The sequence below is a fragment of the Limanda limanda genome, chromosome 15 (genome assembly GCF_963576545.1).
Source record: "Limanda limanda chromosome 15, fLimLim1.1, whole genome shotgun sequence".
In the NCBI taxonomy this organism is placed as follows: Eukaryota; Metazoa; Chordata; class Actinopteri; order Pleuronectiformes; family Pleuronectidae; genus Limanda; species Limanda limanda.
This window is the reverse complement of record NC_083650.1, coordinates 9048582-9325296: the sequence shown is the minus strand read 5'-3', so window position 1 is coordinate 9325296 and position 276715 is coordinate 9048582. Positions and strand designations below refer to the sequence as shown.

Below are 276715 nucleotides of genomic sequence, written 5' to 3'. Positions count from 1 at the left end.
ACACACACACACACACACACACACACACACACACACACACACACACACACACACACAGACAACCAGTCGTGTCTCCAAGATTTCAGAGAACATTACATTAACTTACATTGATTCCCTGGAGACTTAACCTAACCTTAACCATTGTTAGTACTACCCCAACCCCTTTCCTTAGCCTTCACCTAACCTTAACCTTAACCTTAACCTTAACCTTAACCTTAACCTTAGCCTTAACCTTAACCTCAACCTTAACCTTAACCTTAACCTTAACCTTAACTAACCTAACTTCAAAACATGTCTTCATCTTAAATTGTAATTAATAGGGAGTTGATTTTGTATTTTGTCCCCATAAGGAAGACAAGTCCCTGAAGTTGAGTGTGTAAATTGAACTCCCCGCAACATGAACATGAGTAATTCCTCCATCACACACACACACACACGCACGCACGCACACACACACACACACACACACACACACACACACACACACACACACACACACACACACACACACACACACACACACACACACACACACACACACCTGGTTCAGCTTACGAGTGAAAAAGCCACATAAAAGCCAAACCTGACAGATTCGGAGTGCCTTCATTTACCGTGTCTAAACCTATTAAAAGCTATTGATTTGAATAATAGCCCGTAGCCACTGAGGTGATTGCTTCTCATCACCGGACGTGAGCACTGATGAGGCCCATCCACACGTCTGCCTGCTCAGTCTCCGGTCCCCCGAAGTTTCTGGTTAGTTCTTCATCTTTTTTCGGAAATTCTATTTGATCTGCAGCACAACACCTGTGGATGATTTTGTCGCGTCATACCCCTTCAGCTCCTTAAAATGGATGCTGGCATTCACCCTAGTATAGCTCCAGGCTGGGCCATTGTGCTCCCATCATTAGTGTACAAATGTTAAATTGCCTTTTATTTTTTCTAAAGCTGGATGAATGATTGCTCCAGCTGAGCATTCACTCGCTTTGGGTGTGATCTCACTTTGTTTGACACATGAAAACAGGTCAGAGTCGGACAATGCAACCAGTGAAATATGACTGTTTTATTTACTTCACACATTCCATAAAAAAAAGGAAAAACAGACCGTGCTTATCATTTACTTTTCATGCGCAGACAAGAACAACTCTGTCGTTTTTAAATGAAAGACAATCTGGAGTCTTCATCAAAATGCTTTACAACATCTCTGCTCTTGTGACTTATCAAGTTTTAATTAAAAGCGGGTGTATGTGGCTGCGTGAGAGCGCTGGCATGGAAATAATGTGTTTTGATGGGAAGGGCTGGCTTGCTCCCACTCGGGGGGGCACAGAGGATAGCAGGGAGCGAGAGGATGCCAAACAATAGACTGAGGCAGGATATAAATCAAATCTCTCCGGAGACGATGGGGCTCTGAGCGCACACACACACACGCACACAGTGTGATTTCTGGGGTGTGGGAGCCTCAGTACCCCAGCCACCAGGTTAATGACTTCAGAACTTGATGGGAACAGAGGCATGCAAAAGTGATTACAACAGTAGAATAGTGAAGGGAATGGAGGGCATTAGAGATTTGATTTTATAGAAACCTGATGGTTTGATAATGTGCTATCAGCTTATAGGGCCAGATAACAGCATGAGTCATCTATGTCGATGCTGAAAACCAGAACTGAAACACAAAAGACTGCCGTGTTAAGCCTCGTTGAAATTCAGTGATTGGTCGTGACTCTCAAAAATCACAAAATAACCTGAACCTGCTTCAGCTTCCAAACCCAGGCTTCACAGCGACTAGATTTAATGGCGCATAGAAGTGGCCCCAGGACAGTTTGTAATGTCCAACATTTCAAGTTTATGACCAGCCTTGATATTTCAGCTTAAAGGGATAGTTCACCCAAAAATTTGAATTTGCGCATTATCTAGTCACCACTTTGCCGATGGGGGAATGGGTGAAGCACTTGATTCCACAAAATACTTTTTATGTGAGACCCCTGAGTTTCAGGGGTAAACAGTGTTGCAGCCAAATCCAATACATATATATTGTAAATGTAAATGGCAACCACTTCCTCAAACGTCCTCAACATTCAAATTCGACTTTAATTTGCATTGGATTTGGCTGAAAAACTGTTTATAGTCAATATGATCTAAATTCCTTGTTTTTTGATATCCATCCGTCCTCCATCTTATCTTCAGGGATCTTGAGGTTCCCAGGCTACATGGGTTGTGTTCCAGGTCTGCCCGAGGGTCATGTTAAACTTGCCTGGAGAATTTCCTTCACTAATAAAGTTAAATAGTGAAGCAGTTTCATCATCATTCAGTCCTGAAACATGGTCTGGTCCCATGATCCACTGCAGGCTCTAGTAAACGCTCTCCATCTCCTTTAGTCCGTTGTTTAAAAAAAACTAAACAATAGAAACTGATTTCATTAATCAGCACTTTCTGGATGGTTGATGCAGCAACATGTGAAAGATGGTATCCAAAATCTTTATGGGTGCTCACCAATATTGAGCTATGAGGTTGACATCTTGCCTCAAGCAACGATTCAAACGCTCCATATTGTGGTTCTGTCTAAAACAAGTATTGATTGGCTGAGACCGCTCTGACCATAACTTATAAAGACGGGTCTCGAAATCACACGAGGCTGTGGCAGAGCTTTCTTCCTTCAGAGTGCATTTTAAACTAAGCCAGAGTAAGCTCGACAAATTGGACTCGTCATCACACCGATATCTGGTATTGAAAAATAAAAACTTGGAGCCGCTCAGGTCTTGGACCTTCACCTACGATCAATAAACTGTCTACAGATGTTTACCAAAGGTCACATTCTTAAATCGGAAAGTAAACAGCTGACAACATCCCACTGAAAAGGCATGAAAACTGAGACAGAGTGACCACTTTGTGCCTGTTACAGGATGACGGCTTCCAGTGAAGAAGTAGCCTGGTCCAGCTCGCAACCTTCCATTAGACAAAGTGGATGTGTTGGTAATTGAGCTGTTGGTTGGTGAGCTCTAGCGGTGTTGGGAGCTTGGTTATCTTTACTTTTGAACAGTCTAGTTACTATAGAAGACATAGAAATCATGTATTTCTCAAAATGTCAAACTGTTCCTACAGATTAATATAACTTTCTACCATAGACTGTACATTAAGATGGACGACTCATGCCTCCTTCATCCCGTTGCAGTGAAATAAAGCCAAATTTTGGGAAGTATGTCCCATGATATGTATTTTTGTTCAAATGCAGGTTGATTCATACCTTATTGTACCATTAAATAAACGTTTGTAACCTTCAATGACATTTTAAATGTATTCTTGAGACCTCTCCATTTATATATAACATGTGTTGGCTTCATATACATTCAACCCAACAGTCAAAAACGTTTCCCTTGTGCCTGTCTAATTTGCATTTCATTCATTATTAAAACTTGCTTGATTATGGATTACATGTATTCAACATATCATGTGTCATTCACTGCATAATTTAGAACTGGTGGGATCAGAGATGATCTCACCTTTCATTAGAAGACACTGGACTGGTTCCTCGTACAATGACCTCCTTCAACTCCTTCAAGGATCCTTGAACCTGAAAGTGTAAGTGTACAATTATAATTTATGTCTTATAGTGCTGAGCAGATATGAACATCTTTCTCAGCCTGGCGTTGAATACTCATTCATCTGAAGCCCTTCTGTGTTCTGAGGAAATTATAATGTCAGTGACGATTTCAGCGAGAGTCCTCAGTGCGCTTGCTGAGTAAAATACGCCAGATTTGAATTGACTTTTTATTGACTGTTTCCAGGATAGCTGGGCTAATCTGATTATATGAGAGGTTTGACTGAGTTCATAAACCCCAGTGTGCCTCATCTGGGGCCACCTGTCATATACACTTTGATTAAGAGGCCTCCAGTGTCAGCATACAGGTCAATTCTACTTTTGATCTGATTCCCTGTCAGTTACATATACATCATAATTTGCTTTTGATTAACTTACTTGGTTTTCCTATGATAGCAATGTAGTTATTGCCAGTTACTAGACTTTAATAATGACAATGATGGATGAAATTAATGGCCGTCTTTGTGATTTCCACCATGCTCCCCCAGTCCCCCTCCTGGGTCCTGACAGTTGCCTTGTAAACAGTGTTGAATGGAGGATTCAAATCAGTTGGCACATTCATGACTGACTACCGCCTGCCATCGACACACAGTGATAGGCAACCACCTGTCACTAGCCTGTTCCCTGTTTGATTTGATACTCATTCCTAAACCCTGCGTGGCGTGCTTGTGGTGCCTCATGCATACCAAGCGGCGAGAGGCCCGGGAGGTTAAGCAGTTCACTCTCTGATCACAGAAGAGCATTTGTGAAATCACCAGCAACAACGATAGAAGAAAGCATAATAATATATATTTTTAGTGGCTAAAAATCAGACAAGGCAGAACACATAGAATATTTTATTTTTTACAGGGAGTGCTCACTTAGGGCACATTACCTAAATGTGGCACATTTTGTTCTGAGCTGTGAAATCTGTGTCATGTTCACAGTGTCCAAGATGTTGGTAGATGTTGTTAAAACCTGGTGGAAGGAGGTGGTATGGCTCAGGGCAGAAACCATTACATTTCTTCACTTTCTTTAACATTTCAAGATGTTTTGACATTTACACTGGTTTCTCAGAGAATAATTCATGGATTTTGAGTCAAAAAAATTCCGGCACATTGAGAATGTAAATTAGCGCAGCTAGAACATATTTAAGTGTTTTGCCATCTACTGGGTGCAACTCGTCTTTTGTTTTGTATCAGTTGATCTGTTTTTATAAAAATTCACATTTCTGTTTCATTTTGGCATTTTGTATTATTTATTATTCAGTCTGAGTTAATGATCGCCACATCTGCCAATGCGATTACGTTTTCACCATGCATGTCTGTTTGTTAGGACGATTACACAAAAACTTCTCAACACATTTCAACCAAACTTTATGGAGGGATGGGGCCTTGGCCTCGGGAGAACCCATAACATGTCAGTGAAGATGTGGATAAAGTTTTTTAATTACTTCTGTTATGTTTATATATGTTTTATGATCATTTTTCTTGGATTGTAAGGTCATTTCATTTTCTCTTTTACATTTCTGCAATAGAATAGAACTAGATAATTATCTGTAGGAATGTTCAGCCTTGGGGAAGGTTTGTGCTCGATTGTGTCTCATTCTTTTTTATCTTCTGACATCAACATGTTGACGGCTACACACATTAACAATGATGTGCTGTCACAAAGATTAATTAGCTACTTAATTATGGTGCCATTTCATTTCACTTGGAGCCAGTGGTTTCTGACTGCAGGTAATCTTATGTCAGAACTGGTTTCAAAGAAATGAATCAGTCGACGTCTAAGATAAGGATGGATGCAACACGAGTGAAAAGAATGTGAATACATTTCAAATGTATAGATAAATGAGAATGAAATTAATATCCTTTATGTAAATCAGAGCAGTGTTGGCGTGGTGGAGTGCTATGAATCATTCAACATGTCACAAAATAACACTGCATGTGGAGAAGAGACCGATTTGACATCTTTATCTGCGTAACAAGGAAGGACAGTGACATTTCTCAAAAAACCTCAACATTTCTCTGATATAATCCACATGTTTTATTCAGCAAGAGCTTAGACTTGGAGATTTGCGGTTTGGCCAAGTCCTGCGTGTTGAGCCATTTAGCTCTAATTCCCCCTGAAATATCTGCTATTGTTTGTGCTTTGTACCAAAAATATAACATCCTTTAAATGTTCCACTTAATGGATCTGTCAGACAGCCACAAATGGATTCTAATTAGATTAAACATCTCTCTGCATTCGTTGGCTGAGCCCCTGATTGGACCAGACGGTTTGAGTTATTATGATTAAAGTCAGTGTTTATGGATGAAAGATTCCAGCCTACCTGAAAATCAATAAAGGACACCTCAAGGTCCATTTCCATGAGAGGTAGTCTGTGTTGCATAATCAGGTTTGTCCAGCTTCTTCCTGGCTGATTAATTACGTCCAATACCGCTGCTGAGCTTAGACATTTAGTTTGTGTTGGGACGTATAACCTGTTTTTAATGCCTGTCTCAGATACTAAAGTGGGTTTTAAAATTCCCAGTAACAATCGCAGCTGAAATCCTTTCCCTCAGTGTTTATTTGGACATTTTCAGTCATACTGTCACAGTCTGTCGTGCCCTCTGCTGACAGATTCCTCTCCTGCTAAATTAAGCGAGAATATTCCTGGCGCCCGGGGCGTCACAGATCGGACACACCTCTCACAGTACATTTGTTCTGATACAACTTAATGACACCACTTTCTGTATTGCTTTACCACAGATGGTTTCGTTTTTGGCAGGTTTGTTGCATGTTGATTAAACCACAAACTATCTGCATTAAATATTTGCTCTGGATAAGGAAGCAGAAATAGGAAGAAAAATGTTCACTGTCTTTGACATTGTGAGTTAAGGCATTTTTCAACATTTTGTTGATGTCATGGATCTTGATGAAAAATCAGACGTGTTTAGGGGACTGATATTTATAAGTCTGTCCTATTTGGAGTATATTTAATTAAATTGAAGGGAATTTAAATGTGGTTTCATGAGGGGACTGTTGGGCCTTTCTGAGTTCAACACAATAATTTTATTGTCTGTTTTTCAATAATAATAAGGGATAGTTTGAAAATCTCCATTTTCTGCCATTCTTTCGTATGGATGTTCCAATATCAACCTTGTGTCCATGATATCATAATGCACCCTTATGATTTATTCAATGTTCTTTGATAACCTTCTGAAATGTATGTTATTTGCTTTCTGTTAATCCAGCAAGTGTTGTATGCTGAGACTTAAATCCTTTACATGTTGAAATTAAAGAACATAAACCTGTACCATGTTGATAAATAATCGTATTTTACAAGAATATGTTTTTAACGCTATAGATCACTATAATCACCGTAGATATAGTTTGGAATCAGGAATAATCTCGATGATGTTAAATAACGCTGATGTATTTGCACACAGCGGGTTGGAAGTTTGGAATTCACAGATCGGAGCTTACATTGGATCAGTGTGGGATCAGACTTTACATGAAGGTGCTTAAACGATATGATCGCATTTGCAGATTCAGCAGTTTTAGTATGTTCCAACATGTGCAGGTGTTTTTTCTCTGCTTAGTGAGATTTACAGCAGCGACGGGAACAAATCACAACTGATAGCCCAAGTCCTGTCCTGATGGAGATATATTATGCTGCTTGTCAACATGCAGATTAGCATCATACTTACTCAAACTTATTTATTGAATCTATTTACACTAGAGTAAGTAAAAGACAAAGGAACACAGCTTTTCAACAGTTGATGAGTCCGAACAGGGTTAAAAGAAAAAACGGAGAAGACGTGGACATATTTGCAATAGAATTTCAAAATAAAACAACTTGGAAATAAGGGGAAGCAGACCAGTGGAGGGTCGAGAGGAGCAGGGGAGCAGGGGAGCAGGGGAGCAGGAGAGCAGGGGAGCAGGGGAGGAGGGGAGGAGGGGAGGAAGGGAGGAGGGTTGCCAGATTTCCCCATGAATCCTGCTACTTTTTGAAGTATTACCTCAGTTTGGGAACACCTAAAGATACAAATCCAAATTTCAAATGAAGTCATCCCATATACCTTACATTCTACCAAACTGACACCAGATCATTAGGTGACGACTAAAGCAGGAAATATATGTGACGACCAACGTGCAGGGCCTGAAAGGACACGAGGAACAGTCAAAGTTCTCAGGATGTTTATAATCAGGATGCACATTCTGAATCTCATGTTCTCTTTTGACCCAAAAATCCCTAACATGATCCAGCTGTGCATTAAGGCCGCTCCCTGGCCGCTCCAGAATAGATTTTTGGATTAGTTCCATTTCACTGATATTTAATTCATGTGATGCTCTGAGCAGAATAACAATGGAGACATTCAATCAGATGCCAGGTGATGCAACGCAACAACAAATCTGTGGAAGTGTGTCTCCTGCTCTCCTGGGTCGTGGCGCATGGCCTACATGTGGTTCCAGAGGGCTGGACTCGGAGGCACCTGGGGATCCCTCTCTGCCGGTGGGTGGGTAAAAAGCTCCGGCACAACTTTGGGTGGCGCCAGAGCGCAAGAAGAGAAACCAGCCCACCACAGCTCACGGGTTAATCTGCCCGGAGAATCACTTTCTGCTGCTCCTTCCCCACATCCACGTTATATGATGTGCGGATTCCTCCAGCGGGGGGTGCGTGGACTTGCCACCTGTCAGGGATGCTGAGCAGGCTGCATCGCTGAGGACTGCGCCCCGGAGACCTCTCTCTCCTCTTCTATCTTATTATGAGAGCGAGTTCGCCTGCGTTGGATAAAGAACCGCGGACAACTTTGCGCATGGGGGAAAGTGAGCCGCACGCACAGAACAGGCAGTGGTGAGATTACAGCCTGGAGAGAGAGTGTGTGTGTGTGAGTGTGTGTGTGTGTGTGTGTGTGTGTGTGTGTGTGTGTGTGTGTGTGTGTGTGTGTGTCTCTGCGAGGCTCCGACCCCTCCTCGCTTTGAAGATTAAGCGGGTTGACGACGTCTGAAGGACACTAAGAACAGGATTAGGTGTGTGCGCCGGCTCTAACCCACTTCTCATCACTCCTGCATCGCGTCCTCTGAACATTTGCGCAGTGACCTTTGGGACACTTGGAATACAGCGGGTGCGCCTCCGAGGTAAGGAATCCTTTCTGTTTGAGTTTTTGATATTACGACTGTCAGGGTCGATTCTATATGTGATGGAAGCCGTGTCACAGAGTTGAATCCCCCCTGTAAACACACAGCAGGAGATATTTGTCGAGATGACATGGAGCCTGTTACGCGCAGGTGCCATCGCAATCCTTTCCCGCAATATCGATGTATGTGACAGTTGTGATGTTGATGGAGAGAAAGAGAGAGTGGGCTCCTGCTGGGCGTTGTGTGGCTTAATCCAGGGACCGTGCACGCGTAACGTGTCGGTGTGTTCTCAGGCTGTAGGATCCACTGCTCCAAACGCGTGAAGGCTGTGTAAATATGCAGAACGTGCATCCATCCATACTTCAAGATTCCTAGTTTCAGAGTGTGTGTTACTGCATGTTTGGCATCAGAGTCTAAGCTGATATGAAATTATCTGATCAGGGCTTCACAAATCATCTGTGTGAGCTTTTTTCTCTCCTCTGAGTTCCACTGTTAAAGCAACACATGTGATTTGGATAGTGCCATCACTCTAGCTCTCCCCCAGCACAAGCCAAAACGAGACATCTTTCCTGTCATGATATATATACCCCACAGAGGACTGTTCTTCTGTTTGATGGAATAAATCAAACATTAAACGCCATGGTATTTATCCTGTGGAGAAGACGAGTACGTCATTACACTCACTTAGAGGGTTAGTCTGACTCTGCATCAGCTTCAAAGAATGTACAATTTGATGTTCATCAGAAAAAGCATTAAATCCCTTACAAAAAGCCCTAAGCTGGTGGTTTAAGAGTGCAGTGTATTCACTCCTGTCCCAGCAACTGAGTGTCGAGGAAGCTCAGTTTATTGCACAGCATAGTAATGCAATAGACTCACCATCTGTAAAGCTGCATGCAAGCTAATGAAGATCGAATGTGTACGAGCCTGTGTGATGTGGTTCTCGGCTGGTATCGTGTGGCAAGAAAACCTCTGTGAAGATGTAGCTCTGCATTCTGACTGACACTGTTCACATTAGTGCAGTTTGACTTCCAGACCACTGTCACATTGATTATATATGTTGCTGTTGACTTACTATAGTATTACTGCCTAAGGCTCCACCTCTGGTGCCCATGGGTCAGCAGTAGGGTCATCAGCTGTGTACCAACAATTTTACGTTTTGGGCTCCTTAACCTCGGAGCATTTCCCCGGTGGTGGAGAAGTACCAGGGACGTCTTTATACCACCCTCTGCAACTACACCTCAGGTTAGGTGCTACTTATTCAGCCATGTTTTGCAACGCCACCAGATAGTCCGATCTTCTTTAAAAGACATGGTACTGGTTAGGTTTGAGGTTTGCCAGCAGCGTCCTTGCACTCAGCAACGATAATCAGGGTATTTCAGCCTCTTCCTCTCTATGAGGAGCACGTTCTTAGCCCTGCTGGACCACATCACTATGTCCTCGGTGGAACTCTTCCCACGGCTCTTGTGTTGCTCCTACCTTTTCTGATGAATTGAGTGCGATGGATTACATCTGTTTATGTCCTGTCTTCGCCCCTCAAGCACCTCAGCCAATCTGCTAAGGACCAGGTCTCATCGCCACCTGTGGCGTCCTCAGGAGAGCAACTTACTCATTGTAGGCTGCTGCAGACTGACTGTTATTTCATAGGATTCAATCAATGAGATAACAAATTTAGATACTATATCAAGGAGTATAGTGTTACTTATAGTTAACACAGAGAAGAAGCCCACAATTCTGTTGTTTTGCTCTGTAACGATGTGCTAACAACTCTGTTCTCATCTTCGATGTCATAATATTTTATGTGTACTTCACTTTCCGACAGCTACAGGTTTGTGTCCTAGAAGTGTGGAGAGAATATGTAAAAAGCAGCTCTTCAGAGTGTTTTTATGAGTCGACGGCTGGGCCAGCTCTTTCCAGAGGCTCACATTCGGGAAATGAGAGATGAAGAGTGCCGTGGCTCAGGCCAGCAGACTCCATCTCCATTGATATTCTGCCTGTGTCCTGCTCCATGGGCAGCCCATTGTCATGGCTTGCTCAGTGGGATCGTATCTGATGATTGAGGGGGTATGGAACAGGGTTGAAAGCCAGTGTGGAAATAAACTAAAGGTAAATTTATTGAAGGTTAAAGATATGTCCTAACAGGAAAGGCTGATAGCGGATGTCTGTGCGCATAATGTGGGAGCAGCATGGAAGAAAATACTATACCATGTAGAGTGATGCTTAAATAGTAGTTAAGATTGATGATTAATATGGTTTGATCGACTTTGTGTTCTATTTGTTTACCTTGCTTCCTCAAATTAGAATCTCAATCAAATGCATATTCAACGAAATTAAACTTGACTTGTTGGATACCACCATTCCTTTTTATATCATTCTAATCTAGATGGTGAGAAAAAATTAAAAGGCAATTCCAAGCTAAGCAGGTGCATCCCGAGTTTGAAAGGATGCAGCTTCTCTAACGTCAGGTGCAACAGTGCCACACTGTGTGGCCACTCAGTCCCTGTAAGATTCATGTCCAGCCGAGCAGAAAGATTTATCTGTCGTGAGTGCATGAAATCGCAATGCTCGGCAATGTTCCGACCAGGGCTGGAGAGAGAGAGGGAGAGATCCTTCTTTGCTTTGAGAAATAAAGAAGAGTCGCACACAAAAAAGTAGCAAGCACTAATGGCTGCCTGTGCTTTGTGTCAGGTAGAAGTGATTAAGGCTTTTGTATTTCACTCTTTTGGACTGAGAAAGTAGTAGAATGAAAGCAGAAGAGAGCAACAATGGTGGGTAACAAAGAATTACAGCTGAGGACTTCAACAAATAAGGGAAACGTATGAATAGTGACCTGGAAGCTGACACACTTGCTTCAGTAGAAGGATTATACTCTCAGCTCTTCTATTTGTTCCTTTGCTGCCTTTTGCTTGGAAAGTCTCTACATTTACACGTTGGAGGACACATAAAGGAAACATAAATGGTTTAAATGTTTTCAAAAGATTCCAATGGAATGAAAAATCACCCACACATAAATTGTTTGATGCCGTGAAGTGCCAGTCAGAGTTTAAATGTATTGCCTTTAATGTGATACACTGACAGACATGATGGCTTTACTTTGTGGGGAAAAAATGAGTTTTTTGTTGGCACAATAATAATATAGACTAAACTGATTAGCGTCACATTATAAACAAAAATTTGTAGATAATGAAATGTATATTTGAATGAGAATAGACCTGGCATTTTGGAAAGACCTTGGGGATTGATGTGATCTACAAATCAAGAATATCATCAATTTCATCAACTCAGTTTTGAGCTGTGCTAAATTTATAGCTAGAAGCTTGTAGTTGCATTACGTCATCGTAAAGCTTGACTAACTGTCGTGGCCACGGCTGGAGCAGACATTGTGTCCTGGTCTCCACTGAAGCATTAGGGGAAAAGGATGATTAATATATGAAGCTATCACAGTGTCCGTCCGTCCATCTATCCATTTTCTTCCACTTATCCATGATCGGGTCGTAGAGGCAGGGGTTCCACACATCTCTCTCCCTAGCCACGCTTTCCAGCTCCTCGGAGGGATCCCTAGGCCAGATTGGACTTGTTAACCCTCCAGCAAGTTCTGGATATACCCCTGGGTCTCCTCCCAGTTGGGCATGCCTGGTGAACCTCCAATGGAAGGTCCCCAGGAGGTATCCTGACCAGATGTCAGAACCACCGCAAAAGGCATCTTTGAACTCTTCAACCTATCACTAAGCCTAGCTACACTACAGAGAAAACAAAGTTTAGCCGGTTGTTTTTACAATCTCATTCTTTCAGGCACTACCCAGACTATACCTGAAGGTCGGAGCGTAGATTTATTGGTCAATCGAAAGCTTTGCCTTCTGGCTTAGCTCTCTCTTCCACACAATTGTCCGATAAAACATCTGCATTAGTGCTGACGCCACACCAACTCGCCTGTCCATCGACGCAGAGACCTGGGCAGCATCTGCACCTCAACCTGGAGAGAGCATCCATCATTTTCCAACCAATGCAGACATCAGTGAATCGCAACTACTTTATCATAATGTGGGCGACCAATACTCTCAAAACAAATAGAAAAGGAACTTCATATGGAAATGAAAAAACATCCTTATGGACACATTGCAGGTCTTTTCTGTTTGTCCATTTTCGAGTTCTTTCCCTTTGCTATATCTCTCTTTTTCTTGCCACTTTCAAAAACAGCAACTAGTTCCAACCTTCCACATGCTGCTTTCTACCTCAGAGAATGCCGAAGGGCGATTTGCTCCTCATCTCCTTTGCTTTAACCCTCTTGTGAAGTCTCTGAATGTCGACTGCAGTAACTACTGCTGACTGGGCAGCGCTGCCTGGTTGAGAGTCGGTACTTTAAGTGTTGGACAAGCAGTTTGTTAATGTTTCTAAGAAAATATGAATTTTATAATGAAGTTCTTTTTGTACTTATATCAAGACCTTATTGTCATCTAGAAAGGATGTGGTCAGAGGTGGAACAGGAAGTTGGCATCCCAGTGTGTTTGAGTGTGTGAGTAACCTCTTCTCGTTTGAAATTCTTATGATATAAACCTCTAAGTAATAAAGAGGCTACATAATAGAATTTCCTCTTGGCTGAATTGTCCTTTTTGAAACTTCAACTCAAAATTGCCAATTACACCATTTGGGAAAGCTTTAATTTTAATAGTTGGGTCTTTGCCCTTCATCAAAACTCAATAATCAGATACGGACAAAGCACTTTGTTGTTTACTTGATCTTCCATCTAATAAGCAGAAATCCAACCATTGCATCATTTAAATTTAGCGACATCGCTGTGTGGCTAACAGTAATTTATCATTTATCAATTTTTGCTCCAGGGGGAAACAGTTTGAGCAACGACGATACGTAGATTACTTTCATCTATAATTTGTGAGGAACATTGCAAGTGTCCTTATGTTTGCTGACTGAAATTCTATTAGCCTGAATTAGTATTTGCCCCAGCTCCCAATAAATACCGCTGTACAGAAAAAGCAAATAAAGGGGAAGGATGTGAATTACCATACTGTGATAATAGCTTGACTATACGTTGACAGGATGAGTTGTAGGTCTGGACAGATAACACTGCGGCCATGTTTTAATTTCACACTTCAGTAAGAGTATTTATCTGTGGCTGGTGTGACAGGTAATGTCTCTAACTTTACCATGTAAAATGATTTTGCAGGCTCTCTGTGACCTTCCCTCTATACGTACCTCATTATTATTGGAATACCATTAATTTTATGCATAATAATTTAACTATCAATTACTTCAAATACGGACATTGTTAGTCACACGATTTATAATGTCAGTCTCTTATTTTTTTAATAACATAAAATAATGAAATCTAAAGAATGTCAGAAGTAGAAACGATTTAAACTATATTCGTATAAATTATACTATAAAACAAACAAGCCTCATACAGCTGAGGCCACCTTTCTTCGCTACTGGTTTGTAGTCCTAGTTGTTACCATACGGTGGTTGAAAGATAACCATGAAATCAGATTTCAATCCACTAGATCCAGATCTTTATTTGAATCTGCGTCGAAATGAGCACACTAAGCAAACAACTCGCTAAATATGTCTCATCGACAATGATACCCTATGCCTTAAAGTTATGGCAGTGGAAAAAAACTTCACCTGATGCAGATGTGCACCAAAGTGAAATGGATTCTTCCCTAACCCAAACTGCATCCTTCCACCAAGTATCCTGGTAATCCGGCCAATAGATTTTGCATTATCCTGCTAGAAACAAACACACACTGGTGAAAACATAACCTCATAATTACCAATCTGGTGCATATGTGTCTCATGCAATTTCTGTAAAATCTCTCAAATATGTTTATTTATTTTTTATTTTTACCCTGCCTGTGAACTGTATTAATTTACAACACAAACAACGAACTGTGAAAAGTTTGGATTTGGAGCCAGCTCAGAGTTTTTATCTAACATCTCTCAGTATTGGTCAACAGAAACAGAAAAGTTAAAATCCTGCTGGAATAGTTAAGAATTTCTGCAAAACACATTTGTTTTTCATGTTGTCAGTGTAATTTGTAAGGCACATCATATTAGTGACATATTAAAAATAATGAGCAATTTTTAAAATTAGCTTTTAGTGTTTTTTTTTGTGAGCCACTTTTTGCATACTGTATTAGCACTTCTTAATAACAGACACGCACAAGCAATTTGTTACTTATTTTCACATCCTGCAGGGAAGGAGCAACATAAGCATTAATCTCAAGTTGTTTTTGTGCCTCCCATCAAATATGAGTCCAATTTGTACTCTCCTCATAACTCTTCTGGTCTCTCATTGCTAAATGCTTCACTTCTTTTACCAACAAGTTGCCAGCGTTTTACTTTTCAGTGTTGGTCCTAAACAAGTTTAAGTGCGTAGGAAATTTCTCGCTAAAAACGGTTGCCTCTCACTGCGGGAAATGATGTAAAAGATTGTGAAACAAAACCACAGTGCAGCATTCTGTGGCTTTCATAGAACCAAAATAATGAGTAATCCTAACAGATGCCACAATTCTCTATAGAGCTGCAGGGTTGGGGTCGGCATCAAACTGCAGAATCAGGTGAGAACCATCTGTGAGTTTGTCAGGACAACAAACTCCCTTTATACTGTTTGATTTATTGTTGTCCAAGTAGCTTTGAGCTATAGTGACAAAATAAATTTTACAAAACAATTTACATTAAATATAAGTACAAAAATGAATATAAACTGTAGCAACCGCAGTGCATCATGCTGCATCTGGTTCTGACTGGTTTAGTTCTCTTTGGTGAAGCCGTTTCGTCCTGGTTATTCAATTTGAAACTTTAGATACTTGTAAACTCAAGCATGCTCTCAATAGATGCACAAGCTGAAGGGCTCGGCACTGAAACAGCCTCGGCAGCACAAACACCATCAGTATAATGATGCTCAAAGTGAAATCCATAAATTTTTACATTCAGAATATCCAACAAGTCCAAATATCTAGGATACACTGTTGGCAATGTCACAGGAATAAAAAAAACACTCAGGCCTATGAAAGATTTTATTCTGGGAGAGAGGAATTTTGAAGTATGCAAGATCCTCCACCCCCCCACCCACCTTATAAACACAATAAAACGTTCCAAATTCTCAAGCTCCCTCACTCTCTCTTGAACACACTCACACAGGCGCATGCATATATACGCAGCCTCTCTTTGAATATTAATTTCAAGGCTAAAAATAGTACGATGCACATAATGCTATGGTGCTCTGGGGCAATCACATGTCGTAGGAGCATGATATGTGATTACAGGGCGAATTTACACTGATTGAGCTTTAAGTCATAGATGATCCTAAGTTGCTGGGTATTTTAATTTTTTTTTTTACCACATAACATTGCTAAGAATATATAAACACACGGATTAACGTGTGCCCCATGTTCAGGTCTGAACAGCTTCTGGAGCTTCAGTTTATTTCTGTACTGAATCCGCAGCCTGTGAAATGTGAGTTTGTGAGTAAGTCAAATCCAAATGTACAATAAATTATACCACACCTCTGCAAAAGCTGATGGCCTATATCTCGTCATGTCAAAGTTTTTACCATCCATGCAGACTGAATCGCCCAAAAATTAAATGGGTTCTTTCCCCACCCCAAATGCATCCTTACAAGTCATGGTACAGATTACTGAATATTTTAAGAAATGATGTGCAATGAATAAAGTAGTTGATTATATAAGGTGTAGTATAAGAGTACATTTTCATAATGTATATCATAGCTTGTGATTGTAGTAGCCTTTGTGTACTTGCCAGTAGATGTGAGTGCTGTTTAGCTGTTTGAACAAATGCCCGATGCTGTCATTCCTTCTCCTGAGAGAATCATCTCCAAACCAGAGGGCTCAATCTATTTCTCTGCCTGAAAACAATATCCAACTGTCAGCTGCTTGCAGAGAAGGACTTATTAGCAAAAATTTTAGGTTTTATTATCCTTTTTAAACTTTCATTGCGCTGCCACTCAAAAAGACAAACACTTCATGACATTTCTTGTCTCATCCTTTTAGCCACATGAGTTATAACTCCACTCCCAAGGATCTGAACATTGCAGCTTTGTCCACCAGAGCAAGATGTGGCAGTTTGGCTGCAGGTCAACCAGTGACAGATTTATCACGACAGCAAAATGTACAAGATTGGTATTTGATTCATGAAATAAATAGATCATAAGATTGAAGTCCGCTGCAAATGACTTAGATTTACTTTTTGGTGGAAAAACTCCAAGTCCCCTCGTCCCAGGTAGCATTTGGAGCCCCATTCACTGTTGCCCCGCAGCGGCCTTGAGATATAGACTATTGATTCAAGCAATTTTGCCTTGTGGGCTCTATTTAGCCTTTTCCAAGATTCTTTTTTCAGTCACGTTGCTCTATAGAGTTTTGCAGCTTGAAAGAATGTGTCCTCTCCAAAACTGGTAGTCAAAGCTTACTTGTGATGAATGTGGCCTAAAAAATTGAAGCCATTCATCATTTGAAGGGGACGTCATTGTTTTGACGTCTGCTGATAATCAGGTCAGATGAAGTAGAGCTTGACTTGATCAAAACCAATGTAGAGCCTCATTTGTAACTCCATTAGTCGCCCGACAATGAGGAGACATTACAGTGTCACCATACTGCTGTCATTTAAAAAAATAAGAGTTTGGTCCTCTAAATCAGTGCTTCCCAAACTTTTCCATCCCTGATCCACAAAATACAGGTGCAAGAGTTGGTGGTTGAAGCATAAAAAGGTGATTTGAGCTGTGAGCATGTCGCAATGTTTCCTGTGGTGCTGTAAATTGACCTGCTGCAAATTATGCTGTTGCTAATATGTAATTATCTCCTTAGGAGTCATAAGAATGTCATAAACAATACATTAATGGCTGATTAATCTTTTAATTAAATAATGGCTTAAATATGTAATTTCATTTTGTCCTATTTTTATTGCTGCTGTTCAAAATGAATGCTGCCCCCCGACATTTATAGAATTATTTCCTCATTTGCTATTTGTCTTTAAAGTAAAAGTACAAGGTTGGTTTTGTTGCTCCAATGCTTCCTATCGAGCTGAATTACTGACCTTTTATTTTGTATAGTGGGTCTGCAGATTATGTTGATTGCTTAACAGACCTCTGAAATCATCTGCTATTTATCGATCTTTCTTTTATTCCCTTATATCTATCATCTTTCAAGCATATTGTTGAGAATAAACTCGAAGAATTAGTGTGTTTAGTGCACATGTAGTTGTGTGTCTTTCTTACATCAGTAATGGCTGACAGACAGAAATAGACAGCAAGGGTTCGGTTATGTTGTGGCCTATCAACTTCACCTGAGGCCTGAACATTTGTAAGGAAACGTTCTTCACCTTGTTCTGTAGTAACAAGTATGAGTCACTGCCATTCACTGACTCAAACAGTACAACTCTGCTGTTATTTATCACCAGATGGTTTTCTCTGAAAAGAATATATATATATATAATTGTTTTTATTCACAATGTAAATACCTGAATTGAGAGAATATCACCTTGTTTTTCCTTCACCTCACTTTAATTCTGTAGCTCCTGTCACTGTGTCTGAGGCCAGCAGCTGTTCCAAAGTGTTGACTGAGGAGTGAGAGTCATGAGTGGTCCTGCAAGTCAATTAGGGGCACCTCCTACTAATTAACCTCTGTCTAACAGTTGAAGCTTGCAGAGGAGCTTGTAGACTCAAACACCTCATGTCAACCAGAGTCCATTACCGGCCTTTCAGCTTGGAAACGCTCTGGTACATAGAGGTGGTTGCCTAAAGGGGAACGTGAGATACTTATTCCGGAGAGAGGAAGACTGGTGTCAGGAGGAGAAACGTGGAGTTGGGATATTCTTATTGACATATTGACAAATGACGCATCGAAGGAAAGCCAGAACAATTTCCATTCTGTGCATGAGAACCTTGGTCAATAGATTGCATTAACGAAGGGCAGTGTAGTGGTTTTGTGCAGGCACAGACTTTTAGGGGGGTTAACGCTCTGTTGTTTGTTACTTTGGTTGAGTGACTCGCAGCTTCTCTGCAATATCATGGACCTCTATTAATTTCTTATTTTTGCATTTACAATCTGTAGACCTAAATCCATCTGCCATTGAATTGCAATTAATCAGACTTTATGTGTTTCAGAATAACGTGTAGAATGAATTCACTTTTCCCCTAATTTTGTATTTCTATCTTGAACATTAGATGCAAAGTATGTCAGTGCTATCTGTGCGAGTGAGCCCGCCAATTCAAAGCTTGCCAGAATTACCACTTTGAGCCGCGGCCAAACGGATTTCGGGCATTTAGTCTTTCAAATTATTCATATGAGGTGTGTTCAGACCCGTGTTCTTGTCACCAATAGTCATGGCCATGCATTTTAACGTGCTAATGCTTTCGAGAGCAGTTAACTGTTGGGCTATGTAGTTATAGTTCAAACCCTTCCTACTGTCTCACAATTCAAGCTTCTTTTAATGACTACAAACCAATTAGAGGAAAAAGTCTGCAATCTTTTGCACAACCTAACGTTTGAGATTTCTTTGTTCTACATTTAGAATCTTTTAAAATGATGGCAGTTGTAGCAAATTATCTGAGGTCAAGATTTCATTCCTGTTTCTATACCAATTGTCGTCTTAGTTCAATCTATTTCAACCTTTTACCACCACAGTACAGCGTAGGTTTGAGCAAAGAAAAAATGACTGTGCCTCATTATATTTTTCTCTCTCCGAGCGATAATCACTGTGGACCCTGGTCCAAGCTGCTTTTCCCTTATTTTGACATTTTATATCAAATATTTCATTAATGCAGCTGAAAAAGGAGCTGCAAACACTGTTTGAACATGACAGGCTCAAGGGGATGAGAAGGGATGGGCTTTTAATGAAGAGGACAAGGTTTTAACTTGGGAAAATGAACACCAGCAAAGAGTAGGAATTATTCTGTCACTTTGAAGTTAATGTGAGAGACTCAATTAAATCTCTCATTTTTTTCTGCACTTTGCTCTGCTTAGCAGAAATCCTTAACCTTCTGCCTGAAGAGTCTTCCTATGTGCCTTCGACGTCAGCACCCCCACCGCGGGACTCTGAGGTTCTTTTTGCTACATGTGGGTTATGACATTTGAGAGCAGTGCGTAAATGCACATGGTCAAGGCCCATTGCCTCACCAGTGAATGGAAGAACATTCACTAGAGAAAATGGCTTTTTGGTTCAGTGAAATAAGTGATTCCCTCCCCCCCTAATGTGAGGATAAACATGTTCCTTGCCAAAGGGATTGAAATTGCAAGTTGCCACAGCAGTCTGTTTCTGTCACTTCACAAAAGACAAACACACAAAACCAACACTATGTTATTTGCAAGAGACAGACACCAGGTAGTTATAAAATTTGCACTTTGTCGTGAAAGATTACAGTAACTAATCTGTATTTTGTATGTCTTTGTAGACTTATGGCTACACTAGGGAGGAAGTGGTGGAATTATACACGCCATAGATCTATATACTTTATATCTATATCTCACTTTCAATTGTTCTGCTTTCCGCAGCTATGAATGAGTCGTTGAGTCTTTGAGGAGGAAGTATTGTATGGCATTAGTTGATGATGTTAGTGACTGGATTTGTTTGCACAATTGACTCTATTGCGACCACGTACCACCAAACTAAACTATATAAAGTAGATACATCTTCAGAACTCCTAATGCCTGGCTCCACCTGTCTTGCTCTCTGGTTTCTGTTTGTGTCTCTTCCTCGTCTTCTCCTACTCCTGATCTGAGAGCCAGTTGGCGAGCACAATCACCCCCTCCTCCCATGACACCTACAACAGGGGCCTCTTTCAAACATTTCCTCTAGTCTGACGGTACATTTGTTCAGCCGGGCAGGCCGGGGGAGCAAACGGCTAACAACCTTGCATCCCATCATGAAGGTTATCACTTTCTGAGCAGTGTTAGAATGTCATGCAGCGGCAATGACAATTTCATGACCGATTGCTTTACCTGGAGGATTTCACCCAGTTCTGAATTTTGCTCCCCCAATCTGTCTTACTTTAGATTAAAAAAAAAAGAGCTGTACATACCCTCTTATTCATTTTATCACTAAGCGCGTAGGAAATAGATTGTTAAAGTATAAGACAGCTCTGTTTGTGATGATTTCCACGGTGGCACGGAGTTTTCTAAATGACATTCCTAGACAGCGGGATGAGGAATTCATGATGAGAAGAGGTGTTCTGAAGCCAGTGGAGTCCTTGTGTTCACGGACGTCAACCTGCCATCACTCGGCTGAAACCTCAAGTGATTGCACACAGACGTTATTAACACAGTCATGCGAGGGCCACACAAGCCTCTCTGCAGCATACATGCAGCATCCTGCAGATGGAATCGTCAATAATCGAACGCTGGACGAAAACCATAACTTGCAGTAGGCGGTGTGATTTATGCATGTAATTAAACCCACTATTTGTTTAGTTAAACAAGAAATCTCAAACATTTATTCTTGTGGGCTTAAAGGAAAATGATTTTTCCTTGACCACAACGCCAATCACATTGCCTCATAGTCTTAGTTTCCCTGGATCAAGGAGTTCCCGGAGGAGATGAAACCGTTGTGTGTTTTCACTCCTCCGAGGGATGACATTTACCCCCAAAAGCATAGATGGTACAGTGAGCGTAGCCTTAATCAAAGCAGCATATGGTGCTGACATTTCAGAAAGTGCTACGTTGCCCTTGTTTGAACATGTTAGTCCTGTGATTAAGAGGCTTCCTCACAGCGAGCGGCTTCATTAACGGATTTATGAATTGTGTGCGGATGTCAGGTTGTGCTGATCTCAGGTTTTAATTAGACTGCTCTATTTCTCGCGTTCAACTTGGGCTACATAAAGGGTACGCTTTTCTTTTTACCCTTTTACATAACCAAATAGAGCCTGTAGATTCCTGAAATCAAAAAATGAATAGATCATATGAAGCATTGACGAGACATTCATTGTCTTTATATTCCCCGTCCTCTCCGTTTGACAGTTGGACGAGAAAATCTTGGTGGGAAAAAATACGATATAGATTATTTGTATCCGACACACAGTTCATTCTCTGTGCTCCTTTGCCCTCAAATATGTTCCCGTTTAACAGCTTTTGTTTCTTAACCCATTGTTCAGTATGATTAGTTACCCAGCAAAATTGGACATGTCAATCCAGCTTATAGATGTTTTCTTTTGTCACCTTAACTTCCAACAATGGAACTCCATCTAGCGCCAGAGAAATAGCTGCAGTCTATTTATGTTTATGGTTTTCCTGTAATCGATTTTCATTTGCAGAACCCTGACAAAAAAAAAATCTGTTCCACCTCCTGGAAAGGTCACCAATGCTTCAACAAGCAATCAATTTTTTTTTTTACTGTACGTGTGGAAAACTCTAGCCCAGACATTTCTTATGTTGAATTTTACAGAATTCACAGCTCCGGCACACAGAGCACATTCTGGATGTTACCACAGTAGGGCAGAGGACCACGTGAACACCTACCGGCTGCGTCTATTTTATTTAGTAGCAGGTCAGACTGAGGTCCTGTTTTGGCACGGACCTAAAGGCAGTAGTCAGGAAATGGGGCCACAGGCATACAGGCTCCTCTCAGCGCCGTTGGCTTTTTTGGCACAGCCCCATTCTGCTTTTCCTGCAAAGTAAGGTCAGCCATAATTACTGCTAACATAATCACTGTCCAGTAAGTGATTGTCTTGTCCCTCCAGTTATTGTATAATATTTCAAATGTGCCCACATGCAATTCAAATTACCATTCATCTGTTCATGAATGGCACATTCATTCCAATTAAATAATTAAATTATACCCAATATAATGTCATGCTTATACAGATTAGAATGATTTTCAAGAGGAGTGGGTTACGTTTATTTTACAATATCAAAAAGGGGCCTCATTTTGATTGAGAGGTAATCAGAAAGCACATTTAAATATATTTTTATGTATTTGGTTTTGAGACTGGTTAAAAGAAAGTCTACAGTCATGCTAGCAACTCTTTGAGGCACAGCCAATTTTCGCTAAATGCTAATGTCAATAGCTAAAATGTTGAGTATGACAATTGTAACATGCGCATGTCTAGCATATATTATATTCACAATGTTTTATATTTTCACATGCTAACATTAACAGCACACATGAACAGCAGTTTAGGTTGATAAGAAAGATGTGGATTTTGCCGGTATTTGGGGAAAATGCTAATAATTGTCTGTATTTTGGAAACGTTGACCTGATAATCAAAAATCACTATGATAACTGGAAAGGGAATTCATCAAATAGTTGTCTCACCATTGTGAACCTCTTAAAGATTCATCCCCTGGAGACCATGAAAGTCTGTGCAAAGCTTTCCTATGGTGTATGTTAAGATGGGCCTGTTTATCTGATGAAGTGGAAGGTTTCAACTGGTGGTTATGCTTGATGAAGAGTTAATGGATCATCAAAGTTATTAGAATGACGTATAGATGGATATTGACACCAAATTTCCGTGAGATGGCTCTTAAATTATTTAGAAATGGACCAATGTAATGGACTGACATGGCCATTACACAACCAATCTCCAAACCATTTTGGGGTGGACCTCGTATAGCCTACACATCTTTTTACGATACAAAGTTAATTCTCTAAACCAATTTATTCAGCCAGTTTTAATATACTTATGATAGCAATTCATAAGATAAAGAATGCAACAAAGACAAACTCATTTATTTTAATGGTGTCTGCTGTAATTTTCAGGACAAAATGACACGGACCAAATCTCCTGTCTCTTTCCATCCCTCTGTCTTGTTGTCTCTCATTTCCCGAGTCCATCCACACTCCTTCTCTGAAGTGGCACTTTGAGCTTGGTTGTTTTCCCACTGGAGACTATCTGAATGGCTTTTACTATCCATTAAAGCACATCAGCCATGACACGTGTGTATAATAAGGAATGTTTTAGCTTATTGCCTACGACCACCGGTCTAGAGCTGTCACAGTGTTGCATGCAGAATTAATTAATAAAGAGGAGCTGCTCTGAGCTGCCTGTGCCGATGGTGCTGATGAATGATCCCCTTAAATCAGGTGACTCTAGGTTCAGGGTGAGTGCATTTGTACACATCTCTGAGAGGCCTGATACTGTCTATCATACAGTGGGCAGCTGCTCATTGTTTGTATTTACATATTGCCAAATTTCTACAGGTATTTTCATTGAATTGCTAACCCATGTAGTTTAATGGTTACTCACCCTCCCCTATATAACACCAAAGATTCAGCTAACTGTTGTAACGTCTTTGTTAATGATCCCTCACCTGCTTCCCACTCTGGAACACCACATCAGAGTCACTGCAGAGATTTCTTTTATGATTTTGTTCTGGAGCTTGCTTTGACTTTAACATGCCTGCAAAGTCCAGATGTTACTCTGGTTCTTGAACTCTACCCAGGGTTTTGTCGAGAAGAACAGGTGCAGACAACTATTGTATTACCATAACTCGCTTTATAAATCCATAATTAAATTGCATCACTATATGTCCTCACAAAGTCTAATATAAAAAAAGGGCACTGCAATTGTCAAAGTTCTGGTTCTACCCCTGAAGAGTCCTTCACCTGCAGGTTGTTTTCCGTCAGGCTTCACCCCAACAATATCCACCAATGAAATGTGATTAAGGTTTGTTTTTATAGATTTTTAACTATTTTGTTTGGGGCATAATTGGAGTTTCTCGGCCTTCTACTCCCAGCATAACAATCTATTCTTTTGTTGATGGCTGAGTTTCGATTTTTGTTGGCACTGGCTTTGACAAGTGCTCGGCATGGATTGAGCGATTTGCTGACATTAAAAGGTTCAGTATAACTGCAGTTCTGCGCAGACCATACAAAATGAGTATTTCATGCCTTGACTTATCTATGTTATACAATCATAACCCTATTTTGTTGGTTCTTGTATATGCAGCGCACCACCCTCCAGCTTGTTGAGGCTTTTGATTTATGATTGTGGCTTTGAACATACAGTGTTTACCCCATGTGGGGCTACACTACAGTACGTGGTGTAATTATAACCGTATAAAAAGGGTTGTCCCTGAAGAACGCCTGACCTTTCGAGATTTACTTCCAGATCGCCAATAAAATTTTTTCCCCCCAGCTGCATTTCTTCTTTCTCGAGATGGCAACGCTCGCATGCACTGCTCCTGTATCTCTCCCACTCTGGTCTGCAAATAGGCAATCTCTTTAACTGAGGACAGATGTGGAAAGAGCAATGACAAAAAAAATGATATGCATACTTGAAGCAATTTTTTTCATTTGTATAGGGCTTTACCATAAAGAGATGGCGCTTCTGTATGAAACGTGGCCAAAGCTGCACGAGGCACACAACAAGCTCAGCGAAGATGACTCACATAATCAATCCTCGTATGTTCTTTTTTATACATGCTACTTTAAAGTCAGCAGCTCTCTCTCTTTTTTTTTTTCTTCAAGCACCTTGAAAAAATATCTGGACTCCGTCATGTCCATTTGACTATCAGCTGAAATTAACTGTATGGTCATAATTAGTTGTCTTAATGTAATCAAGCTATATAAAACCGTAAATGCATCATAAGACGTAATGCCCACTAGAGAACCACCAGCTTCAGGTTTAATGCGACTTCTTATTGGATTGTAATTATATTCAGATGTGTTCTGCTTTCTTACAGCTACATGGATTAACTAATTCCCTGTCATTGTCATAACTGCCAGCGTCGTATGAGACAGGTAATTAAGAGTGTGGTGAACCGACGGGAGAGGAAGTTCGTGCACCTCATAATTCTTCATTATCTTCACAACGCAGATATTCTCCCTAAAGTCATATCCTTTCTTCATTTAAGCATCTCTGGTTTATTCAAGTTCAGCTCACACTCTGGAGTAAAATTACCTGAGTTAATGTAGCATTCGTTTTAAGACTGTGTTAAGACCTTAACTTTTTGTCACATTTTGTTGTGTTACAGCGTATAGAAAATATTTTTCAGTGTACAATCAATTTTCTTTAATTTACAAAATTGAAAATGGAACTTAGAATAGAATAGAAATATTTGCAAATTTATTAATCAGGAAAAACTGAAAAATCACATTGACATATGCAGGATATTTAGGACGTGAATAAGACTAAATTTACACAAGTATCTTTTTTTTTTTTTTAAAGGACCTAAGCATCACAACACTGATTAAAGAATTGATATTTAATTTACTATTTAGGCTTCACTATTGTAGCTTCATAACAACTCGTAGGTAACGGTTGATGTAGGTGCTGGATGATCATCTCATCAGCATTAGCAAGTGATGCTACTTTGTTCAACAGCGATTTAAAAATGATATGAATATACCTGTATATCCCAAAATGTGAAACGGTTCCTTTAAAGACAATTAAACCAAGTAGTTATAATGCATACACTTTATACAGACTTCATTGTGTTGAATAAAACTCATGTGTTGTGTTTGAAATGCATGGACCACACAATCTGGCACTTTGTAATACAGACAGCATTGACCCTTACACAATCTTGCTAAATGTCAAACGGGGGTTTGTGGTGGTGGTGGATATGCCAAAGCCACAGGGAGACGCCAGAGAAAAAGGCAGAGCAAGGCAGCGGGTGGCCTTGAAAGAATGGCCGTTCTTTTCAGACATTGCCAGTTTATGTAGAAGAATGCCAAAAGCAAATCTCCGAATGGGATTTCTATGTACTTGTTATTTGGCAAAATGTTAAATACAACAGGGGGTAAGGAACCGGAGCAGTCGCTTTAAAACGTCATTTAGCTTTTACTTCCTAAATAAACTATACCAGTGCAAAAAGCTTCAGTGTTACTTCCTAACCCTGTTCTGTACCTTGCTTGAATGCGTTTCGGACAGACATACTGGTGCAGCACTTCGCGAGCTTTAGCAACTTCCATTCAAACTCTGTCCATCCCTTCTCCTCCTATTTCTGTCATATTTCCCCTCCCACTCCCCTTCTCTGTTCCTTTGCTGCTGTTCCCCTCCTGCCTTCTCCTTTTTCATGTTTCCTTTCTGGCCTCGTGTCTATCACTTTCTCCTCCCTTCCTCTCTCCCTCTCTCCCTCTCTCCCTCTACTCTCTCTCTCCGTTTTCCCCTTTGAAGTCCTATACAATGAGAGGGCTACACTCCCTGTTAAGCTCATAGGGAGATCCGGGCTCAAACTGCATGGCACAGTGCAGCGCAGCAGAATCTTGTCCCTGCGACCACAGGGGAATGGGAAGTATAAAGAAGTATAGTCAGCACGCGGTGACGACGACAATAGCGGCACAGAGCCTTGATCCTCTCAGCCGTCATCTAACTACATGAGCACCACGCGGCTGATGACTGCTCGGACTTGTTTCCAGACAACGTGCCGATCTGCCGGTGTCACTCTGATTGTTCGAACCTTTGACAACTGTCAGGGCGTAATTATGAAGACCAAAAGATTTGCATGTCACGACCCTGTTGACAGTAATGATTGAGTTAAAGCATTTAATTAGTCCAGCGTGTCAGCGCAGAGGTGAGAGACAGTCAGTCATCCTCCCATTGTCTTTCCCATCTTGTCTTTCTTTCTAACATGCAGCCGCAGACACATCCATGCTGATGAGACGAATGGTATTCATTACTAAAGGATGGAACAGGAAATTAAGCAAAATGTGTTTGGGGAAATATACTATCCTCTGCTGAGGCATCTGAGACATGTGTTTATCCACTCCCATTTTTCCTTAAGCTATATATCACACTTGTATTATGCTGAATACACCTCATTTTAAAGCTGATACAGACAATCTCCTCTCCAATTTCCTCTTTTTCCGTTTCGGTCTTGTCACTCCTATTCACACATGCTGATGTCAACACTGCATGGTGGTCTCTTTCATGTGGCCCTTGATGGTGTCAATCTGTTGCAGAACCAGCTCTATATTCATGCTCTATCAGATCTTTAATGTAAGCAAATGCCTTTCTCCACATAGGAATTTGTAATGACAAATTGACACTAAACATTTCTTTTCACGAATCCAAAATGTTATGGATTTTGTGTTGTTATTTTAAATGCACCACATTTGATATTTCCCTCCCTACCTAAAGGTTAATATACCTGCAGTGGCCTTTTGCAGCCCTTTGAGAAGCATGTGAATAGAGTATTGCATCACTCTCAGCAGGGTTGCGCAGTTTCGTCTAATGTTGTTGTTTGATTACTCTAATGAGGTGAACAAGTGTTAAGGTTCCTCCATGCTGATATAATTGCTTAAATTCTTAAACTCTCTGTAGGTAAAATCACTCAATTAGAGCACCTGCTGAAAATTATCTGATGTTTTGAGAGTCCTGTGTCATAGCCGAGTCACATGAATGCTTTCATTGGACAATTGATTCGATAACATTTGTGTGTTTTAATGCTACATTAGTAATATTTACTATTTTAGTCTTATTTGGAGGACATCCCAGTTTTTTAGGTCTTATAAATTTGTCAATTATGATATTTCATATACATATACATTGCGTTTTCACATTTTCCCATCACATTACTTGAAATGTCTGTGTAACAAACACCTTTTTAAAGGAAGCCAATCTTCTTTGTGGTCTGATGGAGGTAAAGAAATATTAGGCAAGTGTATATTAACAAACCAGTTCAGTAATTCAATCTGCAGGTAACATAATTTCTGTACCACTTGTCTTTACAATCTGTCCAAAATTGTCATTTCACTCTGAAATAAAAATGTCAACCTAGTTGGTGGGACTAGGAACAAATGTCTTTCAAAGTATTGGACCAGGTTATTGACCAACAAGCCTAGCCCTAGAGCCACACCAGGAGCATGGCTCAAAACAAAGGTCCCATATTTTACACATTTCTGGTGTTTTATTTGAAGGTTTGAATCCCAGAAGACGATACATTTGTGATTTTAAGATGAAGCAACCACTTCCTTTCTCAAGCTTCTCTATGGAACTCTAGTAAGAAGAGGGCGTTTTGTGTCAGTCTCTCAGCCTCTCTTCTTTTTTGAGTGACACACGGCCCCTCCGGCCAACCACAGATTGTGTCCTACTGCAGCTTGGTAAAACTCACTGTCAGAAATTAACAGAGCCAAACAAACGGTCCAGTTCAGTGCAAAAAGCTCCAGTATTTCAGAAAAGAATATAACCATGTCCACTGGCCTGTAATGTTAGTATCCTCGGAGACACTGTGCAATGATATATTGACTTCCTGACACTTAACAATTGTGCAGTGTTAAATCAATATTTTTCTGTCACGAACCTCGCCAGGTCAGCGACAGAACGGCCGGCTGAAGTTTATAAAGCTAAACCTACCAGAAAGAGGTGGATTGTGGGTCTGGGTGGTTCTGAAGGCAGTGACTCAAGCTGTGACATAGCAAACAACTGGCAAGCTGCAGCAGGAAAGCCCTCGATCAACACAGGGATTTCAGATGCTGTGCAGTTTCCACAAGTTGTCGATATAGAAGTAAACACAGCTCCCAAATGTCAACTGCCCCTAAAGCCACAGTTTTATATTCTATCTGTGTTAATTATGTGGTATTGTTGTGGTTTTATTGTTTAAATGTGTATTTGTTATGTGTACAGGAAGCTAAGCTAACTGGTTCTCCCTATTCAGTTTTTGTTCTATGGGCTGAACAGCAGTGTGTTGACAGATGGGCACAAAAGAGTTGAATTTTATGCTGTTTCTACACAGGTCAACATCAAGGTTATTGCGCCCATAGATAAAGCAATTTTTGCAGGCAGTTAATTAAAGCGTCAAACTTCCCTGTTTACATCAGAAAACAAACACCTGAAAAAAGGCAATGCAAAGTCATTTCTATTCAGACGGGGTGATGATATGCGTGTCGGAGCTGTATGCACTCTAATAGACTGATAAGCACTCTCAGCGCCAGTGTGTTGCAACAGTTATGAAGGTGCACGGCTCAGTTATTCAAAACTGAAGACTCTTTACAAATTCAGGTCAGGCACAGTGCATCAACTGTTATCTGATGGTGTAGCGAGCAACTCACAACGGCTTTGGCTCACAGTGTCCAACCTACTGTACCTAGAATGTGCTTAGCTCTGGTCTGAGAAATTGCATAAAGTCTAATCTAGCAAAATGTTTGGGCCAATTTCCCCAGCCAAAGCGATAATTATCATAAAGGTCAGACATTCATCACCCGAGATCCTTGTACAGTTACAAGGCTGCTCTCCGTCTTTGAGCAAGACAAACTCGGTTGTTTGTCGAGCAGCTAGTTTTCGCTTCACTGAGCAGTATAATGGAGACACGAGGGAGGATGAGAGCAGATGATTTAAGAACGTGATTAAGCAATTACACTCATATGCACCAATAAGTGAGTACAATCAACTGACGCATGCTTGTGTTTGCATGTCGATACATTGAGGATCTAACGCTCTCCTTCTTTCACTTTAGGTCTGTGTGAATTTGACTGAAGGGCAGGATGCGGTGTGATCGCAGGAACTCAAATCAGGTATTTCTCTCTTAAATTTGTGTCCTTTTGGTTGTTTTTGCAACCTGTAAAATATTAATTTGTTGTGTTTCTGTTGCATGCACGCACATGTGCATTAGAGTCTTTTGCATGTTCTACTCTGCCAGTCAGTTCTTGCTGTGTTTTCGCTCTTCTGGACGAGAGTGGGACATCTCTGAGACATACTGAATCAGACAGGATGGACCTTTGAGGTTTTTATAGCCTTGCATTGCTATGTTTTATTGATGACCCTCAGATGATTTGCCTTGACATTTGCTGATGCTCTCCGTATGAAGAAAATCTCTTGCATTCATAAAACTGCTTGTCCAGGGTCTACCTGATAAATATTTGAGAGGTGTTGACCATTCCTTAGATAGTCACTGTCCATGACCCAAATTGGGTTGTAATATCAACGTTTTAGGGATTACCAAGGGTCACGGTAGTACAGTAAATCATGAAAAGACTCTCAAACTAATTTAAACCCACAGACACGTGAGCTGCAGTGACTCAACCATACAGCCCCGGCACCAAAATAAGCTGAGAGAAGCTAAGAGCTACATGGACCTGCAGTCTATGGAGATAATATCCAGTAATTCAAGGAGAAGGCCACATCAGGGATTTCTTTCCCCCGTTATTGTCAAAAATGATGGCAAATCCAGCCGTATGTTCGACTCTTTCAATTGACAAGCCCTTGACCCAAGAGCGATGCACACAGATTCTCATTAGACGTTCTGAGTGACAGTTCCAGACTTAGTGTGTGAACTGAGGAACAAGGAGGAAAGAGAAGATGGGATTGAAAAGGCAGTGGTGCAGGAAGTGTGGCATGTACTGCTACATAGAGGAAATACACTGTGTGTGTGTGTGTGTGTTGAGACTTAGCTGATGGGGTTCAGGTGCTTATACTCATACAGTAGATGGCATAGTCACTCAAACACACTGACAGATATTTGTCTCACATGGATCTACAGCGGGGCTTCAGCTCAGAGATTAGACATGCATGGCAACAGTATAGAAGTATAAGCAAGTCAAATCACAGATGAGGTTTTCTCTGTGGTTTAGGCTCATTGGTCTTAATCGGAGGAATCTCTTCCTGAACTACATTATAGTACAGACGGAGAAGACACTATTCATTTCCGAGCAACAGCTGGCTTCATCCTGTTCATCTCGTTCCTAATCACATTTGTCATTGTTGTCTTTCAACACAGCCCCTGCCTCTTCGTGCGATTTGTATCCGAATGGAAGAGAAAGCAAAGCGTGCCGCTGAGACACAATCCAATTCAGTGCCATTCTACTGCTTTACTATAACACTAATATAATCTCCCGTCTCATTCAAGCCCTGAATGCGTCTCCTTGAAAAAACAGTGATCATCGCAGTTGCCTCTGCCTCGCATTTCCTTAAAGGGATGTTTTAAAACCGGTGGCATGTTTATCGCTGTTGTCTCAGCCACGGAAAGGGGCTGGGATGTGAGACTATGTGGCCTTCTTATAGTGTGTTTGTTTGTGTGTGTGTGTGTGTGTGGGTGTGTGCGTCTTGGCGTTTTGCTCTATCACACCTGGACAAAGTTCCCCTGCAGTTCACCTGGACGTAGGTTTCAGGAAACATACGACTCAAGTGGCGCAGAGAGCACACGGCAGGGAGAAATTATTCATGACGCCTTTGTGTTGGTATGTGTGTTTGTTTCAGAAATGTCTCTCGGTGCTCAGGGAGTGTTCCAGCTCAGGTTTTATTCTGTTTCTTGTTCATGTCACCGTGAAGCAGCCTTGTACCTAACATTTGAATTGTTCAGAAATGTTGGTGGTGGAAAGCTTGTAACTCTTTCATTGCCACTGTCCCCCATAGGAACCACACGTTAACACAGAGAACAGGCAAAGGCCACACAGAAAGGCCCCAGCAAAACTGAGACATCTTCATCATTATCGCCTAAAGAAGATCTAGTATTGGTCAGGCTCTAAAGTACCATTTTCCAGCTGGTGCTACTTGATTGTTCAGTAACAAAGAAGAAAATGAAGAGTAGGAAGCACAGTGTTTGACAAGTAGTAAAATGCAACTCTCGTCTCATAGCTATGATTAGGGCCAGATTCTAATGCACTCCATTTGCTGTTGGTCTGACAGCTGTCTGTCTCCAGTCTTCTTCAGCCCCCAGTGGATTCTAGATGCTGCTGCTGTGGAGTTCTTTAAAACGGGCCCACTTCACCACCTTCGATTCCAATCTCCGTCACGTCACCTCTGTCTGATGCCTGCGTGAAAGGTGTTTATAAGCTTCTGAAATTGCATATCATTCATCACACACATTTAAACACCGGAAACGGGAACAAAGTGTGCACGGAAATGAAGCTGCAGCTGCCGTACGGGCTGTTTGCAGGTGGAAATAATAGAATGATTTTATAGATGAGGTGTGTGCTTCTGAGAGGCAAAGCTATTACGCTGGTGGACATAAAAAAATGGCCCAAATAATGTCGGGAGAGTGCACACTATAAGTCAAGCATGTTTGTCTGAATTCACTGAATCTTTTCCTTGGATTTGTCTCGGGCCATTTCACCAGACGTTTTTTTGGTCACGTGTTTTATATGAACACTAATAGTGAGTCAGATGACGCCGTGATGATACGGAGCACCCCGGTCAAGGGCATGTTTCAGTGGAGGTTTTATAGGTTTTGTTCTCTATCCCATCATTTTCTCGAGCAGCTGTTACTTCTTTATCTCCCCCCCATCTCAGTCTTATCTCCCCGTAGCATCTACGCCCTTTATCTCCTGCATCTTATCGGTGGTGCCAGACACAGGCAGTGGCAAGCCAAACTAGAGGGAGAGATAAAGGGGGAACAGGGCACGCAGAATTAGAGGTGGGGGCAGGGGGAAATGGAGAATAATCGGTTGTAAGAGAGTAAGAAAAGAGAGGTTTCTGTCTAAGCCATTAAGCTCTTTAATGTATGTTTAAAAAAGTGAGGTTTGTTTTGTTTTTGTGTTTCAGTCTCTGTGTTTACAGCAAAATAGCCTGAAACTGTATCTGTAATTGTACTATCTCTATTAAGGGTATTTATACTCCACATGTGAAATCTTTTTCTTCCATTTAAATAGAAAATAAAATTATTAAGGGGACACCGACCATATGACTTTTTCACATTGTGCAAAAAACTGACATATTTTGTGGACCTAATATCTTTTTTATAAATTGTTCCCCAACTTATGTTTATAGATATTTAACTGAAGTCTACTTAGATTTTTTTGCGTTGCTATTTAATCCTGTATTTCTCTTGAACACAAAGTTAAGAGTCAAATATTACATGTTACATTCCTATTCACTGTTTTATATGTTTAGTAAAAAATAACTTTCCTTTTATATAAAACGAGAAAATCACGTGTAGGGTTATTCAGCCTATGCCGCGGAATGAGCTCTTCTGAGCACCATTGTAGTAGTAAGGTTTTTGCCAGGGCCTTTATCTTGTATATCCCATCTGACAAACAACAATGCATCTCCACTGCATTGTTTTGGGAACCTATCGATTTGCACTTAGTGATAAAATATTCAATCCCAGCGCTGGACCAAACTTCCGAACTGTACACAAAACACCAATCAGTGTTCTCCCCGAGCACAGGCTTGGGTACTTAATTGATCCTAGTTTGCACAAACTGTCACATTTTGATGGATAATAAACACTTGATTCGATTCCATCCGTAGTTGAGTGTCTCTATTAGGCAGTTGAAGAAGACAACAGCTCCTCTAGGTGCTAATGGTCTCTCTGAAGGTGTGGTTGCCCCTGGTTGTAAAAGTAATAACCTGTGGTATCTATCAAAAGAGCTCTCTCCCAGAGGTTGCCATAGTGCACAGAGTGGAGGAGAAGAAAAGGCAGGACGGGGGTTAAAAAAGAAATCTAAGAGAACATTTTCATTATAGCCCTCAGTGTTGGTTTCTATAGCCTCCGGGATTTGAAGTAACAGATCTGGTGCTAGTGCTGTGGTCCCCCCGTGTTCCAATTATCAAACCCCTTTAGCCTCTATGCCCATGTGAGCAGCCCAAACACATCATATCTCACGAGTAGCTGCTGTCATACAGCTGAAGGGGGAGCGCAATGATAGCATAACAAAAAAGTATTGCAGAAATACCCATAGATTTATTCTTATTTCAGTGGCACCCACTTGACCCATTACAAGTATACATTGATTAAAGCTTCTCAAATTTTAGAAAAAAAACAAACAAACAGTTTTTCTGTTTTGGTTTTCTCTCATTGTTCCGACTTTTTAGCCACAATAGGATGATGCTGGTGTAAAATGCCCATTCTAACCCATTGTTCACTTCCTGTCCAGTTGTTCTTTTAACTGATAAACATAGTGGAGCATTTTTCAACTAAAGATATTGCCCTTAGAAACCAATTTGAACCTTCAAGGCAGGTAAATATTGGATTCACATTCACCGAAGACTTCAAATGAATGTAAGTGTTGATCCATAAGTGCTGGATATAGACTGGATATGTCACTATTCTTAACGTCATCTTCCTCTGCTGCTCCCAATTGCCCACATGCACATCTGTTAGATAAGGTAACCGCTGCCTGTAGTGAGTAGTTTAGCTCATGTAGCTTTTTGTTTGTGAAGATTGACCTGATGCACCTTTGCATCACTATTCATAAAGCTGCACCACATAATGATTTGTCACACCGAAAACCTTTTCACACCCAGGATGATTTCTCATGCAGAAAACTCAGACAGCAATAAAATATAAATTGACTCGAGGTCCGCGCTATAAATACTCGCACAGTGGCGGAAATCTGGGAGCAGTTAAGACATTTTGCGACACTGTGCATGTTCAACTCACTTGAATAGGACATTGTCAGATTAGCTCTGGGGTTTTTAAATTCACATCCTCGCATATTTCCTGTTGCGGTTAGGAAGAAGGGAAACACCACAACATGGTGTTCTGAACAAACGAGTGGCTATTATTTTTAAATCCACCCCCTGTGCAGACTTAAGCCCGTGGATATTCTGCGCTATACTGGTGAGTCAGCAGCACTGCTCTGCCCTCAGAGCCACTGTTTATTTTGGTTAGAAAAACAGCTGGTTAAGTAAATTATGAACTCAGTCTCATTTAAATTTTTCTGATAATTGACATTGTTTTTCTTCAAGTACTTGAATCAGATTCCTTTGAAACTACTTGTACACTTCTTCTCTCACACCTGAGGGCTCATTAGAATTGACAGAACAATTAGGCAGAATTACCCACACGGATGCTTTTTGTTCTTCTATTATCTCTGAGTTGTAAGAATCTGCTGCTCTTTTTATTGTACTATTTCTTTGTGTTTGACCTCATCACACACACGCACGCACATGCACGCACACGCACAAACACACACTGTCTTAGTGAGGACCCTCACAGGCATAGTGCCAGCCCCAACACTGACCCAGAACTAATTCTGACCCTAACCCTAAAACCAAGTCTTAACAACCCTTTGAAAAAGTGATATATAAGTACAAATACACACATATGCACTTTTGTGTAGTTGTCCTTGTAAGAGATTTGCACTGACTTCCATTCATTATTGTCACCCTAAGCAAAAGCTTATACCTGATCTCAACTATGATCAATTCATGCCCAACCCTAATGATGACGATGGCTGGGCTTGACAAGATCAGTGTTGATACTGGAAAAGGTCCTAAAGAGGTAACACAAATTAACACACACAGATATACACACTGTAGTTGGCTTTCTTTGACTTCCCTCCCTCCCTCTTCTGGGCCTCCCTCTCTGTTGCTCTGACCTCTCAATATCACACACAAGTTGTCATTTCCAAACTATCAATGTCCCCTGACACTTATTCGACTCAGACTCCCTTTGGCAATTCCATTTGCACAGAGCAATTTCAATTTTTATAGTAGGTCGGTGAGGGCTAGTGTAAAGCCTGCAGTCAGAGTAAGCCAGTTGAAGACAGAGTAACAAATGCCCTGAGCTGAATGTGTGTGTGTGTGTGTGTCTGTGTGTGTTTGTTCTTTGTTTGTTTCCTTAAAATTGTGGCTCACTCAACCATGGAAGTTATGTGACCTCACTTTTTGGTTATTCAACCTTCTGAACCAAGTATCCAACCCTTTCAGGTAAATTCACAAGTAGAAATATTGACTTGTCAACTAAATATCATGAATGTTTTTTACTTTATTTCTTAAATCAGCCCTATTTCATAACAACAAACTGTCATGCTGAAAAAACTTCTTGCAGGATGTGATTACCTACAATGTGAACACAAAGACACAAATAGTTGTGAATTTTGTTTCACTTGATTTGAAATATTGAACTCTTGTGCTTTATGTGACATAAGAACTAATCAGTGTTGAGAATGAAAGTCACTTGCCTGAGTTAGCAGGTTTTACGACTAGCCATTTGTCAGCCTCAGGCAGTGTTGGAAAATGCCAGTCACCCAGACGCAGCTTCTCGAGTAGAAGGGGAAATTTCCCTGAGCTGTGATCCTCTCTGCATGTTGTTGTGGACACGCACACGATGGCTCTGTCGTCTCTGGTGATTCCACAACAAGTACAACGCAGCAGCTGTAGTCACTTAAGTCAGTAGTCCTCCTCACCTCTGTTATGGAAGAGAATGTGTGTTTTTGTGTTTACATGCAGGATGTAATGTCGCAGTGCAGACACCATCAAAGAGACTTGCTAAAAAGTGCTAGTGAGGAGATGTGGCAGAGCAGGTTCAGCACCATGGACAGCACCGAATACTGAACTCTGAGCTGCCTGAAACACACTCCAACAAAACCATAGATGGCTTGTGACCTCAAACACAGACTCACCATTGAAGTATGTAGTATTTTGGTATTTTTTCGCTCTCGGTTGAGGGCCTCGTGTGGAGTGGATATCTAGAATCACAGCAAGAGTTGAAAAAAGTATGGCAAGAGTTTCTGTTTGCAAAGTCATGCTGGTGAATGCAACAGTCCTGCTCCTTTTGGTGTCTGCATGATGAAGTCCAGTTCATATGCCTCCAGTAAAAAACACTGGGAGAGGAAGAGCGAGAGTGTGTTATTGCACCTAGCTGCGCTCAACAAGCCCATCACCGTATCTTACACTCACATATGGGGTCACACATCAGCACATCTGGAACCTGTCCTCTCATCTCTCAGCCCGTGGTTCTCTCTGCCGTGTAGATGTTGCAAAGAGAGAGAAGAGAAAAGCCATTTCCCTTTTTTCTTTTGTCAATTATATTATATAGGCAACATGAACCTTTAAAATCACAGAAGAAATGATACACCGCTTACATCAAATTTCTCTTCAATTGCAGGGATAAGTTTGAGCCTCTCCACTCTGTGAAGCCTTAGATGTCTGAGCGTCTGCATGTGTGTGTATTCTAGTGCACGTGCATTTCTGTGCGCGTGTCCACAGTCCCCTGGGATTGCCTACAGTGAGCTCACAGGCAGAGGATTTCAGGAGTGAACAGCTGAGTGCATGCACACAGTCCAGGGAAATGACGCTTCAACAAGAAGAATTGTTCAATTTGTCTCCAGTGAAAAACAATATTCAAGTTGAAGCATGTGTTCCTGTAGTACCGCTGTCTCTTGATTTTTCTTTCTTGCAAGACTTTTCCTATCACTGGGGCTGCTTTGATGAGTGAGTTGACAATATGCCTTAATAGTTCACTGTAAAGAGCCAAAGCAGTATAAAGTGATTTTAGAGAGAAGACAGGGAATTGTGTTCATTTTCTGCCCATTCAAGTATGACCACACTCTCTTAGGAACAAGCCTCTGAATGATTTATTGTTCCATTGATTCAAAAGGCTCCAAAAGAAGCACACTGCTCCACCAGTTGACTCAGATGCAAAGGAAGAGGTGCCTCTCCAGATTCATGCTTAGAGTATCTTTGTGTACATCTCAGATTTGTGGAGAAAACTGATGGAGCTAAATAATGCCGCAGATGCCATGCAACCAATTAGAGTGTCTATTCAAGTCTGAAAACATCCAGTTGCTTTTTGAAAACTACTCGCAGTAAAACATTTTAATGACCTACCCAAAAACAATTTAATGCATCGGCAGAAATCCACAGGTAAACAAAGCACCATCCACCCGAGAAGGAATACATGAACAGTTTCTGCAGCACCAACATGTAAGAAAAGATGGCGTTCATTGAAAATAATTAAACCGTTGCTGTCTGTCGCTGCTGGAAGTTAACATCTGCTCAGGAAAAATCAGTTTCTCGAGCTTTTAAGAAATGACTGAAGGGTGTTGTATTAGTGCAACATCACTAATAGGAATGATTTTCCCCGAAGAAGACTTGCCTGCTTAGTGATTGAAGCCTCGGCTGAATACAAATAAGCAGGGTGCATCATGCACAGAGGGACCCCCAGGCTCCTCTGGTTGTGCAGAAAAAAAGGCACAAACACTGATACAACTCTGAGCGATCTCATGAGAATACAAGGCACCTCAAAGTCAACTTAACCGCTCCTGGTTAAAATAATTCTGTGCATGCATAATTAGTTTTAAAGAGGAGAAAGCTATGGGTGTTTTTAGTTGAATTATATATTACTCATTCAACGCAGGCCACAGAAACTGATCCTTTCTGATATAAAACAGATTGTTTCCAGACTCAGTTTAATATTTTTGTCACTATGGGTACCATAGACTGTATATTAAGATGGAGGACTTGACAGCTCCTCTAAAGTGCGGACAATTCATATCGATCGCCCCTTGACCCCGTCTTCCCCATGTTAGCAGATGGGACATTGACCAAACTAAAAAGTCAAAATGCATGTTCTATAATTTTAATCAAAGTTGGTTTCTCTCATTCAAGCTTGTTTTCATCACACAAGCAAGATTATTCTGAAACTACTGGAGGGATTACCATGCAACCCGGTGGAAGGATGTGGTGTGGGTCAGAGAAGAACCCATTAAATTGATGGCGCGGATCCAGATCAAGGGCACGGATCCAGGACTTTTTTTTAAAAACTTTCCGTAACGTTGTGAGATAAGGCGTTATCACCAATTTCTGCAGGGAATAATTCATGGATCTTGATTGATATAAGGGGACTGTTGGGACTTGGCAGAGGTATGTGCTCTACTGCCATTCTAATTATTTGATATATATATATAGATAAATGAGGTGAGACATCATGATAGACAGCTGAGACTGACTCACAATTGGCCAAGCGTGTATATCGATGAGACCTTGATATTGTGGCTCCACTCCACAACCACTAAAGGGATCAAATGACGTCATCTGTGCGTCACCATATCTGTAAACAATGGAATCCATCTTTATAGTCATAGACAGTCTATGAAAAGTACCACATACTGCGGATAGTAGTAGTTTCTCACTTACTATTTTTCCCCTTTTAACTGAGGCACATACATGTATATGCATACGTAAGTTGTGGATAATATGTATAGCTATACACTCAGGGACACCAACCTGATTATGTGCACTACCAGTTTGAAGCACTCTAACTAAGCAGACTTTATTTGGGTTGCTGAGATGAGACGTTGTCTCCCCCCCCGAGAGACAGTAGCATATCCCTTAATCACCCTTCTCTGTAGAGTGTCTTCACTCCTGACTGAACCCTGGCCCCTATGATTTCTCTGCAGCAACAGAGACAAGATGAGAAGGAGAATTAGCACTGTGGCAGGGGCTGATTATTAGAGAGCTCCTGCTCAAAGCCTGACTCATACCAAAAACAAGCTAGGCCAAGTGGAGGTAGTGATGACTTAACCTGGATTAGCTCTCTGTGCTCATCCAGGGTTAGGAGGCTATTTTTATACAAGTTTTTTTTTTTTTTATTAACAATAGACTAAATACGCAATTATCTTGTCTTACACCCTATTAATTGGTGTAATATATCATTTAAAATGTGCAGCGTCTCTTTGAAATAACAAATCAGCCAGCGGTAATGAAATGGAAAAATGTTTTAAAGGTAGTTGCTCCCACTGCCAATCTCAAACTGACACGATACACCCTCTAATGAGTCTATGGTCCTGAATTATACATGGTGAAGAGAAGCTCAGCATATTCATCCAATGGAGACTGTGAGTTCAAAGCTCCAAATGCTCGTAAGTGAACCTGCGTATTAAGATTCTTGCTGTTCCCAAAGGTCACTGAACCACATTCCACCCAGATTTATACACGTTAATAACGTTGCCCTCAGATAACCTTTCATTGACTCTACTGATCTCTTTACTACCAGTCCCGCCAACTTCCATCGTTGTTTTTGCTGTTTTCTTTTACATTTTTGCAGTAAAGTTTATCAGGATTAAGCACAAGTCGATATCGCTGCTGTTGATTAAATAAATAGTGGACCTGAACTTCAGCCTTCTGTTCATTATGGAGCTAAAGTGTCTTATTGTCTGTACTACAGCAGATCCACATTGTCACTCCTCTCATGAACATTTACTAGAAATACATTCTTGCAAAAAAACCTATAGTGCAGGATTCATTTTTTCACAAGCCTTACTCTAAAGTATACAGTGATATGCACTGTGCAGCATTCTGCTATATAGCTATATCTTTAAAACCAGGTTGACACCTTTTTATTCACAAGTACCTGACATTTAATTTTTTCTTTTTTAAAAAAAATGTTTCTCTTTCACCCTTTATATGAACCTTTTGTTGTTATTAATCCCTTCACCACAAAAATATTTTGCTTAAAGGTTATTTTTTAACTGTGCATCCTGTTTTTAAATTATTTTCTTTTTGTTTCTGTGTTGTTTTTCATTTCCCTGTGCAGCACCTTGAATCTACCTCTGTGTGTGAAACATGCCTTATAAATAAAATTGCCTATCTTTTTATGTATATAATTCATCATAATATCATAGTTCATAACTTGCATATTGATTTTGATGAGTTTGATGGATGTATGCTGTATCTAAGGCTTGCTGTATCTAAGGCTTAGATACAGCATACAACCATCAAACTTGAAATTCAAATTAGATTCTGAGCTATCCCTAGTGCTGCAATATTCTGCACTGAGACTTCATGAGTTTACATGGAATCTGCTGGAGACACTTTCCCAGTTTGGGGGTCTCAGCCCCTAGCCCTCCTGTTACCACAGGGACCACTTTACACTTCACCTTGTCCACCTGTTCCAGTTGTTCTTTCAGCCCCTGGCATTTCTCGATCTTCTCGTGCTCCTCTGTTACTGTCAGCTGGGATTGCCACATCTATCACTACCGCCCTCTTCTGTTCCTTGTCAACCACCACTGTGTCCGCTTGATTAGCCAGCAGCAGTTTGTCAGTCTGGAACTTGAAATCCCCCAGGATCTTATGGCTCTATTGTTCTCAAGCGGTGTCGTGTCCCATCGGAACTTGGGTAGTACTAATTCGTACTAACACAGATGCTCCCGCACACTCTCCCAGCCAGACACTTTCTGTTTATGCTCTCCCAGCATTTTACACCATATATAAAAGTTGTATCATAACTTGCATAATAGATTTTGATGATGCATGAATTTTAAGAGCGTCATTTTTATTTACATTGATCTTAATGGTTTTCAAGTAAAATTTGAGTTAATTGTCTCTGTTGGTTTCGGCTCTCGTTTAATGTCTTAATAGAAACAGACAAGTTGATCATTTGTCACTAGATTAAATCTGCTGTTTGAGAATTCTTTTTTTCTTGCTGTCAGAGCAATTGTCTGAAAATGTTCCCTCTGTTGACAAGTCGTTTCTGAACAAGACCTTCAGCTGTGTCTCCTGCGTAGACGGTTCTTTTATTGAATACCCCCTGCAACCTTTAAGGCCGGCGCATGCTTCTGCGTTTTCATGGGAACGGAGACGCAAGAGCCCTTCCGGGCCCCTCACGGCCCTTCCTACGTCCTTACGTGCGTCGGCCAATTTTTCTAACTAGACGGCAAAGCCCCGCAAGCGTCACCCGGCCGCGAGGGCTGTGATTGGTCTGCTGACTACATCATTTCCGGAGTCGCATTTCCGGTTCATGCCCGGAAACCACGGAAGATTTAGAAGAACGAATATGGACCAGATAGAAGAGCACTTGGCAGAAGAGATCCGACACTATGTCCACTAGTATAACCCGTCACTAACCGGCGGATTTTTCCGCCAGAAAAAGGCTCTGCGGAGCCGCCGTGGCGATGTAAATAAATCGCTCTTCTTCGTGCAACACACGAATGTTGCAAAGTGACAGGTGATTCATAGCCAGCTGCCTCCAGCGTTATTATTTCTCAGCTAAGCTAACACACCAGACAAATGGATTTGAGTCTGGAATAACTGACAACTGACAGTTAACAGTTTTCTGTTAACCATAAAGGAATAGTTCACCCTAAACCGAAGATTCACGCATTATCTTCTCGCCACTATGCCGATGACACCATGTTTTTTAGGATATTTAGGTGCAAAACATGGTGTAAATGAAACAGTTTCGAGTCAAATTTGAATGTATGGGCTTACAGAGGCTTGGATGACACCACAGGAGCAGTACGGAGGCATTTATTCTTTCTTTTTTTGTTTGAAGAAGTTGTCACCATTTACCTCAATTGCATTGGATTTGGCTGCAACGCTGTTAACCCCAGAAACTCCTACAGTGTTTTGTGGACTCAAACTCTTCACCCTGCCCTCCATCAGCATAGTGGTGAATAGATGATGAGTGAATTTTCATTGTTTTGGTGAACTATCCTTTTAGGTCGAGAAGTGCCATGGCCAGGGCTGGACTGGGAGAACAAAACGGCCCGGGCATTCTTTGGCTCAGACCGGCCCACATAATTAGCCGAGCACATCTGCCATTAAATTGACGTAACTTATGTCTTCTAAATGTCTTAAAGTAGCTCATATTAAAAGTACTTAAGTATCAAAAGTATCTGGTGTTGAAATGTACTTAAGTATCAAAAGTACAAGAACTAAAATAAAAAATGCAAAGCTCTTTTTATAGTAGGTCTATACAGACACAAAACAACCCAAAATGTTTCTCCTCAAGATTTATCTCAACTGACTGAAAAATTACAACAACAATATGCATATAATGTATAATTTTACCAATTTTGAACCCTAGATGCTGAGGTTCAAATAGTAATGGACCAGTGCATCTAGAGACAACAAAGAATTAACTATAAACAAGTGCCTCTTGTGTCTGCCCAAGAACATTAATAAACCGCAGTATAACCACTAAAACATTCTGTAAATATCACTAAACATGGACCTCTCATCAGTAGCAAGAGTGATACACAATGCCCCTTATGATAACTCAGCAAAGGGAAACCAGATCTAGGCACACAAAATAAGACACTATCTCTTATCCTATTCTAGAGGAAGTAAAAGTCGTAACAAGATTTCTGAAGGTGAACCTGCGGAGGGATAGACCAACCCCCCCCGACGCCAAACACGCCACCGGGACCTGCACATCTCAGGAGGGAGGGGGCAGCGAGTGAGAGAGCGAGAGAGAGGTGCGCCGTGGGTAGAGGCGTGCGACGCCAACCTCCGCTGCTCAAGTAACGAGCCAGTTTGGAGAATGTATTGAAAATTGAAAATGCGCGCTCACATGTCTGCCTCCACTCGCTCATCATTGTCGAGTCCTCCTCGCTCGTCTCCCGGCGCACCTGCTGCTGCTGGGCTGGTGAACCCGGCACCACATAGGTCCGTCAGTTTGGCACATTTAGCAGCCTCCACCTCCAGAGACTTCTGCTTTTTTTCCCGATGCTTCTCAGCGCCACCCGGGCGTTTTTTTACTCTTATTATCCATTAAGTTAAGTTTCTGTCTCAGCAGCAGCCCGTCCCGCGACTCCCCCCCCCGCCCCCGGTTTGTGTTGTGATTGACAGCACTGTCAGGGCTCTCTGAGCCTGTCAGCCCATGATTGATTGACAATGACAAACAATAGACCAATAATATGTGTCGATGCTGGCAACACACTGCTAGCCCTCTGTAGCCAATTGGCCGGCCCAATTGGAGGGAATTTAGAGAGGAAGAAGAGAAAAAAAACAAAAAAACAACATAGCGGACCAGACCGGCCCACATTGGGTCAACGGCCCACCGGGATTATGCCCGGTATGCCAGATGGCCAGTCCACCCCTGGCCATGGCAGTCCTCACACTGTAATAAGTTATGGATTTGTTTGACCTCCAAGACTGGAGGGTTTGGAGACTTTTGTCCTTCCTGTTTATCACAGAGGGAAGTTGTGCCATATGTGAGTATGAGGCTGACCCTTGTGCATGCGCGTGTGTGTGTGTGTTTGTGGGGGGAGGGGGTGGGGGGGGGGGAGGGCGCTTTATCCAGCTCACCTTTACTGACCGGGAGTAATGGGATTACCTTTGCACGTCATGACCAGAGAGGGAGAGAGAGTGTGTGTGTGTGTGTGTGTGTGTGTGTGTGTGTGTGTGTGTGTGTGTGTGTGTGTGTGTGTCTGAGAGAGAGAAAGAGAGAGGGCGCGTGTGTGTGGCTCTGTGTGTGTCGTAGAGAGAGAGAGAGAGAGAGTGCGTGTGGTGGAGAGAGAGGGCTGCTCCGTGCACTGAGTTCGTGTCAGACCCAGGATCAGCTCCTCCGGTGAGGTGCTGCTGTGTCTCTGGTGCAGCGCGGAGCTGATGCTTCCACTTGAGGAGGCTGCTGTCGCTGCCCCCCCCACGCAGGATCCGTGGGTCTGTCGCGTTTTGTTTTTTTTGTATTCCCTCTGGAGCCAAAACATGGTAAGACGTCTTCTGCGGTGTTCTGTCGTCTCTGGCTGTTTTACGCGCATGATTTACCAAATGGGCATTTTACGCACACGCAGATGCCTCTTGTATACTCTTGTATATTCCCCGTCATATAGTGTCGACTCCCCGCTGTGACAGGAGTGATCCACGGGCAAAGCGTTCACCTCAAATCTGCTAATCTGGGGGGGGGGGGGGGGGTGTGAAGTTTTCAAACACTGCCTGAGCGCATCAGCGTTCACTTTGGATTATTTGAGGATGATATCCCATTAATGCCTGTGGTAGAATGGCAACGCGGAGTTATTGGTTTGACAGCCTGTGCCGGGGCTCGATGCCGATCCACCGCTTTTTAACATATTTTAATGAGCCATTGGTTTATGTGAGAGTGATTCTACAGAAATAGTCTTTTTCTTCAGTGAGACACGAGTGAGTGCATCAGTTCAGCGGCTGGAGCGGCGACAGCTGCATTTCTCATGAGTTGACTTCTGTATCTCGCCTCATATCAATTACACCGTTTCATCACAAGCACGCCTGGCATGCGATAACTTCCCCTGTGTGTGTTTAAGCAGCGTGGCGCAGCAGGGGGTCTTACATGCCCCCCCCCCCCTTCAAAACGCTATTCAAACACATTCTTCTCCATTCACAGGCTCTGAGCATTAAAATGAAATGAAACGAGGTTGATTTAGCCTTCAAATCGACTCCCTTCAGGTTTAGAAACCCTTTTCCACTTTTAATTCACTTTAAAAGTTAAAGGCCACGATTCCTGGCAGTGGCTGATCTAGGATTTTACAAAATCCCGGGCCATGAAGGGGCCCCGGTTTACACAGAGGGGCCAGTTATATGTCCAACATCCATGAACAATTACTGATTCAGTAAGGTGCACATTTAAGTAATTTCTTGTTAACTGATGGCTCAATAAGCTTGAGCAAACCGCACATCACTGTATATACATAATAAAATATTTAAAAAAATGTTTCTTGTTCAAGCTTGTACTTCAGAAATACTTAGAAAATTTAAATTCGTAAGAAGTTGTCAAATTTATTGTTAACATTGTGAGTAAGTGATTACTAAAGAAAATATTACTACCAACTTGACAGGGGCCGATCCAATTAGATTGGAATAGATTCAACTTTATTGTCATTGCACAGTACAAGTACTTATACAACGAAATGCAGTTCAGCATCTATCCAGAAGTGCAAAAAAGGCAGTAAAAGTGCAGAGTATGTGCATATTTAAAGTGAATATGTAAATTAAGATCTGTACAGTCAGAAATACTGTAGGGGGGGGGGTTGAGTCGGATTTTGAGCTGGACACCATTGTTTCTTATACTCTAAACATGTTGCACTTTGTTTAATATGCACACCTAACTTTTTTATTTTGAAAAGGGGTTAAATAGATACTTTGATATCTTTTTGAGTTGCACTGCTGACTTAACTTATAAGCCCTCTTTTTTATTTATTTTTATCACGTTGGAGTTGCTAGTCTAAACCTACAGTTTTGCACTTTAATATTTGAGCCTTTGTTTACATTTTGTTTTGTGCTGCATTAACATAGCAGTCAGGCCTCTTATTTCAGAAACAATGAACCGTAACAGTTTGGTTACGAATAAAAGGTAAGCCTACTACTTCTTTGCTTTCAGCCAGCTACTCAAACAGACAAGCAACAAAATAACAAACAAACAAAATACACAGGCAAGTGTCGGCCTACTTTGAAATAAATTAAACACAGAACTTTGTAGGGCTATTTGAGTCCTCCTCATATTTGTGGAAAATGTATGAAATAAGAAGTACCCTATTTTTAAATAAATAAAACCAAATAGCTGCAGCCTAATCGTGTAACGGACTAGGTTTATGTTTATGTTTGGTTTTGACTTATGTTCAGTAAAACACTGTGTTGAAGGAGCGTTCTGATGTCTGACGGTCAGTGAAGGTGACGTATGTTCAGTAAAACACTGTGTTGAAGGAGCGTTCTGATGTCCGAGGGTAGTGAATGGGTCTGGGTGGGACATGTGACTGTTTGGACCAATAGGATGGTTGCTTGGGGATCGGGGCCATGTCTTTGATCGGGGCTCAATGAGGAAGTGAAGTGTTGTTGATGTGCGCGAGTGACGGATTTGTCGGGCTGCCAGGCCTATACAGCACTGGGGGAAACCCTGGGAATATTACAGTATTAAGAGATATTGTATGATATAAGAACGATATGAGAACGATGTTGCGGCCCCTGTCTCCTGGTAGCTGCAGCACAATGGTGTCGTTTATGTGGTTTACTCAGTAGAGAGAAACCGTCATTTATTTTACATGCAAAACTAGAAAAAGAAAATAATATAGCTACCTGAAATGTTTCATGATGGCGAGTTTCTTTTCAAGTATTCTCTGCTCTGATAATGGAAGCAAACCAACCTTTATCTCCACGCACACATCAGCCTTAAAAAAAAAAACTTGAGTCGGCCTTACTTTGGAGGAACGGAGCAGGTTTGGAACTGGGCCAATTTTCTGGATGCAACAAACAACTGGAGAAGCAGCAACATTTAAAAAGAGCTAATTTGCCTCTGACGGTTGAGGTCCAGATTCTCTCGAGACCTTGTGTTCCAGCCGACAAAAACTTCCATGTAAACAGAAAAATCGTACAACCATCGGTCCCAAACTTGTCCATGAATTAATAACATTAGTGGTAAGTAATTAATACCATTAAGCTGCACTCTTATTAATGTGTGCCAGTTCTAGTGGTTTTGTCTTACACTGACACATAAATGCAATGGACCTCATTAATGTTATTAGTTACATGGTTTCTGTGAGGACCTGGTGCTGTCCGACGCTTTATCCAACTATAATGTACAAAATTAACAAGCCCCAGAGGAAGCTGGTGAGGGATTTTAGAGGGTTTTCTACCAAAGGACATTTTTTACAACAGTTGTACAGTGTTTCATAAAATGACCCTTAAAACCATTATGGAAATAGGAGAACATCTTTAGATGGGTCACACTGACTGAATTCATGTAGACGCTCCTATCCGTGAGTAGTCTGTGTTACTACGTAGTTCCATCAGTATGTACGAGTGAGTTCTTATGGGTCGAACAACAGCCGTCTTCAAACCCGGCCTTCGGTTTTATCTCAGCGCCGCACCTGTAAAGATTTGTGTCTATATCTTCCTGGGCTGTGATGCCATCGCGGTGACAAAATCCTTCCACAGGCAGACGGTTATAAACACCTGCAATAACACTGAAGACTGCTTCTGTCGTAGTTCTCACTTCAGTAAATGTCTCCAGAACCACATTACGCCATGATGACAAACACACCCGCGCCTACACTCTTCCTCGTGAAGTGAAAACAAACCATCCGCACTGTCGCGGCTCATAAAAAACTCAAGGCTTGTTGGAAAACTATAGATAAGTTGACGCTTCAACATTTATGGAACAGTCCACAAGTATTTTCGACGCTTCACAGGCTCCTAAATTAACAGGCAGTGCGACTCCGGCAGTGTGTAATTAGACACCTGGCCCTGGTTGTTAGACAATCAACTTGAAATGGCCTCTGCACCATATGTTCACAACTGTGTGCGGGTGTGTGTTTGCTTTGCTTTTTTTTCTCTGCACCTTTAACATCCAACATGCAGACGCTTCCGTGCTTTTCCAGTAATGATGTGACAAAATCTGAAGAGGCAGCAGAGGTTTAGAAATACATTATATTTATTAGTTGACTTAGAGGTGCACTCCCATACGCCATTTACTTCTACGGTCGCACATCTATGTAAATGTTACTCTCAGTGGACTGTAGAGAATCACATTATGCACTAAAGTTAGTTAAGAGCTCTGTCTGAGAGGGAAAATGGTGAGCACTTAAACTTACCATTGTAGCATCCAGGGCCTTGGATGCTCTTTTGGATAAACTCAATCAGTGACTTACACAAGTATGTAATTCAAATGAAATTTCAATCAGTTACAGTGTATGTTGTATAATGTGAAACTGTCTGAAAGTTTATTTTACATATACAAAACACATTGTATGGCTTTAAAGGTTTTGTACCATATTTGCTCTGGTATAAAATAGTCATACTTCACTGAGAAAAGACTATTCCCTTAAGAATCCTACAGTTGAGAAAAAATGCACTGTACAACAAAATGCATATTGTGACAATATACACACAATATCACATGTGACAGCACATACTGAATATCTTTTGATCGTTTATTAATCTGTTGATTACTTGAAATAGTGAAAAATTCACTTCAGTATTCTTAGGCTGGAGCTGAAGTGCTGAAATTGCGTGTTACCTTCAGTCCGAACACCATGGAAAGGTTTTCAATATACGATCATAAGAGTTTAAACACATTCTCAGAATTGACAAGGTAATGGATGGTATTTAAGAATCCTTGAAGAATTTTTTCTCCACTCATTGCTCATTTTATTTAATAAAGAAATGTTTCAGCTCTAAAATATTAAGTGAAGACTTAATCGATATCGGCCCTGCCTGTTATAAGAATATAGATGCAGTGTCTGTAAATCTCCTAAGTTTGTGGGAGAAGGTTTTAAACTTGGACGTTGGCTTGAAGCCGTTTTCCCCGAACTTTCTTTGAGTTTCCATCGGATGAACTGCATATAATGATACTTCCGCACTGCAGCTTTGGTTGTTCCAGCTTGATTGATGCGAGGTCTCCACCACTGCTCTGAGCTTCAGGACTGGTTAAAGGTATATATCATTTTTACTGTCATGATGAAAGACACAGGGCTCAGGGCATCTTCTCTTTAAGTTATTAATAGGACAACTAAAATGGTTATAAAATACTCTGGTAACTGAAGTGAGCCAGAGGAGAACTATCGGGCAAGGATGAATCATCCTTAGAAGTGATGGACTGTCTTGTTCATACCAAAGGATGGAGAGGAAAGCCTGGAGGACGTGGAGCGTACAGGTGGACACCAACATGAGACTAATCATCCCGCCGCCTCAACTAGATGCAGCAGGTTATGTCAGACGGTGGATGTAATAGTAGTGGAGGGCTCTCTGTGTTATTCCGTCTCAGCGTTATAATTCAGCGCTGAACCACAATGATCAGCCGTCAACAGTGTGCGTGCGATAAAACAGTAATTAACAAGTCCGGCAACTTCCATGACTGACTAATGATCTAATCTGATCTGCTGTATCATCTGGCAAATTTACAAACAACAGCACAGTGATTTCGCAGCACTTCTTTTTGGTCCTGGCAACAAATCCCATGAAAAGACCAAAGATGTATGTGTGGGCAGATGTGGCTCGAGTCGGTCGTCCGGCTCCTGCAGTCCATGTGCCAAAGGGTCCTTGGGCAAGAAACGGAATCCAAAATTGCCCGTCACAGCTGTGTCATCAGTGTAAATGATGGGTGGAAGAAAAGCACTGCATACAGACGTGCTGTATGAATGTGTGTGAGTGGTCAGCAAGACCAGAAAAGTGCTATATAAATGCAGCACATTTAACAATGTTAGTGTCTTTGGTCATGTTCCAACGCCGCTGCTCTGTCTTTGACATCCCCCCTCAAACTTAATGGTTCTAAATTGGCACCCACAGAGATCGGTAAAGTGTATTTGCATTTAAAACATACAAATAGACTAGGGATGGGCATTCGATTAAATTGTCTTAATCGATCGTCGGGAGAACTAATGACGAATTTTCGATTAATCATTAATATTTTTATATTCAAAAATTAACTATTTATAGGCTATATTAAAATGCAGTGAAAATAAAAAAAACAAAGTGTGTTTCCTCATTCAGATCTTTATTACAAGATGAACAAAATATGCGCTGCCGTAATCTCAAGCAGCGGAGCCGACAGCCAGAAGCCGGTGCTACTAAACACTAATAATATAAAAAACAATCATGTTAAACAATAACTTAACCACAAATATATAATACTTAGGTCTGACAAGTTTTGCCACATGTAACTCAAAACTATCAAACAAGGCACCGAGTCGAGAAAGCTTCATAAAAATAACTAGTAACTCACATACAATTCAGCACAAGCCTACTGATTTTTGTTGAGAAAGATGACATGTTAACATGCTCTGGAGTCAGACGCAAACGCAGCCTGGTGACCGTCGGTCCAGCCGCCGAAACAACTCGCTCTGAGAGGACTGAGAGGACTGACATCGCCGTGATACACAGGTAGCTCCGTGCTAACTTGGCTAGCCTGGGGAACCTTATTCCATTCACTTTCCACCTGTTGAGTCATTGTCTCTGCTTGTTGTGCATCGCAGCTCCTCCGTGCTAACACCGAGTGGATGCTAGGTTGAGAGTGAGACCGAGAGCAGGATGCGCCGCCATTAACCAGGGTCTAATGTGCGTTCTTCAAGTGGTACATCATTTGAGTCGTGGCCGAGTTGTACTTAAACACAGCTTCGCAGTGTTTGCAGTGAACCAAGTCACTTTTTAATTCTAAATGGTCCCAAGCTAAACTTCGCCGTGACTTTCGTGTTTACTTTGGAAATCGTAACACGGTAACTCGCAGGTAACTGAGTAGGTCTGTGGCGTTTTTTTCAAACACTGCCCCCCGTGGTCAAATGTGTAATTACCGAATTTATCGATGAAAAAATTATTTCCTCGACGAAATTCTTAATGATCAATAAATCGATCGTCAATTAATTATGCCCATCCCTAAAATAGACTACAAATGAAAGGAACTCACTCAAGAGAAAAAGCATAAACTGTTCTTTTCTGCCAGATATTGTCCACATGCTGTAAAACACCAGCATTTCACCAAAAAGCAGGCATGTGCGTAAGGTGAAGGACGTAACTACTGGTATAGTTACAGGTTTGCACTCCACAGCAGCCTTGAGTTTGGTATTTGAGAACACAGTGTCCTCTCATAGTTTTTGCTCTCATCTTTCCAAGACTTAAAAAAACCCCCCACAAAAGAATAAGTTATAGAAATGGGATTTCATGATAGGATAAATATTGTTTTCCCTAAAGTGAATTACAATCATAACTTTCTTATCATTCTGCAAATATGACTTTATTCATATGCACAATGGACACCTCAGGATAACGTTCAGTTTAATTTGATAAGAGACTCGTGGGTAGTGATGCCTGAAATGATTTGGGCCCAAGTGTAAAGAGATGGGAAGAGGAAACGGGAACAATTGTGAAATGGTTTTTCTTCCCTTTCACCCTCCTCCTGCTGTTTTAATTTCAGTGGTATTCCTGCACATGTTCACAAGAGATGCTGTGGGCTGCTTCTTCTTTCCATGTGGAGAGGGTGGGTACTGCACAGCCAGACGGCCGTTATCACATCAGCAGCCTGGTGTCAGATATCAGAGGTAGTAAACTGTAGCAGAACGTAATGGGCGATTGGAAGCCATTAGTACTGAATCTGCATGAAAGGTGGAACATGGAAATGAGTGACAGATACAGATGTGGTGCCAGAGATTCATAGACAATCTGATCTCTGCTCCTGGAGTATGGTGTCAATGTAGTGGGAGGGTTTCTATTTTAATATACTCATACATATCCTGGAACTTTCTCCTCCATCAGTCTCAAGTAGTTCCCATCTCTAATCTCATCACACTCTTCATTACTGTTCATTATGGATTAGTCCATGTCCTTTACATAAAAATTGACCTATGGTTTTAATATGTTTTAACAAACAGCCAAGAAAGTCTGGATGCTCTAACTTTTTAAGTTATGTTACAGTCTGTTAACAAATTGGCAATGAAAAAGTAATAAGTACACGCAAATTGCTTCCTATTATATAAAACTTTTAAGTAACACACAAATGAGCATAAGGCATCTTGGGAGAATAATTCATGGTTAATAAATTTACAGAGATTGGGGTATTTTACAGAAGCCGAGCAGTAAATCCAGTGAAGCCTGAGATTTCATACTCTTCCTTAATTAACTGTAGTTCACATTTCACATATTGTAACTACCTAGTCAACATCTGTTTCCTCCTTCCCTAAAGTGCATCTAGTGGGAACACAAATTAGTTTCTATATTTGCTTTTTGTTGAATCTGTGCTGGAGAAAGAAAAAATCCATGTTTCTTGGCCTTTGACCAGTTATTTTAATTCAGCCAGTTTGTTGAAAACGAAAACAATTCTGATTTGCTTTTTACTCCACACTGAGCTGAAGCAATAAGAACTCTATGCAAAAGTTGACTTTAGGTAATTTGCATTATTTATTTGTTAATTATGACTGCAGTCTGACTTACTGTATTCCAGCTGCGAGCTGTTGACCTCGGGGCGGCTGGTGTTACATCTGCCCTGCTCGTTAATGCTGCAGAAAGTCCCTTGAGCCACGCTTTTAATCAGGGGTGGGGAACCTTTTTCCCATCAAAGGTCATTTAAGTTTTTATTACAGCCTTTGCTGGCCATACTCAATTATTGAACATGTACTATACTAACGTGTGGTGATGGCTGGAACAACTGCTTCTCTTTGGTAAGGCACCTGATGTCAGATGGTAGTGATGATGATGCTGGCTTTAGCCAAAATGGCTTGCTTAAACAAATTCTCACCTTTGTTAGTACTGTTACACATTTCTTGCCTTTTTTCAATATATTGTAACATCAATAGTTCACATTGCAATGATTGTTTAAGTACAAATGACACTTAAAACAGTAACTCTGTCTGCTCTCCTTCAAAAAAACCCCTTTGAGTTGGGATTCAACTTCATGGCTGTTAGCTAACTCACCACAACATTTGCCTGCATAACATTGGCTCTCTCAGAATGCAGTCTTCTAAAAGGTTCTTGCTGGTCTGTCGAAAGTCCACTGAAGAGCATTTATCAGAGCAAATTCGTCCTTGCAACCAGTTTAGCAGCATCTTCCCAGCTGTAATGTTGCCAGAGTTTGGCCTTTTTCATCATTGCGACCTCGTCCCCTGGGCAAACCGGCTTGTCTTTAACATCATCAAAAAAAACTATATTTTGTCCATTTCTCTTGGACAAGCAGAACATTAAGCTACTAGTGTGTTTTTCTTCTCCTTGACTGTTAACAGAAAGACATACATCCAATAGGGACCACCCTCGCGTACATGTTAGTCCACTAACTATTTATATTTTATTACAGAAAATATTAATTGCCATCATGGGAATCTTATTGTGTTTCTGAGTTGCTCTTTCTGTATGTGAAGATTGTCTCGGGTCGTACACAGCCAGGACACAGGAGGTTTCCCACCCCGGCTTTGAACACTGTACAGAAAAGAGTGTAGGAAAAACTTTCTCAAAGTGTTTCTCACCATTAGTTTAGTAATAATATGATATCATTTACATTTCTACACCCTTATACATTTATACTGGCTGAAAACACCATGAATTTCACTGGTATTTATACTCCTTCTGGAATTGTGTAGTGATTAGGGATGAGCGAGTACAGCATTATCTGTATCTGTATCTGTATCTGTTAACCATATGAATTATCCGTATCCGTACTCGGGGTGGGCGGGGCCTAACCCGGAAGTGGGTGTGGTTTAACCAGGAAGTGGGCTGGTTCAACATAACTTTCTTTTTTAACTTTGAATTTTTTTTATGATTTTTTTATTTTTATTTTTTTTTAATTTATTTCCACACCAGGTGTGTGTGTGTGTGTGTGTGTGTGTTTGTGTGTGTGTGTGTGTGTGTGTGTGAGTGTGTGTGTGAGTGAGATGCGAGGGACGTTCACTGTCTCCCGGAGAAATGAACACTCTGTGTTTTTAGTATAGAAATACGTGAATTATATTCGTTCACAAGTCATACAGACTGGTTTTGTTATTTTCACTTTACATTAACACTTAAAGTTTAGTGCAGTGTAATTGTTTGCCGTGATAATTAAATGCCAGTGTGATAATAAATGACAATTTCAAACCATACAAACTGTCATGTTGTACTGTATTTAATAGAGGTTTACTTTACTGTAAAGTAAGTGTAAATGTAAAGTGAAAATAACAAAAGCAGTCATTATGACTTGTGAACAAATATAATTCACGTCTTTCTATACTAAAAAACACAGAGTGTTCATTTCTCCGGGAGACAGTGAACGTCCCTCGCATCTCACTCGTCTGCCTGCCTCTTACCCGAAGACCCACTCGGGAAATGAACGAATCATTTCTGCTTCCTTGACTGAGCCTATGGAACAGTCCTGATGCGCAGTGAACCTGAGTGACTGAGAGACAGAGCTGTTCTGTGAGTGAGTGAGCAGAGCCGTGTGTGACGGGAGGAGCGCTGTGACGCTGTGTGAGGATTTTCATTCAGTCCGAGCACAGATAATGACTCCGATTACTCGTGTTATAATCGTACTCGGCAAAAGTGCTTTATCCGTACCGGATACTCGTTTCAGCCGAGTATCCGGCTCATTTCTAGTAGTGATGAATAGTTAAGCTTCCTGATTATGTCAATGTACACATTAGACATATGTATAGTGAAAGACGCATGCACACCCACACACTGTATACTCTACACATCTACTGCTGTAAATTGCTTTATATTTGGAAAATGGTGAGTGGTTTGATAGAAAGGTCAGTGATTGAAGAGAAGCTCCACAGACTCTATCTTGGAAACCGTATATTTTAGAAAAGTATACTTACATTTATGTCAAGTATGACTGGTGAAGGGTAACGACTGTTGACATGCACGAGAAAGTAATCAAGTGAGACAAGGCCACGTTGAATTTCCAAGAAGTAAACTGTCTTGTCTCAGTGCAGATATCCGTTGTCAACCGCCCTCAGATTCTTACTCCTACCTGAACTCCCACTCAAATGTACTCATTAGCAACTAAAGGTGTATCACTAGTAACATCGTATGTATAGTATACTCACCTGAATTCTACTCACAGGGCTTTTTTGGCACATAAAAAAAACAATTTCAACCCAAATGACTCACTCCCATCTTTTATACATGCCATTTTTACAACGCTTTGATGCATTTGAAGCATTCAGAGGAACTTAAAGAGGTTGACGCATCATATTGTGCAGTGCCTGACTTGCCACTTAAGCAGGCTTTTAGAAGGGTTCATTTTACATGCTTTGTTTGAGCTTTTGGCGTATGTTCACCTTCTAGACAAACTTGGACAAAAATAATTTGCAATGAATTTGCAAGGTTTCACAATATATTCTGTGCCCATCAACTTTTCTGAAACAATCCATTTATTTCAGCAGTATTAAACATTCAGATTAGCACATAAAAGTGACCACATGCTTCATAATTCTAAACATTCCCTCTTGGATTTTATAGTCCTGTGGACGGATAAGTCATTCCATTGTGTGTAAAAACTTCAAAACAACCCCCCGTGATGATCACAGCCGTTCCACGATTAGCTAGGTTAAAAGTCACCCACAAAGGTTAAAGATTTTTTCCAAAATTTTAAGACGCTCTTTTGTCCGACATCAGCTGCATGTGTTTAAGACCGTGTGGATAAGTGGTTCCTATTGTGCAGAGCAGTGCCTTGTGACAGGGATCGCGCATTGTTGATGTTAAGCAGACAGCACAGAGTGGTCCGGGCACCCACATGGAGGTAGCTCAGCGAGGGTTTAGAGATTTAAAACGTAGTCATGAGATGACTCAGGCACGGGGATTAGAACCTCGGAGATCTGTGCCTCGCTCGCTCTGAATTAGAGAAAATGAGAGGTTTAGTGGACCACTGGGCTCAGTTGACATGAGATGCAGCAGAATACATTATCTCCTTACTGCACTTCATGTAGGTTTACTCTTCAGCTTCCTTTTTACATTTTATTCAAATCTATTTGAGAATGAGATTTGGGTCTTTTGAATCTTTTAACCTTATAATTTGCATGTACCAGTGCTCAGGAAGGGCGCTCCCATCCATCAATCCCAGATCGATTTTGGACGATATTGATTCTGAATCTGTTGAGTGGTGGCCTCCATAAAGTTTGATCAAGCTTGACAAGCCAAGTCTATATGCAGCTCATATAGCTTCATCGGCTTCACTGGACTCACATTTTGAAAATTTGTAAAGGTGTATCGCAGAGACATGCATTCTGAAGGAAAACAAATTCAATTTAAAAAGGATTAAATTGAGAATGAAAGTTTAAGGTTACGTTTTCAAAGCTACCAAGTTCGTCTCCACTCTCTCAGCTGTTGGGAAAAGACACATGGCTTCAAGAGCAACCCTAAAGCAAGGACAGCAATAAACCAAAAGAGTTATCAGCCAAGATAATGGAATTCATATGTCTTGAGCAATAGCCAGGGTCTATTGTGGAGGACAAGGGGCTCAGAATACTCAGACTATGTCCTTCTTGGATTCACACTTCACTCTCCCAGGAGAAAAGTATTTCGCTGATGAATGCCTGCCACAGTTATACCTGATTTTGACAGCTTTATGAAGGAGAAAATCTGAGCCCCTTAACTCATTTCCTTGAAAAATATCAGAGACTGACGATTGGATCTAAGCCCTTCTATACCTTTGCCCGATTTCTTGATCAGAGGTGAGAAAACTGAATTCACACATTCTTCACATTCCTGTGTGTGTGTGTCTGTGTGTCTGTGTGTGTCTAAAACTATATCATTCTCAGAGCAAATTAAAGATCAATTTGTTTGAAAACTCCATTCATATTGCATGCCAATCTACCTTTGGGCTAAATAATTGATAGAAGGAGCTACTGCTTAAGTAGGTACAACAAAGATAGTGCTTAAGTGAAAGATGGCTGCCAGTTCCTTCCATTTCAGCAAAATGTGCTAATGCACAAAGTGAGCATGGAGTATGCTATGAGGCCAAGCTTATGCTACGAACAGCATGAAACAACTGACTATTTCTTATTCTGTATTTGAAATATTTCTCATGATCTCACTATGCTGTTAAATATTTCTTCTATTTTGAAATAGAGAAACTGTAACGTGACCCAATTTTCCTGCTGGGATCAATACAATTTACTTTGGGCGCATACTGCCACTGAAAATCTTTTGATCAGAACACAGTTCTAAGGGTTTTTTGTTACTTATTCAACATGGATCGACTTTACCAGAAGAAGGGCAAGCAATCCACTGCTTCATCCATGTCATGCTGACTTTCTGCTCCTCCGCTGCTCCTTCATGCCCTGGAGCCATCACTTTCTCCTGACACCACATAATACAGTGGCATAAAAGCCAACAGTCCATTACTGCTTATCACAAGTTGTCCTGCTTCATTTTATAGTATGTAATAGCCTGTATCAAAATGTGCTGTGATATATGATCATATAGCCCCTGTCTGATGGTAGCTTAACCCTTAAGCTATAATAAAACAAAGAAAAGTGCACGATCAGCAGTTCGTCCGATGATGACAGATGTACTGTACATTACCCGAATGGCTTAGCCCACCTCTGGTATAGCCCACCATAATCACATTGGGTTACCCTAAGCAGCCAACACATGCATGTCCACTGCAGCACGGCTAACCAGGGCCAACCTGGGACAGTGTGCTCCTTCAAATTAAAGCTCTGCCTTGCACTAAACTGGCTCACTACATGTGTGGTTCTCCTGGTGACCAGAGAGATAGTGCTGGGTTTAAAAGTCTGCCCGAGCTCTCAGTGTCCCTGCAGCTTGTTTCTGAGTTAGTTTTCACTCCTACGTTGCCTTTGTGTATTTTTATCAGATACTTCAAATTAAAAGCTTTTCAAGCGTGAAGAAGCAGTGGGCCACGAGGGCCAAGATATTTTTTTCACCCGGTTAGTATCATGCATTGTTATCAGTTTGATAAAAACTGGGGCACACAACAACTTGTGGACATATGTGGTGCACTGCACTGCAAGAGGGAACCCTACTGATAGACAAAACGGCTAGAGCCTGATTTCTACACAGGTGTGTTTTTCGTTCATCTCATGCATCTGACGGAACAGATATGCTCCTATCGTAATAAATCCAGCTCAGGTTTATCTTCCTGCATTTTACACATCTGCAGTAAGTTTGGGTACCGAGAACCGGTTCCAATATGGAACCGGTTCCAATACAACCGGTACCTACCCGGACCGAAATGCAACGGAGATTTCGGTGCCTCATTTCGGTGCCTGAGCCAATGGAAGACTGAGGTCTCCGCTCGTCCCGCCTCCTCACACTTCCGCTCCTTACTTCACGGGCCCGGCGGGAGCCGCCGCCGGTGGACAGACTCTTGTCCCCGCGCCCCGCGTGCGTCAGGGCTCCCGTGCAGGTTGGGGGGGGGGGTCTCCTCGTGAGACCTCTCCCCGGCGCTGGCTGCCCCCCCCACCGGGCGCATTTCCTCCTTGGCGGGGCTCCGGGACCGGGCTCCGGGACCGGGCTCCGGGACCGGGCTCCGGGACCGGGCTCCGGGACCGGCTTGGAAAGGCTCGGGGCGGGAGGAACGAAGACCACGCCGAGAAATGTTTCATAAAAGCGACCGCATTTTAGGGGGGCGAAGGCGGGGGGCCGAAGCCTGCCTGCGACAGCCCCCGCCGCGGAGACACGGGGGGGGTCTCCGAGTGATGGGAAAGCGACCCTCAGTCTTCATTTGGCTCAGGCACCGAAGTCAGAGTCAGAGTGTATGTCTTTTGTATTTATTTTTATTTATTTAAGTATAGTGTAAACTTTTGTAACAGTTCGTATGTTATTCATAGTTTTAAGTTAAAAAGGGTTTTGTATTTATTTATATGTATAATCTACTTTATACAGTTAATATATTTGGCAATAAAAAAGCCTTTCTTAGTCAAGTATCGTTTTGTGCACTTTTTTGAAAAAAGTATCGGTTCAGGCACCGTTTAGGCACCGGTATCGTTTTAAAAGTATCGGTTAGGAACCGGTATCGGATAATAACCAAACGATACCCATCCCTAATCTGCAGTGACCGTGTGTTGAGTCCTGAGTGCAACCAAAACAGGAGTGACCTACAACTCAGTGCTGAGCCTGAAAAGCTCCTGTGTAGACACACACACAAACACACACACACACACACACACACACACACACACACACACACACACACACACACAGAGTCACAGAAGTAGAGCTGCAGCTGCTGCTCTGTTAATGTGCTGCTCACACAATGTTGTCTGTGTAGACACGTTGAGATTAAACATTAGACACAATCTTCTAATATTCGTGGCTGCTGCTCATCATTACCACGCTTTCACCAATTGATTAAGTAGTTAACATCTATGTCTGTTAAATTGTTTACATTTGGTCTTGTTGTTTTTCGTTTCACGTTGTAAATTCGAAAGCCGGCTAAAAAAAAAATCCTTTGACAAACGAACGTCCTGTTGTATTGTATTCCCTAACTTTTTTTTTACTTTTCATTTTGATGGAGAAATTGAATTAACTGGTTTGATTTAAATTCATCGCCCCTGTTACATCATGGTTATTACTACCAGCAAAATAAATGACCTCATCATTCAAACATATGGTCGGAAGATAAAACCGCAAGCAATCCTGTGAGCCACTACCCCTTTATAATATGTATATTATATATCATGTACAAAACAGTGGTGTCAAACTCGGAAGTCTTTACTTCCTCTTTCATCATAGTTTCTGGAACAAGTAGAACAAGAATATTTCTGTGTGTTAAAGTACGTTGCATAAGCAGGTGCATGGGGTATATCATGTTCAAACACACAGCCCATCATAATAATCGTGAGAGCACTCAAGGCCCACATTAAATATTTCATTTGCTGGTAGAAACGCTGCAAAAGCACATAATGGTGTTTATACATTTTCCCATCAGGGTCCGCCTTTCCGACCCAAATACCCAGGTGAAACATCCCCCCCTTTATGACTGTGTGAAGCATCAGCACCGCTTGCATCTTCACAGCGAATATATGAAAACATGCTCCTCATGGTACAGGTGGGAGGGAAAAAATATACATGTGTAATTAGGGAAACGGAATGAACATTGAAAGCATAACAGCTTTTTCATGTCTGTGTCAAGTGTACGTTGAGATCACTGCTCTCACTGAGGGCTACTCTCTCCCACAGCATCACACACACACTGAGGACTCACTTAGGAATCACTCATAATAGCAGTTACATCATCCTGCAGAGGGAAGGACCTGCAGTGTTGGTGTGTGAATTCAGGTTAATCGAAAATTTGAATAATGCAAAGGAACTTAATTTGCAATTTTTACATATTTAATGCTTTTAATTTTTAAATTGCATTTTTAGCAGGAGTTTGATGCACAACTTGACACTACATTAAACCACGTCTTTCCCATAGGTGGATGACTAATTGCGGCAATGACAACCCTATATGATATGTTGTCTTGTTGATATATTGCCTCGCTCCAGTTTACTCTCTGGTTGTCTTTCTCTCTGACTTCATTAAGAGAGAAGTTGAGACTGAAATTTGTCAGCAAGCAGCACTTTGGAAACTTCTTTCCCTAATTTGTCAGACTGTGATGAAATATCAGGGCCGACCACAACCCAGGGAGTAATCAATCAAGATTTTGAAGTAGTTGGATATTTTTTTGACTTCGACGTTGACTTTTTGCCGAAAGACTTGACATATTGTAGTTTTTTACTTTTGAGGTAAAGTAAACTATTCAGGCTGTTTCACAGGAAGTCAAAGAGAGATTTAGAAAATGTATAAAAAGGTTTGTGTGTTTGGGATTTTCTGTTAAATGGACATTCATCTTCCCCTTGAAAAAGGGAAAACTAGGGCCATTTGTCATGTCACTGTGATTTTAAGAGCTAACTAAAAAGCAGCTTCTTAAATGAAAACGAGGACGGAAAGCATTCGCAGAGCCTGGATCTTTTCCATCAGTCATTGCTTTAGTTCCTTCTGCTTCAAACATCACTGACCAGCTGGACTGGCAGCCACGAGCACAGTGTGCACAGTTTACTAATATCAAGTCCAGTTGGAACAATTAGATCAGATTGCAAATTAAGGCTGCCTGGTGCAGCTGAAATCACGGGGGAGTGTAGGAGGAGTGTCAGGCCCAGCAGCACATGAATTACAGTGTCCTCTCAAAGCCTGCTTGTCTCAGTGATCAAATACCTTACAGTAATCAGTTAATGAATTGTGTTGGGGTCCTGCTGGAGGTGGGTTTTTATAGATCGAACACGGTGAGGACGCTGATAAGCTTTAGCACCATGCAGCTCCTCCCCTGCATGTTGAACCCCATCTCTTCCTGTTTGGTATTTGAATGCTATCTCTAGTTGGGTGTGAGCCATGTGCCTGTTAGCCAGGGCTAATCACCCCTGTCATTAATGCACTGAGGCTCCCTGGCCACTGCTGATTAAATCTCACTGTAGGTAATGAATAGCTCTGCACTAGTGGAACACACCTAATCAAAACTTTATTTACGATTCATTTAGTTTAGATTTTTAATTTATTTTGTGGACTTGCATGTGTGTGTCTGTGGCTTAAAGTGGTGTTGAGTTTGTTCACACACCTCTCGTTTTAAGTTACGCATCGTGTTACTGTGGCAGGTGTCTCACATGCTGGAGTTTCAGGCTGTTAAGATCAACTTCCAGTCCTGGGTGAGACATCACGTACCTGTGAAGTGACCTGTGATGTGGACTTTTCGGGCTTTTACTGTCATGACCACTTTGCGTTTGGATGCTTTATACAAGGGGCTGTGGGTAGAGTGGAATGTCCATTAACCACAGGGTTGAACGTTGATCCCCTGCTCATCGTGTCCACATCTTGGAAGCAAAAACGCTGTGGGGACAAATGGCAACTTTCTAACTGATCTAATCACAAATAATCTCGGTTAAATCTGCACCAGTTAAAAGTCTGTAATGGTAAAATAGTTATTCAATCAGTCAATGACAAGATATTCTCTGACTCTTCTAGTCTTGGCTGCGTCATTAGTGTGACTTGTCATTAGTGTGGCAAAGATGCAACATTTTCCTATGTAGTTTCATTCTAAACTGAATATCTTGATTCATAATTTGAAATCATTACATTGGATTCAGGGAAACTCAGATGCATGCATCACTGCTTTTTCTATGAATAACAGATTATTTGATGATGAATTAATCATTAATTTAGAAAATATGACCATAATGTTGTTAGAATATAGATTTCAGATTTTATTTACTATTCACAGCAATTTATACTTCACATGGATCGAACCACCCTATTGAAGGAAAGACTGCAAGACAAACCTTTTAGACAGTATCATATGTTGGAGGATGAATGCAATATGCAAATTAAGATACATTTTTATTTTTTTATTTTTTATATCCTACACACATGCACAGACATGCACAGGCACACTCATGCAATGGGAAATTCAACCTCTTCTTTTAACCCATCTGGTGGCAGACCCACAGAGCAGTGGGCAGCCGTGTACGGCGCCCGGGGAGCAGATGTTGGGGGAGTAAGGTGCCTTGCTCAGGGGCACTAGACAGGGTAGGGAGAATCCTCTTGGATTTTTGGACAGATCAATCCAGGTTCGCCTTTTTGTTGTTTCTCCGTGGAGTCGAACCAGAGACGAACCAGAGACCTTTTCTGCCCATAGTCCAAGTTTCTGCCACTAGTCCACCAATCAATTGATAAATAGTTCAATTAAGTGGCCATTAATTACCTAGAACTATATGAGACACATTAGAAAGCTACACAGATGGTTAACCACCTGCTATGATGGAACAACTTTTCCCCTGTATATGTGTTATTAGTGTTATTTACATTTACAATTACACCATACATTCATGTTTTTAAGTCTATTCTAGGAGGAGAAAATATGATGTTCTAGTTTGTTTAGCAGCTTACATTCACCATCAACTGATTTTAAAAAGCTCATCACTTTCAGAAAAATCACATTTGCTTACAGCAACACAATTTGTAAGCGTATTAAAGAGATCCTGCTCTCCAGGATGTCTGGAGTTGTGCACTGCCTCTCTGCTGTGAGTCTCTGCCAACTCAGCCCGTCTGGACCGATGAGAGTCTGATTGTGTCTGCCTTGGACACTTGAATGCATTTGGTCATGGGTGAAATATGTGAGGAGTCATGGCTGGACACTCACTAGTCTTCTGGGAATTTGCCAATGGTGTTGACAAGCTAGTTGATTGATATTCGTACACAAAGTGTTCCCTTGCAAGCTGATGCAGAACTACACACGGGAAAGCATCAGTTTTCCGGCTGACTGGATAGAGTGCTGAGCCACTGAGCCAGCCAATCAAATGCTTTTAATCTTGTTAAATAATGAACCCATTTCCTTACCTGCCTCGGCCTATTTCTCTTCGCTCCAAGCTGTTATTCCCAGGGTCTATTAAACGTCTCTTTAATTGATTCGTGTTGGCTACATTATAAACCACAGTCTATTACGGACACATTGTTATTTTAACCTTCTTTGATTATCTGACAAACAAGAAAGCGTTTTTTGGCTGCAGATCTTTTACATTTGAATATGACAGGGCAGTCTGCTGCTATTATAATTCTAATTGGGATGTAATAAGGTTGTAAATGTGGCGGTTGAACAAATAACCCTTTGTGTTGCAGTTTGTTTGAGCACTGCCATTTGCGTTGGCTGATTCCTAATTTATGGACCCAGGTGCTGCTGGAATCTCTCAGGTTTTATGACTTAGATATTTGTGTAATTTATCGGACATTGTTTTTCATTTGGTCACTTGATCAATTGGACGACACGGCTCCGTACAGTAATTGGAGACCCGGGCCACTCAGGATGTAATATGGTTCTTCTATAACACTGATTTGTCATTACCTGCACTAAAGGAGGAGGCTGACACAGTTTGCGACGGATGAGGACGTCGGATCTCCGGAGAAATTACTTTTTGTTTGCACTTTGTTAGTGAATTTTCATCCCAGAGACTCAAGGGAATTCATTGTCTCCAACCGCTTTCCACAACCTTGATAACCTAATTGCAGCACCACTATGAATCTCAATTTGATGCGGGGATTTGAAGAACACTGAGACTTCAACGACTTTAATATTTGAAGAACAAAGCAAACAAAAAATATGACGCTGCAGCCAGCCATGGCTAAATCAAAGCCTTATCTATTTCTACTGTAAGATTTATATTTTCATATGTAGGGTGAATCATGTCAAAACATTAAAGCTGGCACATTTATGTTGCTTCTGACACGTAACTGACAAGATGGTTGACAAATGTTATCCAGTAATTTGTTGGAGTGCATCTGTCTGAAAGCAACAAAGACAACAACTACAAAGTCCTGTTCAGTGCAGAGGCAACACATGTGCATTTCACATTGTGTTGATATTATCTAGGGCACCAATGAAAAACATTTTTATTAGATATGGGGTTGTGCATTATTTTTACCATCAATGTCTCTAAAAATGTCAGAAAACACTGATGAGGGCCCATCACAGTTCACCAGACTCCCAAGATATCGTCATCAATGTCTTTTTTGGTTTGATAAACGGTGTAAAACCAAAAGATATTCAGCTATTTATAATTTATTCACTTTCGGCCTTTTATGTGTACCACGCCGTGTTACTGGGGCAGACACCCAGGGACCCCAGACTCCACTGCCAGGGCTAGAGTGGGCACAGCCCGGCCAGAACACCACCAAGCCTGGGGCAGAGACCCGGGGAGCCATGCACAGCTCCACTTAGTCCACCTACAGTGTTCATTTTGGTCTTTTCATACTTTTTAAAATTTTACGCCGGCTCTGCCTGTAATTTACTGCTCCCCTCTGTGTGTATCATTCGTGCACCGCCCAACCTATTCAAACCAAAACAAGCACGCACGCCATCTCCTCCAGCTCTCCGTACATTGTCTGAGTTTACAATTTCCGTTGTTTTTACCCAGTCTAAATTTATGCATGTGTCCGACAGCTTGTGTGCGTGTATGTGTGTATGTGCGTCCACAGTCATTTCAGACGTATGGCTCAGTGGTAGTGTTCAGACTGCGGTGAAATATGTTACAGTCAAAAGAAGAGGTTGCTGGACGGTCACATCAGTCAGATTATGTCGGTGAATCTCGACTTTTCTCCTCCTTGTCCATTTTGTTCTGCTCCGCTGGTGGTCTGCACTGTTCCATATTGAACAGACACTGGTGTTAGACTGACCCACTCCAAACTCCCCTCCACTCTCCACGCATCCATACCTCCACTTAACAGCTTGGAAAGACAGGGAGGAGTCATTACCTCCCGGTTTGAGTGGTCAACTCGGATCCACATTCTCTGTCCTGCAATTTTCAGTTGTATTGTCGAGCTGAATAGACGTATTTTGACAAAAGAGGCAGGAACACTGCACTGTGTGATACAGTCTGCACACCAGACTCTGCTGCTGAATAAATGCAGATCCAGTCTGTGTAGAAACCTGTTGTAAGTCCAACAGTATTTTACATGTGTCCCTTCATGCCAAGAGGTTATGTGTTTACTCACATCTGTTTGTTTTCATATTTGTCAGCAGGATGACCTAAAAATTACTGAACTGATTTACACCAACCCTAGGGATCGGCAGCGAGCTGGAGAAGAACCAGTTAATCTCTAGGCTCCAGTATTTTTAACATTTCCAGACATGGCCGAGTTTTTTGTGAATTAATCAGACACTTTTATTGCGCTGAGATCCGTGTGTTTGTGCAATTTGTTGGAAAATATCAACCCACCTTTTGGACTTGTAACACAGTCACGTCATTGTTTGGCCTTGTTGGAGGCAAGAGCTCTAATGAGTTCCAGTTGTGTTGTTGTTCTTCGATTAACGTAATTATTTTGGTCAGTTTAATTCCAAAAGACCCAAACTCTCCACAAATTAAAATTTTTATTTAAAATGAGAACCAGCCAAAAGAAAAAATTAAATTTTCAAATCTTAAACAAAGATAATTCTCATTTTACATACATTTTGCTGAGTCAAAAATATCCTCAAATAGAAAGTATGTTGTTTAATATCTCGTACTCACTCTTCGGCTCAACTCATGAGCAAACCTGTGACGTGTGTCCAGTATTAACTGTGACTGTGTTATGAATTGAAAGACTGAGGCTTTGTCTACACTTCTTCTGCTTCTTCAATAATCTCCGTCCTCATTGACGTTGGGTCAAGAAAATATCTCTGTCCAAATGAATGCAGCACATAAACAGTCTGTTGAATACCCGAGAAGAAGCTGTGGTCTGATTCATATCGGTGTTGATGTTGGTGCAGTGATGATACATTTACCTTGACCTAGCAGTGCTAACCAAACAAAGAGAAGCTTGCGTGTAGCCAGTGGTTTTCTGGTGCATGCTCATTACACAATGCAACAGTAGGCACGTGCTAAGTGAACTGGGACATCAGCGTTCCCCCCTCACCTGCACACATGGAACACAGAAACTTGACTTTTCTGAAAATTTGCACTTTGGAAAAACGTTTTAGTGAAAAGTTTGTCTTGCAAACTTTCCATTAGTGTGGACAGAGCAGAAGTCTGAATATTTATTAAGCTACATTTATTCATTTCCACTTGCCATAGGCAGTTAAATCATAAATAATAATGTTTCCTGCTGTTGGTGGCATGTTGAGCTGAGTTAATAAAAGCTGGGATTTCTGTCATTGAGAAGTAACAGAAATGACAGTTTGTCAACACCAAAGCACGTGAACAGGAAGAGGTGGAGGAAAAGTCGATGTGGGATGAGAGGCGATCGAAGAAACAGACAGTGGAAGAACGAGAGACGAGCTGCTGCTTCTTCTCACAGCCCCGGCGCCATAAAGAACTGCATCTTCGCTCTCTGTGGAATCCATAACTATGATTGCTTCATTCACCTCTCCCTAGAACCGGCGTGAACACCCTCTGCTCTTTCCTCTCCACCCCCTTCCATCATAAGTTTAATCACTCTCCCTTGTTCAACCGCAGAGGGATTATGGCAGAGATACTGTATATAAACATATAGGCAGGCAGGCCTTTTTATTCAGCTGTTCCACATGGCCTGAGGGCGGGGGCGCGCTTGGATTGAGGTTACATGATATGCGTGAACATATGGAGCAGAGTGGAATTGAAGTGCTGCTCTAAAGTTTCATCAAAGCTCTTTGGTGTTGCTGAAAGGACAGACATCTGTCCACACTAGGTTTCATGGAGTATTGAAGCCCTTTTTTCCTTTCAAGACCACGGTCAGCCATCTCTCCAGCTTCCCCTGCTCATTAAGTTTGAAGGAACATTGTTGTTAGCCTATGTAAATGAGACCCGGCGTTCCCATGTCAACCGAGAGGAGGTTTTGGTGGAAGCTGTGAGGAGAAATGACTTCTCTCTTCAGGGTGGTTGCTTGTGCAGGTCTGAGTTTTCCTCATGTGTAAGGGATCAAAGGAATCTTGCTCAGCCCCCTTAAGAAAGATAGCTGTACGAACGTGGGAAATCAAATCGGCTTCAAAAGGGAACACTACTGGGAGCCGGAGAGATGAGACGGCAGTGAGAGAATAGGAAACCGACGTTGAAAAGACTCTTGTTGATGCACTGTGAGAGCGGAGAACACGGCTTTTCCCCTTTCCCGTCCGCAGAGTGTACATGCAAGATGTCTGTTGTCAAGGTATATATCGGTGTAAGGATCCGTCTGAGTGTACTTCTGCTCAGACTCGGAAGAAAGCAAGCGAATAAAACAAGCTGTGCGACACGTGCGGGGGGAAAACGAGTGGAAAACGACGTGGAAATCACTCTCGCAAATGAACAAACGCTGACGGTACGAGTTGGAGATGGTGATTTTGTCACAGATGCTTTGATATGATGGTATTGATGCCTTGTGAGTCGCCTCCCGTCCCTTTAGCATATGCTATGAAAGCTGATTTCACAGCTTATCGCCTGCTCTGAGAATAAGCCTTGTGAGGAAGGTGTGACATCAAATAGCTCAGACAGATAGAAGCCAGAAAACCCTCTATCCCTCACGGTGACACATCGCCCTCCTCCAGCTCTGACTGGAGAGTCCAGATTTGTGTGCACGATGCACAACAAGGACGTCTCCACACGCAATCTGGACTCACTGCTTTGCCTGGAATTTCCACCAGAGCTGAAAAGGTGTATTCACAGTAAATCCTGCATGTGTTTTAACACCATCATAACACATGGAGCTGATATAACGTCTGTTCAGCTGTTTGCTCTTACACTCTTTGTCATTTTGGTGCTGGTGGCTTGAGATTTTTATTATAAGGTTATCAGGATGTTCTGTTTACCTGTCTGTGCCATGTTACCCCATTAAATTCCACATGACGTCTATTCCCTGTTGTGTGTGTGTGTGTGTGTGTGTCAAACCTTCACCCCCTGTAGACTTAAATAGGTGCTTTTAAAAGTATCTAGTTTGCTCTGTCAACGAGAACAGTGACTGGTTAGAGCTTAGATTTCACTGCAGTTAAAATAGATGCCATTAGTCATCAGTAGTTAGAACTGGGCTAATCCCTTTTCCTCCAAGTATATGAAAACGTGTTTGTGTTTAGTCATGTTTCCAGCAGAACTAAGTGTGCAGCTTTTGTTCCTGAGCCTCGTGCACGACCCTGGCGAGCAGATGCACGTGTTCACATCAAACATTCGTGCATTTTTTGGTTAGGAGAGAGAGAGAAAAACAGGGCCGCTTGCTCTGAAGTCCGGGGAGGTTTCACCTTGAATAAATTGTAAATATAATTACAGTAGAAATAGATTTTACACATGGGTAATTATGAATTAATGATCTCCAACCCATGAGACAATATGAATTAACTAATTGATGTAATTCCATTTAAATCTGCTTGTTTAATAAATCAAAGTATTGCTGCAGTGCTCATTGATTTTGGAGTCTAATCCAAAAGTAACTACATAAATTTGGATTGTTTCATATAATCCAGTGGATTATGTTATTTACTGTTTGGAAAATTGGATTGCAAGAGTAAAAAAAAAAGAAAAAAAAAGTGACTGAGTCCTGTAAGTAGATGTGCATGTGTGTGTCCGTGCTTGTGTGTGGGTCACAGCTGTGCATGCGTGCAGGCTGTGGGGCTCTCTGAGACCTGAGTGAAAAATCCTCTCTCTCGTTTATCTTGTCCAGGTGGGCAGGCAGTAAGGCTTGACAGAAGATGCGACGGGGGTGGTGGCTCGTCAGATGGCTGGGGACAGGAATGGCAATCCTCTCTTTGCTAACCCACAGCTGGGGCCAGGACACAGAAGGTATGAGCACAGCACACGGCGCTGACACGAACACCCTCCGGTCTCGCTTTTGTCACCTCGCCGTAGCGGCAGTGCCGAGAGGAAACGTGTAATGTGGACAGGGCAATGTTTCTTCTCTCTAGCAGAGGAGCGACTCGGTATTAAAGAAACTTTTGCGCCATAGTATCACACTGTTCTGATGAATAATGTGCCAATGTTTTAGCCTGATGGTCTTTAGTTACACAGTGTGGTTATCAGGGCTGGACGATATGGAAATCGATATTAGGAATTAGCACGATAAATATCAGTTGTTATACCTCTTCACTTACACAATGCATAATCAAAATCTCTCTCTCATTTATATTTATATAAATAAATATTTTTATAATATTGCTATTGATGAAAATTAGTTATTAATAGTCTTTTATTGCCCAGCCCTTCTAGCTGTAGAGATTCATTATTTATAAGAAATATAAATGTGTATTGTCTCTGGGGCAGATACTTTTTTATTGATTTTTTTGCTGGAAATTAATAAATAAATAATTATTTTCTAAGCTCGTTTGAACACAATGTACGTAAGCAATGAACAATTTTCAAAATAAAGCCTATTCAATGATGTGTGGTTTTGCTCAAAGCTATAGAGCTTACAGTAAACAAAGAATGAGAAATGTGCAACTTTCTGCATTGATTATATAATGATTCAGACAAATTCTAGATCCACCTCTGTTTCGTCTGCAAGTTCATACACATGAAGGTTTTCTGTTTATATACTGCTGACAGCCATTTAACATTACAAGTCTGCTATTGCCAATATTAACAGTGAGAGAAATGATAAGTTTTAGTGCTAAATGTTTGAGACAGCATACAGAACTTTTCCTGACCAAAGTTCAATGTGGACCACAGCTCTCCACAGACAGAGTTCTTCAGTGCAAGTAACTTTGCTCTCCCAGTTAATTTCTCCCTTTCAAATTTACACAATATCTTTTTTTCTAAAAGACATTATATAGAGCTAGGGCATAAATCCAGCTCTCTTCCTACACAGTTCAGTGATTGCGCTAAGAGGATTCTCTTTGTTGTTTCATGTTTAAGTCTCCCCATTACAGAGGGGATCAGGCATTCATAGCCTGGACTCACTGACTTCATAGCAGATGCCACTTAAAGTGAATTTCCGTCTGTATAAGACTGGCAGGCCTTTAAACATGCTGCTGACGGGTGAGATTGCACATACACAGACCAGCCTCAATTTCCCCCCCGAGCAGCAACATAACATACAATTCAGGTCAATTTTGAGATTGCTTTCTTTTATGAGACTTGTTCTCTTTATCTGAACCCTGTTTTCTTCTTTCTTCTCGTGCATTTCCTGCTTCCCAGCATTACTTGACAAGCTCACTAATGTAAAAGTATTTAAGATATCTGCATCATACCACTTACTGTCAATTGAACTGCGATGTTTGGTTTTAGAGGATTGCTTCAAGCATTTGTATGATATATGATTTGGTAGAGAAGCGGCTCCCTGTTTGACTGACTGAGCCTCTGAAAGTGAACGAGTGCCTTGTGGTTTCCTCTTCAGATGAAGATTCTCTCCAAAGCTCCGAGCACATTAATAGACATGTTGTGTTGTGTGGTGTGTGGGAACCGTTGACTCAAAACATAACAGCTGTGGAACTCGAGAGCAGCCTGGTGGAATATGGGTATGTGAGTTACGTCCTTTACAACTTCCATCATCTTAGGTACACAGAGATATGATTCATTTTTAAGTGTCTATTTATCAAAGCTTCATGCGGTGCTGGGAGACGTACAGGTCAAATTGTCCTGATTAATTAGGTTCACCGACCTTGAGGTGAAATTAATGTAAAGTCGCTGAAGCGTCAGTGTTTTTTTCCTGCTCTTCTCTGTAGCATTAAGAGATCAGAATGACAGCACCTTTACATGTGTCTGGGGAGCATTAGCATGGAGCATGTGAAAGGATTTTAATGCAGAGACATAACTGCAGAATATATGCCTCCGCCAACGATGTTGTGTTCTCACCCCTGTCTGTTGGTTTTTATGTTTGCTTTGGCCGTAAGCGTGAATTCAGAAAAAACAACCGGACGGATTCCCATGAAAGGATTCAGAATGATCCAGGAAGAACCCGGTACATGTTGATGTGAATCAGGGCGTGGATCTGGGATTTCAAATCATTTTTCTCCACACCATTTGACATTGAACTGTTTGCCTCGGTTTCCCAATAGGAATATTCATGGTTCGTTACGGGGAAAAAAAACGATCCTTTCAGGTACTGTTGTCTTTAAAATCTCTCTTATAGACAACATTTGACAGGTGTTCTTTTATAATGTTTTATTTGATCTTGTTTTTACTTTTTACTCATCTGTAAAAAAATCTAAATGTCTGCACCTTTGCTCTGTTGTTGAGGGAACTTCAAATTGCTTTTAAATAAGTTGACATTTTATCATTTTGTTTGCCTTCAATTTCTTATTTATAACCTGTAAAATAATGTGTTTTGAAAGGTGCTATTTAAAAAAGGTTTCTTATTATTGATACAGATTGTGACATTTGGTGCAGCTTGATTTAATTCAAGGGGAGTGTTTCACTCTGATGACATTTCCAGTTATTTTAGAGTTCCTGTTTGCAGTTTTTTATTATATCATATGTTTTTCTTTTATCCTCACATCCTCCCATACATTTATAGAATCTGTTAAATGGCTAAATTATCAAGTTGCCTCCGTTCGTCTTCCTCAATGATCAAATCCAACCCTGTGTGAGAGAAATCATGTATATGTGTCGCTAATTTGTTTTGTCAGTTGTGTTTTTAGGGGAAATATAATTGCTTCCCTGGATTATGTTCCCTGGCACCGTTTCTCATGGTGTAGGAAGGAAGTGCTTCATGTTTGCATCACACAGCAGTTGTGGGAGGTCAGCATGGTTCAAAGCGCAGGATTAGAACCTCAGGAAACCAGGGAATTTGCATCCAGTCCTAGCGTGAGTGTGGTCGTGGTTTAAAGCAACAAAAGCACTTCTGATGAGATTAAACATGTTGTGTTGTGACTAAATATAGTTCTGATGTTTAAATCAGAAACACCTACCTTCACCAAGTGTTGTGGGTGCTTTAAAATAACCAACAAAATGTTAGACTAGTGTTTTAGCTTTCATGAGTGAATGTTGCAGGAAAATGGATTAAATATTGTCAGTGAAAGCTCTGTCACAAATTCAGTGTAAACCTTTTGACACATGGTAAATATTTGATGTATTTAAAGAAAAGCATTGTTTTTTTCAAAAACTCTTTAGAGTTTTGGCTCTTCAAGTCTTCAAGTTTTTTCCCTACAAGAAATGATTCTTGAGCATGTGCTTTTTGAAGTTGTTAAAGTCATTCACAGGTTTTTTAAGGCAACCCCACATTCATATACATATGGATTACATATACACATATTTTTCTTCATAATATCAAATTGTCACACCTGTCTGCACCAAGGTTCATGGCTTGACATTGACTTTATTTGTTTGGTGACAGGCGTGTGTTTGATGTTGTATGGGATTAATGCATGGAAAATGGAACCTCTACTGGTCAAACCAAAATGTGGTAGATTTTTCCTGACCGTTATCCTGGTTCGGGTTAAACTGCGCCCTAATTCTATAGATTTTTCTTTTCACAATTCTCGGAGTAGATCCTCATTTACCACATTTTAAATCAGCCAGGTCTTCATCTCTGCATTTTTGTTTATATCTGACATTTTATCGTGACTGTGATAAAAGTTTTCTCTATTGGGATCACGTGGCTGCAGCCTGTAATTTGACCCGTTGCTGACACAAATGATTATGTGCGGTGAGACCGAGTGTATCAGCGTTGTTGTGGTTTGAAGGGTGAGGGCACACGCGGGCTCTGCTGTGTCGGTGCCTCCCTCCACCGCTCGGCGGCACCCAGGGATGATCTCAGTTTGAGTGGGGATTTTCACCGCCCTCAACACCACATCCCTCATCTTCCCCCTCATAAATCTCCCTGTTCTTCTCACCTCAAGGCGCCCTTGGCTTTTGGCTCTGTCAACTTGTTTGTTGTCTGTCTATCAAATGAAAATAGCTGCTGGGATTTTTTTTGGATGGCACCGAGCTGTGAAGGCTGTGTACGTCACAGTGTCTTTGTTTAATTAGCAGGGAGACACTATGAACTGCATTCTTCTGATGAATGTGACGGTGGACACAGTGTGAGGGAACTGGGCTGACCTTGGAAGCGCTCGGCTTTCTTAAACTAATTAATTAGTGGATTTAATTTTAATTTTTAGAATGGATATTTAATTATTCAGTGGAAATGTTCTTCCGTAGATTAATGCATTCATGCAAGATCACTTCAAAATAAGTTGCATATTTAAGGAAACGGTCCGTTGCAAGTACTGACTGACTAATGGATAATTCACCTTGAACAATAATATTAAAAATACATATTGAGCTCAGAATTTCTTTGTCTGGCAAAACATTACCTTACTAAGCCAATTAGAAAATGCAAGGACTGTTCTAGGATCCTCTATTTATTTATCCTCTATTTACCATATATTTTATTCCCTAATTCTTAACACTTTAGCTGCTTTCACTTATCATGAATAATACTCAGGATGTAAATGGTAAATGGATTTGTATTTATATAGCGCTTTTCTAGTCTGATGATGACCACTTAAAGCGCTTTACAGTACAGTTTCACATTCACCCATTCATACACACATTCATACAGTGCATCTATTCACAGCACTTTTGTTATTCTATGGGGGCTAATGAGGGTTCAGCATCTTGCCCAAGGACACTTCGGCATGCAGATGGTTCAGACTGGGGATCGAACCGCCGACCTTCAGGTTGGAGGACGACCACTCTACCCCTCAGCCACAGCCGCCCATGTGCGCCATCCTTTCATTTTTCTCCTCTTCACCTTGTGTCATCTGACTGACGCAGCTGTGCTGTCGGCTCAATCGTCTCTCCCAACAGAAAAAACCTTTCTGACTACATGTGCATGTAAATCCTGCAGTGCGCCTCATGTATGACCATTGATCGTTGCGTGTGTGCAGACGAGCTTTCCCAGCAGTTTAACAAATGGTAATGAAAGGTCAAACTTCAATCGGAAGCGCGGTGGACAGATGCGGACCGCCCATACCTCCAAATCCCCGGCCGCTAAATCCACATGTCAGACAAATGCATGTATGCACAACATGCTCAGCTATAATCGTGTGTGTGTGTGTGTGTGTGTGTGTGTGTGTGTGTGTTTGTGTGTGGTGAGGACAAGTTAATATGCCCGTGGACACTTCTGCCATGTGACATCAGTCTACCTTCCTGTCTCAACCGCATCCCTGTCCCTGTCTCCCTCTTTTCCCCTCATCTCCCATCTGCACATCCATTTTGATCCTTGATTGTTTGTCTATTTTTGGGATTGTCTGATTAGGGGCCAGATGTGCAGACTGTGTCTGGCTGCAGCACAGGCCTGTGGAGTGGGGGAGTAGTGGAGAGACAGCAGGAGGGGGTTTTAAGCTGCTCACCACTAGGCTGTAATCAGGCTCTGGGAGCATAAGAAGGGAGGAGGGGGCCAGTCTTGGTAGGACTGGACCCTGCGCTGCCTGGGATCATCTGGTCCTGGAGCTCAGTGTGTGAGCACTGTGCACGCTGGCCCGTTGGCTGGAAGTGTGATTGCAACCTTTGCTCTCCTGCCTCTGTGGTTAACCTCACAGGGAGACAAAAATAGGCAGCCATGAGGGGGGGGGGGGGGGAGTCTGGAGATGAGTGGGAGGGGGAGCCTCTGCAAGGGATTACACTTCAGCAAAGTAATCCCCGTCTCTCTTCCATTATCAGCCACTAATGATTTACGAGATGCGGCAGGATTTCATTTTCCCCATTTCTTCATCACCGCTACAATTTCCACCGCTGCTTTGTTCCCCCCCTCCTCTTTTTTTCTCTCTTCACCGCCTGTCTCTCATTTCTTCTCCATTCTCCCCAAACTCATGACCCTTAAAAAAAAAGTGCGTACACAATTACAGAAGCCCCACAGAGAGACCCACAATCCGGACGATTTGTTTGGAGAGAGAGGATGATTTGGAGAGGAAGAGATGGATGGAGACAGAGGGGAAAAAAAGGCTGTAATTACATTTCTTTGCCATGAGAGACATGTTGCATGTAGAATCAGTCATCACTGTCTTTCTCCATATTGATCTAGACGTGTTTTTCCTCTCAACTACATAGAAATGGCTGAATATCCTTATGTTGACGTGGTGTGGGTTATTTACAAAAGAAAAAAAAAACATTCCCAAATACTACTTTCTGTTGAGTTGGAATTAAATTCCTGAATTGTCAGTTTGCTGTGATCTGTATGTGATTATAACTGCGTCAGATCTGCTGTCTTGGGGGAAGTGCGGTGGCATGAGATCAAAGCTGCAGCAATCACTTCATAAAGAAAACAAAATATTGTTAGATTCAAATACTTGGCTTCCATCTGGAATTTCATATCGCTGCTCAAGCATGTGCGGAGTAACATTCCTGGCGGAGACGGAGCTTAATCGCGAATAAGTGAAAATAAATCCACTGTTGTTGTCAAAACGCAGAACTTATGTCTCCATATGGACCATCAGTTTTCACAATCAATTTTTTGGTGCAAATTATTCTTATATTTAGCAACTTACTACATATTAGAGAGCAAATTAAGCCATATATTTCAAAAATGGATGGCAAATGTATTTTCTCAGGTATGCAAGGCAGCAGGCATCTATAATGTCAGCACTGACCATTGAAATACAATTGTAAATGTATTGTGTCATTTTTGTTTCCTTGACTACAGCGCCTGTGAATATTAACGCTCATAGATCAACGCAATGGTGTTTTTGGAAAGGTTTAGCAATTGAAAAATCAATTGTAGCTTTTTCAATAACAGCAATCTGTGAGTACATCTGGTGGGACTTACTAACCTGTAAATCACAAAACAACACGGTGCAGTAATAAAGCTACATGACATGTATCGTAAGTCTGACTCTGATGATGTGAAATGTACTGAATTGAACTTCAGCAGATCAATGCTAAATCCATTAGGAGACAAATTTGATGAAAAAAACCACTAAGTGCCTTTTGCTATGTTGTGGTTTTGGTTCATTATTCAGTGAACTGTAAATGGCAATTTGTAGCTTTGTGAGAATATGTAAATAAAACTATAATTTTCTGGAGTCATGAAGAACATAGCAGGAGATTCTCATAGTCAGACGCGTTCACAACAATAGGAACATTTCTGATATATTCACATGAGGGCCGACGAATGAGTAAAACCTCCTGGAGGCATGAGGTATAAAAGCAGCACATTGACAATCTCTAATGTTGTTCTTTTTGCAAGTTGACATCACGAACCGACATCTTCTATGTGTATGGTACCTCTTTTACATCCTGAGATACAATATCTCTTGAAAAATTACACTGGGAAGCAGACAGTAAATGTTCCAGAATATGTCCACAGAATCTGATTTGGATATTAAGATTCTCAAATACAGCCTTTCAAATGCGTGTCTGAAAGTAGTTATACCTATGTGTTATGACACAGTTATAACTCTCCCCCTAACGTAACAGATTGCTCCTCTGTATTTACCTGCTGTCTGTACACGAGCAGCCATTACCTGGCAGTATGTGCCGCTGGACAGCTTCCCTTTGACAGCGTCTCACTGTCCTCTGCCAGCCCCTTTTGGACCAGTCCCAGAATGCCCCTCTGCCCCACCAGGCCTAGATCCATATAAAATAAACTCTATCAGTTTGACTGGGAAATTAAAACGGTGTCCTTGTTTGTCTCCACTCATCCCTGTACTGGGCCATCCCCCCCCCCCTCTCCCCCCGGGGTTAGTCATGAAGTTATAACCTCCAATCTTAAGTTCTTGAGTAAGATCCTGGTCACACCAGAGGTCAGCGCATGTTTCCTCCCTCAGGTGGAGCACGGGCACCGTGGCTGAACAAGAAGAAATGATTTTTTTCCGGTCCTCGCCTGAGGAACCTTACATAGACGTCAGACGTTCCCTTATCAACAAATGGAGGTTTGATATTTATGTGAAAGGGTTAGACGCGTTTGCGATTGTATATGGGCACACAGTATGAGGCATTATATGATAAGAGGAACCTCGTGGGTGAGCTGGCAGTTTGCCATCCATCTAAAGGAGGAAAAACGAGTTCCTATTTTCTTCTTCGCTGCTTCTGCCCTTTCATAAGAATCGTTCTCTCTCTCTGCCTCTCTTTGTTCAGTTCCTCTCCTTTGATGGTTTTTAATGATTTTACATCGGGGGGGTGGGGGCAAGCATGTTTCGCTGCAATTCATTGCATCTCTAAGTAATTCAAGAAAGAGGCATCTGATCCTTTCAGGGTTTTTCTGAAGGTGTGATTGGGTCAGTGCAGTCTCTACCACGTTGCTTATTAGATCACTTCTTCTAAATATGTTTTGTTTGTCGCGATATCCACCCTCAGGTGGCTAGGGTTTGATGTATTGGTTGCTAAAAGGGGGCTGTGGCAGACCAAGCCACTGGAAAGAAAACGCTATTTAATCGAGTGGCAGGTAAAATGCTGTTTGAAACAAAATGTCAGTGAGCAGAACTGCCTTGTTGCTCAAGTAATGTAGGAGTGGATGAGCTGCCTCGTGAATTGCTTAGGAAGCAGTCTGCAAAGAACTAGTGTGAAAAAACATAGACTGGTGATGCATTAAAAGATTTTCACTTTCTCTACCATGAGAGTACATAGACACTTTGCATTCCCCAAAACAACTACCAGTTGACTTTGGTCCCGTTCAGACGTGGTATTAACTTCCATCCTGAGAGATCCGGTTCCAGTTTATCTGTTCACATTTTGACTTAAATATTCACACACTCACATTCAAACAGCAAAAAAACAATCGTCCCAGACATCTCTGAACAGCAGCATCTGTTAGAAAGAGAAAACATTAACGAAGCATTTCATCATTTCATTGTTGTCTGATCAATTTTGCCCAGCTCTTGATTCTTTTGTGAAAAGTAATTTTTTTTTTTAGGGGAGATTGTTGGATTGTTCAAGCGTTTTACGAATTGATTGAAGCTTTCTTGCATAATTCTTCCCCCCTCTTACGTGATCCCTCTTTGAGACAAGCAGCAATCATTTTGTAATTGAATTTCCACCGCCTCAAGTCAACATTGTTAGGCTGATTAGTGAAAGGATCGCTTAACGTGAGAGCAAATTACCCCAAGGTCAAAATTAAAAGATTTTGATTGTGTTTGGATAAATCCGCTGAAGTGTACAGTGCCCTGATTACTTATTTCTGATTGAATGTCGCTTATTTTATTTGTTATGTTTCCTCCATTTTGCCATCTCTGACTCCAGCACCACTTTCCAGCAGCCATTTAATTTAGAACAGAGATCAGGTCATTGAAAGCAACATTTTTCTGAGACTTACTGAATAAAAAGCCTCTGCGGAGAAAACAGTTTCACTAAAAAAGATAGTGAATAATATAAAAGTAAAAATTGTTATCATGAGGCTGCTTTTATTTGCCAAAGGTAAGCACATGACCCATTTCAAGCCAACGGATGCAACACACCAACAAAATCAAATGTGTCTACAAAGATCTTTGCTGCATGACATCACTCTGCTTTCTTCTCCTGTGTATTTCTCCACTGACTCTCAAACAAAGGGATAAATGCCACAAACATATTAAGCAATGATTGCATCACAGTACTGGCCAATAATAAGTCAAGCTTGGAGATCCAGTCTCGTGCCAAACCCAGTTAAGCTCCTGAGTCAGTGGTTTGTTTCCAGTCAATGTGACTTTCTGCGAACGGCAGTGTAATGTGTGAACATTTTACAATCCTGCTCCTGTTAATGAGGCAGGGTTAATCAAATCTATTTACATCAGATACCTCCTCATCTTCTCTGACAGTTTTGTCTTTGGTCAGGCTAAATACAGTTCACTGAGCGGCTTTTGACCATTGTTTATTTTTTTTAATGACTAAATGGACTTCACCTACGTCTTTAGTAGTTTAATCAACCACTCACAGTGCTTTACACTGCAGGCCATACACCGTTACACACTCACAGTCGAACACTCTCACACTGATGGTTTAAACATCATCAGTTCAGTATCTTGCCCGAGAACACTTGGACCTGTGAACTTGAGAAGCCGAGAATCGAACCACCAAACTTTTGATTAGTGGACGACGAGCACTGACTTACAGAGATGAAGGGGAATGTGACATTTCTTTCATCTCCTCTGCTTCCTCTTGACTAATATCTTTCTTAGTATTGATTTGTATCAAGAGCAAGACCTACAGCTCTTTCTAATAAAAAAAAAAGTCTTGGAAACCAGAATATTTTACCCAAAGAAATAAAGTTCATTCGAGACACAGACACAACTCTGGTTACTGCTAAAAAAACACAGCATGCAAGCCTGTTGAATAATCTGTTTGAAAACCTATAGACCTCAGTGACTGAGCGCCCCATGCTGCTGCGTACCCTTCTCCCCGAGCCGTGTGATCAATGCCTTCTTTTATGTAGCTCCCACTATTCTGCTCCGTATTGTTTTTGACTGGTTACCATTTTAAACATCTTTGTCTATTTTTTCCTCTCGACTCTACCTCTTTGCAGTGTGAAACACAGACTTCCTCCTGCACCAAATAATCTCCGGATCTGCTGCCATTCTCATTCTCTGTTAAATCAACCTTATCCATACATCTTAAAATGCAATCGTGAGGATTTGTAGGATTGGTAATAATCTGTCAGAACGGGGAGTGAATAAATGAGTAAATTTCCATTTATACTTTGACTATATTCTGTAAGGATCTCTGCATTAGCATTAGCACTGCATATCAGATAGAATAATGTCACACATCAGTCTGAAACTGAAACATCAGTTCAACTCTGATTCTACTTCTACTTCTTCTTAAGTTGCATCTTTGTGCACATACGATGTCATGCATAATCAGAACGCCCATACACCCCCACAAAGACAACTTCACAAGCAGAACTGCAACATAAAGCGGCATGAAAAGAACACAAATCCACAATGAGGGTGAAGAAGAAGTCGCGTCAACATTATTATCACGATGATTATCTCTGAACTCTGAGTCACTAGCTAAGCTTCAGCACATAGTGGGAGAAGTCTCTCATAGGCAGTGGGCTTGCTACACACACACACAATGTTCTATGGCTGCTTCAACTAGGTTGTGATAGCAAAAAAAATATATTTACAGGTATTTGTTTGTTTGACAAAGCAGTATTTAAATCAGAGGTTGCTTTACTCATGACAAAAATGTTCCACACTCTGAGGGATACATTGATTAATCTGATTTCCAAAACCCACGTATCGGTATCAGGACGGAAAGAGTTGGATCTTTGCATCACTAGTGTCTACACTGGAGATCTTTTTCTCAATGCAATATGCGACTGTTAGCACTGCAAATGGTGTAATTCTCTATTTCTTCTCACTCTGCCCTTTTGTCTTCACATGTGTCTCTTACAGCTGCAACTACCATTTAGAGCTTCACATGTGCACATGCACACTTGTGTCTGAACACACACATTCAATACTAACAGAACCGTCTGTGATTTGAAACAGCTTCTCACAATGAGTGCAAGGAACTTTTATTTCACAAGTGCCCACGTGTGCGGAGTCTTTCAAGACTGGTTGCTTATGTCTCTGATTGCGAGATGTGACCCACTTGCTCTGGTCATTTTGTAGCTATTAAAGGAAACCCCTCATCCTGCTATTTCTTCTGCAGATGGTTACAGGTTTTCTAATTCCAAAAAAAATACAAAACTCTGAAAATGAACAGCGGCTTAAGAGAAGAGTGTAAAATGTCTACATGTGGAAAATTGCTCCTCAAGGACTTTAGATAAGCCAAAGGTTGCTTATGTTGACAAGCATATTTCCTTGGTTTGTGACGGGACTTTCCCACCTGGTCGGGAATAGAGGCAAAATATAAGCTCAAGATAATATATATATATGTGTTTGTGTGTGTCAAAATGTTCAGATCGCAACACTTATTTAAATTAAAAGTCAAAATAAGTTACAAAATGCAGTTAATGATTACATTGAATACGTTATATTTCAGCCCCAGGTTTTCCTTGCCTTTTAATTGGTAATTATTGTGGGTATCTACACTTTGGAAACAGCAATTATCACAAATGCAGCAACGTAACATCCTGAGGTTTTTATCTCTGATTAAAATGCACTTTCAAACCTCCACACTGGTGAAGGCTCATCGGTATGCATATTTAATGAGGAAAAACTATCCAGTGTTTTTTGCACCAAGCAACAGGTGCACGGTCGCACAACACAAGTCAGGGAACAGACGGCGGGTGTGAAACCCAAGAGCGATGACTGCTGATGGTGTCGTTGACCATGTGTTTCTATTCTGTCCATCTCTGATAACATGTAATGTAAGACAACACCACCTGGCAACAAGCTGCCTGAGATTCAGTGTCTTATAAAATGAAGGCATCTTTTCAAAGAAACAAAAAACTATGTGGAAATGGTATCCAGTGCATTTTCAAGGTTTTTTTTCCCTTTTCCAGCACATAAGTATATATACTGAGAGAAATTCTTTACCTTGATCCATATGATAATGTTATAATTCAACCCTCTGTCTTAAATACAGTCGGCCAGCCACTACTAGCAGTGGCCATATTTCCAAAATCTACATGTTTCCATCACTTCTCTGTTGAAGCCTTCTACAGTAAATCTTCACTAATACTGTCTCTCTTTTCTGCTATTTTCTAGGATCTGTTGTTCTTGTTATAACAATCTTTCTTTCCCCTTTCTTAACATCAGAGCTGTTCTTGTACCAACTGTTTCACTCCTTTCTTTTCTTCCATGCTTCTGCTCCGCCTCCCTCTGGCTCCACTAACCCCTGACCCCTTCAGACTGGCAGTACGAGGGTAAGAGGGCAAACATCTGTTGTCTGTTTTCCTCCCTTTTTTAAAATGTTTTATTACATTCTCTTTCACCATTTCCCTCTCCCACCATCTTCCCCACTCTCCTCCCTATTGAAAAGCATTTCATCCTCAGCTCTCCTCACATGGGCTGCAGAGCGCGTCTCCTCACAGCACGTATTCCTCCGCTCAAGACATCTCCCTTCCTCCTGTCTCCTGCTCTCCACTTCTCCTGCTGCCCCATCTGCTGCTGTCTGTCAAGCTGCCATTACCTGTGTCACATGTGCTTGTACCATCTAGCTGCTGTGACCTCCATCTGTGAAGCCGCTCTCGTCAGTGCTCTGCTTATGAGGTCGCCACATGCTTTGACTGCCCTGTGTGTTCGGTGTCAGTATCGTACCGGCCATTCCTGTTGATGGAATGCTCAGAGTCACTGGTGCCACCTTCTGGGTGTCGGCGTGACACGTAATGGCAGGACAGGGAGAGACTGGAACAACATTTTGACATTTATTTTCTCAGACCAATGTCACGTCGTCGTCTTTTTTTCGATGTTCTGTTGTTTGGCAATTCTACTGTACATTCAGAATTTTTAGTAAGAATCAGGACAGAAGTATTAGACCCAAATTTAAAAATGTTAATTGACAGAGCCCAACTTATACAACATTAAGAATAAAAATAACAAACAATAATAGTAAACTTTATATTAAACAGACTACTCATGAAATCATTCAATCAATCAAAAATAATTTGTTAAATATAAACCAACACGGTATGTGTATACAGGACTAGAGAAATTAATATGTTGGTCAAATATATAAGCTCATACTGACATATTGGCATCAACATTTCCAAAATGCATCAATATGAAAAGTTAGATTTGACAGATATGTACATTTGTGTACATCTTGTGTAAAATGTTTCTATTTGATAACGACATTTAAGGATTAGGATAAGCTTTTATTATTTATTTAAAAAACTGTCAAATTATTTCTCTGAATCTACATGCAATATGTATTTGAACATATTTTAGCTTCCCCCTCAACTAAATCTAACTTATTTGTAGTTCGTTCTACTTTAATATGCAGCCCTTTTTTATAAATCGCCCACTTAGCCAAGCCAAGATGGACAACATACTGTTGGAATTGCAAAGTCAATGAATATAGCAACAGGAGCGTGTTTTATGTTAATTTTCCTTTTCTCCTTGTGTTTGCAGAATGTAAGCTCTCCCGGCCGGGACCCCCGGCAACCATAGTGACCATTGACGAGGAGAGCCCCAACGGTACGTTCCCCTCCTACGCTACTTACTCATTTCTACTTCCACTTTATTCTGTATATCTTAAATGCCTCTGCACTCGAGTGGTGTGGAATTCACTGCTGGGATCGTTTCTGTGCAAGAGTGAGTTTTGCTTTTGGTAATGCAATACATATTAATACTTCCCCTGCAGGGACTGTTTGGTGTTGTAGTGTGAGAATACAGTCGCGGTGCTGATGGCACTCTGGGGCAGGCTGGTTCCAGGAGATGTTTTGTCAGACGTATTGGATGGCCATTCTGAATGTGTTTTAAATTATAGATTCAAAGAAATCCAGTTGTTCCCGGTGTGTGAATTTGTTCTGCTCTCCCTGGGCAAAGCGAAAAGTGTGTGTGGGTCCGATTGAGTGATGGCAGATGGTGTTTGGCACACAGACGTGACATGGGGCTCCATTAATGAGTAGTGTGCTCCCTGCGCAGGTTGTCTTTACTGTGGTCTACCTGTGCTACAGGAGTCGCTGACGCGTGGAGCAGACAAGCAGCACTCCAGTGGGTCAGGAGGAACTATTCTGCTGCTTCTTTTTCTGTTCCTCCTTCATCCCGCTCTGCTTCCCCCCGTCACCTGCATCCACTTCTCAGCTCTCTGCGGTTTTCCTCCTCCTTTCCCTCCTTCACCCACATGGTTCTTTGCTTTCTAAGTTTGCCATCTGCATTCTGTTGATGAGCGCTCGTGTGTGTGTGCAGAAATGCTTGTGTGTATGCGATAGGAAGTGCTGAGTGCTGCTTGGGGAGGAGCTATGTGTCCATTGAGGGAATGAGTGATGCATCTCCCTAAATGGAGCAGGTGTGTGTTTGTCTCACTCACTTCTCCCTGCAGATATTAGTTCTGCAGGTTAACAGGGTTTAATGAGCAGCTCTCACTGCCGAGAGGATCCAGGGCTTGTTTATACTATATGAATGCAATCTCACAGATGCTCCATGTCCAATCCATATATTCTCCTGGCACTGCGTTGTGGATGGGAGTGTGTCCTAATGAGGGAGATTGTCTGTGTGGGCGTACAGTACGCGCGCACCTTATGTGCATATTCCGAAAATCCAGAGAGCATGATTGGATGGCTTTGTGTCAGATCAGGCCGGTATTTGTCAGCGCGATAGCTTCCAATTCGGGCTGTCATCCTGTCTCTCCTACTTCTTCCTCTCCGTGTGCAGCTGTGATTCGGGACTTTGATCGATTGCCGGGGGAATGTGTGAGATGGAGGGAGCCAAGCCTCGCTCGGCCCACGTGTGCCGACACACTGTTTGTCTGGGATTTGGACTAATCCTCCTCATAAAGCACTCATTTACCTGGGATATGGGGCTCTTGGGCTCCTGCGGCCTTTTATTTATATCTCCTTGATAAAACGGCCAGGAGCCCGTCCTCCCCATAATGGAATGTAAAACAGGCAACCCGCCGTTATTGACTGGAGCAATTATCCCTCTAAATGTGTTTCATCTTTCCTCCTCTGTCACACAGGAACCATACAATTGGCACATAATAAGATCCCATCTTTTCTGAGCATTTGCCTTTATATTCATTCACGACAGTGACTGGGAAGGCAAAACAACATAATCACCCGTCTGTCTGGCTTTGTTTGGACGAGGTCAGAAATGATAGACAAATATCTATGAAATCCAGTTTCCATTGTGTTTCTCCCGAGAGCATATTTCACATGAGTCCAAAAAGTCAATAAAGCACAAGGTTCCCAGTGGAGCAGGTGTGCTGCTCAGAAACATGTGCGAATGTCAAGCCACTGTGTGTTTTCAACAGTTTGTGGTATTCATTGATTGTGTGGGGCGGAATTATATTCAACTCTGTTAAGACAATAACAGCTTGGCACAGGCAATAATGTGAAATAAGGCCATTTTCTTGCTTCTGGCTTGTTTTTTTCATTTCAGCTGGCTGTGGTTTTTATTCTTTGAGGTTTTCACTTTAAAAAAAGGGGGAGTTGTCACCAGGGGATAGCAACCCAGTTGCTCAAATGAAGCGTAACATGTTTAATTTATCCAAGCTGATGCTTCTGCAGACCCACTGACAGGTGCCAGACACAACACATAAAGTCTCACTCTCTTGCAGAGTGGATATCTATCGGGACAGATAAAGCATGTTTTGTGTAGGTCTGTGAGCTAAATCCAAAAGCAGTTAATCAGATTGAGGAGATTTCGATCTCGCTGGATGTGTGCAGAGTAGAAAGAGGCAGAGCTAGAGAGAGGATGTCTTTCCTCATTGACAAAAAGCTTCCTACAACTGAGGACGCCATCACCTAGCTTTTATCCAATCTCTTGCAAATTCATGATTTATACCAACTGGAGAGTGTGTGTGAGGATCCTCGCACGACCTTGGTTTCTTCGAGCAACAGCTTATAGGAAATCAGGAATGATTGAGCTGAAGGGCTTCATTAGAGGGAAGTCAATTTAGCATTCTTTTACATGCGGTGCATGCTTAGGTGCATTTGCTCTAAATGCTGATGAATCGATGCGACTTGACGAAGGCTCACGCCCACGCGAACAAGGCAATCAGCGTTAAGACCTTCCATAGGCCAAGGATGCTTGCGCATGCTTGACCTTAGACATTAGCCCCTGGAGATGCAGAAGGATCTAAACAAGTTGTTTAATGGGTAATTGAATCCTCACCAGTGGCGATGCTTTAAGCTTTGGAAAGGTTCCTTGGGGTGTTGCACCTTTTCTATAGCACTGCAACTCACTGGAGTTGGGTTTAACCAGGGGCCACAGTTCCTTCTCAGTTGAGCCTTTATATGTATTTTAATTCATTTGGGAATTAAATAGATGTATAAAACTGTTTAATATTGTATTTGTTGTCAGCAAAATGTAAGTCTATTGTAAATGTCTCAGCAGCTTTATGGTTTCAGCCCATTGAGTCTGTGATGTGCCTCGACTCACAGAAACTGTTTTGACAAGCGTTTTGATTGGTTCGTTATGAGCCTCCCATTAAGGCTACACTCACCATCAGTCTCAAAGCCATGTACAAGAAAAGTTGATAGTAAAAACGTAATATTCATATTGCAAGCTGTTAATATAATCACCTATTAAACAATGCAGTGTAGAATGAGGTCCAGTATCTGCTTGCAAAAGCCATTCATTATTCCATAGTATTCCAGTTTCATGGCAATTTTCATGTGGTTGTTATTTTTATTGTTATATCTACAGGTTTTATTTGAATACGATAGTGAGAGTAAAATCAGAGCACCGCACTCCATAGTACTCAGACCTATAATTGAGGGGAAGGGAAGTACACTCTTCTGGGAGTCCACATCCTAATTCCACCTCCGCCTCCACACGCTTGACGCTGAACGGCACCAACGTCAAACACACAAAGTTCGTCAGATAGAAAGTATGAAGACAAACAAACTGAGAACTGTTTATCAATACAAGTTCACTTATGTATATTTTAGTGCCCCACAGTACATTGCCTTTCCAAGGTGTATCAATATATTTTAAAGTTAGGGTTGGTAATCCTGGAATAACCCTTTAAAATAAAACTAAACTGATACATCCCGTCCAAACCACATGAACGTGCCTGACAACTGCTAGAGGCCGACTTCTGGCTATCGTCTTCGCTGTGTGTGAGATGAGAGCACAGGCGGAGTGGAGGCAGGCAGGTTAGGTACTGACTGACAGGTTCGCCATCATTTCATTCGGTCCAAATGAAATGATCTCCAGCCTTCTTGTTTTCAGACAACTTTGTTTATTGATTGCTATCGGGACGCGAATAATATTTTGACAAGTAAGACAAAGTATTTCAGAAACAGATTACTGACCCTACCTTTAAAACAATTTGAAGGATGAGGTTAGCAGTTGATTTTGTGTTACATCCAGTATATTGAGTTATTTGGACAATTTGGGGGATTTAAAGGGCTTTTATTTGTTAATTGAACAACTGTGTGTTTTGTTAAGCAAGAGAGGAAAACCTGGTGATATAAGTTCATCATTCAATTATATCTTTTTAATATAAAGTGCTTGTGATTTCTCAGTGATTTATAGTGTGTATCCCCATTCGGCCAAAAAATAACGAGATATGATTTATGGTCCATATCATCCAGCCCCCGAATGTTTCCGCTGCACTTTTTTATTTTTAGACCCAAGACAAGTGGCGTCAGCGCCGCCTTGATGTGGCATTAAAAGATTTGAGGGAGCTGAAATGATGGCAAACAGGGAAAATATGGAGTGCCAGTGCTAAACAGCACACGGTCTATTTAAAGGTGTCTTCTCTCATCCTGGATAACCAGCTCTCGTGAGCCATGCCAACTTTTCTCACGAGAAACGTGACCAGCTTCTGTGTCTCACTGGTCGGTTCCCGGTGTTTGAAGAGCTTGAAGGCGGCTCTGGAAAGTGTTAAATGTGTTAGCAGGTTTAAACAATTAATGAGATGAGCCAGCCTATGTGAGTTGTTTCTTCTCAACCACCATGGCCTCATTAGCTTCTCTGCTTAGAGTTAATTCAATCCCTCACACTGTTTCTCTCTGCTGGGCTCGTCATTAGATTGAACGTACTCTGTTGTTTCAGTCCTGTAAGGTAGTCTGTTTCAAATCTTACTGTGCACCTGTAGAAAAACCCTTCACCCTTCATAGTAACACGCAGAGAGATTATCTCTGTGAATCCTGCATGCTTTTCTCAGACGGCGGATTTGAAACCTGAAATGGAATTTGTAAAACATGTTATGTAAATTGAAACTGAGCTAGATGGAAATTAAAGGTATACATTCATTTTAGGGGAACTTTTCCTAATTAAAACTGAACTTTGTCTGACCTACCTGAGAGGTCTAAAGTTTGTCTTCCTTTAGTTTCACCTTTGCCCAAGGGTAGCACAGCAATGGGCCAACAACCTCCTGAGCTTGTAGCACGACGTCTTACTATGATGAATCTTCAAACACCTAAAGTCCTGAACGCCACTGGTTTCAAACAATGCTAGTTGTCAGCAGGGGAGCTGAGTGATGTATGGGACTTTCAGTGGAGTCCTGTACAAATAGCAAGGGCGTACTGTGTAACCCTTGAGTGGGGTGAAAACGCCATGATCCCTGGCCTGGAGAGGATAACGAGGCAGGGTGCTCTGCCATTTGCCATAAGTGAACAAAGTTAACTGTTGGCCTCCTGCCTATATTCCGTGCCAGGGAACTACTCACAGTCAGTGCCACAAATGACAAATATAACGTATGTAGTTCAAATACAGTCGTTGCTCTCACGCCAGATAAATTCTGTTGCCTTTAGGGTCCATAATAAAGAAGTCAAACCCAACAAAAAAAACAAAGTTACTGATGTTACTCGCAGCAGCTCCGGGGCTTTCACTGTGGTTGCGTTCACTGTGGTAATGGGATGATTGCGGTTGTGGTGCATTACACATTTCTTGTTAAATCTATTTTCTGCAGACTCGTCCTAATGCTACACTTTTCCATTTACCGCATTTAATTGGGCATAAAGAACAAGGAGACTTAACATCACTCCTGCCTGCTCATTACAAAGGGATGTTCAGTGAGCACTGTGCAGCTCTACTGTTTGACACCGTATGGGAAACTTTGACCTTGAAGTGACAGGACATCGAACAGCCACAACATAAACACATTCAAAAACACAGTGTTAACTGCAATGATAATATCTTGTTAACAACACAACTTGTGCGTTTAGATCAGGGTGAAGTGTCTTTTATCAGTTTGTCCACAGATGGGATTGTGAGATGACTCTATAGTCAGGGTCTCATTAGGCGGCTACACTCACATGAACTACAGCAGACGTAGCAGACAGCTACTATAAGAGGCTACAATCTATAGAAACTATGTTAATGTTTCACTTAGAATAACCTTTCATTACAGATGTTCTGATACTGACACCAGCATCGGAAAGGCCTCTAATAATGGCAGAAATGCAGAGTCGGGTATTGACGAGTACTCAAACGTTTCTACCCTCAGAAATAACTTCTTCTTTGCTGCTTCAAATCAGCAGTTCACCACTGGCAAGTATTGTTTGAGGGTCGTGAAGAAGAAGTGATTTCTGGCAGTGTAGTATTAGCTAGAGCGATTAGGCAATTTCTCACTGTGGAAAGTCCCACAAGTAATTTTACTGGTTTAAACTTTAAAGTATATTTTGTTTTGATAAACTGGGAGTACACTTTAATGGCTTTTTAAAGGATGTAATTGTTGAGTATTCCTAGATTTATTTATTTGTGTTGTTTTTAGTTATGACTAAAGAAGTTCTATGGAATTGTGCCAGACTATACAACAATGAATCATCACGTCCATAAAGGGTTAACAGCATGCAGCTATTAAATATGTACCTATATAGGTGACTTTTTTTTAATGTAGGAAGCCATGGGAAATAAAACTATGTCAGGACAGCGCTGCTTCTGATTTAACCAATCTTCTTTTCTTTGCATATATTTTTTGACACATGCAAAAACTCATCAGTGTTCACTGAATGTGCAAGCAGAGTACAAACCTCACACTGCCACTTAACCCCTTAAATCTTCTCTTCACCGTTTCATCATTGAGCATATAAACAGAATTGTTAGTAAAAATCTGATTTGCTTTGATTGTTAACCAGTTTTGATTTTAATTTTCAATTTGTACATATGCAGGCTGACTCTAATTTTTGCTGATCAGGACTTACAATTTTTCTGTTCGTCTTAGAAATTGCAACTTTGCAGTAGAGGAAACATTTGAGCTCCAGCTGTGAATCCGTTGCTCAAGCATGGGAGCACTGAGTTTGAGCATTTGTGTATTTATTTTTTTATATCTCTATCTGTGTGTTTATCAGTGAGTGAGGGATACAGGGTGCCTTGTACGTGGATTTAACTTTTTCTAATCAGCTTCATGCAGATGTCTGATTTAGGGTTTGATCATGTTCTTTCTGTTCCCTAATGTGTTCCACACACACACACACGCTCACACACACAAGCAGGTCCCAGTTCAGTTCTATGATCGCGTCCAGTTATGATGATTGCTAGGTCATCAATATATAATTAGAGCTGAGCTGAAAGGCTGGGATTAGTGCGCAACACCTGCTCCTTGTGGATTAGAGAGCACAACAGAGGGCGGCACATTCACTGAGGCTCAATTAGACACTACACAGAGTACTTTGTGACTGTACCTCAGTGCTAAGTCTGTGTTTTTGTTTAGTTCATCTGCCTCACAAGCCATTATTATTATTATATAACCTGATTTATGGTAAACTGTCTTGTTTCCTGTGTGGCCTGCAGAAGCCTGTATGTCCCCGTCTACTTAGCCCTAATTAGACTACTACTATTCCGTTGTTTTCCCTTTAGAAGTGGAGAACATGTTTTAGTGTTTGATGTGCAAATAAAGACTGCAATTACAGTACATTGTGGAGATAAACGGTACGCATAATTACTTCTGTTGTTGCTGTAAATCACTTTATGCTTATCCTCATTATGCTATAGAAACAGACCTTCAATGTGTTTTACGCTGCACTCGATAGTGGTTTGCATGACCATGCTTTGAGTCGCCAGGGTTTAAAATATCAATGCGTGTTTCATTAAAGGAAATCACAACATGTTAAATGAATGGTGCGAATTGATTCACCCAAAGTTACCTTAGTTCTTCCTCTCACCAGATTTCCTGTAGAAAGAACAGGAAAGAAACTTGTTTGGTGTGTGCGCCCCCCCGTCCCTGGTACACAAACTGGGCACACAAACTTTACTGCATTATTCAAGCTGGTTCTCCCCTGAACGTGGCGGGATTGTCAACTTAGAATAATAGTGTCATAATAGAATATGTGTTTCTTTAATTCACATCTCTCTGAGGGAATCGCAGTGTTCTTACACTGCAGCATCTCCCCCTCCCCCCAACCCACATACGTGCAGAGACTATAGAGCAGAATGACAGCTGCTTGTCTTACACACTGTATGTGGCACAGAGGAGTGCACCGGGGAAATTGCTGCAAAACATTAATACTCCTTGTTGGCTTCTTCATGTGCGACACCGCAATAAAAAACGGCTCCATGAGAACACAGTGACAGTTGTTTACAAATGATGTAATGAGCGAGATATTTTACCTTTTATACTGTAACTCAATTGATATTGAAAGAGGTTTTTTTTACCCCATCTCTTTCTCTCTGTCTCTCTCTCTCTCTTTCTCTGTCAAAGCCCCAGTGCCAACACTGTATTCATCAGTAGAGAGATCCTGGATCCTCTCCACTAAAATAACGATGCCAAGTTTGTGGACACGATAAGACCGCTCGGGGCAATTTAAATGATGCCGGCCTTGTCTGGCTCCATTCTGACTCCGTCATGGAATTAAGGTTAATCAAACCCTCCCTGAAGCTGCTGTCAACAGGAAGGACCAAGTTCTTTGCTGTGTGACAGCCCCTCACTAAATAATATTGGTTGTAAATTGTATATATTGATAGTAAATTGGTTTATTTTTGCTTCAGTATATTAAAGAAACGCATATATTATCTGAGCCCAATAAACTGTGGACCACGTGTGTGTGTGTGCGCGCTTGCAGACATTTTATTCTTTAACTTGTGTCTGCGGTCTGTTTGGAATGGGCTGTTTGATTGGTCTGTTGTTATACTGGTTGCACCTTTCTCTCTGAAACGGTTACAGGGACCTGCACTAATTACACTGAACTCCTTGGCCTTCTCTAAAACAAACTGCAAAACATTTTCATCCTGCTCAGCACCTGAAAGCTGCCTGTATATCTTTGGATTTATTTATGCTCCTCTCTCCTCTGTTAATAAGATCCGGAGCATTCATCAGTTAATTTCCAGCACGTAATGGGATTGTGGATTAGTCTAATCCTCACATTAGGCTGAGCAGACATTAAAATGATTGGTCATTCATACTTCATGTTTAGATCTCATTTTCCAGCAATACAAATTTGCAAGCAGAATACAGAGCGTCAGTGGCGAGCAGCGGCAAGAACCGAGTGCATCACCCACACAAACTAACCTCAGTGGCTGCTGCACCAATGAGGAAAATGAACCAGAGGAAAACATCGTTCAGGACAGTAGAAAAAGCAAATCTCTCCTAAATTCCCGACCTGTCCTGTTTGATATGTGCCGTCGGTGTTTGTTGAGCTGCAAGCCTTTCCCCTGTGCTGCCTTCACCTTCCCGGCTGAAGAAATGTTCGGTGTATTCCTTTGAACTGACAGAAACATGTCATATGTGCAGTAGAAAAATAAAGTAAAAAAGAATCACTTGTGTTAATCTTCAAAATATTTACCATTAACTGACAACGACTCGCTCCAGGGGCGAAGCAGCATCCTGTAGTTTCTTTACCCACTGTCTCGTTGTTAACTCCGGACACTGACTGCAGACCTTGTGCAGACAACTTCTTTTTTTTGTCAAGACGCAATAATGTGTACAGAGCAAATATTTACACCAGCAAACAAAATGAGAACATTTAACACTGGCTCACAAATCACAGTGTAATTTGCCTGTTTACTTGCTGCTTTCTCACTGATCTGGTGGAAGGTGCAAGCTGAGTCTTCACCAGCACACTTGTCTATTGCTAGCTAACATCCACAAATATACCAACTCCCTCACGTATAAAAATCTGTTAAAGTCATCCTCGCTTCCAGAGACATATGTTTAATTATTCATGCAAACAGGTGAAATCAGATGTTGTGACATGTCTGACATGTAACAACAGATGTCACTTTCACTTGGGTATTGTTCTAATTGATGTCTATTTTTAACTTTTAACGGTTCAGGAGCTGTTTGCCTTGTTGCCTTGGTGACATTAATGGACTGCGCTCTACTTTGTGCTTTTCAACCTTTTGTTGGACAAAACCATTTCCCACGCTTTTGCAATTCTGGGAAATCAAGTTGGCCGATTTTTTAAAGTTGTATAGTTTGCCCAAAAGATAGGACAGTGGTTTAAATGCCATTGGTTAATTATTGGGCAGCGCAGTAGGTTTAACCTTTCAGCCACAACATTAAAGCCAGTTACCCGTTTTAATGTTGTGCCTGATCGGTGCATCCTGCTGGGACATTTACAAGGCGCCTGTTTCTTCCTGCAACACCAAGGCAGTGTGCCAAGGCTGATCCACTCTCTGTTTTTCCCTTCACTCTTTTGATGTGTCTGCTGTTTGTGAGGCAAAGAGAGTAATCACGCATGTTGGTTCCAAATGAGGCGGGATGAGATGAAATATCCATCAAAGACAACAACGGGAGTGACATTTAAGGCGAGCGGATGCAGTGGTGCCTTATGTTTGTGGGTGGGCATGGATCTTACCAGTTTTTTGGGGAGGAAACAGGTTGCGCGAGTAAATTGACGCAGTTACGTGCAGAAGGCGTCTGGTGAGTAATGAGATTTCTTCCCCGTGGTACTCTACCATCTATTTTGAATGAAGACGGGAATACTTTAAGTGTATTAGGGGTACTTTAAATGACACTTCAGATCTTGGATGCAAGCCACAGTGGTAGAACGGGCTCTGTAGAGGGAGACCTGACAACTAATGGCCAAAATAAAAAATGAATTCAAGCTGTGTGTACAGTAATTTAAGAAACCTTGTTTCCCAGCCAAAACGTTTTTATCAAATTATTTCACTGAAAACAACTCATTCGTTAGTTGTGGGTGAATATTTTTTTCAGATTTTTAATAAGCTTTAATTGTTTAGAGCCTTGATTCTGAGGAGCAGAGGCTGTAAAGGGACTTTGGGCATCAAAGGATTTAACGACATTGTAAAAAAACAAAACCCCAGTCTGAGCTTATTGCATACAACACCTCATGCTCTTGTAAAATGTGTCAGAGCAGCTATTTTTGTCGGCACGGGATAACCCGGTATGAATTTCAACAGAAACTTTAAGGTGGTGCATTTGTTTTAGACACTGATGTATTCCTCCAGACAGTATTCATCCAATTTTAGATCATAAATTGATAGAATTTCATAAGGCAACTTCATTCCATAAATATGGATATACATCATTTAACTTGATCAAGCTACACTGCCGGTTTAGCTGTCAAGATCTACAAAAAACAAATGTCATTTCTGTGCCCTCTTTATAAGTTTGGGTGTTTTTGTGAATATTCATCGCTCGCTTCCAAAGTTAGGAACAAGAGGCATGAGTCTGCTCCATCCTTTACGTTAAGCCGTTGAACGGTTGCGTAAAGAATTGCCTGTAAATGATTGCAAAGGAGTCAGCTCCAATAGCCAGGACATATGTCAAGTTAACATTATGGGAATGCACAAAGTTAGTGTCCATTTTATTATCAGTGCAGAAGCTTCAGGCCGTAAATCATGCTGGATGGCATATCAGATGAAAAGCTTTGTTCCTGGAATGAATAAGCTTTGGAGGGAGTACAGGTTGCAAGGTTCAGTCTCAACACTCCAGCATCGTGTAGCTTGGCAGATTTATATGATAAAAATCCTCCTGTGGACCTTTCATTACTTTTCATTTCCTGCTAACCTTTACTCTTGCTAATTCTGAGCAGCATCTGCGTCATTCAAAGCATTTAAGTGCCTTCTTCACATGAGTTATTAAAGGCATGCGGTGCAATATATGTGTATAAAAGTTCATCCATGTAACTGAAGAACAATGAGAACAATGACAGATGGTGAAGTTCAATGAAACACTTTAACACAGCCCATTTATTCATTTATATTGAAGAATTGATCGTACTTGAGTCATAGATCCAGGTTTTTGTAAGAAATAATTATAAATGTAAAATGTTGGAGAGATTGTATTCTTGAGTACAGTGCCACTTGATGGTCAGACAGACAGAATTAATAGGTAGATTTATAATATAATCTTATTTTGTAGCATCCTAATTGTCCAATACAACTAACCACAGATAACCATCGTGAATGGCATCTGATACCCTAATATTCATACATTTGAAGTATTGGTTAAATTTTCATGTTTAGAACAAAATTATTTTCAAGTTCATGTGTCTTGAAATATGAGGTTAAGATTAAGATACTTTCTTCTATTCTGAACAACAGCCTCCCTGAGTCCCGCCGACTTCTTGAAAGAGAAATAAGCCGTGAAAATAGCCTGTTCTTTCAATTTTTCTTCAGCAGACGAAGCAGCAGCAGCTTGCTTTATTTAATGCGTTTTAGACAGTGCTGATGGCTTAATGTACTTTTCAGCATCATCAGTTATCCCTGTGTAGTTCATCTTTTCTTTCACTGCACAGTCCCCTGCTGCAAAGCGCTGTTTCATTCTTGGATATCACTTGATATTTATATAAAGACCACAACCTTATTTTGCTGAGGCAGTGACATTTTCCATATATTATAAAAGGTATTTACATCGATGAAAAACATACTATAGAGCACACATATCATAAATGCCCTTGTAAGGTTTGGGGCATGTGTGACCATCTGTTGTCTGATGTAATGACATCATCCTTTAACTGTGACACATGTGGGTGAGGCTCCATATTAAATAATGATGTGTCACATTTTTTTTTGCATTAGTTTAATTTGATTACAGTGGGATCTCCGTGTCCTCTAGTTCTGTTTGAAATTCATGAAAGCCGATTCAAACTTCCTCATTTCTGTCAACAGGTTCAAATGATGTTTGAATGATCAGAAGTATGCAAATGTATCAAATGGTTTCATCCATCATCCTCCTTCACCTCCAGCAGATGAAATGAGTTTGTTTTAAATATCAGTTTAACCTGAGCCTTTACAGTTTATACACAAAGTAAAACGCAACCTATTACTCGGTGTTTATTTGTTGTTTTATCAACGAGAAATAGGGAACTATCATCTTCATTCAGGTGATGGCAACAACCCTTTGGAGGTTGAAAACTCTGGTTTCATTAAAGGCAACCACCCTTAACAGCAAGTACAATAAATCACCACAGAGAAGTGTAGACCCAAATCTGTGGGAGCAGGCAGCAGCAGCCGTGCAGCCAACCAGCCCAAGAGGTTCCTTCTCTTGTTTTTTTACAGCCTTTTGAGCATTTTCATCATTTGCAAATCAGCCTGGATCCTGCAGAGGTGCTGTGAGACGCTGCTTTAATTATATCTAAGATCGTGCAACGTTTTGAGAGGACGTAGGAGGACAATTAAGTTCCTGGTGTCGGATGTACTCAAAAAGATTGCAGGCTTTGGTGTGCTGTGTGCATGTTAATGTGTGTTTTGTGGATTTATTCTTTTTTTTGGGGGGAAATATCTGTCACCCCCCCCCTTGATTACTAGATTGGAATTTTCCAGCTTGTACAACAGCGAGAAAACTTTTGTATAATACGATTGTGGCCTTCTTGCCTTTGCCATGAATACCATCTGAATAGCTGATTGTGTCTCACTGCAGCGCGCTGAGTGATGTGGCATCTCCTTGAATCCACCGCTGTCAACTCTGCATCCACTTGACACAGGTCATTTTATTATCCTCAGAGTAAAAGGAGGTATTGTTGGTGGTAGAACATCTACCCACTGAGATTCCTACCTTCCAAGAATGGAATGAGCCTAATTGTTAAACTCAAGATTATGTGGTGGAATTTAGCAGAGTTCCTCCCTCAATACACTGCAGTGTTATAACATTGTACTTTATTTTTCATATGAAATGTTATTTTTGGATGGCTGTTTATATATTGACCCCTACAACTAAGAGACTGTGTAGCTTAAGACTGAGAACAGGGAGGGAGCTGCAGCAACTTGTGAGTGGGTTTGACATCTCAACGTTATTTTGCCGTTCATATTTTTACACATCAATTTGCAGTCAGGAAATTGTGTTTGTATCCGGCTATTTTTGGCAAATGAGCAGCCTGCTAAAGTGATGGGAAGAAATTGATGGTTTCACCTGTGCTGGAATTTGCCTAAATTTGCTGGATGGCACAGCGTTATTTCTATGCTCGGCATTGACAAAATAATGCCAAGGCCCCACCTCAGCTCAGAATGGGCATACTTATGACTAACACCCCATGCAGTGTGAAGAAAAGGTAAAAAACACTCCTGAGCATTTCATATCTGCGACTCTGCTTCTTGTTCGCTCAAAGAAACAGCTGCTGCTTTTATTTCCTTTGTATCTTCTACTCTGGTTTACTTTGGCAGAAATGCATTAGAAACAGACAGATGTTTTTCACATCAAATTATATCCAAAGTAATTAGAGGTTGTTAGGCATTTGAATTGCTAAGATGACACTGATATTACATCCCCCCTCAATCCGTGGCGGTTGTATTACACGTCTTTTAATCACTACAAGGTGCAGCGAGTCCCTTTGACAGCTGGTGCACGTTTGTACAGTGTCAGTTTATGGGAACATCAGTGAGATGAGTTAGGAAGCGGGCGCGATCAATAGCACATGACGTGTTCGAGAAAATGCTGTTATCAACACAACTTGTGTGAGTGTCTTTTGAGACAAATATCCATCTAGACTCACAATTTGACAGAATTTCAACTGTGCAATCACCCTTATACATGGTGACCACACACATTTTTTGTTAAACATTGTTTGTAAAATATCTCTAGGTTAGAATCATCCTCTTCCTCCTCCTCTTCATCATGTCAGGCACCACTTCACAGGCAGCAATGATTCACTGCAGAGGCTCTATTGTCATGACTACACACGATTTTAAAGATAGGTGCAAAATACTGCAATTTGTCTTGCATCTGAATAATACTTTACATATATTATTGAGGTGCTGGTCACTGTTTTCCGATTCCATGATAATCTAAAATGCTGCATTTATTTTTCATATACACAGCACAGAGTATGTTTTTTTTTCAAATATCTGAATGGCAATGAACACAAAGACTGTGTGTTGCTCACAGCAAGAAGCCACGAGCTGTTATCAGTGAAAATATATAATTTGCATTTGCATGCCGTCTGGTTTGCTGTGTTAAATCCAAGTATTTGTACTTTCTGTCGCAGCTCAGTCCGTCACACAGTCGAGTGCAAAAAGTTCTATCCATCAGCCTCTTCAGCAAATCGGACAGCGTTAAGAAGCTGTTAAGAGTCCTCACCATGCTCTCGCTTAGAAATGCTATTAGGGCAAATACCTGTTAAAATGTAAGGTCGTTAATAGAAACGGTCTGAGACCCAAAGGATTGGTCACATCTGGAAAACTGGGCCATGATTTCTTCAGTTATCTCATTCCAGAGCAGCTGCCTAAATTGCAGTGGATGTCCCCTGTTAGTCTTTGGAACATCCAAAACAGGAAAAACCCGGGCGAGCTGACACACGTGAGGCCCCTCTGTGCTTTAAAAGTCATCAGTAAGATATTAAAAAATATTTCTAAAATGATTAAAATAAGTAACCAGTGAGGTGATGCCCAGAGAGCGTTGAAGGGCTCTCATTTTAATGTGCCAGTAGAACATCAAACATCTACACGCACCTTTCCATTAAGCTTAAAACAGTTTCTTCTAATCAATGTTGTAAATATTGTAATTTTGTTGATGTGTTCAGCTACAAGTGGCGTCTATCGCACTTCTGTCCGTCCTGGGAGAGAGATCCCTCACACTGAAATCCGGAAATAAAGAATTGTCTTTCATCGGCTGAGTTTGTCCTTTTAAAACAGATGTTATCGTTTCAATTCATAGTCAAGTCAGGAGTTAACTGCTGGTGGATGGCCTTCACTGTGCTGTGGAACCCTGCTCAAATAATGAATAAGAATCATGGACTAGGCTCAGTGTAATTCCCATGTGACTCTGAGCTAACACCCAACCAACCAACCTTTTTTCATCCTCAACCTGGAGCCCTTTCAGAAACAAGCCTCCTCCCTTATCTGTTGCCATCGTCCACCGATGCCAACATCATTGATATTTGGGATAAAAGTGATTCCTCTGTGTTGTCTCTGTGGGGTTAGTCCAGTGTGAAGCACGGATCAGAGCTGCCGCTGACCAGAGGTGACCCTGACTGAGTCGCAGGCTGTTAAAGATAGAGCGATTTTTATTTATTGGGGGGAACGTGTGCACACACAGCCGTGCAAGGTGGAAGTCTGGGTAACACTTTTATATGTTTATATAAGTCTGACAGTTTCTGGCATCCTCTTGACTGAAGGGTGACAACAACTTTGCTGTGGGACTGAGAGAGGAAGGGGCTGCAGAACAGAGTGAGTGGTGGCTGTCACCACAGAAAAGCTGTGGTTCAATTAGCATGAGAAGGAAAGTAGTCTCTCCGAGCCCTCCCTGGTAATATTATCAGCGGTGTAATTTACGACAAGAGTTTCAAAAAGATGTAGCTCACCACTCAAGTTACGGAGGCAGATATATTTATGAAAAGCTGTGTTTCAGATTAATGAACCAGCAACAAGGACGAGGAGAGGGATGAGGGTCTTTTGACTTTTAAATTAAATTCTCAGTAGATCCATTTGTCAGACGGCGTTAAGCCCAAGTGAGACAGATAATTATAGGTACATGTGATCACAACAGTCACACACACACACACACACACACACACACATCAAACCAGCTAGCAGCAGACTCAGTCATTAATAGTAGCATAAAAATGCAGGAGTGGCTGTTATAATTATAATGCAAAAGCTTCCACCACACCTCCGTCTGGGCTCCTTGTTGAGAACGCAACAGTCTGAGTGACTCTGTGAAATGGACAAACCTGATTTCTGAAAGGATAAAGTACAAGATTTTATGGGCGGTAATTAAAAAGTCCATTAAAACCCCACCACCCTCTTAGGTTTTACAGCTGGTAGATTGGCGAGGCTTTTCAAGAGCTCACAAGTCGTTCATTATCTGAACCCGGTCACGTCTACTCGCTCCGAACTGAACTCACTTTGTGGGCGAGACATTTGAGGAACTTTGAAGAAGCACCAGCTCAGTTAGGCACGTTGTTAATTATACGTGAGAAGTTTTGGATGTGACATAGGGGATTTAAAGAAAATAAAAGTTGAAACACATTTTTGCTAAAATACATCGGAAAACTCAGAAAACGACACAACCACCTCTGATGATGCTGTAACTTTTCATGAATGCATCGTTGTTTGTGTTGATGTGAATTGTTCAAGCTCTTGAAGACTTTCATAAAGATGCATTGATTTCAATTTGATTAATAACGATTTATATCTAGGCACAAATTCCAAGGATTCATTACATCTCAAGATAATAAGGTCACCATTTTTAATTTGTAGATTAATGAGACAAGGTAGTAAATTTTAAAGCTAATTGAGTTTGATTCTCATGTTTTAACTGTTATAATATTAGAAAAGCAACTAAAATGTGCAGCTCTAAATAAAACAACACATGGTTTCAAGAACCAGTTGTAGGTGGTACCAAAAACATGTAGTAGTCTCCCCTGTGACCCTCAAAGAATAATCTATATAGAAAATGGATTGTTTTTCTGTTATTAATAACAGCGAAAGATGAGACATTGACAGACAAGGTGGTTTAATTTGATTGAAAGGCTAATTCTGTCTTTAATTATTTCTGCTTCAAACTGGTCACCGGGGATCCTGTGAAGTGGGTGTTTGAAACACACATGTCGACTTAATCACACACACACACACACGTTGTTTTCATGATCTTCTTGATCCATATATGTGTAAGTGTAAATTACAGAAATGATCTGAATGAAGGAGAACACCTCCCCTGACAGTGATGTGATTTGATCCTCTGGAAGAAAAAACGAGATTCACTCCGCTGGATTCGGGGGGGGGGGGGCTGCAGAAACTCTCACAGAACACTTTCACTTGTGGTGTAACAAACTATCTCTGACAGGTACTGACAAGCCAACAGCAGCTCAGTTTAATTAGTCAACGATGACATGACAAACCACCAACAGTGTTTGTTATTTTAGCCGAAGACGATGACGCTGTTCAGAACAGGCTAAAAGGAGAGAGCGGGGGCTGGATGTGCTTTTTCCACACTGATTAACTGCTGATGATAATTGTTGGACCTTAGTGAACTTGTCTATCTTTTTTGAACATAACTCACCACTGAGATAATATTTCATTTTCACTACTTTTGCTTTTCAACATTACAACAACAATGTGATGTCAGGTTGTCTGGATCGCTCTGAACTGCCAGCAGTCTAGGAGAAAACAGATGTCGTTGCTTTTTTTAGCAACGACAACTATAAAATATTTAGCAGCCTTTTTGCGAAAAAAAAGAAGAAAATAACCCCGCTAGGGCTGCAAGTGCACGTGAAATGCTGCTGATCTGCTTCTACTGTGTGAACACTGTGAAAGGCTTGTACATGATTTTGGCCACTTTTCTATGGGTTTCTAAATCAAATACAAATCAAATTTTTTGAATGTCTGAACAGCCATGTGACCCGTACTCAATGTGACTTTTACGTCTCCCATTCCTCATAGGTTTGCGCAGGTGATTGGGAGGGCAGCTCTTGTGGAGAGCCCTTGACATCTGAAAATTTGGATGAAATCTGTTACATTGAAGCCATTCACGTCACGATCCCACCGCTCATGGCTCTGACCCTGTATCCAAACACACACACACACACATGACTCTGTAGAGTAGTTGCAGCCATTGCTCCATCATTACAGCTCTGCTACTGATCATCAGCCTCCATTCGCCTGATTCCATGTTAATTAGTGACATTCTGTGCATGCGGCTCACATCAGGGCCAAGACCAGTTCACAATGGAGTCTGATACTGGCCACATTATAAAAGATAAGGATAAAAGCTACATAAATATCTGAACCGAGCAGTGGGCCTTGTAGTGTGGAGATAGTCTTATTATTAGTATTTCAAGACTGCGGCATCAGCATTTTTCCAATTTCACGCATCATTTGTGGTTGTTTATTGCTGCAGTTAAATCTCTCACTCTTGTATTGTTTAACACATCAGTTAATCTGTTAAACTTTGCAGTATGCATGCGGCTCTCTGATCATTTCCATTGAACCTTTGGAAACTGTAGTGGTGCAAGATTCCGATGCGCACCACTGATCGCAATTAAAATGCTTCACCACTGCTCCTCCTGGATTTTCCTCCTTTTTGGAGTGAACCACCAGTTATTTCATAAATCCTCTAATTTTGCCACTTAGGAGTCCAGCAATCCTCAGATTTAACCGGCTTTGGGAGCGTTGTCTCACAGGGCTGCCGCCGTGGCAAAGTTTAATCCGCCACTGATTAAAAGCTGTGGAATATGAACCATGTGTTGCTGCCCTCAACGACAATTATTATAAATTTTTTTGAATTTTACAGACATTCCATGTGGTGTTGTCTTCAGAGATCTAACGCAGTGTCTCCAAAGTCTTCACACGCTGCTGTGGAGTGGTCAGTGTTGGTGAAGAGTTAAAAGGAATTTGTTGAAATCTTTAAGCTGCAGTTTTATGTAGAAAAGAATGTATCAAAAAACAGCCGTCAAAGAGCTACAATGCTCCGCGGGGATAAACCTTTTATTTTTATTATATTCAGTTAAAGCAAATATTTTGAACGAGTTGTGCCAAAATCACCCACTGTGTTATCTTGTTGGTTTTCTTTTTGGAAATTAAAAAACATTTTCATTCTGTGGGAACAAAAGACTTTTGGAAAATCATTACAAAATATTTCCTTCTCTCCCAGCATGTTCTATTAGGCAACCATTAATACTGAACTGTAATAACAATACTCTGACGGTGAAAGTCTTTGTACAACAGTTCTGTTAATTAAATGGAGACTGCTCTGCCCTCACAGGTACAGTTCTGGTGGGAAACATGCAGATAAATGGTCGACCCCAAGACCCAGGCAGAACCATCTCGCTCGTGTTACTGGACAACTACGACTACTGGGTGATTCTAGACCCAACACGACAGAGGCTCTTTCTCAATAGCACCGGACGCGTGCTGGACAGAGATGTGAGTACACAACACTGATGGCGCTCTGCAAGTGAGAAAGTCATCGTGTCCCCGTGTTTCAAAGAATTATACTGAATCAATATGTATTTTCCATCATTTTGTTCTAATGTAGCTCTTTCTCTCACCTGCCTCATGGTCAAGTGCTCTATCTACACACAGTATCTGACTTTGTGGTAATCATATCTAAGTTAGTTATATTCATTTCAGTTCTATCAGGCTACTCTAAAAATACAGATTAGTCATCAATGTTGTAATTTCTCAGGCCATTCAAATAATGTCAATGGCATAAAACCTATTTAAATGTTTCATTTATATTGTGGTTAGAAGTACAAATGTTCTGTTATTGAATTTCAATAGAAATTTAAACTTAAAGCACTCATGCTATGAAGATTTAAAAAATGATTGTATAATTATCTGCCTCACAGGGGGCAGTGTTTTCATTGAGCTGCAGAACACTTCTTTCCAAATTGCTCAATAATAGCATATTCAGAATAATGTTGCTTACAGAATATTATTTTTTCAGTTGTGGTAATTTTTTACTCACTTTTGTGTCTTTCATTGAAGATTGTGAAAATGAATTTACATTAACACCTAAATATGCATTTAATCATTTTATCCAAAGCCCTCAGGGCTAATGAATTTGAATATGTGATGTGTTTCTCTGTTTAGCTATAAAGACAAGATACAAGCAACAGCGTTTCTGGCAATTTGTGTCAACAGAGCATGATATCTTACCCCTTATGCTAAATATAGCAACTGAATAAATACCTACAGACACATTTGTTACTGTCTGTATGTAATGTGTCAAGCTCAGTTCCCCAAGGTCTCCAGTCAACCTGCGGTGCATACAGATCAAGCTAAATGGTCCAGTATCAGGTGTGAGATGCGGGGGGGTTGGCACGGCACCAGGTGTTAAGTGTTCTGAGTGGTGTGGGAAAGAAGCTGTTTTTGAAGCATGCGGTTACATCAGACAGACTAAAGCCAGGGAGCTGGACATGAAGCTGCTAATGGGAATATCTCAGAAATATGGCCAATTAACGGGAGAAATGACAACAGCGGAGGAGCATGAGGGGGGAGGGGGGCGGGGGGTAGTCAGGCAGCAATAGACTGTAGGGCAAGTACATCCCTGCTTCTAAATTCAGACGCTGGCTGACAGGTAGTGGTGGCAACGAGACAAACTACTGAAGTCCAGTCAACATAGAACAGAACATGGCACACAGCAGCCTTAAGGAGAATACAAGTGCAGCAGAATATGCAGACATCTAAATGGTAGGAAAATTGAACAGGATGTGTTCACTTCCCTTTTTCTGATGAGGATACGATTCACCAAGAAACAAGTTAATTTAAGTAAATTGGTTCTGATGGCACCACTGGTAGATGTCTCCCCTCTTTCTTTTACCTGGAGTATCATTTGTATGTGTTGTTCATTTACTGAGGCTTAGAGTGTCGGGGGGGGGGGGATCTCAATTTATCTTATTATGACCCCAGTCACCTGTAGGACTACATGTTAGGGGGGGAAGGGAAATTCCAAATCAATATACAGCTACAACAGTATTTGATATATATTTTGTAATATTGAATGACATGTATTTCTGTTTGTCTCCCTCTCAGCCTCCCAACTCCATCACCACCATTGTGGTTCAGATCCAGTGCACCAATGAGCTGGTCGGTACCATAATTTTGCACGAGGTGCGGATAGTCGTGCGGGACAAGAACGACAACACTCCTCGCTTTCAGCAGCCGCGCTATTATGTGTCAATAAATGAGGTGAGGTGGTTGATTCTGATTCAAATCAATGTGATCGAGAAATGGTCCCATTCCAGGCAAAAATCGGTTCAGGCTGTGAATTTGGTATATTGATAAAATAATTCAAGTCAGTGTCCCAAGACGCAAGTGTCTAAATTTCCAAATGCCCCATCTGTGGCCTGCTGCATTGTGGGTTGGTTGCTATCTAGAGACAGCATGTAATTGTCCAACAAAAACCATCTGGAGTCGTTAGCGTTCTTTTCAGAGGTGAATATCAAGATGGTAGCATGCGCCTACTTGGGCGGGTGCACCATAGCGTGCACGAACTGATGGTGTGCTCGCTCGCTTTCACTTTTCAGAGAGCAAATCCTCCCTTATAATTGCAGTCCACAAAGGTGCAGGTGCATCTGGCTTTTAAATGGAATGAGAGACGGCACTCTGATGGGTTTATTGAGTGCTACACAGAAAATCACATTCATGAATAATAAAGAGACAGTTCAGTCACTTTCCGACCTTTATCTTTTGATTTGGACACGCCCCAAATGAATGCAGATGATGCACTTATATTATTCAAATGGAGCTCATTGTTTCTTTTGCATAAATTGTCTGATGAATGTCCTCTGACTGCCTGCAGCTATTCTATGTGGTCGTTAAAGTTTTGTTTGTTCATTTTTAGTGGCCGAAATACCAATTTCCTGCAAGATATACAGTCAAAATATTTGCTCTCTTTCCTCCAGGTTTGTCCATTTGACACAGACAGTATGTATTCATGTCAGCCAGTAGGTCAGAGGAGGGGTTTTCTTGCAGCCTGCTCTGCTTTCCTATATATAGGCTGCATCTGTAGAGCACCAGACGAGACAACCTCTTCCCTCCGAAACAAACCCGCATCACCAGAAACGATTCAAGACCACGCATCACAAACGCTGACTTTATAGTCGTGTGTTTTCAGATTAGAAGGTAATTCCCCCGCTGAGTTCCAGGCAACCGCGTCTTTCGTCTGCGTTGTTCACAGCTTGTGGAACCTGCGTGTTCAGAAACCCCTGTCACAGCGTGTTATCGTAGCCATATGCAGCTGCCCCAACAGTATAGTGAGTCATTCTCCATCGCTGTCAACTTCTCCTGTGAACAAGCACGACTGCCCACTGCCTGGTCCTGTGGACTTTGCCGGGGGCTCTGGGGAACAGCAGCGGTTCTCATACTTGCTTTTTGGTTATTTTGTCAGCAGTGTGCAAAACGCCTTCAGTCTGCTGCTGACTGCAACGTTTTACCAGTTTGATTTTTATGTTTTCTTTCTTTTTATGCTAATAGTGCGGGGTATGTGCATGGGCTCTCTCTGCTGTAAGTAGATGTTGTAATCACTGGGGACTGTTTGAGCCGTTGACCTTTTTTCTTCATATCTCCCTCCAGCTCACACCAGTTGGAACGACCATTTTCACTGGCTTTGCAGGAAACAACGGCGCCACCGACATTGACGACGGGCCCAACGGACACATAGAGTACAGCATCCTTCACAACCCCAATGACCCGGTATATGGACAAGTCACGCCATGATAAACACCCTCTACACCATTGTAAATTTCTTCAACAATCATGGCTTTTTGCTCACATGCACCTTCCTTTCTGTCTTATCACATGGACCCGCTCTCTCTTTCAGGCCTCTAACGGCACAGTGAGTGTCGCTAACACCCTGTCAGGACACATTACTCTGGCAGAGAGGCTAAACTATGAGGAGAGAACCCGCTACCTGGTTTTAGTCCAAGCCAACGTAAGTGAACCTTTTCCTTTTTTCTTTTTCTTTGAAGTTGTCTACCTCGGCATTGACCTTGAAGTAAAAAGACTGATATCTGGAAATTTGCTTTGTTTTAAATCATTTGCTTTCACACATATTCTTTCCACAAACTCAATCAATTAAATGTGTAGGTGATAACAGCCTCCTGAGTGGGTTTAGTTGGCCCATAGGAGCCCATATGCACGTTGATAATCCCCTTTTAATGGCCTGATAACAATCAAACTGGTGGTATGCAGCAGAGCCTGATCATTTATCATTTAGCCAATAAGAATTAGCCAAAATGAGCCTTTCACAGGCATAATGGTATCAGCGTTTATTTACCCTTTTATTTTACAGAATAAACAATGCAGAAACGATTTTCATTTATTTAATCTTTATTTTCTGAATTCAAGTTGTATACGTCTGGTTGTATTTGTAGTTATTTGTAATAAAGATTACGGTTAAACTTTGAAAATCAAGCCTTACACAGAGTAACATTATTTTCTCTGCATTTTCAGTTATTTTAGGTTGTAGGTTGTTTTTTTTCCAACAAAGTCATTAGTTGCTTTAATGAGTTTAACTTCTTACACCACATAATGTCTCCATCCAAATGTCTTTTTTCAGTCTAGGTCTGATGTACATCCTCTTTTACAAGTGTTGTCAAATTATTTGTTCATTCTCTGCTTTATCAATCGTGAGAGGTTTGCTTTTTCTTTTTGACACGTTACCAAAAACTAATTACAGATCACTCATCTCAAAAACACGTTGTTTCACTTTAATTTAACTGATACTAATTCACGGTTCAGGGTCAGCGATATTTAGACTGAGGAGATTGAATCCTCTGAGGTTTCATAACAACTTACTGTTTCAATCAAAATGAACTGAAGCTGCGTGAAAGCTTGATTAACAAAACAGTTATTATATTGTAAATATGTCCCATGATCCTCTTATCTGAACAAGCAGTGGTCAAATGTTAAACCGTATGATGTAAAACGGGAGAGTTAAAGCACTGCAGCACAGATAATCATCGAGCAGTCAACTCATCTCCCATTCTCTTCATTTTCTGCTCGAGGGAGCAGGAGACTCGGCTCTTTAGCCTGGTGAGGGGTCCTCCAGGGATTTAATTTTCTCTTGGAAGAGGACATCTGAGCGGGGAGAAAGAAGCAAGACATGATATTTACTAGGATGGCTGCGCTGCTTGTGTCAAGAGTTCAATTACACTGACAACACAAATCTTTAACTTCTCCAGCTACCAAACCGGTGAAGCAACAGTTCCACAACAGGATGATTTTAAGGATATATACTGTGTGTATAATTCTAATTACTTCTGTAAAAGAAGGAAAGATTGTGTGGACGTTGAGGACTAGACCTGTTCTATCTGGTTTTAAGTGGTTGGTTGTTGGATATGTTTGCATTATTGCATCTTTTCCATTCCAATACATGAACAAGTGCTACTCAATTAGCTGTCAGCCAAGGACATAGTCTTAGTCTTTTTTCCTGTTTTGTTTGTTGATGTTTTTATCTTCATGATATAATCAAGGTTTTACTTACTGCATATTGTAAAATAAATTTGTATTTAGCAGTGATTATGACCTCTTGTGACACCACTATTTTCAAAACTTCAGCTAACCTCGTATAAATGTACTGATTAAAAACATGTATTAACTTCAGAAAAATATGCACGTATAACATTCTACTAATTAAAGTCCTCCAGTAATCTCCTCTGCAGCCAAACAAATGACGAGAGAAAAAAATCTTATTTCCTGACTGAAAGCTTAGATATAAACACAGGTGTAATATATGCTGAAGAGCAGCTTTTATAGTTTTACATGTTATATTGATTTTAGCTTGAGTGTTGTGTAACACAGAGCGACAAATCATTCGGGTGTGGGGACGGCTCCCCATCACCTACCACGGTTCAGCGGTTGGCACGGTTGCCTCATTAAAGGCTCTGGGTTTGAACTTGCCGGCTGGCCGAGACCTCTGTCTGCAGGTTAAATGGCGTCTCTGACTTGCCTGTAGGTGTGAATATAAGTGTGAGTAGTTGTTACATGTCCACCCTGTGGCAACACATCCAACCCTCCTCTCGCTCAATGTCACCTGTGATTGGCTCCAGCCTCCCCGCAGCCCTCGAAGGAAAAGGGATATAGTGCCTGAATGATTGAAGGTTGAAATTTAAAGCGTATGTTTGTCTTCCAGGACCGCGCCCCTTACCCTCCCAACAGGCGGACAGCGACCACGACGCTGACTGTGGACGTCCTGGACGGAGACGACCTGGGCCCCATGTTCCTCCCCTGCGTTCTGGTGAACAATACCCGCGACTGCAACCCCATCACCTACCACGTTGCTATCCCAGAATTCACTGAACCGGTAGGTAGACGTGCAAGACACAAGGTCATTCTAACGGAATTCATTCTGTGATGCATAATAGTATGCAGATGTTTTTCTTGAGGGCGCATGAGCATTGTTTATGTACTTTTCAGATTTGTGATTTATTTGTGCTGCATTTCTGTTAGAAAACTAAACAATGTCACAGCATTTAAATCCCCTAATTGTCTGCCCACACCTTGTTTTTGCCTCCACATCTGGATGCAAAGTAAACTTTGCTGCTTTGTCGCAGCTTGTCTGTTGCAGTTGCCTTTTCTGGTCCATTTGACTGGAAATTAGAGCTGGAGGCTGAGTTGACCTGGGATATTGACGAAACAGAGAGAAAGAGAGAGAAATACGCAGATTACATTGATTTATTCATAGTTTGTCTTTCCTCAGAAAAGTATAGCAGGCACCCTGTGTATCTCTGTGCATTAAAGGATTGGGATTAGGATACATTGAAGTGAACTGTGCTGAATTATTGATTTTGACTTGTCTAGAGTCAAGTAAACGATCTCACCTCAATGTCCATTTAGCAGCTGTTCCAGACTGCACCCTCATGACTTCTCATTCAAGGTATTAAAAGATACAATGTTGATGTTCTTCCTTTTGGCAACAGCGATTTCGGTTGCTTGTTTTTCGGTGCTTTCTGCCCTATAGCCGCAGTCCCCGACAGCTGTCTCGGCCATACGAGACTATTGGATTAAACTGCGTTGAATTGGATTGGGCCGGAGTCGTCTGGATTGAATTTGATTGGATTTAGTGACTGGGATGGATTGGTGTCGGCAAAGTGTCCTCTGAGCGGTAACGGTTTCTGAATCTCTGCATATCCAATGCAGAGTTTACACGTTTTCATCTGAGGTGGTAAACGTATAATACTTATTGTAATGTCATGTAAACTAATCAGTTATTGTGATGAGGGAAATTGGTCTACAAATGCAGTAAAAATGAACTTTTTTTCCAGTGTAGTTATTTATTTTAGGCTGCCAAACCAACTTATAGTTTGATTACTGCCGCCAACTCAAGCATGATAAAATTATGGGGAACACACGACTGAGAATAGTGCTTCGAGAGTAGTATTGCAAAATGACTGCATCAAGTGTACTGGAGTGTTTCAAATATGGAAGCCGAACTGAATTGAGCGTTATTGCACACAAATAAGAAGCCGGCTGCAGAAACACAATGGAAGCTGTATGGATTGAATTAGAAAGTCAAATGTTACCAGAGAAAAACTAAAACTGTACATTGACTGTGCAGGAGCATGCATTCAGGCGTTTGTCTGAGGGAGAGTCGCGGCTGATTGTCCAGATTCTCTGCTCACAGTTTGCCGGTGTGATTCATAATTTATGATAAAAGGTTTGCAGACTCATAAGTATGCAGGGCCACAGCTACACAAATCAAAGCTGGTTCATCGGAGTGAGAAAATATTGGGCTTTCTCCCTCTTCTTTTTCCTTCATGTTACAGTGATATTTCCTTCAGTGTATCTATATGACTCCAGAACGTCTCTTTATTATATTACGTTGTATTTCTGAAACAGCTCCAGTGTTTAAAACTGAGTCAGCCTGTAGTTACCTTTACCTCCTATTCTTTTCCTTTTAAAGATTTTTTAAAATATTTTTTTTATAGAAGTGGTCTACATTAGCTTTGTAATTTCCAATCAGCTTTTGCTGGCCTGTAATTTGTTTCCATTCTGCTGTTCAACCATTCTTCTACCATATCTGTCCACGGGGAGATTTGCCATCTCATAATTGATGAGTGCATTGTAATTAATCACAATGGCAAGACAGGCATTATTAAGTTGATCTGTATTTATTTTTTACCCTGTGGGGATATAATGTGGGCTCTGGAGTCCCCTGGATAATGACTGCTGGAGGAGGATATTATAGCTAATCATCATTGTGCAGAGCCAGGGGGATTTGATTTAGCGCACCTCCAGACATTGTAAAAGCGAGAGGGCTGGTTGGGGAGGGCTGTAAGGATTACTCCAGAGCGGAGGGATATAAATATACCCCCTCAGGGAGGGATTCTTCCTGCCAGGGAGCTGTTAGCCATGTGTCTGTCTTAACCAAGGAAGTTTAGCACATGCCTCTTACTCACAGATACAGTATTAGCCATATGGAGGCATTTTGCATGCGGAGAGGTGTTCTTAAATGTGATGTGCTAGACATATTAGCCATATGTCAATGCAAAAGTGTAGCAGCAGAGCCGGGTAATTAGTGCTGATGATGTCGGAGTATGCAGGACCAGGAGAAGTAGCCTAGAGCAACACAAACACATAATCCCTGATGTGCAGCTCCATTAGCCGTGTTTAGAAGCATGTTGATGAGAAATCGATCCAGTGCTGGCATATTAATACCCTTATAATTGGCCAGTGAGCGGTGGATTATAACTGTGAAGGCACTGGTCTACATCACATACTATGTATTTATTGTTTTACAAGTCCCTCAAGTCCCAATTTTCAGCCTTTTTTTGAAAATATAGCACAATGACTCTGGGAAATGTCCATTCAGACTTTTACCGGAAATTGCCTTTGACATATGGACAACATAACAGGAGATTCTGCGATCAGACACTTTCACAAAGGAGATTGAACATGGGGTAATAATTCCACTGCAGGGATCACGTTTTCCAAAAAATTCCAAGTGGTTCCAATTTCTTCCGGTCTTGGTGACCACAGGCACAACAGCTTTCCCAGAATGGGACGGCACAATGTGGAGCAGAGATGGAGGCAGGGGGACGTTATTAGGAGAAATACAGTATCAGCAGGTGAAGCTGTGCCAATGACTTTGAGAACTCCCAATCACAGAAGCTCCTCTCAAGCCCCTTTAAAAGCAGAAAATAGTTTAATGGGCCAAGAGCAGAGGCCGGGGCAGCTTCTCTAGGGAATTGTCTTTTTATTTGGAGGAGCAGAGTAAAAAGCACATATAGTATTTTCCCGGGGCAGATCATATCCTTTTTTAAAAGGATAAATTAGAAATAGTTAATTTAGTTGATAATCTGGGTCAATCCCTGCTACAGTCAACAAGTAAAAAACATTTGCATCTGCTTGTTGATGGAATCCCCCCCCACCTGTTGCAGAGCAAACTCAACCCCCTGAACGTGACCCCGTCGATCCGAGCTGTGGACATGGACCGAAACATACAGCCTCCGTCAGACAGACCTGGCATTCATTACTTCATCCTGGTTGGTAGGTTCATCACGTATCTCCCCACTGATTTTACACATTCAATGCTCCTTGATTCAGTTTGTATGCAGTGATTGGACTTTTTGAGTTCTTGATTGTATCCTAAAATGCAGCGGATCCACATGTGTGACTGTTGTGATTCCTTATTGCAGGGCATCCCAACACATATCCAGACTACTTCTACCTGAACAGAAGCACTGCAGAGCTGCGCGTTCTTCAGCCAATCAGCAGGGACGTCTATCAACGCTTCACACTCATCATCAAGGTAAACAGTGAAACTCAGTTTGACTTACTAAACAGAATCAGTACCAGGAAACTCGGTGAAAGGAATGATCCCTGTAAGTTGTGGTGCGGATTCCGGAGTTTTTATCACTTTCTTAAACATTGCGAGAGATCTTAGGGAATAATTCATTAATCATGATTAAAAATCAGGCATGATTAGGGAACTGAGTGAACGTATCTTTAAGTGTTTGAAATTTTGGATTGTTCGGCCTCGGTGGAGATATGGGCTCTACTCAGTGTCATTCTAGTTATATGTCATAGATTTACTGTGTGACGTTATTGAACCAAACCAACAAATATAGATTATTGTAAAGAATTACAACAAACCAAAATGGCATTAATCTGTTAGTGTTAAACGCACAGATGAGCGGAGTCCTGCAAGGCTGGTGAAACAAAACAAATCTTAGATAGAGATCTTAGAGACAGAGACTGATTGTCAGAGTTCAACCCAATGTGGAATATTGATCGTTCTTCTGCCTCCACATTTGCAAACAGAGACGTCTAATCAAAAATCTCCCTCCTTTAAATGTTTAATACACTTGTGCAGCATTCAAGTTCAACTCATATCTGGAAAAACGTAAGCGTGCGCTCCACCCAGATAACCTCGGTCCTGGAGACCATTAACCTTATCTGTGGCTGCTCTGGAGATGGGGGGTGAAAAGATATTGTGATTTATGGACTTAGCAGCAGGATGGGCTGCTGCTCTCTCATGAATCCTAATTTAGAGTCAGGTTTTGCCTCCGCACTGCTGCTGGTGGAGAGCAACAGTGCAGACAAACTTTCCATCCACCCGTAACTAAATTGCAGACATCTCTGAGCACTGTGTAACCTGATGTTTACCAGGATGGCCGGGGAGCAGAGAGACTGGAGGGATTGATCATACTAGAGGCATTTTGCATGTCTCAGAGAGGATTGTGAAAAGCTAGAGGACAGTTCAAAGGTGGAGGGGGGGGGGGGGGGGGGGGGGCAGGAAAAGACCAAGATAGATATAGCGATGTGTATGGAGGACGGTAGGGAGCCTTATCTACCTCAGTTATACAGAGGAGGAGAACCATTTGCTCCAGGACTCAGAGGAGGAGGAAAGTGAGAATTAGACTTTGGTATTTGGAGCTCTCTGATGCAGCACAGTATGTGGTCTACATATCTAATGCTTTAGGAGATGTAAAGCTAATGGTGGAAGGAGCTGCGGCATTTCCAACATATTTGTATTTAAGAAAACACATTTGTTACCTTTCAAGAGTCATCACCGATCCTGATGGTTTCCAGCAAGATGACAAGGATGAAATGAAGACAAGTGAGCCAAGGCAGGTGGAGATGGAGAGAAATTATCTGGTTAACTGGAGAAAAAAAAGAAAGCATAGAGATGCAGTATGACACTTTAAGGATGATGGAGCCACTGCAGGAGAATCAAGACTGAGCGATAAACAGTGACTTCTGGTAGCAGTGAATTTTCCTGCAGGCTTGTGTGTCGTAGCAACGGAGCACAGGTCATTTAGCGCTGCCTCCCAGAAATAAGGGCACCGCTAAATAGCTAATTCACGGGGGAACCTTGTTATCCTACACCTGCTCTTTTTTCATGTGCACACAAACGCACGCACACACACACACAAACACACACACACACTTAGACTTACACTTTGTCTGTCAATGACAACACTTTTCCCCCCCTGGTGTTAGACTGAACAGATTGCATCTGAGGGTCAGCGCAGTGTGGTTGTTCTTTACTATCGCACAGATAACAGGAAAAAGGTGGATGATGTTTGGGACAGATAGTTCGGGTGTAACATTGTGAGGGCATTGGCAATAAAGAAAAGCCGGTGTGAACCTCAGCTGTAGGGAACCACAGCTGGATGCTGCCACAGTGTGTAGCAGGGCTCTGCAGTCGTGTTGTGCACACAAGACAATAAACAAGATGGCACGTTTCTTGTTGCCTGCATTTAAATATGTAACAGTAGAACCATTTCCTTTTATTACAATCGCCGTTCTGCAACACAAGCCCAGCAAAGTCAAGCAAATGTGCGGAATTTGTTCCAGGTCATGGTCAAAACTGATGTGGCCTCACTCCCCCTCTCCATCTGTATTTTCAAAGCCACGATGTCTCTGAAGCCTCCATGTGTGGGAGGCAGTGGTGACATATGTGCTTAGGAGGGGAAATATCGCAGTGACAGTCTGACCAGGCTGCAGCCATCTGGCTTGGTTTCGCTGTGCAGGGGTAGAAGGACTCAGCTTGGGTTCAAGTGCAGCCTCTTTAGGTTTTAGCAAATATTGAACCACTGAGACAACAACAAATATTTTGATCCGAGGTTGTGCACCGGGTTTCCCAAGCAACCCTGTCACCCACCAACTGTGCTGGAATATTTAAATTCTGGTGACTGTGCAATACAGTTGAGTTGGTGTTTAAACTTTGTGTCACACAAATAGAAGGAGATTTTTGGAGTCAATATTTCTTTCGTATTGGGAGAGCTCTGGGGATTCATGTGCAATCTGTGTTGTAACATTTACTATGTCTGTTTCCACTTCATGTCCTAGGTTGTTGTGATATTTGATAGATTAACAAAGTCTCTTGAGTTCATGTATAGTAGGAATGGCTGATTTTCTTCAGGGAATATTGCAGGTTTTCTCAAGGCTTACTCGATTCAGCCACTTTTATTTCCTATTTATCCTCCATGGTTGTATTTAGCAGACGTGCGAGTTGACACTTAAATAAGTTTTGTTCCATGGCTTGGTGCCGCATGTCTATTTTTCTGGGAAGGATATTTTCATGCTGAAGAAATGAAGAGGTGTCAAGAGGGATTCCATCATATATAACAGTGCTGTGGTTATTCTGGAGCTTTTAGGGTAAAATAGAGACACTGTACAGCCACACAGTGAAACCAGATGAGTTTGCACAATAAGCAGTGGAAAACTGAAATCTAGGACTAGTTAAGTGGTGACTTTTGGCTTTGAATTAGCTTGTTATATCTCCATTGAATCTCCTCCAATCACCAACTGTTCCACACCTTAGAAATGAAGGTATTTGCTTTAAGTTTCGAGATAATTACTGAAGCATAAACCTGAATTTATTTGAACAGCCATTGACCTGTTGATCCCCCAGTGGACCCTGATTTAATTTAGTCAATAGCTTTTTTTGTGTGTGATTGAAATAACATTCAGAGATATGACACCTTCATGTCCCTGTAATTTCATAGGAGTAGGAAGTGGTCTGTAATTTATATAGAACGTTTCTAGTCAGACCACCCCATTCATCCATTCACACATTCATATGGTGAATTTATGTGCAGAACTTTCTTTGTCTCATATCGATCACTCACTGCCAGCACAGCTTGCAAGGATAATTTGGGCTTCAGTATATTCAGCACAGAGAACGGAGAAATTGGGGATCAAATCACCGAACTTATGGTCAGGGGTTCACCTGTCTCTACCTCCTTAGTCAAAGCCTTCTTTTTCCACCATAACTCTGAGTTTACTACATCATTCTACTACTTATTACTACTGCTTAGTACATTTACTGGCCTTTAGTCCTATGCAGTAAATATAGACAGAGACTGACTCTGACTTTTTCTCCTGTGCCCTTTTTTCCAGGCTGAACAGGACAACGGTCACCCCCTCCCAGCCTACGCTGACCTCATTATCGAAATCCTGGACGAGAACAACCAGGCGCCATACTTCCAGTTTGCCACCTATGAGGGCTACGTGAGTGAGTCCTCCCCTGTGGGTACGACTATCTCCGCCAGTGCCAACCTCACCACCCCGCTGGGACTCATCGCTCTGGATAATGACATTGAGGAGGTAGAGAGAGAGAGAGAAAGAGAGAGAGAGAGAGTGAGAGAGAGAGACTTTATCACCCTGTGCTCACTGTTGCCTCCACTTTACACCTGTCTGCCCATGCATTTGTGCATACAACTACAAAAGCTTCTAGTGCATTGATTACATATTATTATTATTATTATTATTATATTATTAAGCGCGTGTTTGTTCTGTATTCACAGAGAGTAACACATTAATGAGTCTTTTACCGCTGTATTTCTTTCCCCTTGTAGCTGGCTCCTGGTGAAACGCCTGTAGGTAAAGGGGTTGTTTTCGGTTGCTGTGACACACACACATACACACACACACACACACATGCACACACACACGCACACACACACACACACACACACACGCACAAACGCACACGCATATGCACACGCACACACAGACACACACATACACACTGTACTATAGGGATGTCAAGATCTTAATCTTACATTTGAGGTTATTTTTTCCAGTTTTTTAATTATATATATCTGCTGATAACATGTTTAATCCAATATTTATATTTCCCTGCATAATACAGCTGCACTGTGCACACTTAATAGCTTCTACTAGGTCTACGTCTATATCAGTAAAATATATAATTTCAGAATTTGATGGCTTAATAGCTCTGCATTAATGCTGCATCGTTAACTGGTTTCTTAGACAATTTGTTCAGTGTTTTTGGAGAGAGAAGAGTCAGAGTGTGGAGTTACTGCAGGAGGGTTCAAACTGGATTTAGATGAATTCTGTTCAACAAAAAGCTATGGATTAAAATTAATTTCTTTTCTTTTTTTTGTCCAGTGTACTTTAAAGTTTCCCACAGTGGCACACTGTCAATATGGGTATCGCTCATTGAAACTAATGTTTCAATTAATCTTCCACTAAGACGCTGGTTGCAGTGTTTTGTACTTTTTGAAATGGTTTTGACAGCTGCCCTCCCTGGAGCTCAATAAATTACAATCAACAAACAATCAGAAGTGGATAGGTTCATATACTGATCCATTTCAAAAAGCTTCGGCTCCCTCGCTGCATCAAGACTCTGACCGTCCCTACTGTTAACGTTTGCATCGCATTGTGAAAAGTACAAACCAAACTAAGAGCACTCATCACATCTTGAGAGATCTGCAACATAGAATTATCAACTTTGAAAATATATTTTGGAGAAAGCAAAATTATTTGTAACCTTTACCATTGTTGTCACGATCGGATAAATTATATGTTTTCTCTCGTTTCAATATTTCATAAACAGTGAATTAGCAGGTCTCCGGTAATGACGGGTGTCTACATAGACTAATTTAACTGATGTACTGACTTTTATTTCCTGATGGGAGTGTGTGTATGTTTATGTGTGTGTGTGTGTGTGTGTTTATGTGTGTGTGTTTTGCCGTGCTGCGTCTCTATTTGCAGATGAATATTTTTTGCTGTGGTTTTCTTCAGTCGCATGAGACAAAAAAATATGCAATTATTCTCTTTGACCACAAATTTTACTCTGAAAAGCTTTTTTTTGTTTTATGAATAGATTATTGTGGTAGAGGGTGTATTACATATTTATTTGACACAATTAACAAACTGTCTGATTATTTCTGTGCGTGTTTGTGTGTGTTCGCCCACCAGCTGTGTATAGAAGCTCTAAACTCCAAACCTGCACAACTGCACTGAGGGAGTTGTGGCTGAAATGGGTGAAAACACACACACACACACACACACACACACACACACACACACACACACACACACACACACACACACACACACACACACAGACACCAACACACACTCTGCCAAAGCAAATGACCACTTCTTTTAGTTCATCTCTCAAAATATCCCTTTACTCAGTCTTCGGAGAAGATTAACAAATCAAAGAGGAGTGCAAACAGAGATAACAAAATCAATAAGGCACCCAGTCATGATGTTTACTGAAACCCTCCTAAGAGGACTCGTTGATGGACGTGAATCGAAGCCAGCTCGTGGCGATGGACTACAATGTACTCTGGGTTTATTTGCTAACAGAGTCTGACCGCAGCAGTGATGATACATCTTTGGCCGATGGCTCTTTTTAAAAGATGCTATCAAACTTGTTTAGCGTCTGGATACCCAGAACCCAAGCCATCAAAGGCCTGCTTGTTGGATTTAACAACATGTTAACGTGCTCACTAAACAAGAACAAATGCAAAAACTGGTCTGTGTTGTTTTGGCAGAGAACGTTTCCTTCATTTCTTCATTTCATTAGTAAGATAACCCTGTTGCACACATTGGTTTCTACGTCCGTCTCCAGCTCCCTCTCCACTGGTTTCTGAACGCAGAGGCGAGTCATTAGACTTTCTCAACTCTTTGACAGATCAAAATGCACTGTTTGATCGGTTTTCTCAGCCCCACAGCTGTGGCCTTGGAAGGGAATGATGAAACACTCCTGTCGTCATGGTAACCCGTTTCATTTTTGTCTGTGTTTCTGTTGGAAGACAAAAGACCCCATGCTGAAGATTACCCTGAACGACTACACTACGATCTTTGGCCTGACCCCAACCGGGCTAATCCGTTACCTGAAGCTCCTCAAACCTGTGGATCGGGAGACACAGATGGTCTACACTTTCACGGTAGGCCTCAGACCCACTGTAGCTATTCGCAAGACAGCCGTGGAACCCTGTGACCCACATCTCCCACTTGGTGTATATTATTAGAACTCAGGTAAAGATCCACACCAAGACGCAATTGTTGATACAAAGCTGACCTGACACTTATAGAACAATATGACCTTTACCAGTGGTCAGAGAACAGTATGTCCACTTGGATTCGCAAATGTACATCCAGAGGTGAACCAGGTTATGTTATGTTCGTGCAAGATTTATGTCTAATCAGATTGGTCTGATTGGTACCATCAGATATTATAAGAGTCTATATGTCTGACAATAACCTTATTATTAGCAGCTTTTAGTGTCCCCTGTAAAATTGCATGCTGTTATAATTTACTGTTGTATTGTACATCTCTATTTGTCTCTGTTTTTTTAATTTGCATCATGTTTCTTTATTAATACATCTGTTAAAGAGGTTATGGTTTGTTGGTTGGTTGGTTGGTTGGTTGTTTCAGCAACAACAAGTTGTTAATAATCATTAAAGCGATCCTAAAAACAATCAATGATTAAACATTTAACCTTAGAACAGCAATTTGAGGAGGACCACGGTTAATAGAAATAGAAGTTATGATGATAATTCAGATATTACTACTACAGAATCACTGCTAATAAAAATAGTCGTAGGAGTAGCTGTTGGATGCTGGGGGCAGATCTGGATTCCTGCAGCTCTGGAGTCACAGGTACCTGCAGAATGAGGACACACACAGAGAGAGAGAAATGGAGTAAAGAGTGGCACACACAGCGGGAGAGAGAAAACACAAAGTGCATGCAGTCTGTGATATAAATACATGAGAAAGAGACAGAAGTGCTCAGTGCATTGCGGGAGTACCCCCAGCCGTCTGCATGGCCAATAGCAACACAGCAGGAAACAATAGGGACGTCCCCATCACCCGAGCCAGTCCTAAAGCTGCCTTCAAGGTCCATCGGGAGTCTGGAGGGGTAACTCAAAATCTTTAAGTTGATGTTTAATTAATCTTTTCTTTGACTGGGCATGGGTTGCCTTCTGCGTTTTCTGTTTGGCTCGACAAACAGCCTGGCTCAACAAAATAACTTCTGTCCTCATAACTTGGTCAGAGCCGAAATACAGCGGCTCCTTCCATCGATCCTTGGGATTACAGAGCATCCGCAAATCAACAGTGAGCTCTGTGGGGATGGCTCCCTGGAGATTGCAGGGAGGATTCTGTTTGCCGTAGCCTGTGATATATAATTGCCGGGGTTTGGTCGGGCTGGTAGAGGAGCTTTGGACACGGGCATCAACAATCTATGGAGATTTGATGAGTTCCCTGCGTGTGTGCAGTTTTGACCCTTTTCATGCTGTGAATGCAAAGTTTAGAGTAGGTTTCTGTGTGGATTTGGTTCTGAGGAGCTCAAACGCTGCATGGACTTATGTCTTCTTTATAAGTGCTAAGAAAGCTTTCAACCTCACAATCCACTCTGAATACACCTTATAGTGAAATCTGATAGTAGGCCTGCACTTTGCAGTGGTAACTGTTCAATACGGAGCATTTTCTGATTCCCTCTGCTCTTTAAAGTGGATGCTGCATTTACTGTCAAATAGAAAAGAGAGATTGTCCCCACATCAATAATGCTTATGACCTGGTGGATGTTTTAATGGCTGTTGTGATATTTGTTTGCCAGAGACCTTTTGTACCTTAAATGCTTTAAATATACTTCATGAGTCGCATGTATTCATAAACACCAACACCTTCTCCACACACACAGTTAGTAAAGTTTGCAGAAGCCTTTTTAGACATGTTGGTATGTTTCTACTTTTGTTTGTTTGATAACGCATAAACTACCGTTCACATTACCACGTTTTTGATGGAAGGATGTGATATGTGTCTGGAAAGAACCCTTTGCATTTCATTGCATATCAAGATCAGGAGGCAGATGCAGGATTTGGCCCAAAGAGAGAGTCTGATCCAATTCAGATAAATATCAGCCTTCAAATATTATTGTGTTAATGTTGTTTTGTTTCCTGCTGTTAGTGTGTGAGAGAGGGATGCAACGTTGTGGCATTGTTTACACATGGTGTGTGTGTGTGCCTGTGTGCGTGCTGACAATCTAAAACACGGACTATGTCAGGACCAGTAAACCTCATGGGGACCAAGCCTGGTCCTAATGAGACATCATCTCTGAGGATCGGGTTTTAGTCAGGGGTGAGATCTGAATTATGTGCATGAATTTGTCATGGTTAGAGATAAGGTTTGAAGGATAGCCGCACAAATATGAGTGCACAGAAATGTTCCAGTTCTTTGTGTTGGTACTGTAGTGATGACTCAGTTAAAGCAAACTTCCTTGGCTACCAAAAATTGCCTGGTATCTCTCCTCGTGAGGACGGCTGCATAGAAACACTGTTTGATGGGAGAGCAGCCACGGTGGGTGCTGTCGTAAATGTGATCACGCGTCTCTGTGAATGTTTATCTGCTACTCGACGCACCCTCCTCCTGATGTAGTATAAACAGCCATTTCCATTTCAGCTCCAAGAGCAAATTTCGGGGTGGAAAGCCATTTTCACACCACAGTAACAATGAGTTGTGCCACAGGAGTTGTTGAGATCTCCTCTCGTGTCCACTTCATTTGTTGTTGTGCTCAGTCCATTTTCTTCCTCCCTTTGCCAAGCGCTAGAGATCAGAGCTGCCAGCGACAAATAAACATGCAGTTTGCTCAATTGTCCTTTAGGCTATCTCTCTCTATCTCTCCCTCTATCTCTCTCTATCTCTCTTTCTCTTCTCTCTTTTTCCCTCTCACTCCACCCTCTCATCTATTTAAGGGCTTTTCAAGCCTTAAGGGGATGAGAGATAAACAAAATACAAGGGGCTGAATAAGAGTCAATTTATTGTGTTGGTGGAAGAAACATGTTGACATTCGGCACATTCTCTGATCAAAGAAAACCGATTCTGAAGCTCGAACACAAACTTGATTCCTCTGTGGTTCCTCTGCAGAAAATGGACTACAATATGCATTTCTCTTTTTACAGATGGTGGCATCAGATGGCGTCCAGCAGAGTATCCAAGTAACTGTCAACATCCTGGTCCTTGATGCCAATGACAACACGCCCACGTTCCCTGAGGTCTCCTACAGCGTTGAGGTCTTTACAGACATGCAGCAGGGGGAGACGGTGCTACAGGTAAATCAATCCAATGATGGCTCTATCGCCGTCCTCCTTCTCTTCCTTATCTCCCGCGTCACGCCTTCGTCTTCGACCCCATCACAGGGAGTCTCTCGCACGGTCTTTCATGTTCAAAGCAGATAACCATAACAATCCAGATCGTTGTGTTGACAGGCAGACCCCGGGAACACTTCCCTTCGTCTCATCTCGGCTCCGGACATACAAATCACTGAGAGTGTTTTTATCTCAGTGCACAGGCTTAAGAAACCTTTTACCCAGTAGATCAGCCGCTATTATGGCTTCGGAGAACTCATTGTGCAGCAATAATGATGAACATTTATCAATCTTTCCCCTGCATAAAAAGGATTGGGTTGTTGAGTAAAAATAGTTTATATGTTTTTTTTAATGGATTGGGAACATTATTCATTCTGATTTCATAAGTGTACTGGCTTTAAAGGTCATGATTTCCCTTTTTTATTTTCTCTCATACGAACACGTGTGCACATAATGTGAGCCGGAGCGGTGCTGAAATGCAGGGCATGTGAGAGGACATGCACAGGCACATCTTAACATGCACACGCTGTCTCTAACATGTAAATCAATAACCCAATCCCAGTATATCCATTAGTGTTGGGGCGGTCCGTCATTTCATTGTCTCTCACTTGATAGTCTGAGCATGATCTTTTCACCGTTCAGTTGATCTGTCCTCTCAGCACAGCCTCTCCAAAGAATGTCATACACTAAAAAGGTCAAGTTTAATCTGACTTAAAAAAAAACACAGCCATTTCACCCTCCATGAAATGAGGCCAAGGGTCAGGGAATGTACTGAATGACCGCTTAACCGTTTTTTATAAGCCGTTTATGAGAGCCGTGGGCTCTGAGGATGCTGCAGCTGCTTATTTTTATGCTACAGCTTTTGCTTCAACGTCAGGAGCATGAAAAGGGAGGTCCGGGTAGCTCGGATTAAAGATTCAAGGCCTTGAAGATATGAAGCCAACTACACCATTAGGGCTCATAATTACAAGCAGTGGGATGTCTTGAATCACAAGCTGTAAAGAAATGGAGGATGCGTAGTTAGCTTTTTTTTTTGTTGCATTTTTAGTACAAGATCTAGTAGTTTGATTTTTAGCATTATTATTATGCTTTTTTTCTCAGTCTTACTTCCCCCAAACAACTTTTTCCGTCAGCCGTCTTTCCCCAGCTTTGACATCCATCTCGAATGAAAAGTAGCAGGCACTTGATTTGCATTCAATCCAAACTATATGGTCATCAAAACTGCAATCACCAGAGTGGAGAAATTGCAACCAACAAGTAAAGTGACTCAGGTTGCAGTGGAGTATGCACTCTGTACTTTCAGCTCTATAACAACTGTTCCCACATATGAAACATATGAAAGGTCATATGTCTACTAGATAATAATAGGGAGCAACAAGGTTGGCATAAAAATATCTGCTGCTTGCCTGGTTCAGTCATTCATGCAGACGTCTCCCTGTAAGACTGGAAATTACAGATCTATATATTTATATTTTGAGTCTAATGCATCTCTGGTTCTTTCTCTCCCTCTGTTCTCCCAGTTAACAGCGGCAGATGCTGATGAGGGACTGAACGGCCTGGTGACCTATGAGATACTGGCTGGAGCACAGGGAGATTTCATCATTAGTAATCGCACTGGACGTATCACTGTGGCGCCTGGTGTCACTTTAACCGTGGGTCGATCGTACGCACTGACGGTCAAAGCCTCTGACAATGCGCCAGAGATCCAGAGAAGGTAAAGTAGCCACCTGCGCTAACTCTTTTCTCATGTGTGATTCCCTTTGGAGATTTTTGCATTGGTGGAATGAAGGGTGTATTATATTCAAGTGAATAATGTGACGTGCTGAAGAGTCAATTTGTCTCTCAGACGTTTCAGAGATTACTCACACACAGTTTCATTTTGTGTGTCTCCTCGGGGTGTGCGCGGTGCCGGAGCACCCAGCTTGAATTGTTTTATGAGCCTTGTTTAATTCAGTATTTGCTCGTAATAATTCACAAGTTCGCTTTGAAATGACACAGAAAGCCCTCTTTGTGCTAGATAATGGAGAAATGCAATTTGTGACAAGCTGTTGAAAGTCAGAAAAACAGATGGTCTTGTTCCATCCACCCATTAAAATCCTGTCATGAGATGTGTCATTAATTTTAGCCTCTTTATCTTGTGATTAAAAGGCAAATGATTCATTGTGTATCTCAGATCTAAGGTCAGCGTATGGGACATTAGAGTTGGATGTGGAAACAGCAAATCAAACACTGGCACGGACACTTTTATGACCCGATCTTATAACAAGCTACAGCCAGCAACAAATTGGCATAATTACACAATGAACTACACAAAATGATTTTGTTTACTGCACATGTCATGATGAGAGATCTAGCTCTTTGTAGCAGTTCAACAAAAGACTGTCAAATGATTTATGAATAAATAAGTCAGTTCCGTTTCCATGTGTTCTTCTGTGAATAAGCAAGCTGATCAGATAAATGAGATGCTTGGCTGTGGCCTAACACTTCACAATGTGACCTGTTTTTTTCTGCGATAACTCCACACACAAAGCCTTGGTATGGAAGCATACATCATTAACATGCCTCTCTATGCTGTGGGCAAGGTTCCCCACTCAACAGGTTGTCAAGGACAGACTGGTGCTGTCAGTGGGCTGATGAGTTCCTTTCTTTCTGCCAGGAGCTCCATAACTACGGTGTACATCGAGGTTCTGCCACCCAACAACCAGAGCCCCCCGCGCTTCCCCCTCTTCACCTACAGCCTCGAAGTGAGCGAGGCCATGCGGATCGGAGCTATTCTGCTCAACCTGCAGGTGAGTCACCAACACACACACACACACACGGACGGACACACACACACACACACACACGGACACACACACGGACACACACACACACACAAACGGACACACACACACACACACACACACACACACACACACACACACACGGACACACACACACACACACACACACATATGTAAGCAGCAAGATGTGGAATGTTTCCTTTTATGCTACAGTTTCTAGCTTGAGGAAACTTGACATATAAGGCTCGTGTTCAGGTTCATAATTTTGATTTGAGTCTTTACTTAAACAGGTTTTCATGTTCTAACGTTGAGAAAACACATAATTTACCTCAGACTGCCCATTGCTGCAGCTCCTCTTTTCAGCCTCTGTCTGAAACACTTGGTTTTACCTCCTATCTCTTTAAGGCCCCCCTACTGATAAAGCCCAGTTCACTCTGATTGGCCAGCACTCTGTTGTGATTAGTCAACCACTTCCATCCCTGGTGGGAAATGTCGGCAATGGCTCTCACTTCACCAAGCTTAGTTCAGGTGCATTATGCAAATTCAGATTTCCCGGAAGTATCATTCCGACTGACTGACTGGGCAGAACAGGAGCTTCAGTACATTAACAACCTTTATCCCACATTTAATTATTTAGCATATACCCTGCTAACAGTCCAGTCCTCTGTGTATCTATCCCATCTTGAAGCCTTTGTGTTTAAAGGCAATATATGACCTTCAAGCTTCCTGTTTTTTTTTCCCTTTCCCCCAGGCCACAGACAGAGAAAACGACCCCATCACATACCGCATTGTGAGCGGGGATTCCCAGAAGGTCTTCAACCTCTCTGAAACGTAAGTTCAGATACCGTTCAAGGTATTTCCACTCAGGCTTGTTTAAGATGAGAGGTTAGCAAATGGAGATACAGTGGGGTCCAAAAGTCTGACACCGCTTTTCCATTCACTGGAAACTCGACTTTTCAACCTGACTGTGTATTGATGTTTTAAAATAAAGAAAACATTTTGTCAAGATTGCATTTCTGTTTGTTTGGTGTGACTGAGTTTTTGCTATTTGTTGTGTGTCCCATATTTCACCACATGCAGGCTGAATTTAATGAGTGGGTATGGATATGGATATGGATGGATGCATGTAACATAACAAGCCCAAGGCAACTTTCTATAGAGAGACTAGTCAAATGCTGACATCAGAGACTTTATTGAGTAACAACAACAACAAGCTCTTGTGTATGACAGCTGCTTTATCAGAAACTTTGCTGGAGTTTGTGATCTGAGATACACAAAGAAAAGGACAACTCTGATATCAAAAATGTTTGAAAGCCTTTTATGATCTGCGCTGTGCAAACACTCTGCATGGACTCATTACGTGTTGACACCTAGTCTTTCCTTTAAGATGATGACCACAGAAGTGTCTCTTCAGATAAGCAGCCAGGGTCTGACTGCCATCATTAGCTTCCCCTCTGATGATAGAGTCCACCTGAGCAAGTGATGATGATGGGGAGGCAGGAATGAGTGAGGATGTGCAGCGGTGATGATAGTGAGACGTGGTGGTGCTGACTCTGCCAATTATTGTGTTTGGATGATTTATTAGCCAATATACTGCGTGACGTGGTTTATGAACGCTGGTGCTGGCTGTTGGTGCCATCAAGAATCCCAATGAACCAAACCTTCATTTGAATTATAACACCCAACTGCTTCTACTACACAGACACACACTCCAAAAAGCCGCTAGATCACAGTCAAAGACAAGCTGTACCTTGTCTATTTCGGACCTTCATGCTTTTCAGTTTCGTCCAGGGACCTTGGCTCGGAGAAATATTTAGCAATAAAATAGGGGATAAAAATTGATAAAAAAGTTTATAATCAAAAAAACATAAATGTTCTGTTGTAGTTTAATGTGGCAAAGAGAAACAGTCAGAGACATGAATTTTGTCCACGCCAGGGCAATTAGGTCAGAGCTACCAGAGGCTGGCAAGCAGAGCTGACGTGAAAGTCAGACGAAGAACTCTGTGGAAAATAATCACACAGAATAAAATTTTATTCTATGGCTGCGGTTTGGTTCTCTCCTCTTTTCTCTCCAGCTCTGTTCCCGTCTCAGCCTCTTTTTTTTTTGCTTTCTGAGAGAAGCCAGGGTATAAAAATACCAATTATTTCTGGAGAGCAAGAGACACAAAAATATGTTACCTTACCTCTCATAATCAACATCAGCATTTCAAAAACCCACCTTCGCTCAGCTGCTCCTCTGGAACAAAGAAGAGGCATAAAATATTAAAGTGGTCAGTGTTTTTGTTTTTTTCGTTTCTCTTTTACTTTCCCTTAAATAAGCAAGCAAATATGGAGAGAGCAGACAAGAGGCTTGAAATGCAGGACCCTGCCAGACACGTTTCTCACTAATTGAATAAAGCTTCTTTTGTCTGCTTGTCCTCAGGCCCCCCCCCCCCCCCCGGCTGCGCAGCGACCGGCCGCGTTGCAGGACTCCATCCCTGCCTTTTGTTTACTCCTGTTCTGCTCCTCGCTGTTAAAATAGTTTGTTTAATGGAGGGATATTTACTTTATGGTTTCATAGAGCCACTGCTGTGAGCAGGAATATGGTGACACACGATTAGGATAATTTGAGGGACTGCTATTGTTGGCGTTGCCACAGTAATCTCTCTAACCAGATTGGCCAGAAATCGTGGCGGAAACAGATACACAGTCTCATTCACGTCATTGTTTCTGTGGCAGAAATATTACAATCACATTACAACCCCTCAGCAACTCGGCAATTTAATCACTTCAAGCAGGTGCTGATGAAGCACATTATGAATGAAAGAGTGATTAGCTGCTTGCTTTGATGAGTTTGCAATATACAGAGCCCCACATCACACTCTCATTTTTCAACCCAACTCCTTTGTGATCAAGCGAGGAGACTTCTTTTTTACTTTTTGCATTGCTGCATGTTCACGTTGAGGCTACATATGGGGCTTGTCCAATCCAGCTATTATGAACAATGAGCTCTCTAGTATATAACTCCATGTAAATGGGGCAGGGTCCCCTGAGGGAGGGAGACATGCCTTGGATTCTCTCAACATTATGGCAGGACGCTCCATTGAATCAGTGGCTGTGAGTCTGTCAGGCACCAGGTGCTGTACAGAGAGGACACACTGATGACTGACTCACCAGCAGGAGCAGCATCACAGTTAAAGACATCAATAACAAGTACCAAGTATTTCAGTTCAGGTGGGACTGATGATGAGTTATTATGATTATTATTAAATTCTTACTCTAAATGTTATGATAACTGTCAGTTTGGGATTAAATAAAGTTTGTTTAAGCTAAATAGATCCAGTATTTAATGAATTATTATTACTAGAAATGCTCCTTCCAATGGGCAACAAGATAAACTGGAAGTAGCTTCTCTCAGATATATTGGTATTGTCGTATCTTATATTTGATAGTTTTGAAGTAAGAAATGTCAGTTTGAAAATGTTTTTTCTTTGAAAATATACAAACTCCATAGTGTCTCCATTAAATTGTCCACAGAAGAGACATGACAACTTTCAGCATGTGTGGCTGGCATCAATTATTATATTGTCTTAAACCTAATGTTATGAATAATAGGCAGTACAACCCTTTCACATACAGATAAATATTTTCAAATACTAACACCAGTTCAGCTTCAAATCAAATCGGCTACATCATCTTTAAAGCTTGTTTTATGCAGCTACAGAAACCTAAACTAGAGGCTATGCCAACTCGTGGCTCTGTGTCACAGTATGTGGCCGATGGATCTGCTTCAAAGGTAAAAAATGAAACAAGAGAAGGAACAGTTTTTTCCTAAGAAACCAACTGATCTGTTGGCCCTAAATAAATAAATTGGTTCCAAGAAGTAATAAGCAAAATATGCCATAATTTAAATTTTGATTTACCTCAATTGAATCAATTAAGTTGATCTGAAGTGAGAGTTACTCTGTTTAAGGTATTTTGTTAAGTCTAAAATCTTCAAATCTGTGACTAAATTCCTCTTTACGTAATGTGTTGTGTCACTGAGTGCAATCTACCATTTAGAGACACAATCTGCTAATGAAAGATCATGGATGGATGATCTCCAACCTGCTCCACTGTCACTACTGTGATACAGCATCAAGTCTGTCTGGCAGGGCGATATCAGCTCTCCACGGGGAGGTGGTGTGTGGTGCTGCTGAGTGTGCCTCAGCATGCAGCGAGGAGCGAACTATCCAGGCCAGCAAAGTGGAAATAATTATTCCAATCTTCTCAATCAGCATCAAGATCATCACCATTAACACTGTAATTACAGCAATTATCACTGTACATCTTCATTATCATACTCGCATCGCAGCCTATCTACCTTTAGCTTCATCGAGCACAGAGGGGGATATCTTTCTGCATGCGCATAAATAAACATGAGCGCAGCAGGCGGTGACGGATGGCGTGCTGCATCTTCATGGTGTTTGCATTTGCCCTCTCGAACAACCAATCATCAGGTGCGTTGCATTCAAAGCAATGCGTTCACCGTAACTCGGGGCAAGTGTTAACCGAGGTTTGCTTAATTTGAGTTTAATACGGGACGCCGCTGTTTGACTGTGGAATGCTGGAGAGGCAGGAAGAAAGTGGCGGTCAGATTGTGCCCGCATTGTTTGGCCTCAGGAGCTTTAAATTAGAAATGTGAAGGAGCAGGGGGACAGCAGGGAAATGTGACGGGCATTAATCTCGCAGTGCGCTCAAATGCATTTGTCTTTCCTCCCGTTTTCGCAGTTCTGGCAGAGCCCCTCCTGAGTGCGGCAGTGGGATTGTTTTTGTGTGCACGTGTGTGTGTGTATGTGTGTGGCTGAGCTTGCACTCGCGTGTCTTGTGCATGCTGCGTGTGCAAACACAGATAATTCAGTGATCTGCTTGGGAATGCATGCACGCTTTGTGTTTGGGATACCAGAGTGCCAAATTATACTCTGTGAACGAGCCGGGGAGGCAGTGTGTCTGCTGCAGTCGTTGGAAAGAAAACATGAATCTCTCTGTAGTCCATGTGCTGTGGGAGCAAGAGGCGGGCTGCAGAGAGAGAGAGAGGGAGAGAGAGAGAGAGGGAGAGAGAGAGAGAGGGAGAGAGACGGAGACAGACAGAGTGGGAGTGTTTAAAGACTCCCCTGCTCTTTCCCCAAAACCTACCCTCCCCTCTCTCACCATGTTTTATAGTAAATAAACTCTTATCCAAATAAAGTTTTGATGCTCTTTCAGGAGCCAGAGATACTTGAATAATTCTGAACAAAGCTGTGTATTGTGTCTCCTCATCCCCACTCTCTCTTTTCCACAGGATTGGTCTTCTGCTGCTGGACCAGCCCCTGGACAGAGAGACCACTGATCGGTACCGTCTGTTCGTGACAGCCTCTGACGGCAACCCTGGCGGGGTGAGGCACAACCCTCTCAGTTCAACTATTAGTTTCTCGACACATTAACATCTTCTTTATCTCAGACATTTGGTTTACTGAGCCCGAGCGGGTCATTCGCCCAGAGATGTTTTTCATAGTTTGGTGAAATCTGTGGTGGCACTAGGAGTTTGCAGCGATAAATGCTCCTTTTGAATTCTTACAGGTAGGCCTAGAAATGTGGAAATGGCTTTGACAACCTGTTGATTTCTAAAGATGTAGCTTTTCTCTAAAAAGAACGGCCCTTGAACTAAAAGGGCTCCTGTGGACACAACTGTGCGAGCAGAGCTGCATTCACGCCTTTCAGTTCTTCAATCAAAAGGGTCTGCTTTGCAATTAGCAACGAAATGGACAAATTATTAGCCTTTTGTCAAGTTACTTAGATCCAATTCACAAAGTATGCCTGTTGCCTGCTTTTCCGTCACTAGCATCAGTGTTATTTCTCATATAACAACAATAAACAGCTGTCTTCTCAGGCTGACTTGAAAAACAGCCGACACTATAACCAACAGTGAACGCTGGCTGCTTCGTCTCCCACCGAGAGCTGATAATCATATAAATGTCTTAATTTAATTAGACTTCACTTCAGTCAGCTCCCTTTCTACAGCTGTCTCCGCTCCAGGTAGAGGTGAAATGCGTCATTTATTTTTCAAGACGCCGTGTACGACCTGTGTGATGAACAGTACAGTTGATGAGCCGTCACAGGAGGTGGATGTTAAATGCCGCCTTCTCACCTGCTCGCGTATAAACCTTCAGACCTTCAGCTCCCTCTCATCTGTCGGTCAAGTGGAGCGGTCTGAGAAACGCGTGCCGCTGAGTCCGTGTGTTTGTGCCACAGAAGTGCAGCGGGTCAACGGGAGACCCCGCTGTGACAGTTGGAGCAGGAGGGGGGAGAGGAGCTGGTCAGTGACGGGGTCAGAGAGCAAAGAGCAAATAAATAAAAGCAATAAGACGGGGCTTCACCTCACAGAATGAGGCGGCCACCAGCTGCCAGTTTGTACAAACACCACCACCACTTTACCTGTGTTTGTGTGTGTGAGCCGAATGTCTCATCCCCACAGTATAATAATGTCTGACCGGCTTGGGTTAAAAGTCACAGCTAGAAAAAAGAGAGTTGTCACAACAGGAAGGGAGGGGAATACGGGAGCGGGGGTGAAGGGTTGTATTCAGCGAGACGCGGTACTGCGAGGGAGGCTGGAGATGGTGAAGGTGGAAGGATCAGAATAATCACAGGAGGAAGCAACAGCAAGGTGAAAACGACGAAGAGAGGAAATTGGACACCGAGGGATTCAAATGTGTAATTAGCCCGGAATATTGGTAACCATGGGAACCTGCCAAAAAGGAGCTAGGCAAGCCAATGCTCCCCACAGTGCAGCTATAGTCAAATCTGAATGCACTCAAAAACTTTTTTTGTACCACTACTCACTCAAGAAACTATTTGTGCTCATGCGTGCGACCCATCGAAATTTGTATTCTCACCAGCATGAGCTGCGATCGTAGTTGCCGAGCAGAGTGTGATTCCAGTGCCTCACCCACGGATAACGCTGCTCCTCTTGCCCCTCGAAGAAGCGAGTACATGACTTTAAACGGCCTGATCATATCAGTCCCTTGCAACATGGCTTCTGGTCAGGATTGTCACTTGAAAGGCGAATTCACTATTGTCCACCTCTGGATCTCTCGGGCGCTGAGGAAAGAAGACAAGACATCACAGGGTTCCATCTATTTATGTTGAATAAATAATCGTCGCTCATTAATCACACTCGTTGCCAGAGTGGTGGGAGTTTCGGCTTTGATAAGAACACCCTCCCGAGGATGGAGATGCTAATTGGCTGTAGGTCTTCTGTGATATGAAACACACTGATGGACGTATCCTCTGGCTTTAGCAGTGGTTTCCAGCATGGGTTGCCACTTCAGTTCATACATGAAAAGATGGATTATATACGTCTCAGAAGCTCCGACAAAGAAAACAACAATAGCGAAGGGATTCCCAACGGGAGTGAGATGAAGGTGACATCAACTAGGTCATTGCCTGCGTGACATGTGCCACTGAACGTCTCATCTGCCATGGAAACTTCAAAAACACGTCTTGGGGGGATTTTTTTTTTTTTTTCCTTGCGAGGGCCGACTTCCTCCCAGACCTTCCCATCCTTCCACCCCCCCCCCCCCCCCCCAGAGGAGATCATTTTCTACAATGATTTGCATACAGCTGTGTCCCAGAGCTCTTGAGAGATAACAGATTGTGCATATGCAGCCATTTTTTTTATGTTGATTTATAGTAATGGCTGCGGCCGTGGTGTACTCTGTCATTGTTTGAAGGTTAGCGACAGTGGCCATGCAAATGAATGGAAACCTCAGATGACACTGGAGATTTGATTTTATCCAGTGAGATAAAACGAGAACCGCAGAAAACACCGGACATGATTCAAGTGACCGTGAAAATGAAAAAAAAAGCATTCTGCGGCTACGACATTCTCTACACCCTGAAAATTAATGCAGGTGGTATAAGTAACAACATTTTAAATTATTGGCGTGTTGAACTTTTGCTCTTACAGTAAAAGTGGGAAATCAGAGCTAGTAAGATGTGATCGATCTGATTTCATGCTTTCATGCCCCAGATACTGTGCCACCCAATCTTGTGCAGTTTGCATTTAATAACAAACTTCATTGAATTTGCCCCAGCAAGAAAACAGCTCAATACCCTCTGAATTCTTAATAGATACTACTAGCAAATACACTATGTATTTCGGTCAAAGTTGGAAGTTCTTGGAAGTTTCTTTTGAGAAGTGGAGTTATTTGGTCTTTGCAAGCAAAGCAGCAGTGTGTAGCGTATAAGTGTGTGTAGGTGTTTACCTCCACACTTTTGCTAGTTTCACTTTTACTTCTGCAGATCCTGGGGCACCACGTTGATGTCAGTAACAAGACCTGTTAACAAGACCGAGAGTTTACATCCACACTTGTGACTCTGTGGGACCAGCAGGCATTTGGACAACTTAATAGTTGGATGAAAGTCAGGAGATCACCACAGTTTTTACAATTCATATTGAGGCAGTTGTAAAAAATCTGAACAAAACTATAGGCGGATCGGCTCAGGAAGAAGAGCAGGTCAATCCACAAATCCTTTAGCTTTCCCAACTGTCCTTTGACCAGACACTGAACCCTAAGTGTTTTTTTATCCTATAGACCACACCTTCCACCTAATGATGGCACCAGAGGGGAAGTCACAGGGGTCACTGTCAGAGCACCTCAGATTATCTGCTTCAGAATTGTTCATGGGAATCCAACCGAACACTTTACGTTAAAAAAACAAAATGTCAAATTCAAATTAGTGCTGGAGAAAAAGTCAGAGGATTCTTCAAAAGTCTGCAGGTTTCATCGTTTTGGGATCTGTGGACCAATCGGTGCTGTTATAACGTCAACAGACACGTTGGCCGACACAATCGTAGGCAGACAGAGAACAGCAGCTTCAACAGTTATCATGTCATATGTTTTAGCCACAGTTTGCAGGTACAGAATTAAATTTAATTTATAAGCCATTGCCCAATTAACAAAAGCAGTATTACATTTTTGTGAGAAACTGCCAGGAGTGTAAACATATGCAATAGAGGTTTTGGATGTTTATAAATATAATTTAAAGGTTTTTAACGTATCCTTTATCCTTATTTCAATCAAGTATAGATTAAAGAATTGATTTGAGTTGCTACATTTTTCCTAAACTAAGAATTATTGGCCAAACACTGCAGTGGCCTTCAGGGCGGCCTCCCTTCTGCACAGTTGGATTAGTCTAAAAGGCCACATCACTCTGCTGCTCATTGACCTCCCCCTGCTCTCCATGGCGGCCCAAATCAAATTCAAGTCACTAATGTTTGCCTTCAGTGCGACTTCTAGGTCTGCGCCCATCTCCTGGAACTCAATCATACGGGCTCATGCTCCTTCTTGACCGCTGCATTCCTCCATGGAGCGTCGCCTGGCGTTGCCATCCATGCACACAAGGCAATCACAGTCCTAATGTTTTCTTTTGTTGTTCCCCGGTTGTGGTGCAAGCAAATGCTATAAGAGCAGTTGCTTCCCTGTCTCACTTCAAGAAGACTCAACATTTCTGACTAACTCTTCTTTTGTTCATGTTGTTGGACAGATTATCTTCAAGGTTTCCATATTGTCCTGAAGCTTTAGTGTTGTCTCTCAGTTATGAGTTGCTTTGGATAGAACCATCAGCCAGATGACTAAATGTAGTGTAATGTAATATTTATAAGTTTAACAGTGTGTATTATGTGTGTATCATTATGCAGTGTGCATGTTATTGCAGAAGTGGATCGACTCATGTGACATAGTCCTCACTACATATTTTATATGCATCTGGACAGACATGAATAAGAACTGCAATTTGACCACGAGGCAGTAAATCTAGGTATCTAAGCTCTGAAGGGGTCAAAAGTGTGTCTTAAATTCATCCTTTATTGGAGAGTTTTTAACAGTTGATGTTTATGCTTTTAAAAGTATTACTGTAGCATGAGAGAGAAACATTTTTCAGATATATTTAAAGTTCATTCCACATTAAAGTCAAATTATACTATCCGTATTTATTATCGTTTGTGCCGTCTTTACAAACTCTGCGTTTGAAAACCTCGTGTAAAGGTTTGTTTTTATTGTGTTCTTTCTTTCCTTCAGACGTCCACTACGACTGTGAACATAGTCGTCACTGACGTCAACGATAATGACCCCAAGTTCAACCTCACCACCTCCACTAATTTCACTGTGCTAGAAGAACAGGCCGACTTGTTCATAGGAGAAGTCACGGTAAGTTCAATGTCTTTTTATAATTATTCTGAAATAAACTGTTTTTCAGGCATCATGTGCGTTGGTCCCTTATTGCCTCCATTTCTCCTGCAGTTCCACTCCCTGATTTTAAATCCCAACATTTTCCTCCACTGCACTGTTTAAAAAGATTTTTGAAACTCAATAGAGTTGAGTTTCAAAGCAGCGAACTAGGAGACGTTTGGTGGGGTTTGCAGCAGGTCTGTGGCACTATAACAAAATCTATCTTCAAATAATCCAAATAATTTTTTCTGAGTTTGGAAATATTCTCAGCTACTGCACTTTAATGCAAGTTAACAATTTCTGCAGATATATCGGCAGATTTTCTGGGAGAGATTATTACGTTATATATATTATAAATGTAATATTGATTTAACTATGTTTAATATTAACGCCTTCTTCAGCTTCATTTTAGGTGGCTATAAAGTCTTTGTGGCTTCAAACCTTGCCAGTTAAACACTTTAAATGGTTTTGTGATGACTTCAGAAAGTACATTTTTTTGAAATCTATTTCAGTGCCATTTCAATTCTTTGTCAGGTCCTTGTGATTGCTTATGCAAACAGAAAATGCCAAGGGTAAACAGGCACTTTGATATCAGTCACATTTGTTCGTTCAGGCTTTATAAAGCTTTCAGGACAGATACTTTCAACATCAGACATCTCTCAGTGGGTAATAAAATGGATTACCAGTCAATGTTGCATGTTTATGAAGTGTGAAATCAGACAAAGTGGACGTATGAAGGAAACCTGGTGTTTGCATGAGGTAAAGCTGCCTCCAGTCTCACTCCCACGTGTGTCCTCAGAAATGCAGCCCGTGGCTCATTGAGGCTCAGCCAGCACGGCCGTCTCTCTCCCGCTCTCTGTCCTACCTCGGAAGGTTTTCTCAGCTGGCACCTCACCAACTCCAGCTGAGGCCGTGCCTTTCTGACTCGAAAGAAAAGTACATTAAAGTACTTAGCTCAACACAATCCTGCTCTCCATGCACATGCACATCGAGAGTCTACAGCTTCGCTCGTAGTAGCTGATCAAAGAGGGATGCAGGCTTCTTTTTTTTCACTGCAGCATTGTTACATAAAATAATCTAGACCTAAATTTGTGAGAATAATGGGGGATTAGATCCAAGAGCAATAGCAATAAATTGACATGTAATTATCATGTTTTGTCATGTCAGGAAATTTGACTATTGACTCCCTTCCATTATCAGACTTGTTTTGTGTCCTTTAACCAAATTCTGAAGATCAGTACCATTTTAATTGTATCTGTACAGACGAAAAACCCAGCTTTACTTTGCTCTCCCAACTAATGACTATGCTCTTATAGACCTACTTTGTCAATGCTTAGTGCAAGTGAACGAGTTAAGCTCCATAAAAACAAAGAAGGAATGTGCTTTGATTCTTTGGCTGATAAAGACTAAAAACAGAGTGGAAAGTCTTTCATGAGCATATCACCCAAAAAAATCCTTTTATCATCTAAAATATATAACATAAATAAGAGGTTCCAGCTGCTCATTTACCAGAGAGAAAATGAGAAAAATGAAAGAAAGAGAAAAAGTTGTGGCTCCAGATCATCAGTTAACATTCAGAACTAATGCGTCTCTCTGTGTTTCAGTTCTGTCACACTGACAAATGCTTTCACACTGCCAGCTGGAGACTTTCCAGTAGCTTTGTGTGCAACGGCGACTCTGCTGCAAGTTAGTTTTGTCGAGAAGATATTGTCCCTGTCTAAACAGTAGTCACATGACACACTAAGTAAAAGTCAAATGACAGATAAAGGAAGGAATTTGATAATTGTTTGAATTGTATCTACTCAATAATTCCACATTAAAACGTTTTGTGATGCTGTAAAATCTTTTTTTTCTGTAGCTGTATCTTGAATTTGCCTGAAGTGGAAAAATAATGCAGCCAAGCACAAAGCTGCAGGCACCTGCCAGGGAAGAAGATGGCTACAGTGCAAATGCATTATGCCATTAAGTAGATTAATGCTCACCCTGAAGCATGTTGGATTATCACAACTGGAACTGGTTCCCACCTGTTCTTATTTTACACACAGTCGCATAGACTGGAGACGGTTTGCCAGGTTATCTGAATTGACAGCAGTGCTGGTTATGCAAACACAGTCACTTGTTCAGTGATCCTGCACGATCCTGCACATTCTTTTTGCTAATAATCTGAACATGCAGATGACCGGAGGACAAATGGATCAGCATTCACCGCGGACACCTAATGGAAGCTTCATGTAGATTTGCTGCTACAAGGCTCCGCACAATGTCTTTCAGAATTTGTAAGCATATAAATTGTATTTCAAAATTTTGCCAAGACCGTTCTCCATTTTCTTTATTTTTCACATAGACGTCGACAACGCATCATTACTGAACATGATGCAATCAATGGTCTAAAGAAAATGTTCTTTTTAAAGCACCTTTCATAAACAGAGGTAGATCCAAGGTGCTGTAGAGAGAGAATAATAGAAACAACAAAGACAGTATTTAAATTGGCCATCAAAATAAAGCGCATCAATTTAAAGGGCGTTCTCACATAAGTCTCTGCATGCACATTGCCCACCGCCAAAATCAAGTTATTATTTAATAAGTACAGTTTGAAAGAATAATAATCGAAACCTGTTGTACTTCCGGTATTAAGATCATTTAATTTAGCCGCTAAATTTCAGTTTTTTGTCTGTATTTAGAAAAAAATAACATTGTGACTTTTAAAGCTCTTTATTTGCTTTATTTAGAGTGTCCATCCATGTGCTATTTAGAGAGGCTGTTAAAACTTAAGATTTGTTTTCTTGCCAAGCTCCTTGAAAAGTGAGTTTGATGGTTTTGTCCTGTGACATTTGTAAACACAGTTATCACCACTGGTGTTTAGTTCTGAGAGGAACAGGTAGGTGTTTTAATTACATGTTTGAAAATGATGTGCTCTGGTTGTAGGGACACATCCTGAAGTATAAGTGGGCAAGTCAGACACAATTTTAGTTTTCATCATTTACTAAAAAAAAGCCGCAGGGGTATGTTATTTTTCTAAATGCTAAAAAGCAAAAATACCACTAGATCCAGGCCACCAGCAGAGGAGACAGATTTATATAATGTCTATATTAGATAATATGTGTTTCTGTATATTAGGCAGCTGTGGGGGCCTGTTTCTTAAGAGTGCACCTACCTGCTCAAGCTGTTTTTTTGTGCTGCAGCCCCCCACAGGATCTACTGATCCTGCCCACTTCCTCTCATCATCACATAACCAAACATGTGGGTCCACACTGAAAGAAATGTGTCAAACATTCCCATTACTACGAAGAATGAGCCACATCATCTACTGCTAAAAATTTAGACGACCTTTGTCCCAGGACCCAAAGGTTAAATAATCAGCACTAAGACCAGGCTTAACAACGCGCCCACCTATTGATGTCATGTGTACCAACATCTCTAACAGGTCTGTGATCTGCCCTGTTCAAGCCTTCTATAATACATACACTACTTTGTCCAATGGCCACTATTGAAATATGCAAATTTGATTTCATTGGCTGGGAATTAATTGCTTTAAACCTCTTACAAGGCGAGAAGCGAGAGTGAGGATTTTAGTTATGTAACCACTGCAGGGAAGTAATGATCCATGTGCACATATTGACATGATGTGCTTTTTGCAAAAGCTTAAACTGCTGAGGTCCAACTTTTAGCGTAGGCTTGGTCAGGGACTCACAGCAACCTTTGGGCAGCATCCAACAGCCATATGTTTATGTGCATCCTCCCCACTCTGACTGTATGAGACTTGTTTTCAGACTTTGTGATGCTGTGTCCTTAAGTGCACTTAGGTTAAGAAACTATTCACTAACAGATGCAATGGGACTTGATCTTTTCTTTTCGCCTTCCTCTCTCTCTCATTTGCAAGTTTTACCACCACCACACTGTTATCAGCTGGGTATGAATACATTCACAGTTATAATAATGACCTGTCATCTCCACACAGGAATTAAAATCTGTATTTTCCCCTCCTCACAGTATTGCTCAGTAGCACCCTGTGAATCTCTTTGAAGACGCCAATTTAGCTTTTCCTCATTATCCGTCATATATATGATGCCATGATATTGGATTTTCATAATAAACATTTCAAAATATGAGATAAACATATGTAAAAGGAATCCCTGTGAGACAAAGGCTCACAGAAATAAAGTGAAATGAGCATATTAGAACCCTTTAAGCTCTTTGTTTCTTTTGTTCTTTTGTTCTTTTTGTATTTGATCGTGAATGTCTTGCATACGATTAAATTGTGATTGAGCTTTTAAAAGATTTCCTTTGGATGAAACGCGGCGTTTGCATGAATAAAAAAAAGGTTCTGGACTTTTCAACCTGAGAATGATTACTCATCAGTCTGAGACAAAGACTCTCATCTCCGTACGAAGGAGAGGAAAATGAGACTCCGAAGAGAAATGTGTATAAGTTGTGTCGGCGCGGTTGCAGCACTGTGATATACATGGCTTTGTACTTGAATCTTCCGTAAATATGTAAGGCACTAAGATAAAGCCACACTCTAATGGATCATGTAATGGATCACATCAAACACACAACATCTGCTGTTTGCCTAAAGCTAAATCCCCCTGTTTTTATTCACATGCGCTGTATCGGTGAATATTTATCTCTCTCTTCTACCATTAATACATGTGAATGGATTTTTCCCACAGGTTGTCACTTTACCTCAACAGGGTCAGGAGAGAAGGGGGCTTTGTTGATGAATTTTTATTTAATGTTTAAATTTGCCATTCCGCTAACACGCTCGCATTTGTTTTCAGCACACATGGTCTCTCAGTCCACTGTAAGATAATGGCCTCTGCAACATAAGCAGGCTATTAGGCTTCCATCTGATTATTCAGGCTATATTTCACCTTGTCCCTCTGTCAAGTTTGTGTTGGCACGACCCTCTATTGAAACAACAAATATGCTGCTGCATTGAATTAGCGTCTGTGGTTCTCATACTTGCTTTGGGAGGAAGAAATGGGTATTTTGGGGAAATTACTGCGGCAGCTATCGAACCTCACATCGCCTCAGCTGAAGTCAGAAGTCAAGGGGGGGTTGATTTACATGGTCAAGCTGTGCACGCATTAACTTTGCAAGGGGAAAATATGATCTTTTGTATTTCCTCACCAGCTACACAACGATAATCATTTGCTGTACAATCTCTTAACGGAGCCCTCTGATCATGTTCCATCTCCGCAGGCCACAGATCCAGATGCAGGGGCTAATGGCCAGGTGCGCTACCGGATTGTTAATCATCCCGACTTGTTCACAATCGGGGACAACGGCAGCATCTACACACGAGTTCCTCTGGATCGGGAGCTCAGGAGCCAGTACCTCCTGGTGGTGGAGGCGTCAGACGGGGCGGTGGATCCACGTCGCACCTCCTGGACGCTCTCAATCCAGGTCACAGATATCGATGACAACAGCCCTATGTTTTCCCAGCAAACTTATGTGGTGAACGTCCCTGAAAACAGCCCGGTGGGAACTGTGGTGCTGACGCTGAGCGTGAGTATTCACCTGCAAGTGTTTTTGTCTCTTTCTCTACTCTCCTGCATGTCACATGTCTCCATGTATCAGGGGTGGATCCAATTTAATTCATTTGAAACTTAATTGAAAATATATAAATTGATTTGTGGCTTTGGTCAAAGCTATTGAGCTCACTTTATACAAGGAATTACTTAAATGTGCACTTTACTAAACCAGGAATTGTGCATGAATGTCGTACACATTATTGCCCCCTTGCTGTAAATCGTTGCCCCCTTAATGAGACATTATTAAGAAAAATCCTAGATCCGCCTCTGCCCTGTATATTATGTACCAGAGGTGCCTCAAAACAACTGTTATATCAAAAGCCTTTCAGCTATTTTTAACCTCAAGTGCATGAAGTGTGTTTGAAATGTCAGCTGCTTCCAAATGGAAAACATTTGCACCGAGAAAAACATACACAACCTTAAACATTTTCTCTCCTGTCATGACAGCTCTCGGGGCATTTTTAGACTCCGGCAGAACAAGACTTAAAGCTGGATTTCTGAAGTCATAACCAGTCTATAGTCACGGATCATTTCCATATCCTCTGACAAACACTAATATCACGCACAAGTGTTGGAAAACGTCAGTGTGGTGGAATGTTTAGGTGGATTCGGCGCTGTCAAAAGTCAGTGCACGTGTTTGCATCAGGAAAAGTATAAGGGAACCCTCTTCATGCAGAGAAGACACAGAGCAGAGGGGCGAGTAATTGCTGGCGTATCGTGAGTGACATTTCTCACTGAGGGATAAAATAGGAAGGGAGACGGAGGGAGGCAGGGCTGAGGGTGAGGGGTGTGAGTGACAGTGGCACTGTGACACCATTAATCTCCGAGACAACGACACCTCGACTCTAAACGGATGTGGGTGGCTTTCAAGACATCTGAGGCAGCAAAAGTGAGCTTGTGAGACAGAGAAAAGGTGGAGGTTGAGACAGGTGGAAACTGAATGTGCCGGCGTGTATTCGCTCGCCCAGTGGCTCCACTACTTCGGTCTTTGCTCTCCAGAGGATGAAACCTACTGCGTTTGATGACCCTCTAAATTCCCTCAACTTTTTGACTTTCCGACTGAAACGTCTTCCAAACTATATCTGACGGATTGCCGCGAAATTCTCGACAGACTTTCAAATTCCTCCGGGTGCTGCTTTGATTCCCTGTGATCTTCTGACTCTTCCTTTAGCACCACCAGCTGGTCAGAATTTTCACTTCAAACAACCTAATGTTCGCTCCACCAACTTCTGTGAAGACATTCATGGTTCACAGACATTTTATTCTACCACCTTAAGTGACTTTTTCCTCTAGCACCATGAGGTTGACATTTTTCTTTAACTGAACGTTGAAAAAAATTGAATAAAAAAGTTTTATGCTGGGCCATCTTCGGGTGAACCTTTCTGGTTTATGCCCATATGCCAGAAAAATGAATGGCATTCCCATCAGCCTCAGCTACTTCCATAGTGAACATGGGGCCTGTTAGTACGCTGATGTGAGCACTTAGTTCAAAGCACAGCTGTGTTAAACTACAGCCTCACAGAACCAATATGGCTGTAGTCCTGTTTTGCTTATCAATGAGTTATGCTGTGTGTGTCTGTCTGTGTGTGTATATGCATTCCTGCATCTTACTACCACATCTAATAATCTCCTATTTCAGAAGCCTTTGCAAATTCCATCCACTTTGAGAGTTGTGATTTTCTGTAATGAGACCAAACTCGAGTTCCCCTTAGTGGTTTAATTTAATCAGAATCTATAAATGATTAATGCAAGTAATCCCTGCAGCATCAAAATGCAAAGTTTTAATAGAAACATTAATATTCATTTCATGTTCATCCGTAGCCCTTACCCTCCATCCTATATGTCTATGTATAATGTACCAATTTTGAAAGTATATGTACTGCTTCCTCTCATTTCTTCCATCAATCTGTGTATTTTGCCTTTAATATGATCTAATTATTTTCCCTGCTCAAGCCTCTCATCTTCCTCTTCCTCTTCCTCACAGGCAGTGGACTCAGACCTCGTCTCCAATGTCACGTATCGGATCAAGACTGAATCGGCCCGGCAGCGGTTCTCTCTGAACCCCATCACAGGGGAGTTAGCTTCGCTGCAGACCCTGGACTTTGAGGCGCTGGCAGCTATGGGCATGGGGGCTTCTTACACTTTTCAGGTGGAGGCTGTCGACCAAGGAGGGGTCATGCCCCCAGGGCAGGCCACCGTCACGGTCCGCATCACGGTAAGAGCCTGAAGACAGTCAGTCCGCCGCAGCCTCTCAGTCCTCTCCCCTCTTCCCATCTATCCTCATGGTCCCTCAGGATCTGCGGCACTGCCGGCGAATATATGACGAGTCATTAGCAGAGTTTCACAGTAGTAATAGCTCGGCTAAGCCTCAGTCCGAAAGGGGGATTATTGTACAGTAGAGTACCTGCGCTGCTATTGTGATATGAAATCCAGTTGTTATTCCATTCAGTGCAAAATCCAAATGAATTTCCTTTGTGAAGCATGTTGCAGCCTCCCAACCTGTTTGTCCTCACAGCATCACCGGGACAAAAGAGCACTGATGGATAGGTGCTGTTGCCTTGCACACAGTGCTATTACAGATCTGAATGACTCATTAGCTTTGTGAAAGCAATTATGTCAGCGTTTTCAGGAGCTTGTGCTCCCTTTCCAACCTTTCGAGAGATTAACAGCTGGATGCCAACAGAAGGATTAAATGCCTTATGTTGTGATACTGTTTGTGCATGAGTGTTTAGTGTGTGTATTGGTGGGTGCATGCGGGTAATTCTGTTTTGGAGAATGTGTGCGCGTGCGTCACTGTGCATGTATCCAGTCCATCCCTTGCGATCGTCTCAAATTCTGCAGAGCCAAGCTCTTTGTGTCAGCCTGAATGGGAGGAAGCTTATCCAAGCAGGCTCACCACATGTTCTGCCAACTTGTTGTGTGAGTTTGTCCGCTGATCAGGACAAGCTTTGTTGCAGTGTTCCCGGTGTCACTCAGAAAAAGCGTTTGATAGGACACGGCATCGCTCAACCGCTGATATCAAACCAGTGTGTGCTGTGTGAGTCGGCAGACATGAATTAGAATGAGCCTAATGGATTCACACAAGCTTATCAGGGACAAGGGATGGAGCCGATTTCCCTGATTCCACTTCCTGTCTCACTTAACACGTCCAGGGGGCTATTTGAAGTCGCTTGTGTTTGATTTCCCCTCGCACTGTTGTTGTTGTCTCTTTCATCGGATGCCTCGCAGTGATGGATTGAGTGTCCTGCACGTCTGAGTCTCCCAAACTTTTTCCTCAGAAGTGGAAGACGCCGAGATACAGAAATGTATGCGTACACAAACATACTAGTGAGTTTCAAGCGTGAAGAACATGGATCCGGCTTCGTTGATCATAGCGAGATTTTTTCTGCCGGGAAACATTTAACCTGCGTACAGATCAAAAGGAAGCTGCCCACCACCTCTGTGTTTATATGACGCATACTGTTGTTGCCTGTGGCTCAGTCAAAAGAGAGAAAAGTCAAGAGAAGGGGAGATCGGGATGCTGCAGCTCTCCTTATAGAGCTGAGCTGCTCCCCCCGAGATGTGTGGAGAAATTACTGACTTTTCATCCTCGCACATTAAAGCAAAAGTTGCACAGTTCACTAGATCACATATGCATGCCCACCATATGGCAGAGCTCTGCTGTGCATTAGCGGCTGAGGGGAGAAGGCGATTAAAAGCTCTCACATGTGTTCCGGGGAGATGTAAATCTCTGAATCCCATAATAACGATTTCATCCCATGGGGAGGGGGGGGGGGTTCAGAAAGATAAGAAGAGATAAGAAAGCAATGTTTCTTATACGTTATTTTTCATATAGCTCAGATGTTTATGTTACCGTGTCAGCCCTCTCATCTTCTCTTTATTTTGACTTAAGAGTTTTTTTGCATTTGTGAGGTTAAACAAATTTGATATGATTTTAATTAAACTATCATCTATCATTTTTTAAACCACGGTAACTCCCTCTCTTCATCAGGTTTAGTCAGTACGAATGTAAAAGCTCAGTAACAATGAACCCAGCATAGACAAATCTAATATCCATCCAGCCATCCCTTATTTATACCACTTATCTTTTGAGGGTTGTGGAGGGCTGGAGCAAATCACAGCTGCCCGTAGGCAAGAGGCAGGGTGAACACCTACGACAGATTGCCACCGTAGTTCTTGGGAGATCAAGGAAAAGGTTCTGAAACTGGACACGCGCATAGATATTGTCGATGCAAAATCTCAAGAGACATACAGAGACACTCACATTCACACCCACGGGCTATTTAGAGTCTCCAGCTGAAATAACACACACGTAAAATATGAATGTGATCAGTTTACTCAAGGCATAGAAAAAACATAATTATATTCACATTGAAACAATCAGTTCTGATCAGCTAACACAGATACTTGCCATGTTCACATTTTCACTGACTCATTTAGTTAGATGAAACCACCATAGTTTGTTTTTAACTGTAATGTTGTGAATACAGAACTTGTATAGGTTGATATGTGGTCACATTGGCTCAGATGCACGGCAGCGTGGTGATTTATCGCAGAGGGAAAAAATTTGTCTGAATCCACAGTAACTTGCTGGAAGTGTTAACAGAAATCAAACAAAGCTGCAGCCGCAAAATCTCCAGTGCCGCGGTCTCACCGTTTGAGCAGGCAGACAGCGTCAGCAAAATTACAGTAACACTCATGAATTAATACGAGCCTTTCAATGACGCCTTGTAATTGTCACCATTTCTTTATTACCCGTTACAGGAGCAACTAAGCATGTGACAGTGTAATGTTTTACATAGCTGCAAAATGGAGGTGAAATCCAGTCACACACCTGTAAACTTACATTTATTGCATCTTTTTTTTCCTTCTGTTTTTAGGATATGAACGACTTCTCCCCCATCTTTATTCAAGACCTGTATAAGGGTTTGGTGGCCCCCAACGCAGAGAAAGGAACAGTCATCACAACTGTTTTAGCTGAGGACCGAGACCCCCCTGTGAGTATAATGAAAAACACACAAGTGACATGCAAGGTATGAAACATCTGTGGTTAACACATGAAGCGTGTTGATTCCATCTGTGTCTTTAATAAAGGAAGCACTGAGTGATTCTTTTTTTTCTTTCCACCTACTCACTCCGTGTTTTTCTCGCAGAACATCAGCCAATTTAGCTGCAGCGTTTACACGATGCATTTTTAAAGATGTTTCCAAGACGCGGCTGCTCTCATTAGAGCTACGGTGCTGTGTATATTTCCATTCTGCACCAGTGGCTCTAATTGTGACGGAGTCTTGTTTAGCATCGACGTTTGTGTGAGTCATCTACCAGTTGCCTCAGACAGCGTCATGTTCCCTCAGACTCCTTTACCTCACAATATCTGAGCAGGTCCTCCTGGGACTGGAGCTTTTTTTCTTTTGAAGTCTGTGAACCATGGAACCAAATTACACAATGCAGAATGAAAGAAAGAAGAATGAAAATGAAAGAAATCGTGTGACGACGAGGAGGCAGCACAGGAGCAATGAACATTTACTTGGGGATATAGATTTTTGGTTTTAGTCTGTTTATACCCATTAATATTCAGAAAGTACCATCTCTCTGAATGGGTGCTTCTGTCATTCACCTCAGCTGAACCTCTTTTATTGGCAGCACCACGTACCTTAACATTTTATTGTGCTTGTTGAGTCAGCAGTTTTCATTCTCACGTCCTTTCTTTTTTTCTTTTTTGTTCTGGCAGTTGTTTCCCCTTTTTTATAGAAACGTCACCAAATCTGCCTTTTCTCTTTTCACCTTTTTCTTTTGTTATTTTACGAATTTAACTGCAAAACAAGTGACCCTAGTGGCCTCCCTGCAGGGCCATATGCTATTCCAGCTCCTAGCAATTTTTCAAGAAATTCATGTATGGCTGTACTCAATGAATTTATTAGTGACCCACCTGCTGTTAGGACTCCATTAGAGCCAGGTGAGCTCATGGAGTGTGAGTGAGCAAGTGGAACATATCCAGCAGTGTTGTAGCACAAGTAATAGCAAGGAATTCATCTTTATGTTACCAGAAGCGAAAGGAATTCAACTTTACGTCACCAGTGGCAGCAAGCGAGACGTGGAAGTGACTCAGTGCTTTGACGGACGCAGGGATTAGGTTTTATAACTGCAGCCCACTAACCCACTCTGTTATTGACTGGGATTTGGGAGCTCAAAGCATTTCATTGACAGGCTGTCTGTCATAGAAACCTTCCTTTGGTGGAACAGAGTTTAGTTGTTAAAAGCACACACGCTCTCTCTCTCTCTCTCTCTCTCTCTCTCTCTCTCTCTCTCTCTCTCTCTCTCTCTCTCTCTCTCTCTCTCTCTCTCTCTCTCTCTCTCTCTCTCTCTCTCTCTCTCTCTCTCTCTAATACACATGTTCATAGAAACCTACACACAAAGGAAGCAGAGGGAGAGACTCGCTCTGGCTGGAGTGTCTGGAGGTTATAATGATGAAGACCAGGGATCTTCAACGTTTTTCAGGCCAAGGACCCCCAAACAGGTGGAGAGATGGAGCAGGGACCCCCTACTATATATTTGTATAAAATTGTGTTTTATATTAAACTGGGCTTAGTGCCATGTATAAACATAACTACCCTGATATTGTGCATTCAATACTAAGCTATTAAAATATTACACGGGTTCATATATTCATGTTTTAAATTTAAACATGTGCAAGGTACAGGGTGGCCATGCAACTGCCATTTATAAACATACAGTGGGTACGGAAAGTATTCAGACCCCTTTAAATTTTTCACTCTGTTTCATTGCAGCCATTTACTAAAATATTTCTCATCAATGTACACTCAGCACCCCATCTTGACAGAAAAAACAGAAATGTAGAGATTTTTGCAAATTTATTAAAAAAGAAAAACTCTGAGTGTACATTAATGAGAAATAAAATGAACTTTTTTGATTTTTGCAAATTGCTGCAATGAAACAAAGAGTGAAATATTTAAAGGGGTCTGAATACTTTCCGTACCCACTGTACATCTTGCATACAACACTGAGCTATTAAAGTAATTCACAGTCGGACCCTGATGGGTAGCACACAACTTATCTGATCTTAGATGGATGGAGGTTGTCAGGCAGAGGGTCAAATCAGCCTCACAATATGTTGGATGCATGTTATTGTGTATTGAAAGACATTTAAATTCGTGAAAAAAAAAAGAAAAAAAAAAGTTGTCTAATCAACCAAGGATTTTGCGACCCCCCTGCAGTACCTCCGCGGACCCCCTGTTGAAGACCTCTGATGTAGACAATAGACTTTATATATAGATGGGTGACCCTCCTCCCTTCTTCTCACTAACCAGAAATTAATGTTGCCATCTTCTGCCCTGCACAGCAGCCATTTGTTTTTTTTATCTTCAAATAAGTAATCAAAACCAAACTTACATTAAAAATGAGAATTGGAAGAAACGTCAGTGTGATAGAAACAACCTAAAACTACAGGAAGCATCTTTGAGGAAAATGTATTTATTATGTACTTAATTATGACTCTTTATTATGGTCCATGTGCCATCCACTGACATTGAGGAGGTGTTCGCTTTTTGGGAGCAGACACCCTTCCTGATGGACCTTTGCATTTGATATCTATCCACTTCTAGCCTAGGTAGAGACGCGATTCTAAGGCTTCGTTCAGACCTGGAATAAACTTCCCTCGGGTCGATCTGATCAGAAGTGATTACTGAAGACACATTAAAATACCAGGTTTAAATAAAAAAATATCAGATCTGTCGGGAGAAATGAAATCATGGAAACAAATGTTCCAGTAAAGTTGACGAGTTGTCCCTTTGTCCTTTTAGATTCACATATATTCGCTCATCTTATCTACACGTGGAAATCAAATTGTATTATTGTGTTTGCTTTTCTGTCTTATTCTCTGAGCTCAGACCTTGTTGTTCTGCCGTGTCTCTGTAGCATCAGTCAGAGTTTCACAGTGTGTCTGAGTTTGTTCTTTAATTCATGAGCTGGCTACTTGATACTGCTGAGAACTGTATTCTAAAATAAGATAAACTTTTACTCTCCCCGCGAATGGGCAAAATACATTTAAAAATTATGTTCCCTAAAAACTGCATCTAGGTTGCAATTAGTAAGAATTATTCTGATGCCAACATGCTGTTTTTGTTGCTCATCTGCAATGTTAATGACACAGTGAGTTCCCTCCAACAGTGGACATAAAACATTAATTGTGTGCGAGGAGCCAAACAAGAAAAGGTGTTGTACAGCTCAAAATGTTAGTCGACAGAGACAGAAAGTAAAAAATGCGGCTGTAGCTACAGAACATCCTGTACCTGACTCATGTTTTAACATAAGTAGTACATTTCTGTCTTCCATTTTGCAAAACTGAATGTTTTATTCACTGTTTATTTGACCTCGTCAGCTGGTTGCGCTTGTTTGTGTAATATTTTGGACAAACCACAGCACACGTTAAAAAAGGCAATCATCCTTTTGCCACGATTATACAAGTTTGTCCTTCTCCACTGTCGTATTTAGGCTGTAGGCAGCCACATGTTGGTTCTGAAACACAAGTACGCATCTTTTGGCTGGTGACGCCCTTGATCAGCTCACTCTCATTGGAAAATGCGGGTTTCTGCTCACTTGCCTAATCGCTGTTCCATTCATACTCCACGAGCATCCCCAATCTTAAAGTCAGGGAAGCTCAAGTTCAGTTGAGGGCAGTAAGATTTTGTCTGTGAAACTCTTCACATTATAGGAACATTTGTCCAGAAAACTTTTTTTGAATCTGCAATGGCCCAGCGATCGTCCGAAGGGCTGAATCGGAGTCAGGCCGATAATCCTCTAGTGTGCAGCAAGCAGAGTGGACAAGCTGGTTTATCTCCTGAGCCACAACCAGCCTGATTCTGAAAGCTACTGCGTGATTAAAGGGTAAATGGTTTTGTATTTATATAGCGCTTTTCTAGTCTTGATGACCACTTAAAGCGCTTTAAAGTACAGTTTCACACACAGATACATACAGTGCATCTATTCGGAGCACTTTGTTATTCTATGGGGGGCCGTTCAGGGTTCAGCATCTTGCCCAAGGACACTTCGGCATGCAGATGGGTTAGACTGGGGATCGATCTGCCGACCTTCAGGAGGACGACCACTCTACCCCTCAGCCACAGCCGCCCTGATTAGTGGTTATCAGTATTACTAAATGGAGAGAGAGAAAGAACTAGAGGCCGACCTCTCTGACTTGTCTGTTTGGCCATGAGGAAAACACATAACCATCTCTTCTAGAGGTTTTGCTATTCAATCCACTACATAAGATTCTTCTCTGTGTTTGGTTTTCAGAGGTCTGGTCCAGACCTCTTTTCAATTACATGTTTGATAACAATTTGAAGAGCTTTTAGAGATGATCAGTGAATTCACTCAGATAGTTTTGTAACCTCTTAGAGACACACTTGTGTAAGTAAGCCTCCCGAGGGATCCGCTGCTACTACAGGATTTACCTCTGCTCTAGCCCCAGGTTGTACCTCAGTCCCCGGGGAGCCAAATCAGTTTAGGCAAGGTAGCGGAGCTTAAAAAAGCTTATTAAAAATCATACCGAATTTTAGGTCCAAAGGGAAGAAACCAGAATAAAATAAGCTATGGAGATTATTAGCAATCAGGAACCATGATTAATCTTAATCAAAGGGTCATATTAAAGCCCAGGCTCCCGCTAATGAATGTAACTGTGTTGCTCTGGAGACCAGAGGGCTGAATTAAATGGATAAGGTTTTTTTATACCAAATGAAAGGGAAGAGATCTGAGTCAGTGAATAACAGTGGTTTTATATTATATTGTAAAGATAAGGACAGACTAATGAGGGTTTTTCAAACGGAGAGGAGTTTCAGGTTATATAGAGAGGAGCAACCTTTTCTGCGGCTCTGTCACATTAACAAACAATGACGTGGAACCAAATCGACTCATATTTCTCTATGGCTTGAATACATTTTACAGAACATAATTACTGCGACAAGGCCTCTCTCTATCTTCAAAGCCTGATCTGAAAAGTCAGGGTTGGTGAATAAGTGGACTGTGATTGTGCCAGTGAGGTAGTTGATGTTCTCTTTGTCTCCTTCCTCCAGGGCACTCCGGCGAGCTTTGTCCGCTACAGAGTGGACCTGGACAGGTCGCCGTACAGCGGCAGCATCTTTGATGTGGAAGAGGTATCTGGGAGAGTCATCACTAAGGTCAACCTCAATGAGGAGCCCAGCGTCACCTTCAAGGTGAGTGGCAGCGATTCAGGGCGACAGCAGATTTCACAAGCTGCTGCTGCTGCTTGCAGAGTCAGTGAGGCACTTCCAAGATATCAGTCGCCTGGTTGTTCTGTTGGAGACAGTTACAGTAAGTGGAGAAGGAGGCAGTTCTGACCCTCAATGAACATGTGCATGGACATTAAACTGATCTTTGTTAAATCAACACGAAAAAATGGAGCAGCTGTGAAGAAAGATTTGTCTAAATTGAGAAAATTATCAATCACCATGTAGTGGTTAGTGTTTATATTCTGGGGGCAGCCACATACAAATCAATGAATGGACACTGAGTGTAAAGGCGTCTTTTTGTTAACACAGTGAAAAGAATATGACCTCATGTGTCTCAGACAACCTCCGACCTCTGACTGATCGAGTCTCAGGACATTTGGTGCATTCAGACCTGAACTTAACGTGGTCAGGTCAAAACAAGGCTCTTTCGATTTTTACAAAGAGGCAAACTGCTGCATTGATTTGATGTGGCTAATTATAAATATATAAGGACGACAAATGATTAGGAAAATCATTACCATACATTTTAAATAATACATCAAATGTCTTTTTACGTGCATGTAATTTCTACCCACTTGTATTGATATTACATCTTTCAGTAGATGTCTGCCTCTGTTGTTTAAATAAGTGGCAGCAGGTCAGAAATATGTACATATTGTCTCTAAAATTGATTAATAAGGTGTCTCCTCACCAGGGCCGGGTCTAGGCAGGGGCAAGAGGGGGCCTGGCCCCCTCAAATAAATGTTGTGCCCCCTCAAACTAAATCCCAATTTATAATAATAATAATATAATAAAGCACAATGCCCCCTCAAGATTTGTGGCTGCCCCCTCATACATGCCTGTCTAGACCCGGCCCTGCTCCTCACTTGTGTCAGTGTCTCAGTGATCATGTCATTGCTGCGGTTGTGTCTCAGACCACCAGTGCTATTGACTTTCATTATAGATTAAACAAATGCCCTCCCCAGGCGCTCGTATGAAGTCACATTACCAACTTAAGGTGACCTTGCAGAGCCGCATCTGTGGTTGTGAACGCTGGAGCAGGTGCTGCAGGATATTTGGTCCTAATGAGGATGTTGTCACTAACGCTCCCATGTTGTCTGTCTACCTGCAGCCCCCTTTTTATTCCTCCTCCTCCTCTTCCTCTCTGTTTCTTTCAACATTTGTCTGTGTTTATTCTCTTTCTGCCCATCGCTCCCTCTCCACCACCTCGCCCCCCCCCCCCCTGTTTCCCGCAGGCCCCGTTCTGCACAGTCTGTGAATGTAAATCAATACATTCATACTCGCTCGCTGGGAGCTGCACGGGCTCCTGGCCAGATCCCATTTTGCCAGGCTGTCTTTATTAGGACGCTGAACATGTCTCCAAAACATTGCCTGGCAACCTCATAAAAATAATTATTTGTGTAGTACGTTTTATTGGAGGGGGAATGTAATAGTTTAGTGACTTCATTTGTATATTATCTATGTGTGTTGTGTTTCTCCCTCTCAGTTGTTTGTGATTGCCTTCGATGATGGGGAGCCGGTGAAGACTAACGACACGTTGGTGGAAATCACCGTCCTCCAGCCTTCTCGCATCCCGATCTTCACCCAGGAAGAATACAAGTAAGTCTCCTTGACACCGTGTGGATGCAGCTGCCTCTCCCTTTAAATTTGTACACCCAAGACCAATTTGGGCTGTAGTGCCAGACACAGAGACAGTGGAAGAGGCTGGAGGAAGTCGATAAGGTATCTTAAAAGCACCTTGACGCCCGTTTAAAGCTGTGGCTGCATCTTCATTTCAACTTTCTCAATATTATATTTATTTTGATATTACCGTCTTGAGCTGCTGCAAGTGGCTTTTTCTAATATTTTTTATTTTTTGGGGGTAATAACACTCAACACACAGGGAAGTGGCCCCAGTTGCATTTCTGTTTCTCCATCTTTGTCATGCTCTCTTTTCTGTGCATGACTGATTAATGACTGCTGAGTATAAATATGTATTAGAGCTTCAGGGTAGATGTTGCAGATCATCACTGCTGTAAACCATAGTTGTTTCTCTCCGAGGGCAAAGCCAGGCTTCCCTCCGAGTTTATTAAGACTCTCTTTTGACTAGATTAAGTGTTGAGGCCGTTAAACCGGGAGCGAGAGAGAGAGGGAGATGCAGGATGAGGGAGGATAATCCACACGGCTCTGAGATGACTGACTGCTACACATGGGAAATATACGGCTGTACTGGGTCAGTGCTGGGTGGAGTTTGTCTGCACTGATGATGCTGTGATTCAGGAGGAGGCCAAGAAGTCATCTATAATTAAATGTAAACATAGATTATTTATGCTCCAGCTGATGCTGCTTTGAAAGATCCTCCATGATTAGTGAGTAAAAGCATTAAAACTCTTGTTGTGTTGTGCTGCAGTCGGTACCTGTCCAATGGGTTTTCACCAGACTGTCAAAGCTTTAAAGTCAGTGTCACATGGCACAATAATAAGTACTTAGGCCACTTAAAGGGGAAAAAATGAGAATCAAGTCTCAAGAAAATACATTTTTTGATGCGAACAAAATCATAATTTTAGGAGAAGTGAAAGAAAAATCACAGTAAAAGGCCGAATATTGCAAGAATTAAGTTGTAATATAAAGAAAACACAAAAATTGTAGCTGCAACGAGGCAGTCATAGAACGATCCAGTTTTTAAGATCTCAAACCCCTTTTAATTACTCAATCATAGCAGGAAATGTATCTCAGTGATTTACCCTTATGGATAAGACGAGGGAAGTAGCTCCATCCCAACCTGTAACATATGAGTGAAGGTGCTTTTTTCTTTGTGCGCAGAGATCCCTCTCTGCCCATCTCACTGCGTTCGGTGGACGTTTGCTCGGTTGAGTCTGTGCAGCTGCTTTCAGACGTACACTGAACTCCGGACATTGTGAAAATACAGAAGGGAAAAAAGTACATGAATACAAATTATGGAAAAGAGAGAAAACGACAAGGACGTTCTAGAGCTTTTTACGATGAGGGCCTAATGACGTCATTCCCGCAGCAGTAGTTAAACATCACATTCTTCCTCCGGCATGCACCACAGGCAAACTGCAGAAAAAGTCCCAATGCAATTTTCCAGACATCTTATGGATTTGCCTTTTGTGTATTGTCTCATCCGGACAATGAGTTTGTATTGTATGCATCCTTTCCTGTCAGTTGTTAATCCAGCGCATTGTGTGTGTGTTCACGTTCTCTCATTGCTCAGCTTAACTCGGTGATTGATACAAAGGCACGGCAGCGTCACTGTTAAAAGGCCGTTGATTAATTCTGTGAATGAGTGCTCTGTCTGACACGCACAGGGAAGGTTGAGCCCATCGGCGCAGGCCTCTGTGGAGTGTCACACTGACAATGCTAACCATACACAGCGGCGGGCTGGTTATAAATTATGAGCCATGGAAGCATTAGCCAGGTGCTCCAGCCTCTCCAGCTGGACGAGGTTCTCTCCAGCAGGGAGCGTCCAATCTGCTCGCTCTGCCATCAACTGTCTCTTCATTGCACGCCGCTCTATCTCTCCCCGTCGCCGTCTCCCAGAGGAACCTCCAGAGCACAAATCATTCTCTAAACGTCCACAGAAGATCTCGTCTGTCTCTGTGTAGGCAGTTAGAGCTGTGCCTACAGCTCCAGCTCACACAATTAAAACAACTCTGCAGGGCTTTGGCTGACTTAATGATGCTCCTGCTTTATGGTTGGTCCCCTCCATCTGTCAGAGGGAAATGAGGGGCTCCCAGTCATCGTTGGCTAAAATAAATGACTCGTGCCGTAGTCGACTGTAGCAGCATGCTGCCACTTAGGTTTCACATGGTTTGAGCAAAACACCTTGTGTTGTCTCTGTGGAAGTGCTGTGGTTTGTCACCTATTTCACAATTGTTGTGATGACCCAATCAGATTTCAATAACTTTTAAACCTGCAATGAGTAATATTGTTTGTTCTATTACCAAAGCAGAGGATTCAAACTGCTGAATCTATACAAAACGATGGCATTCAGTAGAGTGAATAACTAATTTTCAGAGCTGCACCAAACAAACTCGTATATTTGAAAACCATTAATATGACAGTTTTTTTTTTTCTTTACATTAAGATCCACACATAAAGTGCAGTCTCTGGCAGTTGCAATTGATCAAAATGTATTTCTGTGTCTGCTCATTTTATTCAGACCTGCACCACAATGGGGTCCTTTCTGTCACATACACCTCCACCTAGTTTTGAGGAAATCTTTTCAGCTTTTTTATCAAGGTACATTGGTGAATTCAGAGCCTCCTTGGCAGAGGTGATTTAAATTCTACTTTGCTCAACATTTTAGCTCTAGACCACAGCAACAGACTGTGTGATTGGACTGACTGCCTCTGTCTACCCACGACACGTAGCTGCAGACAAGCAAGCTGATTGCACACTTCTTCTCCCAGTGGTAAGTGATTAAAGTTGGTGAAGTATTTGCCAAACTAAAATATATTTTTCTTAGAAGATTGTGTGCCAGAGCTGTAATCGGGAAAATCAGCAAACTATAACCATGCGTGTGAGGGACATGACAAAACAAACTTGGTGCAGCTTTTTGTTTACTGTATCGGGCTCAGTTTGGGTTCAGACAGAAAAAAACAAAATGCCTGGCAGGTTCGAGTTGGCTCGGTCAGTTTCCTCTCAGGCACAGATGGTTGTGGGCAGAACAATGAGGCCCGAGCTGCTCTCTATTCTTTAAAAAAGTGGTATCCACTGAACCATTGCACTGCTCCTCCAGCTTGATGCTTCATCCGAAGACACAGAAGAGCAGGAGGATCAGTCGGACAGGCCGTGTGTCTTCTCCCCTGTTTTTCGTGATCTAATGTAGTTTGAAGACCAGACATAGTCAGTGAATTCTCTAGTGGAAGATGATGTATTCGCCAGTAAGTCTGCACATTCAGTGTAAAAAGTGGCAATATTCTGAGAGAAATAACATTGAAATAGAAAAAATATTTTTTTTTGTCTGTATCTAGACAGAAACACAACAAAGCTGGTGTGTAGCATTAATATTAGAATTGATTATGTATATAAGTATACCACTATTTATAGATAAATCAGACACTTAGGCATGTAGATGGGGAAGACTGGGATCGAACCGTCGAGGGCTCTACCCCCTCAGCCACAAGGGTAATGGGGGGCTACAGCCTATAACCACACAGTTGCATCAACAACTCTGATCTGTTCCCTGTAGATCAAGTTGAAGTTTTATCTCTGACCAGGTGACAAGTGATTGACTCGGTAATCCTCTGGTGTCCATATCTTCACAGGAAGGGTTTTCTTCTGTTTTTCACGGCTTCATCTTGGTATAGCTACATCACGCTGCTGCAACAATATAGCAAAACTTTTACAAAGCACCTATTTGTTTTTTCCCTACTGTCAGATTTCTTGACTCAGATTCTTTTTTGTTTTTTGTTTTTCGACAAAGCTTTTTCCTCCATCTCCACACATGCTGAAGATGGGATTTCTGTTTTTGCCCTCTCCTTCAAGGAGAGTCAAGTGATATCATCTGTTGATGCCACGTTGGGAAAAATAAGGATTTTATTCCATAGACACATCTGTCTGATATGCATATGTATTGTATAGTACAATAGGATTGTAGTCATACATAGATACAAATGCAATGATTTGAAATATATATGATTAATCATAGAGCCCTGCAGAATAATATTGCTTAAACCTGCTTCAAATTTATTTCTGTTCATTTACCTTTCTTTTTTACTTTTATTTCATATTAAATATGTAAAATAATTATAGTTAATGTGCATGAACGAAGATATAACATTTTTGAAAGATTTTTGGTGGAAAAAGAATTGGGTCTTCATTGTTCAACCGCTGTGAATGGTTCTTTTACATGGAACTCACGGACACAAGCCCTCGGCGAAGTCTTTAGCACTTGGCACTGGGAAGGGAATTATTTCCCCCTGGGTGTGTGGCCGCGGAGGAGGAGGGGTAAGCCGCTATCTAACATGGTCCTGCGATGTGAATCCCCCCCCCCTCTCGCACTGAGGCTACTTCTCTGGCCCGACGCTGGAAACCTGCGGTCTGAGCAGTTTTCCTGCGCCGCTTATCTCCCCCACAGCACTTCCCCTTCTAAATCTACTCTAAATCACATGAGACTTTTGCCTCAGCGCTCTTGAGTATGTCATTTTCCTCTCCTCCTCCTACTCCTCCTCCTACTCCTCCTCCTCTCAGCCCTCCGAAGCCCCCGCATCCCCCCTGAGTTTTTCTTCCCCTCTCTGCTTATGTCGCTCTCTGTCAGTTTCTCTCTCACTTGTCCTCCCTTTGCTTATCTTCCTGCTTTACAGTGACTACAGCCCTTCATTTCCTCTCCAGCGAGGGGCTAAGTCTCTGTCTATGTGGGATTGTGTGATTCAGCGATAGACTTCTGATAGACATTTAAAATGCCTGTTCCCTCTGAAGCATATTTCCTTTTTTTACAGATTGAAGAGAATATCATATGGCAGTGAAATGTCACGCTATCGTTTATTTCTTCTACAGCGACGAATTAGAAAACAGGTGTTGTGCCGTACCCGTCTCATGAAAACATAGTCGGGCATTCCAGAGAAAAGCCCTACAGCTCGTTATGGAGCGATGCTCTTAGTTGTACTGTTTGCATAGTAAACGATGACTTTGACTACAATCAACATATTGTCAGGCCTGGACTGGAATGAGGACTCAGAAGCAGAGAATATCACGTACCAGCACACTTTATTGATTTCAGAACCTCAATGCAGAGTGACAAACAAGAAGGCTATGAAAATCTCACTAACTATATCTATATAATAATATAATACTTGGCAAGCAATAACTGGGGAAAAAGAACTTCCTAATAAATACAAAACATACACTAGAAAAAGAAAAAGCTTTTAAACATAAACCACTCCCGAAGGAGGACAAACAAATGGCAAGAGCAAGAAATCAAAAGCGCTCCCGAAGGAGGAAAACCAAACTACTAATAAATGGGGCAAAAGAAAAGGCTCACCTAAACAGGAGGCTCAACAAACTAACTAAATCTCTCTTAACATAAATCGCTCCAAAAGGGAGGAAGAAAAACAGTTTACAAACAACACAAAACAAAGCTAAACTGGAAAACTTTAACAAACAAAAAATCACTCTCAAGGAGGAAACAGAAAACAACTTACGTGGCGTAGCAAGAAACTCTTTGGCAAAAACGACAATGACTGTGGGTAAGGCTTAGGTGCACGAACAAGAACGAAACACTTCGGCACAAGACAAAGGGGAGACGCAGACTATAAGCACATGAGGGTGAAGGGAACAGGTGGAAACAATCAGAGACAATCAGACCGGTGACACATGAGGAAGGGCAAGTGACCTGAAACGAGAGGAGAGTTAGGATTTCAAAATAAAACAGGAAGTTACGAGACAAAAAACCCCAAGACAAGACAAACCTCACCGCGGTGTGACACATATTGCCGACCCCTGTGATTGCACAATCAGTAACAGTGTGCTTTAATTGCTGTTCACACATTAAATCTGCTGCTTGATGTATAGATGTACAGTTCATTCAGAAAACATGCAGAGCCCTGAATGCGGAGGAACGTACACTTCAGGTATAAAACATTGTAAATATTGCGTACACCACTTCTTAAAGAGGCCTTTTTTTTATGGAATTGAGATACAGCTTTCCTCAGCCTCAGGACATGTCTTTTTTACCCCTTCATTTGACATTTTGACTCTAACCATTAATGTGAATGTCAGTGGTAACAGCTCAGACTGTGTAATTTTGCATAACGCTTTTCTGCAATTTCTTGGCATTTACAGACCATCGAGACATCCTGTGTAAATTTCCTGTAGTTATCTGACCAGTGTGACCAGTGATTTAATGTTCTCCGCGGTCTGACTCACACCAGGCCTGAAGTAGACGGATGTCCTATATCAAATACCAGCCACTGTGGACTCCATGCAAAACCAATGGCCACTAATCAAAAAGCAATACATTTGTCATTAAACTAAAGAAAGAAGTTTATTCCATGAAGCCACCGCTGCTTGTTTTTAGAGGAATTAAAGGAAGAGAGAGCGGCTCAGCTCTGTTCCCTCCATCAACTGATCCTGACATCTGGAAGAAAACAGCATTTATCACTTTCGGAGAAAACAAATCCATCCGTGCTGCATTTTCTATTCAGACGAGGCTGTGTTTCTGACATAATTAGGCAGATGACGTGCTTTCATAGCGTATGGCGCTTTAATTGGCAGCCTTCTTTTGACACTTGTTTTTTCCCAGACGTTTACACAAGTGACGGGAGGTCCCCACTACCTAGTCATCGCTGCTTATTGCGAGGCATTTAAAGGGTTAGCTTTTTACATTGTGCTCTCCCACGCACTGCCGCCGTGCCTTTACTGCAAATCTACACTTTGAAAAAAAAAGAAAAAAAAGCAATCTCAACCCTCCCTTTTTTTATGTTTCTCTCCATCGCTCTGTCTTTCTATCCTGCTATTCTTTCCTCCATCCCTCTCTAAACAGCCATGTGGTGTGGAGGTCTTTCATACCTCTGAAGGGCATGATTGATTTTCAGCCACAGGTTTGAATCTAATGCCTTGAGCCCTGAACCTCTAAGCACCAGGAGCACACTGACCTTTCACTCGTCTGTGCTAAGTAGGCAGGCATCACTTGTCTAACAGATGCCAAGTCACACTCATCGCACTCGTCCCAAATATCAGCTAAAGGTCGACGCTGAAAGCCAGGCAGGAGTAGGACCGGCTTTCCAGACCAGTATCAGAAAGCATAAAAATGTGTATAAGCACCGTGTGGATGCAAATGCTCTAAACCGGTGCATGGTGCTGAATAATCCATCCATTATCTTTAACACTTATCCATGGGGTCGCGTGGCGGCTGGAGAACATCCCTGCTGACACTGGGTGAGAGGCGGAGCACACCCTGGACAGGTCGGCAGTATATCACGGGGCCGACATACAGAGACAAACCACCGATCCACGCTCGCATTCACACCTACCGACAATTAAGAATCGCCAATTAACCGAAATGACATGTCTTTACACTGTGGGAGGAAGCTGGAGAAACCCCTGCAGGCCCTGAGAGAACATTGCTGTATAATTGAGGTTGTTTTATTTAGATTTCTGAAACGTTTGCTGAGCCGTTTCTAACATGATGGGTCAGCTGACGCATCGTCCTGTATTTCTGAGAATGACAGTGAAGCAGGTAATTATTGTGTGAAATGTTTTGTAAGCTTCGATACAAATGGAAGTGCCCATCACTGCGCTCTCTTCTGCTTGTTTTGTGTGGCAGGTCAGTTGTTATCCTAGTTTTAGCTGAACAATGGGTGAACACAACACAGGAAATGTGAGAGACGAGTGCAGTTTAAGGGTTTTATTTACCTAAATATCCATGATCATAACATGAAAAGTTAAAGGGAGAAAAAAATAATTCAGCCTCATGTACACAACATTAAAAATCTGAAATTGAGCTACAAGCTACAATCATACTGAGACGACGTTTATACCTGTCTGTCCAGACAACGAGCACAGGGGCACCAAGGAAGCATAACAGTCGCAAGTGAAGGGAGAAATATTTACTGTAAATAGTGCAACAGTTAATGCACAGTTGCTTTGCTTTGTAGGACTTAAAAAAGCTAAATTCAAATTTGACAAGAATGGCTCTCTGCAGAGCGCATACCTCCTCCAGACAGTCTACTTAAATTGCACCCCTTAAATTGCACACACACTCTTATGTCAGTGAAACTTTGCCTGTTTTTCATGAGTATTCAGTGAAAATAGCGTATTTTAGTATTATCAAAAATACAAAAATTTTACCAGTTCTTTCCCGACCCATAACGTGTCCTTCTGCCAAGTTTTGTGGTTATCCGTCTGCTTGTTTTTGTGTAATCTCGCTTACTAAGTCCAGCGTTCAGTGTAATTCAAGTTTAATGGATATGTGATTCGACGATATTCTCAGCCTCACACAACCGTCTCTGTGATAATCCAACCATTGATGACATGAGGACTTACTGGTTGTTTAAATTGGAATCTTTCCCATCTCTATCATCCAAGCAATCAGACGTGAACATAAGTCAACACATGTGACAGCAGCGTCTGAGATTCCTGGTCGCCGGCCCAACACACAGTATTCTGCAGCTGATATTTTGTCCTGCATCCTGCTAGTTAGAGCGGTGCTAAGGTTTGTTTTTCTCTCCTGTGTGTGAGGTCTCCAGGTGTTGCTGTGGTAGAATAGATCATTTGGGCAGCAGCAGTAGTTTGACAGTAAAACATGCAGGATGGCATCAGTACCTACATGGCTCTGCTTGATATCGCATTGCGTGCCTCGGTGGCTGGCACAGTTTGGACAACACGCTCATCCACTGGTGCCCAAAACATCGGCCGGCCAGGTCTCCTCTTGTTTGCTAAATGACCAAGTGGATAATATGTGAAGTGACGTCCTGTGGGCTGACATGGTTAAGCTGGCGCACAGAGGCTGGCTGCACAGCGAACGTTTTCCATCTTGCCCTCCAGTAGATTTTTCTTTTCGATTGAACCCATTTTCTTTCTTATTGAACACAGCAAAATGGCTCAGTGTGAATACAAAGGAAATCTGGGTCTGGTGTGGAAAGATAAGTGATCAGAGGAATAGCTCAGGAAGGAGCACGATCAGACCAGACGAGGGGATGGAAACATTGTATGTTTTACAAAACACGATAGTTGCAGGAGAATACTTGCTGGAGCTTTACTTTATGTCCAAGGTGTTGGATTTCTGAGACGTTTGTTAGCGTCACTAAATCCTCTTAGAAAGTGTGAGTCAGCATCTAATTAACACAACGTGGTAATATCTCCCAGTGTTAAATTTGGTTTACACAAATTTGGGAATTCAAGGAGGCCTCAGCTGCAATAAATATAACATGTACTAACTTTTATTTACTGCGATGTGTTTGGAAGCTGCAGGGGTTCCATGTTTTGCATAAGCTGTGTAATTCTGAGGCGCTCTGAGAAGCACAAATTTACACATAATGCATAAAAAATTACAAATTTCCCTTTAAGATGAGCACTTGATGCAGAACGGTTTGTAATTGCCTACATCTACTTTAATAACAGAGCCATTGCTTTGTCTCGGCTCGTCAGTAATCGTGAAGAACACTTTGCTTTTATTTAATTTAAGCTATTAAATATTTGTCAACAAATTAAAAAGGTCATATAATCCAGATGTACATGGTCTGCTCTGTTATCAATGCGGAGGAAAACAACTGTCTGATGAAAGATGATATAAGAGGTGCTTTTATTTTGGAGTGGAAGTTTAGCCTTCTGTCACTACATTATTTAACTGATGTTTACTTAAATAACACAAGTGTTCTCTACTAATCAACTAATCATATTTGAGTAGCGTTCTTGTTTTTGCCTAAAACAGGTATAAAACAATGTACACCTGATTAAAATGGACTTTCCTGGAGTAAAACATAAATTAGTCATGTGAACAAATCATTCTTTGTTGCGTAAACTTTATTTACCTGACAAAACAGGTTTCCTACCTAAACACAACTGTTAATTAAAGTCAGATTAACTTGTTAATATTTAGGACAACTTTACTTCACCTCCTGTTTTAAATAATTAAACAAGTACATACAACTAAGACCTTACTTATTATGAGTTGTATTTACTCAAATTGTTCAAGGCTATTAATTTCCTAGATTTTGTAAGGTAAAATCAACTTGTTTTGCAGTAATCAGAAAAATCTGAAATATCCGAATATGCTTCATGTTGCTGTTGTGGTAAAATCACAGATTCATTCTTGTTTATGTGTATAACATTCAGTCTGCCTTGTTATCTTCCTGAATGTTGGTGGTTAAATGGTGAGACCACCTCAGGCGCAAATAAACATTTTCACTTATCCCTGACCCTATCTGGTCATGCTGCTGGGAGACGTTTGAATTTAGGGATAAACCTGGCAGAAAGCCTTTCAGCAGAAAGTCTTCCTGACCTCGGTCTTCACTCACAGCTTGGTTCAGCGTTGTCAAGCAAATGACCTGGTTAGGTTTAGGCTACGAAACAACATGGTGGGTTTTGTAAAAGATCGTGTCCTGGGTTCAACGAGAACATTTCACAACAAAGTGCAACGACTTTCCAGCAGAGACTCTTGAAGGCAAACTTCCCCCATGTGGACCTGGCCATGCAGTAAAATCAATTTTTTTGTGTTCTGAGGTTTGAGTTGGGATAACACCACATCATTTTTTTTGTTCATCCGAAACATGAGAATTGTAGAACTCGACAGCAGCACTTCGTTCGTTCCCGAAACAATACCTCTATTTTGTTGGATAATCCAAACCTTCCTTTTTACAGATTTCATTTAATCTTTTTTTGTCTGAAAGTAGTTTTTAGGTTTTGTGAAGTCTCAAATAAAATGCTTTTTTTGAGCGAGACACATATTGTTGTTGTCATCTTCTATCACACTGTATGTGCTATAGATGGAATATTTGAATTTCAGGAGCAGTTTTGTGTGTTAGTGGGAGCGGCCCACTGCTCCACTCTGCTCCTGCATCTCTCATGATGTGTGAATGTAATTGAATCTGTTCTTTCTGACAGGCAACATTAATGCATTAACCTGTGTGGCACTGTGGAATCATGTGTGCCTATAGTTGGGTGTTCACAGGTGATTTTCTGTGCTCCAGCGCCCACAAGCATTATGATTGCAGTGTCAGTGTCAGTATCAGTAAAACCCGCAGGGGAATTTATTCTAATTCAACATATTCACTTGATTAGATTTTGGTGGTCAAAAGTCAAGACTACTATGAACTCACATCCCTCCCAGTCTTGTGATTGAGATATGCAAGACCTTATGGGAATTTCATCACATCTGGTAAACACATCGACATGGACAAGAGGAATAACTGATAATATCTGTTTTTTAAGGGTCAAGTCCCTGATCCCCTCAAAAGAAAAAAGGATTAATTTGTTAGTTATTATAAAAAACAGTTTTTCTTTCAGGATTCACTACATGGGTTATGTCTGGACTGATAATGGATGTAAACTGCTTATTGACATGTTGAAGGAGCCACTAATGCTGTTTTTTCTTCCTCAGTGGCTTTAGCCTATTGTAAATTCAAGGTAGAGACTTGACTCTTGCAGAAGAAAAGTTGTTTGTAATTCTTGCCATGAATATCTTGAGTGGTTTCTGGAGCTTGTAATAGTTATTTTTTTCTTTATCTACGTTTCTCATTTACCCTTTTTCCCTCGGTCTTGCCAAACATAACCTATGATCTTTAAAGTTCACCCTTTAGTCTGAACAACACTTCAGCTCAAACTATAAAATAATATAACATTATATCAGCTTTGTGTTATCTCTGTATCCTGGCATGAACTCCGATTTCATTAAAATACATCAGGCACAGAATGACATTTAGCACACGTACATTTTTTGTGGACTCATACAACTGAGTCTATAATAATATATATAATATAATAACAGATAAAATAGTTTGGAAATTTGAATGATGTAGCTTCTTTGGTATGAAGTGCGACAATACAGGCTTAGTATACATCTGGTATTCACCCATTCATTTACAATGTTAAATACTGACATTTGAGAATCTGTAATATGATTGAGGTTTAAATATAATGTTTTTCCCTGTGTAAAATTATTCTGTATGACTGAGCAGACTTTGCCTCGGTTGTCAAAACCACTTAGAGCCGTGGTCTTAATGGAATACATGAGCTCTGGATTCGCAGCAGTGTTTTTCCTCTTTGTCTGCTGCTGTTCGAGGAGCTGCTGAAATGTCTTGCCGTTTGTGTAATTAACTGTAGTTCCACTCAGAGTAGTCCGTCTTTGTCCCTCTCTCAATTTGCTTCCAGGAAGGAAGAAACAAGTTTAGCACCAGGGGTAACATAAAAGCACACCAACAAACTCTCAGGCACATATCTACCTCATCAGCAGTCATCGCATTAGGCTGTTTCATAATCGCTGAACAAAATTTGCATAGCAACACTTCCATCGGCAGTAAAGCTGCACAGTGCTGCAGCACATTTAAAAAAAATGTGGGAATTTGCACACTTTTTATGATGGTTTTCCTAAAATCCTGTCCTAAATGACTTGTGGCTGCCTTTGTTGTTGTTCAGGATCTTTATGCAGCGCTGAGTCTTCCACATCCACCAGAGACTTGGGCTGAGCGCGGCCCCTCCTTGAATCTCCCGGGATGTCCATCGGCGTTTGTTCGCTCGCTGATGCAATGCATGAATAGAAGAGGGAAAGCGAGGTAGAAGGATAGTCACCGCTGCCTCTGTGGCGCACGACAAGGTTTATACACCTCTGCCTCGTCTCGTAAGCATCACACCACCATCGGCCCTGGGGCAGAGAGCTCGCTGACACCTGTGTGCCGCCCACACTTCTCAGTGGCGTGTCACTCACCCTCTCTCATGTTGACACCAGAGCTCTCTGCCGCTGCCTGTAGACATGTCAGCATCTCCCGCTATTCTTTATCTCTCTGTCACTCTCTGTCTGGATGGGATTTCTCCTCATCTGAATATGAAAGGAATTAAAGGTGGCGCTGGCCCTACTCTGTGGTACATGCTTTTGCCTTGTGCATAATTGACTCTTGAATACGCAACTTATTTACATTTCATTTCCTAGTGTTTCTGCCTGCACATATAAACCGAATAATAAACTAGAATGGGGCTCAGTAGAGGGTAGATCTCCGCCAAGGCCCAACAGTCCCCTTAAATTCAATCAAGATGAAACAAATTTCCCACACTCATATATCTCAGGCCCCTAAATGTGCCTGATTGCATCTCGATCCATCCATTATTCCTCAGGAAGTCGGAGGAAAAGGTCAAAAATGAAATTCCATGATCCGCAGCTATATTTCCTCCCTGGCCTATTCATCATCCTTCCTCAAAAGTTTGTTATAATTTGGTCCATTTTTTATGCATAATATTGCTAGCAAACAGACAGTTGCGAGTCACCTCCTCGGCGGAAGCAGCCGTGTGGTGTTAGATATTATTAGAATGCATAGCTGTTTACATTATCTTTCCACAATCAAAGTCAATATGGCAGAGTACATATGTCTGTACTATTGGTCCATCACTCTTGCTCTATCTACTGTATCTTACCTTTTTGTCATCTTCTCTGTCTACATGTGGATACACCTTTATAGTAATCTGCACACTTCATACACCTCGTACATCCCCCATGGCATTTCTCTGCAGCTTATAACCCTCCGGCAGAGCCACTTTGTAGGGAAGTGATAACATGTCAGCTCTGCCTCTTCCTGGTAATCACATGGTGCAGCCGGGTGCTAGCACCTGCATGGCCTTACATGACTCGCAGTAAAATAACAACCTGTGAAAAAAAACTATGAATGGATCAGCGAAGGTTGTCCAGCCCTGCTGTGGACCCGGGGTTTCACCAAAGCTGCAGCCCATAAAAATGAATACCGAAAATGTATCAATTGTTGATAGTATTTGGAAAACTTTGGAAAAGGCCCAATAATGTAACAGGCAAAGGTCATTCAAAACATTATGTATTCACTTCTTTTCTAATTGTTATTGCCATGTGTTATTGAGCGTAGATTGATGAGGGATCCAATGAATTTAAATAGTTATAGCGTAAGGCTGTCACAGAGCAAAATGTGAAAAAGACGTTTACGTTTTGCTACCTCAATAATCACACACCATTTATTTAATTTCATCGACTAAACCAGTTGACTACGGGGCTGATAACCTGCGTCATGAATGGTTGGTGTGTGGAAACTTGAATTAGTCTCATCTAGGGCTGCAACTAACGACTTTTCTGATAGTCGATAAGTCACCGATTATTGAAACGATTAATCGACTAATCGGATTATGAATGACACAAATTCTCAATTGCTCTTATTTAGCAAGCAGCTTTTAAATTTAGCTTGAGGTTGTTCGAGGCATGTGATGACTGAAAATAAAGGCAATAAATATTGATACTTCATTAAAAAAAAATGTCTTTTAATAAACTTTGTTTCATATAAGGGTACTGTTGACACAAAAGCAAAGACAAATCAAGTTTTTGTCCATTTAAAAGCAAGGACAGGCAAAGTGCTAATAAAACAAATAAATTAAAAATCAAGTATTCATTTTTCCTGTTAACAAAAATGACAGGGAAAGTAACAGCAATAAAAACATCAACAAACGAAACTACAGTCTTCTTCTGACTAAATAATTGTGATTAAAAAAAGACGTTTGTCAGGCAATAGGATAACATAACGCTTTTAAACTCGTTAATAAAAAGTTTAAACCATATTTTTGTAATAGATTCTAGAATCCTGCGGGCAGGTATATACGTTTATATATAACATCTGACAGAGGCGAGTCCGCATCGTCTCCGTTACGAAGTCAAACGTGCCTCCTCCTCCTCACATGCGTGTGTCCTGCTTCCATGTAGAGCAGGTCCGCTGTACAGATACTGCAGGTAGTTTTTTTCGGGCTGTTACGGGTGAAGTTCTCCGGAACTTTTTACTTTCTGGTGCGCGATGCTGCTGCAGCGGAGGACGCCATTGGACCGTGTTTTGACGCTATTGCACATGCGCGACTTTCAGAGATAGGAAGGAAGCGAGATGGCTCACTCCTCAGCTGCTTTCATCAGCACCTCCGGTAAAACGACGTTTAGTTCAACTGCACGGCACGAAAAACACGTGTTATGACGTAACCAACGAATCATCGATGAGTAAATTCGTCGGCGACTATTCCTGTCATCGATTTTTCTCGACGACGTCGACTAATCGTTGCACCCCTAGTCTCATCCACAGCTGCTCAGTAGCAAGAGGGTTGTTAATCTGTGTTAAAAATGGTCTCATCTGGACAATGACATCCCCACTTGTGGACTATTAATCTCCAGAACAGACAATCAATGGCTGAGAGAGTGTATTTAGGCACGTACGCTTGGTGACAACCACTGCGTCACCCGTGGTTTCAGTGAATGGTGACAGATTTAGAGTCACATGTTGGGCTCTGCTGCACCTCGCTGTGGTCACATTGTTCAAGGGCTTGCCCCCCTGTGTTTTAGTTTGCCTGTTCCAGAAGCCAAACAGATACTACTTACGTGAGGGCAATATTTACACAGAGACTGTTATCGGTGAAGCGCATGCCACCCACACAGCGATGTTTCAGTGACAGCCCAACAAAACACCTTGAGGGGAAATGAACAGAAGTCATTACGTATAATTCAAATAGCACGTATTTCATATGTCGATAACAGCATTGTATTGGTGGTGAAAGGCTTTGAGACCACATGCGGTTGAGTCATTTCACTGCAGCATTCACTCAACAACATTATCTCTCAGAATGGTTCACTATATCATCCTCCGTCCGGGAGAATAGCTTCTATTTCCCAGAAACATCCTGAACTCAAGATGTCCTTGGGAATTGTTTTTCTCTCGAGACAGTAACTGTGGCCTCCAGGATGGATGGAAGAGTCCTTTTCCCTGTGTCCTTCAAGATTGTGCTGTTTGCACCTATTGCTTCTTAAACTTTCAGAGAGGTAAACACATATTCTGTGGTGACTGTCAGACCTGCCAACTGTCTGAAAGGTTACTGACTGCATGGTTTTACTCCGGTGAGCAGCGAAGACGATGTCATTTATTGTCCCAGCACCTGTGTGTCCTTTCAGAAAATACCATTCTCTGTCTATGTGGATTCTCTTCCTCTTCCCCTCTTCATCATCAGCCCGTGAAATCGGTTGAGCCCCCACCACTGCAATCCTATAAAGGGGAGTTAGTCCATTAAATAGCAATCAACCCTCAAGGGAAAGTTAGACCGATGGCATTTTCATTCTTGTGATGATTTTATTATGCATGTAGTAAAATGTGTTGGAACTTAGGGCCCATCAAAGAGTAGAGAGATGAAAGCACTGAATCACGATACAAACATGAACTGGAGGCGTCTAATTGCCGCTGGTCTGTGTGTAGAACTTGAACTGCCGAGATAGTGTCTACTCCCAAAAATACCCTGTAACACTGACATTGACTTTATAATAGAATCTGACTCTCACAGATTATGCTGTGAGTATTACTCCCACAGCGTTGTCACAGGTTTCTTACCACCGCTGTGAGTAATAGTCAAACTTTAAATGAAAACTGCAGAAGAATATAGCCCCATGCGCAGGCGCCTCATACGCAGAGATGAGAAAGCAGTGGAAGCATCACTAGAGGGTGTCGGATTGAGATGACATTATCATCTGAGATCAGCCCTCACAGACAAACTGCCAAGACGGGGTTCCCTGCTATTTATGGCGGCTGTAATTTGTGGTGACAATAATATCTGCAGATATTTGTTCGTCTGTTAGTCAATTAAAGCCATTAACTCTTACACAGTCACACTTATGAGGCCCAACAATCTCAAAGCTCTTCACACAACTGTTTGTGTTTGTTTTTACTTTCAGGTCTCTTGTTTGGATATCATTTTATTTTGTAATATCAAATCAAAGAAGATGATACATTTATGAATAAATGAAAAGCCCTGGAAGAGCGTTGCATTCCCTGCATGCCCGCTGTATATAGGCTACTATACAGTGTATACACTGTATACATTCTGCAAGGGTTTCATAATGCTACTACATTAATTACACAACAGACAATCAGCAAGTAAACCCAGCTGCGTCTGTGGTCCATTGAAACATCCATAAAATGTTTGCCATCGTTCAGGCATTCAGGAATCAGCCTCAACTTGGTCTAAACCACTTTTGCTTCAGGACTAGCAGAACAGCCAAACATGTTTATACCCCAACAAATTCCTACAGCTCCTCCCAGTGAAGCCCCAGAAACCTCAGCTGATTGATCCAATTTTACCTAAATCGAGTGGGTCTGCCCGGGGGTCTCCTCCCATCAGGAAGCATCTTGTCTCAAAGCAAAACAACCTCAGCTGGTGCTATTTAACACAAAGGAGCCACAGCTCAATGCAGAGCTTCTCTTGAATTGGCAGGCGCCTTGCTTTATCACTCGGAATCCAAGTCCAGCGACCCTGCAGAGAAACTAAATCTCGGCTGCTTGAATCCTCAATCACTCTTTTGCGGCCACAACCCAAAGCTCATGATCATAGTTTGATCGGAGCAACGACTCAAGCAGAAAAACAGGAGCTTTGCTTCCTTAACATCAAGCCTTCAATTATTCTGCTGATGCCCCTGTGCCACATTCTGTCTTGTGAGGGTTATTTTCCTCAACACTAAGTTAGGATCAGTCCAAACTGTTTTACGGATTATTTATTCATGATTTAAAGTTTTTCCTCCTGAATTTGTTGTGCTCCTTTAAAGGAAAATCTTCACTTATTTATTAACCAGGGAATAAAAGGTACATGTATCTGCTGTAGCTGCATCTGAAGACTCCTGAAGTTTAAGTGAACAGGTAGAACTACTGAAAGAAATGACAAAATAATTCAAATCTTTGGAACAATAAACGGTTGTTGTTTGACAGTTTTTGGAATATATGAATTTTTATCATTTACAAACAGATTTCTTATTCAAAGCTGATTTAAAAAGTACAAACTCAGTAAGACCCACTCAACAATGTGGTTTCCTAAGAGAAAAAAACAGGAAAAAGGATAGTTTTCCGAAAAAACTTAAATTTATTCCAAATTGACAGCATTTAACCTTACTGCTGGTCAAAACCTTCGCCCCTGGCAGATGGAGCTTCTAAAGATGTTATAAAATATTAATGACTATAGAAATTCTCGTCTAACAAACCAAACATTGACACAGTCTTCGGGATACATATCCACTCTTAGAACACAATAAACTCGTTTTAATGCCTTTTTTAAAAAGTTTTTCTCTTGAAATTTGTGCAGTCTTTATTGAAACCTTTATAATCATCTCTACCCCATTTTATACTCTAACTCTGAGAATGGTCTGCCACTATGCTCAGGTTTTTCCCATTAATCCCTTCTGTCCTCACACCTTTTGTTTTGTGATTTGTGTTGTGCCTCTCCAGGTTTTCTCCAGTTAGTGAGCTGGCTCCATTTGGCAAACGAGTGGGGACCATCCTGGCTGCTGCTGTCAATCAAACCATCTTCTACTCCATTGTGGCAGGAAATGAACGGGGTATGTGTTACAGATCATATCGATTAATCCTGCAATTCAGAAACCCATAAACTCCAAGGGAATGTTGTTTTCTATACGTTTGGTTTCCCATAAACACTCCCAGCCAAACACACTTACTCAAATTACGACAGAGGCTTTGTGTTTGAAGAACAAAGTCCTCTTCTTCCAGTTTTCTTTTCCCAAAATAAAGAAAAGATATATTCGTGCAAGAGTGTCAGCTTCTACAAAGCCTTTCTCCGACAACTGCAGATATTCCTCGCAGTTGAGAGAACCGCAAAAAACATACATGGGTTTTTATTCATTAATGCAGATTGCGAAGCTCCGTTTTTTAAGCCATTAGCAGATGTATCGTTGTATCGAGAGAGCGAAACCGGGTGGAGCTGTAGCCCGGCTCCCCATGAGGACCTTGATTTCCCCCGCAGTGATCTTTGTCTCTGTCATGTGGAAACTTGAGCTTGGGTCATATTTCTTTAGATGCTCATGGAAAGTGCAGGAGGACCTCAGAAGAGTTTCATAAATCCGCCTCCAGGCCCCAGCAGTGATCTTCTCAGGGAAAGAAAAGGCGTTGTGAAGCTTGACCTTTTCGCACGGACACAGAGGAGCTAGGATCTCTCCGTGCCATATAAAGGAACCAAATGTATTTCTGTGTTATTTCCTTTTATCAGAGCCGTACCTAGACTGACATTCATTTTTTATAAAAAAACTGCTTTCAAAAAACATAATTTCAGTCTCCTCCACTAGAATTTGTAATGGTTTTCTTGTGTGTGATTTATTTATGGTCCAATGGCTGCTCTTTTTCTCCAGCGCTGCAACTCACTGCAGACAGTGTGGAGTGGCATTTCAACAAAACTTCCCTCGGGATGTGTTTTGTCAGAAGTTATTTTGTTTTTCCTGTTTGTTATGTGCTGTGTTTTTCTGTTGGTTCCAGGTCACTTTCAGGTTAACAACAGGACAGGCGTCATCTCCACAGCTAAACCCCTGGATTATGAAAATGTGACCAGCTATGTCCTCAGGGTCCAGGCGGACTCGCTGGTGGTCGTCATGTCAAACCTGCGCGTTCCTTCCAAAAGTAAGAAATAGACGGCAATGATGTTTAGGTTGAGTCGTGAGGTATCGGAGATGAAAACGATGTTTCATGTCATTCCAGGTGAGGCATTTATATTTAATCATAATCCTTCACTGTGACAGATTATGATTAAATACAGTTTGTGGAAATGCTTTCACAGCCTATTTTTATATTTCGTATTAAATACCACATTTACCATGAATACATTGAGCTTTTTGAGCTTTATTCATGTGAACATACCTCTTAAATATAATAAAAAGAGAAAAGTTAAACATGTTCTTTTCTAAAGTAAGAGAAACAAAGTACAATAACGAAGGATCTCCATGATCTTGGTTTATTAAAGTTCACATATTAGTTTTTGGCACCTGCACTGTTCAGCTGCCAATCTGGACCAAAAACAGGGAAACAACGTGTCATTGTGTGTTCTGTTGAGCTGTGTGCTCATGAGCTTCATGCACCGATACCTCTCCTCGCTGCACTGAACCATTTGTAAACTGGCAGGTGGCAGGTTTTCTGCATCCTGTGATTGATTGTTCAGTTTCACACTCCATTCAACATCTAGCTGATTTTAAATTGACTAAGGTTATACTGTATTTGGTGCTTTTTGTGTCCAGCTCATCAGCCGCTTGTCCAAAGCATATTGGAAAAAGCTGCTCGTCTGACATGTAAAGTGGCTGCTTTTTTAAAATATGTTATTTGACCCCCCTCAGCTCCACCTGCGGTGCGCTCGCTCTATGTGAAGCTTAAACTGCTGGAGTGCTATTAGTTTAGCTGCTTTCAGACATGTACTGAACTCTGGACATTCTCTGCTATTTGTTGGATCGCAAATATCGTGTGAGCTGACGTGAGAAAACAGCACGATCAAGTCTTGAAAACTTTCAGCGAGCATGTGTGCAGCTGAAAAATTAAATAAGAATACAAATACCTCAGGATGAAAAAGAGGTCCCTCACACGTAGAAGACTAAGAAGTCAACTTGGAAGGACGACTAGATTTTAGAGCGGTTGGTGAAAAGGACCGACTCTAGGGTCCATATGCTGTAAACAAAAACCTGAGATTTCCACAGCAGAATTTATACCTTGTGTTCTGCCTCCTGCTGCTCTACTCAGACGCCAACCCTCGCCTGAAAGCTCCAGAGATTTCCCTGCTGTTGTGAACGCCTCGGAAAATCTCCTGCTTACATTCTTCATAAATCCTGAGAATGTCCGGAGCCAATTGTCTGGACATTCTCCAGAGTTCTTGTCTCAAAACAGCTTCTCAAATATTGAACAACAAGATACATGTGCAGTGTAGAGTTCGGACTCTACCTCTGTCACGGTGATTACTGGAAAAAAAAAAAAAACTCATTTCAACAATATCATAAATCCTTAAAATTGTTGTGTCCAAATTTGTCACAAGGGTCTAACAAGCCGTAATAGCCCATTCGTTACAATTTAGCCGGACCACCCCCCAACAGAAGGGCGTGCGACAAAACATTAATCACAGCAAACTCTCAGTTGATAAAGCTCCCGTGTTTTTTGCCAGTCTTAAAGCCTCGCCGTGTATGAAACAAACGAGATCGTACAAAAGGCCGGTCGATGGGCTCACTGGAAGAAGGAGGTTGAAAGCCTGACATCACAGCCTCCTCCTGACTCCCTGATCCCCCTCCAACAGTTCAGAGTCTTTCCGTCGTCTTTGTCTGGATTCTTTCAGATGCTCTCTCCTCGCAGGCATTCATGGTGTTGCACTCAGTTGTAAACACATGAAAAGGGATGGAGGTACTTGAACGGAGCCTGAGAGATAAGGTGAAGCCTGCTCTGCGCCGTACCTGGTCATTGCTGCATAAAGCACGCATCATTATCCGTTCCAGAAAGTTACAAAAAGTGTCAGATGCATCCGCCGCCCGAAATTAAGGTTTTTGAGACGCTGTTTGACCGACTGATGCATTTCGTCTGAAGCCTACTTACACCTTCAGTCTGCAATCTCTGGATGCTTCAGCTGGGATATCATTAGGCTGCTTTGTATCCTGTTTACTGACGAAAGTTTGGCTATAATGATGGATGAAGTACCAAAAACAAATGGGTTTCATACCTCACTTTCAATCCATTTGAGCCTCCAATGAATAATCAATGAGCTATCCTTCCCGCCTCTTTCCATCTCGCGCCGTCTGTCTCTCGCGTACCGACAATTACAAGTACACAAAATGCACACACGCGCACACACACCTCACTTATCTGATGCATGCAAAGTTGAGGGCTCTCTCTCTCACACGCACACGCACACACAAGGAAGAGAGCTTAACTGGCATCGTCAGGCTGACACGTTGGCACTGAAGCCGTTTCTTTTCTCACTCGTCTCACTTGTGTTATTGTAATGCAGCTCAGGCTCCATGACAGGGAACATCTCTCCTCTCATTAATGAGTCTGTATTGAGTTTAAATTATCAGAGCATTACGGGACTGATTTGTCAGATAGATTATCTTTGCCCCATTAGGACTCATGCAGTGCATATGTGATGCACATAGTCTATGCACAGCCGGATATTCATGTGTATATGCACGAGTGTATGAGAGCAGATTTAATTAAACATATTTTTGAAACGATAATGCACTCTTAGGCACACTCGAGCTTAATCTGCTATAGCGGCAATCCCTCCTCTTAATGGACCAGTTTCTATCATGCATCATTTAAGAGAGAGGAGAGGTGAGAGAGAGAGAGAGAGAGAGAGAGAGAGAGAGAGAGAGAGAGTGTGTGAGGGAGAGAGAGAGGCACTGTATTTATGTTTTTGTCCCAATACTTTGAGGATGGCATAAAGCCACTTTCTACAGAGAGGGGGGGGGGGAGACTGTGTAGACCTCTCCCCCGGCCCCTGGAGTCTTCCCTCCCACACTACAGCGTTTGTGCCTTGTAATTTGATGTGCTGTGTTTTTGTTTGTCCCATTCCCCCGATGCATCCTTAGCTCCAATTCCACACGACTTTACATTTTTGTGCGGCGCCAGAAGAAAATGGTCCTTGACCGGCCATTTTTTTTTTTTTTTTTACCTAAACTGCAGTTCTGGAAGAATTTTTCACTGCACCTGGAATGCTCGTTTTGCCCACGTGTAAAAGTGACAAATTAGGGTAATGAATATTTTAAGTGTGGTTTCTTTTTTAAAGACATGATATGTCGAAAAACCACTAAACCTATGTTACATATCTTGTTGACTTGTGTACTTACATAATTCAAAATGTTTCCAACAGAGTTCAAACTCAGAAAAATCCACAATTCAAGGTTACATTTAAGACGTCTTTTGATTGCGTCATCTGCTTCACTCGTTCGGGAAAACTACGTCAGACTAAGGGAAAAAAAACACAGCCAGCCAGTTGACAGATTGTTCCTTCAGCTCTTTGTAATAGTCACTCGTAATCAAATTGATAACGAGTAGAATATGGAGTAGAATAATCATGATTGATTAAATCAATCATGATTATTCTACTCCGTTTGATGCGTAACTTGAAATGATCCACAATGTCATCAAATTCTATCTTCTTCTCTTTTGTTATTGTTTTGAATGAGAACCCCAAGTGGTCAGAGTTACATATTATAGTTTTAAAAGCAGAAGTCTCGTAAAAAGACCAGTTAACCAGCTGATTTTGTTATTAAAATGACACGTTTCCTTTTCTTTCTTCCTTTCTCATGCCGTTTAGGACTTGAGTATTGTCTGCCCTTCAAAATGTTATCCCCCATCATGGTCACGCTCACTTTCACAGCTGCTTATTGATGCTGCTGTCGTGCAGCGAGTTGTTGGGAAAGAAACTTAAAATAACAAGAATGATGCAAGATAGTCTTCACTCGCAAGTAGCGACTCGGAAGCCAAGTATTTACTGTCACTATTATTATTTCATGGAGCAATATTTCACTCATATCACTGCGAATGTTATCACTAATCGGTTGGTAAACAGAATACAAATTGGTTCGGTTGTTTTCTACTTATCAGAGGAAGGAAGAAGTCATTAGCACTTCAGACACTTCAGTTTTTCTTGAGTCACAATATTTGTTGTATCAAAACAAAATTAACCTCCTGATTGATTAACACAGAGTTCACCGAAGTGCCTCCTCACGCTGTCATGTTGGGTTAAGAGTTGAGGGATGTTTCTCTCCCCCACGTGTAATTATAAATTCGCTGAAAATGAAGAGGGATTTTCTGAAACAACTTCCTCAGCTACCCTCGGTCATAATCAAACGCAAGAAGCATTTGTATTTGCAGTGAGTTTTTGAAAAAGTTCGGTGAATCTTACTTCCTCACTTTTCGAAATATGTCAAACTTTCAGAATTGTTCAGAACGCCCGCCCTCGGATGAGAGGGAAGTTTATTTAAAATCGGTGATGGCCATCATCTCGTTGACAGACTGAGATGTTTTCCGTGATGACTAGCGTCTGGGAAATCATTTCTGGCTCTCTTTTGAAGTTGTGGACGAGTTGATGACCATGAAAAATTTATATCGACAAGACAATTTTGAGGCTAAATTGTGCAGCATTTGATCAGCGCCAGTACGGACCACTTCAGAGACGTGTTTATTTAACAGCCAGTGACCGTGATGTTCTCATCTTTCCGGGCCTGTGTGTCCCAATTATTATTTTGACAGGGTGCAGCACTTCTGCATTATCCCCTTATCAGATGCTTGGATAGGTACATTGAAGTAGAGAGAGTGGAGTTGAATGCTGTATGTTCTCTATGCAGGTTTTACCAATATGATAGCTACGTGTTGTAGATCTGTATCGTGACAGTAGATACGTGCATTCACATCCTGTGCAATATGTGCTTTTTGCAGCGAACACAGCCAAGGTGTTTATTGAGGTGCTTGACGAGAACGACCATCCTCCCGTCTTCAGCAGGCAGCTCTACATAGGCGGCGTGACGGAGGACACCAAGATATTCAGCTCCGTGCTCAAGATAGTGGTAAGAAAACATCAGTTAACGGCTTTTTGTATCAGCATGCATGGAAACGGGCTGAAACTAAAGGGCCTGATTCTGCCTCCACCTCTTCAACGCTCACCCTGCAGCCATGGTGGGAGAATCCATCCGATGTGCTCTCTGCGGCACGATTTCATCTCCTCCCTCCTATCACAGGCTGCATCTCTTCCTCAATTTCGCTCTTCCCACTGTTGGCCTTGTTCCCGAGCAGGTGGGATCAGAGAGATCTGGTCGGTGTAATTCCAGTATGTTCACAGAAGCATGGCTGGACATCCTGTCTGATTATCAGCCCGTTCTGCTAAAGAGGCTTCACTCATTCGCTCTCAGCACCACCCTGTGTTTCTGTCTTTGCGTAGGTAGGTTGGTGTTAGAGTTTGTGAACAGGTCCGTGCTGAATCGTCACCTGTAACCTCTACTTTGAACAATGCTTTTAACAATTTTTATATTGGTTTTATATTTCTAGTTCTTCTCCATTGGATATGATGGATACAGAATTTAAATATAGCCATGTAATGATGTCATTTCCTCTGCAGGTGGGGGGGGGATCATCTCATACTTTCTCTTTTAAGTCCTATTCTTGTCGCTCTCATATTTTTTTCAGGTACATTTTGTTACTGACGCCTCTGAACACTAGTTTTCTTGTTCCAGCCTCCCTCGAAAGTTCAGCTGTATTATAATTACCATATGCTCAAACGAGCGAGCTGAACAAGCAGACTTCCTTTACTGAGACTTGTAGGTTTGTGCAGCCTGAAAGAAAAACCAAGAGAGACTACTCAAGGTGGAAAAAGGGGAGCTGTGAACATTGCCTATCTAGTGAGGCCAAATCAATAGAGGTTTATAGATTTAAATATTATTTCTTCATGTTTTCTGGCAAAAATTTAATTTTTTGGTTTGTAATTTGCATAGTTACACTTTCAAAAATCATCTATTGCAAGTTCCATTATTTATAACCCAATCAAGACTGTTTGTTTCCCATCCAGTTTGACTTTTCCACCGTGGTAGTGGCGACTCGGCCAGAGATCACAGCATATTATCTTATAGCTGGAAAAACCAATAATGTGACAGTCGATCGAGGGGTGTTTTTCACATTAATTCCCAGGAGCACAACTGGGTGTAGACTGACCAAGACTAAGCTGTATCTTTGATGTGATATTACTGTGTCAATGCCAATAAGCAGGACTCCCATTGTGCAGTTTAGCTGAGGGGAATTGATGGCTATCTAATCCCTAATAGATATAATCAGCCTTGTAGGACAGTTACCCTATAGCTCCAACCTGATTTTCAGCTGCTTAGCCTTAGAAAGAGAAAAACTGCCCAAGTGGAAACACAAATAGATGAAAAGTTGGCTCAAGGAAAAAATGGCTATTTACAGTATAACAGGCGCTGGACACAGGCCCTTCAGTCTCTGGAGCATGTTTAAGGAAAGAAGTTAGTGTAATATCCTGTGGCCAAGTAGAAAGGTCGTGGAGGAAGATGCTGAAAAAGTGTTTCTGACCTTCAGGCACATCTGAAAATAAACCAAAATCATCAGATGATGAAAAGGAGGAGGCTGATCATATTTCCCCAGTCATTACCAAAATAGGCCAGACATGTGTTGCCGTCTGAAAGTAAAAAGATAAGAACACCTGGGGAAAGCCGGGGATTATATTCACTTTATTGATGGTTTGAAATAAAACTCTTGGTTTTTACTGCAGGAAAGGAGCTAAGCCTTAATCTTTATGTTATAACTTATAAAAGCTCTTTTAGGACGAAGACAACTTCTCCTCAAGGGCTTTTTACAGCAACGTGAATCATGCTTTATCGGGTTTGACAATTTTAAACTTGAGTTCAAGCATAAAAGAGTGATACGTGTACAGTAGTTAAAGAGATACAGACAATGAAGATACAGCACCAATCACCACTAAACTGGTATTTTTATGCTAAGGTCAAGTCAGATTTATTTATATAGCACTTTTAAAACAACTGGATATTAGCCAAAGGGCTTTAGAATCAAAGCAAACACGAGCAACATAAGCATGAATAAAAAGTATTATTAACAGAATCAAATGACAGATGAAAGCTGACTTTTCATGAAGATAAAAGCTTAGATCTTTAAATTAGATACAACTTTAAAAATTATTATCGTTTATAAGGGCAAGACCTGAATCAGAAAGGGAGACGGCTCCAGAGCTTCAATGGGGCAGCAACAGAAAACCTGGTCTCCTTTTTTGTTTTTAATGGCCGTTACTGTAATCTTCTGGAATCATGAATGATGGCTATAGATAAAAGTAATAGCTGATTAATCATGCACTACACCCTATTCCTCTAAAGAACATTTTTGCATATAGGCTCAAATGTCGCACAATAACAGTGTCAATTTCTTGAACACTGTTCAGAGGCTGGAATCAACACCAAAGTGTAGAATTATGGGTCAAGTGCTATCTTTAATTTCCCAGTGGCCAAAGGTTCTTTGGAGTCGGTTAGTGTGAAGCGGTGGACTTAATTAGTAATGAAGCTTCTCCTGATATAATCGTTAGAAATATCGTCAACATTTGGTGAATTCGGACACTTTTGATGTGTCACATGATAAAGCCACAAATACTCATAGACATTTACTACAGTGTTTAAATATATATGTTACACAACCATTCCAGGTCTCTCTCTCTCTCTCACACTTCGCTGTCTCCCCTACTTTCTCCTCCTTCTTCTCCCTCCTCTCCACTTCCCCTTTTACTCCTCACTTCCCTATTTCTCTCCTTTCAACCCACCCAGTTAAGGCAGATGGCCGCTGAGTCTGGCCCTGTTGGAGTTTTTTTGTTTTCTCTCCACTGTTGCAAAGTGCCTACTCGTTGGGTTCCTTCATTATCAGCTGCGGACCATACAAGTGCCTTGAAAGAATAAATGTTGTAATTTGGTGCGGTAGAAATTGAATTTAATTGAGTTATTTACCCCAAGCGGCTCATTTCAATGGTGTTAAAAAGTTAATTGAAAAATCTTTCAATGTCAAGGTAAAACTCTGGTGTGTGGAAGGAAAGGATGATTACACGATTACACTCTGCAACGTGCGACACTTACTCGACCCTGTTTTATAAGAGTAAGTAATAAGATTCATGGGCAGCGGGATGATGGACTTCCTCCTTCACCACCTGCCCTCTTATTTTAAAGATGGTGAGAAGCTTTCTACACATCAAGGAGATGGTGAAAAGCTTTCAGAGATGTTTATTTTTGCCGGGAGCAGAGACGTTATGTCTTAGCATCAACCCGCATTCTGTCTCATTGTCACAAAAAGGCTTGAAGGGCTTTCTTAAAACTTGGCACAAATGCTCATTTGGACTCGAGGATGAGCTGATTTTGAAGGTGACAAGTCAAGGACATTAGGGATTAGCTTTTTAGGAAATAATGCACAAATAAGGACACATTTTTGCCTAAATGTCTTATTGGATCAAATAAAAAGTTAGAATATTCTCCAGCGTCGTAGCTTTACACCCTAACACGAGGAACAGAGGCTTAGATCAGGACCAAAATTATGTTAATGATTTGCAGGTTACTCAGTCATCAGGATCATTTAATTTGTATTTGCTGTCTTGCAGCAGGTTGGGAACAAACTTCCCTCAGTGAGTTCTCTCCCCTGTGTCCATCGCTATTAGAGTTGTATGATGCTGTTACGTACACTGTCTTTACCCATTGAGGATATCTCACTCTCACTGTGTTGATTTATGCTGCCCTTTCATTGGTAACATGCCCCCCACCTCCCCATCCTCTGCCAATAGCTGGAGGGGGAAAAAAGAAGAGATTGCTCCTATTTATCAGTGTCAGTCGCAACAGACGAGCACTCTGAAAATTGATGCCGTTGTGTGAGCGCAGTGGCCAGTCACCAAAAACCCACTCCCCCCCCGCCCCCGAGGTCGATGGGCGGGGGGGGAGTGGGTTTTCCCTTCTCTGACATAAAGTGATCTAACAAGCTTCATGGAAGTTATGATCCTTGTAAATTATACGTCGTTTCTCAGGGTTAAAGGTTTTTTCTTCTTTTTTCTTCTCTAAAAATCACCCCAAAAAATCTAAAAGTCATTTCTAGAATTTAATAGGTTTTCTAACTGAAAACATTAATTTGCTGGCCTGGAGCCAATCCCAGTGAACACCCCTTGACAGGTCGTCAGCCAGTCTGTCACATACAGAGACAAGGAGCCATTCACACAACACATTAACACACATCAACCTAACCTGCATGTCTTTGTACTGCGGGCAGATGCTGGAGTACCTGCAGACATTTCACTCAGGCATGGGGAGAATATGCCGACCGGCAGGTTCAAACCCACGGTTTTCAGTTATGGTTCCAAGTCCAGCACAAACTGTCGGAGAGGTACAGTTAGAATCAAGCTAAAAAGATCCAGATATTTCCCATGGGAGTTGGAAGAGACCCAAAACGGAGCAAAAAGAGATTGAATGTGGACCATTGTAGTATCAATGTGGCCAGAACAATGACTCCAAATGAAAAATAATGTTGTGTTATAACTGCTGGTGGTGCAAATAAGTAAGTTTTCCACAACCACTGAAAGATGATGTGTCAGTTTGTTCACAACTCACTTCCACCACCCCCAAATTGAGAGTAGAGCAGTTTCTGCAGGTTTAGAGAAACTGAACAATTCAACTTTAATGTCAGGAAGTCTTGCATTTTCTTTTGGCCCTACAGTGCGTTACCATGGGTAAAGCTGCAGCAGCATGAAACGAATCCTTTCACATAATTTATGAGCCTCCAGCTGCAGCTCTCTCCTGTCAGCTCCTTTAAGAGAACACCTGCATGGGGGGTGAAATGAGCAAATATCTCGGCCAGTAGTAGAACAGAAATTAAAAGCTTCAATCTTGCACGTCTTGTTTTACTTTGCTGTGGTGAAAATGCGCCAAACTTTCAGTGTTCACCACTCCAGGCAGTTTAGGTTGATATAATGGTTTGGCTATATGGTTAAGGAGAGATATAACATTATAATGGTAGACCTCCAAGGGTGCTAATAAAGAATAACGTAGCTACATGCAAACAAAGCAAGGAAAGGTAGAAGGAATATCTTCCCCAAGAAAACCTCTCAGAACCTAAAATCAGACAGCTGTGATGGTCTGTGTCAATGAGAAAATTGAATGAATTGAATTGTTTTGATTTGTCACGTGTCTGCAGAATAATTAAATGACATAAGGATTAATGCATCAAAAGGGGGGTTTAGGGGCAAATCAACACTGAATCACACAAGGAAGATCACCCCATCTGCTGGGTCTTCTGTTTTCTCTTTCAAGTATATTGCGCTGTCGGCACTATTCGCTGATTTTACAGCAGGGTGTCCCATCAGCCTTCAGAGGCAAAATGTGTCCTTTGATATCAATGATTGGGGAGTTGCCACTAGTGCACTATGCTCAGAGCCAAACAGGCACCATCACGGTCAAGAGCTCAAGCAGGTTGATGCTGGATGCTGGCTCAGGTTAAATCTTTAGGGACTTTTTTATTTCTACAGTGGTCTGAATAAACAATGTCCCCTTTCATTCTCCCGCTATAAATTGCAGAGGGAGGATGTAGCGATCAGGATGTCCATCAGTGCATTCATCCGTCAGTCTGTCCCTCTCCTTGTCTGTCATCATTTCAAACCTTTTCAGGAAACTACACAAACGCTAATGAGTTAGTGAAGTTGAGCCTTTTGATATTTTGGGTTTCAACGTGTTTCTGTGGTTCCATGTTTGAGTGTTGTTTTGGTGATAAAATTCAAAAATTGTGTGGAATTGTTTACCCTATACTTTTCTTCATTTTTATCCTATAGTGAGATGCATTTTGATTTTGGGAGTTTCCTAAAATGTATTTTCTCTATTGAAATAAATACATGAATACATAAACTGTCCCTTATACTTTCGGACTGTTTCCAACTTTTGCCAAGCAAATATTTATCATTCCTCTCTGACATTTATGACCTCCAAACAAACCACCTACACCTGAATCAGGACTTATTCACAAGCATAAGCAGAAACATCACCCCCTCGGTAACCTGGAGATGTCCATGGCAACACCTGTGTTTCCAGCCAAGTTCTGTGGGTGTGCCAGGAGGATATATCATCTCCTGATTACCCCTCTAAATGTTCTAATTGCTTTCCAAACTTGACACTGACATTTCTCAGTCTAATTGTGTATCTGTGTGCATCATGTGTGTGTAACAGGCCACTGACAAGGACACTGGGAATTACAGCGCCATGGCGTACCGCCTGATTATCCCACCCGCGGCGGAGGGCCAGGACAGCTTCGTCATCGAGACCTACACGGGCATGGTCAAGTCGGCCATGAAGTTTCGAAATATGCGCAGGTCCTATTTCAAGTTTGAGGTTATTGCCACAGACGACTACGGGATAGGCCTCAGCAGCAGTGCCGATGTGGTGGTGAGTGTCACGTATGTTTGTACAGATCAATAAAATATATATGTGTAGTAAACGTGCATTGACTGTGTGTCATCTGCTTAAATATGTCGCTAGTGTCACCTGCACACCAGTGGCATATTGATTGTATGATGTGCGAGACCTCCACAGTAAGAGAGGAGTAACCTGTTAGCCTTTTATAAAGGGCATTTTTTTCAGATAGGATTGCCAGAGTAATTTAACAATAATTATGTCATCATATTTGCTTTGATATGTGCTTTAGATTTTGCATCATTCCTTTTGACATTGATTCCTGTATGTTTTTATTTGTCTTGTCTGTATTTTAATCAGTTTGCTGTGTTTAAGTATGTTTTTTTGTGTGTTTGTATTCATATTTAAAACTTGGTGCTAATAACTCACTGGCAGACAGGATGTCGTATTTCAATGCGGCTTTTCTGGTTAAATAAAGAAGAAATATAAAAAAGAAAAACAATAGATCAGAAGATAATAAAGCCATAAAACACAACCACACGCTGCACATTAAGTATGAGAGAGTCAAGGAAAGTCTATATAGTGTACTAATACGTTTATTTTGTTGTTATGCGTGAATTTATTTTTACCAATCATGTCCCAGACTCAGCTTTTTCACTGTTTCATTGCTCATCTCTCCTGACTGTGAGCAGGATTATTATTTTTCCGTTTGTTTCATTTAAATGTGGCTGGCTAACAAGCCCACTAACAAGACAGAAGGAGGGTCCAGGACATTACCTGGATAAGAGAGAGAAGCGAGTGCTTAACCATGCTGCTCATTAATTTTCAAGGGGAAAGCTAATTTCACAGGAACCGCATGGGAGATTTGGCTGCAGAGCACAGAGGCTGTTGCCCGTGCACTTAACTGCAGGGTCAGAATTAGGCCTCGTCAAGTTTGCCGCATGGCACCAATACAGGCAAGCGGTTAGAGGGTCTCATTTGGTTTCGAGGAAAGAGGCATTTAAATATGTTGAACCAAAATCACTGTAAGGCATGTGAATAAATGGCTAAATCAGTCTTTATCTCTACCATCTGCTGTCTCCTTTACCCCCTGGTGCTTTGTTCCTTTCCTTCCTTCTATCCCGCTCTCTCTCAGGTTTCTGTGGTCAACGCGCTGGACATGCAAGTTGTTGTGTCCACTGTCCCTCCCCATTTAGTGGAAGAGAAAAAAGAGGAGCTCATTCGGTAAGCAAACATTTAACATGACTGAATAATTAATGTAAAACCAAATTATCAATGTCACTATGAGTACACATTTTTTTGTTAAAGAGATACTTAAATGTGTGTTTTTTGGCTTTGATAAAATACACAACATTACAATTTTAAAATGAACATGGCTCATTACACCACCTAGTGTTTCAAACCTTGGACCTTGCAGGCCAACGCTGACGAAGTCAACCGTTTGTGATGTGTTTATGTCATCATATTTAAAAAAAACGATATAAAATAATAGTAAAAGCCCCCCCATACGCTTAAGATGAGTTCACAGAGCAAACCCCTCGGCGTACAAATATGCTAAACAGGCTGAAAAACAAATCATTGAATAAAGAAGTAAACAAGACTTACTCAAGGGCAGTCAAACGCCTGAGAGAACAGGTGGCTCTTCAGTGTAGTCTTAAAAGTCTCAGCAGAGTGGGAACACCTAATTGAAAGAGGTAAACAGCTCCATAGCTATTCTGAAACTAAACCACCACATCGTCAAGCATTCAGAGACGTCCCCCATCCTCAAGCAGCCCCAGTTGTTACTCACACACAGTTTCGTGAGAGAAATGTTGTATAAAGCTAGAGGAGTTTCCTGTGCCAGTGGTTCAAATGAATGTGAACCACTACAATCTTCAGACACGGTTGCTTCCGCCCCCGGTGTCTCAGGACACTCCGTCTTTGCCAGCAGTTTGAAATGCCGGAGATGAGCATTTGACTTCTGCGTTCTAAAGGGATCAATTTAAATTGTTTTGCTTTTCCCAACATGATAACTTGTTTCAGCTGCAAACTACTTAAAATAAACATGGCCTAATAAAAATCAACGTCACATAGACATCAACAGAAGATACGATCATGGATTAGCCAATGATTCTATCCTCGGGAGTCGGTTTCTAATTAATTAATGATGAGATTGAGATGATCAGATTCATGAAACATCTCTTGGCAGCTCCCGGGGCACAGTGTTTAGTCTCATTAGTTCATCTGAAAGGGAAATTGGTGTAAATAGTTGTTTTTCAAGAGCTTTCTGTGTCCCTCCCACACAAGTGACACCGCTGTCTGGGCTGAAACGGCACACACATTAGTCATGTTAAGCTCTTTGCAGTGATGTCATTTGAGAGGTCTGCAATTTTTCACAGTGCTGGTGATGATCCAGGGCCATTTTACCTGAGTGCTGAAACTGTTTATCCTCTTTGGCAAAGGTAGACGGCCAAGACTTTCCTTTATTGGCTGTAATTTGAGGTGTGGATTCCTCCCAGCCTGAAAAAGGATTATCATAGTCTCACTTTGCCAAGAGCCCAGTGTTGAGAAACAAGCTGCTGCCCAATGGCACAAACATTACCAGAGTGCTTAAGGTTGGTGGCTCTCACATTGGCTGTTGGCACAGAGCTGCCACAAATGCTTTGAACTAAGGTGAACCTGGATTTTGGTTCATTTAAGTCTAGACATGATCTTCCAACTTCAGTATTTGCGCCAATATTTCTTTATTTAAGGTGGCACGGTGGTGCAGAGTAAGAAGTTCCTCAGAATTCAGCTGCGGTCTCTCCTTGTGGAGTTTTGCCTGTTCATCTCATGTTTGCGTAGGTCTTTTCTGCAGGAATGCTGCTTCCTCCCACAGCCCAAAGACAAGCAGATCAGGGTTTGTTTAGTTGGAGACCCTAAGGCTACATCCACTTTTATACGTTTTACAACAAATACGATATCCGTCCTCTTAGGCATGTTTTTCTCCACATCAGTTATAATCCCTAATCCATGGTAACACAGCTGAAATTGTACAACACATGACCATTCGCCTAAACTGGGCATGTGTGAGATGATTGTCTATTCTGCATTTGGTTGCTTAGTTAATGAAAATACTACGATCAAGGAGTAACCATAGTGAAAAGTAAGATGAGGCATTTATTTTCTTCACGAGTCCATCCGCGTTTCCAAACTCCGGATTAGTATGGATGCCAAGATTGGCTCTAGCTTCCCCTGTGATGCTCAAAGAATAATCAGTATTGATCAAGAAATGACAGATTTCTTTACTCTATTGAGTTTGACTTGTTGTTTTGTGTTTGTTTCAGTATTCTGGAGCGCCACGTCCAGGACCAGATTCCAGGTGCCAAAGTGATTGTAGAAGCGATTGGGCCACGTCGTCATGGCGATGGCTTTGAGCTGGAGGATTACAGTAAGACGGACCTGATGGTGTACGCCATCGACCCGCTCACCAACAGGGCCATTTCACGCCAGGAGCTCTTCAAGTGAGTGGGTGAATTTTTATTGCAAAAAGTCCAGCAGCCACCATTTGGTTGAAATTGATGCCCTGCATGTCTCTCTCCTTCCCCTCTGTCCGCACAGTGACTCAGCATATATCTCTCCTCTCCCACAGCGTCTCCACTTTCTCAACGCCTTTAGGTTCTTTATACGACTTTGATTATCCTGCAGGTGCTCCAAATCTGTCATTTGTCAGAGTAGAGAGGCAGATTTAAGGGAGAGAAGGGCGAGGTGAGGCTAGGGATGGACAAAATGAGAGTGAGGGTATGGGTGTATTTCAGTCAGTCCATCAATCCGTCATGCCTTGAAGGCTGTTCCAGGAGCCTGGTTATTATGTCCGCTGTAGATTATATTTATTTTTGTTTGGGGACATGTAGAGATGGAGATGTAATACCTGTGTGTCCAGGATCTCTCTGTGAAAGTGTGTTGAAACACTGGTTGATGACAGAGAAGGGGCTTAAAGAACTTCTTTGTTCCCGTGTTTCTTAGCCCTTCTGTCAAATCAATCAGACACCAACCTTGAAAAGCCAGTTCCACTAGAGCATGAGAGTTTCCAGTCAATATGCAACTGTTGTCCACTTTCTGTCTTTGTTTCTCCAAATCTGTGGCCTCCTCTTCTTTCTATTTGGAATGGGATGATGACAGTTTCCCTTCATTCGGAGATCCTCCACTCAAATGTAGGGATGAGTATTGATAAGATTTTAACGATTCCGATTCCTTATCGATTCCTGCTTATCGATTCGATTGCTTATCGATTCTCTTATCGATTCTTTTTGGGCAAGGGGGGGAAAAAAGAGCACAAACGGGTTTATTTACATTAATTTTCTTTTATATAATTTTCTATAATGATGCACACCATATACAGTATGTATACATAAACATTTACATTTTTTAAATAACCAAAAACATTCACGTATTCCTCTTGAAGTAAAGATAAACCTGACATTCTTCTGTAGAAATTACGATAAAATAAAACTTATATAACTTAAATAAAACTTACTCTGTTTAATTTAAACATGTTACTAGAAACTACAATGCTCCTTCCTTTTTTAAAAAGGGTATATGAAAACTGAGCTGCCATAATTAAACTAGCAGTGGCAAATACCATCAAGTCTGCACCAGCAATTGTAATCAACAAAATCAACAATTCTTGTGCAGAAAAATAAGCATGTCTGCTTTCTCCAGAAGGATACGGGATCACTCAGGACTAATTGTGTCTCCAGCCGTGGAGAACACTCTCTCAGATGGGGTGGAGGATGCCTGAACACACAGCTAGACCTGACAGCAGGGGTAAAGTGTGTCTCTGGTCCCACCACCAAAGGGTGGCGTTATTCGTAGAGGGGATGGAGGGCAGACTTCTGTACAGCTGGACCTCTTGATGCACTCTCTGGGCCATGGACTCAGGGAGCTGTTGTTGTTGCAGGGACTGCGACGTTACCGTCGAGCGAAGCTGCAGTAGCCGCCGAGCTACTGCGACGTTACCGACGAGCAAAGCCGCAGTAGCCGCCGAGCTACTGCGGCTTCGCTCGGCAGTAGCTCGCCGGCTACTGCCGAGCGAAGCCGCAGTAGCCGGCGAGCTACTGCGGGCTGCCGCCGAGCGACGCCGCCGAGCTACTGCGGCGTTACTGCCGAGCGAAGCCGCAGTAGCCGGCGAGCTACTCCGGGTGGCCGCCATGACATGTTTGCTGCCGTCTGAATGAAAAAGTTCGCGCATGCGCAACGGCACAGGGAACCGTTAGCAGAATCGTTAAAGAATTTCGCTAACGATTCCAAGGAATTGGTTCACTGGGAACCGGTTCTAAACAAGAACCGGTTTTCGATTCCCATCCCTACTCAAATGACATTTAGAGGTGCTTTGTGTATATGTTGAATCCATTATATCAGTGTCCTTGACCATCAGACGCGTGCCACAGCCTTTTTGTTTTAAGTGGGCGCTTGAGGCTGCAGCCATGAGCAGGGCGTGTTAAAAGAAGCTTCTGTTTTTTCGAACCAAAAATAGCCACCATCGCCTTGATCACAAGGGGCAGCTTTTCAGAGAGCAGAGCTAATTGTACAATAAAAGAGTCTCCTTCGTTAATAACAATCTGCTCCTTTAGATACGGAGAGATTTTTAGATGAGAGGAGAAAGGCCTTTTATGCATGCTGTTCATGTCTGACCATGTTGGGGGAGGTAATTGCATGTTATATATGTGTGTCTTTGCTGTCAGATCACAGAAGGAGGAAGAGAAACGGCGAGTGGATTGTTGTGTTGTGCAGTGTCCTCATGTCACCTTGAGAGCCGGACTCTCCTTCATCGCCATTTAGCCATTCACCTATAGAAAACAAAATGACAGTAATTGGATGTGGCAGTTTGCTCGTTCCTTTGTGAGTCAGGATGTTTGAAAGCCACTTTGAAGCAACCGGTTATTGGAACATCAGTGAGTTGGTTGCACATATACACGTGTGTGCTGCAAATTCTGCCACAGGTCTGTTATTTAAACACAGTATTGAAAACATGTGTATCAACACATGTGGGCAGAAAGGTCACAGTACGTTTTTTATCTATTTTTGTGGCCAAAAAGCATTTTGAGTGAAAGGCAAAAAATATATCCCAGTTTGCCCGATCCTCAGTCTCTTGTTCCAGCTTTCGAAATGTGATGGTAAAAATACCAGATGTTATTGACCTTGAAATAATAATTTTTCAGCAAATGAGGGTTTTTAAGCCAACGTGTTCAGCAGCTTGTCGCTAACTGTGTAACTAACCAGTCGGTGTTAAGCAGGTTGTGTACAGTGACTTTTTAGATATTTTTTACTAACTGCAGCTGCCTGCTGTCATAAAAATGACTCGACAGCTACTTTCAGACTGGCCCGAGACATTTTCCAGAACCTTACCTGACAGACCTTCGGTAAAAAAGAAATATGGAAATGTCTGAGTGAATACAGCTTCACAGCCAGTGAGTGGGTGTGTTGATAATATTTCTAACACACAACATACATTATGTCCTCCCTCCTGCATGTTCTACCCAGCCCTCACCTAAATGTTCCCGATAATTTCCTGTTAATGTGAACACGTCTGATCCCGCTGCTGCCTTCTTGATATGTGAAAGGCAAAGTGTTTGTGTCTGAAAACAAGCGAGAGAGCAGTGTACCAAAGTACAGACTAGTGAAGTTGAAGACTAGATGGATAAACTATGAGCAGAAACTCACTGCAAAGTTTTCAAGTTGTCATTTTATATAACGTAACTATAAAGCAATATTGATTATAGAGGCTTTCAAACAAACATGATATTCAGAAGTTCACTAGATTAAGATAAATTACAAACTCCGGGGCTCTGTTCTGCTTGAAAACCAATTACTCTCCCGCGCTCATTACTTCTAATAAATCACAGATTTCTCGACGGCAACGTGCTGGACATCAACAAGGAGTTCCAGCCGCACCTCGGCGAGGGCGGCCGCATCCTGGAGATCCGCTCTCCGGACATCGTGGCCAGTGTGAAGAAGGCGGCTCAGGCCGTGGGCTACACGGAGGGGGCGCTCCTGGCTCTGGCCATCATCATCATCCTCTGCTGCATCCCCGCCATCCTCATCGTCATGGTCACCTACAAGCAGTGAGTATACTCTCCTCTCCGAGATAATCAGAGGCCTCTGCAATCGATTAATCCTCTTTAACTGGTTGTCAGGGTGTAAAGAGGGAAATACATTTTGATTAGGTAGACCATTACCGTGACAGATATTGTGTTGTACTTGTAAAACTTTTCCTCCTGACAAAAATCTGATATTCATCCTTGAATGTTGACCATCATTTAAGTCCTCTGCCCTTTAGCCAGTTGGACCAGAGCAGTGGAAAACCACAAAGGGCTTTGTTTAAAGTCTATTTCACATATTTAAGATAGAGCGAGAGCGCGTCATGATTGTTCCCTTTTTTGTGTGTGCACTCTCTCTCTCTCTCTCTCTCTCTCTCTCTCTCTCTCTCTCTCTCTCTCCCTCTCTCACTCTCTCTCTCTCTCTCTCTCTCTCTCTCTCTCTCTCTCTCTCTCTCTCTCTCTCTCTCTCTCTCTCTCTCTCCTCTCTCTCGCTCTCTCTCTGGGCGTGCTGACTATGCACTCTGCTGGGCTTATCTTCCCGCTCATGCTTTATTAAAGCAGATTAATTAACACTTATTTGTGACAAATATCTACAGCCAGTTGTGACTGTCACAGTGCGTCTTCACAATACTCAATCGTCTCTGGCTGACAGACGCAGTAAACAGAGCTCTCTTTTTATTTTTCTCTCTCTCTGTCTCCCTCTCTGTCTCCAGCTTTATCTCACTCATTCACGCATCACACACACTGTGCAAAAATGAAATATGATGCTCTTTGTCCGAAGCATCGTTCCCGTTAGCGAGGCTCTTGAACTCTTAGTTGGCAGGAGCCCGGTTCTTATCCCTGCTAATCGTCTGTAAGCTGCAAGCGTTCCGTAAACGGTGATGTTTGGGAAATATTTATTCACGGCAGATGGGCGGAGTGGTTGTCCTTATGCAAATGCACAGACCAAACACAGCAGAAAGCTGTTGATCGTGACATTAGCCTAACACACAAACTGTCGTGGGCAGATGGCGCTTTGTTGGTGGTGACATTGCTTTGATAAAATTAAATGATTTAGGAAATCATAGTCTCATGTCTGCTTGTCAACGTAATTCACTGTTGCCTAAATTCCAGGATGAGTTTTTTTTTAAATGTGAATCTGTTTATTCATGTGGAATAATTGAATTTCAGTTGGGAATAAGCAATGGTGACTTAAGAACGAAGCAGTGGCTGTTTTTGCATGTAGCCCCACAGTCACTGCTGGAGGCTTGAGTGCTTCCTACTTTGCATAGAAATTGGTGGGAACGTCTGAAGTTTCTCTGCAGTTTCTGCAGTTAAGTGTTCAAACGGATAGAAATACAAAGATTTTTAAAAAGACCGGCCAATATTGAATAACTAGTGTTAAAATCATAATATTATATAATCTAACGTGTATTTTTTTTCTCTCTCTCTTCCTGTCTCCTCTCTGCTCCATCAAAACCAGGTTCAAAGAGTAAGTACTAATTCCTCTTCATGTTTCAATTCATGTCGTATAAGTGTGTGAGGATTCTCCGTTATCCCGGTCGTGCAGCAACTGTTCCTCAACATCTCCTCACACATGACTGAACATCTTCAGTTTTACTACCAGTTACTGCATGTGCCTCTTTTATTTGTGCCCTGTGAAAGCACATGCATTAATTCAAGTCGCATGAATAAGTGATATGTCCTCACTTTTTCAACCACACTTATCCAGACAGAAGGAGTTAACTCCAAACTGTATGAAATGTAAAGAATGAAGGATAAAAGGGTCAATTGGAGGGGATAAAATAAAGTGCAAATTAAGTCATAATATTAAGAGTATAAAATTGTAATTTTATGAGAAGAAAGGCATAATTTTACGACCAAGAAGGTCACATAGATTTACAAAAATAAAGTTGGCATATTAAAAGCAAACTTTTCATTTACAAGAATTCTTAATTTAATAAGAATAAAGTAGTAATTTACTGAGAACGAGGTCTTTATTTACTGAGAAAAAAGGCTATAATATTCTAAGAATAAAGTCATCAATTAAGGCTGCTTGTCATTTTGCAGAAAAGATCAATCTGATGATTGCTTTAAAATGAAGAATGAGGAGAATCTTGTTACATTATGGTTTAGTATAAGTTTTAAAAATAACTAATGCAATTATCTGACTCATCAGCAGCATAATATCATAAGTATCAGGGCTTTGAAAGTATTGTTTAAGAAAGAGTGTGTTGATCCAGGCTTTTGTTGTAGTGTCTGTCTCGTAATATTATTAATACTTTACTCTGGTGATTATCTGATAATATTATGACTTTCGCCTCAGAATCTAAGATACTTTTCCTTCAACGTGGTGTTAATACTTACATCAGAAACACGTTTATCTGTGACTGTACATGTTAACACTTTGCTCAGGCGACAGGCAGAATGTTCCAAAACCGCCCGGATTCAGATGGCCCTACCGCCGGGGGGGAAAGCTCCTCCTGCGGCTGCTCCCAGTGCCAACCTCTATGAAGAGCTGGGCGACAACAGCATGTGAGTAAACCTTTGTCCTTTATTATCTATCGCCCACCTCCTCCCATCATAGGCCGCTGCTGTATTGTGCTCAGCAGGTTCCTCTTTCTGTGAATTTGAATTTCGATCAGTCTACCTGCTGCTTTAGACCCGACAGTCGCTGCATCAATAGATCTCTCTGCTCATTGGCTTTCAAACCATGATTCCCTCTCTGCAGACCACAGTGCGCCGCAGCACAGCTGGTGATTAGACTGTGACTTCTGTACGTGTTTGTGATTTGACTGTGTTTGCATCCTTTTTACATGACCCTCTCTCAAGGTGTGTCTGAGCGATTAAAATACCACTCACTCTAGCTTAGACACAAATACACAATCTCGCTTGTGCTCAATAATAAAATTTGGTTTAGATTACTTTAAAGGTTCTTTGTGTTAATACCTACAGTGAATATCAGCATGATCATTTTTCACCTTTCCTGTTAAATAGCACTCTGAACACGCAATGAAATGTTATTGCTGGAGGATTAAATGAGGTTGAATTGGAACTGCTGCTCCGCTGCCTCGGTTAAATTCGTTAAAGAAATACTGCTGCTTACATCACAACTGCTGTTAGAAGAGAGAAGAAAATTGAAATTTAATGGCGAGCTGTAAAAGAGCTGGAGACGGGGCACAGATGTTGACCAACTCTCAACAACAATCGCAGGCTTTTGACTCTGTAGCGGCAGAGAAGACTCTCAAGGGGATTGTTTGTGAGCCAAGCATCGTTTATTTAGGGGTTATTTTCCAGCCTGTGCTCAGAATAAGTGGAATTTCTCCTATAAACAATCCCATTAAAACACTTTGGAGAAGTGTGAAACTTGTGTGTAATAAACACTTTTGTGTACAGGGACGGGATGTGCGGGCGTGCAAATAAATCAGCACCGTATATTTCCCCTCAGAAACATGATGTACCTTTGCGCTCGCACCTCCTCCCTGTCTTCATTTTACATTTACACCTCTGACATTTCTGCTGTAGTCATTTACCATCTGTCTGGTTCTTCTTCATCACCTCTACCCCCCTGTCTCTCTGGATTCAGACTGCAGTAAGTAATCCCAACACATAGGAAGTCTATGAATAGGACCAATAGCATTTGTAAATATGGCACTCCTTTGTTTCCACCTCTTGCTTATAGCTTTTGCTGAGCATATGCACTTCCTGTAGATAGATATGGTTTTAGTATGTTTTAGTAAGATTTGTCTTTGACCCGTCCGTTCGAAATAGATTTGAATTTGTAATGCGTGTTTTGTTTAATGACCTTGGAAAGTTTTTTTTCTAACCTCAGTGGTAAAACTTCCATGTAGTTAGGAAAGGTAAAGTTCCCTGTCTGTAGAGGTTACTCACTTTAGCTGTTTTCAGACATGAACAATTGACTCAGGACATTTTCCGCACTTTGCCTTTAACATACGAAGAGCACAGCAGGAGATTGTCAGACACGTTCACAACAACAGGAGGGTTGCTGCCTGAGTAAAAGAAAGAAGGAGCCAGGAGGTGTTGCAGAATTCTGCTGCAGAATTCGCATTTTTTGTTTACAGCAGCCCCTCCTGGCCAAAGCCCTCTTAACTCGTCTTTTTTCCAACTTGACATCTTCGTCTGCGTCCTCTACATGTACGGTACCTCTATTTATTCCTGAGACATTTGTATTCTTTTTGTTTTCTAATTGTTGCATTTGTTGCCTGTTAGAAACATCATCAACTCGCCCACTCGCTCGCAGCAACTGATATTTGCTTTCTCACATACAGCCACTCTGGATAGTTTTAAGAGATTACCCAGAGTTCAGTGCATGTCTGAAAGTAGCTTTTAGTAGCCATCGCTGCAGCTGTCACCTCTCCACCTCTCCACCTCGCAATTAGACAATTGTCTCCTTACGTGTCCTGTTGTCCTAACCTTCACTTCTCTTAGTGTTGTGACTGACTACACTCATGCGTCCAGTTGTTTGTATTATTCTGTGCCTTTGGGTCATATTTAGACATATTACAGGGCATAATAATTTAATCACATGTTATTATTCTTTAGAATAATCAAAAACCAAATGATTATGAGAAATTATGAATTATGAAATGATGACCTATTTAAGTCAATTAATCAAATGTTTGATTGGATTAACGTCTGAAGATCAGAATAAGTCACAGCACCAAGAGTCATAATCGGTTAAGAAGCAGGAACAAATGTTGCTTTTGCCTCTTCCCTTTTTTACTTTGCTTCGCTCTCCCTTAAACCATCAATCTTCACCTGTTTCAAGTCTTTTCTTTTCCTTTCCACCTCCACCTCTCACTGTGACAGGGCTAAAAGGTCTGTCATTAAGGAGGCCGACCACCAGAGGATTTTTAGCACCTTCGCCTGTCGCTCCCTTGCAGCCCATAGCAACGGAGAATTGCATGTCGACTTACCCAAGTCTGAGAGCAACGTGACCTTCTACTCTGACCGCAACCCACTAACCACCCACAACCCGGTCTATGACAACAGTCCCATGGGCAGTCCCCATGCGGAAAGGCGGTTCTCCTTTTCTCCTTCCCACTCAGCGGCGCTGGGTGGTAACTGGACAATGCCTGCTCGCATTCATGGAGGGCTGCACAGTTATGAAGCGCCAAGGAGACAAGCGCTTATGGACCCGACTACCTGGGAGCTGCAGATACTTCGAGCAGCCATGAACGGCGGGCGGAGGACAGAGAGTTCAGACACACTTGACATTAGTGGCAGCACAGAGACCAAGATGTCGGTGCGTGAGCAGGCCAGGCAGTTTGAGCAACAGACCCTTCTGGAACAACCCCTCAGGCGAAGCAGAGAGTCCCTGGGCTCCTTCTCGTCTGTTCTTGTCAGGGACAGAGACAGCGATGAGATCCTGGAGCTGACCTCAGATGCTCTGTTCTCTATCATGGATTACCCCTACAGCCCCACATCAGTAGGTCGAGATGTGCCCCCCAGTATTATTGTTTCTCAGGGAGAGGACCAGTGGCCCCTGGCAGGCCAGAGGCCGACTCCACCCGTCCACAGGGAGTCCAGCTCCAGCGTCTCCAGCTACATGACGGAGCAGCCGTGTCAGATCACGGTGGAGCTCATACCCGACCCGCCAGGTATCCCTCCGCCACTTCCTCCACGACGGCCACAGCCGCCATCCCCACCAACATCTCCTCCCTCTAGTCCACCTCCATCTCCACCTTCAGTCTCCTTCCTTCCTGAACCTCACTATCCCCCTCCATCCCCTCCATCCCCTCCATCCCCCCCATCCCCTCCACCCCCTCCTCCTCCTCACCCTAAACCACGTGCTCCCCCACCTCCGCCACTTCTCCCTCCCCCTCCCTCCCCTTCTGGCGATCACTCACGCCCAGTCGTGCAGTTTGTTCCCTCCTCTTTGCCACCCGTGTCCACGCTCCGTCCCGTCTCGGAGCGTAAACACCCCCGTCCTCTGGACCCAGCGCAAGCGGACGTCGGTACGAAGAGGGAGCTCAAGGGGATCCTGAAAAACATCCAGAATCTGGCCGAGTTAGAGAGGTCTGTTGCCAACATGTACAGCCAAGTGGACAAAAACTGCAAGGCGCCCAAGTTTCCCAAGAAACCACCAGTGACTGGGGAGTCAGAGAGTGCGAACAAACTGCAGAGCTCTGATCTGCACCACGAGCAGAGCACGCCAAAGACAACCAGCTCCAGCTCTCCGGTCCAAATCAACCCGGCGACGAGCGTGAACTGCACTGAAAATGGAACGAGTCAACCGAGTGTGGCTGCGGAGGCTCAGCAAAGCAGCCAGTTGAACTCGAACAGTCCATCTGATCTCAGTGAAAACTTTTCCTCTCAGTCCACAGTTCTCTGACTCTCTTCTCTGTTTCCACGCTCTCATTATTTTTATTTATACATTCTCCATGCGTCCATGTTTTTCTGTTTATTTCTTAATACTTAATTACTTGTTTATTTATTTGCACATTGGTAGTGTTTTATGCAAGACTGTCTGGGTTCCTCAGACACAGAATGCTTGTTTTTTTACACAGCACTTGGTGTGGAAATTAAATGTTAGTGCCACCTGCCTGTAAATGTGCTCAGTTCAGCCCCTCTCACTGTACAATATGCTTCCAGGCTTGAATTAGAACATAAAAATTCAAGCCTTTGAATATACAGAAGCACTTTGGCTCCGTTTATTTGCATGTATTATTGCTCTGCACCGCTATGAGATCTATGAGGGAGTAAAGTATTCCCTAGAGTTCACAGATTAGTCCGTTCATCATGTGATAAGTACGTTATTTCAGCTCTTACACATAGCATTAACATTTCATGACCAAAATGTCTGAAATTAAATTACACCATTATCACCAATTTTTCTTAAATCCCACAACCCTGGGGTCTGTTTCGTCAAACCGTTTCCTGGCTCCATATATTTTTCGAAATTTGTTCTCTTCCTCCCTCACAAAGATAATAGCATTAAAATTAAAGATGCTGTGGCTTCGTGCAAAATCCAAATTAGGCAAAAGAAAAAAATGATAATGTTGGGTGTTTATTTAAATTTTTTTTTTTTTGCAACGGAGTGAAAATTACCCTAACTGTTAAGAATTTCCCAAAGGTATGCAAATTCTGTGAAATAAGATTCACTGTGTTCCAGAATGATGATCACACCTTTGTTGATGAAAAATGTTAATAAAGCTACTGCAGTGACTTGAGCGCACATAACATTGCATAACTTAAGTTGTACTTAGATGATCGTGATTTAAATCATTTAAAGAAAATATCTAGAAAAGCATGAAATAGAAAGTATAGGATTTTACACTCAGGCTGCAGGAAAACCTCTTATTTAAATAATGCAATAGAATTGATTTGAGACGCAGTGGGGCTCGGAACTTCTAACTGAAAACATCTTGTGTTGGACAAAGCATCAGCAATAAAAATACATCGACTTCGGTTCCCAGACAGTCTTGTGTTGAATGAGGAGAGCCGAGCTCCCGGGGACCTGTCTGTTCACACGTCTGCAGGGATCCTCCCAGCATGATGAAGTAGTCACTGTGATGTTCGGCTGCACACTGGAAAAGGCTAATTAGAGAACCAATCAATCGTTAACCAGGGCCGCCGCCTGTGGGACTGTCAACTACTGTTACCCTCTCCGTTCCTTTTCCATCCCTCTGACCTTCTGCCTGATCCGTTTGTCTGCGTCTCTCTCACTCGCTTCTTTTTCCCCCCACGAATTTGCTTCTAACGATTTTCAATCCGTGGCCTCTTCTTGTCAATCTTTCCTCGTGGATCTCGAGAGGTTCTATTACCTTTACTTCCCCTCATTGCCATGCGGCCTCCGTCCCTTTTGTGTTTTTGTTTTGCTTGTGTCCTCCTCTCCTCTCTGTCTTTCTCCCACATACTCATCATGTGTTTGTTTCACCCTCTGTACCCTAAGGCAAATGGTCTTAGCGTGCCTCCTTTCCAGAGCAGGGTAATGTTTGATTTATCACACACACCCCCGATGGGCGGATCGAAGGCCGACTGATTCTGTATTCCATGTTCTCTACATGGAATAATCTCTTCTGTAAAGAGGCGAGCCGCTGACATGCTGTTTCTTTCAGCCCAAAGAGTGGTAAGCTCGAATAGATTCTTTATATTCAGTTTTTACTATTGGATTTAGTCTTTTAAGTTATTCAGTTCAGCAGCATAAGAAAAAAAATACAAGATGAACAGAACTGTATCGACCAAATTTTGATAATATATATATCTATAAAGACTTTTCCAAAGAAAACAATCGGGACTCAAAAATAAGGTATGGCTCAAACTTAAAGTATGAATGCATGCAAAGATGACACTGACTAAACTTAATGAATAATATGCTCAGGCAAATACAAACCAAACACCATATGGTAAACAAGTAAATCATTAATGTCCATGTAGCAGCAGATGCTGATCAGAGAGATCCTTTGTTGCGTGAAACCTCCGCCTGCTCTCACACCACATATTGTGTAAAAAAAACATTTGAGGAAATATACTCTTTTACTTTAATGCAGAGAGTTTGATGGGAAATAGCACTGCCACATCTGTATGCTGAGCACAAAGAAACAGAAGCAGTCTGACTCCAAAATAAAAGTTTTCAACCAGTGACTCTGAAATTTAAAAGTTATTTAATCTGTGCAAAAATGTTAATTTAATATTTTTAACTGGTGATCATGCCCGTTTTTTTTAAGTTGTGGTTTTGATTGGATTAAAGAGGGAGGCTCAATGGCCCAGTCATTAGCAGTGCAGCGTTATCGCAAGGTTCACAGTTCGGATCCTGGTTTGGCTGGTGTCTTTCTGTGTGGAGTTTGCATGCTCTCCTCTGGATGGATGGATGGATGGATGAAGTCATACTGTGTCAGTGAGGGTGCTGGTATGTATTTGTTGTTTCCTTCGAACATCCAAATCTAGCCCGTTTACCTGCTTCCAGTCTGTGTGTTAAACTAAGAGGCTGCTTTGCATAGCTTCATATTCACCTGACAGACAAAACAGTTCTATCCTCTAAGGCTCAGTGATTATCATCATCCTTCAAAATGTTGAATCAACCCTTAAACTGATTGCTTAACCATAATGTGTCGTATTTGTGTTGTTGCTGAATGTGTTGGTGGCAGCAGCAGAATAGTATGACCCAGTTGAAGTGTTGTTTATTTTATGCAAAGGCAAACTGTGAAGCCAGCTATTTACAGAGCCAAGATGCACCCTGCTGTGACGTATATATAATACACTGGCTTCTTCAGCATTCAAGCCTTGTGGTAATTCTGGGTTTACGCCTCTCACCACTTTTTCTCCGTTACCTCATGAACCCGATAAGGTAATATCACCGATCTATTCCCCCGAGTTCTGCTCATGCGAGAACTTCCTGCGGCTGCCGTCCACTGGGCCATTTTTCTTGATGATGCCCGACGCAGCAGTAGCCGGCAGCCGAGCCAACAGGTCATCCATCAGATTCCCCACGCCCGTCGTCCGCTCTGCCTGGGAGGTGTGGCCATATGGCTCTGCCCTGTCCCCTGGTCACTGCCCATAATAACAGATTACAGCTCTCCAGAGGAAGCTCACATCATTGCTTGGCCGTATATCTGAGTGTGGGAGTCATCATTATTTATGGGCCCAGACAGGTTACAGTTGTACGCTTGTGAACCTGGAGGTTTTAGCCGGGCTGCTCCATTTACTCACCGTATCTCATTGACTCCTGCCGAATGCGTCGCAGATGCTCTGCTGTTGTCCTGTGGATGGTGTTTTACCTCCGCCAAAGAGGTTACTTACCCACCTGTGTTTTTTTTGGCAGCTGGACAAAACAATGCTAGATTTATCTGAACCAAACTTGGCTGAGGGACAAAGACCAGAGAAGAACCTTTTTTTTTTTTACTTTTGTGGGAAGCCATCTAAAGAGATTCTTAAAGTCACATTTTTAGACATTTTATTAGTTTCTCTGTAATGTTAAAAAAACATATATATGCATGTGGCGTTGATATGAATCAATTTTGTATAATTTATAATTTGGTGCAGATTAAGAGACTATTTCTTTTTGTTCAAGTCACACTTGCAGGATTGTTTGGCCTCAGTGGAGGGATGGGATAATGCCCAGGGAAGAATTGTTAATCTAGTTAAAAGGACGTATCCAAGAATTAGAATAAAATAGCTTTATTGTATTAGTACGGTATCTCATTTATGGCATTAAAATCTATGAGTTTGAGCAATTTTGTGCAGATAAACAGTTTAGTTTTCTATCAGAAGAACTAGACAGACATGTAGGATTGTTTGGTATTGAGTGGCATTCTTGTCTCTCTGTCTGATAGGGAAATTCCTAAGATTTACTTAATTCGATTTAGAAAGAAAATACATTGCATTCTGGGGAGAGAAAATGGCGCATTACGCCATGATAACCAGAGACAATTTTATTAGCTTTCTTTGAGTTCGTAATTCCACCATGAATCACAATGTCTTTTTCATATCTGCTCGGAGATTGTCTAGATACGTCTGTATAAACAGTTAGTTATTTCCCTTTTTTTTTCAAACCCCAATCTTCCCAGCCCTCTTTGATATTTGCTTTTATTGTGCCTTTTTTTCCCTCCCTGTTTGGATGAGATAACAGGAGGGGGGAGAAACAGCCCGCATCTGCGTGATAACATTTCGGCCTCAGGCCCCCTCTTTAATACTGAAGAATAACTGCAACTCTGTGTTTTAACAAGGAAATTCACAGTAAGTAAAGCTGCATTTTCCTCGGCGGTCAGCAGAAAGTAGACGCACTTCTCGTCCTGCAGACGAAACATTTATTTTATCTAAAAGCACTTGAAATGTTGCTGTCGGTCCATATTCATTATTTGTCTTATTTTCTCCTTTGTGCGGCGCAGGAGGCGAGGCTACGGCAGACAGGTAAGCATTCCTTCCTGTGATGTGTTTTTATTATAATGTTGTGCCCCGACGTTCTGTCACTCTCGAGGCAGCTAATATCCTATTACTCTTATCTATAACACGCTTGATGGAAAACACTGAATGAGATTAATATGAGATCACGCTGATAGGACTTCTTACACTGACATTACAGTTTAGGTTTGGTTCAGAAAAGTATTTTTCTCCCAGTGTTTCTGTCAAATAGCAGATAAGCAATTGGATGAGTTTTTGTCCCCTGTTGGGAAAAAAAACACAATCGAAGGCCAAACAAAGTCGAGGCTTGACAGTTTTGACATTAAACTCCTTTTTCTCACCTTCAAATACACAATGACCTGTCAACACCCAGCAGAGGCAGGATGTTTGACTCCTTCCCTCTGTTTTCCCTTGCTTCCATCAGTACTTCTCCCCTTGCTCCTCCGTGGTGTGTAGCTTAGATTTAATGTAGGAGAGACGCCTTGCATTTTCTTTCTCTGGCTTCTAAATTTGAAACGTGTAGAGTGAACTCTTCCTTGTGTTTGTGTCTCTCCTGACCGTCCCTCCTTTCCATCACCTTCTTCCGTACTAAACTTTGGCAGCAACAGCAACTGCTGAGGCCTTCTCTGCTGAGACCTGAGGTAGAAACACTCCTGCTTTTCTTAATTCACAGGGATTGTAGTCAATCTGCTGTATACTCACCCTCTGTGCTGCTGCTGCTCTTCTTCTTCTGATGTGTCTGTTCCCCTCTCTCTCTCTCTCTCTCTCTCTCTCTCTCTCTCTCTCTCTCTCTCTCTCTCTCTCTCTCTCTCTCTCTCTCTCTCTCTCTCTCTCTGTGTCCGGGGTGTGCTGAGTAATTTCTCTTTTCTGCTTCCCCGAAATGCAGGAACTCTCAATGGAGTCAGGTATCGACCCTGGCCAGGAATACTACGCACAGGACTACTATAATTACGACCAAGGGTGAGTATGCAGCCCACTGACCGTCCCATTTCTCTGCTGTCTCACTCTAATCCGTGGGACTGATCCTCAATCATTTCAAATGAAAGAAATTACATCATTTGGACTTATTTGTGGTGACCTTGCTTCCCAGCTCCGAGTGCTGAGCTCCTCTGGGGCTGGCGAGTTTTTTTGAAAAAAGTTCAGAATAAAACGATGAGCATAACTTTGGCTGCCTCTCACTTCTGCAGCGTTGCATACCATTCAAGCGTTTCCCTCTCCCCTCCATCAAATGTGATCAATTATGCTCGCCTTGAGTCCGGTACCTGAGTGTGTAAAAGCGTTTTCCTGGGGTTTAATGGAGAGAGGGCATTTTTTGGCTCGCCTGTTCCATCGCCCATATGGTGTAAAGAGGAGAAACATGCAACTCAAAGCCCGAACAGCTGCTGAGAAATTGTTGTTCATTAAAAGCTACATCTCTGTGGCAGGTGACTTGCACTATATGTACCTACTGCTGAGAACATTCCGTAAAACCAATTTTAGCCTCGGCCTCTTTTTCTTTTTCCTCTGCACTCTTTCAAACTCCAGAATGATTTCCAGGCAGTGCAGCAAATCGCCGCAGCATTCACTGACTACTTTTTTAAGATGATGCCAAATCTACCAAAAAAGGAAAAAAAACGCAGTAATGACTGGAGTCTGGCAGATTTGAAGGAGGAAGGTTTAGGAGACAGAGTTTAGAAAGAATAAAAAGAAGAGTTACTAACATAAAATGTGTGACAGCTGGAAAAGTCATGTTGTACTGTATGTACTGTTCTGCAGATGGCAATTTAAAACATATTCAATAAGTTTACAGTTAGTTTTCCCTTTAGTTTGCTCGTATTGATTCTAGTATCGTTCTCATCCCTTTAGCAGATTGTTAATTACATTTCTCCAGTGACTCATTAGCTGCACTGTGATAAATGATTACAGTTGCTTGTAACAATACATACAAAAATATTTTTAACTAATACAGATGCTTGTGGCTTCTTATCTCACAACAAATGGATCAGTAAATTTTAAAGCTACCTCATTAATCAATGGTTATGCTGGTGTACTGTAATTGGAAATGCTGCAGTTTTATCATTACGTTGTTTCTGTTTCTCAGGTACGACATTCCTCAGTTCGGCAGTCGGAGGAGGCTGATAACGCCCACGTACGATGAATATGGAGAGGTGATCATGGAGGATGATGGGTATTACTACAGTGGCCCGGAGGTATGACCATTCCTTTATGTGATAATGTAAAACTATTACGTTAATGAGTTGTATGTTCAGTGTATTATTGAAACAGCTGCATCAACCCTGTGTCACATTGTGGCTTTATCATCACAAACCATTGCAAAATAAATGTGACTGTCGTAGGACCGAGGCAGAGGCAGGGGCCGTGGCGGCGTGCGGGGTAGAGGTTCATCCAAGAAGGTTGCATTTAGAGATGGGCCGCCAGAGGATGAAATCGAACAAGCTGAGCCAGCAGCAGAGGGTGAGCCTTCTAAGGCTGCCAAGAAACTGAAGTCTGTTATGAAACTCAGCAAACTCCTGGCAGCTAGCAAGAGTAAGAAGCCATCTGATGCGGGTCCCTCTGGCCCATCCGCATGGAAAAAAGCCAGAATGTTCAAGATGTTTGGTGCCGGGAAGAAGGACAAAGATTATGCCAAACTGATGTCAGCGCGCCGCATTGACAGCCAGGAGAGTCTGACTGACGGGCCGGCGCATACGGGACCAATCGACAGCAAGTCTGATGCCCGCAGCCGTCTTGGCAAAGTTATGAAGAAAATCAACTTAGGCAACAGGCTGCGGGCCAGGAGGAAGTCGCAGAGTAGTGTGAGTCGCGGCTCTGCCACGGGCAGTGAGAGAGACGAGGAGGCCTCGCAAGTCACCAGTGAGGATGAGAGGAGGTCTAAGGTGTCTATCAGTGTCACAGAGAGTGAGCAAGAAGCAGGTGCAAGTGGAAGCGGTAAGGAGAAAGGCTCTGATGATGAATCCTCCGAGAAAAGCAGTGTTGACAGAGATTATCTGAAAGTAGATTTAGACCGCGATGATGCCAACGAAAGCACAGTGGACTCAGAGGAAGAGCCAGAGGAGGATCCAGGGGATTCTGATGAGGAGAGCAAGTCCAAATCTGAAGGAGAAGAAAGTGAGAAGGAATCTGTCAGTGAGAAAGAATCGGCGACTGATAAAGAATCGGATTCAGAGAAAGAGTCCGAGTCTGAGAAGTCATCGGCCACAGAGAAAAAATCTGAAACAGAGAAAGAGTCCGACTCCGAGAAAGAGTCTGACTCTGAGAAAGAAACTGAATCGGGAACAGGGACGGCAACAGAGAAGGAAACCAGTTCAGAAAAGGGTTCAGGAACAGAGAGGGACTCTGATGAAGAGTCTGAGGAGGAAGAGGCTTCAGGGAGTGCTGCAGGAAGTGGGTCTTCTGCCCGCTCTTCCATGAGATCATCAGCTACTGCAGCCAGCAAGGAGAGCAGGTCATCAGCCATGAGTGGTAGTGAGAGTGGAAGTAGGAGTGGTAGCAGGAAAAGTGAAAGTGGCAGCGGTAGTGGAAGCGGCAGCGGTAGTGGCAGTGGCAGTGGCAGTGGTAGCGGCAGCGGTAGTAGTAGCCGTGCTGCGTCTTTATCTGGTTCAAGCGTTAAGTTATCACAGAGAACCGGATCATCAGGAAGTGCAGTTACATCAGAGAAGTCCAGCGAAGAGCTCAGTGATGCCGAGTCAGGGACAGGGACAGCCAGCGAGGCAGAGTCAGGCGGTGAAGGCTCCTCGTCTCGTGGGTCCAGCCAGAGGAAAACATCTGGATCCGAGTCTGCTGGAGGGTCTTCTTCTGGCGGTCAGATGGAGGATCAAAGTTCCCTGGGTAGCCAGGAGAGTTCTGCTGCCTCCAAATCCAACAGTGGCAGCCGGCGTTCCCAAAAGTCCGTCCGGAGCCGCGGATCTGAGGACACGATCACAGAGGAGAGGGAAGAGGAGGAAGAGGAAGAATCTCAGTCTGCTGAGGAGAGCAAAGAGTCGGCCAGTGAGCTCAGCGATGACACATCGTCCACCAAGTCCAGCGTGACATCTGGAGACCCCGGACCCTCTGCCCCTTACACTGCTCCCCCATACCGCTCCGAGATCAGAAGCATGGGCGACACCTCTGAGGAGACATACGGTGGACTGTCCCCCATCACCGAGGTGGATGAGGACGCCATCTCCTCTGACAGGTCTTCAGCCAGCGGCTCCGGATCAGAACCCAGCGGTGCGTCGAGGGCCACCGGAGAAACGGGGGCGACGTCAGATGCTGACTCAGAGTCTGAAGGACACTCAACTTCCTTCTAGAGAGATATATTGTCCGCTGTGAAGTAAGAGAGAATAAAATCAATTACCCTTGCATGGGAGTGAAGAAATATTGCCTGCCTCTACAGAGTGTTTCAAACATCCACTTTTCCCTCATTTCCCCTCAGCAAGGAAAAACTTCCCTGCTTTGAAATATGAGGATTTTGCTCTTTTCTTACATCTTTGACCTTCTCTTCTCTTCGGGGATCCCTGAGTGTGTTTTCACGCCTTTGCATCTGATTCTACTGTGAGATTTTGCATGTTGCAGCACCGTCCGTTTCCTCTGATTGTGAAATTTGTCCTTTTCGGAAATCTGAAAAAAGTTCCCCCCAATAACCTTGATTCATAAGTTATTTTACCAGTTCCTGTTAACGTGTTCTTGTCAAAATTCATAGTTGTATTAATGTTATAACAGCAGCTGATGATCCGATAGTGGGGGAGTTAAAGTCCTGCAGTCCTTAAATATACAGGAACTTTTTTCAGATTTTCTTTTTTTTTCCTTAGGATAATCGACTAAGTTTAACCAAGAATTCCCTGTGAATTCTCTGATCTCAGTACTCTTGTGTACAACCCAGCTATCTGCAGTGTGTGTGTTGAGGCCTGGGATGTTCTTTAGCCTCTGATACTGACTATATATTTACTCTGACCCCTTGTTTCCATCGCAGACTGCGAGAAAGAAACGGATTAAGTTGGTGGTAGATCGGGAGAATGAGACCAGCTCCACAGGAGAGGAGAGCACCACAGACACCCAGTGGAACCGACCTCCCAACAGCAACATCAACGGGAACGTCTATCTCGCACATAACGGCACCATCGTCCGAACCCGCAGGCTGCCGCACCCAAACAACCTAAAGGGGGGCTCGCCGTGCCGGCTGGGTAAGCATTTCAAAAAACTAGACAAGTTAGGCGTGACTCACGAAGAACCTCCCCCTGTTATAAGCATCGAGGGTTCGGGAAACAACACAGAAAACGGAACAGGTTCGTGTAGCCCGTCGGATGTGGATGTCAACCTCAACACCCGGTCCTCCTGTGGTTCCCTGGGACCCCACAACAACGAGCTCAAAACCTTTGGGTCCAGAACCAGTATTGCAAAGGCCTTGATTGACAGAAACAACATTGGCCCGTATGTCAGTGACGAGCAAGAGACGTGTGTTGATAACCACAAGAGCAGCAGGGAGACACTGGAGTGCCACAGTGACCACACGTTATCGGACGAGGACGAGTTATGGATGGGACCCTGGAACAGCCTGCACATACCAATGACAAAACTCTGACTGGCTATGCAGAGAATTCATGTCCTTCTTATTTTACTTTTATCTTTATCATACTGAGTTTTTTTTTGTTTTTTGTTTAGAAAATGATCATTAAAAATGATGGTGTGCCTCAAACTGGATAAGCTCTAATCACCATCCACGACTGGTGATTGGACTTACAGTCAAATTTTATTTATCCACACTGTGTTGACGATTTTTTGTCAAGCGTTTATCACCGACAGGGCTGTAACAGATGGAAACTCAGAGCTGCAAGGAAAGGAGTGCCTCAAAGAAATATGACATTTTATCTGAACTGTGCTTGACTGTCCTTTTTTTTAACACAGAAAAATGGGCCTCTCTTGTTGAGTGTTTCCATATTTTGCTTAGTTTTTTCAGTTTTTTCAAACATATCATAAATAGATTGTTGTTCATTCCACCACGATGTTCAAGGTTCAATCACCGAGCAATCCGAATAAGAGAAGAGTTTGTGATTATATAGTCTGTGATAAAAGTAAACAGAAACTTATTTTGCTAATAGCATTTTACCTGCAAATGAATAAGATTGTCATTGAATATTTTATGTTGTGATCACTTGACAATGTTTTTGAAGATTTCTGGGAGAATATATGAAATTATTTTTGTCTATTTTGTATCTAACAGAGATGGAGAATCTAACAGATTAAATTAAAAACATAATACCCACGTGACTGTCATCGCTGTATTTCAACAGTGACATGTGACAGTGTGCTCACAGCGTTTTTATATGGACATTTGTAATGTGGTATTTTCAACTGCTTTACATCGACACATCAGGACCCCCGCACATGGGGAAAACGGACTACCAAAAAAATGTGTGTTACATTCAACAATAAAGCTCGAAGCTATTTTAATGTTACTGTGCAGCATAATTTGCAGGCCTTGACTATTTCTGCTACTTCGCAGTGTCCTCAAAATCTAGGTCCTTTAGCAACATGGGTAATACTCATTTTTGAAAGTACTGAAGTGCATTATTGGGTGCCTTTCATAAAGAAGTATACAAAATGTCCGGGATTTTAAAGATGCAGTCCCTGAATTACATAATGGCGATGAAAGTTGAATATAAGGTAACCCACAGCAGCTGAACCCAGCGGTAAGCTCATAAAAATACAATGTCTGCAGAGAGAGGTCTGTCAGACTGGGGCCTTCCCCCCCTCGCAGCCGGCTCTCGCTTTAAAGAAGTGAGATGACAGGTCAGCAAACACACAGGGATATGGATCGCCACTGTAGCAGTGGGACGCTGTGAAGTCTGAGACGCTGACAGTCCTCCTGTGCACACTTTCTCACCTGTCAACACTAACCCCCCCCCAAAAAAGGCAGACAGAAAACGTGTTTTTCTTTTTTTAAGGTTGCACTGATCGTAACCAAAAAGACAGAAGGCACTGAAAATAATCTCTGGCACAATCTCCTTATTTGTTTCTTGGTTTTATCGGAGATTGACACATCCAGAATGACATTTACAAAAAGTGTCCTGCAGTCAATCAAACCGGGAGAATGCCAATCAAGTTCACACGCCTCTTTGTAGGCTGAAGTTCACAAAGGAGCAGGAGCTGAATGCCAAAGTGAAGGAGCTTGAAACGCGGCTCAGAAATAGGTCAGGAGGGAACCTTGTTGCCACCAAAACAAGCCCGGTGTCCTAAAGGATCTGAACAAATCTCTGCTCTATGCTGATGGAAGTAGGGGAAAAAATATATAAATGGATGCACCTGCAAAAAGATCAGTTTTAATTGTCGTCTGGATTCATTTTTAGTTCTGCACAGACAAGACAAAGGTTTCCAGTGTTCATCGACTCTAGACTCATAAAAACGACAGAAAAGCAAAGTACAAACTCTCTCAAATGCAGGTATGGAGTATTTTTTCTTACGAAGCTGTATTCAACAATGAGGATCTAATCTAAAATATCAGCACTCTTTTCCAGAAAGAGAAAATTATTAGCAGGAGATATGAAATGCAGCCGTGCCCTCAAGGACATACCTAACCAATCTCTTTTTGGAAGACTCTCCTGATGAATTGGATTAAAGCTGACCCAGAAATAATGGAATTGTTTCTTCTGAGCATTTTTGCCTTACGCTTCACTTTGATCATTTCACTTAGTAGATTAAATTACAGCATTAAGAATGGACATATCCCTGTGGTAATAAAAAGAAAAGCTTGAGAGAACATGCAATCCTCAAATGGGATTTACTTGGCATTTGCATTAAATATTTATAGAACAATACTGTCTAAAGATGATGAGATGATGCACACCTACAGGAAATCTCTCATCAGATCTGAGGTGTTATCACCACCAGAGCCATCTTCAATAATAAGTAGCGACACGGCAAAAAACAAACATGCGATAACCTCAAAGTCTAGAACACATGAAATTAAATTAAGAAAATAAAGATTTGATGACAATAAGCGGGGGGGTTAATTATATATCCAGTATTTTAAACTCCAGACAGAATAAACGTGCATTGAGCTGCAGATCGAGATAAGATTTCAGCCTCGTTGTGAAAACATTTTCACAATGACGAGAGCTCCCGCCTCAGAGGAAAAATGGAAAAAAAAAATATATATATAAGTCGGATGAAGGCCATTGAGGCTGATTGCTTCCTTTAACAATCCAGTTCCACAGACATCATTTGGTAAATTGCCTCACTTGATTTGCATTAAATTTCAATTTGAATGTGGCAAGATGATTTATTTAGTGGTCAAAATTAATTGGCTTTATTATCATGGTTTGACCTTTTTAAGACACAATTACTTGACACACATTTATATTCAAAACAAGGCCTTTTTTTCCGAAATGTTTTTCAGTCCATTCCCTTTTAAATAATGTACAATTTGGAACAGATGGAATATTAAAGCAGATAAATGGTCAATATCTGCATTAGTTGCTTCTAAATTTCTATTTTAAATTATTTATCGCTCTATAGTATAAAGCAATTATTAGCTAAAGATACCAAATGCTAAAATCAATTATGAAGAACAAGAAAAACGTAGCTGCTGAACAGCTTGGCAGGAACCTGAGGATGTTAAAATGCTAATGTTAGAATGACTGAAGTAGTTAACAGTGGGTTGGGGGGTGGAGTCGTTGTAAAGACGTCCCACTAATCCACATACTCGACCAAGTCAGTCTCACATTTCAATCGTGGCATTTCACCATGTTTTATTGCATCAAATCGCTAATTTAACCCAAACATACTGGAAAAAAATTGGCACGTATACATCAGTGTTATAAGAACTACCTAAAATGACAGAAACCATCTCTCAGCTGATATCCCTTCCACTAACATGGAGGAGGCAAGGTTTTTGACCTGTACTTTTGTGAGCAATTGTCCATCTTTATATGCAGTCTATAGTTCCTTAACACAGCCTCTATTTCGTTTAATAATGTGCGTTCTTGTGACACACGTGATAGATTTTGTTGAAGTTGTTCATGTGCATTTCTAGTTTTCCAACACTGAATAAATACTTCATTACAGTTTGTACATCGTCAGTAGTTGCATTGCACAAACCCCGAGATAGTTTTTTGTCCTGGTCACAGTGATTCTCACCTCAGAGTTCATTTAAATGTATTTATACATCCTACAGAACCGGGTCTGTCACAGTTTATGTTTATGTGAAGTCATTTTCTGCGACAGTAATTCTTTGATAGACCTGTGTGGATGTAAATCATGACAAGGAAATGCTGCCGTGCTTCACTGGGATTCATAAATCTTTGGAGGGTGATTATTCATACACTTGGGGAGTCGGCGAAGTTAGTCATGCTGTGTGTGCACCAAACAAAGGTGCTGGGTCACTCTCTCTCTCTCTCTCTCTCTCTCTCTCTCTCTCTCTCTCTCTCTCTCTCTCTCTCTCTCTCTCTCTCGTTCTCGCTCTCTCCACACCATAGCTGGTGATAGCTTGCTCACTAATTGGCCTTTCAACACCCTTCGTTTGCTCAGTGCGACGACCTTGTGCATTCTCACACGCCTCTTTCAAAAGTGGGAAGAATTCTTTGGCTCTCCGAGGACAATGGAGTTTCACTGCAGCAGACGGAGCCACATTCAATTAGGTTATCATTCAATTTGACAGAAAGAAGAAGTGGGAGCAACTTCACAGAGATGCATCAATATTAAATCAACCTTCAATCAAATATTCATAATGAATGTCAATTAGGAAGATGAGCTCAACAGGAATTGGATTCCACTTTTTTTTCCTCAAATATACACGTGTCAGTAATGTGATGAGTATTAATAGTGTGGAGTAATGACCCCCTGCCAACATTGTAGGAAGACATTCCTGATGCCATCGTGTTGTACTTGATGTGAGACGCCTCAACCTCCAGTTGGCAGGAGGGTCAAAGTAGTCATGAGCCGTTTCCAGAGCTCACTGTGTGGACATTATTCAGAGTTTGCTTTTCACATATAAAGAATGCAGAATGTCACACACATTCAGGCGGGAGGCGATGCCTGGGTAGCACCTGCAGGAGGCAGGACACTATGTATAAATTCTGCCGTGGAGGTCAGGTTTTTGTTCACAGCACTTCACCCACCTCGTCCCTCATCACCAAAGGCCCTCGAATCTCCTCGTCTTTCCAAGTTGACATTTGTCCTCTACGTGTATGACTTTTACATTTGTATTGTTTTGGTTTGTTTGCTCTTTTCAGTTTTGCCTTTGTCACACGTTAACAATGTCATCAACACTCTTTACTGGTCGATATCCTGCTGCAGGAAAATAAACTTTGTATAACGTTCACAGCAACTGATTTGCTTTCTCACATACAGCCCTGCCAGATAATCTCAGAAGAATAACAAGAGTTCAGTGCATGTTTGAATGCAGCCAACTCATCACTGAATAAAGCATCATATAAAATCCAAAGTATTTGTATTATCATGCACAGACGAGACCGTATCAAAATAACGTATGTGATTTTCCTGCTATGTTTGTTGATCCTGTTCTCCTGAGTGTGTGTGAAAAACAAACACAGCAGCCACACTTTTCACATACTGCGTGTCGTAAGTGTGTGTGAGATCTTTGATAGGTGAAGCCATTACATGAGCATGTAGATTTGATTTTCTGTGTGCACAGGAGGATGTGGCTAATGCAACATAATACCGTTTCCACTTGCTTGGGAATAGGTAAGCACTGTTCTCATTCCAGGTTCACCGGCGAGCCACCTGAGTTTCAATCATTAGCATAGCCTATATAGGATATCCTGGCCTACAGCAGCCAATATGGTAATCTATCCATGACTCATTCTAAAGGAGATTATCCCAAATCCCCAACGGAGGCAGGAGGAAACTCCTCATAATACCTATCCATCACCACCGCTTATTGCATGCTCAGACCTGGAGGGCAGGACTCTTTGTTTCCTCCAAAATCTTCCTCCAAAATAAAATGATCTATTTTGCTAGACTTCAATCTAAAAAACTACAGGTGACGCATTTATATACTCCTGCGAGATCCTTTGAGGGTAGGAATACAGCTCAAATCAAGGAGTCAAGAAAGAAAAGTCATGTTACCATATATTTTATATCCCCTTGAGCCACAAAATACAGAGGCAGTGTGTTTTGTGAGCACAAGCAACAGCTACTGGTGAAATTACAGCTCAAGCATGTCATTATTTTTGTTATTCGGTGGACTATGGCTTTTTGCTTCATGTGCCCTGCAGCAGGCACAGGGACGAATGGGAATGGTTCAGTGCTGCAGGAGACTGGGGTCTGTTCGCAGGTCGGGTTATTACAGTGGAGCCACATTAGAGGGTGCTATGCATTATGGGTTGTGCCAAACATATTCACCATCTGATGTGAGGGTCATTTCATGAAGCACAACACTGTGAGGGGATAAGATGAAGCATTCATTATTTTTCTTTGAAGGTAAACAAGGTGTATGAGTTACAATACTGTGATTAACTTGACGTAAATTAGATTTCAGAAGTATTTTCATTTTCCAATGTACAATAATGAGCTAATGATGGAATTTTAGGCTGTCAAATTTAGTGATTTAAACATTCAGGTGGAATCTGTATGAAAACATTATATTAGTAGAGATAAATAAGCTACTTAAGGCAGATTTTCCGAATTTGTTTTCAGTCAAGGATAGACAAGATAGAAAATATTCCGGGGAGCCCCTAATGTTTGCCCCTTGGAATAATTTGACATAGCCAATAAGACATTTTTTTAAATCCATGTCCCTCTCTCTCTTTTACTGAAACAGACAGAAAAACATGCAGGTAAAAAGGATGATCCGTCACAAGTTTACATCTTTTACTGAGGCCGACAGCCAAGGTTTGTTATTCAGAGACACTAAGAGACACTAGAGCTCTAGACAAAGTCAATCACTTCATCAATATTTTAGATTTAATTCCAGATCTTTATTCTTAAGTCGGTCTCAACCTTTCTCCAACAGTGACTTGCAGGTTTTAATAGGATACAGATTTAGTTTCCTGTTAAGAGAAGAACTGCAGATTTGTTATTTGGACAGAATTTTTGATGAATTGAACTGAAACAAACCTACAAACTTTAATATACCGTTGTGCCAGTGTTTTTGGTGATGAATATAACAAATGTCTTTTCTGGATATTAATTAACACTCTGGCCCACTGAAGAAATGAACCCTGGTGGTCCACCCTCCATATTAAAAGTTGATAAGATGCAGCTGAACACAACATGAGGAGCAGACTCTGGAAAGTGTCGGCCCCTCGTGCTTCGTCGTTGCCAGATGAACTAACATACTGTATTGTTCTCGTGCCCTTTTCTCTAGCGCTCACACAGCTGAGGCGTTTATCGAGTTATGATGTTGTTGCAGCACTTGATAGTTCATTACTCCTGCAGACAAGTGATGCCACTGAAGGAGCTTTGCCCTTTCCTGATCGATGCTAAATTCATCAAAGCTTCCCCATCGGCCCTAACTTGATTATCCGCACTTTAGTCCAATTCATAAACATTCTGTGAATTCTCTTCGGGGCACCCAGGAGCCGCTAATTTCACCGGTGATCAATTTGGCTCTCACCTTCTTCTTTTTTTCAGTTTTGCCCTGCAGCTCCGCCACCTGTTAAGATTACGCTTAACCCAGCTCCTTCACATTTCAGCACATCACTGCTTACTAATTAGATTTCCTTGGGAGTGCGGTGGAGTCGAAAGTCTGATTGGAGAGATAGCGGGAGAAAGCCAGCTGAGAATAACTTGCTGGAATCCCTGCATGACCCCGTGGAAGCATCCAGAAACTGTTGATCCCACAGAGAGGCACCCAGAGAAATGTTAAATGACCAACAAGAACATTGTGAGGGAAGTATCTGCAGCAGAAATGCATTAACTCGCTCTTCGTGGTTTATTCACATGCAGGCCTTGCATCTTCTTACTTATATTTGCAACGAGGAATATTTTCACGTTTGTGCTGATATTTTCTCTTGACGTGTGATGTTATATTATTAAATGTGATGGAATTTTTTTGATTTCCAGCTCATTAAAAAAGCAGGTAGCAGGTCGTTGGTAATAAAATGATTGATTAGATAGAAATGTGTTGATCATTGTGACTTTAGCTTGTGCCTCCTGTCACTCAGTGATGCATTTGAGGAAATAACATTAACCAATGAAGTTATTTACATATATAAAGGCCATTTACTGTTAAATTCTGCATCAGAGACCAAACTGAAAAAGTGAAACCATCCAAACATAATCTGATGTTTCCTTGAAAATCTTAAAGCATTTATTTAATGTTATTTTAATGTATCTAATGTGTTTTTTTTTAATGGATTCCCACACTCAAATTGCCTTGTCTCTGAGTGATGCCCTATAAATATACATTTGCCTAATTTGTCATGTTGAGCCTCTCAGGAAACACAGCTGTTGTGCACACGCGGCCACAAGATGGCGCTTGGAACTCACGGCTGTGACTTGTCATGTGCAGCGAGGTGAGAACTTTTCACAAAGAGGTGACACTGACACACTGAGAACGAGATGTAACATATTCCCATTTTATTCTCTTTATACTTGTGAGATCCTGCTAATAATGGTTTGTGTGTGTTTATGAGGACATTCTGTAACTGCTGATGATTCTCAACACGGTGGATGAAAATACTTGTTGTTCCAACGAACTGAGTCACATCTCATTAGTCTTTCTCAGCTTTCTTTTTCTTGCTGCTGTTGCTAATCTGTTCATTACTACTTTATCAACGTGTCAGCCCAGTGAAAATTGACCAAATATCAATTAATTATCATGCTCTTTGTCTTTATAATTTAAGGTCATGATGATTCTGCTTACATCCATCACTCGCTCCTGCCTGACTCATTGGTTTACATGTCTCTCAATGTGATTATTTTTCTTTCTCTCTCCTACTGGCATGCAGAGGACAACAGATCACTCCTATTTTAAGAGCGTGGTGCTCAGGCAGAGTCCATCATCATCTCCTCATTTCCTGCAGCTATTTAAGACGGTGCCTCTCCAAAATAGGCACCCGATGACCGCAGACTGAGCTATCTGGGGACCTGCGAGGATATTAGGATGTTTTGACATGTCTAGAGCCCGTATACCTTCGCCGACCAGTGTGTTTGTGTGTCCAAAGCGCAGGCCATCGGACTTAATGCCATTTTAGAAGACATCTCAGATGATTTTAGGTTTCCATAACTATATATTGTACATTTTGAGTGCTTTATAATTTCTATGCTGCACATTGTTATTTTGGAAATGTACTCAAAACCCAAAGTAAGGTTTTACTGACAGACAGGTCGCACACACACACACACACACACACACACACATGCACAGTGTAGTTCAGTGTCCTACAACATCCCGCCCAAAGGTTATATTCTATCCGAAATGTTGGGTGTGCAGTAAAATACATGCTCCACACTGTCTAGCTCTCCTAATGAAGGGGTTTATGACTGGTAGTCCTGTGTTTGTACCATGTATCATGCACAGCTCTATCACTAGCTTATATGTCCAAGCTGTGCACAGCAGCATTGAGCACTCGGTCTATTAGACACGGTGAAGACATTATTCCACAACAAGACGCCACTAATTATTTTAAATGTGATTTCTTGATTGGTTTGGAGGCGTAAAAGTGGAATTTAATGCCCCTTCTGCCTTCGTTGTTGTTGATTTCATAAACGGTGCAAAGCTGAGCTCTTCGCCAAAAACATTTCTCGTACTATTCTGAGTCAGACGCGGCCGAGCAAGGCCAGACTCGCCAGACTTTCAGCTTTCAGCACCCACCGTGTTAATGTATAATGTCAATGCAGTAGGGGAGCCTTGTTAAAAAGCAATTAAGCCAAAATGATTTAAACATCGTGCGGTTTGGCCATCGACGAGCCTTGAGGTGCACACTATGTTGTTGTCTTAAAATGAGAATTTCACTGTCTGCTCACACTAAAAACCGCTATTTGTGTGAGTATAGCTCTAACCACACTTTCCCACACCCGCCAAACCATACCAAACCACAGACTGCAGATGAGTATGCACACCACACACACACAGACACACACACAACACACACAGCATTCACATGAAGTGTAATTGAGGGGTTTGACTAGTTTTTGGTGCATTAAAACAGTAGCTGTTTTAAATGACAGGGGCTGAGACATACTTGCATTGATGTCTGTGAGGCTGGTAAAGATGGCTGATTACTCAAAGAGGACGTGGCATTCGCTAACTCTGATTATATTCCTCTTCATTCACTGCAGTTGGAATGAATCGCACCATTTAAGCTGTTCCCGACTGTAATACATTCTTGATCCCCGGCTTTTCTCGCTCGCTATCTCCATTTCTTGAGTGATTTCAGTCACAAGCCTCTCAGCAAACATTGATATACTTGCTCTTATTTTTTTTAATGATCAAATCATTAGCGCTGACGGTTGAGAGTCTTCAACAGGCGGCCCAGAGCTATTAAGTTGTTCACTCTGTTTCCAAAGCAACAGCTCATCCCATGTTCCATGTGATAATTTGCCATTATGTGTATGTGTGTATGTGTGTGTGAGTGTGTGTCTCCCAGTAAGTCTACCAGCGTTACGTCAGCAGCTCCAGTTTTAGTTCCAGTGGCCGTTGTCTTAGACAAAGATTAGTGCTAGGCCATAGTCAGACACGTTTTAGCTGTTGGCAGATTGTTAGCTTACACTCTGTGTGCAAATGTGCTCATCACAGCCAGACTGCTTGGATGTGGTTTGGAACATCTGTGTGGTCCCCACTGCAGAAGAAGACAGACAGGGGAGAGACAGAGGGTGAGGAGCAGAGGAGGGGAGGGGTGGTGGGACCCCAGGGCTGCTCAGAGAGAAGCCCTCAGTTTTTCCATCACTGCTGTCGCCACCGCCACGGTGGTGGTGGTGCTGCGTCTGAGCCGAGCCAGGGGGACAGTGTGAGGCAGGGGGAGGAGGAGAAAGAAAGATGGAGGAGCGAGAGCAAGACGGGGACTGTGTGGGGAGCCGTCAGTCTAGTCGATGACTTATGAGGTTGAAGGTTAGGTCTGGCAATCATGGAGCTGCTGGCGGGGATGGGGGGGAGAGGGGCGTTGAAAGGAGCCTCGGCCCAAACCTGCGGTCGATTCCCCCGCCACCAGCAGCAGCAGCACCACAGCCCAGCTCCCTGCCCGTATGCGTGTGGTGTTTATTTACGAGCCTGTTTAACCACGGCGCGGTCCCTGTGGTGGACTGACACAAGATGACAGCAGCCTAAATGTCTTGCCCTTTAAATCCAGCCTAATGGTCGCTTAGCGCTGTGGAGACAGGCACTGGGATAGGCGCCTGGGGTCTTTTCATAGGGGCCCTCTGAGTAACACATCAGCTAACACATCTATGGGCCACCATCCAGGGCCTTATTACTACCTGCTTCTGCAGCTGTGGCGCCTGCACTGATTTAGCCATGGCTGTGCGTGGAGGGACAATGCGAACATGGGAATAGATACCATTCACCTATTAGCGCTGCTCTAACGATGATTTGTTGTTGTGAATGTCTTTTTAATATCTGTGCCTGTGATGTCTGACTGGCCACTGGCTGCCTGGTTATATGTAGAATTCAGAAAGCAGCACTTTGATATGATGTGTGGGACGTCTGCTCTTAAGTCCAAACATACAATTTAACTTCTACAACAGAAAAACACTGTAGGTATGTTTGTTGTTTTACATTTCAATGCCATCCAGACTAGATCTTAAAGTGTTAATCTGCCCTGTTTTTGCCTGAAGTAAGTCTGTGGTAAGGTAATAGTAGATGTGAGTGTTATTGGGCAAATTATATGCAATATGAAAGCAAATATACACTTCACATAAAAACGACCTGCGTAAACACAAAATTCATAACTGCATACCATTTTGTGTGGGCTTGCCAGCCAATGCAATTAGACGCTTTCTGAGAGGAAGAAAAGATTATTATCCAAATCCTTGTGCCTTGCTCAACTCCTGTGAAAAAACAGATGTTTATTGTGAGTTAAATTCTGCCTGTCAATAATCCACAATGGATCTTATTTAAAGTAATTCTTGTCACACCTCTGGGATCTGGGAGAGGAAACAGGCAGAGGGGAAAAATGTTGCCCACAAATCCCATGGGAATCCAGATCTGCAGAGGAGGCTTCTCCTGAATCACCTGTTGGCCTCGTTTGCTGTTGTTAGCCCAACCTCAACTTGTTGCTCAATGCGCACACACACACACACACACACAAGCACACACACACACTCACACACACACACACACACACACACACACACACACACACACACACACACACACACACACACACACACACACACACACAAAAAGGCTTTGAGCTTCAATCTGCATGCTTCGGTCCTGTGCAAACACAGATCAGACCAGACTCATTGGGCCGTGTCTCTGGCACTCATCAGGCTGTTTGTACTGCAATTTCCTCCCCGCTCTTATCCATGTTTTGTCCACTGTCATTCCAGCGGGATTATGGGATGCTTTCATCATGCAGGAACATCAACTGAAGCAGTGGGGGAAATGCAAAGGAGACATGTTGTTTTTCTTCTCTCATCACACGTAGTGTTATCATCACATGCTGTAATGAACGCCGCAGTCTGGAGTTATCCTCTGAACTAATTATTATTTTGAAGCTGCTCTCCTGTCCATCTAAACAAACACAGTGTTTATTCTCTCCTCCTCTTCCAACCACTGGATTTAATATACATGCCCCTTGGCTCGCAGGCCGAAAGGTAATAACTGTAGTTAGAGAAGTAATACTGTAGTAATCTCATCATTCTGACCAGGCCCAGTTTGATGTTACTTCATTTACATGTGCACTTTTTTACAGCATTCACTCAAACACATTGGGCTTTGGTGAGGAAAAGTTTGTAAACACAGATTGGCTAATAATTTGTGCATTTGATCTTTTGAGCAATATCTTTTTATTAAAATATTCACCGGGCAGAATCAAGAACCATTAGTTAAGAACTTTTAACTTTGTAGGTAAGTGTTTTTTTTTCTTCGAGGTACAAAAGTATAACTTAAACTAGAGGTATGCCAGGGGTTAGATAGAATTGGTCAATTTTGTCCCAAACAATAGGTGGAAGGTGCCTCAGACCACCATTCCAACCAACAGACTGGGAGGGCTGGTCTTGATCCATATAAACTGAACCATGGATCTGAAATTGTTTTGATACTTTGGACTTTCGGACCAATTGCAGGAGGTTGAGACCACAGCAAAATAAGTGAAATTGGCTCAAATGATTTCTTCTAGTATTCACCTCCGTCGATATACTGTTTGAATGATGAGGACGCTCATTCTATTGGAATTAATACCATGATGATAATACCAGAGGCAACAAAATGAATGAAATTAACTGGTTTATTAATTTTGTCTAATTAAACGAAGACTTATTTTTCCTCACTTGCACTTTATCCAAAAAAAGTTAGTGAATACAAAATTGACCAATTGTCGATATGCCGATGTCAGTCCCATGCCCGTCTCCGAATGAATCAAGTACAAGTAGACAGAGCCCACGTGAGTGATGATGACAGGACATGTGTGAGTCATACAAAAGGTTTTGTGCAAATCCAAAATTACAATGTGAAACCAAAACTAACTGGATCAAATGGAAACAATGTAACAGAGACACCACTTTTCGCTTGTTCATTTACTCAAAGTATAAATGCATTTTGATCAAGGATATTTCATCTCCAACAATTCTTGTCCTGCCCTGATGAACATGACTGAATATCACAGGAACGTGACAAAAAAAGACAAAAAGTCTAATAAAACCTGTTTTATTAAATCACTGATCCAGCCAGAAGAGATAATTGCTCCGATTAGAAACTGGCTGATTATTATAGCGAGTCACCTCAGGGGCCAACTGAATTTATAGTTGATTTTATTTTATTTATTTATATATTTATTTTTCAAGATTACCTCAGAAACTAATCAGTATCGCAGAGCTTCAGGGTCCTGAGGCAAATCTTTAACAGTCGTCTCAGAGACTGAATTAAGAAGGAGACACAATCTCTTATTGGGGTAACAGCTGCTGCAGTGTTTTTTAAATAACTGCTCATAGCTGGTTTATGTGCGTCACTATAAACCTTAAAACTGTTTGTTTCAGTTCCAGACACATCTGTGTGCATCAATTTCATATAAATTTTCTGTTTATTTCTTTGATATGTTCATCACACAGTTGTTGTTTTTTTAAAAGCACTTGTGTACATTTGAGTGGCTTTACGAGCCTCTATGTGTAATCTCCTCCCTAAACTAGACCAGTGATGTCAGTATTCTCATCTGCAACTTCTTAGAATAAGTCATCAGAGTAGATTAAGGCTCCGTCTAGACACTGGGGTGGTTAGTTTTGTGTTTTCTCTTCATATTAGTTAAGGCTTTGGTGAGGTTAAGATTATCCCGAGTCATCGCTTGGAGGCTTCGGCCACTCGCGGCTCTAATCTGCGGGGGGACAGTTTAGTTGATTTAGCCTCTGATGAGGTGCCCTCCGTCTCCAATACTGATGAGCTGTTAGTCGTCGCCGCTGCCCGGCCTCGCTGCTGTGGTCTGGGCCTGCCGCCTCCCTCCCGACCAAGAGCCTCATTCATCCCAAGACAAACAGACACAGTCATTACAATTAAGCAGCCCTATTAAAGGGACAGGCTACTGGCAGATTAAGAGAAGAGAAATGAAGTGGTTCTTTGTGTTTTTGCGAGCAGACGGCCCATTAAAGGTTGAGTTGGTGGAAGTTTTGTTTGTTGTCCACCAGTCTAAATACTCGTATTAGCTTGCATGCAGGGATTTGTGCACAAAGTCGTCGTTATGGAAAAACAGCTTTGCGAGTGAAGGAGTTTATAAATTGAAATTGTGCCGCTAAGTAACCCAAGAGCGAATGAAAACAGGCCAGAGGAGACGCTGAGGGCTCAGACTTACTTCTCAAGGGGCCGTGAGACATGAAGGATTAAGATTATGGGGGAGGTTCTTTTAAATGACTGATAGTACAAAGTGAGAGAGGGAGCAAGGCAGGGCAGGGCAGGAGTCTGTGTGGCGGACCAGCAGCAGCTTTACTCTTCAATCAGTGAGATGAAAATTGCCACTCGTGTCAAAGTAGAGGTGTTTACTGAAAGGAGGACAAGGGAGAAGAAGAAATAGAGAGAGAGAGACCTCTTGAGAGGGAGAGTTATGCAACCTGCACGGTCCAGGGTTCCCTGGCTACTAAATTCGGCCAATCAGGGCGAGAGTTTGTACCGCTCATTATCTGCGGGCAGGAATAGTGGAGGTGTTAAAAGGGGGGATTGGATATGATCCTGCAATGATGTAAAGTGACACAAAACCAAATTGCACATCTCTCAGCGTGGTTAAAATGTGGCAAACACAATGACGGTTTTCTGGGAATTAAAGCGCCTCACGTTTTGGACATCTCCGAGACACGCTCTGGATCTATGAGCGAAAGTAATTTCACAAAATATCAGGGAGAGCGATGCGGCGAGGCAGCATCTGAAACTCCAGAGAAAGCATTTCAGCGTAATGGAGTCTGTCGACATGTAAAATGTCACTCATGACCTCAGCTCTTAATCATTTACAGGGGTTTGAGCATAAGTGATTCCCATTAAAAGTAGCCTAAATCTAAGCCTGGTGTGGTTTGGTAACACGGTGGTCTCCGTGGTGATTTATGATACAGTAGGGCCTTGTGGAAACGCTGCCCGCAGTGTATTTTGTGTCTGTCTAGATTTCATCGATTGGTGATGTGATGGAGAGCTGCAGCCGGGCCCCTTTGTCAAAGCAGGATGTCATTGTTTAGGCCCTTCAGAAGTGAAGAGGTTTCCCGAAGTTTTCCAAGCTCTGTGGCCTTATTGGAGCATCGTTTATAATTTCAAATCTCTTTAAATGTGAGTCTCTTTCAAATGCTGGCCTCCATAATTTGAAAATTCGATGTCACCAAGGTATGCCGGCAGATTCAATCCTCGTCCGTTTAAGCTTTTGAGGGAAAGTGGATCATATTTTTGTGGGGAGCGCTCTGACATCTTCATAAATCAGCCTAATCATAGGGTTGTGGTACACCCCTACCTTGTTTGTGTCTTTGTTAATGCCAAGCACATGTGACCAATGACATGCTTGCATAGATGGGTGAGCGCTCGCTCTCTCAGCTGTGGAGGCGGTTAGATGTCTGCTTACATTCACGAACGGGGAACATGCCACACGTTGTTTGAATGTTTGACTCAGCACCCTCACAGAAGTGAACTTCAATATTTCAAAATTTGAGCCAAAACTTTAGCTTTACCTACATTGAACTTGATGATCTACGATATATGTTTCACCCTGTCATTTTATACTACATAATATATGGGTGTAACCTCACAGAAGAACTTCGGGTGACTCTTTATTGCAGCTGTGTACAGTATTTTATCAGGAGGAACTTGACTTCCTTCGGGATAGGCACAGCTGGGCACCACATGTCTCATATCCTCGGTGCGTTCCTCGAACCGTTCAGAGACAAGATACTTGCTCACGTCTTTGTCCCACTTCTCCGGGCTCTCATCTATTTATGTCTCTTTCTCTTATCCGGAGATTTATATCAGTCACCGTATCAACCGGCTGTACAACATCATCAGAAACTGCACATAAAGTTCACGTCCTCTTTTAAATAGACCCATGCTGTCTAAAGTGGAGGCAGGCCTCGTTCAGATAGCGGCTGATGATACTTCTGGTCTTATCATGTTGTTGTCCGGCCGCAGAACGCCAAGCCCCGGACGCAAGACACCTTCGCTGCTTCAGATGTAGATTCCTGCTGGAGAATTTAATTCATGTGTTTACGTGTGGGATATGGGTTGAGTTATGGGTCACAATCTAATCTAAATAGCTCTGTTTACCTGTCGTGATGAGAACATGCTGCACTTTTAAGACAGGCAGTGTTTTTCCTTTCAGAATATTTTGTCTGTCTTGTCAGGTTTATTAGTTTGTTGTGCAATGGCTCTTCCGTGTCTGCCGTCTAATTGGAGCTGTTTCCAGACCTTTCAAGGATGAAGAATGCAGCACGAGAATTGTCCGGGTCAGACGCGTTCATGCAAGAGGCAAGAGAATAAAGTATCAATTCCACTGGAGATATCACATGTTTTTTATTTACAGCAGAACAACAATGGTGTCGCCCCTAACCCTTATCACCAAAACTCTCAAATCTCATCTTTTGATGTTCATCTTCGTCCGTGTCTTCTATGCGTGTGACACCTCTTTTTAATCCTGAGATATTTGTATCCTTTCTCAATATTGCTTCTGCCGTAGATACTTCATCATCAATATCCTGCAGAGCTCTCACATGGGCTCACTCTCCGGAGCAGGTCACTTGGACGTTTGCGTTCTCACATGCTGCCCCTCCAGGTATTTCAGTGGAAGTCTGAAAGCAGCTCAAGCTGAATGTTCCATTCTGCTTGTTGCATACCTCACTGTTTTTCCATTAGTCATGTTTCTTCTTTTAGTTGAAGCTGAATTATCCATTTACGAGTGTTTCTCTTGCACTGAATCTAATTACTGATTGGAGTAGACCACATGAATAAAAACAACAATATTAGCTCCAGTGTGTGGATGCAGCTGAGCGTTGTCGTCACCATCACCGGTCGCTCTCATGTGTCGTCACACCCGGAGCCCTGTTGCCCAGGCGACAACAGAACGACTGGCTGTCTCCTAAAGTTTCCAGCAGTTGCAGTCTATGGCAAACACAGATCTGGTTGTGATTACTATAACGGAGACAGTAAACCATGACACAGCATGAGACTAATTTGTGGTGGGGGGGGGGGGAGAAAAAAAAAGACCCGGGTCTTTATGGAGTCGCAGTTAACTACAAGAGACACATTAACACACGGGAAAGAAGGTTTCAGTGGCGAAGGATCTGAGAAGAGGAGCGGCCACAAAAATGGAAAGAGAAATTTACTATTAAGTGCCCCTGCTTTAGTATTAAGATGGGTGACAGCAACATTAAGTGTCCTAAGCACTGGGCCTCCACGAGATGCTCCAGCACTGATCCTAGAAGCATATGGACTCTATTCTTCATATATCCTCAAAAACTCCATATCAGGACCGTGGAGGTTATTGAGATGCAGTGAAAGGACAGTGAGAAATGTGATTGGTTCTCATGAGGTGTTTGTCTTTTCTCCTATGATTTCCTGATGCTGTAAAAAAATGTGGAGAGAGATGACAAGATGAGAAAGTTAAAAAAAATTCTGATGTTTCTGGAATACATATCTAATTGAGTCTTTTTGAGCCCTGTGGAGGCCCTTACATTATTTAGGGTCCTTCACTCCATCTATACACAGGTTTCCTTGTATCACCTGCGCCAAGGCAGTGATGTTTTCGCCTATTTGTGTTAGTTGTGAAAAAATAAATAAATAAAATGAATGTTGTTCCATGAGTGTACTTGGTTGAGGTGCTGTACTGAGTGCCCCTCTATTTATGTGTCATTGCAATAAGCCCTGACTGAACCACTTGACTTGGTCTCCTTCATTAAATTTAAAAAAAACAGAAAAACAAAATCATATTTGTTTGTTTGCTCACCTGTGTGGATGTTGTGCCTCTCCAGACAAGCGTCCCTCTGTCGCAGAAGCTGATCTAATTGTTTTAGAGTCTGAATTTTCCAGTCTGGTTAGATGCCCAGTGAGTCAGCATCAATAAAAATGGTCGGGCCATCATGCCCTCTGCGAGCCAGAATCCTGTGCTACGACAAGCAGGCAGATAAAGTGGGATCGCCTGGCGTATCGTCTTTCTAGGGCAGCCTGAGTGGTTCATTGGGACACTTAATCCTGGTGTATTTGTTTTGAAACCCAAATGTCCTATTTAATGGTAAAAACCACAATATGTTGGACATGGCCCGGAAAGAGCATCCTCGCCGCGAGGCTGCAGGGGTATGGGATAACTAATAGGCATTGTAAAGACGCCTTAATTTCTCAAGTCTCCCATACAACACAAACAATGTTTAGAGAAGTGCTCAGTCTGCCCCTTAATCTTTGGCTGCTGGGATGTTTTTGTCTCCGCTGCGTCTTCTTCTCAGTTTTAACTCCTTTGAATCCACCTCTCTGGGTCAAATGATTCCCTGGCTTCACAGCACTTCTGTGGTGGCTCCACTAATGGCGCTGTAATTTTGCATCTCTTTGAAGTTCTCCCCGACCGTTGTGTTACCTGAAGTCTGCTCTTCTCTGAGGTTTTGGGATGGGGCAGGCTCGCTACCCTCTGCAGCCTAATTAAATGTAATTGCTCCATTTTGTAGTGGTGCCCGTGTGGAGAGGGGAAGCCTTGTAATAAGGGAGATTGCGTGAAGGGTCCGAGGATCACAGACGCCAAAGAGGAGCCACGAGGAGACGATCGGAGACGCTTCCCCCTCTGTCGCCTCCTCTGTCCTGAGCAGACCTAGTCATTACCCCCTCCACTCTTCAGGCTCTGGCTCTGTCTCTGCTTTCCACTGTTGCTCTCTGTGCCCCTCTTGCTCCTTCAACCTCTCTGTCATCATCAGTCTTCTGTCCATTCACAGCACGGCAACAGTGTTTTGCTCGATATTCCACTCAGACACATGCCTCATTTTCAGTTCCTTTGTTTTGCCCACGATCTTACATCATCTGGACGTGAATCAGGGATTCGTGTTACTGCTTGAGGAAGAATCCTGCGTGTGTGCAGGAAGTGTCTGGTATGATCTCTATGGCATTCCCTCAGGTGGCGTCACGGTTGTGGGTGCAGAAGCCGGAATTCTTGGAATCCTTCAGGTACCTCAGGGACTCCGTAACTGAGTCAGACAGTGAAATGGGCTGTTTATCCCCCTGACACTGACTGGTGGAGCGACAGGAGACACATTCTTTCCGGGAAAGAGGAGAGAGAAAAAAAAGGAAATTACAGAGCAGGACAGAGACAACATGACACACAGAGAGAGGGAGCGCCAGCACGACCGTGACCCGGTGGGATGACAGGCTGACAAGGGATGTGTGATGATGTGTGTACTGTGGGTACAAAGGTGACTTAGATCGAAGGATAAGTATTATTCAACCATCTCTCTGTGTTGTCTCTTTTTGGGGGGGGGGAGGTGCCTGAAAACTTTCCAGTGGGGATGAGGACATTCCTTCGTGCTGCCTGAGCTCCACATACTTCCATCAGGGTGTCCAGTGATTTGCCTCCGTCGTCTTCCTCTCGGTCCTCCTCCACCCGTCTTCTGTGCTCTGTGGTGCCAGTGCGTCTGCCACACAGCCCGTTAAGACTAATGCGACACAGGCTCCGGCTCACATTTCAGCCTCACATAAGCACCCCTCTCCTCTATACTTCACCCCCCCTCCCCATTTCCTTTCTTCCATGCTGACCAGGACCCGGCCCAGGAAGTGTACATTTGATCAGAGCGCACAGATCAATGGAAGCGCAAGATCCCAAAGGTTTCATTCGGTGGATTATGGTACAGGAAAGTGTCCGATAGATGATTTCTCTGCTTGTTGAAGTAGGTTTGGGAATTTGGAAATGGGTGGCAGTGGCCAAGCTTCTGCTCAGATGGGGTATATTTCTGTGTGTGTGTGTGTGTGTGTGTGCGTTTGTGTGTGTGTGTGTGTGTGTGTGTGTGTGTGCGTGTGTGTGTGAATGTGTGTGTGTGTGTGTGTGTGCTTGTCTGCTTCCCTGACAGCGAGAGTAGGGGTCTCCAGAGGAGCAATGAGAAAAGTCGAGAGGGGAAACATCAAAAGTGCGGTGGGGAACTGAGTGTGGTGAGATCGCACACAGCGCCGGGCCTGCTGTCTCTCTCATGACCTCCCTGTCATGTGGCTTCCATGAGAACCAAACATCCAGCCACAGTTGTTTCCATACAAAACCGACCCGCTTTGGTGATCCCGGTGCCTCCCCCCCCCCCCCTTTCCCTCCTTATTTTACTACCACAAGGCTAATCGTTTGGCTGTTTCTGCACGGCTGCTTTTTTTTACATCTTATCATGTGTGAAAAGTCTCGCTATCCCACACAGTGGCAGATTCTGTCATTCACCCATTTGCCGTTGAAATAAAAAAATATAAAAGAAGCTAAATGTCACGACTATCTGTGTCATCACGGTGACGCGAGCCAAATCCTCTGAGCTCCGTGGTGGATCCCTCTCACTTACAGACAGTCACACTTATGTCGTGCATTCAGGAAAACACCGTTTCACCAAGAAGGCAAAAGAGAGAAAAAAAAGAAAAAAGAAGAAGATGCTTCTCGGAAACATCCGTGTTGTGGACGTGTGCCACTGCTCCATAAATCTGCCAACCTGATCACGCTCCTGTGCTAAACAGGGGGCATAACCAATTAACGAGGCCTACACAGTAATTAGCTGTCTGCGTGTTGAATAACTCCTCACTCCCAGTTCCCATTAGTGGCTTATAGCTGCAGAGGTTCATAATTATACCATGAATTGTATATGTGCTTGATTCTTAATTATACCGTCCATATAATTATAGATTCAAGCTTCCTCTGAAACCTGTTTTGACACACATTTTGTGAAACTCTTGTGATCAGAGATATCGGTGTGCAAATGTTATTGAGTGGGAGATTTCAGAACATCTTTGGGCAAATATTTTTTGTTGCCGCCAAACATTGGGTAAAAGCTGTTTTGGTAAGAACTACAGGAAACGCACAATCCATCCCCCCTCCCTCTGAGAATGACTCTGACTGTCCCTGTGATAAAGCAAATGAAGCAGTTCTCACTTATAAAGTAGCTCATCTCATTCGCTGATTTTTCTATTCATAGCAAACATGTAATGTTTTCCTTTTTTTTCCTCCGTGAGTTGAAGCATTCGCAACATGAAACTGCATATTTTCTAATCATATGTCTACTCCATGATTAGTGCCTCTCAGTCAAAGTATAGTAGGTGCCCTGGAATTTCTGTAATTGTTTGAAGTGTAAAGTGTAAAATCAGCATCAGATGGCATTCATTTATGGCCTTATCAAATCCAGATGGAGCCATATTTTACGCAGCATGATTCAAATATCCATCTCTTTGAATCTGCTTGCAATTACAGCATTCAGTGCATGTTCAACAGCCTGAGAAAAACTTGGTCTTTTTGGAGTCAGTGGAACACAAAAGCCGGGTGAGCTGGTAACAACAGGAAAAGACCACCCCGGATTTTTTGACTGTGAACGATATTATGCGTCCGTCAGGGCTCAGCTACATCAAAGCAAAGGGAGACAAACACAACTGCGATCGGCTCTTGCGCCGTGTGAGAAAATCAGAAGTGTTTTGCGTGCGGTGGCGTGAGATAATCTCTCCGTTTGGATACACAACACTGGTGACATTCACCCGGAGGTGCACGGCGAGAAGCAGCCAGTCAGGTGAAAAAATGGCGAGAGAGCCAGACGGCCAATCAGAAAAAGTCGGAAAGCTCCAGATGTTTGGTGAGACTGAGAAAAACAAGAAGTGTCCCCTGTCAGGGGACACTTCTTGTTTTTCCCCGTGTTGCCTCAGGCAACACGGGGTTGTAATTTCAACCCCATTACGACGCATTACTGTTAATTTGTTTAAAGACAAGGAGCTGTTGTTTTGCGAGAAGAAGGCCCATTGTTTTGAGAGCGGGGTGTGGAAGGGGGCCGACGTTTATCTGCCAATGTTGGCGAATGAAATAGATTCTTTATGGATGGAAAATATGTGTTTAGAGCTGATTAATAAGACAAACTACAGATATAATTAGTTAGTACAAGTGAGTTCCTGCTGTGGAGAATATAGGCAAAGAAATGTGTCAACATCTTGATATTAAAGTGTGAGTTAATGTCAGAATGGTGACGGCCTGTGATACAAATCATGTTTTAACCACATAATGAGGAGGTTTAAACGTGTTTCTTTCAGACGACGCGGCCAATCCCAAACACAGCAAATCTGTTGTGTATCTTTCTCATGAAGTTCAAAAGGTAAAGCTCCTGATCAGCTGACAGGCGGCTCAAGGAGGTTGAAACTCGCATTAAAGTCTCTCTTCTAGTTCCTTTCACTTTCAAATATTTCCTGTTTTAAACGTGGAAGAGAAGCAGGATCAAGCACAAAATGAGAAATGTATGAAAAATAAGTAGAGGATTTGCAGTGGAGTTCTGTTTTCCTGTTTTTATCCATGTGATTGGAAAGAAAACAGGGATCGTTTGCGAGCATGTGGACACAGTAAAGTTTCTCACAGGAGCAGAGGTGCACCGCTGAGTGTTGGGTAAGTTTCCCGGGGGTCAAGAGGGCAACATCTAAATGAAAAAAAGGAAAAATATAATACGCACCGGCCTCTCTCATTAGAGTGCAGTGCACCGTGGGGACTTCCTGGGTTAATAACTGGGATGGGGTTTGCATTACTTTGTGTCTCAGCAGCAGGAGAGGAACACAACCCTTTAATACAGCAGCTTCAATTACACCACATCAGGAAAACGATGTCCCCTTAGATCCCATTAACAAAAGTAATACTCAGGGGCTGTGCGCTCGTGCATCCGTGCGTGTGTGCGTGACAAACTGAAAGGGAGTTAAATTTGGTTCCTAGCGCCCGCTCCAGAATTCATAAATATTTCAGAATGGTCCTTTAGTCGGCACTGGAAAGACTGAGGTGCTTAAAAGCTCCGGTGCACCAACATTGGTTAAATTGCTGCCATTGATAATCATCACAACTACCGGCGAATTGCTGCATCTTATCGTGGGCAATTAACAGAATACGGAACCTCGAAAACACCCTCGGGCTGTCTTTTCTCTTCCTGAATTGCTCTCCCTCTTTCCCTCCCTCTCTCCCTCTCCCCCTCTCTCCCTCTCTCTCTCTCAGACATATGCAGCCTCATGATGCCTCTTGTAGTGAATGCCCATTGAAGGAAGCTATTTTGCCAAATGCCAAAGTCGTTGAGTTGCTTCATATCCTGTCAGATAAGCGGCCACAAAGAGCTCTCTCTCTCCCCCCCCCTCTCTCTCTCTCCCTATCCCCCCCCCCCCCCCCCCCATTTCTCCCAAAACGCTCCTAACATCTCGACATCCTCCTCTCTTCCTCTCCCGCTCTCCCCTCCTACTTCTCTTGTTAGTTGATAAAGAGCGTTGTAATGTCAGGAAGGACACACATTCCTCACAATGTACTCACAGATCTCGGAGGAGCAGAGGTTAGCTTCCTCGCAGTGCGTGTGTGTGACAGATCAGAGGGGAGGAGAGGGGGATGAAAAGGAGAGGCAGAGATGAGAGGAACAGTAACACACAAAGTCTGATCGGGGAAAAGAGGAGCTGAACTGAGAAATGTATGTGGTATAAGGACAGACAATTGTACACAAAATTTGCTGATAGTAAGAAATATAAAAAAAATACATAACAATGACAGCATTGTATATTTATAATGCTGGTAAAATAGTGCATGGTGATAAAGTATTGTGCAGTAGCAGAGGTAAAACAGTATTGCACATTCAAGTGTTTTGTTGAAGACAGTTCAATGATGGCTCAGTGATTACAACAGTTTTTGAGCCTGGAGGTTCTTTGGAGAGGACTGAGCCGCCACAGCTGAAGAAACCTGAAACACAAGGAAAACAAGACAAATTTCATAATTGCACTGAATTCCCAACAATATCGCAACAACCTGTCATATAACTGCATCTTAAAGTGTATTAAATTAAAACGAAAACAAAGCCTTATCATAAATTACCCACTAATTATAGTCTTTATATAAATGAATCAGCATTTTTTTCCTCGGTGGAAAAAGCTGCAGCAGCTCGAGGGCCCAAACTTTGGCCTCCTGCTGAGAGTCTCACGGCTCCTGCACAACATCCAAAGTGCAAAGTCCCAAAAAAAAGTATGTTTATGTGATTGCACCGTGGGAGTCAACAGTAGCAGGTTTGATTGGAAATTACATGCACGGCACAACAACAACAACAAAAAAAACCTCTGTGTCTGCAGCCGGCCAGTGTTTCAAAATCTCCCTTGTGGCAACACTTGGATGCCTCGTAAGTAGAACGCTCAATAAAAAGCAGGCTTGGTTCTCAGCCCCAAAACCATTAGTAGTGAGCTGAGGCACTCGGCGTGGTACAAAGGCGTTAATTACCTTGCTGCCTGTAAGTTTCTTTGCAATCCTTTTTCAACCCTCTGGTTTTTGTAAACAAGGTTGTTTGGAGAGGACAGTAAACACCTGCGTGCTCGGAAACATCATGAGATCCGGTCACTCGGATGCTGAGGCCTCTATCTCGGGCTGATAAGTGTATTGCAGCTGGTGCTTGGTCGCAGACTGATCCCTGTTATCTCAAAGAAGCTTTTTGTGGTTTGTTTTCTTGTCCATTCAAAGATCTTTCGTTAGTTCATTCTCTTTAATCTTTAAGCCACAGTTTGGTTTCTTACTCATCTTACTTTCCAAGTGTCTCCAGATGCTCCAGCTGTTGTCACTGACTCAATTTGTCCGAGTGAGAAAACAGGGACCCTATTCAATAACTTTGTTAAAATGGCATCAATATCAATTTCACATTGTTGAGACCCTCCCTTTTTTAATAGATTTTCACTCTGAGAGGATTAAAAATCACTGAGCTGAATTTTCTTTCCATTCTCGAACAAGTCAACCTCAGCTCTTTCTCATTAGATTTACAATCCATTAAATTTTACAGTCCATAACTGCCTCAAGTTTATTTTCATTTTTATTTGCACATTTTCAATTTGTCAACATGTACTATTTCAATTTCGCTGCCACGCTGACTCTGCAGAAAGCGGCTGCTATGTATGTAGGACGGGCGAAAAACTGTGCAACATATGAAGCCGTCCCAGTTTGGCTCCTATCAAAATGGCTGAGATGCTTGTGGCTTTGTGATTAAGCTGCTGCAAACCACATAGCCCAGGGAGAGTAAACCCAACATTTAAACCAAAACCCAGATACAGGCAGCATGGGCAACAACAGTGGCATATTAGTAATTACCCCAAGACAAAATGTCCGTCATTTGTGTGTAACCAACATTCAGGCAGCTTCTCGGCACATGGAATTAAGTCTGGGAGGCTTGAGGGGCTTTGGGGTGAGCATTATGCAGCTATTTGACAGCGCTGAATCGTCTGGAGGAATTACGATGACTTGCCGTAAAACTGACTTGCGTAATTAATGTTGAGATTCCCAGCGTCACTGTACTGTTTGACGCAACTTATGTCCTGCACATTTTCCATTGCCCTCGCTCCCTCGCATTGATGCAAATTCGAGCAGGGATCACCTGGTCGTTGGACTTCAAAGCGAGCAGCAATTGGATATCAACAGCACCATCACTTACCAAGTCCCTGTGAATCCCCCTCTGACCAGTGGGACCATGAGGGGGAAATCACCCATCTGTCCGACAAACGCTTCCATATGGACACAAAGAGCGGAGAACATTCTTGTGGAAATCAAAGCAGGTCCTTTAATCTCAGAGACATAATCAATAAATGATAAGGGCCTGTAGCCGCGGGGTAAGGCGGTAGTTTGAAGATAACTTAAGACAAGATTAGTGATGGGACAAAATGAGGTGGTGGGGGGTGATGTTGAATTAAAACATTATGCATGGAAGACTTGGTAATCATGGGTTCCTATCAGCTCTTTAGATCACTTCCTGCAAGCTTAGCTCAGTCGTATTCAAGTGATCATTGTTTTATCTGGAAGGAATGCTAATTGGGGTTGTAGAGAAGCCAGCCTTCGCCGACATCACCAAAATACACTTTGTGGTTAGTTTAAATGAGACAATAGATGCCTTCACAACAACTATTTTGCAAAGGAGACACTGGAGTACCAATTTGGAATGCAATCTCCATCTAGCAAATATTTACCAGCAGCCAAAGATGGAGGAATGGATCCGAAAAGCCAGCTAGCATGGTTAATGACCAGTATAGAGAAGGGCTGAAATGTACATTTCAGTAACACGGGGTTAGACTGAGGCTTCTGAGCACATTTCAAGCCCCTCGGGAATGTGCTGCGTCGGACATTTGATGCGCAAGATAACCAAAGTAGTGGGCATTTTCAATCAACGTGTCACTCGAAATTTCAGTAGAGGTTTCAAAAATAACACCAAGGATGGAAGGAGGTTTTAGGCTTGGCTTTGATTTCATGGTACTGTATAGAATTATATTTGAGAGCCAGGAGAATTTGTTCATCTTTGGAGCTGTTTCTAATGATATGGAATGACGGATGCTACTGGTCTTAAAGTCCCTAAAAATAGAGATGCTTATTTTGGACCATGCACACAGAGAATGGCAAACTGTGACACCAGGCAAGGAGACAAATTTTCCCTCTGTTCTGGCTTATTGCTGAGAATCTACTCTATCAAGTGTGGCAGCCTCTGAGATAATAAATATGGAAATATAAAGTTCTATGATGCTGGTAAAGAACGTCATCAAAAGTTTTGATTCAAAACTGAAGGTCGAGAACTGAAGGCATCATGATTAAATCTCATCTGTAAAGACGCTTCTGTATTGAATTTTTTCAAGGAACCTTTCATTTTCCTTCAATCCAACATATACCCACCTATTCCTTTGTCAAACATGAGGCCAGTGGCCCTCCAACAGATACATGTGTAGTTAGAGGTTTGTACCAGCAGGGGTGTGTATGTCTCCTTTGGATGTTCACAGTTTATCAAATTATGGGGAAAAGATGTCACACATGATAAGCTTAATTCTTTGTCTCAGGCTGACAGTGGGTGGTGGAATGTGTGTGCGTGATTTATACATTTCTCTTATCATTAGCTGAGAGAGTGACAGTAATATGATGTTTCTCACCCACAGAGAACGCACACACGCAGTCTGTAACCTCAACACGGCCACTTGCTGCAGCCATGGGATGTTGCCAATCATTTCCTCACCCGCAACAGACAATGAGCGTGCTGTGCCATTAATGTCTGGTCTTGTCAGTGGAAGAACCAGGCAATATATAAGGGAAAAAAACAGATTTGCATGGGGCTGTACTTTGTAGACATCTCGCTGGCTTGAATTAACATTGAGCCTTTTTAACTTGTCCTCTTGGTGTTTACAGGCCGAATGGTAAACGTTAGCCGTGAGGAGGAGAAGAGCTGTGCACACGTCTGCAGGGAGAAGTGAACTTGACCAGTTCACTCACATTTACATTCACTGGGTGTTTTCCATCTGTCAGCTCATTTAGAGCGCCTCTGATGTTGGTGTGAACAAATCAACATTTAGATAGTGTACTAATGTGCCACTGAGAGGACCCTCTAAAGATAACTATCTTTGATATGACCCCCTGCGTCTCACACTGTCCCCAGCTTAGCCCCACCGGCGGGGGCAAGACAATCCAATCCATTTGCCCCACGGGGAGATCAAAGGTCCGGCCTCCTCCCTTTCATTCTCCTACCAAAGACTCCACCTTTGTAAAGTCCTTACACAAATGAGATTGTGCATTGGCCATTTTCTTTGGTGGGGTTAAAGACGGTGTTTTTGAAAGGAGGGAAAACAAGCACTGACATTAAAGAGTTTGGTGATGAAGGAGAAGAGACGGGCCGAGGGAGGGGGGGCTTGAAAGAAGGTGGCAAGAGGCAAGAAAAAAAGCTCTGATTAGGACCTGATGACTGTTAATGGGACAATGGTTTAACCGCTGGAGCCATTACTGTGCCATTGTCTGATAGGATGCCTCCCTGTCGTGTAAATGTATGCCATTACACATCACTCGGGGCTTTTGATGTTGCTGCTTAGGCACAGAAATATTTGTCCATGTCTCAGACAGATAGACTCATCTCCTATTGAGGATGTTTTATGAAAAGACACAAGGGCTCGGAAACACCCATTTCCTGCCCCTCAGAAAAGGCAGCCTGTCTGTTGTGAGTGTACCGCTCGAGGCACCAACCCCTGCTGATCACACACACTCACATCGGAGTTTGTCAATCATTGGTTAAACTGTCTGTTCTCTGTGCTGAAAGTTATTTTTCAGTATAAGGTTTCTGCGGTCGCCTCAATTCAATCAGCTGTGCTAATTGACTGTGACTCCATAAGCCTGCCATCTTTCGACGTTATATAACTAGATATAAATTCATTTTCTAACTGAATAGCAACGCAGGCCGTGTTAGTTTTCCAAACAACTCTCTCACTCTGCCATATATTTTTTGACTTCTTCGAAAACTTTGTGAGTAAATTATATGTGTGAAGCAGCTTTGCGCAATGTGGTTGCGGCTGAGGCAGACTTTACATAGCAGCCAGGAGCCAAGCCAGCTCTGGCCCTTGTCCTAGCCCTAGCTGTAACTCTGTACCCCCACCCATGATGCATCTGTTCACTCCCTGCTCTGGCAGCGTGGGCAGACATCACATATTGCGTTATAATTTCTATAAAAAAATATGGGCAGCTTGTTTGTTTGCACTGAATTTGTCACAGTTGTGTAAGCCGTGGAATATGTTCCACATGGTGGATCTGGAAGAGAGTGTGGGAATCCACCTGAAGGACGCAGGTGGTGGAGGATGAAGTGAAGTGCTTACATGGTCTTTAAGTCTTGCCACCAACAGCCTCTCGGGAAAAAAAACGGGAGCAAAGGATAAATAAACACGTACACGAGTCCAGGATGCAGCCGAGCACGGCAAAACAATGGCTATTGTGGTCAGGTATCTCTGTCACTCAGAGTTACCGTAACAGGCGGCTTACTCAACATGATTCCACCACTTGTTTCTGTTTCAGCCCAACACGCTCACCAACTGTGGGCCCTCACAGCTGACGCCAGAGCAGCTGAACCTCTTTCATGTGGTAAACAGGGACACGAACAAGGCATGACATCATCAGAGAGGGACCTGAAACCACAGAGGAGGTGTCAGCTGCAGATGGAGGGAACACCGGGATGGATCAAACCAGTAATCCATGGGCCTCCCCTGGTGAGCGAACCCAGTGACACGGCACTTTCTCTGGGGTAGAAGTAAGAGACGAGCTGGGCCTCATGGTCGCCACATGGAAAGACCGGCACACACATTCAATGGAAATGTTTAACAGGAATGATGTTGATATTTTAAAAGAATTGTTGATGCTCGGTGAAAAGAAAAGATGTTTATCGTCCAAATCAGTCTTCTCTGTGTGAGGTAGATGGGGCTACAGTAGGAAGGTGGGTTGCCTAGTATTTAAATTGTAACCAGAAAGTTAGTCTAGTTCTGTAAGTTAACAAACCCATCTTCTGTAATGCTCATTCATTTACAAGTTACATTATTTCTTGTTTGTTTAATCTATTATGATTTCCTCACCATGAAGTTGCCAACAGAGAACTGAAGATCAAGAGCCAGAAGAAAGAGTCCAGCCCATAACTCCTCCATAAAGCCACAGCCAGTCATTTTCTAAATTTACAGATAAAACAAACAACATATGATTTGTTCATAAGTAAGCTTTGGAGGTGAAATTCCCCCTTTTTTCCAGGCATTGTGCTGAGTTAACTGGTTATTGCACTGTATCTAACAAAAATATTTAACAATGTTTTTTTAATCTATTTATCTAACTCATAAATGCACCATTAAGAATGAAAGCACAGAGAAAAACTGGGCTTGCTCTTCACAAAATAAAATGTGTTTACGGTATTTAGACCTTGTTGAACAGCTGCTATAAGTGGGTGCAGCATCCCAAGAATAAGCGCCACTAATGGTGCCATTGTTCATCTATAAAGACCCGCGAAAAACCGTGTGCTCACCAATCATACACGATATAGCTGGAGACACTTCACAGAGGTGCTGAGCAAATACATCATTAGGTGTTCTTTCTCAGAAAATACCTATCTGTGTGTGTGTGTGTGTGTGTGTGTGGGTGTGTGTGTGTGTGTGTGTGTGTGTGTGTGTGTGTGTGTGTGTGTGTGTGTGTGTGTGTGTGAGTGTGTGTGTGTGTTATTTCCCCTTGTATCCAGCCTTTATAAAGACATCCTGACTCCAGCTCAGTAACATTTGTGATGTTGATCTTCAAATCTCGGAAAACAAACATTTGCCCTTAAATTATGTTCAAATCTGTGCAAACTGCAGAGACAGAGAGGCAAAGAGAAGGCAAACACAATATACACACACGCAGCAGGTGAGTAAGAACAATTGTCACTGGTGATTAGGCTGGAACGTAACTTGAAACTAAATCAAAGTACAATACGTCATCGCCTCTCTGTCTAAGAAAACCCTTGTTCCCCCTGTTGTGTTTAAATCAGCGGGAAGTTAAATCTTTGGGGCAAACCTGTTCTCCACCTGTGTTCACACACTCAACGCTTTGTGCTCAATGAGTTCACCTTTGTATAATTATTATTTCCCAAGGACAGGGAGCCTTCTAGTTATTACTCAATCAGGCTGATTGACATCCCAACAAAGATGAATGGTGAGCATTGTTAGGCTAGTGATCATTGCCAGCGCCGAGAAGTTAGCACCTCCCAGTGAAATCTTGTTTATACAAGGGCTTGGTTTTGATCTGAAGGCTCATTCCAGAAGTATGCCATCTCTTTGACCGGATAAAAATAACATATGCACTGACTCGGTGCAATCGTCTCTTTACCCTTTCATCTCTTGATGGTTCACTCAGGAGGTTTGTTAAATCAGCGATGTCTGTCAAGGGTGTTTGGCAGCGCTGTTGGAATAACAATGACAGATGCGGCAGGTACTCATACAGAGAGAAGCTTTATTGTGTGAGGTTTTGATGGGAGGTGGCAGATCTTAAGAGCAAATATGTGCTCCGTATTACTCCTTAGTGTATCATCATAATACACTTCACTTGATTAATAAAAAGCTGAGTCTTGTTTATGTCTGCGATAGGCAATTCAAATCCTCATAAAATGCATTGAATGGAAACAGTGTTATTCTGCAGTATCACGAGTCGTAACGTGCACAACGCTGAGACAAACGTTTGCTGCAGCTCCCAATTTTTAAAAGTGTACAACGTGCGTCTGTGTAAATGCTGTTTTATTCTTGTGGTATGGCCCAAACCAAATGTTGTTGGTCAGGATGCCATTGCGTGGGCGAGTGTGGTGTTACTCCAAAACCTCTCACACCCCAACATTTATCCATGGAAGGGTGTGTGAGTGTGTGTGGACATGTGCGGACATGCTTAAATGTGTAATGGCTGTTAGGTGGCATGTGGGGACAAGAGTATGTGTGTCTGTTATCGTCATCGTGTTGTTTTTGGTTTTTGCTGTTGTTTCTCTGGAGTCGACTGAACGCACCGTAGCTGCCTGTGCGACACATACACACACACACACACACACACACACACACACACACACACACATACACACACACCCTAGCTTTTCCTTGAGTTAGGGCACATGCCTGTGGCCTGTTAGCCTGTGGTTGGGGTAATGATGACAGGCGCAGACACACACACACACTCACACACACAGATTCCAGGACCCCCACAAACATGACTTGGCTCGGCCTCCATGCTGCATTGTAATGCTGACAATGCTCCCATTACTCTTAATTACTCTGAGGAATGGACACTAAATTGTTTAAATAGAGTGTGTCTCTGTATGTCTGCCTCCCTGTCAATGCATCGCTCCTGAACAGTGGTGAAACAACTATTCAGATGCTTTACTTCAGTGAAAGTATTGACAGCACATTTAAAAAACACTTTATTACGTGTAAAGGTCCTGCATTCAAATCTAGACCAGCACTCAGAGGAGCCCAAACCTCTGCCAAAGCCCAACAGTCCTATTAAATTCAATCAGCACTGCATTTTACATCCACATAGATATCAATACACGGGGTTAGGGTAATGAAGTTAGCTTGTTTAAGTACAATCAGCAAAATAATGGTAAATATATATATATATAGATATTATATGTGTCACTAACATTTGCAGCCCGGGCAAGTGTTTCATCTTCATATATTATGTTGTTGTGTTGTTTTTTTGTAAAGCATTTACATGCAAACAGCTGATTTAAACAATGATTTATCATGTTCAGTAGTTTTACGTGCTGATTCATGTGGCAATGAAGTTAGTTACAAAGTTACTGTTGTCAGCAGCTTTCAAAAAAATGTGGAAGAAAAACCACCTTTTTAGTGTAAAATGAAAATTATCAAGTGAAGTACAAGAACCTCAGACTTAATCCTAAATACACTTGAAGAAATGTACTGTGTTACTTTTCATCACTGATCCATGATGACAGTTAGAGTCAACCTCACCTTGTCTTCCTTAGACAAACTTCAAACTAATGTTTCTGGATGTAAACAGATAAAGAGGTTACCTGGCAGGACCAAATATCAAGAGGGTCCCGCGCTCCTTTTGATCTGACACGAGAATCGAGCAGAAAGTACAGTCATTTTCTCGCCATCTTCTAATCTAAACAGGTCTAATTACAGACACCAAAGTGTATTTGGGTGGATTCATGGTCTACACATTAGAGCGCATCCCTTGCACAACAGCCAGGAAATGGGGGTGTGATGTGCAACTAGAAAGATCGGGAACCGAGACCTCTTTTTTTCCGGGAGTTGTATCACAAGACGTCCCGTGGTGCACCTCATTTCATGAACTCCAGTGTAGTTTGAGTAAGATGAAGTAATTAGAGGCTTTAGCTTGGATAGCTAGCTATCTGCTCTTCTGCACATGAAGGCAGGGACGTTATAATTATAAACTATCCAGCAACACCAAAGGGTTAGGTGGCAAACACTCACCAGGACACACATACTTTGTTATTACCTCCTTGCAGTTATCATTTGATATGGCAGTATCATGTCCTGTTGGTCGGATGACATCGCCCCTAAGGACCATCCTCTGCTTCCCTAGCAGGATGTGGCCTGTTGAGGCTCCACTAATCATCCATTAAAGTAGTAGGTTTGTTGTCAGTGTGTTTTCTGTGACTGTGTGTCTTCACATATTTCAAAAATTGCGTGTAATGACTTTGAGAAGTGTATCGGAGCCAAACATTTAAACCCTCAACTCAGCCTAGACCAAGGATTTGAGCTTTTAAACACCACTGAGTGATTGTTCAAATAATCTAAACTGAATATTTGGGCTAAGTGGTCTCAACTGTTGCAAGTTTGCTAAAACAATTTTCCCAGTACACTTTTCTTTTGTTGAGCAAACACGGCTGCCAAAAATGAGGGGAGGACAGAAGGAGTACGGTTATCTCATGATGTTTAATAAAAACAAATATATTCAAATTTTCTATATATAACATTTTCTTATAAAACAATATATATAACACATTTACAATGCAGCATGCAGCACCATGTCTTTATAATACTGGTGTTGACAGATTCCAATAGCTCAATTAAGTGCCACCTTCAGGATAATATTTACAATACAGTAATTTACTGCAATAACTGAGGTTCGAAGTTCCATAAAAAGAGAAACAAAAAACAGCTCTGCCATCACCAGCGACACGAATCGATACTCCAAAGACTTCTGATGAAATGTCACTTCCTAACTTCCGACTCCTCGTCTGTTGATGGGGAATTGGATCAGTCCATCTTGCACTGTTGCGTCCCTCTGGGTGTATCACTTTTCCAGGATTCATGTCTATCCTTCCGGGTGCTGGACTTGAGTTAGCAACTTTGGCAGGAAAGAATGTCTTAGGTGTCACTGTGTGTGTGCGTTTGTGTGTGTGTGTTAGATAGAGTTAATGTGTGTGTCAGCATCTCTGATGTATGCAAGGCTGAAGAGGGTTTGACCCAAGGTTTTCTAGGAGTGTGTCTGTGTGTGTGTCTGTGTGAGAGAAAGAGTGTGTGTCCACGCGTTTGTGTCAGCGTCTCTGACAGGTGTGTAGGTTCCGTGCTGCAGTCCTGCTGACACTGTGGTCCCTCTCCCCTTTCTCCTGTCGGCACAACAAGCCGTCGCCACAGTCGCAGCGCTGGAACAGCTCCAGGCCATGGGTGCCTTTCCTGCGGTGGCGCGTGCACACCTGGCCCTCCGTCAGCACGGGCTTGCAGATGCGAGACCAGAAGTGTCTGGCACAGCAGAGACCCTCGGAGCAGTCTGCGGATCTCAGACAATTGTCCCCCTCCTGGCCTGGAGTCAGGGAGAGAAGAGAGAAAACAACACTTTAGAAAACATGAAACAGACTTCCCTGAAAACCATCTTTTGTTGTTTCTTGAGTGTAATGAAAACAGAGGATTCCTAGAAGGACACTCACCTTTCACAGCATGAGGCTGATGGACGTGGGCAGTGGGAGGCTTCTTGGCTTGATGCTCCATGGTGTTGTTTTGTTTGTGCACGTCAGGGAGGATGGATGCATCTGTGCCATCTATATCATTTGCCTGGCATACACCTTAAAAGAGCAAAAGAAAAATGAAATTTAGTCTATACATATATCTACACAATGAATATTGAGCCCTACACTTATGCTATTATTATAGCATATTTTTAATTTTTAATTTTAATTGTTTTGTTATTTGTTTGCTCCTGTTTTTAATTGTAAAGCGTCCTTGAGTGACATGAAAGGCGCTGTGAAATAAAATGTATTATTATTATTATTATTATTATTATCACATGGAAATTAAATACATTCAAGAAGTATTACAACAAGACAAACTATCCTAAGATAATAATATCAACATCTACTTCTTAGTTTCTATTTCAGATGCCTCTGCTCACCATTGCTGCAGCGGGTCCCTGCACAACACATGGAGTCCCGTGCGCAACGCTTCCGGCTCTTACGGCAGGGCAGACAGGCGCCTCGGGCGTCATTGCAGAATTCATCACCTCCGCAGTCTTCATCGTCAGTGCAAACACCCGGCTGCAATAACATAAGATCAGATAAGCGTGTCATTGAATTGTTTAGATGTCGTGCCTGCCTCTAGAACGTGCAAGTACGCAGCATTTGCCGTGGCGCACAGATTAGTTGACTTTTACGCACGGGAAAGTTCATTACCTGCAAGGTGTCCACGGGCAACTTGTGTGCCATGCCCCCGGAGGGCGAGGTGCGCGGACTCGGGCTGACAGTGTTGACTCCTTTGCCCCCCGAAGCTACGGGTAAGTTCTTGATGGCGTTGGAGTTCATCAGGACTGTCCCCGCGTAAACGTCCCCAAGGTATCCAAACAGCGTGAGGTACACAGCCAAGAAGCGGTGCGCAGACGGTGAACACATGGTCCTCCTCTTAAAAAAGCTGCAAACACTCGAGAAACAAAAAATCCCTGAAAAGGAAAAAAAGACCGAGTGACAAAGTCCAGAGCGAACCTGAGTCCTGAATCCCAAAGTTTTTCCCGAAGCGCTGCGAACCCGATGCTGGGAAGTGTCCTGTCGCTCAGCACTGGGATGATCTCTTTATACATGTGGACCTGTTTGTCTTCCCGCCCCTCGCTGTGCACAACAGAGGCGGAGGCTGGAATTTGGTGGAAAGAGAGCCCCACGGTCCTATTCTACCCAGGACCGCGTTTCACAATGTTTGTGCAATGTTAATGACCTGCGGAGTCTGTCTGAGAGCCCAGCACCTAAAGTGACGCACACTGGAGATTTGCTCAACCTGCTTAGAATAAAATCACATTATTTTTATTTTTTTAAGTAAATTAATGACTCATGCTTCCTTTGTATGAATATTATTTTGTCTTCAAATATCTGTCATTGTGTGAAAATGTAGTTATGTGTCATTCTGCCTTATTTCAACAAGAACATTTGTGGAATAAAAAATGTTACAGTCATCACTTTGCTAATAAGCTTCATTTATTATGACAAGTTTTAAATTATATCGTTTTCCCAGAAAAAGGCATATGAGGCCAAATGAAACTGTCACCATTCATTTTAATCAAAGTAATATTCAGTTTTTCCAATTAATGCCAACTGTTATGAATAGTTTGTTTAATGTCTTTCATATAATTGATTATTCTGAAAGAACAGCTGTTACAAAACATTGTAAATGTCAAATGTCTTGAAAAATAAGTGTTTTAAAACCTCAGTGTTCCTCACAATGTGCTATTTCGTGCGTCTCTTTCTTCATAAACGCCGCCACCCCTCCCTCTCTCTCTCTCTCTATAAAGGCTGTTTGGTTATTCCAAGTTTCTTTGACATTCAAGTAGCCTAACTGCCCTTTGGCTGTGAAGACGGTGATTGAAGTCACTTGCGTCGATTAACTACTCCATTTGATCCCTGTGATTGCGGAGGGGGGCAATTATCCTCCCGAGTGTGCTTGATTACACCAGTTACGGACATCAATGTGAAGGATATGCGGACCATTAAGGGGTGTGAAAAGTTTACCGAATTAATGGACTTCCGTGGCGAGGCCTTTCAGGCTCGACTGGCACGTCGAGATTAAAGGGGACTCTGATCTGTCCCGCGCCCTGACCCTGTGGGATCACCCCCCCCCCCCCCCCCTTGCAAGAATAGCCACAGCGTGTGTTTCACCCAAATTTGCCAGCAAAGCTTTTTCATATCTCTTCCACTAAACAGTTGTTTTGTTTCCAGACTGGTCTTTGAGCCTCTTCTTTAAGCCTTCAAATTTTGAAAACAAATGAAACAGTATTTTGCGGCAAATATACTTTAGAGTCTTTTATCTGGGAATGGAAAAGAGACACACACAAAAACATCAAAGAAAACTTCAGAGAGGCTTTCCACGTTTATTTATCCACAGTTGCAGGATGTGTGATAAACTCACAGGTGCTGATGTACCTGATGGAAACGAGCCCCTTGAGTTTCTCTCAGAAGATATTTTGGCACTTGGACGTCATCTGCTGGTCATCTGTGCCCCGTGTTTGAGTGTGTGTGCGTGTTTGAGTGTGTGTTGGAGAATGAGATGCGTGGTAGACACCTGACAGACACACTGGGGCACTTCTGAATTGCTGCATATCTTTTGAAGTAGCGCTTTTATCTGCACTTTACTAAATGTCAGTGGTGGTAAGGTGAGCCCCTTTGATGCAGCCTGATCTCCTTTGATCTGGCAGAAGTGTCACCCTGTTGTTACGGCTGAAGCCATTTCCCTCTGCCCCAAACAGATTTGTTGTGCGAAAAACACCAGAGAAGCTGAATCATCCGCACTTACCGCAAAGTGGATGACATAAACTCGGGAGGAGTGATCATTAGACGTCAGGCAACCTCAGCCAGTTCACCTCAGCCTGCAGCCAGGTCTGTCTCATACCTGCAGCTCCCTCTTGTGGCACATACAACAAAAACAATCTCACTGGCAATAAATAACTAAGAGACGAACACCACTCAAAAGTATTGTTTTTACTCTATAATTTTAAAAATCTTACACGTGGCACTCTGCAAAATCAATTTACAGCAGGATAAACAACATAACACAAGGCAAATATCAGGTAACATTGCAAGAAGGCGCTCAATATAAGACTCTGAATCAGCGGTTTGTAAAGTGATGACACACATAAGGCTTTGTGATGACATAACCTGCCCTTAACACAGTAAAATACTTCTGGTGTACCTACTGAATTAAGATTCCTTCTCATTTGTAGTTCGCCCTCAATAGTTTTCATTGATATATGCAATTTTAAATGTAAGTAGGTGTGTGGGTTTAGTTTCTTGGGATGAAACATAAGTTGTGCTGTTCCATTTTCTTCGAACCAAACCATAAAAGTAGAATCTTGATGATGATGGTGATGATGATGATGATGCATTATGATCAGTGCTATCGTACAGTCAGAGATTGTCAACAGTGGTAAACAAGAATATCAACTTCACATTCCTGAAACATTCAAAACTGCAAATCATTCCTGCCATCTCTAAATGCTCAGATTTGGTTTGTGGACTGAATCAGATGACGGATACTCCCTCTGAGCTGGGATTTACGCTTCACTTCATATCAGACCTGCTGTGGTTGGACTTCATATATATATCACATGATTAGATATGTAGAGAAAAGCATGTCATTGCAGCTCTGTTGGGTATGACGATTTTTTTGTTTTTTTACAGTTTATAAATGTTCCTGTGAGAGAACTTGTCTGGGCAAAGCAGGAAATTTATTTCATACACAATTTATCTCGCCTTCAAATGACTAGAAAATCTTTCCAAGGTGATTGATGTATTTATTAGGTATAACAAAGGATGAGAAGCAGCCATCTAAGAGGACACAAGGTTGTTGAGGTGTATATGTGTTCATGCAGCATCGAAAAGGTCTCGGGATGATCGTTTTTATATGCCATTGATTTAAGGCACTTACATTACTTCTGATTGGGGCGTGAGAGGTGATGAGCTGGGTGAGAGATCGGGATAGTGGTCTAGGCTGTGAGTTTCAGAAAATATAATCTCCTTTTGTTTTGCCGTCTGCCTCCAGGCGACGGTTTATAATCTCTATGACATGTTTTTTAGTTAAGTTAAGGTCGCGGTAAGATGATGTGAATGTGGTCAATGTTGCCTTCAAAGACAAGGATGGTTTAAACCTGTTTAAAAAACCTTGAAAAACACCACTTAGCACAATGCAACATGGCGTCAAGTGATACCAAACAAATTCTTCACTCGTTTACAAATCAACACAAGTTTCCAACTTTCTAAAGAAAGAAGTCAAGTACGTTTACAAGGAAACCAAGCACAAAGGAATATCACTATACAAAAAACAATAACCAGTACTGTCGCGTCACCAATTGCTTATTATAATTAAATCATTAACAGCACCAAAAACATTGAAACCATGTTCACAGTTATATCAGAAAACTATACAGGAGCAAAGAGAGCATGTCCCGTTTGGTTGGATGGGAAGAGGCATTCGGGTGATAAAAAAAGAAAAAAACGAAATTAAGAAGTACGTTGGTAGAGAAGCTTTATATATGTGATTAAAAGCATATTAAAGAAAAAAAGTGAGTGTGACTTCATCTACTGACGCTTGAACTAAGCTCTAACTGGTGATTTTCTCAGTTAATGGTCTTAAGTGCATAATGACAGATTGTTTCATGGAAATACTAATTGACATTTCAAGTGTGTCGGTGTGTGATTCATTAGAATTGGAGCAGGGCACTTGAAGAGTCACGTCTGGTTCCACTCACTGCACAGTGTTTGTGCTTCTCAGGGTAGGTGTATTCTATATAAAGGGTACTAAGTATCTGATTTGTGTAACTTGTAAATTCAAATACTTTGTACCGTACATACTGTGTCCTATGTGGATTTGAATAGAAGAGAATCAGCGACATTCAGAATAGTCTTGAGCACTTGATGCTGGGTGTACTTGCAAACCGTGGATCTCTGAAGAGGATTTGAACCTGTAGCGAGCGGCCGTGTGTCAAAAACCAGGGAACGACTACAGTAACATGTTTTAATCTCCCAAAGTCCACCACATATTTCACCAAATACTGCGGAGGATAGAACACAGAGAAAGAAAAATTCAATCATCAGCCTCCTCTCTTGTTCAGCCGTCCATCATTACACGTTTCACTCTCTTATTCTTCCTAGAACTTGGACAGACTACCAAACATTCATTCACCCACTAAACACCTTTCCACGTTACATAGGAAACTCTGGCTCCATTATCAGCCTATGTCCTATTGTGTGTACCTGTGTGTATCCCTGCACTTTCGTCGCCGTTTGCCTTCGGAGCCGAGTGTAAGACAACACTTGAGAAGTGCTACAGCAGTCCCATTATAAATGCTTGATCCAGAGCCACAGTGAAATAAAGGCATATCGGTGACCCAGAAGGTTTGCCATCCATCTGTCCATCTTCTTTTTCATATCCTCTCTTTCATTTGAATGCAGTTTCTTTTTTTTTTTTTTTTACAACACAGCCATGTCCTCAGGATGGCCTCGGAGCCAACAAAAGACAAGTTCCTTTTGGTTTTAAGGGGGAGAAGAAGACTTCAAAAATCAACATCCCAGCCCGAGTTGTCGTCAGGAGGCGGGTCCTCGTTGTCCTCCGGGAAGCTGTCAAAGTTACTTGTGTCCACTGCTGATGTGACCTGGTGGAAAGATGGAAAATGCATTCACATTTAGATGAAACAAACACAAAAAGTTGAAACAATAAATTGATTTTGAAAAAGAGATTCTGCAGAAGAGTATAAGGGCGAGGAGTGAGGAGTAGGATTTTCTTTTCAAGTTAACTACTCGGGTCCATCAAATCCAAAGAGTGACTATCACACAGTTTCTGTTACAATCGGTTCAAAGACCTAAAACTGATCACAATACGGTGTTTATCCTTTAAAAGACAAAGAATTTCAGCTTCACCAACTAATCTAGAAAAGCCATTTTGTATAGGCAGTCATATGTGCTGATATAAAGTAGTTTGATATTTTCAAATTCAATTTTTTTAATTATTCTTTTTAACTTTGTTCTTAAAACGGAGAGTGCCATATAACAGGCCCTGAAGATTTTCTGAAGGATTCAACACAGAAGAGCAACTACAGCAGTTTTCAGACATGAAGTCCGTAAAATTGACGTCATCAACGTGCCTACCTCTACACATAATCCTGAGGTATTCTCACATTGGCTCACTCGTACTTTTACCACAGTTGTTACCGGGAATCTGGCAGAAAAAACTGACTCGGACATTTGCATTTGCACATACAGCTTCTCTATTCAAAGCAGTCCACACTTACATTAGGGATAATAGGAGGAGTCAATGTCCCCTTCTTCAAGCCCTCCCAGTTAAAGCCCTCAAACCATCTACAAGTAAAAAAACAAAACAGAATTCATATTAAGTTAATAATTATGTTTCATGCACAGTTGTAAAAATAAATTACTCAGAGGATTATATGAATTTATGAGCGTGCTTACTTGTGCTTTTGGATGTCTTTGACACCGTTTTTCAAGTTTCCCAGTCTTTCAGAGGGATTATCCCTGTAATGAAAAAAAGAACACCACAATGATTCAGCAAATAAGAGCAGTTAGAAATAATGACTCTGTCTTTAACTGCCAGAGGCACCAACACTCACCTGCATAGCTTTTTGATTAGGTTGGCAGCATTTTTGGTAATTTTCTTTGGAAATTCGATCATGTCAATGCCTCTCAGGATGATGTTGTATGTTTTCATGGGATCAGGGCCAGAGAACGGAGGGCTACATGAAAGAGGTAAACATATTGTATGGATCATTTTCTCCTAACGTGACTTTAATCAAAGCCATTAAACTGTTTACTTGTGTACTGACGTGTTACGTTAGAATTCGTCACTTGTTTTCAAGAAATTCTCCAAAGTTTCCAAATACAGTTTCTCATTTATTGATGTTTACTTCGCTGTACATGGCAACTTGCTGAATTCATGCCAATGCCAAGGATGACTTAATGAATGACTTTTCATTGACGTGCCCGGGCTTGTGTGTACCTTCCAGTTAAGAGCTCAAACATGAGGATTCCTAGGGACCAGTAGTCAGCTGAGATGTCGTGGCCCTTGTTCAGGATAATTTCTGGTGCTACATATTCTGGCGTCCCGCAGAACGTCCACGTCTTCTTCCCAAACCCAATCTTCTTGGCAAACCCGAAGTCCACCTGAAGAAAAGAAAGAATGTGAATGAATACAAACATTACAAATCAACTTGGTTCCTAATTAGACCACATGTAAAATAAAGGAGAAGCTGGAAAAAGTGTACTTGCTTTGGCAGGATGGATAGGAGTCAATATATACAGCGTGTTCTTTATACTTCAATTATATTGTAAGTTATTGCAAACATTTAAAATCTCATCCTTTAATGTAGCACCAAAAAAAAAGATGAGATTTACAGACATAAACTGAGAAAACACACAATGAGTTTCTTTTGGGTCCTTTACCGGGTTGGGTAACATGCAAAAAAGTTGTGTAATTGGTAAATATATGTGAGTAAAACACTGTGGGGGCAGCGGGGGAGAACTTAAGTATTTATTTTTCTTGAGAAATCAGGAATTAAAATGATTGTGCAGGACTTTAAACTTCCAAATCAGCTTCCATGAAGCCTGTCCGCCACAAGGGATGTGTTTTATTGTGAAAGCCTAGAATGTTTAACCAAAGGCGACGGATCGGGTCGCATGTAATTTGTTAACAAGTCTGGCCTGGGCCTGTATTTGGCTTGGAGATGATTGTGGGTAAGGGGTTGGAGCTTTGCGGGTGCGGGTCCTTGTGGGACTCTGTTCTCATATGGATCTCTTACCAGTTTGGCATATCCCCTGTGGTCCAATATAAGGTTCTCTGGTTTGAGGTCTCTGTAGATGATTCCTTTGGAATGCAGGTAAGCGAAGGCCTCCACCACACAAGCCGTGTAAAACCTGGTGGTCGAGTCCTCAAATGAACCCCTGGAAACACAGCAGGACAATACAGCTGTAACTAAACAGTGATGTGGTTTCTTAGACCGACCAGAAGATGGTTCAGTCTCCTCATTTGTCAGAACAACGTAAGTTTGGTGTAAGTTCAATCAGGAAGACTTTCTCTATGTTCATCCATTCACAATTCTCTCTCACTCTCCCCTCCTCTTCTGATCAGCTGACTGTTAGGTGTTTGCACTGCTCCAAGCAGATGTGTCATTTCTTCTTCTTTAGGTCTGTTCTCCTCTCTGTCGCTGTCAGCTTTCATTTCAGTGATTCGCTGCGCCCCTCCTCCTCCTCCTCCCCCAGTCTCCTCCGATCTCCATATCCAGTGAGGTCAGCTGAGTTCACTCATCACCTCATTCAGATCCTCAATATTCAGCCTCAACTCCTTACAACCGTGATGACGTCTCTAGGGGTCTATGCGCTAAATGGACTGTCATTTTTATCACATCACTTATCATCACTCATATTGTGCGCTGCAATAAATGTTTTCAATCCAAGTCTGAAATGGTTTTTCGGAAAAATAATAAAACTCATGTCTTAAATATACTGCTGCTCCATAAGTCATGTTTAGATCAAATGCAATTCATGTTTAGGGAAATGTGGGATGTATATTTAGATAAATGCAAAACTGCAAAGGGGAAAGAACTTGGGGATGAGTTAGACTCAATTGTCTCCGATTGCAAAGCTCAGACCATTGTAGAACAACGAAGTTCGGACACAGAGATATGACACAGTTCAATTCTATCTGTCCTAGTGTGACTGCGCTCACCTGTCTCGAAGAATGGTCCATAGCTCTCCTCCTAAACAAGCTTCCATCAACATGTAGAGGTACTTGCTGTCCTTGAAGGTTCTATAGAGTCTGTAAACACAAGAGCGGACGTTATCTTCAAACAGCCATCAGAAGAAAGAATTGGAAGAAGTGCAACTATTCAATGAGGGGACTTTAGGCAAGCTTTGCATGCTGAGGGATTTCTGCAGTATACAAGAAGGCAACACTTTGCATACTGTGGGTCACCAGAATCACAGGTATGCAGACAAGCACTCCTACTCACATTCACTCCAATATACCTGGCTTACATGTGGAGTGAATATTTATCAGCGTGACAGAAAAAATACAAATTCCACAGAGAAAACCTAGGTAACGAAGCTCACATCCTTCTGGCTCCGAGGTAATAAAGCAGTGATCCTTATGTGACGTGTGTAGTATAGACTGTAGATTATTTCTGTTGCATTTCAGTGAGGTTGTACCGAACAATGAAGTCAGAGTGGGCCTCCTGCATGATGAGCTTCTCTGAGCGAATGTGCTCCTGCTGTCTTGTATCGACAATGTGCCGCTTCTTCAGGATCTTCATGGCGAAGGTTTTGTTCTCGTCGCTCTTGAGCTGAACCTGCGAGTGACAAGGAAAAGGAAGACATTCAAATACAGAGGTCATGCTGCACAGTTACCTGAGCAGAGTGTTAGGCAATAAACACCGCCTCTTACCAGCTCAACACGTCCGAAGCCACCAACTCCCAGGGTGTCGATGATGTTGAAGTCAGGCAGGTTGAGGTTGAAGAAAAAGGCGTTTTCTGCTTCATACCTGAGGAGCCGGGAACAGATTAGAGATGAGATGAAGGATGAAAGACGAGATAATCCACTTCCAACTACAACCTCTCTCTCTGAGCACATTTTGTTTGCAAATCAATTCACAGTAATCTATCAAGGATGTTATTAGGGATTTGGAGTGAATAAGATACGAACACTTGAACAGGATGAGCTCGAGTTTAATCCTCTAGCAAACGGCTTTGACTGACTAAGTGACGGACTAAGTGTCCTCGTTCTTCACCGGAAAGAACAACGACGACAAAATCTGCTCATTACTCAGCTGGCACACCTCAGCTCGGGCACCGACACCCCCGACATGCCACCGCTGACCTGCACACGCTGGCAGCGGAGGCCACGTCCATTCCTTATCCCCAGATGCCTCATGCCTTCTCTAGTTATTGTTTGATCCAGACTGAGTTTCATGGACTCATTCTCTGGATCATTGGGTTAAGGACAGATCTGTGCCTGCATTGGCCCTCCTGGGTCACTCAGCAGCAGACTGTTGTTCATTTCTCACAAAACCAGTACAGCTGTTCGCCAGTAACAGAGATTTACAAGAACACATCTTTGTTTAAATTAGAGAGCATTTTTCCCTCACGGAGCAGCAGAGATCAAGTCTGTTTATACGAACTACAATAAACAATGACTCATCTTTTGAGCCAGATTTGAATTCGATGACTTCCTTTCCTTCATTTGAGACCTGGAATAAGACTTTCACGCCGTAAAATCCACCAGATACATCAGCTACAATTTAAGCCGGAACAGTAAAACCTTTTCCCTGAGCTGCATGCCAGTGGGCATTATGGGTGGCACGTGTTGGCAGGTTACTGCGCTGCAGTGTTTCTCAGTAACACAAGGTTACCAGGACAGCCACTGTTTATTTGTGTGTGAATATAGGCACTACTACTATCATGTGAGATTCTCAAGTGATCCTTTCTTCTTTTCTGATCCTCCATTATCTGGACGTCAGCCCAGAATACGCTCACCGTAATTCACAAAATGTACTCTGCTTAAGAAAAGGGCGGAGGGAAGTAACTGAGAGGATGTGAACCACTGGGTGTGGGACAGGATTATCATTCAGGTCAAGGTGACCGACACGTGCAGGTGTAGGGACTTGTAAGAACACACGCAGGCAAAATCTATGAGGTGTGGACATGTGTTAGGGTCCTGTTAATGAAGGAGGTCTGTCATGATATGAAGGGATCAGTGGATCGTTTTACATTATGAAGGTCTTAAAAGGGGTTTAAGTGTAATCCTGGTATTTGGACAGCAGATGGCAGCAGTGCTCCGTTACGCATTTCAAGGTAAGCTGACAAAGAACAATTCCATGTCATTCAGAGCCCAACCACAAAAGGAAAATATTGTATTATTATAATGGCAGGCGTTCTGATTTCATGCTAAAAAGCTGAACCCTTCCGATTCACACTGTGTCTTAAACAAATACACATACGGTCAGCTCTCAACGTCAATACTTGGAGGCAATTTTCACAGCAGCTCCAACTCAAACACTCCTTTTTTTTCCAGAAAGCAGCATCTGTATCTGAGGATGAAACACTAGATGTTGGAAACACGAATCTGACACTGGTGAGCAGACCCAGGGGGATTGGAGCAATACATCCACCTGAAATAGACGCCTCAACCACGACCTTGAACGAAAACCACCACAAAGCTGAGCTGCATCAAACGCTGTAACGCAAACCCGGGTTATTTTATATACTACCTGCTCTTTGAAGCCACTTATAGGAGCTGGAAATAACATGTTAACTTATAACTGTTACGTGGCAAATCCATTACTAGTACTGCAACACAAAGTGCTCCTCTGTGGGTCAAGTAGTACCCCAGTGGGTGATAATCTGTATCAGTAAACGGATGAGATCATATGAAATGATGCAATCCCCATGTGTCTTAATGTGTGTGAGTGTGTATGCAAGAGTGTGTGTGTGTTTGTGTGTCCGTGTGAGTGCTATTATCCTCATTTCCTTTGCTCCGGTTCTTCTTGGTCTAGTCTGTCTTGAGGGACAGGAGACAGGAGAAGAAACAATCTCTGACCTTAAAGCTGAGGCTCTCTAAATGTCACATTTATTTACCAGTAATTCTTGCCTATTGAACTCCCACACCTCAAGAGACGGAGAACTGAGTCATAAAGGGTCAAATATTTTTCATCAATCTTCAATCATGAGGTGTTTTCTTGCTCGGTGGGCCAAAGTTTGGCAGGAAATTTTAAACGTATTTATACTCAATATGAAGCATTTGAAAGTTTCATACATTTTCTTGGCTTTTTGATGGTAGTTTGAATGGGAAAAAAATGTAATCACAAAACTAGAATGGCCCTCAGAAGAGCTCATACCTCCACCAAGGCCCAGCAGTTCCCTTAAATTCAATCAAGCTGCACCAAATTGCACACGCTCATAGATATCAGCCCCTTCCATATACATGATTTTATTTCTCAGTAGCATATTTGCATTATTTCTTTAGAAATTCATGAAAATGCAATATTAAAGAAAATTGAATGAAAATGAAAAGAATGGAATCCACTCCTAAAGTTATTAGGTTCATCCTTTGGCCATATCCCACCCTTCCCCCAAGTTTCGAGAAAATTGCTTTGTTTGTTTTAGCAGAATCCTGCTGAGGGTCAGACAAACAGCAATGAAAACATAAGCTTCTTGGCAGAGATAATAAAGACAACGGGAAACAGACAGCAGCTTTTCAACAGTAGAGATGACAGGACATGAGGATGATATATGATGGATTCAAACCAGGTAACAGGTAACTAATAGACCAGATCGAAGCTGTTTAATGGGGTTGGAAATAGAAGTTACTCCTTACAATAGAGATTTATGTATTTGCTCTACTTTGTGCAGTGTGTAGCTCCTCCTGCAGAAGGAAGTGTCTGCTCGATCGAAGTATGCTCATCGCTCATCGCACGAGGGTAGTGTTTGAAGAACAGACCTGTCCAACTCACAGGGAGCAGCTGTATCGTTACTGTGCAGCTGTTTATATGCCGTGACCAATTAGAGATAGTTTCCATCACCGTGGGACCCTGACTCAGGATTTCCCTCACAAAGAGAATGTTCTCTGCAAGGTAGATAGGGCCAGCAAACACACACAAATACACACACATCGGGGAAAAGCCACTTTAATCATAATGAAAACAGCTTTCATGTGACAGATTTCAGAGAGCAGAGGGAGATAGTGGCTCTATTTTAAGGGAAAGTTCCGTGGAGACCAGGCCTGATGACAAGGTTATAAATTATAGTCATGCAAAAGCATTATATGCTGTACATCTGCATAAAATCAATCTTAAACTAGCGTCCCTGTAGGCCAACGTGGGAAGGAACGGGGTCATGAATGCTCACTGCAGGTCTCTCCATCACACACATCTGCTGGAGGAGCACTCGTCTGTGCTGCTGAGCTGTAGGGGGGGCACCTGGCCAAGGCTAAATGCCAGGGGCAAGCCACTGATCCTCCATCTAACACAGTAACTCCTGCGATGTTCTGCTCCTCGCTGACTAAATGCCACTGACTTGTAAAGATGACTGACACTCCGAGCAGTCAGCTTGACATCCAAAGCACCGGACAGAAGTCGTGTCTGCTTTGTCACCCGTCTTGTTCTCTCCACGGCTCTCTTCCCTCCTCCCATCCATCTACATCCATCTCTCTCCCTGTCTGCGGTGTTAAACGGCTCCTACTCTCTCGCCCCCTCTAATCTGTCATCACTGGGTTCTTGTGTCTCCTCAGTCAGACTCGTAACGCGGCACAGAGCGAGCGAGGTCTCAGCTCGTGCCACGGCGTGGCTGTCTGAACCCTGGAGATGCCCACCTCAATGCCAAGGTGTCCTGTGCTTCCTACGCTGCTCTGCTCTTGTTTCCATAGCGACGATAAATAGAGTACATGTTAATTCCTCCAGAAATAGAGGCAGAGGTCAGAGACTCTTCTTTCTGGCCTCCCACCCGGGTATTGTCTTGTTTTGTAACAGACCTAAAGGCGCAGTGCATGAAGGGCTTAAAAACTCTGCAGCTGTGGGGTCATCACCAATACGACAAAAGGTTGTTTTTTTAAGTGAAAATGAATTAGTGTTAAAGTAATTGCTTAAAATAACAAAAAAGAAAAGTAGAAATGACGCTTCAAGCACAAAGCAATGAGACACATTTGCATAGCTGGTATATTCATTAATTCATGCAAAACAGTTCTAATTGTCTTACCTGGCTTTGGCGTCAGCATCCTCGAGACCTTTATTGGACACGTCCTCCAAACCTCCGATCAGGTGCTTGAATGAACTGCAACAAAGACGGCAAAGGTTGAAAAGGCACACAATAACAAAAACTGTTTGAAAACCATTTAGTTCACAAATCGACAATTCATCCAGCTCTGATCTAAAGTACACGCAATGAACCAAGGGCTTATGGTCAGAGGGAATAAAGCCGTTTGTAAACTGCAGGAGATCGGAGCTGGTGCAATATATGGCCAGACTGTCATAAAACCCACTGCCAGTTACTATTAAATATTCATCAGTCTGCTTTTAGAGACGAGCCTCTGAAAATCACTGAGAACAGGCGGGATGACTGAGCTACCCAGAGGTGTAAAACAGGGACTGTGGGACATTTGGAGACAAATGTAATGGCTGCACATTAACATTTTCAATAAATGAAGTATAGAACAGAAAAGACACAGTTGGTCACTGTAAAATAATCATTGGTCATATTTTCTTTAGCGCTAAGTAAGGAAATGGTCCAACCCTGTTTTTTTAGGTCTTTGTCAGTAAAATGACTGATAATAAATCAAACTACTCTGGTAATTGTCATTAACGTGACTGCAGTGGCTGTTGAAGAAAGATCGTGCTGTGATGTTCTCTGCAGAATAACAAGTTACATAATATGCTAACTTGCTGAAGTCGTTGCACTCATGGGGAGATGCGACATGACAAAAAAATTACAACTGCGCTTTGGCTCATTCCTCTCTCAAGTATGGCTGCCTATGCAAAAGGCTCCTGGAGTAACAACAAACTGAGGGTTTTCATGCATCAAGCTGTCAGCCACAAAATACATCTGGTGTTTCCTCCTGTTGAGACCGTAATGCCTGGGAGTTCGGCTGTTTGCGAGCGAAGCTTTCTTTTAAATGTTCAGCCGCTTTCAGACTCCCAGACGATTGTTTTTGATTCCCCGTCTCTTCCCTGCTGTCTCTATCTCCTCCAGCAGAACTACCACAATTAGACTTATGCCACTTCTTGAGCTGTATTGTTTCCTTTTTATGGCATCACACACAAGCATTGGCATTTATAAAACTAACATAAAAGATTTGGCATCTGCACCACGACCAGCCTTGCTGGGTTGGAGACGCACATTATGAACTAGTTTTGTGGGCTGTGACAGCATTAGCTGGTCGCTGCCGTGACAGTCACAATGGATGGCACTGGTAATCACCTGTACTGGATGACTCACTCACTATCCCCACTGCTAATTCTGAGGATGGCCCATTTGTGCCTGCTGTGTTCCCTGAGGCCAGAGGGAGGCCCTGGGTAAGCTGATACCTCCTACCAACGCCAAGCCCGTCTGTTTCTATATTTTAACATCACGACTTCATGCTAGAGGCAGAGATGCTAAAAGGTATTTAATCCTCAGAGATTGTGACCTGATGTAAACTTCTTTGGACAAACAAAAGACATGTCATAATGAAATTGTTGAAAAGTCATGTTTTTGCCACTGGCGGAAAACAGCAAATGTTTGTGCAGAGGTAGCGTAAAGGGCATCGCAAGGCTGAAAAATGTGGTTATGCCCTTTTTATAATCTCCTCACAAACATCGATGCGAAAATATTTTTAGCATTAGTCGTTCCTGCTCAAATCTTGCCTGAATCTTAACTCTTTCCTAAAATTGATGTTGGACAAGTCTCCTTCACGTCACTTGACAAAGCAAGTGTGATAAATGTGCCTGTTTGTGTCTGGTAACATTTACATCAGCACATTGCTCCTTAAATGAGCAATTACCTCCATTGTTATTATCTGCTGTCTTTGATTTTAGATTTCAAAGATTTAATTTGCAGTTTTTTATTTAAAATTATATTGAATTAATTTGTTTCTTGTCTTTGGTAAGTTTTTTAAATTTGACCTTTTTGGAAAGCACTTTGTAACGGCTGAAAGGTGCTATATAAATCAAGTTATTGTAATTTGGTCAACAAACTGACTCAGATAAAAGCAATATCTTAATTTTATTTATGTTAGCAAACATACTGCTGGTCATACCAGACTGCTTCTCATTTTAATTTATTTCAAACTTAGTATACTAACTGTGTGCCATGTTCACCCACTAAGGTCTAGACTGGTTCCAAGAAATATTCCTTGTCTGACAATTTGGAGCAAAGCAGAATTGGTGGGCTTGTTTTGCATGGCTGCTCATGGCAGACGGTCATTTTTTATTCATTGAGCTTTGTCCTTTTGTGAGGATGAACTTTATTGATACTCACTCTCTATCGATGACTAGACAGGTGACTGCCTCTGCTGAAATGACGTTGGCCGTCCTGATGTCCTCCCTGTTGAGAAAAGATCAAACACAATTATCATTAACTCACATCCTCATTCATTGTGACTTCTTTATCAGAGTTATTAAACTGGCAACGGTAAAACTAAACACTAATAAAAAACCATTAATCATGTCTTGTTAAGCTCAATTTACTTCATAAATAGCACTGGCACAGAATGAAAACATCTCACTGACGGGCAACACACATCACTGCATGATTGGCATTACTCTTTATCATATTTGACAGCGAGATCATCTTCTCCTGAAGATGATGCGTCTTCGGAGGAGGAGTCGCCCCAATCACAGGAATCCTCAGAGTCTGTATCCCAAGTCTTCATCCTTTACTGTGAAAAGTGTTCTGCGCTCAGAGTCCCACGGCGGTGCGCTCTAACTCTGAACCAGCAGACTGCCCAGGGCAGCCCTCCAACAAAAAGACACGTCTGTGGTACTTCAGTATAAACCTCCAATTCAAGTGCAGAGTTATTCTCTCTAACAGGGAATAAAATATTACCAAAAAGGGCGGAGACTCTCCAGGGGATGCCCCATAAGTAGATTATTTCACACCCCCTCTTCTTAAAAGTGAGGACAAAAAAAGGATCATTCTCCGGATTAATTCACTATCTCGCTGGGTAGCAAATCAAAAGTGAAAACTTGGCTTTGCTCTCGAGGCTGAGAGGATTTCAATTCAGCTGGAGTGCTAACAGCTAATCGTGCTAACTAACAATCACAGGCTGTGTCTGCTCTGAACTCATGTGTGCGGAAACCTATTTCAATGAGCTGAGGTGACAAATCCTCCTCATGCTATGTCGACTCCCTCTGCCTTCCCTCTTCCAAATACACACATGTGTGACCCCCCCCCCCCCCCATCCACACACACACACATGCACACACACTCTCTCTGCTGACCCCTGCGACTAAAGGCCACAGCTGGTGGTGGGGACAACACATTTTGGAAGGTGAGGACGACAGGGGAGAAGCGAGCAGAAGCAAGGGGGGGGCAGCGTTTGTCAGGGGCACAGGATATTTTAACAGATCACTAGTGGAGTCCTCTGGATAGTGTAACACAGTGTTTAATTTACCTCAGGACAAGCTCGTATGACTTGCATCAATGCACTTAACACAATACTCTGGCAAGCGCCACTCCACCTGTTCTCCTGTTGGCCCACAACAGCATTCGAAACCATTTACATAAACAAAGTGACAGTATTATTAATAACTGGGTTAATGGGTGAAAGAACAACAAACGTCCCCGTGTGGACGAACACGTTGTGCTACACCATAGCCGTTACTATTGAATGTGTTATAATTAGTTTGGGGAACAAGAGTCTTGATATGAGTGGCACTCATGAGTTCTCAATGGTTCGTCACACAAGTCTGTTGCATTGTGTAACTCGACTTGAACCCCAGGTTTGCATGAGTGATTTAATTCAGGGCAAATTACTGAGAGAAGAGAGGAGGGTAGAGAGGAGAGGGAAGGAGAGGGGAGGAGAGGAGATGATATGAGAGGAAAGGAAATGAGAAGGAAGGAGAGGAAATGAGAGGGAAGGAGAAGAGAAGAGAAGAGAAGAGATGAGATGAAAGGAGAAGAGAAGTGAAGAGAAGTGAAGAGAAGAGAGGAGATGAGATGAGAGACATTTTGTATGTTTCTTCTTAATTGAGACGTTGTAATAGATGTAAGCAACGCATAAGAGCTGCTCATAACATAAACGTTTTAAACTGAAGATTATTCCTATATTCAGAAGCTGAGTAGGGAGCCATCTTGCACTGTTGAGGGCTGTTGAGCCACAAACACTTAGAATGTGCCAGCTGTGAATTTACCAGTGACAATCTGCCAGCTGTGAGTCACTTTTCAAAAGCTATCACCCCTCCATTCTCCATATTTAGCTTCCTCTCTAACTTGCACTGGCTTATTGTCAATAAATGCCGTTATGTGTCCAGTCTCAGCATAAATGATTGAAATGTTGAGTAGTTATTATTCGATAGTTTCAAGTTCGAGGATTCAAACAACTTTAAATAACTTTTAATCAAATTTTAACATGGCGTTTTAACACATGGATAACACACAGACACACACATCCGTTTTTTTCATGTGTGATTACGAGCTACGCCTTCAGTGACACCTGCAATATGTTACATGACTTGATTTGTCTCATAAAGGAAGTCGACAGTGTTTATGACACTTACTAACCATGGTGACACAACAAAACAACACAACACTTCAGGCCATACTGAAATAGTGATTACGTAAGCATGAATCATCCTTAAGAGACCTCAAGGGTTTCCTATTAGAGAGCAGCTCGTTACACCTGTCCCCTGCTGCTACGCGTTGCTGAGGAAAACAACTTAGTGGGGAATTGAGCTGAAACTAGCGGTGTTCCGTTTGAAACACAATCGCTATACAGTATCTGTCAGTGTGATTCACATGCACGCCGCTGAGCCCAAGTCATCCAGTGAGCCAAAGATGGCTCGGCACTTGTTAATTGTGCCGTAACAAGAAATGGATTGGAAAACCAGCCCACGTAGGCACACACACACACGCACTCAGGCACTAACAGCAGCTGCATGCGGTGTCTGGAATGTCCTTTGGAGTTACACAGGAGAAAGCCTGTGGTGTTGATTTCCAGTAGATGGACGAAATGACCCTGGTAATTAGACAGTGATCTGGTGTCCCAGGAAGGGGTTTATGAAAATATGAAAATAACGCATAGGCTTGTATGGGGCAGTAGCTTTGTGGGAAGCCAAGTCGGGGGTCAGGACGAGAGCGAGAACAAGAGGTGGCTGTGAAGTACGCATTGATTGGTGCTTTGGTATTAAAGTATGTAAGTAAGTGGCTGGGCCAGTGTTTGTGCAGCTTTTCCCCATTAACTACAAATTGTGCGATCTAGACACAACTGCAGAGTACGACCACATTGAATTTCTACATGATTTAATGTATTTCTCTTCCAGGCAGCCACTGGCTTCTTACGAAAGCTAAGATTGCTTAAAAAGCACTCGCTCATTGATGCATTCATCTGCCTTCTATTCAAGCTCAAACATTCAAGATTTAAGTGTTAGGTCCTGAACAATATTTAACTCACAAGCGACGCTTTAAAAACATGGGGGGTGTGAAAAGGATAAAGTGGAAAGGTTTTTCTAAAGGCTCAGGTGTCTGAGTTTACCACAAGTGTATGAATCTTGAAAGCACAAACTGTAAATCTGTGCTCCTCATGTATAGAATTTAGCAGGAATGTATTTAAAGGAACTCTAACCCTTTTAGCGGGATGAAACCACTGGCACAAGTAAACTCAGGGTGGGCGGCCATCTGCCTCAACAGGTTGTGAGAGGAGAAGCTCTTCCCTCTCTGTAAGTTCAACAGTATAAAAACTTATGGTAAGCTTTTAGGGGAATGTAAAAATATACAGAGGAAACCGGCAGGAACATGTAAAACACACACCTGCTGAGGCTGAGTTAAATATTAATACTCACACAAACAATATTACTATAACTGCTGATGTTTAACAGGTGTAATATTTTTCACGGGCAGCACTGGTGGTTAGCACCGTATCCCCACGGTACAACGGTTCTTCCTGTGTAGAGTGCATGTGTTGGGTTTCTCTCTGGTTTCCTCCACCAGTCTAAAGACATAAAGATTGGCGTGATTGTAATTTGGAAAGTCTAAAATTGTGAGCATGAATGGATGTTTGACTTTGTACTGCGATACGCTGGTGACCTTTCCTGCTTCTCGCCCAATGTCAGCTGGGATCGGCTCTAGCTTTGCCCTGGACCCAAATATTATAAGCGATATAGACGATGAATGGTTGGATATATTCCATTTATCATGTTCAGTGTTTAGTGCTGCAGGAATTCGCGCTAATGATCACGAAGTACAACGTGCAGCAAATGTCATTTTTTATGTACAGGAAAAACAAATATTATCCAGTGATGATGCCCGAAGAAAAATTGGAGGAGTGTTTATTAGTCATCCCACGGTGCATGAATGTTTGTACCAAATGTCATGGAATTCTGTTTTACAGTCGTTGAGATAATCCCCTCAAAACAACAGACGTGGAAACTCGTATAGTGTCAACAAAACCCTTATAGTACATCCCCTGCTGTGTTTGTATTCAATTTTAAGGCAATCCATCCAATAATTGATAAAATATAGTTTCATTTCAGACCAAAGTGGTGGGCATCAGCAGAGCTATGGCTAGAAAACTTTTTAATGTGTCCCTTACAGCCGTGTTGTAATATCATAAAAAGTCACTGTTGAAACAGGAGAAACCGGTGCTGCTGTGTTAACTTTCCAGAGTCGTAAACCCTGTCACACAGAGGTAAGAAAAGGGACCTGTGGCAACTCGCCCACACAAACACAGCCCTCGCAGTCATTTATCATGAGGGTTGTTGTTGCCATGAAGTCGGTCTGCCACTGACACCAATCACACATCTGTCAGTGACATCCTAGTTTCTTAACAATCTCTCAACTCCCTTGACTATATATAACACGCACACGCACACGCACACACACAAACACACGCTACACTCAAGGGTGAAGGTTACGGCTCACTTTGTCTATGCTATTGATGGATGGACGCCTCAACAGACTTCACCATGACAAAGGGACAATGACATATATCCTTGACTCATATCCAAACAACAGCCTTAAACTCAAAGTCCATCTCTACTTGGAACATTGACCATCCACGGAGATGAGTCACAGTATTTACTGGAGATGTTCTACTGCCATTTTCCCTTCCTGAAACGTACACCGACTTTGCATGTCGGTCGATATCGAATACCGATCACATGCCAAAAAAATTACTTATCTAAAGTATTTTAACAGCTGTATGCTACTAACCCTGTATGTAAGTGATGATGCTGTCATTGTTGTACGACTTGGCTCAGATTAAACCTTTTGAAAAACAAATACATACAGAAAATGAATGCGATAGAATTGCTTTTGTCATTTCGTTTGACAGTCATAAATGAAAAAGAACACAATCTCAGAAGACACAGCAAACAACAGTGAGGCCACCCCTGAAAAACTGAAGTCTTGCAAACGGTACTTGTCGCAGTTTTACTTTTGAACGATTGCTGACATTTTAGCTAGCTCTGGCGAAGGCTACCGGAAATCAATTCTCCGCCTCCCTGTAAGCAGCAGTTTACAGAGGCAGTACTGTTTTAGTGAAGAGGAAGTGATTTGAATGAAATTTGCAGTTTTATCAGGGAGACAATAAATGCACTGACTGTCATTGAGGCATATCCGATGCTGGTATCGGTATCGGAACATTACTAGTATTTCAAAACTATAATCTGTTTTCTTCAGCTGCTTTAACGTACGCACCGATATCACAGACCAGCACTCGCACAAGCTCTAACAAACCATTATGTCTGGCAGCAGGACAGACTGTGATCTTTAAATATGTCGCTCTCTCAGATCAAAGCGCCTTCAGATGGACAGAGTAGCCTTTGAGTAGGGGACTATTGAGTTTCATGAAAAAGGACACACGCAGTTAACTTGTAATTAGTAAGACAGCTCCTGCAGTAGAGCACTATGATCAAAAGCCCGGCCCGAAGATGGCCTGAATCTCAATGATTTTAAATCCGTGGGCCACGTTGACCATCAAAGGTGAATCTGAGCGGGCTTTTCTCGATCAAGACACTCCAAGACAAAAGATGTTACCGGACAATAGATTATAATAAAACCAAGCAGACGCTGGGGTGAGTGGAGCACTTTGTTTCAGTGGGATGGACAAAAGATATGCTTTTCTTGATTAAACAAAGCATGAGATACTGTCGAAGTCGCTTTGATGAGATTTTCAAAAATGCACAATACTTGAAACCTGATTCAGTGAGGATATAGGGCAAAGATGAGCCTTTAAATGTAAAGCTCATTCAGACTGGAATAGCCTGCCCAGCTCTCTCGGATGTACTGTATTGCTTCTTTTAATTACTTTGAGTCATTTCTTTTTACTTATCTTCAAACAATCTGCTCCTGGTTGTAACTAACAACCTGCTACTTTTATTTTGTCTTAATATATTGGAACCTATTTTATTCCTAACGTAAGAGTAAATCTGTAATATGTATACCTTTGTGTGTACTTATTTTGTATGTATTAGATAAAAGTAGTCATCCTTGGGGAACTCGTGACTGTGACTGGGTGTGAAGGAGCTTCTGTTTGAATACTATATGTATTCCTGTGATTTATAATGTGTTTATATAAAGGCTTATATATATACACGCAGAGATACTTCAACATTTTTGCATTTCTAGAAAACTCAAATAGTCCAACACAAAAGTAGCACAGCTGCTTAATCCATTATAAATTACAGTACAGTAACCTCTGCCGTGCTCTCATTCATCACACAGCTCCGTTTTTTATACATCTCATTAGAGTAAAAGTACAACATTTCTATTTGGAACAACCTAGTGTCAGGAGCCCACGTGCCTCACAAGTCCTGCATGCATTTTAATGCTGTGTATTCTTTTATATCCTATATTAATTAGCTTCAACATATGGAGTAGGTCCAACCATCTGTGCCATTCCAGCTGTCGACTGACTGAACCTCACATTTGGGTCGAGAGTGCTGCTTCTGAAAATAAAACTGGTGGCTTACCATTAGTGACCTTTGACAACACACAAGCTGCTATATATATTTTGACAGGATACTGCTTCTTTGTGTTTTGATGTGCCTACAATATGCCGTAGGTGATTATTTAAAGAGCTTCAGCACTGGGAGCAGTCGGTGACCACAAGATGGCGACATCTCCATTTATTTCCATGTTGACACCATTGGTTCTGCAGATGCATGTATTCAAAGTGCATGAGTGCATATGTTCTCTCCACTGCTAACTGACCCCTCGCTGATACAAAACACTTCAGACTATTTCTATTTCTACCCTGCCTCTGTTTTAATAATACATTGTCCTCTGAGGCACATGCTCATGATAAGACAGGACAGACAACAGGGGGAATATATCACTCCAAGGCACTGGTCTCTGATGCCAGACACCATATGACATGTTTTTATTAAACTGGAGAATTGTTAAAGAGAAAGCATTGATGGCACCGACTGCTTGCAGTTGTTTTTGAATCATTTGGTCCCAACAGTACACACAGCCTGGTTAGTTAAAACCTGCCTCGGTACATCATCACAGCCAGAAAACATGTTCCTGGCACAGGCTTATGTTGTACAGCTGTTTGTAGATGATGGGGACTGTGCCTGCTTGGCTAACACACATTTATCTCTATAGCCATGAGCCTCTGTTGTCGGTAACAGCGACCGTCCTCCCATATTTCACACAAACGTATACAAATGATTGAATTTATTCATGAAAATTCATTATTTCAGTCAAGGGCAGCAGTGAATTGGCCCTGATATCATTATACTAGCAAGAAAAACAAAAGAGTTAGAGAATCATATTGATAATATTGTCTGAATAAAATCTGGGAGCTGGAAGCACTCTACTGTATACGTGTCAAACACAAAAGTCCACAGACAAATGAATGAATTAATGACCTTTCTTCTCCATGGTTTCTTTTTGAGTGACATAGCGGTTTGCAAAATATAGCACAGCCGGGTTGTCAATCACGCACACACACTGTGATTATGAATAATCTCCACTTGAACGTAAACACCTTTTTTCCTTTGATTTGGGCAAAAACAGAGTTTGGGGAAGAAGAGCTTGTTGAAGTAATTGCTTTTGCTCTGATTTATTTCTGCAAAGAGTGTTAGCGGCAAAATACCTGCATGTTTGGATACTCGTGCTGTTTATATAGTATCAGCTCGGAGTGCTATTTCATAACAAATAATTAAATATGACGGCTGAACTGTTTCTATTGAATCAGATCATAATTATCAAGCTTTCCTCAGAGTTATGTGTCGGATCTTAAATATGTGTCTCGAACAGCCACAATAAATCAGGCAGATAGTGTGATGTGTGCCCAGTTTTCAGTATTTCCAAACATTTAGCAACTTATCTCTCCTTTCAAGATGAGTGAGAGGTGGAAAAAAAGAGACAGATAAGAGCTGGAGGCTGATGGATGGCAAATTAGAAAGAATGCTGATGCATGTTAAGTTCAAAAGGGAGCATATTAGAGACACGCTGTGAGTGAAAATGAGAAGGAAAGCAGCTGATAGAGACGGATATAGACACAGCAGAGGATTTGAATTGAAAGAGGCAGAGTTATTAGAGGACAGGTTTACCCTTGCAGAGCTTTCTCCCCAAACCAGTCGCCTTTTCCGAGGCTGCGCAGGTAGACAGGCTCTCCATTGGGCACATCTTCCCTCGTCACATTAACCTAGCGGAAGAATGGAAATGATTAGAGGACAAGAGTAGTGTGACAGGGAGGAGGGTGGAACAAAGGAGTCATGTATATCACTATAAAGAATTACGGGGAGCACAGAGGTGATACATTTCATTAGAGATGGATAACATTTCATTACCACTGACAAGGAGGTTTGTTTTTCACTCACATTTGTTTTGTTGATTTCTTAGTAGGATTACACAAATCATCTGGACAGATTACCATGACACTTTGTGGAAAGACGCAGAATTAGGGGTCAGACCTAACAAAGAATTGTCCACTTTCTTTTGTTTTTACAGTTCATTGATTTCTCAGAGAGGAATTCAGGGATCTTGATGCCACAATCAGGCATGATACTAATGAGTGGGTGCAATTTGGTGCAGATTCAGTGAGATGTTTATAAGGGTGGTTTCATAGGAGAATTGTGGGGCCTTGACGGAGGTATGTACTCCACTGAGTGCCATTCTAGTTTACAAATGATCCCATAAAATGCCAAAGAAACCGAAAACGTAAATGATTACTCAATATGGCAGGTTAACTATAACATGGGGGAGAGGTGCTGGTGTGACAGATACCTCATGCATGGGTAGTCTGTTACCAACAGCTGACTGCCGGGATCTGGGAGGCACAGCTGACCACTTCATTAACCAGGTGACATGTGAGTGATAGCACTGTGCTGTGCTTTATAAATCCAAGTGATGGCACTTGAGGAGATGTTTAGAGGAAGTGAATGAAGACGGCCGTTTTGCCTGATGAAGGATCTTGTTTTCATCCATTAGTCAGCTCCACACATGTGTGGCGGCGTATCCAGCAGCTGCACACTGTAAGGCTGTCTACACCTGAGTGATGGCATAATTATTCATGATCAAGTATGTGGGAGTAGAAAAAAGCAAACAGAGGAAATGGAGTGACGGTACGGTTGTGTGTGTGTGTGCGTTTGTGTGTGTGTGTGTGTGTATGTGTGTGTGTGTTTGTGTGTGTGTGTGTGTGTGTGTGTGTGTGTGTGTGTGTGCTGTGACATGCCCAGATTTTGGTGGAATGTCCTCTAGACAAACTGTCTGCCGTCTATGTAGAGACAGAGTGTAACACGAGGAAATGACCAAGCAGAAAGCAATGATAAGGTCAGGAGTGTACGTGCACGAGTTCATGTCCGTGCCCGTGTGGGAATGTGCGTGCATGTAGTTGTGCTGACTTTTGTTTGAGTGCGCTACATCTGTTTGAGGTCAAAGGAGAGTAGAACAGGAAACATAATGTATCCTCATCCTTTACAATGACATCTGTGTCCTGGAGACGTGCACTATTGGAAAACGCAGTGAGATTTAACACTCTTAAGCCATGTTTGAATGTGAATGTTTGTGGATTTGAGAGATTTTATGCCTGGTTGATAAATGTACAATGATGAGAACAAAGGCTAGCGGAGGGTGGGAAAGAAACATCAATAAGTGTGAAAGTAGAAACAGAAAATTGATTATGGGGGAGAACATGACGGGCAGAAAGGTTGGTGGCCATCGCAGGTTGCTGACAGTGTGAGTGAAAGAAAGCCCCCCCGTGGCGCTGCTGCTGGACAAGGACAGTGTGTCATCTGTGCTCAGTGTGTAAGTCAGAGTGGATGAGAGAAAGGTGAAATGAAAGTGACTCCACTCTCCTTCCCACTACTCCCACTGTTGCCGCTGCTGCAAGACACAATGATGAAAGAGGCGGGTCCTTTCCTCTCCCCCGATCCCCGGATGATTGGTGACAGACAACTTCCCCCCGAAAAAGTACCAGCACTTTGCCTCAAAAGGTACAGTAAGGTGTCATTTGCCATGTGTGGCACGACGCCCCCGTTGTGGTGTCAGAGCTGATTATTTTGACGATAAGCTGGAGGAAGCGTTTCTCACCTTTCCCTTACTGATGATAAAGAAGGTGTCTCCTCGAGCCCCCTGCCTGATGATGTACTCTCCGTCATCATAATGTGTCTGAGGAGAGGAGAGAAGAGAAGCGTTATTTAGGAATATGTGGGAGTCAGAAACGGGATATACTTGAGTTGAAGTAAATCTGCATTCGGTGCGCTGAGATAAATCACAATTACAATTTTATTTTCTGGTTAATACCAAAGACTGGCATGTAGTCCAAGGTATTTCTCAGCCTTCCACCCACTGCTTGCTTGGATATGCTCTGCGACCTTCAATATGAATAAGCAAGTCAGGAATATTAATGAATAAATAAATGCTGCTGCTGTAACTCCTCTCTGAGAGTAAAAATGAATACAGGATATTCATCCATCACACCATTTTCTGTAACCAGTAATCCTGTTCCAGGGTTGTGGTTGCTGGAACATATCCCAGCATGCACTGAATGGGCTACAGTCTGGACTGGTCAAACACAAGGCTAACACACATAGATAGAAAAAAAAACATGTTCACACTCAGAACACTGATGGACAAGGAATGTGTGAGCTCCAAGGACAGATTCAGTTCAGGTATGTGAAGCAATAGGTGATGTGTGACATAACTTAATTTGAAAAACCTCTCGCTGAAGTTTCTACAGCAGAAAAAGAAAAAAAGCAATCACTGACAGACCTTGATAAGGATCACAGGCTAACGCGTATTGGTTTTTTGGTTTTTATATATATCATAACCTCTTTCCAGAAATTGTGCAGGCCCTCAGACCAGAAGAATAGATGGAGGACAGGGTTTAAATTTCCTGTTGCATCATCAGCATATGTTAGGTTTTCGCCCCTGTCCATTTGTATGTTAGCAGGCTAACGCAAAGACTGCAGAACAGATTTCCACGAAAGGATGGGACTTCGATCAAGAAAGAATTCATACAATTTTGACAGAAAGGGATTTTTTTCTCTAAAGAATTTATCAATTTCCCAGGAAAAGATTGATGGATCTTGGTGATAAAATAGGGCATGATTAAGGAACTGATGCAGCTTGATTTAATTTAAGGGGGCAGTGAGGCCTTGGCCGAGGTATGTGCCCTATTGAGTGACATTATTCAGTTATATAATTTAGACCTTTTTCTTAAGAATGTCTTTAAGTAGAGTAAAGAATAGCTCGAGTTTACTAATCGAAAATCAATCACAGACCAAAGTGATCTATTATGGTAGAGGACGAAACATAGGACAGCCTGATGGGTTTAATCATTACGTGACCCAGTATCAGAAAGCTACACATCCTCTCCACATACAAATGAAAAACTTGAACTGACGTCGCAAAACTGAAGAATTATTATAATTCTGTTTATAAAGAGGTTATTTATAGGGGTGACAGTATGGGATTAAGAGATGTTACTCATTTTGGCCGCTTTCCCAACATCTCCTCAACCTACAACGCAAGCATATTAATCAGAGTATATTCACAAGCCTCTCCATGCAAAACATGTGTTTTTAACAGGGCTAACAATACTATGAGCCGTGTTTCTTCACTCAGCTCACTGACACATCGTCCTTCATCCAAACCTAAATCATTATGTTTCATTAATTTAATTACTGGCAAAGCAGTTTTTTGCTTTTTAAATGGCTCTGGTTAAAGAGGACTTGATCACAGCGAGTTGAAGGACGTTTGATAAGAGAGTGGGTAATTTGTGTGTCATCCGTCATCACATAGGCTTGTATTTACATCCTTGATAGAAGCCCCAGGATAAGAGACGAGCACTACTCCTCTTTGGAAATCTTTAATCTGTGAAACTACTTTTCATTTACTTCCATTCCTCCCTGTCCCCTTTGATCACATCTCCTCCACTTTACACTTTCCAATTCAGCCTCTGACGTGCGCTTTGCTGGGGTTGCCATTGCACCTTCTCCCGAACCTCTCCTCTCTGATGGAGTTGTCTGCCTCCATAATGGTTGTTATGTGTAACGCCATAGATTCTCTTTTCTTGGTTACCCTGCCCTTCAGTATCCCAGCCGATGCAGACTGCTGTTCAGAGCCGCCTCTCTTGATTCATTATGGTCAAAGCTTTCCACACTTGATGGTATTTTTAGTTTGGCCACGGTATACCCCACACTACAAATTATTACTTGTTATTGCCTGAGCTATAAATACATGTGCAGTCGATTTTGAAGCGGTACAATATCGACCAGTGTGTAAGTGACAAAGAGCGGTTCTCTATTTAAAGTTAAACAAGATACTGAGCTGTTATGTGACAATTATGAGTAGATTCTTTAATATGCTGTACCATGGTAAATTTGTTATTATTACAACGCCTGAGTGCGTATGATTCAGCCTTGTATTTAAGTATTTTAATCTATAGATCCAAATAGATTTATCCAATATTAAACACAGTATTCATAAAAATGAATGATGGTGTTACTGTGATACACACTGAACAACTGATTATGTTATCTTATCATGTTGTCACATTAGACACAGAATCAGCTAATGTAGGTTATATCCAGATGAAGGCTATACATTTATATTTATCACAAGTATTCATGATGTATCTACAGTAATACACCCTGAACGACTGAGCGGCGGATTCTTTAATCTTACTATGATAATAACTTCTGTTTTTTGTACGTTGTGGTTGTTAATATGATTATTTGGTTGTCTTTTGCAGCACATGTGGATGTGATGCCAATTAAGCTTATTGAAACAGAAAATAAAAACAGATAGTGACTGACTTACGTAATCATTGAATTATCCTGCAAAGTCACAGGGGATCAAAATGAAGGATTGTTTTATTTATAAAAAAAAACTAAACAGAGAGTGCATCTGGTTTTTCTCTGCAACATTGAGGAAGCGAGAAATCCGACAGGTCTTGAACACAACAATCACACACCGGGCGCTAACTTTATTTTACCTTTACTTTACATTTACTTTACTAGGACTGTTGTATCTCAGTATAAAAAATATTATCAAATACTAGTACTCAGTAGCAGTACTATAACTGGTCCTCCGTGTTTAGATGCTTCACATCCGATGCTATCGTTAGCAGGTGAGCCTGTGCTAGCTTGAAAACGTCCACTAACTACAGTGTTACCACCTTAGCAGTTAGCCACCGTCAGTTAGATAACGTCAGCTGCAAGCTAACACCGTTAGAAATGCTAAGTGGATTTCATTAGCAAGCTAACATCATTATATTTCTATGAACATGAACTGTGTGTAAAGAGCTACGCAAATGAGGTAATATTGAGTTTAGATGCTAACAAATTTAGCTTTGGTGATGCAAAGCTAGGTTATATATTATAAACATAATAAATCATCATTAAAAACCTGAAACTGACTTTTTTAGGTGATTTGACCTCCACAAAGAAGAGGACTGGTCTGATGCCTGCAGCCCCACATTAACACCAAGGGTTTGGAAGGTAAGGCGTATTCTGTGTTTGGCTTTTATGAAGAAATACATTTTTAAGTGATGATTTGATCAATGTGTCCAGAAGTGGAAAATCTTGATACAATGAAATGTAAAAGAAAACAACCTACAATGTAAGCCTGCAGTACATTTTGAACATAGTGAAGGTTTAGGTAATGTGAAAAGGAATTAAATGTTTGGTTTTGTGGCTTCGTGTTCATGTCACCTTGGTTGTGAGAGAAATATTTGCTGCCTGAGGTGAAACGACTTCACGCAGGAAGTGCTGCTGTAGTTTGAGTGCTGGAAATAATTGCAGGTTTGTGTTCTTCAGAGTAAATATGATCAGCGTACTGCAACCATCCCCGTACGCAATGTATTCATGTTCATATCAAATAACAGTGTAAGATGTTGATTTAAAACTGTGTATTAATTTGCTATTTTGTAAAGAGCACTCAACTAGAAAGTCCCACCCAAAACCAATGTAACCATTAAGTCTAAAAAAAGAACTTCAACAAGTTTGCATAAGTAATGGACTTATTTAACCTTTTAAGTGAAAGCCTCTGGACTGTTTGCTAATACTGTTTTTACACATATGAGTGTGATACTGAATAACTAATAAGTCGGCAGTTCGACATATTGAGAGCTTCAAAGTTGGGAGCGAACATCAAAAATGTAAATGAGAATATGTTTGCATAGCTAAATTATGCTGGAGACGACATCAAACGAAGTGGTCTGCCGATCGGTAAAAACATGAGATATTGAGACACATCTCGTAGTGCACACAGTCTGCAGCGTACCCCCCCCCCCCCCCCCCCCCCATCATTTTGCCTATCTGGAGTGAAAAGAAAATACCAGTGATTTAGATGTCTTGCTCCATCAACAGCTGTCGCAACCATGCTGTAGTGTTTCATGTCTTTTGAATGTATTTTTTTCGTTTCCTGGCAGTCACTGGCTTGCCTCTGTTTAAACAGGGAATGAAGATCGATAAGCAGCGGCTTGATACTTGAGTTTGGTAATTCTTCATATCAGACACCGTGTCTGCATAAACCTTTGTTAAAATGATATTATTGTTATGAGCTAATGCAGTTCAGCTCTTTCAAATCAATCTGCACTTAAACTCTATTATCATGTTATGATAATCAGATTTGAAAAAATCTTAATTTTGATGGATAACACACCTTTTTTAGAAAAGAGGCTTCTCAGCATCTGCATTAAAAGATGGAAAACAATGAAGCCCTCATGTCGCATATCAACCTGTTGATTATCCTGCCGCTGATTACTCAGTGGTCTGAATGAAAACACAGTACTCAGGGGTCAGATCACACCCCTCTATGAACTTGGCCTAAATTAGAAGTTTGGAATTGCTACTGGTCCAAACTCTGGGGCTTTGTTGTGGTATGGAAAGGCAGGAACTGAGATGTCTGATTGGTTCTTTTCAGTCAGCACTTGATTACCAGTGTTGCTAACACTTATTGTCAGTAACAGTTCAGCCTCTTTGTTGGTCCAAGAAAAGAAAACGGCTCATTTTTTTCACCATTGTTGAGTCTTGTTCATAGGATTTTCTATAACTAAGCAATCAACAGCTGAGTTAACAATCTGTTCCCTGTTTACACCAGCCCACACAAGGGATTACTGCTGATACAGAGCTAAAATGTGGAGATTGTCGCATGAATGTAGCCGATTTCTTTTTTCCAGGACCACATTTTGGCATAATAACCGATACCGACACACTCAAAAGATGAAATGATACCAGTTACTCTTCAACCTGAATGGCACAGTACAATACATACAAAAATGGAGTATGATGTGCCACAGCTTGCTTAGACAGCTTGAGCCCCTTTGGAAACTGAAATGGCTTCTGAAAGCTGTACAATGAATTCCTGAAGAGGTTGATGAATTTAGTTGCTTTTTGAAGGTAGACCGTTAAGTTCAAAATCACCACACTGGGCACATAATAACGTGCAACAATTGCTTGGAAACTCCCAACTGTGCACACTTTGTTCCGTTAATGGAATGTGAAAATGAATCGAGATGTGTGGAGTAGGCTGCATATGTCACACACTTTGGAACGATGCACTTACCTCCTCAAGGACATCAGCAAGCTTGCTCAGGATGTCTTCCTGCAAATCGTGGAATGTGGGGACGCTGCAGGAGAAAGAAAAGAAAGTGCTCTTGGTTAAATGGACAGATCGGTGCATGCATATTTAATACATCACTCATTTAGAATTCTGTCTCTGTCAGATAAAAAGCAGTGATGCTTCCAGCTTGCTTTTTGAAAACTCTTGACCAAAATCTACCTTGGCTCTTTTGTGAACAATATATATATATATATTTGTAGAAAACCAAAAATTAATACTGTGTTGTGGGAGTTGGCCTGTATTACTGTATTACAGTATATGCACATTCATATTGTAGCATGAACTGGGCGATGTGCCTAGTTACACAGCTGGGATCAGATGCTGAGGTTGAATGCACCTGTATGAGGCTCTAATGTTTGTTCCGTTTCTTACAGGCAGCCTCAATGAACAGGATCTGTCTGTTATCGAGCCAACTAAATAAAACTGGCTCTATGTTTATCAAGGAGGAGAGAAAAGAACCAGTGTTGGTGACCAAAGAGCTTATCTCCCCATATCATCTCTCTCTCCCTGTGTTTCTCCACCTCCCTCCCCCCTCATTTTCCATGCTTTATTACAGTAATCTGAACCATCTTGTCTCAGTCTCCAACCCAGGCCAGAGCCAATGTGCTTATCCTTGTGTTGTTGCCTCCTCAGAGGCGTAGGCACTAGCTAACCAGCTTCACAGTGAACACATGACCCTCGTCTACATGAAACATATGGAGTTTCAACCCTCAAGCAGGGAAGCACAAAACAAAAGCCTCTGTTGTAGTAAATCGCATTAAAGCAAATTAATATTAGTATAGTGCCAATGGGGAATGGGCTGTTTCACTAATTTTTCCTTTTTTTCTTCACTTTAATCATTCCAGCCATGGCGCTGTGTGACTGTGAATAAAATTGAACGGTTTCTATGGTGTTCTTGCAAAGAACCAATGAAAAATGTGTGATGACTACTTCTTTATTCAGGCGGTTTGTGTAGCACTCTCCCATGCCTTCTTTCAAGCTGTTAGGCTGATGGTTGCCCGTATTTATTCATTGCCTTTACAGCGTATGTGATACAATGTGCGATTTCTATGTCAGTTTTCCTCCTCCACAACTTTTGACAGCAAATGCAGTATATAATACCACAGCTCTTACAGAGTGGGTCGAGGTCTCACAGGGAAGAATGTGCGTTTGTTTTTGCACTTAAACTTTAGCTACTTTATCAGATCTACTTCTGGGAAAGAAAACATTAATTAAGTTATCTACAAAGTGTGATTTAACAAACGCTGCTATAAATCTTTCCCCCCAAGAGGCCCCTTTATAAACCAAACACACAGAGGGAGCCCAAACCAAGCAACACGTACGTCTATTAAAAATGTACTTATTTGTTGGACTGTTATGGAAGAGCTGCTGAGAGGATAGAGCTTCCTTTCAGTGTATGCTTATATACTCAGGATGGAGACTTTTTTTGTTAAAGCCATTATTAAAATAAAGCTTCCTAGTTAGACAGAGAAGCCAGATCAACAATGCTTTTATCTGGTCTCAACTTATATTTTTGGTACCAAACGTCTAATAGTCCGGTGAAAGGATAATAGATACAGCTTTATTGAAACTGACCTGTAAATGCCAAGTGGCTAAACTGTTTACAGTACAGAAAATGTATTTCATTACAAAAACAACAGCTTCTGTGATTATGCTCAAATACTTAAAACAACCTACGAGCATTTTTTGCTCACTTGCAATATCTTGTGGAATAATAATTGGCCCCTCTCAGTAGCAAAGGCAGAAGTAGCATGACGTTGTTGTACTGCTGTAAACAGGTTTTTCATTTAGATCAAACGATGGAAGCAACTGGCTGGGTGTGTGACTTATACATTAGAGATGGCCTCCAGTCTACTGTAGATAGTAAAGGCTTGTTTATCTTATACCCTTTGCTTCAAAAAACGTTGCTACTAAGCGATTTATTGTCACAGCATTGACAACATCCCTAAACCTCTTTTCGATGCCATTCTGGTCTCTGCTCTGACCTCCTCCAACACAATTTGATAATGGAGTGGCGCATGTAATATAGAGCTGATGTGATATGGTATTTATAATTGTCTTGATGAAGACTTCGGTGCTTGATGGGGAAAAAAAGTTAAGTTAAACGGAGATAGCAGGGGAGAGAGATTTATACAGGACAACGCTCTCTCTGCTTTTTTTTGTTTTTCTTCTATCCTGTACTAAAGTGAAAGAAAGCATCTGCGGGCCTTTTTAAATGATAATTAGCTTGTGTATAGATAAGCGGTGTCGGCGTAGGGCTCTCTAATAATGATCAGGATGTTGTGGCGAGGTATTTTTCCCAGTAGGATGAGTAACACCTTGAGTGACGCACCAGAAATTAATGTTGAGTTATGTAATTTATTGGCAGAAATTATGGGTCGGGAATCTTCTGAGAACGGCTCAGACACACTCTTCTGAATTGATTCTGTTAATTCATTCATTGCATTTCAGATGAAAGCTCTACTCAGCCCAATTGTCTTGTCAATGTGGGACAGTAAACCCTGGCTCCTCACCTTTTCAGAAACTCCATATACTCCTGGTGCTTGATGAGACCCGTCCTCATCATGATGGTCTGAAAACATTGTCGGTCGATTGCCCACAGCTTCACATTTGTTAGAGCTGGAACACACATAAGGAATACACATGAGGCAAACAGAACAATATAACAGCACATATACATATATAACAGCATTATGCTTTGTGCATGCACAATATGCATTTAGTGAACATGCACTTTAAAGTGTCAAACTTGAAAGAGTAGTTATTGTCAAGTGGTATTTGTGAGTAAATGTATCCACTGCAGTTCTCAGAGGGTGTGGCCATAGAAATCTGTGAACATTTAGTTTTCTCTCTTTGGCTGATCAGTCCTCGGAGGGAAGAGGTTTTTCTGGACAATTACTCTTTACCCAGCAGTTGGAGATAATTGATATTTTTGGAATGCCATGCATGAATGACTTGTTTCCAGTCATGCTAAAGTATTTTAATTGGCTGGAGGTCATGAGTCTGACTTGACTAAGCCACATGTTTTGTTTGGTTAAAGCATGTGAGTTAGCTGATTGTTCTTTGTGATAAGAGTAAGTGTGTATAATCATTTGACAAAAGTGATGTTACATTTTGAATCACAAACAACTACCCTGGTATTTTTCAGTACAGTTTCATAGAACAAGTTTTAAATGAATTGTTCCTCCAGTGATTGCAATCTGTGCAGGCCCTGCGGTGCAGACTCCACACCATAATACTCTCTGCACATGGAGTTGATGGAGGTTAAAATGTGGGTATACAGAGTTTTTGCAGAACTGTTTCAGAAAGCATCCAGCTGGACTGAGACAGACATTAGACGGGCAATCATTTGTCCTTGGAGAACAGTATTCTCTGCAGTGTTTCCATGGGAAAACGTATTTGTTCTCATTGTAGACTGATAATAGACTTTAGTGAGTGGTAGAAAGTCCCGATATGCATCATTTAATGTCCCTTTTCCTCCTCAACAGTGTTTTCTCTGAGGTTTTCTATAGTCACTTTAGATCGGAACAGACCTCTGAAGGCTGTGAATAGCCGGTTTGAACAATTGAGACTATGTGGGTTTCCA

The 276715-nt window shown here is 42.0% G+C and overlaps 3 protein-coding genes across 5 annotated transcripts in view; 1 reads left to right on the top strand and 2 right to left on the bottom strand.

Annotated features, from left to right (window-relative positions):
• The first annotated feature begins 69490 nt into the window (after positions 1–69490).
• On the top strand, positions 69491–206962 carry LOC133020718 (protocadherin-15-like). The gene is made up of 37 exons (XM_061087409.1): positions 69491–69581; positions 82429–82443; positions 83651–83716; positions 103236–103396; positions 105008–105163; positions 106550–106669; positions 106797–106907; positions 109110–109280; positions 112357–112465; positions 112615–112727; positions 116327–116533; positions 118999–119133; positions 122150–122299; positions 123856–124049; positions 124992–125124; positions 125870–125949; positions 130418–130511; positions 135195–135323; positions 140547–140852; positions 142863–143093; positions 145759–145875; positions 150967–151107; positions 152630–152742; positions 171045–171154; positions 172083–172223; positions 177009–177136; positions 183320–183535; positions 184638–184726; positions 186808–186984; positions 190366–190584; positions 192023–192031; positions 192955–193074; positions 201390–201411; positions 202005–202043; positions 202289–202362; positions 203483–203591; positions 206354–206962. The coding sequence occupies exons 1-37, from the start codon at positions 69491–69493 to the stop codon at positions 206960–206962; spliced, it is 5205 nt and encodes a 1734-aa protein (XP_060943392.1).
• Positions 206963–240930: 33968 nt separating this feature from the next.
• On the bottom strand, positions 240931–242274 carry LOC133021095 (dickkopf-related protein 1-like). Its single transcript, XM_061087864.1, has 4 exons — positions 242059–242274; positions 241782–241923; positions 241321–241455; positions 240931–241196 (listed from the first exon to the last, which is right to left on the bottom strand). The coding sequence occupies exons 1-4, from the start codon at positions 242272–242274 to the stop codon at positions 240931–240933; spliced, it is 759 nt and encodes a 252-aa protein (XP_060943847.1).
• A 2084-nt stretch (positions 242275–244358) lies between these two features.
• Positions 244359–276715, bottom strand: part of LOC133020623 (cGMP-dependent protein kinase 1) — a 78751-nt gene continuing 46394 nt past the window's right edge. For 2 of the 3 annotated variants that reach the window (XM_061087252.1, XM_061087250.1), the window contains exons 4-18: positions 275643–275748; positions 273073–273136; positions 267592–267669; positions 265611–265705; positions 257371–257436; positions 255115–255189; positions 250811–250907; positions 250576–250715; positions 250097–250186; positions 249171–249312; positions 248372–248535; positions 247986–248108; positions 247828–247890; positions 247650–247716; positions 244359–247013 (exon numbers count right to left, since the gene is read on the bottom strand). In XM_061087252.1, coding sequence (XP_060943235.1) covers positions 246915–247013; positions 247650–247716; positions 247828–247890; positions 247986–248108; positions 248372–248535; positions 249171–249312; positions 250097–250186; positions 250576–250715; positions 250811–250907; positions 255115–255189; positions 257371–257436; positions 265611–265705; positions 267592–267669; positions 273073–273136; positions 275643–275748 — 1469 coding nt within the window. In that variant the 3' untranslated portion in view covers positions 244359–246914. Of the gene's footprint in view, positions 247014–247649; positions 247717–247827; positions 247891–247985; positions 248109–248371; positions 248536–249170; positions 249313–250096; positions 250187–250575; positions 250716–250798; positions 250908–255114; positions 255190–257370; positions 257437–265610; positions 265706–267591; positions 267670–273072; positions 273137–275642; positions 275749–276715 lie in introns of all 3 variants that reach the window. The other variant, XM_061087251.1, reaches the window with a different exon arrangement.

Coding starts and splice junctions, on each gene's coding strand:
- LOC133021095 (XM_061087864.1), bottom strand. CDS start 242,274: ATGTGTTCACCGTCTGCGCACCGCTTCTTGGCTGTGTACCTCACGCTG. Junction 241,924..242,058: donor TGCCCGTGGACACCTTGCAG/GTAATGAACTTT, acceptor ATGTTATTGCAG/CCGGGTGTTTGCACTGACGA. Junction 241,197..241,320: donor TCAGCCTCATGCTGTGAAAG/GTGAGTGTCCTT, acceptor CCCTGACTCCAG/GCCAGGAGGGGGACAATTGT.
- LOC133020718 (XM_061087409.1), top strand. CDS start 69,491: ATGCGACGGGGGTGGTGGCTCGTCAGATGGCTGGGGACAGGAATGGCA. Junction 83,717..103,235: donor TGACGAGGAGAGCCCCAACG/GTACGTTCCCCT, acceptor CTGCCCTCACAG/GTACAGTTCTGGTGGGAAAC. Junction 151,108..152,629: donor AGCCCAGCGTCACCTTCAAG/GTGAGTGGCAGC, acceptor TCTCCCTCTCAG/TTGTTTGTGATTGCCTTCGA.